The sequence below is a fragment of the Diabrotica undecimpunctata genome, chromosome 2 (genome assembly GCF_040954645.1).
Source record: "Diabrotica undecimpunctata isolate CICGRU chromosome 2, icDiaUnde3, whole genome shotgun sequence".
In the NCBI taxonomy this organism is placed as follows: domain Eukaryota; kingdom Metazoa; phylum Arthropoda; class Insecta; order Coleoptera; family Chrysomelidae; genus Diabrotica; species Diabrotica undecimpunctata.
The window spans coordinates 149,776,779-150,065,136 of record NC_092804.1 but is presented as its reverse complement, the minus strand read 5'-3'; the positions used below and the strand labels follow the sequence as shown (position 1 = coordinate 150,065,136).

The 288,358-nt window shown below is 32.5% G+C and overlaps 8 protein-coding genes and 1 long non-coding RNA gene across 13 annotated transcripts; 4 read left to right on the top strand and 5 right to left on the bottom strand.

The window, feature by feature from the left end:
* The first annotated feature begins 7,254 nt into the window (after window positions 1–7,254).
* Window positions 7,255–11,144, top strand: LOC140433503 (uncharacterized). The gene is made up of 3 exons (XR_011949992.1): window positions 7,255–7,334; window positions 7,394–7,578; window positions 10,969–11,144. It is a non-coding gene; the product is annotated as an uncharacterized lncRNA (long non-coding RNA).
* A 65,051-nt stretch (window positions 11,145–76,195) lies between these two features.
* LOC140433502 (angiotensin-converting enzyme-like) lies at window positions 76,196–131,072 on the top strand. Its single transcript, XM_072521491.1, has 9 exons — window positions 76,196–76,517; window positions 86,495–86,791; window positions 101,472–101,727; window positions 103,939–104,245; window positions 113,049–113,201; window positions 115,259–115,383; window positions 115,782–115,957; window positions 123,180–123,463; window positions 130,570–131,072. Exons 1-9 carry the CDS (start codon window positions 76,434–76,436, stop codon window positions 130,862–130,864), a joined length of 1,977 nt encoding a protein of 658 aa, XP_072377592.1. The 5' UTR covers window positions 76,196–76,433; the 3' UTR covers window positions 130,865–131,072.
* An 8,772-nt stretch (window positions 131,073–139,844) lies between these two features.
* LOC140433500 (transcription initiation factor TFIID subunit 8-like) lies at window positions 139,845–163,209 on the bottom strand. 3 transcript variants are annotated; one of them, XM_072521488.1, is made up of 5 exons: window positions 162,910–163,209; window positions 161,723–161,812; window positions 160,037–160,224; window positions 156,416–156,566; window positions 139,845–140,217 (listed from the first exon to the last, which is right to left on the bottom strand). In XM_072521488.1, the coding sequence occupies exons 1-5, from the start codon at window positions 163,076–163,078 to the stop codon at window positions 139,925–139,927; spliced, it is 891 nt and encodes a 296-aa protein (XP_072377589.1). In that variant the 5' UTR covers window positions 163,079–163,209; the 3' UTR covers window positions 139,845–139,924. The 3 variants fall into 3 exon arrangements, with proteins under 3 accessions (XP_072377589.1, XP_072377590.1, XP_072377591.1); XM_072521489.1 differs by having other exon boundaries at window positions 161,723–161,821; window positions 162,952–163,209; XM_072521490.1 differs by having other exon boundaries at window positions 162,952–163,090.
* Window positions 163,210–164,593: 1,384 nt separating this feature from the next.
* Window positions 164,594–195,881, top strand: Smox (Smad on X protein). Of its 3 annotated transcripts, none has more exons than XR_011950105.1 (11): window positions 164,594–164,920; window positions 166,226–166,428; window positions 170,479–170,614; window positions 170,761–170,921; window positions 171,033–171,210; window positions 172,406–172,500; window positions 174,065–174,175; window positions 178,924–179,068; window positions 180,402–180,562; window positions 184,547–184,593; window positions 191,027–195,881. XR_011950105.1 is itself a non-coding variant. In XM_072523734.1 (10 exons), the coding sequence occupies exons 1-9, from the start codon at window positions 164,718–164,720 to the stop codon at window positions 180,523–180,525; spliced, it is 1,356 nt and encodes a 451-aa protein (XP_072379835.1). In that variant the 5' UTR covers window positions 164,594–164,717; the 3' UTR covers window positions 180,526–180,562; window positions 184,547–188,582. The 3 variants fall into 3 exon arrangements, 1 of the variants encoding a protein (XP_072379835.1); XR_011950104.1 differs by lacking the exon at window positions 191,027–195,881 and adding an exon at window positions 188,498–188,582 and having other exon boundaries at window positions 184,547–188,455; XM_072523734.1 differs by lacking the exon at window positions 191,027–195,881 and having other exon boundaries at window positions 184,547–188,582.
* A 2,198-nt stretch (window positions 195,882–198,079) lies between these two features.
* Window positions 198,080–199,519, bottom strand: HINT1 (histidine triad nucleotide binding protein 1). Its single transcript, XM_072523732.1, has 2 exons — window positions 199,360–199,519; window positions 198,080–198,408 (listed from the first exon to the last, which is right to left on the bottom strand). The coding sequence occupies exons 1-2, from the start codon at window positions 199,468–199,470 to the stop codon at window positions 198,139–198,141; spliced, it is 381 nt and encodes a 126-aa protein (XP_072379833.1). The 5' UTR covers window positions 199,471–199,519; the 3' UTR covers window positions 198,080–198,138.
* Window positions 199,520–203,490: 3,971 nt separating this feature from the next.
* Window positions 203,491–207,597, top strand: dUTPase (Deoxyuridine triphosphatase). Its single transcript, XM_072523733.1, has 4 exons — window positions 203,491–203,674; window positions 203,964–204,200; window positions 206,349–206,494; window positions 207,379–207,597. Exons 1-4 carry the CDS (start codon window positions 203,608–203,610, stop codon window positions 207,433–207,435), a joined length of 507 nt encoding a protein of 168 aa, XP_072379834.1. The 5' UTR covers window positions 203,491–203,607; the 3' UTR covers window positions 207,436–207,597.
* Window positions 207,598–218,918: 11,321 nt separating this feature from the next.
* On the bottom strand, window positions 218,919–231,984 carry LOC140433499 (uncharacterized). The gene is made up of 4 exons (XM_072521487.1): window positions 231,943–231,984; window positions 221,102–221,347; window positions 219,464–219,596; window positions 218,919–219,278 (listed from the first exon to the last, which is right to left on the bottom strand). Exons 1-4 carry the CDS (start codon window positions 231,955–231,957, stop codon window positions 219,100–219,102), a joined length of 573 nt encoding a protein of 190 aa, XP_072377588.1. The 5' UTR covers window positions 231,958–231,984; the 3' UTR covers window positions 218,919–219,099.
* A 9,775-nt stretch (window positions 231,985–241,759) lies between these two features.
* LOC140433498 (uncharacterized) lies at window positions 241,760–261,504 on the bottom strand. Its single transcript, XM_072521486.1, has 4 exons — window positions 261,409–261,504; window positions 246,274–246,534; window positions 245,343–245,475; window positions 241,760–242,416 (listed from the first exon to the last, which is right to left on the bottom strand). Exons 1-4 carry the CDS (start codon window positions 261,421–261,423, stop codon window positions 242,253–242,255), a joined length of 573 nt encoding a protein of 190 aa, XP_072377587.1. The 5' UTR covers window positions 261,424–261,504; the 3' UTR covers window positions 241,760–242,252.
* Window positions 261,505–278,574: 17,070 nt separating this feature from the next.
* Window positions 278,575–288,101, bottom strand: LOC140433497 (uncharacterized). The gene is made up of 3 exons (XM_072521485.1): window positions 288,005–288,101; window positions 286,001–286,460; window positions 278,575–278,907 (listed from the first exon to the last, which is right to left on the bottom strand). Exons 1-3 carry the CDS (start codon window positions 288,017–288,019, stop codon window positions 278,741–278,743), a joined length of 642 nt encoding a protein of 213 aa, XP_072377586.1. The 5' UTR covers window positions 288,020–288,101; the 3' UTR covers window positions 278,575–278,740.
* Between the last annotated feature and the right edge of the window lie 257 nt (window positions 288,102–288,358).

Here is a 288,358-nt window from a genome sequence, read left to right as displayed (position 1 = left end):
ACGTCTGGGATAGCGTTCATAACAATGGCTTGAGTTCTACTGGGACATGCTGTTGCTGTTATAGATTTTTTCTGAGGGATTTTGGTTACTGCAGCGAAGCTAGATTGAGCTGTTTGTGATGATGATGCCATAATTTAATTTTAAAATTTTGGATGTCAAAATATTAAGTATGGCCAGAAACGACTGGCCCAATTTTATTTGTCGAAAGTATTTAAGTAATATCGACTTACCAATATTTACTTGATAAACAATCACATTAAACTAACAAGTTTTTATTAAAAATACTATTAGTAGAAGCCTGATGTTCACTCGTTGGCTTTTGAAATAGGAATGATTTTCTTTTAAAAGGTCTTTTTAAAGGTATTATTATACAGGGTGAGTCATAACTATTGGGACATAGACTAAGGACAGGTTATTTGGACCAAAATATGGCTATTGGGCCAAATATGCCTTAATAAAATGTTGCTGAGAAAAAAGATACAGGGCGTTAAAGTTAATTTTTGTTTTTCGTTTTTTGCTAATAGTTTCCCTGTATATTTATAAATTGCTATCAAAATTGGCACAGAGGCATAATCTTAGACAAGAAATGGTATTTTATTTACAATTTTACGTTTTGTCATAGAGAAACATCATTTTTACGTAAAATTGGTACTCTTGTCTAAAGATGATAATTTCAACCGTTTTCGATAAAACGCAGTCAAACTGCTTAGAGTCTTTAAAAAGGATTTAAAAAGTAATGATTACCCTTTTAAACCTTTTAAAAGGGTGTAAGTCGTATCAATTATACTGTCCTCCAAGTTTTATATATGACAACTTCATTGCAGAAAATTTGCAGTTTTTTCATGCTTTTTCAGGATGAGACACAATATTTGTACCTTACAAAATCAGCAAACGTAAATTCATTAAAAGTTAATTATGTATAGATGTGAAACCTTAATTCCATAGGGACGACTACATTTAGAAGACTTACTACTTTTAGAAGATTACACTTAACCTCCAGAAGAGACAGTGTATAAATATAATTGCCATAAAAAAATATTGTTTTACATTTCTATTAATATTGTACAGCTTTGGCAAGATTTGTTTTTTTGTGGTTTCCTTATATTTAATAAATATGATTACAAGTAGTTAATATAATCTTTTATTTGTCCCTGTTAAATTTATCATCGTATAGTTTTTCAAGATAAGACCTACCTATACCTGACACAGAGCTAGTCGAAGCCGCAACAATAAAACTGGCATCTTTAGTATCGTTTTATAGTTACACGATTAAGATGTCATTTTATTGTTGAACAATGAACACCCAACGATCCATAGTAACTCCACTGTTACACTTTGGCGACCAACGTGGAACATGAAGGTGTACACGAAAACGGTTGAAAAAATATTAAAATGAGATTATAAAAAATTATCAACTACGAAACTACGAAAAGAACCAAAAATATTAATAAGTGCTCACCCCAGAATAAGTTTCAACAAATAAAATGGGTTTATTATTATTATTTAAAATTCCCACTTTAAATACATGAAAGGGATAAGTACAGAAAAACTTTCCTATTCTATTATTTTGAACCCATAATTGACAGACGGAATTCGATTTATTTAGAAGTCTAAAAGTGACTTTTATTGTGGTAATTTATAAATGCAAACAATTAGCATTTTAATTTGCTCTATAAAAATTACTATTTGTACTATTATATTACTACTTTGTAACCATCAGATTTATCGTTTCTGATAGCGTTGTATCCTGTTAAAACTGGATTTTTATTTTAAGGAAGCCATATTTCATTCAACAAAATAACATTAAAAATATTATTCATAAGTAAATTAAGTAAACTGGATTTATGTTTATTTATAGATTGGGAGTTCCACCGAAGTATATTAAATGTACTGTTATTCCTCATCTCTGTCAATATCTGTTAGGTTTAATAGCAGTTTTTTTCAATTCCTTCCTTTTTATTTTTCTCTAAGTTAGGCAAAAGTATTTCAGGGTTAATTCTCTTGATATTACTTTCTACCAAGGCTGGAATGTCATTAATTTATATCACAATCTACTTTTTCTTTGTAATCCATAAATTTGTCTGGGTAGGGAATATAGGTTGGGATGAGATATTTTTAACATTTTGAAGTCTTGCAAAAGTGGCACATTGCCACCCTTTGATTGACCCGTAATAAGTAAATAATTAGATTCTACCTTTCTGTTGACAGGTTTGTTTCTTTAGTACTTCACTTTTTCATTATCAGCTTTCTACTGTCGAGGTTCAGACACTAGTTATACTTCAGTCAATCTGTGAAAAAATCATCGATTTCTCGTAAACATCTTATATACGAGTACATACATAGCCTTTTGAAAATTTGGAAAAGTATACGATGAATAGCTGATGACAAATATTTAAAAAATCGTTTTGCTTGTTTTTTTTTTAAAAATTATAAAAGTGAAAAAATCGCTTTTTGTCTATAAAACATCTTATACATTTTAGAGAAAAATGGTTTAAATAAAAGTTACATGTATTAAAAAGTTCTTTAATTTGTTAGTTTTAAAATTAAAATGCTTAAAAAAATGACGTAACTGCAGAAACCCCTTATTTTTGCAGTAATTTATAAATTTTAATAACTTTGTGTTTTGAATATTGAGATGTAATATATAACTATTTAAAATTATGGCAATAAATGGTTTACATAATCTCTAGATCTACCAAATAGTTTGTAAATTATTCGATGTTTATCCCGGATAGCCGATTATTTAAACAACTTTACTTGCCCAAACAGTGACTCTAGAGGTATTTGGCAGGCCGCAATCGATTTTTTGAGGCTTCAAGTAACTACTATTTTATTGTAAATACGCTACAATTGAAGTTTAAAATAAGTTTATTGACGTTTCAATTTTCACTTCGGAAATCGTTCTCAAAATACAAACATTTTTGTATTTTGTTACTTCTTCTAATAATTTAATTTTATCTGACTCATTTATATTGACAATTCAGGCATATATTATACATTTTAAAGTAGATGACTTCAAAATTATATTGCCAGTATTGCTGAGTTGCGTTCCTGGGGCGACTTTATTGTAAGATAGTTCATTCGATCACATGCAATCAATTTTAACTTGAGAGTATCCGTCAATAAAAATCATAGCATGTGAATAGTCTTTAAAAATACAACCACATGTCGCGATGACAGTAAAATTCTCCTGTTAGTGATTCCATGCTAAGTTATGAGAAAAAAACCAGGAAAAAATTATTATTTGAATTTAATTCAATATTCGATAAATTAGACAATTTATTTAAAAAATGTTGTCATTGCATGTGTATATATTTAATAAAAATTTTGACAGTTCGCCGAAAGAAGAAGTTATGTACTGCAAATAGGTCTGCAAAGTGGTATATTCGTTTTATGAACTTTGCGGTACTCCATAAAAATGGGGGGTCTTACTATAATGAGGTTTAACTAATCTTGTTTGATAAGGCTTTTTTGGATCCTTTGTTAATATTGTATAAGGTCTGTTTGTTGATTGAATTTGATATTGATTCTATATTGAATTTTATCCATTATGACAGTTGCTCCCCTTGTCTGCTGGAGGAAAACTATGGAGTCGTCATTTTTTAGAGTTCTTATAGCCTTCAGTTCCTCTTTGCTTATGTTTTGTTTAATTTTAATAGACTTTTCCAGTTCAAGTTTGCATAATAGTCTATTCTTCTTTTTCGTGGGTTGGTAAATATTGACATATTTCCTCCACTGCGATATTTATGTCCAATTTTGAAATAAATGGATGAGTACAGGCAAAGTTTAGACCCTTTGAGGATATTAAACTCTCCGTTGCATTTAAATGTCTATTTGATAGATTGATAACTGTCGCTAATATGTCATCTTATATACTAAAACGCTAAGCCCTTTTCTTGTCCACCACTTTACTCAAAAACCATATTAGATAATTAAAATATTTTTTCGGAATATTATTAGTATTACGTATGAGATTGTCAAGATATACTTTTGGTACAAAAATTCACTTCCGGTTTTGAGATGACCGGAAGTTAAAATTTACTTTAAGTTTTAGACCCCACAATGTATATATGGATCGTAAGGTCTTGTCGAGACGAATCTAAATATGTACTTCCTTTTGCGATCCGACACCGGAAGTGACCCGAAACGCGCATAAAACGTCAAGATAGAACAAATCTGACACCGGATTCGTGATCAGCATGCAAAATTAACTGCTAAATCATATCCATGTCGACATTTGATGAACTAAAAATTGCATTCCGGTTTTGAGGTCGACTTCCATAATCACTTTTTTTTTACTTGCATTATTATTGATGAATGTTATGTATATTCTTGCTTATATTGTTTGTATTGCTCTCTTAATTTTTCTCGCAAAATAAAAATTTCATTTAAAAAACTCGATGTCGAGTTGGTCCGCTAGTTATTTCTATTAAGGTTATCTAAAGTATGTATATTGTTTTTTTCTAAAAGAATATTAAATTTATTTAAATGTATATTTTTTGTGTCTCATTTAAATTGTCATATACTATATGTCTACTAAAAATAATTCGATCAAAATCAGAATTTGATATCACATTGAAAAACAAATCTTCATCTTGTTCAATAGCTTCAGAACAACTTCGAGGCTTCAATATTAAGATACCTATATAAGTTTATCAAAATTGTAATTAAAAACGGTTTAAAAGAAAGTTGATTTTTTAGCTTATAAACATTTATAATAACCTTGATATGGTTTATGTAATGGGCTTGTAAATAGATAGAGATAAAGATAGTGACAAAGATAGTGAAAAAATACAGTGTTTACAAAAGAAAACCTATGACCAATAGGAAGCAAGATAGCATTTTTTTATTATAATCATATTTCTATTGTTTATTAACTAAAAATTAATTTAACAGATTATAAATGAAGACTTTGATGGCATGATCTATAGATGGCATATGCAGAGAAGGTGTAAAAAGTTGTAACCCGTTAAAGTGATCGCACTTTTAAAATACCTCCACGTCACGTAAAATAAGCAGTTGGATAAAACCAACGCATTAAAAGTTTCAATGTTTTTGCAGGGAAGTTTAGCAAAATTTTTCTTTCTTTAGCTGTTCCCAACAAACAATTTTTGCTATTTCTTTTAGACGCTGCAACTTATATGGTTAAAGTAGAAAACAATTTAAAACATGTTTATCCACTTTTAGTACATTCATGCAACTTTCTTAGCACATGCTTTAAATAAGGTCGCCAGTAATACTGGAATTAGCTGACAGATTACACGTCCCAAAAAATTGTTTAAAAATCAAGTTTATTTTTAATTGAAGCAGTTAAACTAATAAAACAATTTGAACTATCTTGCAAATTTGTTAATGGTCAAATTGGCGAAGACTTTTTAAATAAATTTAATTCAGTCTTTGATAAAAACACTGGTTTCATATTTCTATCTAAGGTTGCAAATATTTTAAGTGGAATGTATATTATGAAAGTTTTAATGATGAAAGATTAAATTAAATGTAGGGGCTGAAGTTTTAAATAATTTTCAACACGATCCGATTAATTGTACGGTGGATGTAGAACGAATCTTTTCTATAATATAAACATAATATGTAAACAGATAGGCGACAACTTTTTATAAAAACATTTATTTATAAAAACATATGGCATTATTCGAATATTGCAAAAATGGAAAGTAGCTTTGTTAATAAAAAATAGTTATAACAGAATCATGTTTTTTATTTGTTAATACCTAATATTCCTTATCGGGTCCTTATAACATCTTGCATACCTCTTGGCACTGTTGTAATTACATTTTGAACATGAAGTTGGTCCAATTCGTCCCATATTGTCTGAAGCAAGTTGTTTGGGCGGGGTAGCCGAACTTAAATTCATCTTCCCAGTGTGTCCCAGAGATGTTCGATTGGATTGAGGTCGGGGATATAAGCTGGCCAATTCACACAGACAATCACGACGTATTCTAAGTATTAACTGACGATTACAAAACGGTGGGGACATGTGTTATCGTCTATAAAAATAAAATAACTTCCTATGAATGGCGCAAAGGTACTACATGCTCATATAAAATGGCTGATATATACCTTGCTCCTGTAATAGAACCTACATCCACAAAAACTTTCAGTACGGGCATCGGAACTTATACGAGCCCAAACCAACATTGAGCTTCCTCGCTAGGTTATTCTGTCTATATGTTCTATATTTTCTATGTCTCCCTCAATATGATGCATGTCCATATGCTCTTCATTTTCTTGTATCCCTAGGAGAGTTTGGAAATAGGTTTCCAGACTGATTTAATAAAATGTCAGTAGTAATAATGAAAATAATGAGATATAAGTTAACTAACTGTTCCAGACCGATGAATCAGCTGGGTCATGTATTTCTGATACACTGACAACTGATGATTTCAGAGCCTAGATCATCAAGCTGATATGTGGAAGTATATGTTTCTGAATTGTCTCCAAAGTAGTTGTCCTTAGTTTCTCAATAAATCTTGTGAAAATTTGGAACAGAAAAGAGTAGTGTTGAGAGTATCGTTTTTATGTTAACTAGACCATATTACGTAATATATAAATAAAATCATTTTAGAATGAAGACAAAGCAGTAACATCAGATGAGTCTAATGATGAAACGGAAACCAAAACAGCCCAATATCATCCTGCCAGAACTAGTGATAATGCCACTTCAGGAATAAAAGACACTCCCACCGGAAGAACATCTGGCAATTCCACTGCCCCGCTCACTGTTAACTGTGATATGAATAGTAGGATGAAAGCAGACATGTCTGGTCATTTACAGTAAGTATTTAATGAATATAATTTATGTAAAATTTCTTTATCTTCTAAACACGATTCATGAAAAAATTTCGCCTAATTTGTTGTGATTTCTTGACGCAATTATTTTCAAAGATTTCCTTTGTATGCAATGCAATATCTTTCCTGTTCTTAATTCACTTATATATCTAAATTATTGTATTCGCACGACTCAATCACATTTAAGATATATATTTGTAAATGTTTTGAATGTCCGTACTGAACTCAATTAAAACTTGGTTTTTATGATTGCTGTTAAATGTGGATTTAATTTTATTACGTAGATTCCAAGTCACAAATTATATTAGCAACGTATCCACTTTATACTGTATTTCTTGTATCGTAGTTTCTTAATTTAAACTAGTTTCCCAGTCTATTTTACCAAAGTAGGTGTAATTGCAACAAATTTTATTTTGATATGTATTTGCAGATCCCCAAAAAGAAGACGAGTGATATCTGAAGCCCTTCCGAACTATTAGACAACCCATTAGATTTTGATGATGTCGATGAAGCATTGAATGAATCAGGTAAATGATTTTTGTTTAATAGTATAGAAAAAAATGCTTAGCTATGATTTAATTTGTAGTAGGTGGCAGTACATCTAATAGCAAATCGATAGAAATTTCCCATTCGGAATTAGAAAAAACTTTAGAGATGGCAGTGAAAATAACGGAAGGCTTATCGTTAATTTCTCTTCTGGATCTTTACAATCAACTGAGCAGGGTAGTAAAAAAGTTTTCGAGGACGCCCATAAGGACCACGTTACCAAAGGTGAGTAGTAACAGATTATTTGCTGTGATAATGTATACAACACAGAGAGAATATTGCGTGACTTATTTAGATCAGAAACGAAATAGACATTAGATTTCGTAGTCGAAAATAGAGAATTTTTATTAGGTTGTTTAGGTATTTTAAAGAAAGTATTGAGGCAAAATAAATTTCCATTGTTTAAATAGTTGTACAACGTCTCATTCCTTTCGTTCCTGTTGTCCAGCTCAAAGCGACCCATATATTATAAGTTTCTCTCTTCTTTTGTTCGGATTTTTGCATTAAAATGTCCTGTGACTATGACGAAGTGTGCTTTCTCTTATTTTCTTGCTGTTGTTAGATCTTTGAAAATGATTCAGCTTCCTCGTCGGGCTAATTTTCCGTCGGTGCAGATCCGTGTATTTTCTGTAAGCTATTTTTTAAATGTATTTATCGTATGGCACTTGACACATTTACATTTAAATTTACATATATTTTGTATAAAACATAATACATATGTTTACAAACGAACATCTAACTTATTTATATAGTCTATTGACTCTGGAGTCGCCTTTAGAAAATCGTCTGGCCTGCCATGATAGGATCTTGTGGGACACTGTTCTGTGATGTGAGAGATGGGTTGTGGTTGTCCGCAGCCACAGAGTGGGGATGGTCGTTTACCCCATTTGTGCATCAGGTAACAGCATCTGCCGTGTTGGGTTCTGATTCGGTTCAGCATAGTCCATTTGTTCCCTGGTAAGTAAAAACCTGGTGGTTTTTGTGTGATGCAGGGTAAGCTGCTATTTTGTTGTTCCATCTATTCTCGAGTCCAAGTGGTCCTTACGTTAACCTCATTTTCCACAGCAGCTGTTTTTATTGGCGGTCGTCTGAAGCGTAGACGGTTACCGTTGGCAGAATCTATATCTTGATGAATTGGCAGGATCTCGTTTTTCTGTACTCACTAGTGAGGGAGTGTATGCGCCATAGTTTGGGTGGTATAATGTGGTTCACTACTGGGAGCCATTGCGTAGGGGTGGATTTGATAACGCCAGCAATCATTCTCATTATATTGTTCAATTGGGCATCTACTTTGTGTATAAGTGGGCTGTTAAGCCAGGCTAAAAAGCAGTATTCCGCGGTTGAAAAGTCAAGGCAGCTGATCGCAAGGTGGAAGCCGATGCTCCCCATGTTTTGCCGCACAGCTTCTGGATGATGTTGTTTCTGGATTTAAGTTTTCCGCTGTTTTTGACAGATGTTCCTTGAAAAATAGGGTTCTGTCAAGACTCACCCCAAGGTACTTTGGTGTTTTATTGTAGGCGGGTGTGGTGTTTTCGAATTGGATGTCGATGTTCTTCCGGCAAGCTTGTTATTTAGGTGGAAACTGGAAACCTCTATTTTGGCAGCGTTTGGTTGGAGCCTCCATTTACGGAAATACTTTCCCACTCTGTGTCCGCCGTGAGGATTTCTTCTGTTTCTTCAAATGACTTACACCTTATTGCAAGGACCCAGTCATCGACGTAATCAAACTTCCTTGATCTTGTTTCTGGAATATCAGCGTTGTACAGGATAAAGAGGAGAGGAGCTAGGACAGATCCCTGAGTCAGTCCATTCTTCAGTTTTCTTGGAGTGCTGATGTCGGTTCTCATGACTACTTGAATCGTTCGGTCGGCTAGTATGCTGTTGATTATTCGAGCAGTGGATTTACAGGAGATTGTACGGATGAGCTTGTATATCATGCCTTCTCTCCAGACTAGAACTCTGTCTCAATAAATGTGGTAAATGAGGACCTGATCTGCGCAGCTTCTTTTTGGTCGGAAACCTTCCTGATCAACCGTTATTGATTTAAGTATCTTTTGACTAATTCTGTTGTAGATAAGTCGTTCTAGGAGCTTGAACGTCGCCGATGGCAAAACTATTGGTCTCTAGTACTTAGGGCTGTTATCATTTTGTTTCCCTGGTTTTAATATGGCAATGACCTTCGAGCGTTTGAGTTCCTGTGGTATGGTACCGATCTTCATATCTGTGAAAAAGTGGGCCATCCATTCTCTCGCATATTTGCCGCTGTTAATTAACAATTCGAGATGAATATTGTCAAAACCTGAGGCTTTTCCTGGCTTTACATCCTTGAGAGCTATAGTGACTTCTTCGCAAGTGAAAGGGCGGGAGTATTCGGTTTCTGTAGATTGGAATTTTTTTTTAAGCTCTCATTTTACGTTGATTGTGTGTGGCTTGTCTTTTGGGGCCCTAGACGTCGATAACAGATGTGAGGCAATAGAGTTTGGGTTAATTGTTGTTTTGTTCCTTGTTATAGGAGTTCCGCTTCCCAATTTTCTTAGTAGCGTCCATGCTTGCCTACTTGATGTTTGAAAATTAAGACTTTCTACAGTTTCCCTCCATTTTTGTTGTCTTGCTGCATTTAGGCTATGGAGCAGTTCATCGGCTAATTCTTGGATCGCCTATATCGCCAAAACTGGAACATTAGAAATAGGCCAAATGTGCTATTTTCAGTCGAATCTAGGATTTGTGAAAAATCAGATGATCGACGAATGCGTGTACTTAGAGAGCGAAGTAGACAAGCAAAAACGAAAATTACCAGATCTGTTGACAGACATAAAGGAGAAAGTGTCATATTCTGAGGAGTCATTATCATTAGTAAAAAAACTTCTTTACTTTTCATCCAACCAACTTTGACGGCTCGTAGGTATTTTGATTTGGTTCTAGAAACTGTAGTTAGGGTCTGGAGAGGTGAAATGGAAAAAATTTAAGTTTCATGCATGATAATGCGCCTGCAAATACCAGCAGAGTGTTTTATAGACTTCCTTGAATCTGCTTGCTCACCCGACCTTAACCCTATAGAGCAATTGTGGGATACGCTTAAAAGAATAATTAGAGCTCACCGGGCGAATCCACCAAACACTGCACTGCTAGTACAAACTGCTCTTGAAGAATGGAACAACCTGCCACGACAAAATATTGACAATTTGTTTAGTAGCATGCCCACGCAAATTGAAGCTTGCATAAGGGTTAGGGGTGGTTACATGACTACTAAAAAAACACAAATAAATAAAAACAATTTAAACATTAGTCCTTTCACATTGAAAGTTTGTATGTTATTAACCTGAAAACAAGTGGTTTTAGTTTATTATTTCAAGAGTTTACCATTTTCTTTAATTATTATGTATTAGTGATTAAATTGCTTTAAAATAAATATTGTTTCACTTCGTATGTTGGTTTTTTAAAATTCGCTTGAAATAATAAGAAATACCAGATGATTTCATATAATTTTGGTTGTGTGTATATTTTTCATTTAAAAATAGTGTCTATTGCCAAGGAAGAATTACTTTTGACACTTTATATTTATTAGCAATGATTTTATTCATATCTCTTCACTGATATATACATTTTTTTTTGTAGGAGCTTCTAAGAGAACTTGCTAGGTTCAAAAAGGAGGGACTTACAGAATAATTTCTTTTACTAATGAGTACAATTTATTTATGTTTCAGTATTGTAGTTGATTTTAAAATAATTGCTTTTAGTTTTTAAGTTCATTCCTAAGAATTATTACACCACCAAAGATATTCAACATGTTGGGTTCTAATTTTAAACACGCTCCGATTAATTGTACGGTGGATGTAGAACGAATCTTTTCTATAATATTAACATAATATGTAAACAGATAGGCGACAACTTTTTGTTAGATAATTTTAAAAAACATACCATCACATATTTTTGTCAGCTTTTTGTTTTCTTTACTGGCCTATTATTTTTCATTCATAGTATTACTGGAGCAATGACATCTACGAAGATAAAAATTATATATTCTTTAGATGTTACTTAAAGTATTTAAACGTAAATTTTACTAGTAATAGCAAAATGACTAAGAAAATGTGTTAGTAGTTCTCTAGCGACAGTTTTTTGTTAAAAATTAAACGCAAAGGAGTCCGTAAGAAAAATAGTAACTTTCGGTATTTGAGAATTTTTCTCTATTTAAGAAAGTTTTTAGTAACCTTTCCTCGTAGATATTAATACAGAAGACGAGAAAAAGAAACCATCATGTTCGATCATCTTCCGATGTTTCCCAATTTATTTGAAAAGCTTCCAGAAATTGTTTTCCATTAAGGATATCAACTAATGAAGTCGAATGGCAATTATTCTGCACTCGTCTAACCATTTAGCTGGGGACGACACTAAATGAATTTAGATGAAAATAGAAAAAGGAACATTTTACCCAAAGAACAAAAACCAATAATGACACAAGTCGTAAATATTGTTTGGAGCTCGGAATCATCAGTGGAGTGCCCCGAGGTCTAATCTCATCAGTTTTTTTTAGCGCGGAAGCCATCGGAAAACACTTAGATAAGACGAATGAGCCGGGCAAGTGTCGACTTTAAAAAGTTTCTTTTTTCGCTGTGACTTGTAAGAATGATATCGGATGGATCGTTCCGAAAAAATAGTTAACTTGAAAAGTTTGGGGCTTTCGATTAGACATATTTTTTGTAAGGAAGCTATCCTTTGTTGAGTTATTTATAGTATTGCGTTGTTTTTTTACAATATACCTAGTTAGATAAGAAAATAAAATATAATTTTTAAATAAAATTAGTTGTAGTGTTAGCACAAGAATTCTATTACATATTATTTGCAAAATTATTGAACATAATATTTGTTCGAAAGCTCTCTTTTGTAGAATCTTAGTTTTTTTTAACATTTTTAAAAAACGTGTCACAAAGAGTCTTTATTATTTGCGTTTCGACTTATCAATTAAAACTTTATAATAACAATCTATCAATATTGCTAATGTCTTTCCAGGAAACAAAAATATTATTGAGAAAGAATGTATCAAACGATTTAGGTGGCATTTAAATTTATTTTCTGATTAATAACAATAGTACTAATACAATACCAAACTGGTAAGTAAATTACTTAACTATTCCAAAAGCCCTTTTCCCTTTTAACCTTTTTGTTCACACTCCATCGGCCATCAAAAATACGAAATAAATGTTTTTTACCGTATTTTAATAAGGATGTCTATTTAAGAAACTATTATTTTCTTCTTCTTAAAGTTCCATCTCCTATCGGAGGTTGAATATCATAACGGCTATGGTCACTTTGTTGGCTGCTGCTCTGAAAAGTTGTAGTGAACTACAGTTAAACCATTCTCTAAGGTTCCTTAGCCAGGAGATGCGTCTTCTTCCTATGCTTCTTCTTCCTTGGATCCTTCCTTGCATAATAATTCTCAGCAGCTCATATTTTTATTATTTTGTAATCATACTATTATTTTGGAAAGTATATTTGTAAATAATCAATGTATATTTCAAAAAACGTCAAAATTCTCATACGTAACGTCATATATCTGGAACTAAGTATTAAAAGGGCCAAACTCTATTATCGTTGTTTTGAGTAACAAGCAATTTAAGTTTCAGGAAAAGTAAAATGTCAATTTTAAATTTAGGTAAAACAGATTTTTGATTACTAATAACAAAATTTCAAGTAAAAGTAGTGTTTTTTATTACTAAGTATTGTGTTGTCAAATGATTAGTAAGTTTAAATTTTGAAGGAGTTTGGCCCTTTAAAAATTAAGAAATAGTAATTTTTCTTGGAGATTGGCCCTGAAATAAAATATTTATTTTGCAAAATTCATGCAAGTATTTAAAAAATAACATAGTTTCCTCAAAACACAAAATATTTGTAGTTTTACTCTATTTCTTCCTCTAAATCAGGATAGTTATCGGCATCTAATGTTAAGGAACGTTTTAACTGTTTAAAATACGTTTTATTATGATCACTAATTTAAGGACTATCTACAGAACACTGATTAGACCCGTAGTAATCTATGGATGTGAAACTTGGGTAATGACGAAAAAAGATGAAGCCCAACTCAGGACATTCGAGAGAAAAATACTGAGGAAAGTATATGGCCCGGTACAAGAGGAAGATGGCACATGGAGAATCAGGAGAAACCACGAGGTTAATGAGATAAATGAAGGTTATGACATTGTAAGATTTGTGAAAAGTCAAAGACTGTCATGGCTGGGACATGTGCCGAGACAAAACGATGCAAAAACAACAAAGAAAATGTTACAATGGAAGCCCATAGGAAGGCGAAAAAAAGGAAGGCCGCCCAGAACGAGATGGTTGGATGACGTGGAAGACGATCTGAAAACAATGAACATAAGACAATGGAGAAGAAGGGCACAAGGGAGATCTGAATGGAAGGACATAGCCAGACAGGCAAAGACCCATCCAGGGTTATGATGCCAAAAGAAGAAGAATTTACGGCAACAACTGCACCAAATCATCATATTTTTGGTTGGCTATTGGTAGTTGTTCAAGGTTTAAAGGTTTTACCTGCTCAGAAAATGTAAGACTATCTCGATTTCGCATGGATCCTCTTCTGAGATCCACTTTTTTAAAATCACCCTTAACAAGTCCGTTTTATACAAAAACTGATATGGAAGATTTTTTAAAACTTTGTTTGATTTGCATCCACGGTACCAAATCCCTTTCTTCATTTTTTTTTGTACACTAAATCTTTTTTTAGGGCATCGCCATAATTTAAAAATTGTTCTTGGCCAACCTCAATTACGTTAAGTTTGTTTTTTTCTGTAAACTGTTTTAATAAAATTTGTCCAGTCATGTGGCACCTCGATTTCCATAGCAATTTTTTTAGCTTTTTGAAATTTTTTGAAAATTCAGAACATGAATCACTGTAGAAATTAAGAGTTTTAATGTCTTTCTAGTTCAAGTTCCATAAAAAACAAATCTCTTCATTGCCAATATGATCTGTTTTATAATGAGTTAGATTGTAGACCCACAGTTATCTTTTGTAAAACCATACACCATTTCTCATGAAGGGGGTCGGCAAACATTTTTCCAAATCAAATATCTTGGATCAGTCACATAACTTGGATCTAATTTACTTCTTTCTTTATCTTTCTCTTTATTTTCATAGTAGCGTTGAGACATTTCCAAATAGGTATTTAAATCTTGTTCTATTGTAATCTTTTCGTGCACCTCATTTTCTGTAAAGTTTGTTTTATTACAATATGACTTAACGCAAAGATTTAATCGATCATACTTCGCACATGCAATATTTGCAGGATGATGAAAAGTAAGATTAAATTTCTCATTAAATATTTTTCTGTACTGAAATTCTTTAATCGAAGCAACTTACATTTCTTTGCAGTTTTCAGCATAAAGTCTACACATACTCGGAATATTCAAATCGAGGCTAAGATAATGCCTAGAAGATTTTTAACGGGAATAGTGGCTGGTATATACTGAAAAACTGCTTATGTGATCGTGAACAATATCTTTTAACTGTTCAGCAATTTTGGGTTGGTTTTTATGCATTCCTCTTCCATCTGGTGGACATACTAATAATTATTATTATACTAAATTAATATTAATAATTATACTAAATAATTGGTTAAACAATAGTTTTGGGAGCAAAAAATATTAATGTTGATGAAATGACTTTCCGGTTTTAACAGTAGTTACCGGATGATCTGCTGTTTATATTAAATCAATCGACAGTATTGCTAATGAAGAAAAACTCGTAAATTATTCAACAAAATTTTTTAATATTCTGGATATCCCATATACCAGGGATACCACCACATAATATTCAGTTCAAAATTAGTTCACCGATTATTTTGCTACGCAATTTAACACACGTTTCGTCATTAGAAACAAGATGCAAAGATTTTACTCGCCTGGGGCTGCAGCAACAATGTAGAATACTTATCGCATCGTCCTTTTTCATATAATGGAATATGGATTTAAGTACCCTAGTCACCTGGTCATTTTGATTTATTTCATATAGCGGTATAGATAGAGTGGTAGATGAGTATTCCTTCGTTAACTAGCGATTTCAACATTTCTCCTTCTGTAGCATCAATACTACTAATCTATATTGAAGATTTTAAGAAGTTAACTTCATATTTTTATAAAGGTAAAAATAATGAAAACTTTACCACTTTACACCACAATATTAGAAGCCTTAATACAAATCTAGATCAGTTACGATTAAATATACAGCAGATGACACTTGATTTTGACTTTAAATGTTTAACGGAAACTTGGATTATTCCTGATATATCTTTATTTTCTTTTATTCCTGATAATCTTCTGTTATTATAATTTAAACAAGATTTCTGTTATATGACCGTCATGGCTGGCTCTGACGTAGTCTAATCTGAAGGTTCAATTTTCGATTACTGTTTCCAATATTTGTCGATGTATATTAGGAATATCCCGGCGAATTCACAGTCCAAAACGTGAAACTATGCGGTTACCAAACGTTTTCTTCAATAAATCAATTGTGACACGAGCTATATGACATGTTGCGTCATCTTATTGAAATGCCATCTCCTGCACATCATGGTTGTTCAGTTGAGGAATGAAGAAGGCAGAAATCATGGCTCTATAGCGGTCACCATTGACTGTAACGTTCTGGCCAGGATCGTTTTTAAAAAAGTATGGTCCAATGATTCCACCAAGCCATAAAGCACACCAAACATTCAATTTTTCTGAATGTGATAATTTTTCAATTTACATTTGAGGATTATCTTAACTTTAAATAGGGCAGTTTTGTTTTTTGACGTAGCCATTCAACCAAAAGTAAGCTTCATCGTTAAAAAATTTCGCTTATGAAAATCGGAATCTACGACCATCTCGTTTTGCATCCACTCACCGAATATACGAATCTACGCCTTGCTAGGTGTATCTTCAATTCTTGCATGAGTTGGATTTTGTAAGCAAGCAAGGCAAGATCTTTCCGCAAAATCTTCCATAAAGTCGATGGACACGTATCCAACCGTTGTGCACGATAGCAGATAGACTGATTCGGGTCTTCCTGTATGCTACGCTCTACAGCAGCAACAACTTCTTTACGCACTGTATGACGTGTCTGTGGATGCATATTATCAATTAGAGTAAATATGATGCAAACATATTCCATAGTTAATCGAATTACTAGCTCGGATAGATATTGACCATAAAATGGACCTAGTGTGCGATACGTATTTCGAACAGAACCACAATTTTCAAACTAGATTTGTACAATATAGAAGCGCTGTTCAGGCGTTATGCCAAACCAAACTTAACATAATTCACTGGAAAGCTGTCAAAATGGCCAATAGTTACAAAAGTGTTACCAACTTACATTTCTATACCTCTAAAAAACACCCTTTATAGATCAAAATAATGGTGTTGTTGTATACATAAAAAAGAATTTAAGATTTACGTGGAAGATTGTAAACATTAGTGTATTTAAGGTATTAGAGATAACTATATTAGGTAAATATAATCAAAATACAATATTAACATTAATTTACAGACCACCATCGACAGATGAAGAGCATTTTTGTATTGGTCTAGATAAATATTTAGAGATCACTAAAAATTCTGTTCGTAAATATCATATTTTATTGGGTGATATTAATATTAATATCAAAAATATGGCACCGGAGTCTTTTGAGTATTTAAGTATATTGAGTGAACATAATTTTTTATCAATAATAAATAAAAATATTTGTTCTTTTTTCTCGGGCTCTTCTCGAGACTAGAATTGCTATGTATGATATGTAAATAGTTAATATTCATGTTTTATTACTTACTTCGTTAGGAGTACCAGAAACTAAATTCACTACAAATTTTGACCAGGATGAACGGCATGTGGAATGTAATTTTAGATTCCCTTGCCGAGTAATTTATCCAGCTGTTTGTTTCGCAAATTTTTAGGAAACACAGTGGTAAAAATTTGAATTCGGTTTCGCTAGGTAGAAATCATTTGATTTCTCTTTTTGTTTTTAGATGACGTAGTTACGTTCGTATATAGTTATTTTGATAACTATTTTCTAGGACGGGAGAGATTTTTGTTTTGGTTCAGAGCATGGCTATACCGTTCTGACGAGACCTAAAGAGGTCGAAATACGTATAAGCGGTTGTTGCTGCCCTGTATCAAAACAAAAATCTAATACCGTCATTATGTTTTATTACTTACTTCGTTTTGAGTACCAGAAACTGAATTCACTACGAATTTTGACCAGGATGAACGGCATGTGGAATGCAATTTTAGATTCCCTTGCCGAGTAATTTATCCAGCTGTTTGGTTCGCAAATTTTTAGGAAACACAGTGGTAAAAATTTGAATTCGGTTTCGCTAGGTAGAAATCATTTGATTTCTCCTTTTTTTTTTTTTCTTTAGTTAATATTCAATGTGTATCGTACTTATATATTTGAATTTGAATTAATTAATAAAAGATTACAGCATTTATAAAAAGAACATGTAAGCTTACCTTCAGCAATATATCCGAAATTCTATTGGGCAAACAATCTCCTTCATACCAACCAATGATTTGTTCATATTTAATATCCATCCGTTTCCGAAGCTGTTAAAGAATTGGGGAATCGCAGATATGCGTTTCATGTGACGAATCAAAATTTTAATGAACGGAATGTGTACCATGTAACAGGCACAATTCACATTACCGGAACGAAGTAAATCAAAATTTAACAAGAGTATGTAGTTTTCCAGAGCGATGGGAGTTAATATCATTTATGATGGTAACTTAAACTATTAGAAATTCCGATTAAATAGTTTTATTTTTTAGTTTATTTTGTATTTTTTTATAACTATGGGTAAAAGATATCTCAATATTTTAAAATAATTAAAAGCCAATTATTTAGATCGCTTGTCAGTGCAAAGGTTTAGAAAAATAATTTTTCTTCACGATAGAGCTCCTCCTCATTTTATAAATGGTAAACCAATATTCCAGAATAGTAAATCAATTTTTAGATGAGACATTTGAAGATTGGTGTATAGCCAACAAGGGCCTTTTTCGGTAGCCCCCTCGACCACTAGACATAACACCTCTAATTTTTTTTATATGGGGCTAAATAAAAAATGAAGTATATTCCCACTCCCTTACAAGAAAGGCAGATTGTAAATTTAAGAGTTCGCAATGCAGTTAATTCTCCCCTGTAGCAATGATTGTGGGTACAACAAACGAAGGCGTGATAAAAAGGTTTTATAAATTCTTGGAAGTTCAAGTACAAAATTTTGAACAGTTGTTTTATATTGTTATAATTTATGGATGTGGAATTAAACCAAAAAATGTGTGCTTTACTTTTTTAACTTCTTGTTTAAAATAAAGTATATATTCTAGTATATGAAAAGTAAATTTACGTAATCTTCATTGTTTATTCCTAAACGATCCATTTCTGTGACTTTGTAAAAGTGCCAGTAAATAAATACATTGTTAAAACAGCCAGACTCTATACATAACACAGTACCTGTAGAAAGTTTATATTGTGAAAGTGGGAACTTTTATTATATCATCGCCGAATTTCCTTTACATTATCACATAGGTACAACTTCAATAGCTTCAAATTTAAACAAACATGGATTTAACACGTTTACTAATAAATATATAAATATCTTTACCAATAGTACCAAAAACAAACCTTACTCTGAACGAGTAAGGTGTTGCCTAAGATGTCTCAACATCGAATTCCTAAATATTTTTCCAATCAATATTACAAGCCCCTTAACTTGGATAATTAATACTCCAAATATAAATACTGGCCTAACCCAATTTGACAAAAATATTAATAGCCACGCAGAGATCAAGCATAATTTAGATTTAATTTTCTGTCAGCATTACGAGCATTGTTATAAAATTTCTACAGATGTATTTAAGTTTGATAAAGGAGTAGGCGCTGCGTTCGTTACCCCAAGCGATACATATCTATTTCGTCTCCCAACCTACTTTACGATTTTTCCTACTGAGCTCTATGTAGTGCTTAGAGCTATCATGCATATAAATTCTAATGACATCGCTAACTCAGTTATCTTAAATTACTCACTAAGCTCCCTTCAAACCCTTAAACAGATCTATCCCAAAGATCCAATTGAGAAACTGATAAAACTAAAACTCATGCGGGATTAAGAAAATTATAGAAGTATCAGATTTATATGGATTCCATCCCACATTAGTATCGAAATTCCGCGAGTGATACGCAGAATTTTATTAAGAATAAATTTTGTGCAAGTAAAAAAAACGAATGGAAATCTTCTCAAACATCACTTAAACAACTTAAAAATGATATTATAGCTTGGGAAGCCTCAACTGGGAACAGAAGAGAACAATTGGTGATAACGAGATTACGAATTGGATGCTCATTCGAGATTACTCATTCATATTTATCGTCTAAAAGTGATCCTCCTACATGTGAAATAGGGATGGCGGTATATATAAATCTCTTTGATTTACTGTCAAGCTTTCGAATTTATTTTAATTCTTTTTTAAGACATCTGTTAACAAATAAATATAAAAATTATTTAGTATAATTATGAATTTTCTTACTTACTAGTCGTAAAATTACAGAATAGTTTCACTTTACAAACACCATTACACATATATGAAAAATTTTCAATTATATAAATAATATTTATTTTTATAAAGACAATATAGTTATTTTAAGAAAACATTTTTTTAAAATTTTTATATATAATCTCACTACTAGTAAGTAAAAAATTAATAATTATAATTAAATAATTTTTATATTTATTTATTAACAGATGTCTTGAAAAAGAATTAAAATAAATTCGTAAGATTGACAGTAAGTCAAAGAGTTTTCTTTGTCTTGTAGGCCAAATAGACTGCATCTTGAATCACCACTTGATATATATATATATATATATATATATATATATATATATATATATATATATATATATATATATACATACATATATATATAAACAAAGTTTAAATAAATTATTTTAATAATTATATTTATTTATTATTAAATATAACATGGCGTAATATAATATTGATTAAATAAAATAATTAAAAGTAAGTAATAATTTAAGTAAAAAAAGTAAATAAAATAGGTTACGAATAGGTTACATTATATAAAATAGATTTAGCATTATGTTTGCCAGTATTTTCATATAATATATGTTGGTCGTTCGTAAGTGCCTTCTCTCATCCGACACAATATCGTTTAACGATAACACCAATCTCTCTAATGCCACCGAACTTCCGACCATCGGCATGTGTTTTTTGGCTATAAAAGCCAAATCTAGCGTACAGGTTCCGCTCTGCAGGTAAAGAGTGAGTGAGTTCATTTGGAAAAGAACTTTGAATATGTGTTTCCAGGGAACCTGAACTGGAATCACTGTTCACCAACTATAGGTCGTGTGAAGATCAAAGGGGATTTGAATTTATTTTTAACCCACTTTACCCTCTTCACTCTGGAAAGAGCATAAAGCAAGGTACATCTAGAAAGTCGGTAAGGTACTTCTTGACTTCTGAGCCTAAATTGGATGTGGCTTTGCCCGCTATCAAAGTATTCATATATTTTTGAACCTTGTGTCCATAACTGTAGCATGGCACAGCAGAGGGTTTTGTAAAAGCTTGGTATCTCTCTCTTGAAGGCTAGTTACCAGTTTGTGGCATAGCCTTTGGGCTGAACTATATTTTGTGGAGAGGTTTTTTAAAGACTTTCCAAGATAGAGATCGATGATGGATGCAAGGGGAATTACAAGGCTAGCAGTAATGTATTGGGAACAAAAAAACTTCGTTGAAGAGAACGAGGTAATAAAATGATTACAATTTCATTGATCAATTCTATGTCTGCACCAGAAATCATTATCGGTGCTTTTTAGTTGAGGGATCTACCAATATTGCAGCCATGTAAGGGTACATTAGCGCAAACCTTTGAAGGGAACCATGTATGTGGGGGAGAAAAATTTCCCCATTTTTTCTCTGAATTGATTATTGTTTCCAGAAATAAATTATTCAGTTTTTTAATTTTTAAATTTACTTTAAAAAGAAAAAACGAGTTATAACAGAGACAAAAAACAACCGGAAAAACCGGATATTTGCGGAGTAAAAAACCGGTTTTACCGGTTACCGTTAACCCTGTTTTAATTGTATGCTTTTATTTTGCCAAATATTGTGTTGTATTTAACATATCTAACAGTATAACTAATTTATTGGGCACTTATTTTTTAGTGATTTCAGTGAGATGTGTCTTTAAGAAAGCTAATTAAGTTTTTGGTAGTTAAATGTTCACCTAACACTATTTTTTAATCACTGGAAATATTGTTATTCTGTCTGTTTACTGTATATTTTCCACATTTAGTTAGGAGGTGTTTAACAGTAATGTTAACTTGACAATATTCACACACTGGAATGTCTTTCATAGTCATTAAATACTTATGAGTAATATTGGTATGACCTAATCGAAGTCGAGAAATTTTAACTTGGTGAGCTCTTTTTATGTCTACTGGTGCCATATTTTCACTGTCGATTTAATTACTTTTGATTTAGATACCGATAAATCCAACTTATTTTGCCACGCACGGATCACTTTTTCTTTGAAGAACTGTTTTATGTCACTGGAGATAGTCTTTGACACTATTATAGCATGGTCGTTATTGGTAGCTTCTCTTGCTTGAAGATCTGCTTTTTCATTATCTTGTATTCCAATGTGAGATGGAACCCACATATATTTAACTCCGGAACCAGATTCTATCAAGGCAGCAAGTTCTTTCTTGGCAAGTATGGCAATAGGGTTCTTGGTGTATAGTTGACCAATTGCCCCATAATCTATTTTTAATCTAACGAGTAACTTATAAATATTTAATAATGTAGTTTCTTTAATTCCCCATTTTTTTAGTGATTAATATTCTACATTTTTTAAAATCTTTAGGAATATTTTGTACATTTTAATTTTGTAATTCTGTAGCCGCTGCTAATAACCGTTATGGTGAATGCTGATGTATTTTCTAAAAAAAAAAAAATAAATATCTCACCTTTACATTAAATCACAATTATCTCCCAAAGTAATAATTTTAGATATCGGGAACCCTAATACTATTTGAAAGATGATTGACTTGTTTTTTTACTAGAATTATAAAATACAATATGTTTTATTTAAAATTATTGACTTTGCGCGTTTTAAATTTTAAAGAAATTGCGTATCATTTGTAAACAACCTGTATTTAGAAATCTGATTTCGATGTAAATTCCCAAAATAAATAAAAAAATAAAAATAAAAACATTTATTGCCATTATAATATAACATTGTAACTTAAGATATTTCAACTTAAAAATTTGATCTTCATTCTACTGATGTCTTCGTCATTCTTCGGGTATTTGGTTGTTCCTGTCGCTGACTCCTTGACATCTTCTTCTGTAGGTATCTGTAGGGTTCTGTAGATTATTTTGGTACCGTACCTACTTTCCTGTTTGGTCGACGTTGCAACCACCTGACTACTTGCTAATCGGATAATTGATCAGCCTATGTTTCGTCCTGTACATACATCCTCTGTATACGGTTTCTGTCTCTTGTTTTTAGGGGTCTTCTTGTGGCTTGGTAAAAGAAATATATTGTCCTGTTCTCAGGCACCTCCCTCAGTGGTGTGTACTGGGGCCTTTCCTGTATGGTTGCATTTGAAACTTTATCTTCTCGTGTCGCCCCGATGTCGATTAGTCGATAGCATGACGTCTCTGATCTCTCCAGCTTCCCCCAGTTGGTTTCTGCGGTAAAACTCCATACTGGAACTGCATACAACATCACCGACCTAACGCAGGCATGGTATAATTGGATCTTCTTGGCCTTCGTTAGGGATCTGTCCTGAAAATATAAGACAGTATTAGCTTTTTAGCTATAGTTGCCTTTACCTTGGTTTCTTGAACGTGCTTCGTGAAGTTTAGTCTTCTGTTAGTTCCGAGTGGATGACGTATTCTCTCATCGTAAGGTCGAGTTCTGGTGTGCTGGTCTGCTGTGTAAAGTTAGATCATGAATTTTATCTCCTTTAGCATTTATCTTGATTTTCCATTTCGTCGGTATACTGCGAAAACCAGGTAAATGTCGGAATACCGAAATCGAGAAAAAACGTTTTTAAAGTTTAGTTTTATATTGTGAATTAAGCAGTCAGCTTGTTTTTGATATTAGGTATTCTAGTGAAAGATGCATATATCTGAAATGATATTCTATCATTAGTTTGAAAAAGTTGAGACACCTATCTGACTAATCCTAAATTTAAGTTGGAAATGCTATCACTTACCTGGTTTTACCTGTAAATCTAAATAAATCAATTACTGTTCAAATAACATATTTAACACAAGTATAATAAACCAAGTATAATATTGTCCAGTTTTGTGATCGAGATATGAGGCTTTTACTAGGTAATAGCAATGTTTTAAGGTATTAGTCGATATTTAGGACATTTAACTGGTTTTCCCTGAAAATTTTATTAACAGCTGTGTGTAGTTATAGTTATTATTTATATGAATGACAGGCAGTTTTATAGAAAAAATCAAATTTATTTCAAATATAATAATAACAATATTATTATTATGAGGCTTCCTCGTCCGATTCGTCACTGAAAGCAGGCTCTGGCAAGATGTCTGTTACATCATTTCCCGTTTTCAAATTACGATACCACCCGTGATATTCCTCCGGTATCACTCCCTTATCACATAGCTGTACCAAATCTCTCTTTTTTGCTATGCTAATTGGCAAATGTGCATCATAAAGTCGCTTAAGTTCTTCAAGATTGCTTGAATTAGTTGATAACTTGGCGTGCTTTTTTCTTGTTGACTGCCGTGCAGTATTAGTAAGGAAATAATTGAAGCTTGTTGATATGTCATAATTAAAATAGATCCTGTTTGTCTCTTCTTTCACCAATCTCATTCTTTTTATCTTCAACCACATTATTTTTTCGCCGTTTTGGTCTTTTGTCCGGTTTTTAATTAAAGTATGTGATAAGTTTTTTAAATTATAAAAGTCGTAGTATTTAAATTCTTTACATTTGTATGGTTCTATACATACTTTTTTATCATCAACCTTGATATTTTTATTTCCTCGCATTTTGAAAAACAGACAAGTAATCTGGCGTCCCATAGATAGATCTGTGTTTTTTAGCGGTTTCGTTACTACTCTGCATAGAGTCAACTTCCATGTAGGAATGTCCAGACTCTAAAAATTTGCGTTTAATAATATTTAAACGGATTCTGTCCTCTGCAGGTATCAGAAAATAAACTTATTTTACTTACATATTCTGGAACACATTTTGATAAGTAGTGGAGTATAATGCTTTCTATTTCAGAACTTCCTTGTCTACCGTTAATTTCTGACCAGTCAAAACAGTAAGCTGCATTTGGTAATGCGGCTTCATATACACACAAATTGTAGACACATAATTTTCGAGAATAATATAGTTTTCCAGTCAATCCACTTGGAATTTGTAGTACAGCCTGTAGATCGAAAGTAACTGAAACAAAATCCCGTTGTTCATTAGATATTTTCTTATTATTTTGTTTTTTAAGATTACATATTTCTTTTCTTTTCTGATGTTCTCTGTAACTGTCTTCTAAATCCGATTTGTCAGTTGGATTAGCCCTATCATATTTATTACAAACTAAACATTAATTTTTTTAGCAACAAAAAAGCTTAAATTATAGTCGTTAGAAAATATTCTTCGATATGTAATTTCGCTAACACCTTCCAGTTTCTTCTGCTCATAGTCATTTATAAAAAGTTGGTACATTTTTCTTATAGTTAAATATTTGTCCAAATATCTACGCTTTGAACTTTGGCGAATATAATGTGGGCCCATGGTTGGAAAAGATTCAATATGAGCCTTCACGATTTTTCGGGTTTTACTGCTTGTTTTATTTGGCGGTGTATGCTTGCCTCTTTTATCAGTATATCTGCATAACAGCCTTGAATATCAGTTTTTCTTACAACATCTTGTATTAACGACGCTGATATACAAAGTGTGTTACAAAGAAATTTCTCACATACCTGTATGTCTTGACCATTCAAAGAAAAGTAACACTTTTTGGAAAATGCACGTGATTTTTTAAAACTCAAACAAACTGCAACGACTCTCTTTGGTGGCTCCGTTTTAATACGTGCAATAAGAAAATGTTTCTGGCCTATATATTCTAACTTTCAATAATCACGACATAGTCTTTGTCTGTAATCTTCGCTGAAATAACTGGCACATTTGTAAAAGCACTCTGAACAATTAACTGGTTTTGGCATTGCTGGTCTATGGTCTTTTTTTTTCTTATAAGGCAAACCCTCAGCACGCCTCCTTTTTGCGACATTTATTACCCAATCTTTAGGGTTAGCTTTTCTCCAACTTTTTAGTGGACGTACGTCTTTCCATACTTTGTCAAGAAGTAGATTTAATATCCAACTAGCTATTTCAGTACCTTTTTTCTCATCATTTAGGCTATCAAAGTGTGTAAATCATATAGACTTCCTAGAGAGAGCGATCCCTCTTCACTTGGCTGATATGTGGGGTCTACATCTGAAAAGTCACTATCAAAAATGGATTCTATCATTGAGACTATATTGTTCTCAGAATCATCAAGAATTGAACTGCTGTCTTCAGTTATTCTATCTGTGTATGTGTTATAAAGATCATTTATGAGTTTAGCTTAGTAACCATTTCTAAATTTTAACTCAACCCGTTTTCAGGTAGAATGAAGTAAGTGTACTTAAAGGTTTTTACTAGTCGATATGAAAGAGAAATTTTAATAAATCATACACGTAAAATCTATCACCTTTTTACTGAATATGGTATGCAGTAGTACAAATATATTGTTGTCCGGCATAATAATATATGTGGGCTTACTTTGTTTTACATGCAACAGAACTTTAATTTTATGGAAGTAAGTAGCGATATATTGTTTTATTTGAAAATGAAAAGTTGATTAGGTGTAACTTATTTGTTTATTACACAAATTATCTGCTGTATGGTAAGTCGTATCATTTATTGGGTTTTACCTGTATGTAGAGCGGAAAAAGCTGAGAATTTTGGTATACTTAACTCAATATTTTAAAATTTGTCATTTACCTGGTTTTCGTAGTATACCGACGATTTATCCGTGAATTCTGAGATCCTCTCCAAGTGGTTTTCTAACGTCTGGACGATTCTTCTATCCTCTTTTCTGTTGGTAAGTCTTAAACAAAAATATTGTATAAAATGGAGGATAGGATACTACGCTGAGGTATTCCTTCTTGAACATCTTGCATCCTAGATGTCTTTTGGTCTGCTGAAACTTGAAAAGTTCTATTAGTTAATTCCCAAAAGAACGTTACCTACTCTTTATATGCAAGTTTACAAGACATTATGTTTGTAAAATGATGAGCTAATAACTTAAAAAGTTAATATCTATGTGTTAATAATTTTGAAAATAAAAATGAATAACTCAAAAAATTATGTTTTTACTGATGGTACCTTATACTAATTAAATAATCTTTATGTATATATAATGTATATGAATACATATATAATATTATTTTACAGATAAAAAAATTGTATTAACCTGTGTGTATGATTTCCTTAGTTAACAGCGTATTTTTACAAACTTACATAAAGCTGTTCGTGGTATAATTTCCCGAATGCTAAAGTCTGACAATTATTTTAATGCCATTGCTATTATCGCAGCATTAATTCCAAAAACCTTTTAAAGTCCTAAAACAATTGTAGAGATGTTTTCTATCATTTTAACTAATTCCAACGTGTTGTAACTTTCAGAAAACATTAGAACAATTAAATCGGACTATCCGTGTATGAAATACGGCTTAAAACAAAGGAAAATCAGAGTTGCACTAGCATCAGCTCCGAAATGTTTATAATGGCTAAAAGACCTAAGGGAAAACAAGCATATACACATAGGACGGCACTTAGCGAGATGACTTTGACGTCTTTTAACAACAGTAACTGACACGAAACACTTTGTTTCTATTGCTTGTTTTTTCTCGCTTTCATTTGTCTGCCGTATCCTGTTTACAAAGCCCTTGATATTTCCTCTTACAGATCTTACAAATATTGCAAATATGGCCTTACTGCTTGCTACCTATTCTATTTTAATTCGAGAAAACAGAGAGAACAGTTTAAGTATTACTTTAAATATTTATGGTACAAAGTCTGCGTTTAGATCTAGTTATCCGGTAATTTGTAGATATGTAAGTTCAGAAAACGGGAAATGAAATTAAATTGAAGGGATGAATAAAGCTAAAATAAAACTAAATTGTTATGGAAGAAAAATATACCTTGTGAAAATCTTGTTTTTGTATTGTTTTTATTTCTTTTATTTTTATCTAGTTTTGAACGTAGTGGATAATAAAAAAATATATAAAATGATTTGCTATACAGGGTGAGGCGCGGCAAGTTTTGATTAAAAGTAATGGCGGATACAGTTATGTTAAATCTAAAATTCCGAAGCTGACGTTTTGGATGAGATATAACGCTTTCCTGAATGTTACGCTCCCGGTTATACCGGAAGTAGACATCAACTTTGTTTTAAATTGAATATTTTTATTTTAAAGCACCACAGATTTCTTTGACAAAACCAAAATTAAGATTTTTGTTTTAATGTGTGCCTTCTATAAATTGCAAGGCAAAAAACACGATGATGAAGGTTTAAAAGAGGTATGGGGTATCTAAAAGTTGCATTTCACAACCTATCATCTCATCTAAGCAACAATCTTTGGCGAATTGGTTTCTTGTACTCACAAAGAGTAAACCGAAATAAAAAAAAAGTTAAGATTCGATTTCATATAAAGTGCCTCTTTATATTCGCTTATACGTATTTCATCCTACCAGGAATCATCAGAGCGACTGGTACAGAAGCTCTAAAAGTAAAATCAAATATTTTCAGTCAAAAGAAGCAACAATAAAATGGCTTCATTATGAACGCTATAGCGACATCTGAGAATAAATCACCAAAGTTTTAACGAAATATTTTGCCTACCACATGGGGTATTACTATGGGGAGTTGAAAATTGGAGACAGAAGTTACTGGGGGTGGAGATAGGGCAAGCAAAATAAACGAAACTTATGCGAACAGCTCTCAGCCTTGGAGTAGCTGGGTCGTGGATAAGTGAATGGCAAGGGGGTTGGATTGGGGCAACTACAAAAATGAGACAAAGAGGTACTTACATGAATCTCCTGGAACAAATGGACAAACAAAACAACAAGAACAAGATGGCATACAAGATTGAAGACAGCTCTCGCATTTCTATACGACATCTTATTTTCTGTGAGTGGTCCCATTCCTTATTTAGGCTGCATCCAAGGTATGTAATTTTGTCGATTATTTTCAAGAGTTCATTATTAGCTGTGAATTGGTGCTGTATTACGTCGTTTTTATTTACTTCAAGAATTTTGGTCTTCTTACAGTTTAATTTCATGCCGTATCTGTCACAGGCTTCCACTACACGGTCTATTAATGTTTGCAGATCCTCCGCATTATCAGCAATCAAAACCGTATCGTCCGCATATTTTAAATTGTTTTAATGTTGTTTTAATTGTTGATTTTTATACCTTCTCTTAAACAATCAATAGCATCCCTGAACAGCATTTTCAAGTAAGTATTGAACCACGTCGGTGATAAAATGCAGCCCTGACGTACTCCTCGTTTTATCGTGAATTCTTGTAAGGTTTTGTTGTCTACTCGTACAGTTGCCCTTTGCTGTAAGTATAAATTTTTAATTAAGCGTAAATCTTTGTCATCACTACTAGATTCTTTCAGTATCTGAAATAATTTTTTATGTTGCACCTTGTCAAATGCTTTTTCAAAGTCTATAAAGCGCATGCGTAGACTTCGCAATTTACGTCTCAAGCTCTTTGTATCAATACTTGTATGGAAAATAGGGCCTCTCGCGTTCCCAGTCCGCTTCTAAACCCAAACTGAACACTGCTAATGTTGTTTTGAAGTTTTCTATATATGCGAGAGTGAATAACAGAAAGAAGGATTTTGAGTGCATGGCTCATTAAGCTTATAATTCTGTAATCAGAGCATCTGGTGGCATTTGCCTTTTTGGGAAGAGGGATTAAGGTGGAAACTAGCCAATCTGTAGGAAATTCTGCAGTTTCATAGATTTTGTTCAGTAGGCTCGTTATGTTAGAGTTGGTTGTTTTCAAATAGTTTCAATAATTCAGCTTATATGTTATAAGGTCCAGGTGTTTTGTTGCTTTTTAGTGTTTTTATTGTATATGTTACTTCACTGAGCGTTATTTCTGGTCCCGAACATCCAAAAACACTGACTTCTGTCTCTTGCTCTTCCTTGAATAATTCTTCCATGTATTCCCTCCATCTCTCAAGTATTCTCTCATTTTCGTACAGCAGATTGTTGTGCTCATCTAGTATTAGGTTATGACGTCGTGAGTCGTTTCTTCCCGTTAAGTTTTTCTTAATTCTATTTCTATGCATTGATCTTATAGACATGATTCTTTTGCTTCTTTAATCTTTTTCTTAATGATTTTGTTTATTTCTTTGTACCTTTCCTCATTCTTATTTCTGTGTTTTCTTTGTTCTTCCATTAGCTGTAATATTTCTTGTCTCATCCATGGCTGTTTCTTTATATTGTTTTCTGGTTTAAGTTTATTATCTACCACTGAATTACAGATATTTTTGATTTTATTCCACATATCATCCACACTTATATTTTCTTGATTAATATCTGAGATTAAAATGCTGTTTATTTTGTTGTTGATCTTCTCTTTGACTTCTTGTCTTGTGGTTTTATCTTTCAACTTCTGGATGTCCGGACGTTTTCGTGCTTTTCTTTTATGGACTTTTTTCATGTGTGTGGAGTTTGAAACGTCCTAGTAAACATTATGGTCTGATGGAACATCTGCTCCCAGATATATTTTTGCGGATTTTACGGAATTCTGAAATCGTTTGTTGATGATGATTTAGTCAATCTGGTTTCTAATCATTTTTTTTGGACAGGTAGCTGGAGATTTCCAGGTGTAGAGTCTTCGGGGTGGTAATTGGAAAAAGGTGTTCATTATTGCACTATCCCTTTCCTGGCAGAACTGAACAAGGCGGTCTCCTCTATCATTTCGCGTTCCTAGCCCAAAGTGTCCCACAGTATTGCCAACCCCTCCTTAGCCTACTTTGGCGTTAAAATCTCCTAGCAGGAGATTCACTTCTTGTTTTTTGGTATGTTTTAGGGATTCTTTTAATTGTTCATAGAATATTTCTATTTCCTGCTCTGAGCTCTCCGAAGTTGGAGCATATGCTTGAATAATGTTCACGTTAACTGGTTTAGCATTGATTTTGAGCACTGCAACTCTATCTGATATTCCTATAAAACTAAGTACAAATTTGTTAACTTCTTTATTTACTATTATAGCCACTCCGTTTTTGTTTCTTGTTGTAGTATCTCCACAGTAGTATATTGTGTGGTTTTCTATTTCGCACTGGCCTAAATTGGGCCATCTAACTTCACTGCATCCAAAGAATACTCTACAAAGCATCAAAGAAACAAGGCACAACTACTAATATTTTGAAGTAAATTGAAGTATTTATTTACGCCTTTTTGTTTTGCAAAAGTTAAAAACTGTAATAAATATGGACATCTTAGTTTTTTAAATGAAACTATATTATGTCCTTACTATAGAAATGATATTAACCTAATATACAGAAAAATGGACAACCGCCCTTTTTATTCCAAGCCACAATGTATTGTTTTGATAGTTTTCTTTACCAGTGTGTATTTGATAGTAAATAATGCCAAGTATAGAATTTACTAATGATGATTTTTTAAATCTTATTATTATTTTTATGGCGAATGTAACAGAATTGTTGAACGGACTTTACCTCAGGGAAATAAGATTTTTTTCGTGACACTCGTCCGGTTAGGCAAATGACAGTTGTTTTGAATAGTATGGACCTCTATAACAAGAACCTATATGTTTCCTGAAATCAAATTTTTCACTTAATTAGTTATTATTAACAAATTTAAGTTAAAAAATGGTAAGTTTGTGGTTTTTTTCGTCTATCAGAAAAAAATGAAGCATTTGAAACACATTTGAGAGTAGGAGAGAAAAACCTTCAAATTGACCTTTGTTTTTAATGTTTCTATCCTTATTTGTTGCTAAGAAAGTTCCAAAATAAGTCAAAAGTTTCGGTTTTTTATTAATGTTAATAGTTTTTTTTAAATAAACATATAACCTTTATTTTACATATAATTTTGGGTCTTGCGGTGCTGTATGATCAAAATTTCAAATCGGTCGGTTAAATAGTTTAGATATAATTTTTTTATCCCAAATTTAATTCCTTTGCAACAATATAAGTCAGAAAATTATGTAGTTATAGTAATCGTACGGGTAGCTGCTGAATGAAAAAGATTCATTCTATTAATATTATTTAAAAAAAATTATTTTAAATATGGCAAAATAACTTTGAAAATGTAGATTTTTGGCTTATAAACAATAAAAATAACTTTTTAACTATTGCCTGCAAAAAAATTCCTTTTTCATATTTAGAAAGCCTGCATTTTTTTACAGAGGTTAAAGAAAAAAAAATGACCTAGAACAATTTGGGACCAAGTTAGTCCCTTTTTTTGATAGCAGCTTTGTTTATAACACCTAAGAGATCTTATTAGGGTCGTACGAAAGAATATGCCTTATAGTGTTAATATGCAAAACTTAAAAAAAATTACATGTTAATGGAATCGTTCACAAAGCTTCAAATATGGAGTCCTCAAAATCGAAGGAGCTATTAACTGTATCTCTGGTTCTTGTTTATTGATTTCGACGTTTTTTTTAATTTGTATGTACTTTTTGCGTGAAAAAATGTTTAAACAAATTATATGGTTTATTTAACAATTCAAAATATTTAAATAATATATATTCGTAATTTACGCAAAAAGTACCTACAGATTAAAAAAGAAACGTCGAAATCCATTAATAAGAACCAAAGATTCAGTTAACAGGTCCTTCCCCCTCCACTGCTCAAAGCTGTCCTATTTTGATGACCACATTTTTGAAGCTTTGTAGACGATTTCATTAAAATCCTTTCTTTTTAATTTAGCACATTAAAACTTTAGGGCATGTTCTTCTGGATAACCCTAATAAGATCTCTTAGTTGTTATAAACAAAGCTGCTATCAATTAAAAAAAAGGGAACTAACTTCGTCCGAAAATGTTTTTGTCAACTTTTTTCTTTTATATTTGTAAAAAATGCAGGTTTTCAAATATATAAAAAAAAATAATTTTTGAAGTTACTTCTATACGCACGGTCGGCGTTGGAAATTTGCATGAGAGTGAATCTGTGAAACCATTACATATGCAAGATAATGAGTAAGAGAGAGACAGAAGATATATTTTCTCTCTCTTCCTCTCTCGAGAATAAAAATGTTCCTTTTGTATTTAATATTATATATATATATATATATATATATATATATATATATATATCGAGAAAAGGAGTACGACCGTCAATCCAATATAAACTAAGGTACACTCGAAGAGTGGTGGGTTTTTCGGTCAAAGTGGAGAAATAAAAGACAAAGACGATGGCTACTTCATCTATTTATTGAAGACGTTTCGCTTTCTGCTCAGAAAGCATCATCAGTTCATCTAAAAAGAACAATATGAAACCAAACATCCATAGAGAAGTTATAACCAAAGTGTGTTACCTTACAAAGACATGTAGCAGTCAGTGATGTAAAAAATATGAAAAAGCTTACAAAGCTGGACATTCAGAGTTAACGTTGTATATAACAATTAATTGAAACTAGGTAAAGTTTGCAATTTGACAAAATTAGCACAGCAAAAGAACATGTGATAAAAATAGCACAGCAAAAGAACATGTGATATTTTTATCACATGTTCTTTTGCTGTGCTAATTTTGTCAAATTGCAAACTTTACCTAGTTTCAATTAATTGTTATATACAACGTTAACTCTGAATGTCCAGCTTTGTAAGCTTTTTCATATTTTTTACATCACTGACTGCTACATGTCTTTGTAAGGTAACACACTTTGGTTATAACTTCTCTATGGATGTTTGGTTTCATATTGTTCTTTTTAGATGAACTGATGATGCTTTCTGAGCAGAAAGCGAAACGTCTTCAATAAATAGATGAAGTAGCCATCGTCTTTGTCTTTTATTTCTCCACTTTGACCGAAAAACCCACCACTCTTCGAGTGTACCTTAGTTTATATATATATATATATATATATATATATATATATATATATATATATATATATATATATATATATATATATATATATATATATATATATATATATATATATATATATATATATGTATATATATATATATATATATATATATATATTATTATATATAATATAATATGTATTAATATTATTATTTATGTGATATGTTTTGTATTATTTAAAATTAAACGTTTATAATTATTTTAGGCTTTGGTATTTCAAAATAATCACTGTTTTACCGAGGACTGTCAATTTTGAAATCCGTTAGTGTCATGTCTAATTGGCAAATCCTTTACGTGTTTGATTCATACGCTGGTGGTTGTGAGTTCGAATCCCAATTATGAATTTCCTTTTTTATTTTTGAAATATTTAAAAACCTCACGTTAATCTTATTAAATATATGTAATATACGCAAAAAACATAAATTTTAAAATAAAATGAAAATTTACAACATAATCCGAGTTGTTGGTTTTTTTATTTTTATCTTCGTAAAGTAAGTTATGTATATTGGCAGTTTTAACTACTTATGAATATTACATTTTAATTTATATTGTATTATTATATTGAATTATGTTGCAGTCTATTTATTTTATTGTAATTTTTATATTAATAACAAAATTAACAATGAATTTTACTGCAGAGTATGTGTAAATTTTTTTTTGCATTCAACTCCTTTTATACATATATAAAAATTAAAATATATATTTTCATTAAAATATTGATACAATCCTTCATTTACTATACTCCTATTACAGGTCAAATATTTATATATAGCAAACGATGTACCATATACCTATATAACTAATTCTTTTTCTCTTTCTGCTCTCTCTTACCTATAGTATTACATATGTAATGATTGTGCAGATTGACTCCTATATAAATTTTTAACAGCGAACGCGTGTATAGAAGTATAACTTCTACCGGCAGTCCCACTGGACTGCCACACCTGTTTTTTTTTTGCATGCTCTGCTTATAGGGGTAAACCGCTAACCTAATAGCATCGATAATACATCACTTACTTACAATTTGTTTTATTTAAATTTAAAAACAGAAACCGCTTAATAAAAGATTTCATTCAAGAACTTGGTCGGATATATCATGATTGGAACTTTGTATGGCCATCGGTTTAGAGGATTTAGTCTGTCAAAGCTGTTTTAAATGGCTTACACACGTCCCGACAAGACCAATCAACTGTCGTGACCGACAACGTTAAACCCAACGGTTGGTGTGTGCGTAGGCTTGTTGACCTACAAAAATAATTGTACTTGACTGTCGGACCGACCGATTTGGTTGTACAACAGCGACATGACAACTATTTTTGTCTGCCAACACACCGACTATCGGGCCCAATGTTGTTGACAGTTGGGTGGTCTTTTTGGGACGTATACAGGGTGGTCCTTAAGTAATTGTACAAACGAAAACCGTAAATTCTACACTTTAAAATATTATGATTTAAGACAACTTGCTTTAATAAAATATTGATATTAAGAAAGATACAGGGTGTTAAAGTGGAAATTTAAAATTCTATTTTTCGCTATAACTTTTACGTTTGTAAATATTTTTGGGCAAAAATTTAAAATTGGATGCTTTAAGGCAGGATAAATTATAATTTTATACAAACTTTAATGTAACTGATAGAGGGCGCCACATGTGTGGCATAGATTTGCGCTTCACTTTTTTGCTCTTTAAGTTAGCTCTATTTGTGTTAAAAAATATTAAAGATACATTATTTTTACAAGGAAAATGTATACTTGTTAGTAACCTCAAAATTTAAACGTTTTCGAGATATTCGCATTTTATAAGTCAGCTGCATAATAGTTATAATATTTGTGTGGTAAAGCACTGAATACCTGTAGATAAGCATAATTCACAGTTTATTCTTATTACAACAACTCAAAGATGATAATGTAACATTACAAAATTTTTGTTATGGCTGCTAAATGTCTTATTGAAGAAAATATTCTTCATCTTCTTCTTTAGATGCCGTGTCCGTATTCAGACGTTGGCCGTCATCATGATTACAAGTTCCGTTTTTCTATCGCTTCTTAAATTTCTATACCTACTGGCGTTGTATTACTTTTTCCCTATTGTAAAATGCTGAAAACCCAAAATATGTGGTTTATGCAAGATGGTACACCACCACATTCTAAAGAGAAGGCAGTAATAACATACTTAAATATAACTGTTCTGAACGTTGGATTGATCGTGGCAGTCATATTTCTTGGCAATGTGGTGAGATATTGATATAATTATTTAATTTATAAAAAATCCCAAAAGAGTACTTATTGTTCACTACGTAAATTGTTTACCCATTTTTATTAGGACAATTAAAAACTAAAGCTCAGGTATTGAATAATACGTATATGTCTTGTTTCATAATACTTTTGCTACCAATCTAACCTTAAAGACTCAGCATTTTTACAAAAACATCATCGTTGGCCTAATAACCGATATTGTTATAAATATAGTAAACACACAGGTAATTTATTCAGCATAATATTAGTTCGTTAGTTAATCATAATAGACCATTTGTTCTAGATGTAATTATAGTTACTCGTAAGCTGTAACGTAATCATATAAATAAGTAATGTCATCGATAGGTCATTCCGTGTTTATATAAGTAACCAATGAATCAAATACACCATAATTTAATACATTATTTAACCTCTGCGACAAATAAGATATAGTTCCATAATATACCATAAGGTTTGTATATGTATCCAAAAGAGTATATTCATCCATTATACAATATAGCCACCACGTAGCCCAGAATTTAATCCGCTTGATTTTGGTGTATGGGGCGTATTAAAACAACGTGTCTATAAGAATCCCATAAACATTTGCCACCAACTATGAGAAGAAATAAATACTGCAGCAGTTTCTTTAGAAACAATGATGCTATTTAATATGAGACGATCTTTTATTTAATATATTGACAAATGAATTAAAGAAAATGGTGGACATATCGAACACTTACTTTGACAAAAAGTTATGTTATTTAGTTTAACTATTTCCTAATTTGCTTTCTAAACAAAATGTTTTGATTATAACTTTAATTTAACATAAAACGTAAAATGTTTGATGTACAATCCTATTATTCTATTTTTGTCAAATCCTATTATTAATTATCCTGCTGATCTATTTATTTTATTTAATATTTCGTTAACTATTAACTTTAGTTAAACGTATTTTATACCAAAATTTAGATTTATTAATGTTTTTGTCTATTTTTCCTTCGTTGCCTGGAGTAATTGCCTTAAACCAGAATTATGGAGCTGATTTGTAAAATGCGATTATCATGAAAACTGTTAGGTTTTGAAGTTATTAACAAGTATACCTTTTTTTTGTTAAAATAATGTATCTTTAATATTTTTTGTCACAAATACAGGTAACTTAAAGAGCAAAAAAGTTAAGTGCAAATGTATGCCACACATGTGGCATATGTGGCGCGCTCTATCAGCTACATCAAAGTGTGCATCAAATTATAATTTCTCATATTTAAAAGTACCCAGTTGTAAATTTTTATGCATAAATCTTTACAAACATGAAAGTTATAGCGAAAAATAGAATTTTAAATTTGCTCTTTAACACCCAGTATCTCTCTTAATATCAACATTTGATTAAAGCAATTTGGCTTAAATCGTAATATTTTAAAGTGTAGAATTTACAGTTTTCGTTTGTACAATTACTTAAGGACCACCTCATAGGCCGTTTTAGTATAACTAAGGAGACTGATGTATTTAAAATATTTGTTTGCATTTTCATTCCTGCCATTTTATATAAAAACAATACAATATTTGTTTTAGAATAATTGTCTAAAAGAATCATAGCACAAAAAATTTAATATTTAATTTAAATTTCAGTGCTCGTTTACCTTTTTGTACCTGCTTTTTGCTTTTGATTTTTTCGTACACAAATTGATAAAGCGTCGTCGGGAAGCATTTTCACATATCAAATTTAGTTGACCGATTTTAATTAATCATTAAAAGTTGAATAGAACTCGAATGAGAGTTTTTCATAGTTGAACGAAATTTCCAGTTTTAAAATTGCGCTACCATCAGTTGTGCGTAAAGCTGTGCACGCGATGTTAACAAAATAGTTGAAAACAATTTCGGTAAATATGTAAATTGACATAAACAGGATTTTTGTGAGAGATAATAGTTTTAAAAAACGATTAATTGATTCGGTTACCTAATTAATGTGACAACAATGTAAGTGGCAAGTTATTAAAGTCCATTAACTAAATTTCAGATTATTAAAAGTATTTTGCTTTGTTTTTAATTTTTTTTACAGTTTAGGATCTTTAATAAAAATGCTTATTTTACAAATGTTTTGTTTATCTTAATTATTTTAGTAAACTAAACACATCATAGACGTCTAAGAAACACAAAGTTTTTTTCTCATATACAAGGTGTTTTAAAAAGGTATGTTATAAATTAAATCACGCATCCCGGGGACAAAGATAAATTGATTGAATCCAACTAACCTTAGTACAAAAGTGTACAAAAAAAAAGTTACAGCCCTTTGAAGTTACAAAATAAAAATTGTTTTTTTGCATTATCTCCTAAACTACTTGACATTTTGTAATAAAAATGGACACGGTACTTTCTTGTTCTGAAAGAATTTTTCATAAAAAAGAAACAACAAAATCTAAGCGCACAGAAAAATTTTAAAGGGGGTGTGCAGCCCTAAATCCCCTCAAACTCTTGAGTACGTTTAAATCAAATGAACTTTGTGGCATCATTAGTTTAACACATTATTTTTAAAAATTTTTTGCCACCTATCACTTTTTTCAAAAAACAGTTTTTATTGAGTTACGGACCTTTTCATTAACCTTTAAAAAATTACGTGCAACTAAATAAATGGCTTAAATGAATTAACAAATACAAAAAATGTCTATAACCTTTATAAATATGATATTACAATAAATGTTCAAAATGACCCCCATTTTCTTCAATACACATTCGGTATCGTTTTAATAAGGAAAACCGAATGAGCTGAAAAATCATATTTTTCTGACGAAATTGATTTGAAGCTTTAATTATTCTAACCCTCAATTGTTGTTCGTCCTCTATTGTTATAGAATACACTTTCTCTTTCATAAACCCCTAAAAGCAAAAGTCCAAACTAGTGCCCAAACATTAACTTTGAAAGTCCTTTGTTGATGAGTCGTTTTTTTGGCGTGAGGATTTTTGTCGGCCCAAATGTGCTCGTTATAATGGTTTGTTATTCCATTTCTACTGATGGTAGCCTCGTGGGTAAACAAAATATTTCTAATAAAATTAACATTTCGAGTGTTTTCCATTAACAACCAATCGCAAAATCCAATCCTTTTAGGATAATCTTCAACCAATAACTCTTGAACCGTTGATAAGTGATAGCAGCTGATCCTTCAAACGTCTCCAAACCCTTACGTGAGGAACATTTAGTTGAGCAGCTATTACCCTTGTACTTGTTCCAGGGACTTCTTCAATGATTTCTAAAATGTCTTCATCAGTTGAATCATTATTGGACGACCACTATTGCCAGCAACTTGCAGTTGGAATGTACCCGTTTCCCGTAAATGACAATCAATGGTCAGAAATAATCGTCTATCGGATGTATTTCGATTGGGGTATTTTACTGCATAACGCCTTGCGGCTGCTGCACTATTTCCTTGACATTCACCTACGATATTCCCGATAGTTTATTGAAATCATAAATTAATCTGATCCAACTTAACCAAAGTTAAATGCATATCTGCCATTTCTTGAAATGTGTAGGCCATTGTAATATCAAAATTTTTAATATTAATCTTATTCACACAATAAATGATAGCTTCAAATTATTGACTATTATTGATGGAACTGTTTGTAATTATTGTATCCGTAGAAAGTAATTGATTTTATGGCCACCTAGGAAAAAACTAGGTTTTCGAAAAAGTGATAAGAGGCAAAAAAGTTTTAAAAATAATGTGTTAAACTAATGATGCCACAAAATACATAGGGGATCAAAAAGTTTGGGGGGATTTAGGGCTGCACACCCCCTTAAAATTTTTCTGTGCGCTTAGATTTGTTGTTTCTTTTGTATGAAAAATGCTTTCAGCACAAGAAAGTAACGTGTCTATTTTTATTACAAAATGTCAAGTAGTTTAGGAGATAATGCAAAAAACAATTTTTATTTTGTAACTTCAAAGGGCTGTAACTTTTTATGTACACTTTTGTACTAAGGTAAGTTGGATTCAATCAATTTATTTTTGTCCTCGGAATGCGTGATTTAATTTATGACATGCCTTTTTGAAACACCCTGTACAGATCAATTTTGACTGGATTTTAAAAAGGAATATACCTTTATAATACCTGATTGGTCAGCAATAAATTCATCTTAATTGCGGTGCAATATAATTTCTCCATGTTGAAATAATCAAACAAAAGTTAAGAAGTGAACTTATTTAATGGAAATTGTTAACGTAAAAGTCTATAAAAGTATCTTTTTATATAAAAATCTCATGTCACGATGTTTGTCCAAGCTAATGTTTAAAAACCACTAAACCAAATTTCTGGGGTTAGAACTGGAATTACTAAAATTTCGGGGGTAGAACTGGAGTTAAACTCTCTGCCACACGAACAAAAGGACTGCTTCTATGGTCTGGAACGACAACCAGGGATAATTAAAACGAGGATGGAAACAACGATTATTCTAAACCTCACTTAAAACTTTAAACTGTAACTATTAACTTCACACTGCTACACATTTCCCCATGAAAAAAGGACGAACAACGAAGATATTACAAATTTGAAGAAAAATTTGGACTAAACGCTGGAAGCAGTTGTCTCTGACAACGCCTCAGCGAGAGTGAGTAAATTGTTAAAAATCGATCGCTTAACTTGGTATAAACAAAACACTAAACGGGAATATTTATTTAAAACGCAGTATCGAGGGGCTTAACGATCAAAGGATACCGAGGAAATAACCATCTGTGTAATAATAACAAACTCTAAAATGGTTTATTTTAACTCGGCTACGCTGAGAGGAATTGAAATACTTTGGTGTTTTAATACATATACGACGGGATTTCAATATATATCAAGGAATTTACAAATGCTACACATTTAGATTAGGAGAAAAATACATAAGGATAAAAACAATAATATAACTCCGTAAAATATAATGAATGATGGATAGAGATATGCGAAAACCATCGCCATTGAAATGCAACTAAAGCTCTAAAACTCATACAAACAAGCTGAATTTTGCTGAGCGTCTTAATTTTGGGACCCCAAAAAATACGCAAAAAGTTTACCACTTTTCCCCCTGGGCTGTTCCCTAAAACCCCCCTCGCAGGGGGTAAAAACGCAAAAAAATCGATTTACCAAGAATCTGCACACTGTAGAAAAAAATATTTCAAATGAAAAAATATAGCTGAGATAATTTTAAACAAAAATGTTTATAAGCATTTTCTTTTGTAGAATGAATCGTTCTCTTAGAAAAAACGCTTGAAGCGACCGTCGATCTTACATGTCAGTTACGCGCGCGATATCAATGTTTATTAAAATTTATATCAGCTCGACGGTAAAAATTCGATATTTTTGAATCAAGTGACTTATCGACAAAAATCAAAAGAGGTTATCTTTCGTATGCACTTTTTTGTGTTTTGCGCAAATGAACTCAGATTTTATACAGGTGTTAAATAAAAAACGTAGCGCGATTTTTGCCATTTTTTATGATTCTCACAAAATCAATACAATATATCCCTTTTATTAACTAGCCACTATAAAGTTTTGATTACTAGAGCCTAACCTTAAAAACCTGTGGTATGAAATTTTAGTTTTAACTTTTAGCAACAAATGTGAGGCATTTGAAATATGCTTAAAAAACGCTGAATTTAAACTTGCACACAACACACGATCTAAAACATTTAATTTTTTTTATTTTTAATTACACTAGTAGCGAGTAACTGACATGGAAAATCGACGGTTGCTTCAAGTGTTGTTTCTAAGAGAACGGTTTACTCTACATAAAAAATGCTTATAAATATTTTTGTCTGAAATTATCTCAGCTACATTTGGGGTGTAGAGCTAGTTTGCGTCCGTAGTAGAATACTACACGTGCACCTTGGGTAACGCTAAATGAACTAGCACATACTAGCAGTCAGACAATCCTTAGGATCTCCTGACCAAACAACACTACCAACGAAAGATGATAAACAAAATAAACGGCCCTTGTGAGGACCGCACAACCAGACTAATCAGTTTTTATCAGAACTGTTAAAAGATGACAACATTGACTTAGTTGCTATACAGAAAACCCACTGCGAAACAGAGAAGCAACTACAAAAAAGGAGCAAAATACCGGGCTATAAACTATTAGGCGCAACTAACCACCGAACATACGGCACAGCCACATATGTCAAAGAAGATATTGCTTTAATAAAATGGGCAGAAGATAAACGCCTGTACCTTTTGTTTGATGCCAAAGATCGACCAACCTTCAGATCCGCGGCATGGAGGCGGGAATACAACGCCGACCTATGCTTCGTCTCGACCGACAACAAAGACTTACCTCTAGGGGCTTTACGAAGAGTTCTAACTAAGTTCCAACATAGCCAACATCGACCAGTAATAATAGAAGTAGGGACGCAAATCCCTTTAATTAGTTCTATTCCACGTCCAAGATAGGATTTTAAAAAGGCCAACTGGATTGACTTCTCTGCGGATCTGGATAAATGCATAGAGTGGATTACATCTAATATCAAAAACTATCACAGATTTGTTGGTGCCGTGCTAAGTGTAACCAAAAAACACATACCAAGAGGCTATTGCAAAGAATATATCCCTGGCTGGTGGGAAAATAGCGAGGAATTATATGAAAGCTTTCTTGCAACTGGCGACCAAGAAATAGAGGATGAACTACTGTACAGCCTAGATGCCGCTAGAAGTCAAAAGTGGACCGAAACAGTAGCAAGTCTAAACTTCCAGAAATCAAGCCGACAGGCATGGTTATTACTAAGAAAATTAGGGAGTGGTGTCCGTACGAAACGCCGAGAGGTAGCCGTAAAGCCAGATGCCGTAGCATCACATGTAGTAAAAACATCCAGGGCACCAAAGGATAAAGCACATACCATCTACGAAAAGAGAGAACTTAAAACTTTAAAACATGTAGCCACAGAAACAGAGCATTCCCTCCCCTTTACCAGCGAAGACATATCAGAGGCTCTTAAAGACGTTAAGCTAGCAAAAGAACCAGGATTTGATAATATTCACCCTGAATTCCTAATAAATTGTGGCAATTATACAAAAGTTTGGATGGTTCGATTTTTCACAGATATCATGGTAACTGGAAATATTCCACAAGAACTAAAGCGCTCTAAGATAATAGCCATACTAAAGCCAGCAAACCCGCCGACAACCTAAAAAAATACAGACCAATTGCACTTGTCTCTGCCATCTACAAACTATTGGAGAGGCTTATATATAATAGAATCAGTACAGAACTGTTCCAGGTGATCCCAGTCGAACAAGCGGGTTTTCGACCAGAACGAAGCTACGCGGAGCAGGTAATGTGACTCACCACCTACATCGAAGCGGGTTTCCAAAGAAGACTTAAAACTTCAGCGGCATTTATTGATCTCTCGGCAGCTTATGATATAGTATGGAGAGAGGGCCTTATATACAAAATGCTCCGTGCAATCCCCTGTAAACCAATAGCACGCCTAATAGATAGCATGCTCAACGACCGAATGTTTCAAGTAGTGATGAGCAGAGATATCAGCCCACCAAAGAAACTTAAGAATGGCCTACCACAGGGGTCAGTGCTCTCTCCACTACTATTTAGCTTATACCTAGCAGATATGCCGGAAACACAATCAAGAAAGTTCGGATACGCCGATGACTGGGCCCTCACTACACGATGCAGAACACTAGAAACGTCTGAAGAAGTTCTGACGGCAGTCTTATATATATTGGGCAAATATTTTCGCAAGTGGCGACTCCAATCAAATGCATCCAGAAGTTTCACTTCTGCTTTCACCTGAACAATAAACTTGCTGGAAAGGAACTCAACATACAGTTTGAAAATATCACACTTACCCACAATAAAACACCGAAGTACCTGGGCGTAACACTAGAAGGAACGCTATCATTTAAAGAGCATTTAACAAAAACTGCTCAAAAGTTGAGTACAAGAAATAACATTATACAGAAGCTCTGCGGTACCACCTGGGGAGCATCGGCTTCCACTCTCCGCTCTACTGCCCTAGCCCTTGTTTTCTCGACCGCTGAATATTGTGCTCCAGTTTGGCTTCACAGTCCATGTCTACACAAACCTGCCGATCCACCAAGATACCGAAGATGCACGAAATACCCGTCTCCGTTCTAGAAAACCACCAATTAAAACGGCAAGAATGATACATGAAGAGTTCAACATCACGAATTCATAGTCCCAAGAATAGAACGCATGGCAAAATAACATGCTCTGCATTACCCACAAGCCATCAGGTTTTGATCTTCCACGCAAAACATGATCCACTCTAAATAGGATCCGAACCAGACATGGCAGATGTGCATACATGCTACATAAATGGGGAAAGAACCGGTGTCCTCAATGTGACTGTGGGGAGAACTAAAGCATCGACCACATTATTGAAGAGTGTCCCTCAAGATCCTACAATGGTAGCCCTGAAGACTTTCTGTTTGCAACTTTAGAGTCAATTGATTATATTAATACACTTGATGTTTGTTTATAACTATTTAAAGTTTGTCATATACGAGTACCTATATTAATAGTGTTTGTAATTTTGTAATGTTGTAATTGCCATACGATAAATAAATCAGTTCCATTTTTTATTTGAAACATTTTTTTCTACTGTGTACAGATTCTTGGTAAATCGATTATTTTACGTTTTTACCCCCCTACGAGAGGGGTTTTAGGGGGAAGCCCGGGGGTAAAAGTGGTAAACTTTTTTGTTTTTTTTTTTGAGGTCCCAAAATTAATATTCTCAGCAAAATTCAGCTTGTTCGTATGATTTTTGGGAGTCAACTCTCTGACGACTGGATTATAAGGGAAAGTAGCTGAGAGGGCAGAATATAGTAACATTATAAGAAAACCCTACAAATAGTTGTAGCGCTAAGAGGGGAACAAATAAGAAAACAGAGTACTCTACATATATAGCTCTAAACTTGATATTTCACTTAAAACATAACAATAATTTTATCTTTAGATAAGAATGGATAAACTAACAGTTTATCCATTCTACACCTACTAAACTTTAGTTAGCCTCCTGTGAGATACAACTTTTGATTACCGTAAAAAAGGCCGTCTCTGAGGACGTGTCGCATAATATTTGCCACTTGATAGCGGCGCGGCTTTTCTAGGAAACCCTTTCTTAACCCCTTGTTGTTGGCATATATACCAAAGGGATTTCTGCATTCAGTATTTTAAAAGCCTTTTTTATTTTTATTTCGTGCGCTCTTAGTGCTACGGAGAAAGCCTGCGGTGCCATTACCTCAAAACGTATTTATTTATTGATCAGCAAATTTTGAAGCACCGCTAATTATTATTTCCGCCTTGAAAACTGCTTGCCAATTATCTTAGCCAGAGGGTTTTTGACGATAACTGCTGTGTCAGAGAGCATTTAATTACGTGGAAAACATAATGTTCTATATAAAAAGAAATGGTAAAGCATATTGATTTAACCAAAAATGTAGTGGTTACAATTGTATTGTTTTCTTTTGTTGAAATGAGCGTTTCAATATTTTTTAACTGTTAAAAGAAATTTATCAAGGAAGACACTATATATAAACAACCGGAAGACCAAAAAAGGTTTTGAACAGGGTTTTGTAATATTTTTAAGAGATTTTTAAATCTCTGACAATCATTGCATCTTCTACATCTTCTCTCTATGACCGTCTTGGCCTACCTCGTTTTCTTCTAGTGGGCGGATTCCTTTTTTCTATCTTTTTTGGCCATCTATTGTCAGGCATTATCTGCAGGTGTCTATGCCAGTTTAGTCTTTTGTATCCTATCAAGTCTAGTAAGCTGGTAACATCGTCTCTAATAGTTCATTTCCATGGCCTTAAGTTTTGATTTGTTTCTTTGATTGATTTCCCAAAGTTCGGCGCCGTACCCAATACTTTCTATTATTGTTTTATAAATTTTTCTTTTATTTTATTTTGTTATTTTAATATTCCTCAATATTCCGTGTAGCTGTCTAGTGACTGATATTGTTTGACCAATTCTAGAATATGTTTTTTCTTTACTCCTTGCTTTTAATGTTATTTGGACTCCCAAGTATTTAAAGGTTTTAGTTAATTTTATAGTTCCCATTTCAATTTGTAGGCTGTCTGGTTTTTCTCCTGCCCCTAAGGAGGTACTCGGTTTTTGTATATAAATTGTAAGGCCCTACTTTGTGTACCCTTTTCTAGTTTTCTAAGCATATAGGCTATATTACTCTCGTCTTCAGCTGGAATGGCTTGGTCGTTAGCGAAGTGTATCGTGTACAATCTCTCGTCTTCGATTGGGATACCTATACTGCATCATGTAGGTGCTATACAGCAGCCTTGGTTGAGACAGTTTTTTGGTTTTTGGTTTAGGTCGGTGCTGTTGTTTAGTACTTTTTGAAATTCATCCTAGTTGGTGTACTTAGTGCATAACTTGGGCAAAGTTTTCTTTAAGGTAGAGCTATAACATGATATAATATAATGTAATACAATATAATGGTGCTGTGTTCTGACAACAAATCGATATTTCATTCTATTTTACATTAGATCTAGGATATTCCCCTAGTAACGGCGACGTTTAACAAATCAGGTATTTAGTTTGGTCTGTTGGTCAGTAAGTCAGTTCACCTATTAAACGATAGGTTATATTATCTATCTATCTATACAGCTCTTGCTGTCCAATTTTGGACATAGACCTTAACTTCCTTCTTCCACGTCTCTCTATTATAGGCAGTTTGTATCCACTTCGGGCCTGCTTGTTTCTTCAAGTTATCTGACCATCTCATTTGTGGCCTTCCTCTTTTTCGTTTGTAACTATATGGTCTCCAGTGTATAACCATCTTATTCCATCTGTCGTCTTTCTGTCTTATGGTATGTCCAGCAAACTTCCACTTAAGTTTTGCTATCTGCGTTAATACATCGGTCACTTTTGTTTTGTTGCGGATCCAAGTATTTCTTTTCTTGTCTGATAGCCTGATGTTCAGCATTTGCCTTTCCATGGCTCTTTGGGTCTTTGAACAGAAAGAACAGGAAGTATACATTGGTTGAAGACTCTTGTTTTTAAATATTGGGGTTATTTTCTATTTTTTAGTATATAGAAAAGTTTTTCGAAGGATACCCAAGCCAACCGTATTCTTCTCTTTATTTCTCCGTTTATATTTTTTTTTTTTTAATTTAACTAGTTGTCCAAAACATACATATTCTTTTACTTGTTCTATAGTTGTTTGTGCAATTGTAATTATTAGTTCTTCTGGTTGGTTGGTCATAATTTTCGTTTTATTATAATTCATTTGTAGACCTATTTTTGTTGATTTCTGATTGAGGTTATATTATACTGTTGTTTAATCCTAAGAAGATTGCGTCCTTTAGAAGTGGTAAGTCTTTAACCCCAAGCTATGTATTTAAAACTTTATTCCCCTACTACTATAAATTGAAACCGCCAGCGAAAGAAGATATTCGTCATACTTTTTAAATTAAATGGTATGCCCTGATGAAGAGTGGATCGTCACTACTGTTACTGATCATTGGTTTAGTTTTAGACTTACAGTAGTACTATGTATTTTCTCTGTAGCATAAAGTTCAACTGCAAAGTGTTCAATAGGTTGCCCAGCGTGACCATATTGTTTTGGGTGGTTTGTGTAGTATAAATTGTGTATTGCGGGATTTTTACAAATATTCTACTAGTACTATGATTTTCTAAAATGAGTAAAATATTTGATTTTTTTTTGTTGCCAAAGACAACTTTATTTCTTGGACGTAGTTAGTAGGCCTGTTTTTAGGGATTTACCTATAGTTTGTGGTTTATTGTGTCTTCTTCTTGTGTCCTGCTCAATTGTCATGCGTTTCGCTATCAAATTGGCTATACTAATTTTGTTAGCAACAGCTCGGAAAAGGGATGCGGAGGATGTGTTAAACCATTATTTTAAGTTTTTAAGCCATGACGTTCGTCTTCGACCTGGCTCTCTTCTTCTATCTACCTCGCCTTTTACTATTAAATAAATTATATTATGTCTTTCTGAGTGACGTATAAGATGGTCAAAATATTCCAATTTGCGATTTTTGACTGTTTTGAGCACTTCCGTCAATTTTCCCATCCGCTGCAAAACAACCTTTTTACGAACTTTATCAACCCGACTTATTCGCAGAATTCTCCAATATACCCAGATTTTAAAGACTTTAAGTTTTCTTAGAAGTGTAATCGTTAAAGTCCAATCTTCGACACCATATAAAAAATAGATAATTTTAATTCCTTTGCTTATATCCCACTTCTTATTTAGATTACAACCAAGATAAGTGGTACTGTTGATTCTCTCCAGTGGCTCTTCATAAGCTATTACCACTTCGGGTTGTATTGACAATTTATTGACAACCATTTCCTTTCTCTTTGTGGTGTTTAGCTTCAGCCGATATTCATCACACGTTGTGGTAATCCTATAAATAGATGTTCTTTGTAACTATTTAAAATTAACACCTTATCATCCGCGTACCTCAAATTATTGATATTGATGCCAATAATTTTGATACTACATATAAACTGGATGGCTGACATATCTGCATCTCTGTACCATAACCTGAATACTTATAGTGCTTCTCTGGTTCCAAGGTTATTGCAGAACCCACAGTGCGTGTGACTAAGTTGTTCTATTTTTTGGTACATCCTTGAGTGGAAAATTCGAAGAAATATTTTTAAAACATGGCTCATCAACCTGCGGGTTCGGTAGTTACTACATCTTTTTACATTGGCTTTTTTAAGTATCGTCACAAAAGTCCACAGTATCCAATCCGTTGGTATATAGCCAGCTTTATATATTTTAATAAAAAAACGAAGGAGAGATCTTCTACCTGAACTTTTAAAGACCTTTATTATTTCATTCGGTATTTCATCCCGCCCCGTCACTGTTCTGGTCTCTTCTAATCTTATTGCTCGTTCAATTTCGTCCATAGTTAAGTCAGGTCCTGTCACTACTTCTTTAATTTTAAGATAGGGTCTTTCATCATTAAACAGTCCTTAAATATATTCTTTCCATCTGTCTATTTTATCCAAATCAGTTATAATCAGTTTGCCGTCTATATCAACGAAATTATCGTGCTTTCCCTGTAACTCTGTAATTTCCAAGCATTTATTTTCGAAATATGTTTCTTTTGCAGCTCGTATTTTAGTCCGTATCTTCTTATTAATTCGTTTATATATTTCGACGATTTTATTTTAAAATTAGAGTCTTTTGTCCAGTAGTTTCAAAATCTTATCGTTGATCTACTGTTGCTTTTTTCAATTGTTATCTTTTGAAGTTGAGCTGTTTTGTTGATAATCATTTTGATTTTGCTATCTAAATTGTTTGCATTCACCTGACTGTTGTTTCTAATAAAATCCATATCCAGTTTGTTAAAAGTTCGCTGTTATTTTATCAGCTTGGGATTTAATTTTAATTCTGCCAACAACAGACTGTAGTCAAATGGAACATCGGCACCAGGAAAAGTTTTTTAGTTTGAAAAATTTATTAATTATGCATAAATTATTCAATTCTTTGCAAGAATCTGCGAAATAGTCTCCCCTTTCATCGCTCAGTCCATCCATTAATGATACTTTGTCTAATCCTACCATTAAGGTCACCCATCAGAATGGTGAGTTCTCTAGTCGGTAACAGTTTTTACATTTACATAGAACTTTTCAAGTTCTTGTAGTTTACTTTCCGCTGTCGGTACATACACTTGTATTAAATTTATGTTTCTGAGTTTCACGTTCAACTGTATCAGTAACACTCGTTCAGATACTTGGCATACAGCGCTTACATATTTGCTAACCCTCCTTCTTCTTAAGATGCCTTCTCCATTACTGAAGGTTGGCTATAACTACAGCAAATTGCTCTCTATCTTGAGCTGTTCTTAGTATCGAATGTGTGTCCATGCCTGTCCAGTCTCTTACATTCTTCAACCAGGAGCATTTTCTTCTTCCTGGACCTCTTCTTCCCTCCACTTTCCCTTCCATTATAAGTCGTAGGAAGTTGTATTTTTCTCCTCTGTAAATATGTCCTAGATAACTCGTTTTTCTGTTTTTTACAATATTTAGGAGTTCTCTCTCAGTACCCATTCTTCTTAGCACCTCGTTGTTGGTCACGTGCTCTGTCCAAGAGATCTTCAGCATCCTTCGAAAAACCCACATCTCAAAGGCTTCTATACGCCTCATACTTGTAATACCGAGAGTCCATGTTTCCACTCCGTATAGCAATATGGAATAAATAAACGGTTTTACAAATTGGTATCGAATATCCAACGATAACGTAGAGTTTATTAGGACTTTTTTCATTCGTTGAAATGCGGACCTAGCATATTCTATACGAGCACGTATTTCGACCTCGTGGTCAAGATCGTTTGTTATCCAGCAACCAAGATACTGGAATCTTTGTACTGGTTCCATATGTTTGTTATAGATACAAATATTAATGTCGACATTTGGTTCACGTGTAACAGCCATTACTTTTGTTTTATTTGTGTTTATATTTAGTCCCAAGCTATCTCCCTCTCTGGTTATGACATTCAAAAGTCGTTGTAAACCCTCAGCACTGTCCGCAATAATGACCCTCCTAGAGACTATGAATTCTACACCATTACGATGATAATTGCTGTCTTCTCCTAAATAATATACTTTATGATTATCCACATTGCATTGGACAGATCCGTGTCACATCATTTCACTAATACCCCAAACCGATATATACAGTCTTCTCATCTTATTTATTACAATATGTATCTTTCCTGGTTCATATAAACTCGAGGCGCTCGTACTCGAGGTCCTCATCTAGGTTCTCAGCCATAATGATATTGGGAAAAATAGTGTAGTAGTTATTCCCTTGGGTTCCTACACCAATCTGCAGACGCTGTTTAGGTACTGTTATACAGTGTGGAAACCACTTATGGAATAAAATTGTTTGTGTCCTTATTATAGAAAATAATAAAAAACTCTGGGACACGTTAACTTTTAAATTTAAATGTGCGCTTTTTAAACATAAATTTAAATGTACAGGGTGATCCACGCAAGTCTGGCATAGTGAAAAATTCTTATTTTTAATGAAACACCCTGTATATTTTTATGTTTTTTAAAAGATTCTTAACAACCTGATTTCAACGAATTATATCATGTAGGGTGTATAATAAATAATACAAGGTGAAATTTTGAAATTAATAATTTATCACGTGTTATGGTATTATTTTAAATTAGCTAAATACAGACAATAGACTTCTACTCTAAGTGTCAGTATATTGGGGAAAATTTCTGTTTAGCAACCGTGTTAACCATTTTTGTCATGAATAGGTAAAAACTGTCTAGACTCTAGATAGTCTGCTAATTAAACTAAATCGGTAAATAATGCGGATTGTTATTAATCAGTTGTTGGTGTGTTGACGTTTTACATTAAAATAATAAATTTTTAATTAGGTATAAGCTAATTTCTTGCAGAAATAAAAATGAAATATTTAACTGAGACCCACTGAATTGAGATTTTAATGATGATCGGTTACGGGGAGAATTGTAGAAGTCAAGTTGAAGTAGCAATCTTATTTAATCAGAGGTATCCTGAGTTGCCTAATATTGCACAAGGTACTGTGTCTAAAATTTATGCACAATTCAGAGAACTTGGACATGTCAAAATATTAAAAAGAAAACCGAACTTCATTGAAGATAGGGTGAAAGTGAATATTTTGTTAAGTGCCGCAGAGAATCCAACGTGAAGTTCACGTCAAATTGCACGTCAAAATAATGTGAATCACACAACTGTCCTAAGGTGTCTCCATAAAGAAAAACTTCATCCATATAAATTGACTTTTGTGCAGGAGCTAACAGAAGACGATCCAGATCGTAGAATGGATTTCTGCGAAAGAATGATGAATAAAATTAACACAAATGAAATAACTCTTGACACAATTCTTTTTTCTGATGAATCAACATTTACATTAAACGGAAAGCTAAACCGACAAAACTGTAGATATTGGTCAGCGGAGAATCCTCATTGGATGCGCGAGACACACACTCAGTATCCTCAAAAGTTGAATGTTTGGGCAGGTATTATAGGAGATCATATTATTGGTCCTATATTTGTAGATGGTAATTTGATAGCGAAAAAATATTTAATCATGCTAAGAGACGATGTTCTTCCTCAGTTGACTCACTTATATCCCAATCCAATAGATCCGACCCTACCGCATGAAACTGTCTGGTTCCAGCAGAACGGTGCAACACCCCATTATGCTTTAATGGTGAGAAATTACTTGAATGAAATCTTCTTCAATAAATGAATTGGACGAAGGGGTACTATTGAGTGGCCAGCTAGGTCGCCAGATCTTACGCCTTTGGATTTTTTTCTGTGGGGTTATCTCAAGCATATGCAACACAACCAACTAGCATTGAAGACCTCAAAGAAAGGATAACTACAGAAATAGGGAATATTTCGCCGCAAACTTTAAACAAAGTTCGGGACGAGTTTTATAGGAGACTGTGTTATTGCCAACAACAAGGTGGAGAACGTTTTGAGTATTTTTAATGTAATCCTATCAATTACCTCGGGTGTTCTATGAATTAATTGTCTTGAAGAAAATTATACTTAATTACAAATTTTACCTTGTATTATTCATAATAGACCCTACATGATATAGTTCGTTGAAATCAGGTTGTTAAGAATCTTTTAAAAACATAAAAATATACAGGGTGTTTCATTAAAATACAGATTATGGACTATGCCAGACTTGCGTGGATCACTCTGTACATTCAAATGTATGTTTAAAAAGCGGACATTTAAATTTAAATGTTAAGGTATCTCATCGTTTTTTATTATTTTCTAAAATAAGGACACAAACAATTGTATTCCATATGTGGTTTCCACACTGTATATTGTTCGTTATGGTTTACGTGACTTTCTCTCAATACAAATACTGCAAAAGCAGCTGCCAATTTCCAGGTTTCATTTTATACAAAGCCCTAATACCAGAGGGCTGCTACTTCCCCTCTCCAAACCGTTGTGAAGACTTTCTTCTCAGCCAAGGATGCCATTGTAGACTTCATCTGTGATCCTGGATAATTAACCTTTTGCAGGTACTAAATTTCCTGGTCAACAAACATCTGGAATCAGTGGACGGCAGGGATTGATTTATTTCCCCTGTTAGGACTATCCAGAAAAATTTCCTACCTCTACCCCTGTAGTATACTAATAAAAGACCACCCTGTACATATATTTTAAACAACTTTGGCAAAGTAAAGTCTATCGAACCCACTCTATTGACAGTACTAAACCACATATATCTCTTTCTCAAAAATCTTTATAGACCCTTTCCCACTCCCATAAATCCACCCTCGGTATTTTCTCAAACAATCGAGCTACAAATTATAATGAAGTATTTGCATAAAGAAACCAATTGTTCATTAATTACACAGGCATCATATAATTGACATAAATAAATTTTCCCTCCATTTCTACGATGTCTACCAAAATTTTAGTAGAAAATTTCCACTCTGAATCAGCATCATTGGCGTACACAAATATATTTTAAAAAATATATATTGAAATAAGGTAAAGATGAAAACTTATCAACAAGTAACTAGTTACGTTGTATGGCAAATTATTCTTTTGCATACTTTGCTCTGAATTTTAAGATATTTGTATATTTATACTCATAGAATTCTGAAAGAGTCCGTCCACTTCTGAGATCAGTAAATATTTGTCTTATGTACAAATTGGTGTATTTATCTTTGTCTGCAATTTTCTTTCCTTTTTTGAAATGATTTATAGGCATTATAATTTTAACTTAACACTTCAACACAATTCTTAGAGTTCTTACACGGTCGTGCTAATTTTTGTGATACATTAGGATCAAAAAATAATGGTTCAATTAATAAAATAGATTCTAGGAGCAATTATACTCACAATAAACAAAGGTTGCCATACAATACGGGTAGGTCCTTAGTTGCTTCTAGTTTTAACACTAACCAACTATGCAGTTATTCCAAGAAGGATCACACAATTTATACATGTCCTGATTTTTTACATTTGAGTTTAGTGCACAAAAGGGACTTTGTAAGAAAATCAAATCTATGTTACAATTGTTTAAGATCTGGGCATTTCACAAGAAAATGTAGGCTAGGGCCATGCAAAGAATCCAAAAAATAGCACAATACAATTTTGCATGATAAAAACGACACAGCTAACTCTAGCTCTGAAAATGCAGATTCTATAACATCAAAAACGGAAAGTGTTTCTTTAAATAGTGATACGGTGAACTCAGTAGCTAATCAAATAATTTTATTTACAGCCTATGTATTAGGAGCTGATAAATTAAACAAGCTTCATAAAGTTAGGGCACTCTTGGACTGTGGTTCTCAGACATCCTTTATACCATCTAGTTTACAAGAGAGGTTAGGTATTAACACTCAGAAAACAGACTTATCTATTTTTGGCATATCAAACAATACTTTAAAGGTCAATAAAAAATGTAAAATATCAATAAGATCAAGGCATAGCAACTTTAAAACTGATTTAGATTGTTATGTTTTTAATCAAATTACTAGAACACTACCAGGATACCAAATAAATGTACAAGCAAAATGTTCAATTCCAAGTGATATTATTTTGGCAGATCCTTGCTTCAATACACCGGCCCCAATCGATATACTAATTTAAGTTGATCAATCTTGAGAACAAAAGATAATTCACTTGGAAAAAATAAGCCGCTATTAGTTGAAACGTCGTTGGGATGGATAGTTTCCTTTGGTGTTAATGAATCTATAAAAAACAAATCCTGCAATTTAAGCATAAATCAGGAACTATTGGATTAACTAGCTAAATTCTGAGAAGCAGAGGAACTTTCAAGCTTCAGACTATTGTCCGAAACTGAACAATTTTGTGAAAGCCTTTTCAAGAATAGTACTCTCAGAGATTCTTCAGGTCGATTGATAGTAAGCATGCCATTAATGCAAAACCCGTCAGTTTTAGGAAATTCTAAACTTCAAGCAGAAAATCTTTTCTATACTCTAGAGCACAAATTCAAACGAGATCCTATACTACACAAACGACACAAGGAATTCATTTTCTTCTTTTTATGGTGCCCTATCCAATTAGTGGATGCTGGCGACAATTCTGGCATGCTCCTCTCGGTCTTGTGTGGCTCTAAAGAGTGCATGGGCATCGAGGTTTGTCCAATCCCTTATGTTTTTAAGCCATGAGTATTTCTTTCTTCCGATGCCTCGTTTTTCTTCTATCTCCTCTTCCATAATAAGCTTTAAGAACTGGTACTTAGAATTTCGAAATACATGACCCAGATAATCAGTTTTTTTTCTTTTTATTATTGGCAGCAATTCTCGTTCTCTGCCCATTCGATTTAATACTTCGACATAGTTAAGGCTGTTGTTGATTAGCAAGGTTCTCATATTAGTAAATGCTGTTCTGGATTGCTCAATCCTGCTACGTATCTCTATGTCTGGATCTAGATCTTCAGTTATCCAACTACCGAGATATCTGAACTTGGGGACCTTTTGGATGTCCTTATTGTTTACTCTTATATTTAATTGCATATTTCATGTTCTGCTAACCACCATTACCTCTTGTCTTTATTAATCTTCAAGCCCAGTCGTTCTTCTTCAGTGTTTATTCTATATATTAGTCGTTGTAGCGCTTCTTGGCTATCAGCTATAATGACTATATCATCAGCATAGCGAAGATTACTAATAATCTGTCCGTTGATTTTAATTCCATCTTCAGTGTCACTTAAGGCTCTATCGAAAATCATTTGAGAGTAAAGATTAAAATGGAGGGGTGACAGAACACAACCCTTTTTTCCTTTCTTACACGTACACCTTTTTTGATTGAGAAATATGATGTAGATCCCAGTCCTACTCTCACAGATTCTGACACACTTGATTCATATAAAGGTTCTTTATGATTTTAAGGTCATTCTCATCTATCGAACGTTCCTGGAGCAATCTTACTAATTCTGAATGATTAACACAATCGAATGCTTTCTGGTAATCTACAAAGCATAGAAAGACATCTTTTTGCTGATCTTTGCATTTCTGAAGTAGGACAGTTAAGCTGTAAAGTGCCTTTCTTGTGCCAAATCCTTGTCTGAACCCGAACTGTGTGGGGTTAACGTCTCTTTCACATCTGTTGTATATTTTTGTGTGAATTATCTTTAAGAAGAGTTTTAGTACCTGACTCAATAAGCTAATCATTCGGAATTAGTCGCAACTATTAGCGTTTGGCTTTTTTGGGATTGGTATAAAGGTTGATTGAAGCCAATCCTGTGGTATTTGACCGGACCCATAAATGTCATTAAAAAGATCTACCAAGGCGTCTATATTATCTTCACACCACATTGTTAGAGCCTCTATGTATATGTCATCTGGGCATGGTGCTTTTCCCTATTTGCTCTGTTTGATTACTTTTACAATTCAGAGTTTCTTCTAGTGTTGTCTAAGTATAGTTGCTGTGTGTAGATCAGGTTAGAGTACATATATTTCTATCATTTAACAATTACTGAAGAAGTGAAAGGCCATAATTTCGAATATTTTCCCCCTCATCACGGTGTTACAAGGGAATCTAGTATAACCACAAAATTAAAAGTAGTTTTTGATGCTTCAGCATCCACAACAAGAGGTCTTTCAATAAATAATTTACAAGCTCTTGGAAATGTTTTACAAGATTATTTGTTATCAATAACACTGAAATTTCGGAAATACAATTACGTCATATCTTCGAATATAGCAAAAATGTATAGACAGGTACTAATTATTCCAGAGCAAAGGCAATTGCAAAAGGTACTTTGGCGCGAAAATCCCAATAACAATTTGACAACATATACACTAAAAACTGTTACTTATTGGCAATCTGCAGCAAGCTATCTTACCATTCGTTGTTTATTCAGTCCTGCAGAGGAAATTTAAGACAAGAAGCCAGAAATTGCAGATATCATTAAATGTGACTTCTGTGTGGACGATCGTTTGACTAGAGCTTCTAGCTGAATAGATACACAAGCACGATACATTTGTCAATCAATATCTGAAACTTTGGAATCAGGTGGATTCTCACTTAAAAAATGGTGCTCAAATAATCCCGAATATTTATCCAACATAGCGTCCTAGGAATCCAAACACGAAATATTTACCTTTTCTGAAGACAATACAATTAATACTTTAGGTTTAAATTGGTCTTGCCGAGACGATCTACTTTTATACTGCATCAATGCTAATCCAATGCTTTGAGTAAGCGTTCTATTTTATCTGTAATATCCAAAATTTTCGAGCCTCTTGATCTCATTAGTCCTTGTATAATATAGGTTAAAATACTTATTCAAAGGCTTTGAGCAGACAGAATGTCATAGCCGGTCTTCACAAGCCTTTATTCAAACTCTGCATTGTTTCGTCTCCAGGCGAGGGAGACCTTCAAAAAGATTTTCAAACGACGGGTCAAATTTTATAGGCGCGCAACGCGAATTGAAACAATTCTTTAATCAGAATAGAGAGACAATTGTAAATGAGACTTATTCACAATATATAGATTAGAGTTTTATACCTCCCTATTTACCGCATTCTGGGAGGCAGGGGAAAAGAGCGCAAAGCATCACTTAAAACGAGTTTTAACAAACGTTAATTCACTTTTCGAGGAATTCACTACTATTCTCTCGCAGATAGAGGCAATTTTAAATTCTCGTCCCCTCTGTCCTTTAAGTGTCGATCCTAATGACCTTACTCCAATAACTTTAGCTCACTTTATTATTGAAAGACCTATAGTCGCTGTCCCAATCAAGATGTGACTGATATTAATCTGAATAGACTACTGAATAGATACCAGCTTCTACAAAAAGTCACCCAACACTTTTGGAACCGCTGGAAGATGAACTATATCACCCAGTTACAACGTCGCACCAAGTGAAGAGCCAACAAGGAAGAACTTTTGGAAAATTCGCTAGTATTAATCAAAGACGAGTGTACTTCGCCGACACGATGGCCATTAGGTAGAATTCTGAAACTGCACATGGGTACAGATGGAATATCCAGAGTGGCAACTATCAAAACTGCCACGGCAATTATTAAGAGGAGTTTCCAGAGCATTTGTTCTCTTCCTTCCAGTGTTTAAAAGTGACTAGTTGTAATGGGGGAAGAATGTTTACGCCACAACTTAACGTAATACGCGTATGCTGTTTATATATTGCATATTTGCAGAGCTGACAGAGCCACTGGGACGAGTACCACAGAGTGACATTTTCCGGTTCCGGCTAGTGCGCAACCACAGACATTTTAACTAAGAATTGAAAGATGCATAAAAGCGTGGACACATAATATACAATTTGTAAGGTTATTTTCACTTTTTATAATTAAATGCTATACAGTTTGAGTTCATAAGTTAGTTTACCATCCAGCTATAACACGAATTTCTTTACTGACAGATACTAAATAGTTTATGCTTTTTCGCTTATATATGTTAAATAAGTAAATCAAATAAACGATAAATTAACAAATTACGCGATGCAATTATACAAAGTGTTCTATTGGAATCTCACAACATATCTTACTTATTTTAAATTAACTTAATATTTTCGTTTTGTGAAGGACTTTATCTATCGCTGCACTTTATAGATTAGTATATTTTATACAAAAAGTATTTAACACTCTTAAACTTTATCTTAATAATATATATGCAGTAAACTTAAATGGAAACATAATCTGGTAAATTAGAAATGTCAAAGTTACGCTCCTGCTTTATACCTACCTACGTCTCGGAGCCGTAATTACCCAGTTTTAATTGCCCGCTCAGCAAGTTTGGAGCTCCTGAACACAAAAGCCAACAAAAAACATATCATAAAACACTGGAAAAGGATTTCAGTTTCGCAAATAACTCACTATGTAGGTTCTGCCGGCATAGTTTGCGTTTCGCCGACTTTGTAATGTTCCTCTTACCTTTCTGCAATGCCAGCACAAATCTTTTTGTTATATGTATTAGGTAAACATGTTTCCGGATTAAAATGCCACAGACGGCTTCAATAAATCACAAAAATGTAAAAGGTGAATGTTCCTCACTTGAAAATTTTTCACCCATTTTCCGCTAAGTAAATGATTACACTTCTAGTTTTTTATGCAAGACCTACCTCAGCACTCTTTGAAAGTTCACGAGAGATTTATTGCTCAAGAAAAAGTTTACTTTTTATTACTACTATATATTACTACTTTGTATTATAAATGAAATATTAAATAAAAGAGAAATTAGGAATCATAATTTTCAAACAATAAACTTTTTCGAATTTTTACCAATGTCCTATCTTAACAAATTCATGAAATGAAATATCATAAATAATACAAATTATTATGTATAATATTTCTTTATGAATTATATTCCTCTTTTTAAAGTGCAGTAAAGTAAAGTAAAGTTCGTGTAACCTTCTGGCCAAGGTCTAGTGTTAGGGTTTTCAGGTCGCGCAAGCGCCCCTAACATGACTTAACGACTACGGCGGCTTAACGTGCCCTCCGAAGCACGGTGGCAGCTCAGATAAATTAGATATTTGAAAATTTTGTCGGTGCCGGTATTTGAACCCGGGCCGTCTAGCTTGTTAAGCCAGTAACATAGCCGCTGAGCTACGGCTGCCACTAAAGTGCAGTAATTGCCCGTTGTTGCGCTGTTAATATTAGGGTTCAAACGCGGTGAAAGCAGATTTCGCACAGTGAAAGCACCGAAATGTAGACATAGCAGTAAATAACTTGCAAACCGCGTTGGAAGAAATCGAGAAGTAGAGTATTAGATGGAAAACTCCGATAAAACGCAACCGGTACTATTCAAAACGAATTAGCAACCAGAGGAACAACGTACTGTACAGAACAATCCCATCGAGTGAAAAAGCAAGGCCAAATAATTGGGAGTCATCATGGATAAAGGACTTACATTTAAAAAGCACGTAGACGCCACAGTGCAAAAAGTCAACATGGCCAAAGCATCCGTAAGAGGACTCACATGCAGAAAAAGAAAATTAAGGATAACAACCAAAATGAAATTAATAATCAGTATCATTCTTCCGACACTTACATACGCATCTGTCGCATAGGCACACGCCTGTAATACTACAAAGAAGAGGATTTAAGCAGTTCACAACAGCTGCTTAAGGGAAGCTGTCAACATTCCCATATATGTAGCAGAACTGTATTGTTAATTTAACTAACGCGTTACTTTATGAACACACACAAAACTATTGTATTTTTGTCCACCCTGTACCAATTTGAATCAACATGTGATACATTTTTGGAATCAGCTTAGCTAGAGTAATCCGAAAATTGAGACAAATGGAGGTGTTCCATTAAAAAAAAATGACGGTGACGTCATTACTCGAAAGTAATTCACCCTGTATATTAGAATATTATTTTAAAATACGGTAAATTAAAATCAAAAATCAACGGGTTTAAGGATTATTTCTTAAAATGCTCTGTTTAGCTAAAAAAGAATTTGTTCCATACTTTACGGACACAGTGTATAGTTATTAATTTATAACTGCTGATAGCAAATATTATGATTAATAGAAACAAATTGATCGAGAATAGTGAATTGATGTTAATACCCGCTATTTCATGGCGGTACTCGTGACGACTGCATTTTGTAGTGCTAATTTCGTGACGCTTGTCTCAGCATTTCAGTATAGAGAAAAAATAAAATACAACAACGCCAGTAGAATGTTAAACCAAGATAAGTTAATGTGAGATTCGACAGTCATTTGAAATGAACAGACCATATTAAAAAATTAGCCTTATCCTGTCATCCAAAAATAAACCTCCTTAAAATACTTTCTAACAGAAATTGGGGTGCTGATACAACTACTCTGCTATATTTATATAAATCACTCATCCGTAGTAAATTAGATTACGGTGCAATGTGCTATTCTACTGCTAGTAAAAAGATTCTTAAAGTCTTAGACGTTATCCAAAGTGCATCTTTGAGACTTGTGCTGGGTGCCTTCCGTACTAGTCCGGTGGCAAGTCTTCAAGCTGCACTAAATGAAACCACAATGTTTATAAGAAGACAATATACCACACTAAGATATGCTGCTAAACTATATAGTAATATTAACAACCCTAACTACCTACTCCTACATACAAATAACACCACTCACAAAAGTAACAGACAATCAAGATATTTAACCTTTAAAGAACTTGTAATGAATTGTGGATATAATACCAATTTGTTGACATACTCGCTATCTACATACCCAACTGAACCCCCCTGGACAATTAATACTCCTACTATTAATACATCTCTAGTAGCTTACCCAAAGAATATCACAAATCTTACCCTCGTTCGTACATTATATAAAGAAATTCTATCAAAATATGACAATTATGTTAAGATTTTCACCGACGCATCAAAAACCAAAAATGGCTGTGCCGCAGCCTTTTTAACAGATGATATCGAATATGCTATACGAATACCTACTTTTTGCAGAGTATTTACTGGTGAAGCTATTGCAATTTTAAAAGCACTTGAATTTTGTCAAAAATATACAGATACTAATCTTCTGTTTATCTCAGATTCATTATCTGTACTCCAAAGCATCAAACAAGTCTATCCAACACTCATCCAAAACATAAAATCTATGCTTCATTACTTACAAAACAAAAATGTAAACTGAAATGAAAAAGACAGCAAAGATTTGATTTCACGTTCAAAGCGTCTATGTATCTATTGATACGTATTTCGACTTAATAGGTCTCATTAGAATAGTTATTCATAGCCGTTCTTAACGTGAAAAATAATCTTCTTTGTATTATTAGAAGCAACAATAACATGGCTTCGTTATGGACGCAATAGCGACATCTGATAGAAAAATCGGTAAGATAGTTTCGAAACAAATTCAGATTTCTGCTTTAATCTGGAGCCTTCTAAAAATTGCAAGGCATGACCAGACGATGATAAAGGTGTTAAAAGAGACATGGGGAATCTAAAATTTGCATTCCACGACATGTCTATTCATCTATTCATTTGTTTCGAAACTATCTTACCGATTTTTCTATCAGATGCCGCTAATAACCTTTTACGGTTGATGCGGCTTTTTGAAAATAAAAAAAAAAAGTTAATGGAAAAATGTATCTTATATAATTCAATAGTGTTTATTTATTTGTTATCGTTTTTACTTTATATACTATAATCACACAGATATTTATTTTCTAAAATGTGATTTAAACTCAATAAACATCAGTACATTTTATTTAACCTGGGGCGATTTGCGTTTTTATTTGTGGCGCACATTTCTGTGTCAAAACACACTCTACGTCATTGATAAAATTGCCAACTTTTTACTGCACATCAAAGAGCCATATTTTAACGAGAACCGACGTACTCCAAATGCTTTGTTTGTTGACGATACTTTTATTTTTTATAGGTGAATTGGTTGTGAAAAAATTTTTATACAGAAATGTTAGCGCAGAATAAATCAAACCCATCGGTTTAGAAATCAGTTTTATAACTGCAACCCTTAAAGCTTGCCATTTAATTCGGTTAAATGTGGTATCGTTTTGACATGAAAACAGCGAACGAAATGAAATAAAGATACTACATAAATGGATTCAGAGCAGGAAATCAACACCACAAAATAAAATCATAATTGTAGAGATTATTTTGGCGTATTACGTGCCGAATTGGACATTTTATTGGTTTTTGTGTGTGGTTGAGGAGAAAATTGCTACAAAACAAGTCCTTCAGCACCAGACTTTTCTTTTATCGTAATTTTCTAATTAAACACTATATTTTTTGATTATATTTTTGTCTTTGTTTATTACAAACCTTCCATCAATAAGTTAAACATTTTCATTTGAATGTAAGCTTAGTAGATATTAAATACTTATTGGAAAATACACATATTATGTCCGTTAAGGTACAATTTAAGTGGTCTTTAGTCAATTAATATTGCAATCACCGAAAATATGGTTTAGTCTTATAGAAACATTGTCGCAAGAGCATACTGGAGAAGTCAGTATTCCTAATTTGTGTATATGTGCTGAGTATTTTCCGCATTTCCTTTTTAGTCTAATTAGCCCAGTCTGGTTATGCAAAAATCATCGATTTCACTGCAAAATTTTTCGCAGATATCTGAAGCTTTTAAGACATAGGTTACTATAGTGTATTTTTATGTATGAGAGAGTAATAAAACAATAAATTATGTATGCAAATCCCTAAACTGTTGATACGGGTGACTCAATGAAAAACAGATATTTGTCAACAAGTTTACAGAAGTATATAGGAAAACAATTTTAAATTGAGTATGACCACCAGGTATAAAGGTTGGAGCAGAATAGAATACAATAGTTGTGAGGGTTACTAATCCCTAAATAAGGTTGCCAGTGTCGGAGTGATGGATGTTAACAGGTACTAATGAATTTGCAAGAAATGTAAGATGTTTATTTTATTGGTTATATATAACCAATAAAAGTTTAATAAGTACCTACCTATTTGCAAAATAAAGTTTAATTCTTTAGATAAAATAAAACGTTTTATTTTATCTGAAATGAGTGCATTCCACGAAGTAAGGGTTTCAACAATCAAACATTTAATTCTTTAATTCCAGGAATCTACGACAGTAATTGACTAGATAATTACCTTCTAAACTTATTCCACAGAAAATGTGATAGTGGGTTTTTCCATTTTGTAGGAAGGTCCAAGTGGCGTATTCAAAATTCTTAACAGTTCACTAAAAGTAGGTACTTCAGTTGCAAGGTGCATTTTATTGTGTATACTAGTGTTATGGAAAATTTGGAAGTGCCGTGTAAACGCCGAAAAATTGGTCCTCTAACAGTTAATGAAAAAACATTAATATTTAATTGTTTTAAATCATTTACAGACAAACGTTTATGTGAAAGTGTTGATGAGACCGTTGAGTTAGTTAGCAGTACACTTGGTGTTGGGAAATCTACGATTTACAGAGTTATTAAAGAAGAGAAATGTGGTAGTTTTAAAATGCCACGTAATGCTCCAGGGAAACCAAAATTTCAAATAGAATATCATTTTAAAGAAGGACTTCGACGGAAAGTGCATGAATTCTTCTTTAGACAAGAATTTCCAACATTGGATAAAGTTCTTGTCTCAGTTCGAGATAATAAGGATTACCCAGAAATGAGTCGAAGTACGTTATGGAAACTTTTAAAAGAAATAGGCTTCCGCTGGAAAAAGAATCCCAGAAAGTCTATTTTATTAGAAAGAAGCGATATTGTCATATGGAGAAGACATTTTCTAAGAACCATAAAGGAAATGAGAAACCAAAAAAGAAAAATATTTTATCTTGATGAAACATGGATCAACGAGGGTCATACACCAAATAAATTTTGGCAGGATGAAACTGTTACAAGTCAAAGGCACGCTTTTGTAAATAACTTATCTACTGGTTTAAACCCTCCATCAGGAAAGGGACGCAGGCTGATAATAGTACACATTGGCAGTTCAGACGGTTTTGTTGAAGGTGGTTTATTAACTTTTGAATCAACTCGTACCGGTGACTACCATGAAGACATGAACGCTGATGTCTTTCAAGAATGGTTCGAACAAATGATAGATCTTCTTCCTAAGAACTGTGTAATAGTAATGGATAATGCAAGTTATCACTCCAGACTTATAGAAGGACTGCCCACAACCAAGTGGTTAAAAAAAGACTTGCAGAATTGGCTGAGTTCAAAAAATATTACGTACCATCCCGGATCTATAAGAAAGGAACTTTATTTGTTGTGTGCCCTTCATAAAGAAAAATTTAAAAAATACGAAATTGCTGAAATTGCCAAAAATCGTGGAATGACAGTACTTAGATCCCCACCATATCATTGTGAATTAAACCCGATTGAACTGGTATGGGCACAGATAAAGAGTGAAGTTTCAAGAAAAAATACCACTTTTAAAATTCATGATGTTAAACAGTTGTTTTTGGAGGCCGTAAATAATGTAAAACCTGAAAACTGGGAAAAGGCAGTAAATCACACTATTAAAGAAGAGGAAAAAATGTGGAAGCTGGACAATATTACTGATAAAATGATCGAGCCAGTTATTATAAATCTTGGTTCTGAAAGTTCATCTTCTGAATCTGATTTGGATTTGTAACAAGTAGCTGTAAGTTTTATATTAATATTTTTATTCATCTATTTAACATACCTTAGACGGTTTTAAAAACTCTTTTTCTCTTTTGTAATTTTTAAAAATTAAAAAAAATGTGAATTTTTTAAAACCCTTTTTAATGTAGGCCAGTCAGTTCTAATATAGTGTGTGATAAAAGAGGTCACTTTTGTTTACATACACATAACACTTTATAACACTGAAATAATTAATTTATTTTTTACAATTATTCAAAGTAATTTTTCAATTAATCTTGAGCACGCCCATGGAGTGGTCGGAGCTACCAGTTAAAATTATGCTAATTACTCTCTCGTTCATAAAAATAAACTATAGATGACGAATAGATGTAAAAACTTGCGTTTTTTTAAACAATAAATTATGGTCACAATTTGATTTTATGTCTATAAGTTTTTTACCTTATATTTTACATAAACAATATTTATATCAAGAATATCTTTATTTTCCCGTTTTTTTTTAATTTAAATTTGCGATATTTGCAAAAAAGCAGTTTGTGTGCACTAATTTATAAATTTTATTAATTTTTTATTAACAAAATAAAATGTTATGAATACATTTGAACATCGAGGAATTACCGTCTTTTAAATTTGTGCGAAATTTCCCCCCGATCGGTCAAATAGTTTAAAAGTTATTTAATTTGTTAATCTCTGAGGCTAAATATTTTAATTATTTAACTTGCTCTATTAATGATGCTAGACACATTTAGCAAATTGCGTTTTCTTCGAAATTATTTACAAAATAAACGTTTGAAAAAGAGGTATGTTTTTTACTTATAACCAATTGTAATAACTTCTATATTTTTCAACCTACAGACATGTACGTACAACCTTTGGATAGCTGGTAAAAAACTCACATTAAAAAAAAAACCTTATATGACCAATAGGAACGAAGTTAGGGACTATTTTTTAAAAACTCATATCTGCTATGTCAACTATGTGTCTTCTGAGCTGTCGCTGTCAAGGTCAACACCAAATTCAAGTTTTGTGTTTTGTGATGTTGGAAGTGCTATGTTGGAAGGACTTTTAGAACTCGGCTCCACGATTAGACAGATACTTTATTCCACAATCGATTCATCAACAATGTTGACCTTAAATGAAATTGATGAGTTAAAAGATATAAACAAAAGTTTTATATTCACTCGAAGAAATTATGAAACAGTCTAACGGATCTCATTATGTCACATACGTCCACTGACAGTTTTTTTATACCAGTAGTGTCAAGAAGATCAAAACTTGCACAAAAGTTGAACAAAATAAAAAGAAATTGAAGAAAATTGAAAAAATTTGGGACGGTTGAACAATCCATCATTCCAGCAATTGGAAAAATACTGAATGCAAGGTTTGAAACCATACACTTTCAGGATTTGGTAGCGCTTGCAAATGTAATGCGCTCCTCTAGGAGTTTCATTATATTAAACTTGTAGACGAATCAACATCTTGACGAAGGCATCAACTGAAGGTCAAAAATCCGGTGAAGAGCAAGAAGGTGTAGATATGTGGACCTATCATAAAAAATAGCTCACTTAACGTCAAACGAATAGCTTTCAGAATCAAGCGATGTGCTAACTCAATATCTGGATCTTCTCGTTAGGAATCTAAAAAGCTTTCCATTCGATTTATGGGAATAAATGACGAGATTATTCCACAAATTATATAAGGTAGCACAAAAATAGCCATTGTGTTGTAGCCACTAACATTCCTAGTGAATTCTAAAAGGAGCCGGAGCAATTGCCACCAAAACAAGGAATCGTTTAAAAGGCAAACGATTATCCAAAGTAATATCTTTAAATTTCACAAGAATTGAATATATAATATATATATATATATATATATATATATATTGTTATGGATCAGTTTATCGATCAGAAATAGAATAAAGAGTTTTTTTATTATTTTAATATACCGCGGGCATATAAGTTAAAATACAACCCTGTACTTATTTGTAATAGTTAGAATAAGAGAAAACATTGTTCTGTGACGGGACCCTGACGAGTTTTTCCGTGAAAGACTGAGTGAATAGTGAAAGGACAATGGAACCCGTATAATTATAGATTTAAGAATAAACTTGTAATTGTATTTTGCGGTGGGCATTTTTCGAAAGTAAATAAGAATTAGATTTAGATATGAGATAACAAGAATTTGGAAACTTATTTCTGTTGAAAAAGGCAAAATTGTTAATGGTTTCTGAAAAGTAATTTGAGTGAAAGTAGTTTATTTGTTTTAAATATCATGTTGGAAATTTTCTAAATCGAAAATAAGTGGGAAAGATGAATGCTTACGATTGGTTAAAAAGGAATGGTGGGAATGAGAGAGTTGAGAAGGTTGTCTGGGAGAGATTGAAAAAATGATTATGTTACCGGCAGACCAGAAGAGAAGTCGTGTTTTCGTGTAGTCAATCTGAGTACCAGTGTTTTCGTTTGTTAGTGAAAAAGGTGGAAGCTGAGAGCAGATCAAAATCGAGAAGGTTAATACCTCTTTTGAGTCTGCATAGTCCACGAGATATAATTGAGAAAGAAAGGAGAATTTGTGAATAAAGAGTACCGGTCAAAAGAGGTTTGGGCTTGTGTTTTCGGAGGAGTAGTTTGCTGGTATGCGGTTTGGATCGATGCTGAGAACGGGAAAGATTTGATGGTAGCCGGACATAATCAATCAAGGAAGGAACTGTGGTTTTGATCGAGAGGAGACATCATTGGTGTAAAAAATAAAGGTCAGTCAAATAATTTGAATGAAAGAAAACTTTAAGATATTCTAAACATAAAATCAAATATAAGCATACGAACTAAGTTTCAAAGAGTTATTTTTTTGTGAATAAATTATATTTTTATATGGTCATTTTTTTAGTAGATATTATTATAAAACAGATCAATAGATAGTTTGTAATTAAAATTAAATTTAGTGTATAGGAGTTTGTTGGGAAAGATAATTGCCCACAAAAGTTATTTATTAATATTGCTTATTAAAAATAAATAATAATTTGTGTGCATATTTATGTTGTTTTAATGTTAGTTCCGTTTCCTGTTCTATCCCGATTATGAGCAACTAGGAGATACTGAACCCACTAGAAGAGATATATAAAGTAAACTGATTAAAGTAAAATTAAGAAGGCACCCTGAGAATTTTTAATAGTAATTGATTTGTATGACTCTGCATAAATTAGTGAATTAATTAATTAAATAATTGGATTAATTAAATTAGTGTTAATTAATAATAAAACATCATAAAGCAGATCACAACAATATATATATATATATATATATATATATATATATATATATATATATATATATATATATATATATATATATATATATATATACAATATGTACATAATATTGTACATCGATATCTTCATTCGATGTATCGCATGATACGATATATCGATGTATAATTTTTTTTTGCCATCCCTATTCCCAATATGTTTGTCTCTGTAACTGTAACAATTTTACCACATTCCGGAGAAGCGCAGCAACACAAAATTGTTTCGACTAGTAAAATAAATGGAGATTCATTAATAAATCCCTTTTTACCTCTCGATTCTTTGTGAACTATTGATGAAGTTTTTCACTGTACTCAGTATTCATTATTCTGCTTGTTTCTATGCTAAATAATTTATTCTACAATTTACCAGTCCATAACTCACATAAATAAATGTTTTCCAATCACACCGAAATGTATAAATGCAACAATTTGTTCTTTTACGTCGATTGTTAGGTTTTTCTTTTAAATAAATTTTCCAATATTCATTCAATTCAGTAAAATAAATGTTTCTTAATAAAGACATGTCAAGAATATACCCCAAACGTAATAAGAAAACGATTTTATATAATTTTATTGATAAGCAAGCAGGATAAAATATGCATATTATCGGTACGAGAAGTATTTTAAAATATCCACAAGGTCTAACTAGGAAAAAAGTATTTGCGACAACGAAAGTTATTTTGCAATTTTGTTTCTTGCCCGATTTGCATGCTTATTTCGATATTACAAGTTAGTAGCTCATTTATTGTAGGTCTAATGTGGCCTAAATAGTTATTTACAGCAGCTATTTAATTCACATTACATTCAGTAAATAGTTATTTACAGCAGCTATTACCTCGGACTTGGAAAGAGATGATAATCACTAAAAGTCAAATCTTGGTAAGAAAAAGTCAATAATTCTAAATACTCCAGTCGTCAGAGACAAAAATACCACTGAACCTTTAAAAATTATACGAACAAGCTGAATTTTGCGAAAATGTCAAGGACGCTAAAAAAGATGCATAAAAGTTTACCACTTTTAGCCCCGAGCTTTCCTCTAAAACTCCCCACGTAGAGGGAAGAAAACGGAAAAAAATCGATTTACCAATAATCTTTACGCCAAAGAAAAAAATGTTACATGTTATATTTAATAAAAAATGTAGCTAAGATAATTTGGATATTGACAAAAATATTTAATAGCATTTTTTGTGTAGAATGAACCGTTCCCTCAGAAAGAACGATTGAAGCGATTGGCGAATGATCAATAAAATTGGTATCAGCTCGACGGTAAAAATTAAATATCTTTTGATCCGAATATCCTATTGACAAAAATCAAGATTTAAAGGTAAAAAGAGCAGCTATCGTATGCAATTTTTGTGTTTTGTCGCAAATGATTTCAGTTTTTATAAAGGTGTTAAATAAATAAACGTGGCGCGATTTTTGCTATTTTATATGATTCTTATAAGATCAATACAGTATATCCCTTTTATTGATCGGCCACAATGGAGTTGTGGAATTAGAAACACTTCATTCCGTGGGAAAGGTCACAGCTTTCATTCGGGTACCATCGCACACTGGAATCTGAGGAAATGAAAAAGCAGATCAACTAGCAACTACAAGCCGTATCAACTTAGAAGATACTACAAAAATTACAAAATATCCTTATAGCGACATGAAATATCTGATTAAAGTTCATTGCAATAACATTTCGCAAAATTACTGGGAAAATTTAGCAACCAAATTAAACCCAATATGCCCAAAGGTGAACAGCTCTAATAACTCCAAAAGTAGACGAAATCAAGTAATTATAAACCGTTGAAGAATTGGTCATACTGCTGTCACACACAAATGTTTAATTAGAAAAGATCCACCACCAATTTGCAATAACTGTTCCACTTCATTGACAGTGACACACTTCCTGCTTGACTGCCCATGTTTCCAAAATCAAAGAAGAATGCATGGAATTTCAGACAACCTCAAATCCATTCTGATAGATATAAATTTAAACACATTAAATTATTTAAGAGATATAAAATTGTATTATACTATTTAATGTACATAATTATATTAAAACTATTGTGTTTGTGTGATGTATTGGCAACCATGCAGTGCGGTTACGTCACAATCAGCTGGGGAAAAACTCAGGAAGACAGACGCGACGAGGGTTTAATTAATGTATATTGTTATTTTGCATTACGTTTTGGAGTGGTAGTTAAAGTCGGTAGTATTTCCTATACTGTTGTTATTATTTACAACCCGGTCCGATACATATTATTTGGCGACGAGGATGGGATTCGAACCCACGCGGGCAAAGCGTGTGAGTGGGCCAGAGCTCCATGGACAAGAATACACCTCGATTTTGCCGGTCCATTTAAGGGCAAAATGTTTCTGATTATCATAGACTCGTACTCGAAGTGGTTGGAGGTTAAAATCGTTCCAAATACCTCTAGTGTTGTGACTATAGATGATGTATTACGTGGTTTATTTGCCACTTATGGCATCCCAGATGTCGTAGTATCAGATAACGAAACTTGTTTTACGTCAGCTGAGTTCCAAGATTTTTTAAAGAAAAACCTTATTAGACAAGCATTGGTTGCACCGTACCATCCAAGTAGTAACGGGCAAGCGGAACGCATGGTACAAAATGTAAAAAATACACAAAAAAAATGACAGATAGCAATGAAGAAACTAAAATACAGTTAACATTGCACAGATATCTCCTTACTAAGCACATTACCCACCATTGTACAACAGGGAGATGCCCATCATAAATATTAATGGGGCGAAAATTGGGCTCATTATTTGATCGGTTTACAGCCCGACTTTGGAAAAGAGATGTTATCTAAGCAAGAGATGAAAGATTCTTACAAAACAGTACCCAGATGTTTTCAAGAAAACGAAACTGTATTTGGAAGGCCATTTGCTCCAGGTGGTCAAAAGTGGCTTCCTTCCAAAATAATTGAAACCACTGGACCGTTAAGCTACAAAGTTCAAACCCCTGATGAACCCCAAAGTTCAAATTTTACGTCGTCATTCTGACCAAATCAGAACCCGTGTGTGTGATCAAGAAACAACAGACGAAGTTACACCATCAACCTCGACGGAAACAAAATTCCAAGGTATTTCTAGGACTATGATAAGTAGATTTATCCAGGAGGGAGGAGTGTGATGTATTGGCAACCATGCAGTGCGGTTATGTCACAATCAGCTTCGGAGAAACTCAGGAAGATAGACGCGTTGAGGGTTTAATTAATGTATATTGTTATTTTGCATTACGTTTTGGAGTGGTAATTAAAGTTGGTAGTATTTTCTATACTGTTGTTATTATTTACAACCCGGTCCGATACATATTAGTTTATAATCCCACTAATAACCCTGCGTGGTTGATGTGGTATAAGTGTTTTAAATCAAAAAAAAATGTTTGCAATATTATATAAATTTTAGTCAGTGTAAATATATAACATAAATAAATGCTTTGATTGTTAAATCGGTAAGATAGTTTTGAAACAAATTCAGATTTCTGCTTTAATCTGAACCTTCTAAAATTGCAAGGTATAACAGACGCTGATAAAGATGTTAATAGAGACATGGGGAATCTAAAATTTGCATTCCACGACATGTCTATCAACTAAGCAGAAATCCTTAACGAATTTGTTTCTTGTACTCATACAGAGTAGATCCGAATAAAATGAAAAAGACAGCAAAGATTTGATTTCACGCACAAAGCGTCTATGTATCTGTTGATACGTATTTCGACTTAATAAGTCTTATCAAATACGTATCAACAGATACATAGACGCTTTGTGCGTGAAATCAAATCTTTGCTGTCTTTTTCATTTTATTCGGATCTACTCTGTATGAGTACAAGAAACAAATTCGTTAAGGATTTCTGCTTAGTTGATAGACATGTCGTGGAATGCAAATTTTAGATTCCCCATGTCTCTATTAACATCTTTATCAGCGTCTGTTATACTTTGCAATTTTAGAAGGTTCAGATTAAAGCAGAAATCTGAATTTGTTTCGAAACTATCTTACCGATTTTTCTATCAGATGTCGCTATTGCGTCCATAACGAAGCCATTTTATTGTTGCTTCTAATAAGACAGAAAAGATTTATTTTTCACGTTGAGAACGGCTATGAATTACTGTTCTGATGAGACTTATTAAGTCGAAATACGTATCAACAGATACATAGACGCTTTGTGCGTGAAATCAAATCTTTACTATATTTTTCATTTGCTTTGATTGTTATTTACTTGTATAAAAATATCGATCTGTTTAACGTATTCGGAACTTTATAAACCCACCTCGTGTATTCAAATGAAGCGAAAAATTCAGAACAAAAGAAGACGCAAAAAAGTAAAAAATCTAATTGTTTCTTTGACATACACGTGAATATTCGAATACTCTCGTTCTGGAAAAGGTGGAAATGAAAATTGACGGAGAAGAAATAATGAGACAGCATCGTCAGCGAAAGTCACCATATAAGGGATCCATTACAAAGATGTTTGTGACTGATACATCACGTTTCACAGACCTATACGAGGGACGTTATCGTTATATCCAACTCATACTTTGAAATATTAACAACTCAAGTAACATCCGAATGACTTTCAGACTTCTTCAAGTGATTGAAAGTTCGAAATGGGGTTGACAATAATAGGCAAGATTTCGATGGGTTGAAGACTTCCCTTGGATATTTTACTTATGCATGCGTTTTGTTAGATAGACAATTTATATACTTCTATTAAATTGTATTTATAAAAAGTAAAAAGAAAAGTAGTATAAAAAGAAAAAACATATAAATACAAAATTGTTTAAAGACTATATTTTGCGTGGTAGGGAAACAATTCTAGTTTGTTTCGTTTCAAATCTCCGATTAAAATGTATTATTAAAATACAGTTCTCAAAATAAAATATCTAACTATTTGTACTGTTTTGATATGTTAAATATAATCCAACTAAAACTAAAATTAACGGGGGATGTAATATGCCAACAAACGTTTGTTCTTCTGGTTTACCTTCACGCCATCTGTGATTCCCTGCTATTTCCTTTAATATTTTATAACATATTAATATGTGGAATAGCCAAACATATAATACGATGTTATACTTATAATAATTAATCTCGGAGTTTTAGGGTTTATTTTATAATGAAACTCAGATTTTACTCAGATGGTACTAGATGATGTATTCTCAATATGGCGTTATGGATCAGAGTTGTTGGACACATTCTTGAATGATATAAACGATAAAGAAGAGACAATAACATTTACCATGGAAAAGGAATATAATAATACAATACTTTTCCTGAATGTTTTAATATTTAAGAACGATACTGGATATGAGACTCAGGTGTATAGAAAACCAACACACACCAACAGATATTTAAATTTCAAATCAAATCACAATATTAATATTAAACAGGGAATCATTAAATCCTTATATGATAGAGCCAAAATTGCTTGTTCTAACGAAAATTCGTTCTTGGAGGAAAAACATTTGTTTTATTAAAAAATGATTATCCTTTATCGTTTATAAATAAGGAATTTTCAAAAATCGACCGAATAGAACAGAACAACTTAGAACGAGATCCTACAGCATACACAAGGAATAATACGAGGAAGATAACAATACCATACATAAAGGCATTAAAAGAAAAACTTAAAAGGGTAGGAAATAAATTCAACATTTCAACAACATTCAAAACAACAAACACATTGAGATCTATTTTGTCTAAAACCAAACCTAGCAATAAACAAGAAAGGACAAAGAATTGTATTTATAAAATACCTTGTGAATGCGATCAGTTTTATGTAGGTGAAACATCAGGGCCATTAAATGTTAGAATAAGTGAACATCAATCTTATATTAAAAATAGAGAATTTGATAGATCTCAAATATGTAAACACGCATGGGATAATGAACATAGGGTTCAATGGAATGATTCAAGTATAGTCCTAAAAGAAACGGATGGTAAAAAGAGAAAAATCAAAGAAGCGGCTCTAATTATGATAAATGAGACCAATTGTGTCGCAAATTCCTCGGCAAAATGTAGTAGGATCTGGTTATCCATATTAAAAGAGGAAGTTATTAAAAGGAAAATACCAGTATTCGTAAGTCAGTTACATATTGAGGATACATCATTTATGTTTTTTAAATAACAAACATATAAAATCAGAATTTGGTGTTTATTGAAGGTAAACTAAATGTACGACCAAATACTTACCATGTCGGGATAGTATTATGAGGTTTTTTTTCCCGGTTTTTCCCTCATAATTTACTATGGAGATACTAACAGGAGAATTTTACTGTCATTATGGCATGTGGTTTTGTTTAAAGACGAATTACATGCTATCATTTTTTTCTGACGGATATTCTCAAGTTAAAGTTGATTTCATGTAATCGAATGAACTATTTTACAAGTAAAGTCGTCCCAGGAGCGCAACTCAACAATATTGGCAATATTATTTTAAAATCGTCTACTTTAAAATGTATAATGTATGTCTAAATTATTAATATAAATGTATCAGATAAAATTAAATTATTAAAAGAATTTTTCAAAAAAGTAACAAAAAAACAAAATTAATAATAAACTTACTCAATAAACTTACTTTATGCTTTAATTGCAACTTATTCCCATTTAAATAGTATTTACCACAACTGTATATATATATATATATATATATATATATATATATATATATATATATATATATATATATATATATATATATATATATATAAATTTACCGCTGCTGTAGGAAAAATGTTTCTGAGTTTCTGATTCGGTTTCTTTGCGGATTCTTGTTCAACAATGTCCCCTTTAAATAAATCTAAAGGATTCCATTCTAAATTCCTAGGCAGAAATTGTTTAAACAGTTTTTTTAAACAAAATTCCAAAAATCATCTTTTTTGGCTTCGGAAAATATTTTTTTAGATTTCTTGCGTCATTCTAAACAGAGTAGGTCTATTTTCATCTTTCTCTAAAGTTGACAGAGTTTTGCAAAAATGCGAAAATACGCATTTTCAAGGCTTAAAAACTTGTATGTAAATTATTATTTTTGAGATTGCCAAGTGCCTAAATTGAAGTTTAAACATTCAGTTTCAAGATTTTGAAGAGTAATCTGAGCTTATTTTAAATACGCTTTGTCTTGTTTTAAAATCGAAAACGTTGTTTTTCTATTGTTACTTATGGACGTCCACCCGATTTTTAAGCAGACGCGCCTCACTATATGGCGCGTCTCTGTCGCACGAATACAATGTTTAAACAATTTCTGTCCAAAAATTTCCGTTGGCACCCTTCAGATTTATTTAAACGAGACATTTTTGAAGAAGAAACATTTTTTTTAGCCGGGCGGTCTCACAACATGGACTAAAAGCTGATTTTTATTTACTGAAAAGTAAAAAAACCAAAACAAAAGAATAGCATGTAAAAAGCATTGGTTATGAATTATTAGTCAGGGTCGTATCCTCTAATATTAAATCAAAATATTTTTAAAACAAAATTACGTGTGTCTGGTGCTCCTATCATATGCGTTTATAACAGTTCCATAAATATTTCTTTTTTCTTGATGATCGCCTTACAAGTTACTGGTATCTAAAATATCACCTCAAAATATCTGGGTATATCATCCATTCCTTACAGAGATAGATGTAAATATTCTAAATATTACCATTATGAATATTTTTCTAGATCTAAAAATGAATGTATTCAATTCTTTGGTGGATACGATATACATGTCATAATTATACGATTTCACTTTTGACTTCATCGAACTAAAAAACAATTTTTAATTAATTTCTCTTTCATTAATAAATTCTGCATTCATCTAATATGTAATTTACATTCCGTTCAAGTACAGAGTTTAATAATATGACCTTAATTACAAATTAATCATACATATTCTCGGATTTACCCTCCAAATCATTGTTAGCAATTTGCATAACCGCTTAGTTTCATTGTTCGTCTTCACATTTACTCTCTTAAACAAAACAAATCAGTATTTATAGGTCATTTGGTGAAATTATTCTAGTAGAGAGTGGGCACGTGCGTAACAATCCTGGTGGAAAGAATTCTCGACATTAACGTGTATGGATAAGTGTATATTCTTAACGACACCGCGTTACGCTCCGTGGGGTATACCTGAAGAGTCATTTGTCACGCTACTTCCTCAAAGTCAAGACAATTTAGTTGTGTCTTATTTTTGCTAGGCCGTAATTTTGCTGGCATCGCTATGTGATCATAATAATACATTTTAATAACGACAGTATTTGTTGTATGTTGTGTTAGATATGAGGCTTCAACAATGAATGGTGCATTTAAGGTGGCAATTTTAGTGGTCGGTTACGGGATATTTTATAGTTACAGTGAAGATGTGCCCTTTCTTTTGGTAAGATATCTTTATTGAAATTCGATAGTATTATTCCACACTCCAATTATTTTCCATTTTTGTTTTTTGTTCGGTAATAACAGTTTTATAAAAGCGCTAAATTTTAACATAGTTAGGAAGATAAAGTTATATGTAAACATGGCTGTCTGTTTTTGAATATGCCTTTAGTGTTTTTATTACTCTATTTATTGTCATTCGGCTTATATGATCCTTTCATTTTACTTTTTTCTTATTTTTTTAGTCCTTGATTTTATCCATTTTGCAGCTCCATCTTGTATTTGGACTTCTAGCTCTGGCTCACACTGTCTTACTCTCAATTTTTCTAAGGGATTTTATCTCCACTGTGTCTTTCCGCATGTATATCATTGTTAGTCTGTTTGGGAAATTCTTTTTTTTATTATTTTTTTTAATTTTCAAAGTAAAGATTTGCAATCTGTCCTCTTTGGACAATAATCAAATTTGATAATTCAAACACAAAAATTAATATCAGCAAAGAATACCTTCCTTATTAAATTTAACTAAAATTATTTTAAAAAAAAAAATTTATATTCTAAACAATTTACTTATGAAAATCTATCTGGTAAGTCCAAGGGTTTGTGTCAATGTTAAGTTTTCTCACTTCTCTGCTGTTATCCAGTAGGTTTATGGCACTAGAATTTGTGTGCATTTCTAACGGCTTTAAATGCCTATATGCCATATCTTGATTGTTTAGTTGTACAGATGGACATGTCAGCTGTTTAGTTGTAAAAGTAACATGGTTTGATTTACTTTCTTTAACCTTAATTCGCCATTTTCTTAACCACATCTGAATGGTGTTTAAGTGGACTTGTAACCTTCTAGATGCTTCGATTGAATTTGTTTGAGACGAGAGGATGACGGTGTCATCAGCAAATATTTTTAAGAAACACTGATCAGATTTGAGTAGATCAGCCATGTATAATAGATATAAGAGTGAACCAAGCACACTACCTTGTGGTACGACAGAATTTATAGATCTCAATGCTGTTACTGTTGAACCGTATTTTATCTGGAAATATCTGTGTGTTATGTAGGATTTGAATATCCTATAGTATTCAGATGATAGTTGTTGTTTAATTTTATACAGCAAGCCCGTATGCCACACTTTATCAAAAGCTTGGATACCAAATTGGTAGTCAGGAACTAATTAGTTTTCTTCAAGGAAAAAACTCAATTTCTTTATTGTTAGTTTCTTAACAATTTTAGCAAGAATTGGTAATAAACTAATGGGTCCATATGAAGTTACGGATTCTAAAGGTTTACCTATTTTATAGATTAAAATAACTTAAGTGTTAATTAGAGGATCGCATTTTGTGGTAATTGACATAAGACGAATCCAGTAATCAGTTTATAACCAGGAGCTTTCTTTTTATTAGTATTAAGATTTGTGTCAATAATTTTAATTTTTCGAAAAGGTTTAATAGGCAGAGACATCTGGTATGGGCAGTCCAAATATCTATTAATATTTTTCTCTTCCTCTGGTTGTACCTTACAGGGATTTGGAGTAAAGATAGTTTCCAAGTGTTCGAAAAATATATTTGCCTTTTCGTCATCAGTGCGTGCCCAATGTCCGTTACTCGTTTTGATAGTGTGGTATATGTTGTTGTGGTCGTAACAATTTTCTGGTAGCTTTCCAAAGGGTGGGTGTAATCTGTGGCTTCTAATGGCGATAAACCTGTAATATATTTTGCAGTTAATGTATTTTTTAGATCACTTAGCATTTTTTAGGTCTTTTGCTGCTTTGTTAAAGGCAGCTTTATTGGTCGGTGTTCGATTGTTTTGCCATGTCTTTCTAAGTTTTCTCTTTTCTCCAATTTTTTGTGTAATGGTTTGATAAATTCTGACTTTCATTTCTTTCCCTATATTTTCGTTTGTCCATATTGTTTCATTCAGGCAACCTGCGGCTTTGTTTGCTCTATTTACTTGATCTTCCTCTTCAGTTTCGAGCTTTCCGTAGCTAGATAATGTGATGCCTAGATATTTATCTCCATCACTTTTTCTGCTATTTGACCTTCCTGCTAGAACTTACATCTTACTAGATTTGCTGTTATAATAATAGTAATGTTGATTGCCTTGACTTTACAAAAAATAATTATAATTAGTACCATTTTTATAAAGTTACATAATAATTTTACACTTTTTCACTGAGAAACCAAAAAAACATTGATTCATTACCCGTTAAAACCTATTGGTCGAACACGGGAATAGTGTGTGACGATATTTAAATATATAATAGTGAATAATAATCTACAAATCAGTGTATTATAACCATGCATTTTGTCCTTTGGGAACATGGTCATGTGAAATTTTCTGTCGGTTATATTAAATTGGTGCAGCATGAAAATAATCTTCACTTTAAGCGATTTGCATTGTGTCGTTTGCATAGCAGATTATCTTAAGCTATTTTTCTCTCATGTAGTATCCTTACTTGTTTTATTATTTCATCCATAATCAAGTAGAACAATAGACGACTCAGGGAATCCCCTTATCTTATCTTATACCCAGCTTTAATTGTGTTAGTGAGTTCTTCTGGTAGATATTTTTGATCGTTTTGATTATTTCTAGAAGTATCTCTCTTGCGTACAATAAGTGGATAAGGTTTGATAATTTGACTTTGTTAATTGCCTTTACTTTTGTACAAACTTACACTTACAAAATAGACAGTTACCAACTGATTGAACAGGCTGGCTTTCGCGAAGAATATAGTACATCAGACCATCTGCTGGCAATGATAATACTGATAGAGAAGGCAAATGAGTACCAACTACCCGTATTTCTTGCCTTCGCAGACTATGAAAAGGCATTTGATCGTATCAAGATGTGGGCTATAGAACAAGCTACAAATAATTGTAGAATGGATTCGAGATATAGGCAACTAATACATAGTATATGTGAAAATGCAACTACTATATTACAACAAGACGAAAATACAAATTCCGTCGCCAAAAGAGTTATAAAAGGCGACGTAATATTTCCAAAAATTGTTAATCTATTCCTAGAACACGTCTTCAAAAATACAAATTGGTTAACATATGGCATCAACGTTAATGGCAATAAGTTAAACCACCTCAAATTCGCTGACGATACCGTGACTATAGCGAGCACATTCGAGGAATTACAAATTATGATGAAGGAACTCGCAGACAGCTCCCGATAAGTAGGCCTTAAAATATATATGGCAAAAACAACAACAATGACAAACACAGACGACTCCAGACGTATAAATGGTAGTGAGATAGAACAACTCCAGAAATATGTCTACCTAGGCCAAATTCTGACACTTGACAAAGAGAACCAAAGTGCAGAAATCACTAGAAGACTAAGACTTGCATGGGCAAGATTTAGAAAACTCATTTTGATACTTAAAAACCGCAAAATACCTCAATACTTGAGGAGCAAAGTGTTCAACTAGTGCAATCTTCCTATCATGACATATGGATATCAAACCTGGACCCTAACCAATGCAAATATGAATTAACTAGCCCCAACACAAAGGGAGATGGAAAAAGCAATGTTAGGTATACGACTGTCAGATAAAAAGAGGAACGACTGAGTAAGATCAAAAGCAAAAGTTAAGGATATCACAACAAAAATTGCCAAACTCAAATGGGGCTTCGCAGGTCCTACTTCTAGACAAAAAGACCAACGTTCGAACGCCACAATGCAACATTGTAGTCCTTGGGGAAGACCACGGACGAAATGAGTAGACGACATAAAAGGAATAGCCGGAACAAATTAAAAGTAAGTTGCTCAGGATAGAGATCGATGAAAAGAGTTGGTAGAGGCATATGTCTAAAATTGGACGATAGAAGGCTAATAACATAAGAAGGAATGCCTTCACTTCATTTGTTTGTATTCTGTGTGATCAATCATTGTATTTTCAATGCTCGTAGATCTGTTGATATCCTCATTGGTAACTCTTTCTCTTCGTGATCTTCTACCTGACATCCAGAAATCAATTTTCGAGGCCAGAAAATGTTTTTCTGTTTTGATTTTTAGTGACCAAACTAATATGTGACAAAACTTGGTATATTTGCTTGATATATCGTTTTATTGTTTTCTTTGAAAATATTTTTGCCCCACAGAACCCATTTTTGTGGCTTTTCTTTGTTGCGTATTTCTGTATTATTGTTTTATCTAGGATCCCATCATCTATCAGCGTCATGCCCAAATATTTTTACGTTTGGTTATATTGTATGTTCTCCATCATTACGTATCAGATCTTCTGTTCTTCCTCCTAAACATGTATATATGTATATAAGCGAAAGGTATGGTTTGCTGCAATTAATTCTTCAAGGAAAAGTAGAAGGAAAACGAGGAACAGGAAGGCGAAGGATTTCCTGGCTAAAAAATCTACGTACGTGGTTCAGCACAACAACCACAAGTTTTTTCAGAGCAGCAGTTTGCAAAATACAAATTATCATGATGATAGCTAACGTCCAAAACGGATAGGCACTACAAGAAGAAGACACTTATATATCCAGTTTTATTTATATTTACTTTCAGGTCCTCTCTTTGTATTCTTTAAATAGTTTACGGTGATATATTCTAAGTTCTCATATTCTTGTGTTAATACCACTTGATCAACTGCAATACTGCAAAACATAATGTATATACAGTAGAACGTCGATTATTCGAACTGTTGAACCGTATTGATATAGCCATACATTTTTAGCCACAAGTAAATGGAATCCATATTTACATCTTTAATAACAAATAGGAATTAAACAAAAAAGTCCCGAATTAAACAGAAAAGTGTCAACAAAACTTTATTTTTCGACAGATACTTGATAATAGTCGCTCACAGCTTGTGTTTCAAACCAACGCAGGGCAGTATCTAAGCAAGTAAACACTCCTGAAGCTCCCACTATGTTTTTATCTTCATTATCTGAACTTTCAGATATGAAGTGCTATCGATGATGTTAATTTTATTAGCCAACTAAAATTTCGATGTCTTGCATAATTTGATAGCCGGCATAATCATCGTTGAAATCCATAAATTGTTGAACTTCTTCAGCACATTCGACACAATTTAGTTTTGTTAATATATTTATCATTTCAGACATATCTTCCTGTTTTTCATTTAACTGTTTACTTTCAGGATTTTCTACTAAACGCAAAACTTTCACGCTTTTTTCAAGTTCTGCTCTTTTACATTGTTCCACGCTGCTCCGATCATAGAGAAAGCGTCTTTCGAATCAATCTTTTTATGATTTCTTCTATTAAGTTTTCTTCGTATCCATCTTTTTTACAAAATAACGTAGGTACGTGACAATTATTTTCTATCATGCCGTTTAAAATTCTCAATAATGCCTCGATTCATGGGCTGTCACAATGAAATCACGTTAGGTGAAAGAAACATGGCATTTATAAAATCATCTTTTCATTTAAGATGTCACAGGATGGATGAGTTGGGGTGTTATAAAGAAGCAATATTGTTTTCTCTACTTAACTACTTTTTATCTGATGGGCGTTAACAAAGAGTACATAAATTTCAATAAACTATTCCATGAAAATTGTACTATCTATCTAAACACACTTTTGCATAGTGTAAACGATAGGCATCACATCGTTTCTTGCTTTTACCAATGACAAACATGGGCAATCTACAACTGTCAGTAGCATTAATAAAAACTAAGACAATGATAATATTATCCTTGCTTATTTTAGATCTAGGTGCTGCTAATTCACGACGGAATGCAGTTTTTCGTAGCAAAGCTTTCCAATTGAGCCCAGTTTCGTCTGCATCGTAAACGTTCTCGAGGGCGTAATTTTCTTCATTCAGATACTACCCTAGTTTGATTTTAAACGAAGCAGACAGATTTTGTTTTTGTATTTAGACATACGAATGCCATGTCTCGGCTTAAATCGTTTTAACCAGCTTGTGCTTGCTTGAAAATTTGACACTCCTACAAGTTTTTAGTTAAATTGAACTGCTTTTTAACATAGAATCAGATGTTGAGTAAACAACTTATATACAACTTCATCTAAACCATTGTTATATCATTTTGCGACTTGTGGATCCATAAGAAGAATCAAAGGGAGATTAAGTTACTTATACTTGTCTTTTTTTATATCCCTAATGGTAGACTTACGAACTTAGTATTTATTGGATAACTTGGTTGCAGATTCACCTTCCTCTAACCGTTTATTAATTTTGTACTATCGTTCATAGAGAGGAGAAGACGCTTACATTTAGGCAGTTTTAATCGAGTGTTTACGCGACAAGTCGTAAGTTCGGATAAGCGGTTGTTAGGTTGATCGACGTTCGGATAATCGATACTTTACTGCGTTTTTTCTGTTGAAATGAAATTTCCATATTTTACTTTCTCAAATTATATCAGTATGCATTTTGAATTAGACAAGTGCCGTGTTCTAAATATAGTCAGAAGGTTTAGCCCGGAGGTTCCGATATGCAAGATGCCTCGATGTTTTGGCAATGGGTGAAAATGATATGTAGAAGTATCTCAGAGTAAAGCATCTGCGAAAAATTGACCATAAACAAATGAAAACCTAACTAACTTCAAGTTCGTACGAACAATAAGCAACTAAGTTCGTGTAATCTTCTAGCTAATGTCCAGTCTTGGGGATTCCATGTCGCGCAAGCGCCCCTAACATGACTTAACGACTACTTTTATAGCCAAGACCGACGACTTTACGTGCCCTCCGAAGCACGGTGGCAGCTCAGTCAAATTAGAAATAGAAAAATTTGTCGGTGATAGGATTCGAACCCGGGCTTTTCAGCTTGTTAAACCAGTGACATAGCCATTTAGCTACGGTTGCCACAGTACGAAGAGGAAGGGAATACTAAATCAGTCATATCTTAATGGTAAAAAAACAGCATTAAATACGTACGCCTGTTCCGCGCTTAGCTACTCATTTGTTATTATAGAAACGTTTTTATATTAGTATACTATTTATAAAGGAATTTTTTTAAATAAAATTTTTTTGTGATTCGTGATATACAGCCAACTACAGGAATTCAGTTTCCTTTTGGAGATAAACATTACGTAAAATTTTCCTGCCATCACTTCACATAAAGTTGGCGCTCATGAAAAATTTCGTAAAAGTTATGAACAAAAATGGTAAAGGCGTTCAGTATCTTAAAACTAAATTTCCCCGAATCAGTGACGCGAATCATTCAAGAACTTCTTTTTGCTTACGAATCTTAGGATGCAATATTTTACACAAATTTCAGTTTTTATATTAGCACTTAGATTCACCAGGATATATTGTACATTGAAAGACGGTTCAATAGGAAATGGTCAGCATCACTGCTTGTCAGTTTTTGTTGGTCGATTTCTTCAATTGAAGCGATGAAAGAAAATTACAAAATAACTTGGATTTTATCATTACAACTTTCTTGACCTGTGTCTGAAAAAATAGTATTTTTTACTGTAAAACTTAAACTGTAAAACGTTTTTTATAGTTGTTGTTACTTAAATAATATTGTTTTTTTATTAAATAAACATTATATAAAAAATGTATGTGCTGTATTTACTTCCATGGTAAATTCTGCGTTTCAAGCACCAAACATAACGTTATCCTGCATGAAAACAATAAGAACATTTTATTTTGCAGACCACCGTAATTTAAAGTTAATTATATTGCATTCAATATAATATTTAAATAAACACCTCATTAAAAAATTTACTCTATTAAAATTACGCCATATTCGCAATAATTCCATATAGGTACTGATTTATTTGGATTTATTACCATTTGCTTGTTCTAAGTGACATGCCTAAAAAAGTTTTCACTGATGACTCTTCCTCCATTTCGATACGATTCACCGATTATGGGTCAAATTGTCCCTCATTGTTTATACCTAAATACCGTAAAAGCGAAACTGCACCTTTAACTGTATATTCTAAGATGTTAGGTGCTTAATTTTTGACATTGTAAAAGCAAATTAATTTGTAAAGGACAAAATGATTTCGTGATGAGTTCACGTTGTGGCATTTAACATTAATTGATGAAAACAATTTAAGTGTATTTTATTTAACGCGAGTTTAAGGAACGTGATGGCATTGAAGACGCTACCAACTTATTGCAAACAAACAAAATTTTAGTTTACTATTTTTCTTAGAAATAAGCCACAATTTCATAAGTTTAATTTTGATGTTTCGATTACCATTTCGGAAATCGACCTCACAATATAAAAATAATCGTCGTCTTAGGTTTCCCTGGTTTACGCTCCTTTTTATGGGTGGGTACCAAGTAAATGGGAGGTTTCTTTTTTATTGAGGTAGGTTAACGAATTTTCGGATTAAGTTACATGGTATTTACCTCTTGTTCGATGGTTGAGAGTATTTCTATGCATATATTGAGTTTATGTAGGTTGTGTGTAAAGGAAGATAGTATGACTTTTGTGGGTGACATAATAAATGGCAGAATAATGATTTATTGGTGGACTTTTGAAGCTGCTATATTGTGCCTATCTGTATACTCTGCACTAGCCAGGCGTTCATATTCCATCTACATTGTTTACGGAAATTGGTGACATCTTCTACATTTATCGTCTAGTGTGTAATTTTTAGTATAAGAATCAGTCTATTATGTGCTACTGTTTGGTCTGTGACCACAGTGCGGTCCCAGTACAGCTTGTAGTTGTCATCTTCAAGCATTATGTCAGAGATATATTGATAATAAGGGATATGGTCAGTTTGAAGAAGTTCCAGTTTTCTAACTAGTTCTTGTACTGAATAATCTTTCCTACTAAGTCATAGCGTTTTTTTTTTATCAGTTCCGACAAAACAAACGCTTGTCAGACCCCGGTAAGATGTTGGATGAATTCTTGGGATTGAAATAAATGTCGGTACTTATCGTTTTTAATCTAAGGGTCTTTAACAATATATTTCAGGTAATGTTTAGTTCCCCAGTCCCCATTAGTAACCAAATCCTGACTGAATGGAAAATGAGGAACCCTCTGTCTTGGGAAGCATTCTTCTCGGTGCCAACCATTAGTTCGACGCTGTTTTGTCGACATATTCTTGACTCATCTTATTAAGATGCCTCCCATGCAGAGGTTTACTCGTTCAAGTGAGCATTTTTTCTTGCTTAGACAGGTGGTTTATGCGCATTTCTTGTTCCTTCAGTTTAAGCGGCTCTGTGACATCTACTGCTCAAATTGCGCGATGTAAAGTAGATGCCTCAACCTGCGTCTGCAAATAGATTTTTAAATTAGCAACTTGTTTATTTAGTTGATCATCTATGTCAATAAGTTCTCTTCTCCCTTGATACTGCTGTAATATTGTTCTCTCTACTGCAATGTTTTGTGCCTTTACATGATGGATGATGTTTTTGTGCCTTTGTAAGGAGTGTTCTTAGTTTCTGTTAAATATATTCATAACCGAAAAGACATAATCATACAATTGAGTAATATTTTTAAACTTTTTTTATTTAAATACAAAACCACATCAACCGCGCATGGTTAATAGTGGATATAAAAAACACAAGAAATATTTCATTAAATAGAATTATATAACTTCATGTCTTTTAAATAGGTTAACACTGTTGAGATTTTTTTGGTGAGAACTGTGAGATCATCATCTGTGATTTCGTGAGATCTTCTTTCTTTCAGGATTGCGGACAATCAAGCAAGATATGTTTAACGGTCAGTAGATCAGAGCAGCTGGAGCAAGTTGGTAGTAGTTTTTTTGTTGTTAAGTATTTGTGTATTAAGACAGTATGGCCAATCTTAGACAGCATTAATTTTTGGGCAGACTGCTCTGATTTTTTCATGTATTAGTACAATAAATTTTATCCAAGTTCTTTAGATCGGTGCAAGAGCTTGCTTTCCTAATGATCGGAATGTTTCTAGTTCGTTTTTTATAGTCTGTAACATAGGGTTGTTGGTATGTATTTGTTTCAACCCCAGTAAGGCATTAAAGTCTGTTTTGATAATGCACTTCAATTTTTAAAATTTGTCAATTATATCTACATCATTTTATTTTCAGGGAAAAAATACCAACGTTCCAGAAGCAACGGATTTTTTAAAAGACTACGATATCGAAGGATCAGAAGTATGTTTTCGTGTCAACTTGGCCCAGTGGCACTATGCTACAAATATGACGGATCTACAAAAAAGAAAAATGATTGAAGAACAAACGCTCAAAGCTAAATTCGATAAACTGGTATGGAAAAGAGCAGCTGTTTTCGATTGGACCCAAATAAATGATCCTGATATCAGAAGACAATTAAAGATGTTAACTACAAATACAAGAGCAAGTTTACCCGATGACAAATATAACGAGGTTAGGTTGGCATTGTTTCTATAATTTATTTATTACATTACAATTAACTGGAATACGCTCTCATTACCGGTTGGAACTTATTTCTGTTTTTGAGTAATATGTATTTTAAAAAAAATTGTATGTAAATGTCTGGTTACTATTTAAGAATAATTAAATATTTTTGCAAACTACAGCTTATTATATTCGAAGTACTGCGGAGCCTCGGGCAAGTAGCAATCCTAAATTTTTGGTTGAAGATTAACGCTCAAAACATTCTGCTACCACGGCTGTCCATAACTCAAACACAAAATGTAAAATTATATATTTAATTTAAACTTAAATGCAAATTGTTGAAGAATCAATCGTCTATATTCATGTATTTTTAGACTAGACAATGCTGTATTTAATTAACTAAGCTATTGTTATAAAAAAGGGCATATTTCTATTTCCAAGGTGCCAAGTGTTAGAAAAATATTGGTCATAAATTACACCACGATTTTTAGGATTTTTAGGGATAAAAATAATACGATTTGGCCTAACATACCCATATACAAAAGTGCACCTAGATAGTTATGTGGTATTAAAGTTACAAAAATAAATCCGAATTTTTTAATATTGCTCCAAAACGGTATACAATTTTTTTCTGAAATTGTTCTGAAGTTATTTTCTTGTGTCATTTTAAAGTTATTACTATTTTAATGGGAATAAGCCACAATTGAAGGTTAAAATAAGTTTACTGACGTTTTAATTTCCACTTCGAAAATCGTTCTCAAAATACAAACATTAGTAAATTAAACAAATTTTGTTTTTTGTTACTTGGTGAAAAATTCTTCTCATAATTTAATTTTATCTGACTAATTTATAATGACAATTCAGACATATATTATACATTTTAAAGTAGACGACTTTAAAATATTGCCAATATTGCTAAGTTGCGTTCCTGGGACAACTTTATTGTAAGATAGTTCATTAAATTTCATGAAATCAACTTTAACTTTAGAATATCTGTCAAAAAAAATCATAGCATGTGGATTCGTCGTTAAAAAGACAACCACTTGCCATGATGACAGTAAAATTCTCCTATTCGTGATTCCATAGTAAATCATGAGGAAAAAACCAGGAAAAAACCTCATAATACTATCTCGACATGGTAAGTATTTGGTCTTACATTTAGTTTACTCTCAATAAACACCAAATTCTGATTTTATGTGTATGTTATTTAAAAAATATAAATGATGTATCCTCGATATATTACTGTCTTACTAATTGCGGTGTTTTTCTTTTATTAACGTCCTCTTTTAATATGAGTAACCTGATCCTACTGCATTTTGCTGAGGAATTTACGACACAATTGGTCTCATTTAGCATAATTAGAGCCGCTTCTTATTTTTTTTTCTTTTTAATATCTGTTTTTTTTTAGGACTATACTTCCGTTGAACCCTATGTTTATCTTCCCATATGTGTTTACATATTTGAGATCTATTAAATTCTCTATTTTTAATATAAGATTGATGTTCACTTATTCTAATATTTAATGGCTTTGATGTTTCACCTAAATAAAACTGATCGCATTCACAAGGTAAATACAATTCTTTGTTCTTTGGCAGTAGAGAAACAAGCATGAAGGTGATAGCTGCTGAATTAGGGGTATGTCGAATAAAAGTATGGAGAACTGTTATTATACCTCTTCCATGTAACAGCAGTTCAAAAATAACTTCCATAAGACCATCCCAAACCTATAAAATTTTGTCCTTGGCCTTTAGAAGAAAATACTCAAAACGCTCAATAACAAAAAATACAAAATTTGTCTCTAAACGAATAGAACATTTCAATGGCGCGATTTGGACAAACCCTTAGCCCCCGGGAGGTACGCTATGGCTACATAAACCGCAGATACTCGGAGAAGATCATCAACATCATGGCAACAATACGAGACCATGTCTAAGTCCGCTCTCTCTCATAGTGTCTGTCAAAATTGCCAACTAAAGGTCTTCTTCTTATTTTGCCGCCTTCTAACGAAGGTTTGCGATCACTTCTATAAACGCTTTCCCATCTTTTGCAACGTGAAATATACTAAGGTTAGGAACTCGGAACTCGGAACTTAGTTAGAAGTTAGGAACTTGGAATAAACTCAAATGAAGCTTCGCAGGTCACATTGCTAGACAAAAAGACTAACGTTGGAACGCCACAATACGACATTGGACACTTTACAACGGTAGATGACGAAGAAGAAGACCACAGATAAGATGGGTGGACGACATCCAAAGAATAGCCGGAACAAATTTTGAAGTATGTTGCTCAGGATAGATATCGATGGAAGGAGTTGGAGGAGACCTATGTCCAAAACTGACCGAGAGAAGGCTAAGAAGGTTAGTCCAATCTCTGATATTCCTCTGCCAAGATTTCTTCTTTCTTCCCAAACCATTTCTTCCCTCCACTCTTCCCTGCATAACGACATGTAGAAGAGAGTATTTATTATTTAGTAATGATAGGATAAACTAAAGATCAGAAACAGACAATTCCTGAAGACAGTTTTGTAAACTCCGATAACAATGTCCATTTACAAAATACTGATTGTGAAAGCCCACACTCCTTGTCAAATAAAGTTATATATATAATTGGTTTTTTTCCTTGCCTTCCTCTAATTTTGTTCATCAGTGTAATAATTCTTAGAAATTGATGTTAATAATATTATATAATTGCTATTTAACGAACTAATAGGAGATATGATTCATCTCCTACCCGTTTTTAATATTCGTATGATTCATAAATATTATTGTGGGCATGTTATCATTATATATAATAACAACTACTTTTATAATACTGTCGTGTTATAATAATTATATTTGCTATTTATTAAGTCATCATGTGCTATTAAAAAAAAGTACAGCTTACAAAAGCAGAATTATAGTTAATAAAACACTCGCCGACTTCCGAGCAGCCGTTTTTAGAGACGGCTGCACTGAAAAGGTCAATTGATGTACATACGTATCATTCCCTCAGGCTGTCCAGCCATGATATTTTTTGACTACCTAATCTTCTTCTTTCTTTAACCTTTGCTTGCATAATTAGTTGAAGCAAGTTATATCTCTCTCCACGAGTAAAATGTCCGAGATATTCTAATTTTATTGTTTTGACTGTTTTTAAGATTTCCATTTCTTTATTCATCCGTCTCAGAAGCTCTTTATGCGACGTGTTCTGTCCACGATATTTTCAACATTCTTCTGTACTCCCACAACTCGAATGAGTCCAATTTTTTCATTAATGTCGCATTCAAGATCCATGCCTTAAAAAAAAGTCGAGAAACCGTAGCACCTCGCCAACCTAAATCTTAGCTCTAACTTTAAATTGTTCTTGTGCAGAGCACTGTTATAATTTTGTTAAAATTTCCTTTAGCCTTTTCTATTCTGATTTTGATATCCTGGAAATTATCATTTGTGGAATTTATCATTGTTCCAAGATATACATATGTGTCCATTAGTTCGACATTGGTTCTGTTTTTTTTTTGGGTTTTCGGTATTCTCATAAATTTTATCTTCTTTACGTTTACTGTTAAACCGTATTCTCTCTCATCATACTCCGCTTATCTGGTCACCAGTCTCTGATCTTCAATTTAGCCGAAATATCCGCATATCTAAGTTTGTTAATGGAAACTCCATTTACTTTTATTTCAACTGTTTCACCCTCAACTGCTTTTTTTGGATCTCTTTCGAGTAGCATTAAAGCATTAAGAATTGGCGACAATACACATCTCTGTCTCACATTTTGCTCGCTGCTTATAGTAGCGATATAATCCTGAGGTTACTGCAGTATATCTTCTTTTATTTCAAGACATTCATTATAATTGTATATATCATACTTTATCGAATGCTTTAATATAGTCAATAAAACAAGCATATATATATATATATATATATATATATATATATATATCTGGATTGACGTCTAGGCATCTTTGTATAAGTATATTAAGTGAAAAAAGAGCTTCATGTCTCTTAATCATTTATTCAAGCTTGGTGCGAACCTGGTGATGGTATGAAGTTAGGGTTTTCATCGCTCGAATTTGCGAATGGGTCAACATCAACCGAGAAATCAGAGGCACACTCATGATGTTGAAATTTGCTGGACGATGGTCCTCCTACATCAGCATTGTATGTGTTGACATGTTGTTTTAATGTAGAGGGTTTAATACATTCTAAAAAAAATGAAGCTTTATGGTAAAAAGTCGTAACTCCAACAGCACACGTTTTCAACAACGTTAAATAATAAGCAACTATAAAAATAATACATAAAATAAAATAAATATTTTTGAACATTTTTAACTATTTTAAAAATATTACATATGAAAATAAACGTTCCAGTTAGAATTATGGATTAAGAAAAAGGTGTGTGACAACCCCAACCAAACTTTGGTTTTATCACAATAATGCTAGATTTTAAGTTATCAGTAAAAGGCATACACTTACCATAAACATTTAAGTTTTTGCTATGCAATTTGTACCAATTATTTTTCTCTTGAGCCCATTTTTTTAAACGTCAACAAAACAATCATGTTGGAAGTGCGACTATTTGCCACTGACTTAATATTGTGGTATCAAGCACGCGCCAAACAATATTTCTGTGGAAATATTACGTTTTACTACCCAATACTAAAAACTACCTAATAAAAAATACTACCTTAGTCTGACGTCACAATGAGCGGGGATTTTAAAAACCTTTCCAAACATTTCTAATTTGTGTGTATTTCTCCCATAAGAAGTTGGAAATATTGGTTTTTTTAATTGTTTGAAGAATAAATAGGACTTTTGGTTATGAACGTTCATTCTGTCCAATTGATATTATTTGTTGTTCGTGAATTTGTGAGGTAAGAATATCAAAATATTAAGATATTTACTATGAATGTTCATATTTTAAGGTTATGTTATTGTTTGATTAAAACTTTAATTATTTTTTTAATGTATTTCAAGATATTTTGTTCTTGTTTGTATCAGGGTTATTTAAAAATAAATCAATAAATCATTGAATTTGTTTACGAAGAAAAATATTTAAATTAATGTTTTATTCTTTTTTTGTAATCGTTTTTAAGTTGTTTTTTTAGATCTGGGCATATCTTTTTCTTCTTCTTTAAGTGCCATCTCCGCGGCGGAGGTCGGCAATCATCATAGCTATTCGGACTTTTGAGACGGCAGCTCTGAAAAGTTCATTTGATGTACATCCGTACCACTCTCTCAGGTTGCGCAGCCATGACATTCTACGCCTTCCTATGCTTCTCGTTCCTTGGATCTTTCCCTGCATAATCAGTTGGAGCAAGGTGTATTTCTCTCTATGTGTAATATGACCGAGATATTCCAATTTTTTTGTATTTAAAATTTCTCATTCTTTATTCATCCTTCTCAGAACCTATTTGTTTGTGACGTGTTCTGTCCACGATATTTTCAAAATTCTTCTATACACCCACAGCTCGAATGATTCCAGTTTTTTAATTGATGTCGCTCAATGGCGATGGAACTCTTAGTTCCAATTTTAAATCCCTTGTACATAGCACTCTTCTCATTTTGTTGAAATTTGCTCTAGCCTTTTCTATTCTGATTTTTATCTCCTAAATGTAATCATTTGTGGAGTTAATCATTGTTCCCAGGTATGCATATTTGTCCACTTGTTCGACGTTGGTTTCGTTTATTAGAAGATTCTCGTTATTTCTTTCTCGTTATTCTCGATTTCTCGAGTTTTCGATATGCCCATAAATTTCGTCTTCTTGACGTTCATTGTTAGACCGTACTCTTTGACATACTCCGCTATTCAGGTCACCAGTCTCTGAAGATCTTCAATATTTTCGGCTAAGAGTAGGGTAGACTGGGGCTAGTTGTGCCACTTTGGACAAAATAATTTTTAACATTTTTTTCGTAATTTTTAGGGCTGTTAGATTACTTTAATGAGGTACTATTTTTAATTGGGAATCATTATTTGGGAACATCAGCAATTTTTAAGCAATACCTTACAGTATGTAAATAGTTTTACAAAATGCACATATTGTCACAATTTGCCCCAATTTGGGGTAAGTTGTGACGAACTTGGGGCAGGTTGTGACAGTAAATATTTTTAAATATAATAAACTTTAGTTGGAGAATAATAACAAAGTTTCCATAATAAATTTATTTTATAGTTAAGTATAGATACATAAATGTTTGATAAATGTTTATGTAAGAAACAAATGTGTAGAAAAACATCTAGTGAATTTAAAGTAAAATAAAAAACTTAATCGCTATCGTCAATTTGTGCTGATTCTACTTGTAGTTCTGAAGAGTGGCAGTTTATACAAACATAATAAAGATCATCTTTTGTGCACTTTACATGAGCCCACCTCTTGCATTCCATACATTGCACCCAGTCTTCTCCTAACCTAGACTTTTTATATGGTCCCATACAAACTAAGCAAAAGTAATCTTCTTCCTCTTCTTCTGAGCTGTCTTCTCTTTTTCTTGTTGCGGTCTCTTTCTTTGGCGCTGCTTTTTTCTTAGGCAACAGTTGTTTTGAGTCAAATAATTTTTTCTTTATTTTATCCTCTTTGCACTTTATTGTTTCCTTCCTCTTTAACTCTTCACTGCGAATTGTCTCCTTGACAGGTGTGCTAGTCAAAATTGCAGATGTTAAGCTCTTGCGTTTTTTATTTTTTCGAGGACCAGCTTTTGGCAGAGGTCTTATATCCATAGGGCTGACAGGCAGAACTTCGGCATGGAATGATCCTGGTAGGTTGGCCTGCGATGATCCTTGTTGATATGGTCCTGGTTGATAGGTATGGGAGGGTCCTGGCTGGTTAGCATAATATGACGACGGTTCAGGTTCATCGAGATGCTGAAACTCTTTAAGCTGCCCAGCACTGGCTTCCTCATTACCATCTACGATGTCAATAGGCCTATTCAAAGGTCGGTCGGTCACCGAAGAACACAGAAAGTCTTCTTCATTAAAAATGTTTCTATTGAATTCCCATATTCCTGTAGAACGAAATCCTGCCTGAACATTTGTTGGTGTTACAGCTTTAGGTAATGCTGTTTTCACTATACTTGGGATGTCATAAATTGAGACTGTGTTTCCAGGATGAGATTTCATCCATCCACACATGGCGTCGTTTAAAAACTTCTTAAATGGACCAAAAACGGAAACATCCAGTGGTTGAAGTCTATTTGTTGTATGGGGAGGGAACGATAAGAGAGTAATACCGTGCTCTGTACAATAGTCAAGGACTTCGATATATAGGTGAGCACTGTGGTTGTCTAACAGAACTAAAACCGGTGATTTCTTTGAGCACCTTACTTTTTTTACAAAATGCTTCATAAAAAACAAAAAGTCCGGGCCTGTTATCCAGCCACTTGGGTTAGCAGTACCACAACAACCTACTGGCCCATCACGTACAAAATGCTCCTTGTAAAACTTACGTGGAAAAACGAACATAGGAGGAACTGAGTTACCCTCTGCGTTAATAGCAAGAACCATAGTAACATTGGTCCCCCTCTCAGCTGAAGTGACACCACCAACTCTTTTCTCGCCTTTCTTCGCTATGATTTTTACCGGTTTTTGGACAGTCCCAGTCCCTGTCTCGTCTATATTCCAAATATCATTAGCTGTAAAATGGTTTTGACTTAATACTAATTCGAGGTTATCAAAAAAGAGTCCGACATTGTGCTTGTTGAAACTTGTACTCCGACTTAAGCTGGTAGCCTCAGGAACACGAATAGACACATTATTGTTACGTTGCATGAACTTTGTAAACCAATCATTACTGGCGTGTTTTGTTGCTACCCAATTCTCAGGCACAAGAACTTTGTTCGCTATAGCAAATTCAAAAGCTAAACTTTTCATTTCTTTTAGGCTAATACCATAAAATATTTTCGCTGCCTGAACAGCATATTCACAGAGCTCTTCTTCTTGTTGTTGTGAAAATATCATTCGAGGTCTTTTGTAACCCATTTCTACCACTCCATCTGGATTGGTTTGTTGTTTTTTTATATATCTAAGTAAGGACATCCGGTTAACGCCATATTTTTCAGCTGCTTGCCTTAAACTACACGATCCAGACTTAACATCTAACGAAGCCGACTCGTAACTGTTTATATTACTCCGACCACGTTCCGTTTTCCTTTTATAATTTCTCACCATTATCTGTAACAAACCCATAAACATGCATTAAAATTAGTAGGGGCATGTTGTGACACTGTCACAATCTGCCCCAAGCCTTTCGTCACAACTAGCCCCACCGTACGCCATTTTACATAAAGCCACTTGCACAGACCTTGACACGTCGTATAGAAACCAAACTGTGTCTTACTAGAGAGAAATAAACAAACTATCTACTACAACTAGAATAAGTTTCTTACCTTGTGGTTTGAAAGTGAAATAACAATTCAAAGACAACAGCAAAATTTTACTTCGTTACAACGAAATGACATATAATTTTATAAAGCGGCAGAAACGCATAGCATCACAACCAAACTACACAAACAGACTGAGGACATGCGGACGTGGAATTCTGGGTAACCGGGCGACGCTGCTACCTATGGTTAGTCTATAAAACTATTTATCACAACATGCCCCTGTCACAACTAGCCCCGATCTACCCTACAGTTTCGTAAATTAATCATTCACAAACAAATTAATCAAATATAAATTTGATATGATCCTGAGGTCGTTGTAGTCAATCTTCTTTGATTTCAGAACATTCATTAATTGTTTATATCGCACTTTATCGAATGCTTTATTATAGTCAATAAAACATGCGTGTATATCTTGATTGATGTCCAGGCATCTTTGTATCAGTATATTAAGTGAATAAAGAGCTTAACGCGTTCCTAGGCCTTTGCGAAAACCAAATTGTATCATTAACGTCTATGTCCAGTTTGTGATATATCTGGACATATAATGGCTAGCAAACATGTGTTAAAGATATCCAGTATTACTGAATTTTTCAGTAATGACAACAAAACTATTATTAACTATTACTACGAGAAAACAAATATATTTAGTCTTATAGAGCATAAAATCACTAGCAGTTTAACAAGATTACATTAAACATAATTTAAATATTTTTTACCTTCGTAAATAAATTCAATGATTTATTGGTTAATTTTGAAATAACCCCGATAAAAACAACAACAAAATACCTTGAAATAATCTTTTGATATTCTTACCTCAAAAATTCACGAACAACAAATAATACCAATCGCACATAATCATAACCAAAAGTCCTTATTTATTCTTCAAACAAATAAAAAACCAATATTTCCAACTTCTTATATGACAAATACAGAAATTCGAAATGTTTGGAAAGGTTTTTAAAACCCTCACCCATTGTGACGCTTAGATAGTCCATACATAGGAGGAAGACTTATTTTAAATGACATAACTAAGCAACCATTCACGCAACAATTACCATCTTTTGACACAACATAGAATATATAATGGACGAGGAAAATTATATTAACTCATTTTATCAAAAAAGTGAAAACAATGTCATTTACCTCTAGCATATAGAAATAATAATTCCAAATTTTTATATATTACACATCGAGTTAGAATCTAACTCGATGATATTGCATCATCTGTACCTCAAATGCAATTAAGTAACAAGTTTCTTTCATTATATTTCGCTTAGTAATTTATTATCACAGAGTATCAGAAATTATTTGATTTTCTGTATTTTTTTATTTTTATTTTTTTTTTTTTTTTTTTTTTAGATCCGACACCCTCATAGGGTAAAAGGAAGGGGAGAAAGAAAGAAAGAAGTATTTTTTTATTTTTACCTTAGAATGACTGTAAAACATAAAAACATCTTAAAATAATAAAACCTAATTCGCTCCCCTTAAAATTCAGTTATTTAGGCGGTACTATAAATTAATTTATTTGATACACCCACTGTACTGTACTAATGTTTTAATTGGATACCCGCAGAGAAGGTGGTTTTCGTTAACTCATATCTACTCTAGCACTGCCCATTATAAGTTTTCTGATTTGTTGCTGTTATCAAATCCAACAAAAATGTATGATTCAGTACCAATATCCATGATAGAAGTAATTAACAGGTTTGTTAGAACATTAAGTAGCCAGTTTTTCTGTACTACACCCATAAAATGAGAATGTTGACGTGTTTTTGTGAAATTTAGGAAATAAAGAATAAAATTTCATTTTAAAATTACATATTTGTATTAAATACAACACAGAAGGCTTGCAAGTACATATATTACGGAAGATAGAAATAGATAATTAGGATGTAAGAATCATTACAAATTTATACGGATATCAGAAAGCCATAATACGAGTACGCCAACATAAATTTAAAGAGATACCTATGGATGTATACTCTCTCCTCTAGTGCTCAGGAGAGATGTTCAAAGACGCACTCGAAGACATCAATCAAGGCATAAGGCATATCAATTAATGGAACACTAGTGAATAATTAATAATAATAAATATGAATGTGAATAATTAATAAAATGATTATATTGGAGACAGAACAAAAACTACGACGATGGAAAGAGTACATCGAGGAATTATTTCATGACCAGAGAGAAGCTAGTACATCTGTAGATAGCCAAACGGGAGATGTAGGCCCAGATATAACCAAATCAGAGGTTAGTCAGGCATTAAACTCAATGAAAACCAATAAATCTGCTGGTCCAGATGAATTACCAAGCGAGCTATCAAAGTTGGTGAATGAGAAAAACCTAGACATAATAGTAGAACTGTGCAACGCTATCTATACTACGGGAATCATCCCTAGAGAAATGTTGACATCAGCATTTGTGTGTTTGCCAAAGAAAGTGAATGCCAAATAGTGCAGTGACTATCGAACCATAAGCTTAATGTCACATACCTTGAAAATTCTGTTGAAAATTATCCACGCCAGAATTCACACTAAACTGGAGCTGGATATTAGTGACACACAATATGGGTTCCGCAATGGTATGGGTACCAGAGAGGCACTATTCTCCTTCAACGTGCTGACGCAGAGATGTTTGGATGTTTACGTCCTCTTTACGTCTGTTTTATAGACTACAATAAAGCGTTTGATAAAGTAAGACATGACCGGCTCATGGAAATTCTAAAAAATAAAAACCTAGATGAAAGAGATTTAAGGCTAATAACAAACCTTTATTACAATCAGCGAGCAATAGTACGAATTGAAAAAGAGACATCTGAAGAAATGGAAATAAAGAGAGGAGTCAGGCAAGGCTGCATACTATCGTCGTTGATGAAACAGTCGGCATAACAGTAAATGGAGTCTTAGTTAACAACATCAGATATGCAGATGATACAGTAATAATAGCCGATAGTTTACAAGACCTGGAAAGACTCATAAGTAAAATAGTAATGTGTAGTAGAGAGTACGGACTCTCGCTCATTATCAAAAAGACGAAGTTTATGAAAATTTGTAAAAACAACCATAATACTAACGAAATCTTGACAGTAGAAGGCCAGCAGATCGAAAGGGTAAAAAAGTACACTTACCTAGAAACACTTATAACAGAAAATAATGACTACACTGCAGAAATCAAAGTCAGAATCGAAAAAGCACGTTCTAATTTTATAAAAATGAAAAAGGTCCTATGTGGCAAATATTTAACATTAGCTCTTAAAGTACGCCTAACGAAATGTTACGTATACAGTGTACTATACTATGGAGTGAAATCATGGACGTTAAATCTAGACACAATGAGACGACTTAACGCCTTTAAAATGTGGATCTATAGAAACAATGAAGTATTGAGAAGAATAGGTAAAGAGAGGGAAGTTGAACTTACAATTAAAGAAAGAAAGCTACAGTATCTCGGACATGTGATGCGGGCGAGAAGTATGGCATCCTGCGACTCATAATGCAACGAAAGATAGATGGCAGAAGAAGCATCGGAAGAAGACGAATTTCATGACTCAAAAACCTGAGAGAATGGTTTGGATGTAGCTCAAAACAACTTTTTAGAGCTACTGCCTCAAAAATTAAAATAGCTATGATGATTGCCAACCTCCGTAGCGGAGATGGTAGCTGAAGAAGAAGAAGTGAATAATCTTAAAATGCAGACGATATAATACTCCACAGAGAAGAGCTGCAAAATTTTGGCTAATTACTGCGACAGGTATGGAATGGCGTTGAACACAAAAAAAAACAAAAATCATAAAAAAATTTATTTAAAAATCCTTTATAAAAGGTATCCACATAACACTCAATCGGGCTACATCACAAAACGTTTTCGGAATCTATATCCATCATCAGTGTGTCTAAGTGTACATGTTTTGAGCCAATAAATATTTGGGTAAAATATTTACATTACGTTAAATGTTTTTAATTTGAATTTAAGTTACATTATTGGATCGTATATGCTATGATGGTTAAGTTACAATTGGAATTGATAACATGGCAACGTAATACTCCACTGGAGGTTGCTAGTTCTGAGACAAAGTGTCTACGAGGACTTGTTGAAAAATCATGATTGTCACTAAGAACAAGATTGAAGGCGAAACAATCTACGTTAAAGAAAAAGCTTTAGAGAAAGTACCCAGATACAATTACTTGGGATATGAGTTAAATGAACAATGGGGCCGTAACCTTGAAGTAACACGACACATTGTGGTAGCCAGAAGCGCATTCAACAAAATGAAAGCAATATTATTTAATGGGAAATTGGTAATAAAAAGTCGAACTAGAGTATTCAGATGCTACGTATTATCTGCCCTTTTATATGGAGTTGAAGCCTGGACAATTACGGACGCAACTGAAAAAAGAATTGTCAGCTTTGAGATTTAGTGTTGTTGAAGAATGTAAAGAATATCATGGATACCACACGTAACAAACACGGAAAAATTAGTTAAAGTGCGAGTAAATAGTAAAACTGAGGTAAAAAGTATTGGCATATCTCGCAAAACGGGAAAAAACAATATACCGTAAAAAAGGCAAACGTAAATAGGTATTTCTGACTATTTGGTCGTCATTAGTATGGTGCAGTCAAGATAGAATGGGAGAAAATTAACTTTGGAAAGGATCCTAACAGCTGCAATAAAAGCAGTTTGTGGCAATAATGTTAAAAGACCCTGAGTTGTTAGAGCAATAACTAACACATCCACGGAAAAAGCTACAGCTACCAAAGAGGAGTCAGACACTGATGTGTGCTGTCGCCATAATTATTTAATGTGTACTTTCAGCTATTATTTCAGGAGGCACTATAAGAAAGATCTGAAGGTGTAAGGATTTGAGGCAGCATCATTAATAACATAAGATTTGCAGACGATACCGCAATCAAGGCAGAAAAGATAGACGATTTACAAATTCTTATAGAAATCATTAAAATAGAAAGCAAAAAGATGGGACTAACAATTAATATAGATAAAACCAAATACATGGTGATCTTAAAAACCCCTGTTGGCAATATACATCTGACATTGAAGGGTAAACCATAAGAGAGTGTCTACAAGCATAAATACCTCTGAGCAATTATAAACTCACAGTTAGATCAAGATTTGTAAAGTCAATATTATCAAATAAGTTGAATTGATTGATATTCGTCGAATGTTATGTATGGTCGCAACTGCTATATGGGGTAGAAGCTGAAAGCCCAATCCGTAAGAAACTTTGGGGCATTCGAAATGTGGCTATACAAACGTATTAAAATTCCTTGGAGTGAAAAAGTCTCAAACGAAGAAGTGTTGAGATGAATTGGACATGGCAGAAAGCTTATGAACACAATTCAAATAAGAAAAACATCGTATATGGGCCACATAATTCGAAACGATAAATACTCTCTTCTACGCGTCATCATGCCAGGAAGAGTAAAAGAAAGAAAAAGCTTGGGAATAAAGAAGAAATCTTGGCTGAGGAATATCAGAGATTGGACTAACCTCAGTGTTGAACAGATATTTCACATAGCAAAAGATAGGGAAGCGTTTAAAAAAGATATCGCCAAAATTCGAACGAAGACGGCGCAATAAGAAGAAGAATACGCAAATTTTTAAAACGGTTAATATAAAAAGAAAAGGTTAATGCGAGTAAATCGTAAAACTAAGGTAAAAAGTATTGGCATATCTCGCAACAAGGAAAAAAAAACAAAATGAGTAAACAAGATGGAAGGCAACTGTAAATACGTATTTCTGACTATTCGGTCGTGATCAGTACGGTACAGACAAGTTAGAATAGGAGAACAGTAACTTGGGAAAGGACTGAAGGGAGAGTAGGGGCAGAAGGTGAACATTATATATATATATATATATATATATATATATATATATATATATATATATATATATATATATGTATATATATATATATATATATATATATATATATATATATATATATATATATTAATCTCGTATGTAATAATACGTTCATTAATAACGAGGCTGTGATGTTTTGTATGCCTGATTGACTACAAGAAGGCTTTCGATATAGTCAGGCATAAAAAAAATGATGGAAGTGCTGAAGAGGACAGGGATTGATGGAAGAGACCTAAAAATAATAGCTAACCTGTATTGGAATCAATCAGCAGTGCTCTGAATAGATGGAGTTTTTTTCGTCATTGTACTAGTTATTCTCTGCTGCTTTCAACAAGACCTCATACGTCACGATTCGTCGGGGCGTTTTCGAGCTGTGTGAGTTTGCGGCCAATGAACCGCGGAGATAACTATGATACTATATTCGTTATTAATTATAATTTTTTTTTAGATATATCATCTAATATCTGAAATGAAAGATATTTACGCTACAACAAGAATATGTCCCTACAGGGCAGATTTTTTTGCCAACGAAATAAGTTACTGTGATTTGGATCTTGACGACGTCCATACAATAATGGCTAGATCGAGAAATCCCATAGAGTTGGCACACATATGGAGAGAAGTACATAACAAAATGGGACCACCTATGAAAAATAAGTTTATGCGATATTTGGAGTTGGCAAACCAAGCTTCTAGATTGAATGGTATATTTTTTAAAGTAAATATATAGAATAGTGTTATATAATATGTAATATTATCGTATATAATATCATAAGAGAGAAAATTTTGCCGGCAATATTTTTGACTAATATGAAAGTTTGCTGCCTGGCAATTTTCGCGAATTAAATTTTGACAGTTAAATCACGAGACATCAGTCGAACTGTTTTTTTTTTGTATTATTTTATATATTTTGAAGTCTATAAAACAAAGAAAATCACTAGAAATATAGTTTTTGATCAAATACACAAAATAAATTAAATTGGACTTACAACCATTGCCAAAAAAAGTTATAAGCTCTTATGAATTTCTCTAAAAAAATGCATTTTTTTAGAGACACTCAACCTACGTGTCTATAAAAATAGACAATTTTTGACAAAACCTATACTAGGCGTGTGAATTTTTTGAAATGTTTAAATTGATTAATTTAACATAAAAAGTAAAAATATGAGAAAATTGATTTGGGTTGTGTCGATGTCAGAAAATATGTTTAACCTCGCCAAAACCCTTAAGAGCCGTGAAAAACTATGTGTTTTGGGTGGTTTAAAGATGTTTCGCCCAATGTTTGAATATCATAAAGATCTCATTAATTTAGATAATATAGAACCTATAAAAAAACCTTGATTCGATCTATTTTGAAGTCTATAAAAATTGAAAAAATCTCCCAAAAAACCTTCAAAGTATCAGTTTTTTGGATTTTTGAAGATGGCGCGCTATGCAAAAAAAATCTGAAAAAATCAGAGATATAGGTTTTGACTAAACAGATAAAATAAAAAACATTGGATCTGTAGCAACCATAAAACAAACGGTTTTCTTAACCGTTTGTTAACCGTTTGTTTGATTTTTAGGTTACCTACAGGGTGGATGGATAATCGCAAAATTTTTAAAAAATTGACAAAATGACTTGGAATATCCACCAACAATTACCTTTGTGAAGGTTATAAAAAAGTATTATTATGACTTTTGAATAAAATTACATCCTCTCTCCTCTAGAGGTTTTTGAAAAACGAAAAAAAAAAGTTGTCATTATTTACAGAAACCCGGTCCTGGCGGTCCTAGTTTGTTTAGTCTAATCTCATCTGCGGAGCTGCTGCGACTTTCAGTAATGTTTGTAAGTATTTCAAAAGTATTTCAAACTTCCTACCTTGGCCAAAGTCTGTGGCCGCTATGGACTATCGGACAGATCGGCTGCAGCTGTGGCTAACACGAAAAACGTAATAGACAGCAATAAACTGAGAAGAGCAAGATAGCAATCAAGAAAAGGTTTTATGCAAAACTTTCCCGAAAGTTTGAAGGTCATGTATTTTGACGGAAGGGAAGATAAAACCTTCGTTGTCGAAAATACTGAAGGCAAGCCCCACAGAAAAACCGCACTCGAAGAGCATGTTTTATTAGTTTAAGAGCCAGGCTCTTTATTTTTAGGTTACACAGTACTCATTTCTAATTCGGCTTCAAGCGGTAAGGCAAAAATTGAAACGCGCAAAGATATGCCAAAATTTGAGTAAAAAAAAAAGACTACAAACAATAAATAATCAAAATTAAGGGAGGGTAGGGATTGAGCGGGGGAATAAAAAGGACATATTTCAAAGATATTTTAATTGGATATCCTTTTTATAATAATAACATGTACTTAGTACTTAACTTTTCAATTAAAATCATAAGTTCGTATTTTTTATTTATTTTAACCCTCGGTAGGGGGCAGAAGATAAACATTTTTATAAAAATCACAAATAAAGATTAGGTTTGTAATAGCAATGGGCAACTTTTGCGTACTATTTCAAACAGTTTTCGAAACTTCGATTTTTCGATCCACCCCACAGCAAGTCAACCTATGGGTCTATAAAAATAGATTAGATTTTTGAAAAAAGGTATGAATTTTTTGAAATTTTTCTATCATATAGAAGGCTAAGCCTTATTTTTTCATCATATAGAACGTAAAAAATGAAAAAAAAATATCAATTCTGGCAGTGAGTGCATTTTGCCTATCTTAACGGGGTACTCTAGGAAAAATTATATACTTGCGATTTTTTATAAACTGCTCTACGATTTATGATTATAAATATAATAATGAAGAATATTTTCTGTCAACTGGATCGAGGTGTTTCGTATTGTTTTAGTATTTTAAGCAATACTATTTCAAGCTTTAAATAGCTTCGTTGAATATAAAATAAGTATAATATTTTTAAAACTAATTTTAGGATTTAGTGATTACGGAGAGGAGATGAGATACATGTATGAAGATATAAACTTAGAAGATGACTTAACAGAATCCTTGCATAAACTTCTACCACTTTACAAAGAACTGCTAACGTTCGTACGTAAACGACTTCTACAAAGATATGGAGATCAAATAATAAGACCAGATGGTCCCTTGCCGGCCCATATCCTGGGAAATTTATGGGGTCAAGATTGGACTAATATTGCTGACATCGTTCTACCGTATCGTGATTATTCTGATTTGGATGTTACCGATGAAATTTTAAGACAAGGCTTTACACCACTCAGGTATGACTTTTAAAGTTTATTTAATTAATACTAAAACAAAAACTACCATTTAAAGCCGATAATATTGTGTTAAATGCTATTAATGTATTAATGTGATAAATTTAATTAATTTTAGTGAAAAATAATAATTTTTATACAATAAAGTTCTTCATTTCTACAATGTCTTCCAGAAACCTGACTGTCACAGCCATAAAACTTGAATAAATTAGTTTCTGGGTAACTGAAATAAGGCACTTTTTCATATGTTGCATAAATTCGAATATAAATGCGGCTCAAAGGACCAATGTATAAATTCGAATGTAAAGGTGGGTACACATATGCGAGCCGAACGGTATACGTACAGTACGCGTACAGATCCTTGAAAAATATTCTACATCGTACTAATCGCATACTTATCTCGATTCATGGAAAGCGACAAACCAACAACGAACACACATGTGCGAAATGATTCATTTTATTTATAATTTGGGTACTGATTTATGTTCCTGTTTTTGCTTGTTTAACAAAAATAAAATTATGTACAGTAATCATCGACGTATAAATAAAGATTTTATCTTTATTTATACGTCCATGACAATAATCAGTTTACTGTTTTCTCACGTCTCTCTAGGAAGGAACACGTCATTCACACAATGTCGATTTGATGACACAATAAAAATGTTCGCTGCGTCTAGTAAGCGCCGTCCAAACTGAAAGCCGAGCTTCCTTTGAAGTCGTGAAATAAACCGCAACAATTTGGTTCGCGACGAGTCACGATGAAACAGTACGCAAGCGGTTTTTTCTGCCGTACACATTAACGAATATAGCGTTCACAAACGGTTCGCGAACAGTTCTGCTCGCAAATGTGTACCCGCCTTAATATAAATTCGAATATAAATTCACATGTCCTTATGTCCAACTTCTCGATCGACGATGTGAAAAAATTCAAAGTCGTGGAATAAAAGTTTATTGATAGTTAATAAATATTACTCGATGTAACTTCAAACAATGACTTACGTATTACTTTAATTAGACTACGTGCTCAAAAGCGTTCAACTCCACTTTATAATCTTAAAAATAAAACATATGTCAGAAAGAATAATAACAGCAAAGATAAGAGTGGGGAAGGAAGACCTGAACATCATCGGAGTATACGGTCCAGAAAATAACAAGCCTCAAACAACAAGGGAAGTGTTTTATGACCAATTACAACAAGTAGTAGATCAAGTCAGAAGGAAGATGATAATATTAGGGGATTTTAACACTCGAATAGGCAATCAAGTAATATAACAAACTAAGAATAAATAACACATTTTTTGACCACAAAGACCAACACAAATATACATTTACTAACACCCGTGGACAAAGATCTATGATAGATTATGTTATAACCAACAGAGATACACATCCATCGAAAATAATCGACGTAAGATGCCTAAACTCAGCAGTTGTAGGTAGCGACCATAGCCTAGTATTTGTCAAATAAGAATCATCCTGAAATACTTCCCACCCATCCTGCAATACTTATACAGAAAAAGAATATCAAAGAAGATCGCTGGGAATGAAATATTAGAAAACGATAACATCGATGAAAGCTGTGAAAAACTCAAAAATAACATTAATAACGCAGCAACAGAATTACTTAGAATGAGAAAAGTAACGAACACTAACATATCAAAAAATAAAACACCATGGTTTAGAGGGGAAGTGAAGACAAAATGTGAAGAAAAGAAGAAAGCCTTTTTACAATACAGAACACTGTAGCAAAAAACTGGGGTGTGTAGGAGGAGAGATGTATAAGAAGAGTGGTCTAAATATATGGGATAAAATTGATAGAAGTAAAATAGATAACAATTAAGTAAAGAAGTATGAAAAAAATATTGAACGGAATGTGGCTAGGCTAGCAATGTAGGCAAGAGAATGACCACTAGAAACTCAAGGATGGATACGGCCAATTTGCATGCCTTTTAAAGACAGTAAATCAGGAAAATATGTATGATGGATAGAAAAGAAGATGTGAAAAATGAATAGATATAATGAAAATTAACAAAGAAAACAAATTGAGGGCGCCAGAAGAGGGATACTACTCTAAAAAGAGTAACGGTCACTCTTCCAGGTATCGTATACTGCTAATATTAATTAAAGTTGATGTAATAAACAAAAATGCTGTAAATGTAAAAAGGTAAGGAAATATTAATAAAAAATTATATGCAAAACAAATTCAAGTTTATTAAATATAACTTCTTAGATTTTGACAATCCCTAAGTTACCAAAAAGTATATGAAAATTTCACAATATAATATTTTAACAGAAATGTTGAAAACAACTATAACAAAAAGTTGAAAACTACACAGAATAACTCTGATATAGAGTGTACAACCTACATCTAGGTTAAAAAACAACCCTAAACAAAATAATGCTAACGTTGGAAGAACGTATAACCAAGTAAATATATTATACTAACCTACAATATGACCAACAATATTGTTAAACACCTCTAAATTCAAATATAAACAAAGTAATATATAAATGGGAACAAGCCAAGTTAAACAATTGAAACGATCTATTATCCTGAAGGGATAATAACCAGAGTTAATAACGCAAGATGAAATATAAAAAAAATTAGTTAAGTAAACAAATAATGAAATAATTAAAGTTAATAATGAAATAAATGGTTAATACAAAAAAACAATGGAAGATAATCTCTGGGTAGAATTTGAGCTCAAACTTACCGATACTTTACACCAAGGAGAGTTATATTAATTAATATATATATATATATATATATATATATATACATATATATGTTATAAAAAAAACCTATAACTGGTGAACCAAGATATATATATATAGTTCTGAAGCAAAAACCAACTGTCCTCCTAGGTGAAACAGTTGTCTGGAAGGATACTCCCGAATGGCTTCGGTGTCCCAGCGAAGTCCTCCTTGAGGTTCGAAATTAGCACCGAGCTGGTGCTAATTGGCTCAGTTCCGATGGTTACTGTCCTGCCCTAACTCTAGGTGCAGGCTGGAGAAAAAATGAGGGTGGAGTAGACAATACTTGTCCTTGGTTGTCCCAATGACCCTGATTCTTATAGAGTTGAAGTGGTACTCTCCCTCGGATGTTCTGAGGGAAGTTTATAATTCCATGGGAGGTGGCTGAAAACAATTCCCCGTTACTTCTAGTCTCAACATTAATAAAAAGAAATCAAAGAAGTGAGGAAAGTTTCTTTCAGCATAAGAAACCGGAGCAAAAAGATAATTATAGTAGATGAAAAAAAAAATACATCCAATCGGATGTAGCGTGACCTTGCTTCACATAGAGTAAAAATATAATGGCCTTGAACAAAATACTATATTAAAATATGAAATAATGAATCTGAATAATAGGATATGGATAAAATACTCTAATGTTCATTAAAATATCTGTGGAAATTGTAATAGATGTTAGAGATTTACGGAAAATTCAGAATTTTAATCAGATTTATGCCAGAATGATTGTAAGCGGCCATACTATGCTTGAATTCGTGACCCAAGGTCATTCTGAATACCTTAAGGATGTGGGAACAAAAAGTTAGTTTTTATAATATAAAAAAAAATAGTTACCAGATAGCTACTCAATTCCGTGCTAGAAATTTCACTTCAGCCTCCCCAGTTTCCGAGAACACCGTCAATTAAATGGTTACGGTTATACTTAAAACATTTAACTTCTTGAAGTGAAGGAAATTCTATGCATTAATTGGATTTTCTTTCGCTAACTACCACCTTTGTACCACTTCAAACTCTCGATCCAGAGTGAATTTTAATTCACAGTTTGTTAACCAAGAGCCAGTTTCCACTCCCCCCTAATCTCCTGTCATCTCTCTGGTTTGCAATGGTACCAAATTTAGATCAGAGTGACAACTTAAATTATTAAAAATACACACTTAATGAGCAAATGAACACTTAAAGTTATGCAACCCATACTACATCTCTGAAATGGCTTTAATATAAATAGTAGTAAAAGTAACGACTGTTACAACACAACAAACACAATAGGCATACAATCACTATAAACTAACCAGAAATGAAACGAATACCTTAGACAAATAAAGAGGGAACACTGACAGGGCTTCTTAAAACAGATGGAACACGACTTTTACGGAACATGAAAAGAAATATTATAAATAGGACAAAGAAAAGAGATAAACGAACTAATAAAAACGAAACACATTTAAAAGTAAACATGGGTAGACTACTTTCGATCCCTATTTGCTAAAGGTGACGATAATGAAACACCAACGCCAGACAAACGAAGAAATAAATATTGAGAAGGAAGAGGTAAAAAAAGCATTGAGGAAAAGAAAAAATAGAAAATCACCAGGAGAGGACAGAATGCCGAACGAACTCCTAAAGTAGGGAAGACCAGATCTGATCAAACAACTATTAAAACTAATCCAAAAAATAATAGAACAAAACAGAATTCCTCAAGAATGGAGATCAAGCATCTTAATACCTCTCTTCAAAAAGGTTGCCAAATCGGATCTGAAAAATTACAGAGAAATTAATTTATTAAACACAACACTAAAATTAACAACCAAAGTGATAACAAATAAATTGAATGAAATTATAACACTAGCAGAAGAACAACAAGGTTTTAGGTCGGGAAGATCATGCACCTCCATTTCGTGGACCTTAAGAAGGGTCAAATTAAAAGACCTTATCCACTTACTATACGCAAGAGAGATACCTCTAGGAGTAATCAAAACGATCCAAAATATCTACCAAAACAACACAGTAAAAGTAAAAGTAGAAAAAGAACTAACCGACCCTATTGAAGCTGGCAATGGGAAAAAACATAGAGATTCCCTGAGTCCTCTATTGTTCAACCTGATTATGGATGAAATAATAAAAAAAGTAAAAACTAAAAAAGGATATCAAATAGGAGAAAAACAACTTAAAATAATCTGCTATGTAGACGACGCAATATTAATCTCTCAAAGTAAAGATGATTTACAACGTTTGCTGCACCCCGCATGGTGCAGCATACGTTGTAAATCATCTTTACTTGAATAAATTGAATAAATGCATGGTTACAACAGCAAATGTCTTCTTCTTTAGGTACCGTCTCCTCTAAGAAGGTTGGTAATCATCACAGCTATTTTTACTTTTGAGATTGCAGCTCTGAACAAGTCGACGGAACTGCAATTATACCACTTTCTCAGATTGTTGAGCCAGAAGCTGCGTCTTCTTCCAATACTTGGTTTTCCCTGTATTTTTCCCTGCATTATGGTTTGTAGCAACACATATTTATCCAAGTAGCAAATAGGGATCGAAGTTTGTAGCAAATTTACTAAGATGTAAATTGGAGCTGGAAGGCCAGATAATAGAACAAGTGATGGAGTTTAAATATCTAGGCATCACATTATCTAGCTACGGAAAGCTCGAAACTAAAGTGGAAGATCAAGTGAATAGAGGAAACACAGTCGCAGACTGCCTGGATGAAACAATATGGAGAAATAAAAATGTCGGGAAAGAAACGAAAGGCAGAATTTACAAAACAGTCATCAGACCAATAATGACGCGCCAGAAACAAGACCTGACATAGAGAAGACAAAAAGGGTTTAATTTGTGATTGAAAATATGTTTTAATATTGCTGTTTTTTTGGTTTGTTTTTCATATCCATCTTCTTTCTGTTTATATTTCGTTCTAAATGTATTTTAGCACTCCTGGCTTCCCTTTCTATTAAATTATTCTGTTAAAGGCACTTTAAATGTGTAAAATCTACCGCCTGCACTACTAAGACAAATTAAAGAATGTGAAATTATGTAATAAACAGCATAAGCAACTTCACCTAAAGTGTTTCTCGGTTACTTGTAAAGCAGCAGGATCTATACGGCGGTTCAACTATTAAATTTTAATTCATTTAGAACTTCTACGTTTCACAACACTTAACTTGTTACAGGCCAGAATTAAATTATAATTTTCCATATTAACAAAGCGCTCTTTGAGTTATAACTTTGGATATTTGAAGTATCCAAAGTGCACGGATTGTTTAGCAGACATATTTTGGTTCAGAAATCGGTAACTTTATCATAGTGCAATTGTCAGAGTTTGATGATCAATCCTTGACTTTACTGTATTAAGAATTTTAAATTGCTGATCTCTCTTTTTTTGTCTTGAACCCTCATGGTTTGCCGAAAGTTATTCTGGTATTTAATGTATTTATATAAATATAAATATATATATATATATATATATATATATATATATATATATATATTAAATACAGTCCTCTCTCTCTCTATAACGATATGCAAAGGACCAGGAATTTTCATCGTTATAAGGAGAGATCGTTATACAGAGAGAGAGAGACAAAAATCGTTACTGTAATAATAATACTGTACTAACTGACCTATTGTAATTTAAAAAATTGATTAAAACAATTATTAATGAATTAATACTATATGTACTCTACACAACATAGATTTATTAAAGAATCATATAGCAATACAGTATAAAAAATGGCTGTACAATTAAAAAATGTATACTGTACAGTAACAAAATAATATGGTACTGTACAGTATTTTCATCAAGGTATGAAAAAAGATTACATTCTATATTTAGCCTAAAATAACGGAACAGTCTGTCACCTTGGTCTGTTTCCTTTTCTTTTTCCACAGAACTTATCAGACCTTGTCCTGAAGAGGCATAGAATCTTCACATCACTCATATCGTCTTCCTGGTGGATGAAAAACCGATTAATTACTTTTGCCGCATCCAAGGTCTGCTGAGGGGTCGTAACTAGTTATGTCTCTGATTTCACTTTCATGTCACTGTTTTCTTCTTCTTCTTCTACACGAACTGCTTGTAGGATGTCCTCATCAGAAAGTCCAAATGCCATTTTCATCAACGTCTTCGAAATATGTTATCTCTTCCGGTCTGTAGTTGAGAGGAATTTCAAACTGTTTGGCCCAAATAGCTAACGGCAGGTCATCTTCATCCACAGTCAATCCTTGATCTTCCAGCCATCCTGCGTGTTTAAAAAAATGTTTTATCGTAGTTCTCGTCACCTTGTCCCAGAATTTACTAATTATTAGGATGGCGTCAAGAAAGTTTAGTTTGAGATCTACATTGTTCTCAACCAATTTCATTACGAGTTTTCTCCTATAATGGCTTTTCAAACTCTTAATAACATTTTGGTCCATGGGCTGAAGGACACTCGTTGTGTTTGCTGGCAGGAAACAAAGTTCAATGTTTTGAAGATCGCACAGTAGAATTTGTCCCTTTACGCTCGACATCTCATTTTCTTGTCGTTTCTTCAAAAATTTCTAAAGTAATCCGCGCACTCTTGTCTGCTTTGTAGGCCGCGGGTAGATTTTTGATGTTTTTAAAGCAATTTGGGTTTTTCGAGTTACCTATCACTAACAATTTTCTCTTCACTGGACCTGTCATGTTAATGCGTCATTACTAAAATCGTAATGCATTCCTTAGAGAGCTTTCCACCACCGTACTTTTCCGATTTGAATTTTAAAGTTCTATTTGGTGTCATTTTAAAAAACAATCCTGTCTCATCAGCATTAAAAATGTCGTCTGACGCATATCGTGCCTTCAGTCCAGGCGACACGTTTTCTAGCCAATCATCCGTTACGTTTCTGTTAACATCGCGAGCCTCTCCGCTAATATGCCTGTAATTGATCTTGTGCCGCAACTTCCACTTGTTCAGCCAATACTCAGATGGCTTGAAATTCTCAATTACAAGCTCAATTGCAAAACTCAGCTTTTGACCACAAGCCCAGAAATTGGAATATGGTTTATACGCTGCTGCCGGAACCACTGAAACATAGCGGGATCTAAATCTTCGTGCTGAGTTTTTCGCAACTTCTTAGTTCTACTGTCCCACATTTCCGCTTCAATCCACTTATTTCTGTCCTTCTATACCGTTCCCACAGTTGACTCAGACAGCCCCGTACGGCGAACGACATCCGATTTCTTTTCACCTTTTTCTATTGTCTGAGTATCGATAACTTTTCTTCCACCGAGAGCACTTTACGCTTTTTCGAAAACATGTTGACTGTTCACACACTGAGACACAACTACAACTGAGAGTGAGAAGTCGTCATCACGAGTGTATTCTGATATTCGTTCTTGATATAGGTTGTTAATCTTTATGGGATTTGTGATACTCTTTGAATAGGTCTTGAGGGATATCAGTAGTGGAAGTATTAGTAGTCCAGAGAGGTGTAGCTCGTTGTGTATAATAAGAATGTGTCACCTGCTCCAGGTCAAAACCATATCTCGTTAAACGTTCTTTAAGGGGTGGATATTTTAATTTTTATGACAATGAATAGGTTAATATGTTTTGTAAAGAAGTGCGTAGTTTATGTTATTAGGGTTGGAAGAAAATTTGGCAGCATAATTTAAAGAAATGTGTTGTCTTTATATTGATAAGGAGGGTGCTCAGCAAAATGTTTAATTAAATAGCTGTAAAATATAATCTATAGAGAGTAACATAGGAATACCATACGTGTATTCTGATATTTGTAATTTTGAATGTGTTTATTTTTTTCTTTTGTGCTTTTGTTTACCCTTTTAGCAAATTGTAATCGTTGCTTTATATTGGTATTTCCCTTGTCATTTTTAATTTTCTTCTGATTATATTTGTTTATAATATCTGCAATGAAATTAAACCATACCCCTGTGATGCATAAAGAAAGATGTTGAAATTAAAAATTGAACTGAAAGACATGAAACTCTAAGCATAAAAACTAAAAGATATAACGCTGAATATATCATTTGATAAATTGATTAATCTGTTGTATTTAATTTTACTTTTTTGTTTTATAGAATGTTCCAAATGGCTGAAGAGTTCTTTACATCCATGGGATTGAAGCCTATGCCTCCTGAATTTTGGAGATATTCTTTAATTGAAAGACCAAATGGGCGAAAAGTTCAATGTACAGCAAGCGCATGGGATTTTTGTAATAACATAGATTATAGGTAAAAGTTTTTTAATGGAAATACAATACAAACGAGATAATATAATACGACCAAATTTTAACATTGATACAGCGGATTTTGTTTAAACATTATCATTTTATTAGTAACCAATTTTAAAATATGCTAGGACTGTGTCAACGTCGAATTTTTCGATTATTCGGTGTTTTTCGATTCACTGTTTAGGATATGATTAGGCGTTTTTTGAGAACTGTTTCAACGTCAATAAGGATGTATAAGGATACATAAGCAACGGGAAACCGCTGTATTAAAGATTCCCTGGATTTTCTAAAATAACCAGAGAGTACCACATGATAACTTAACTAACCATGGAACACGAAAATTAATATTTGGCAGCGAATTATACACCACGGGGCCTTCCACGTTGTCGATATGCAAAATCCTCGTGAAAAACAATATCCTTTTACCAAAAGCTAAAGATTAGTACATGGAGTGTAAGAGCAACTCTATACCAAGCAGGAAATATTGATAAATTTAAAAAGAAATATGACCAAGCTCGATATTGACATACTAGTGTGTGTTCAGAAAGAGGGAATGGCATTAAGTAACCATTTTGGTTACTGGTAAGTCTGATTTTGGACACCTTTAAATGGAAACCTCCAAGGTATTTTACTTTTAAACTAACAACAAACTACATGAGCATAGAGTTGATATAACGATCAATCAAAAAATTACTAAATATATGTACCTAATAATGAACCAAAGTGCGGAAATTACTAGAAGGGCAAGACTAGCATGGGCAGGATTTGGAAAACTCAGTTGGATACTTAAAAACCGCAAAATACCCCAATACTTGAGGAGCAAAGTGTTCAACCAATGCATCCTTCCTATATTGACATATGGGTGTCAAACCTGGACCCTAACCAAGGCAAACATGAATAAACTAGCCACAACAGAAAGAACAATGGAAAGAGCAATGTAAGGTATACGACTGTCAGATAAAAAGAGGAACGACTGGGTAAGATCCAAAACAAAAGTCGAGGACATAGCAATAAAAATTGCCAAACTTAAATGGAGCTTCGCGGGCCACACTGCTAGACAAAAAGACCAACGTTGGAATACTACAATACAACATTGGAGACCTTACGAAAGTAAACGACCAAGAGGAAGACCACAGATGAGATGGGTTGATGATATTAAAAGAATAGCCGGAACAAATTGGAAATATGTTGCTCAGGATAGAGACCGATGGAAGGAGTTGGGAGAGGCCTATGTCCAAACATGGACGATAGAAGGCTAAGAAGAAGAATAATGTTTGTTTCATCAGTAAGAAAAGTTTAATTAGTTTAAAAGAAATAACATTTGAAGCTTTTAACTAATATTAAAATGGCTTCTCTTACCATAGTAATAAACATTAATAATGACAAGACTCACTTTCACTGTCAAGAGTTAAATAAGACTTTAAGTGTTTTTATCATTTTTTAACTTTATTACCTTAGTATTTGGTCTGAAGTAGAAGATTTATTGGTTTTTATCGATCTTATTGCATGAATAACCTCTGCAGTAATCTTTGGTCCTACGTCTCAGCTCTGACTGCCATTGTGTCTAGTCTTGAAATAATTCTTGTATGTGTTCCTTTCATCGGTGTAATACTTTTTATTTTTCCGTAATAGTTACCTCTCTATACAGCACTATCTTTGAGTTATTTTTATTTCTTACTCCAGCTAGTTCTGTATTTTTTTATGCAAATTAAGGTAATCATATATTTATTTTGCAAGTCCTCTATTTTGTTGTATTTTTCTGAATGCGCTTCTTTTACATCTTAATAAACTTATAAAATATATTATAAGATATTGTTTTCTGTCATTCGCACTAGCCGTAATTATGCGCAAAATAAACCTTTCATAAAACGTTTCTACAACTTAAAGTTATATGAAACAGTCTTTGCCTCGGAAACACATTGTTGTGTATTAAACAAATTTCGAATGCAGAATCTTGCAAACCATTATATTATGCCTTCGAGTTAAATAGACTTTCTGAAATTAAAACAATTATACTGAAAATAATTTGACTAAAACTTTGTCTCATTTTACTTACAGGATTAAACAGTGTACAGAAGTTGATATGAAAAATTTAGTTACAATTCATCATGAGATGGCCCACGTAGAATATTATCTATACTATGCTGACCAACCCTACTTATACAGAGAAGGAGCCAATCCAGGTAGATAATATTTTGTTTTATAGGTATGTCATACGACTATACTATAACAATTTTCAATTGAAGGTGACTCATTTACAAATTGAAGTAAATGCTAACGGCAACAATGTTAAATGTCAGAAGTAAATTCTTACCGACACTTACCGGGGTCATTTTTATTGTGTATGCTTCGCCAAAGTGGATAAGTGAAAATTCAGATGGTTCCATAAAATTTGTTGCCGGAACAATATTCATTCTGCGTACCAGTGCGATTCACGAGCGAATAGTTGAACAAGTTCGTTGAATACTTTGTATTCCGTATAGACCATTTGCTGCATCGTTCGCATTTGTTATATTTTCATGGCTGTGTATTTTATATATATTTAAAAATGTGTACTTAAATGTATTTGTTTTATTTTTAGGTTTTCACGAGGGCCTTGCCAATGCTATAGTTTTATCAGTTTTTAATCCAAAGCATTTATGGAGAGTCGGACTGTTTAATAACAGCACCGACACTATTGAAACAAACATCAACTTCCTAATGTTAATGGCATTGAAAAAAGTTGCGTATGCTCCCTTTGCTTTCTTAATAGATCAGGTTTGTATTTAAGAATTTAAAATATTAAATGTCAACGTACCAGTTGATTTTTAGTTTATTTAATCATAAGTGTATGAGTGGGCGTCGCTATTTGGAGAATATAAAAATAAGCAAAACAAAAATGCTAATTAGTAGGCAAGACAATTAAGCAGTAAAAAACTCAAAATCTACCAAATTATTGCAGTAAGATGGATCTCGATAAAATTTTATGGATTCACAAGGAAAATGCATTTTCCAAAGTGCATTTCGAAGTGATGAAAAATGATAAATTTGTAATTCGGAAATAATTGACGGAAATGAGTTCATTATCACTACTCTGAGATTTTTGGGGTTACTGAACACGAATATCATGACGGCGTTAATCTACGAGGTACCTGGTACACCTGGACCTCGTCTTCTAGAAATTTGTGGAAATTTGATACAAAATCAGTGCAAATCAGTGCAAACTCGTTACTTGGAGATTTTTGGGGTCTTAGAACACTAAAAATATGTCGGCAATGGTCTTTGAGGCACCTAGTGGCAACGACGTATCTCTTCTTTAGTTTTTTGGAAATTCGATACAATATCAGTGCACATTCGTTATTCGGGGGGTTTTTGGGGTCGCTGATCATAAATGTCATGTCGGTGATAATGTGCGAGGCACCTGGTGCCAGGAAGGGCGTCGTTTTCTAGAGTTACGTGATAATTCGATACAAAATCAGTGCAAACTTGTTACTCGGGTGATTTTGGGATCGATAATCACGAATATTATAACGGTAATGGTCTCCGATGCACAAATTCCAAGAGACAGCCGAGGCTGTCCTGGGCACTAGGTACCTTGCACATCGTCGTCGACGTGATACTAGTATTCAGCGATCCAAAAACCGCTGAGTAACATAATTTGCACTATTTTTATATCGACAAAACTCTACAAAACTCCAGGAGGCGAGGCCCGTCCTGGTCATCGGGCTCCTCTTACACAATCGCCGATATGATATTAGTGTTCAGCGATCCCAAAAATCCCTGAGTAATGAGTGTTGCACTGATTTTGTATCGAATTTCCAGAAAATTCAAGAGATGAGACCCAGGTGTCTCGGAGAAAATCGCCGTTATGACATTCATCTTCAGTGACCCCAAAAACCCCAGAGTAGTGATAATGAACTCATTTCCGTCAATTATTTCCGAATTACAAATTTATCATTTTTCATCACTTCGAACTGCACTTTGTAAGCTGTATTTTCCTTGTTCAATAATGCAATTTTCATTTCCATATCTTCATTTTTATTCACAAAATTTCCTGATACTCATACGAATTAAATGCAAAAAGTTTTATTGAGATCCATCCTACTGCAAAAATTTTTTATGGTTATTGCTTCATTGCTTCGCCCATAGTGAAGCATTTCCATAAGTTTGGAGATGGACAACGTTAAATCTCATATAAAATAAGCCTATTGCCTGCAGTATGATGAATGTTTAATAGACTGCCTCCAGAAAGAAAGAAAAATGTCGCGTCTTATCATAAATTTTGACATTTTGTTGACATACGGGCTCAAAAGCATTTGCCATATCAGTCGCCTAGATTCAAAACCCGACAAGTCCAGGTAAATGAGATTTGAGATAATGAAGAAAAACTTGTAAAATCTATATCCTATTAAATTAAGCAGCGACTTTTTGAGAAAATTGAGGTTTTTGATAATAATACATAAAAAAACACTTTGAAAAAATCTAGGGGCCCCCAGAAACAGGTAATTGTATGATATATTTTGGACATGTCGGGGTTTGCAGATGAATTAAATATTTTAAAAGAAAACAAAATCGAAATCTATTAGAAAAATAAGTTTAATTACTCAACAACGCAAGATAACATTTATCCACTATTTTATATTGCAAAGCTAACTGTTTCTGCTTCGCAATTATCTTCCTCTTCGTTTGCCTCACTGCCTTGTCCCTCCTCTATAGCTTCGTGGAATACTTCTTTGAAAAAGACCAGTTCATCTCTATCTTGCCATCCCTTTCCGTAGTGTTTCTCCAATAGCTTAGTAATACTTTTTTTCTTATCTTCTTTAATCGCTATCCCAGCCTTCAGTGTTCTTGGACTAATTTGAGACTTTTTTCCCTCTTTTGCATAAGCTTTTGGGTGCGCCTAAGTCAGTTTTGTAACATGCCTCACCCCTTATAAGTGGTACTGTTTGTCCTCTTGTAATGATTACTGTCTTTGACGGTTGGAACTTAAAATACCAATAGCCTGGTTGTTTTATTACTTTTTGAGTTTCAGCCTTCCAGTCCTTAATTGCCACACCAGTTCCAGCTCTGTAAACAGTGGCAAACTTTTTGATTAACTTTACATATTCATCAGGATGAACAATTACCGTGTGTTTTTTATAAATTTTTTCAATTTGTCCAAACACACGATCAGGGGGAATATAAGAATGCCCCACAACGGGAAACACTATCTCTATTTCCTTTATTTGTCTTGGAGCTTCAAACTGAAGCCAAGAGCTCAGCATGGTGATGACCGTGGAATTTTTATTCTGTGCTCCACACCCATCGCAAATAAGCCGAAGAACACGTACATTATCCACAAAATTAAAATTTTAAAGGAAGTGGTGCAAGAACGACGATATTTCGTTTGAACTTCTGTGATGGTCCAACTCCGTCCAAACATATTATGACGTAACATTTACTGGAGTTAATTTACTTTTTGAAGATCCACAAACTACAGTTAGGTGATAAAAATTAAGTTGCATACTGAAATAAGCCGACTGATCCGGAAGTTTTGGTAGCGCCAAATTCTTCTGACAATCAAATGAAAATGTGACCATGTCGTCTCTTTCTTCTTAAAGAAGTCTATAGAAACTCTCACATCTTACTTTGTGGAGACGTTGTTGTGCTTCCAGACTAGTTTTTTTTTGCTTCGTCAGTCTCGCTTTTTATGCTGGATTTGTACTGTAAACAAGTTGAACACAAATCTGTCTTCGGAGTTCCAAAGCCAACGTTAAAATTTTTGTTAAAATAATCTCTAAAGAAACATTCTTTGACTTTAAAGTCTTCGTTTTGGGCCATTTTGTCGTTGTATATTCTCCATAATTTTGAGATACTTAATTCGGCAGGCAAATAAATTCTGTTGAATGTTTTTGAACGGCAATAATGAGATTCCGCACATTTTAGGGACTCGATGAATTTTTTTATAGATCGTTTTTTACCTTTACGTTTTTTTTTGTCCAATTCGATCTCCGCCCCTTCTTTCGGTAGGAATAAGCGAATGCTTCTTGCAGTTTTTCATAATGTTTAAAATTCTATCTTTTTTAATTCCCAGAATACCTTGGAAAGCTGTTCGACATACAGGAACAATTAGGCTGTCACTTCTCTTCAATTTGTAGGATAAACTACAAAATTTTGGTTTATTTTTGTTGGCTGTTCGTTTCCTTTGTCTTACCGGGATATGTGAGTCAATGTGGCGTAAAATGAACATGTCTTGTCCCCTTTTATCCTTATTTTGATAAAACGCTGAATGAAAGTCTCTTACATCGTTCATGAACAGATGAGATGTACATTGAAATGGTTGATATGGCTTTCCCTTATGGCCGCAAGTGGGGTATACAGGTAATGTTTTGGCAGCATACCTAAAAATAATTATTTCATCACAAATAATGTACTAATTTATTGTAATATTATAGGTTATATCTTGCACGCTTTGCCTTTTCTCTTCTTGTTTCGACCTTCGCTCTTTTTCGAGCCTTTGTCACATCACACTGTTTTACATTAATAAACTGTCCAACAGTATTTAAAGTTGCCAATGAATCCATTATTTTAGCAATTTATTACACACACTGCAAACAACTTACTTAAAAGCATAAACTAAACTGATCTGCTTGGCTAACACGTTGTCAACCGAAATCAGGTGGCGAATAAAATACTAAGCGTCTAATGACGGATTGGAAGTGTCGGCTTTTGCATTTAAAACGAGAATGGACCTGTCGGTATTTGCATCTAAGCGTATCCAAGGTACATTTTTGGGAGCCTATAATTATCAGATATGTCGGGATTTGCTTGATAAATGTATTATGGACTTGTAGGTTTATGTATTTCAAATTCTTATATCTAATAAAAAAGGTTTTGAAAAAATTGTGACTTGTCGGGTTTTGAATCTAGGCGACTGATATATCTAATAGCCATTTTCTTTGTTAAATGATATATTTTACGCAATGATATATGTTCATATGTTATATGCCAATACATTTTAACTCTTTCAAACAGTAACTAAGTCATAAAGGTTTTGTCTGGCTGATAAAATACTGCTCTTATCAACTTGACTCAATTTTCCGGCATAAGAAACTAAATATCTTACTTTTATACTTCACTTCTTCTTCATTTACCATGTCCTTTAAGAACGTTGGTTACCATCATAGTTATCTTAATTTTATTCACTGATGTTATGAAATATCTCGCGAATAAATCGAAATTTGTTAAATAAAGGACCCCGGCACTTTTCTTATGTAAAAGTGGTATCAGTTAAATTGGCTGAAACTCAGCAATCAATTGTTTCTAAGTGACAGAGGTTCAAAGTGTCGATTTTTAGTCCTTTTGAATAATACATACATATTTGTAAAATTTACAGAGTTTTAGTAAATACGTGACCTTAACTTCAGAGGGTAATTCTGCATGAAAAATTATGACAGTTTAATATATAAACGTATGACACCAAATGTTTTCTTTTTCGAGATACGGGGTGTTGAAAATTTTCTTAGAAACTACCGATTTATTTTTTGCACTGAAACTGGTTGAGATATGCAAATGAAATTTGGTGGGTTTTAAGAGTTGGTTAGTTGACATACAATTAGGAATTTTATATTTACAGTTGGCACAAATACGGATAATGTTTTCAATTTGATGAAGAAAATAATACGCCAGTGAGATTTTGAAAAATAAAAATCATTGTTGAAATTTTCATTTAATTGTTGTCAAAAAGTCTTTCTTCTCTTTTCGTATAGGTAAGGTGCCGTTTTAATGCAAAAAAGTGGAACACGTACTTTTCATTCCTTTAATACATTCTCAAGAATTATTTAATACAATAACATTAACAGAACAATAGTAGAAAGTATCACTGGTATAATTTTAAATAGACTCACAACTACAAAAAATGTTCAAAATTACCTCCCTGATACGAGACACAAGTTACAACTATTAGCCTTATTGGTTGCCGTATTCGTACAAATATTCCTGGCGTTTTCCTATTTACTTATTTTAAAGTTGTTTCAGTTAAATTGGCTGAAACTTTGCAAAGACGTAGTTTTGGTCATGCTGATCAAAAGCTTTTTCGCTCCAAGACTCAGAAATCAATTGTTTTTGAGTAACAAAGCTTTAAAATTTCGGTTTTTAGTCCATAGTTGTATATTTTACAGATATGTATTATTTAAAAGGACGAAAAACCGACACTTTAAAACTCTGTAGCTCAGAAACAATTAATTTATGTATCTTTGCGCAATGATAATTTTACCGCTTTGCAAAGTTGCAGCCAATTTAACTGAAACCACTTTTACATAAGAAAAGAACCGCGGTCCTTTGCTTCTACTAATTATGCCACAGTAATATCCTTGTTAGAATTTTATCCTTGAAAGAGTCGAGCAATATACATATCTAGGCACCAATTTAAATAGCCAATGGGACCACTCAACAGAAATTAAACAGCGAATAATAAAAGCGAAAGCAGCATTCGTTAGAAGTCCAGAAGAAAGAAAGAAGCATTTTCAATAGTCGAGACATATCATTAAAAACAAAATGCCGTCTATTGAACTGCTACATATTCACAGTTCTGCTCTACGGAATGAAAGCATGGATACTGACTGTTGCATCTATGAATCGGCTCGAAGCTTTCGAAATGTGGTGTTATAGGCGCATCTTACGTATATCCTGGGTTGACAGAGTTACTAATGTGGAGGTACTGCGTAGAATGGGGAAAGAATATGAAATTATCATGACCGTCAAAACTAAAAAGTTGGAATATCTAGGACATGTAATGAGAAACCAAGAACGTTACGACCTTCTCCAGCTGATTCTCCAAGGGAAAGTAAATGGTAAGAGAGGACCGGGAAGAAGACGCATTTCCTGGCTTCAAAATTTACGAAAGTGGTATAACACGACCACCACTGAACTGTTCCGCACTGGAATAAACAAAGTAAAGATAGCCGTGATGATCGCCAACATTCGGAACGGATAGGCACTTTAAGAAGAAGAATATCCTTGTATTGCAGCGAATTGAACAACAAATTTTAATAGAATATATAATAAAAACTTGAATATATTCCCTGTGTGAGTGAAGACTTGCTCACAATCAATTTATTCTACCACCAACGACCGGTTTCGCATACCATAATTTGCTATGCATCTTCAGGTCAACGGTTCGTGGTAAACTAAATGCCGAAAATATAATAACCCGTATTTGGGGTGCTGTCTGGTACAAAATATATAGCAAATATGCCAATATTATAATTTATTTTTGAAATTTTTTGACATCACAATAATTTCTTTCTGTCCAAATACAGTCCAACATTGGATCTTCATTAACTTGATAATTACAATTTATAGTAATTGCACACACAAACTTACATCAAAAATAGAACATCTATCTTATTCTATCTTGTCACAGTGCTGTCTGCTCTAGATAAATAATTTCAATAAATAACACATGATTCAAAATATACCTCTTTAATAAATATAAATAACTTTTAAATAATATAACATCACATTTAATTTTCAACAAACAATTTACATAATACCTATATTCCTAGCCTAGTTGCTAATATCTATTCCCATCAAGAACTATCCCTTTACTCGTTAAATAGTTGCAGTAAAGCCGATGATCACCTGTCACCAGCTTACCATAACGGATTTTTAAATTATGTTTTCTCAAACATTTAATAATAATCCTTGTATAGGCATTTAAGTAATATTTATTTAATTTTATTTTACTAAATCATTTTTCACTTAATTTTTTAGTTAATTCATTTAAATTCACATTTAATAAATAACACTAGCATATTTGCTATATATTCTGTACCGGACAGCACTCTAATAGGGGTTATTATAGTTTCAGCATTTAGTTTACCATGTACCGTTGACCTGAAGATGCATAGCAAATTATAATATGCGAAATCGGTCGTTGATGGTAGAATAAATAGATTACGAGTAAGTCTTATTCTTATTTCTTTTCACCTATTTGAACATATAATAATTTTTGTTTTAGTGGCGCTACCAGATTGCAGAACTGGGTGTAAATCGAATGAATGCAGATTGGTGGGATCTGAGATTAAGGTATCAAGGAATTATACCCCCAGTACCAAGATCGGAGGCCCATTTCGATGCAGGAACCAAACGACACGTCCCAGCAGATTTACCTTATATGAAATATTTCGTGGCTTTGTTATTAGAATTTCAAATATATGAAGCTATGTGTAGAGCGGGTAGGCATGTAGGACCGTTACATACATGTGATGTTTACAGATCTAGAGAAGCTGGAAGGGTTTTAATGTGAGTTTTGTAAATTTTGTCATGTACTGATGGCCAAAAAAATGCAACACCTAGAAAGAAAACATTATTTTTATTATTTATTTAAAGAATTATACTTTATAATATTTTTATTATTTCATAACATTATAAACAAATTTGTAACGTTATTTTCGTCAAAAAATTAATAATGAGTGGCTCCTCTTTGATTTTCTATAGACTCAGTTACTCTATGGGGCATTGATTGAATTAAGTGATCTATATCATATTGCGAAATACTCATCCAGATTCTTCTTATGGCTTGCTACAGGTGTTCTAAGTTTGCTGAAGGACGGCAATCGATTTAGGTTTCGACCTACCATATCCCACACATGTTCGATGAGTGACAAATCAGCTGATCTTGATGGCCACTCCAAAGTCATTATACCAGGTCCTTGTATGAACTCCATGATTTCATGGGCAGTATAAGGTATTGCGTTATCCTGTTGAAAGATCGCATTTGGAATGGTTTGTAGGTAGGGATGTAAAATACGTTGCAGTACTTCATCAATATGTCGTAGGGCTGTCAGAGTACTGTTAATAACAACAAAAGATGATCTGCTTCCCAAACTTATAGCACCCCATACCGTAATGCTTAGTTATCTTGCTGTATGAGCTTCAGCAGCCAAGTCTATATTTCGTCTCTCACCTCGAGAACGTCTTGCCCTTATGCGTCTATCATAGCCACCCTAACAAAACCTAAATTCATCACTGAAGCAGACAAAATTCCATTGGCCATTCCAGTTATGCCGAGCTCTGCACCATTCTAAGCGTTGAGCCTTATACTGTGGTGTCAAAGGTAACACCAAAAGCGGATGGTAAGCTCTCAGTCAAATTCCAGATAATCTTTGATTAACTGTTATTCTTCAGACTACCCTTCCTGTAGTACTAACTAAATCATCGCTTACTTGATGTACACTGTTCCATCTATTTTTGAGAGCAAGGAGTCTACGATGACGCAAATCAAGGCCTTGCAATATTCTAGGACGTCCAGACTCTCTACGACGCCGATAAGTCTCATCATTGGATCACCTCCTCCAAACATAACACAGTTGATGGATTAACTTTAACTCTTCGTGAAATTTTCCGTAAACTGAAACCGACCTATTTCATGTCTTTAATGCGTCCTTTTTCGAAATCGCTTTGACGAAATTGCTGACGACCGCAAACTCTTAGCATTTTAAATTTTTTGGTTAAAGCAAAAACAATCCAAAGTATTTAAAAATTACAAATAAATTAAACAGAAATAAACTTTCTTTCTTGAATGAATCTTTTTTGTTTTTTGCGAAAATAAAAGAAAAAACTTCAGTTAAAGAAAACAGCAAGGTACAAAATTTATCACATAATTATATATTTTTAGACAGGACTTACAAAGAAATACTTGAATGAAATTATCCAAATGAATAACCGTATACGAAGTGTAGCAATTTTTTTGGCCATCAGTATGTTTTACCTATTTATGAGTGTATACCTATAATTCACTTTGTTTAATGTGAGATCACTTACAAGTGGTGGAGGGAATCATTATGTTATATCGTGAGGTAAACGCGACTGAGGTGAAGTTATGGAAGGCTCATATTTTTGCTTTAGTTTTATTTAACTTGGCAGACCCCCGGCACGCAGGTCTGCCGGAGATAACGATCACTTTCTTATCGTACTCAATATATAAGATATCTTTCCCTTTCGATAGACGAAGTCTACAGTCCTAATATTTGGCCCAGAGGAGTTGCCGTTAGGAGACTTAACTTTAAAAGAAATTTTCAGCACTTCAAATTTTTAAAGACGGAGGAAGAAACCTAGAAACTTCTACAAACTTTTATCAAAATAAACTAATTCGACAAGGTACGGTAAGCATGTTTCATGTTAATTTGCAGTGTATATCAAATAAAGTCGATATGATCAATGCTTTTCTTGCGGATCAAAATTTATATGACGTCATATGTTTTTCGGAGCTCTAAGAAGTGAAGAAAATTTAAAATTTATTAGCATCTCCGGCTTTTTATTAGCTTATTTCTTTTGTAGGGTAAAAAAGAAACAAGGCGGATTTGCAATTTACGTAAAAGCAAATCTTATGTATTCTTCTCTTAATCTAAATGAATATAATGTAGCGCAAAGTTCTGAGTTTTGTGCAATTTATGTACCTTCAATAAAAACCAATATTTTAACTGTATACAGATCGGATAAGGGTGACTTTTACTTGTTTTTGGTGAATTTTGAGAATGTCATAAGGTCCTTGATTAGTAAAGCAGCCAAACTGATCATACTTGGATCAACTAATATAAATTTTAAAATTGAATCTGACCCTTTTTTGATATTCAAAATCTATTAATATCTTTTGGTCTAGAAGTTACCATAAACGATTATACTAGAATCACATCTCAGTCCAGTAGTTGCATCGACAACATTATGACAAATTTTTCAGAAAATATCTACAGAGTGTGAGCGTATTTGGATCTTGTTTTTCTGACCATCGATCTCAATTTTTATTTATTAACTCTGAGCATATAGTTGTCGACACTAATCAAACATTTCAACGGTTTATTAGTTCTTCTGGTTTACAGAAGCTTAAATGTGCGCTAGCTAGTACAAATATGGACTTTTTCTATGATATTAATAATGATCCTGATTTTTTAACAGTCTTTCTTACCGAAACTTATAACAATTTAATATTAAAGAATTTTCCACTAAAAAAATTACGACAAACTGCTAAAAAACACCTGTGCAATGGTTTAATAATGAATTAAGGTCTTACAGATCTAATCTTTCTCTTATTAAACACATTGCAGATGCTACTAAGGATCCCGATTTGTTTAAAGTACATAAACAACACAAATTTCAATATAATCGGCAATTATAAATTGCTACAAAGTCTTCTTCTTCACGTGCCATCTCCGCGACGGAGGTTGGCAATCATCATGGCTATTCTGATCTTAGATGCTGCTGCTCTGAATAGTTCAATTGATGTGCGTCCGTACCATTCCCTCAAGTTACGCAACCATGAGATTCTTCTTCTTCCTACACTTCTCTTGCCCTGGATTTTCCCTTGTATAATCAATTGAAGTAGGTTGTATCTCTCATTACGCATGATATGCCCAAGGTATTGCAGCTTTCGTGTCTTGATGGTTTCCAATACTTCCATTCTTTTGTTGATTCTTCTCATGACTTCGTTGTTTGTTACATGCTCGGTCCATGATATCTTCAGGATTCTTCTATACACCCACATTTCAAATGCTTCCAACTTTTTACCAGTCGACGCGTTAAGTGTCCGTGCTTCTATCCCATAAAGCAGAGTCGAGAAAATATAACACCTTGCCAGCCTAACTCTCAAGTCCAATTTTAATTCTCTTGCACAAAGTACCTTTCTCATTTTATTGAAGTTTGTACGTGCTTTCTCTATTCGAATTTTGATTTCTTTGAAGTAATCATTTGTGTGATTAATTATTGTGCCAAGATAGTGGTAGTTTTCAACTTGTTCTAAAGTACAACCGTTAATTGTCAGGCTTTCACCATTATTTTGGGTTTTTGATATTCTCATAAATTTGGTTTTCTTGGTGTTTATTGATAATCCATATTCTTCTCCATACTCAACTATCTTGTTCATTAGCTTTTGGAGGTCTTGGAGGTTGTCTGTTATTATGATAGTATCGTCCGCATATCTAATGTTGTTAATTGGTGTTCCATTGACCTTGATTCCTGCTGTTTCTCCCTCAAGAGCTCTTTTCATAATTTCTTCAGAGTATGCATTGAATAGTAGTGGTGACAATACATACCCCTGTCGCACTCCTCTTTTAACTTCGAACTCTTCTGATGTGTGTTCATTAATGCGTACGTGTGCCTGCTGTTTATAATATAGATTTGTTATAATTCGAAGGTCATTGTGTTGTAGTTGTTTTGCTTTGAGGATGTCCATTAGCTCTTTGTGGTGGACTTTGTCGAAAGCTTTGTTGTAGTCTATGAAACAGACGTACATATCTTGGTTCCCATCCAAGCATCTCTGGATTAGTACGTTGAATGCAAATAGAGCTTCACGGGTACCTACGCCATTACGGAATCCAAATTGAGTTTCTTCAATATCCATATCAAATGTTTTGTAAATGCGTTTATGAATGATCTTTAAAAACAATTTAAGTGTGTGAGACATCAGGCTTATGGTACGGTGGTCGGTGCATTCTCTAGCATTTTTCTTTTTTGGGAGATAAATGAATGTTGAGGTCAACCATTCGTTGGGTATGTCACCCGATTGATAAATTTTATTAAAAAGCTTTAAGAGGACATCAATGTACTCATTTTCTATTATTTTAAGGATATCAATAGGCAGTTGATCTGGCTCCGGGCTTTTTCCGTTTCTGGTGTTCTTTAGTGCATACAGTATTTCTTCCTTAGTAATTTCTACACTTGTTTCTCTGTCCTCAAAAGACAAGTCTTGTGGGTTTCCTCTTTCGTCGTCGAAGAGATCTTCCATATACTCTTTCCATCGTTTTAGTTTTTCGTCAGTCGTTATCATAGTGTTTCGCATTTTATCAAAATTTTGCATTTTATCAGACTTTTTGCATTTGAAGCAAACCATAAGCTAGATTTAGTAGCTACAAAGTCAGCCTACTGTAATTTTATTACTAATTCCAATAATAAACCTAGATACTGCTGAAAAATAGTAAATTTCATAAGAAACAGCACAAGATCTAGTTCTTTACAACCTGATCTACCTCCAGACGAAATAAATCAATGTTTTACTACAATTACAGAGAATGTTATTACATCTCTTCCCACTATTAATGTCGATGTCCTCTTCAATTATAGAAATTATCCTTCTCCGAACAAGTCCTTTTTTCGTCCCATTGTAGAAGAAAAGGTCTCTCAAATAATAAAGTATATTACTAATTCTAATTGTAGGGACGTTCACGAAATTAATAGCAAAATTTTAAAAGAAACTTACTAAATAGTTTTAACATCTTTCACTCATCTTATTAATTTAATTCTATCAACTGAAGTATTTCCAGAAGTACTAAAATACTCAAAAGTACTGCCAATCTACAAAAAAGGTGATTCCTCAAAAACTAACAATTACAGACCCATAAGCATTGTTTCTACTTTTGGTAAAGTGATTGAAAAGGTTATTAAAAAACAATTTTATTTATATTTTGAGTCAAATAATTACTTTTGCAACTCACAATATGGATTCGGAAGTGCTCGTTCTACTACGAATGCGGTATTTAATGTTATAAGTGCGGTGATTGAGGGGCTTGAACGCGGCAATCGCATAGAAATTTCTCTTTGCGACTTGTCGAAGGCTTTTGATTGCGTTTCACTCGATATTTTGCTCCACAAATTAAATTACTATGGAATCAGAGGTATCCTTCTTAAGCTTATAACTTCTTATCTATATGGCAGACACCAGGCGGTAGTGTCTAAAGGTCATCTCTCCGATTTTCTATCCGTAAAACATCCCACAAAGTTAGGTCTTAGGACCTCTTTTGTTTATTATTTATGTCAATGATTTACTTAAATTTATATCTCCGTACAAAACCATACAATTCGCAGATGATACGACATACGTTATATCAGGAAAAAATAATGATTTGAAAATGTTTCATGAGGAAGTTTCTACTAAATCTAGCTCATGGTTTGATTCAAACGCAATAAGTCTGATAAAATGCAAAATTTGGTTATATCTGCAAGTAAATTACACAATGATCCAAATAACAAAGAGACTGTTAAACTATTGGGAATAACCATAGATAATCAACTCAACTGGTTGGCTCATATCTAACAAATTAAGAAAAAGCTATAAGTTCAGTATTTGATATTCGAGAACTAGCAAGGATTGTCAACTTTGAAACATTAGTAATGACTTATTTTTCTTTATTCCACTCTCACCTAAACTATGGTGTAATCATATGGGGCAATTCAACACATGCACTTCAAATTTTTAGAATGCAAAAGAAAACTGTTAGGATTTTAGCAGGGGTTAGTTATCTAGAACACTGTCGACCTTTCTTTATCAAATTCAAAATTATGCCGCTACCTACTCTGTTGATATTTCAAATTTTAACTGAAATTCACAGAAAACGTGTCCATTTAATAAAACAGTCTGATGTCCATACGCGAAACTGTCACATCTACGAACAAATCGCTGTAGATTAAGTCTTTCAGAAAAAAAATTGTCTTAATTATAAATATTACAATATTTTACCAAAAAGTATTAAACAGCTAAGCTGTAATAGTTTCGATAAAGTTATAAAAAAATATCTTCTAAAACATTGTTTTTACTGCTCAGAAGAATATATGACTCATTGAAGAACATCCACTGGACTGCTTACCGTAACTTTGCCATAGATCTTTTTCTGTTTAATATAAATTCTTTTTGTATATATTTAAGTTACGTTTTATATTTCTTTTATTATATACTATGTATTTTTTTTTACTTACTGCAAACAATATTTGTATCTGTTATGTAGTTAAAAAATACTCTACTCTACTCTACTATCGTATCAGTCTCAGTCATCAGCAAACCATGAAACTGGTTCTGGTGGATGAAGAGACACTACTGAAACTGGTTCTGGTGGATGAAGAGTCACTACTGAAAAGTAATCAGCAAAATCACAATAAAACTTCATAAGGACTGAAAAAGTTCGAGAGAGCGATTATGATATGCGCAGTAAGAAAAAAGTTTGAAGTACCTGTTGTTGCAAGACCTTCACAAAAAAAACACTGAACAGCAGGCGGTAAAGCCTAGCAAAAAGCCACAAACATAGATATAAGTGTAGACAAAAGATCTTTCAGGTTATACTATTATATTTCCCAGAATTTTTAAATTATTAAAGTTATCATAACCTATCAACAACTCGTTGTTATACCATTATATTTCCAAGAATTTTTAAAAACAGTCTCTTTTGAAAACGATTTCCAGAGTGGAAATCAAAACGTCAAACTTTAGTTACCTACCTAGTTAAAAATGTAATTTTAATTACCATCAATTGTGGCTTAATCCCATATAAATATAAATTTTAAATACACTGAAAGTAACTTTAACTAACATACAACATAAATTTCTACCCTTCTGTAATATTTAACATATTATATAATTGTTGCAGGGAAGTGATGAGAGTTGGCAGATCTAAACATTGGAGAGAAGTCATGAAAATCCTGACACGAGGGGAAACGGACAAAATAACTGCAGATGCAATGCTAAATTATTTCCAACCTCTTATACTCTGGCTCAGGGAACAGAATCGCGATGAAAGAGTCGTTGGTTGGACGACATACAAGGAAGACAAAGCTTTATTCCAGCCGCTGGTTTTATATGGAGCGTCATCAGTCGTTCGAGGAAGAATGTTTGTGTTAATAACTGCATTAATATTTACAAAATTTAATTTCGTACCAGCATAAAGACGGATTTCTCTTAACTAAGGAAATCCTAATATATTGTGACGTGAAAACATTCGTGTCGTAATAAAGTCAAAATAGCTTTTTCCTCGAAAATGAAATTTAATAGTGATCATATTTATAGTTTGTTAACTATTTAATAAATTATGTTTGCATATTTTTGAGTTCTGTAAATTTATTTAAATATTAAATATATTATTTGTAACTCTTTACTTACTGAATATAACGCATACCGTTTTTTCCAGCAGATGTGGATCATTATTATGACAATGTTAACATACATAACTCATTTTTAACCAAATACTGACTTGTATTCCTCTTTTTCCTAAGCAGCCTAGAATATTTTTATACCATTACATTACATTACTTGTAGCAATATCTACTTAAATGTCATAAACTTCTTATGTCTTTAGTGTGCTAAAAACGTATTCTGATTCTCATTACTGCATAGGAAATAACAACTAATTATATTACCATTTGCCATTATTATTTAAATTATTTATGGCTATTTTCTAATTTTCCACATCCGCAAATTATTTTCGCTGCTCCAAACCCATAATATCATAATGGGATCTTAAAATAAAACTTAATTTTATAATTAAAAATACAGTTAAAGTTTTTACAAGCTACGATAAAGTTAGAAGTTGTAAAGTAAATCAATAAAATTTTATTATTCACGTTAGTATGGTGCAACACAAATACACTTTCGAAAACTTCATAACTTAGATTACTTCAGCTCCTGGCTTCAAGGAAATTAATATTAATATAAGCTGTTCGAAGAATAAGGAATTATTATATATAAAATGTATGTAGGTTGCCAAGAAACGTGAAAATCATTTGATAACGTCAGATGGCACCAAGTTAAACTTCACACATAGAAGATATGAATATTTAATATATATACTAGATATATTATATATATATATATATATATATATATATATATATATATATATATATTTATATATATATATATATATATATATATATATATATATATATATATATATATATATATATATATATATAGTTCTAAAGAACCGAGACTATACAAATTGTTACCTGACGAGAATCGAGAATGTAATATAACAAACAATACATTTTAATTATCTAGGGATAAAGATACCCAACTTAAGCAACAAGGAAAATGAAGCAAGATGCCAAGCTACAAAATCTATAAAATAGACTATCCTAAACGACTTAATATTGAGAAATAAACATCTTAATATATACATGAAAACTAAAATGTATAAGATAATCACAATACGACCCATTATGACGTACACTGCAAAACAAGCCCTGACACGAATCATCATCATCAATCAGCCAATCCCGTCCACTGCTGGACATAGGCCTCCCTCAGTTCTTTCCAGTGTTCTCTACACTGGGCCGCTTGTAGCCAGTTTCCCGCTACTCTTTTTATGTCGTCGGTCCATCTAGTCGGTGGTCGTCCTCGGCTTCTTTTATAATTTCTGGGCCTCCATTCCATAATTCGTCTTGTCCATCGTCCATCTTGTGTTCTGGCTAAGTGTCCTGCCCAGTTCCACTTAAGTCTCGTGGTTCTTTCGATGACGTCTTGAACTCCTGATCTTTGCCTGATTTGTCGGTTTGTTATGTGGTCTCGGAGGCTCACATTCAGCATTGCACGTTCCATGGCTCGTTGTGTAACTCTTAGTTTATTCGCAGATTTCTGCGTGAGTGTTAAAGTCTCTGCTCCATAAGTTTGTACAGGCAAAACACATTGGTTATAAACTTTTCGCTTGAGACACATGGGAATTGAACTTTTTAGAATATGGCTTAGTTTGCCAAATGCTGCCCATGTCAGGCCTATTCGCCTCTGTATTTCATTTGTTTGATTGTCTCTGTTTATTTTGATCTCGTGTCCCAGATATTTGTAAGTGTCTGTTTGTTGTATGGTATTATTGTCAATAGTTATATTTCCACTCATTACGAGATTTGTCATAAGTTTAGTTTTCTCAAAGTTTATCTTTAATCCTGCTCTTTCAGACAGACTTTTAAGCGAATGTAGCATATAAACTGTATCCTGTAAGTTATCTGCGATTAATACGACATCATCTGCAAACCTCAGATGATTTAATCTTTCTCCATCTATATTGATGCCCATATCTTGCCATTGGGTGTTCTTAAATATTGACTCTAGAGCTGCCGTGAACAATTTTGGTGAAATATTGTCTCCTTGTCTTACTCCTCGACCTAAGCTGAATTTTTCTGTGTCTTCGTGTAGTCGTATACTTGATGTAGCGTTCTCGTAGATGTTTTTGATTAGTGACGTGTACCTGTAATCTATTCGGCTTTGATTTAGGGCTTCCAGTACGGTATCAAACTCTACAGTATCAAAAGCCTTCTCGTAATCGACAAATGCAAGAACCAGTGGTATGTTGTACTCGATGCATTTTTCAATTAAGATCTTTATGGTGTGCAAATGGTCATTTGTGCCATATCCTCTCCTAAAGCCTGCCTGTTCTTTGGGCTGATAGAAATCAAGTTTAGGTGTTAGTCTCTTTGTTAAGATTTTCATAAAGAGTTTGTACATATGTGTCAAGAGGCTGATGGGTCTATAATTTTCTAATTTAGTAATATCACCTTTTTTGTGTAACAAGACTATCACTGCATTGTTCCAGTCTTTAGGAATCGTACCCGCATGTAAGCATTTATTAAACAGTTCGCTTACTGATTTTAATAGAATTTCTCCTCCTGCTTTTATTGCCTCAATAACGAGTCCATCGTCACCAGGCGATCGATGGTTCTTCATTTCCTTTAAAGCTGATCTTACTTCTGACACAGTAATGGGTAAAAGTATTTCCGATCCCTGATTTATGAGAGTCTTTACTCGTGTCGGTAAATTTTCTTGTGATCTTTGGCTGGTATAGAGGTCTTTATAAAACTCTCTAGTTATTTTCAGAATGTTTTGTTTATCTGTTGTTGCCTTTCCGTCTTTATCTTCCAGCTTGTATATTTCTTTTTTACTTTGTGTGAGTTCTCTTTTCATTATCTTTAAACCTTTGTTCTTTTCTACTGTTTGAGTAATTACATTAGTATTATATCTTCTTATATCTTTTCTAATATCCGCTGAAATTCTTTTCAGCCTGACACGAATAGGAGTACCTAAAACAAAACAAATAATGGAATTTTTTTTTCTTCTCTGGAAGCCTTTTATTATATTATAGTGATCACATTGTAGTCAATTGGTTTATTGTAAGTCTTACAATTAAATATTATACAAGTCAACGGGACTTCGAGGCTACCAAGGCAACATTGACCATTCTCATATCTATCGTGAGTTCTGAGGAACCTGCCTTACTGTGCTAAAGGATTCGCCTGTAGGACCCTTATTAAGGTGATTGATGTAAGCGAGAGCGCCCACCAAACTGGCGTGACATGTAACATGGCAGTGACAGCATGGGAATGGCACTGGCGTGGCCGGTAACGCACACTAAAGTGGCATGACATTAAAAAGGCTACTTTTTTCAAAATTCATAATTTCGTCCTCTGAGGATGAAGTTATGCTACCGCTTTTAAACGTAAACAATAGAACAAAACTTGTCCGCAACATCAGTTTTGGGTACACTCTTATTGGAAAGAGATTAAAGGGCATAATGTATTTATTGTATTTAAAGAATTAAATATATATCCGGCGAAATTTGGACAATACTACAGACTAAATAAACGACCAAACGATCAAGGGAATTATGGCTTAAAACAGCGAGTAGATACTGGGAACTTTGGAATTTGCTTAATTGCTGTGGCTTTATTGATGGAACGCATATCAGGATTAAAGCCCCCGAAATCTGGGTCAGCATACTTTAAGTACAAGGAATATTTTTTTATTGTATTGTTAGCTGTGGCTGACGCAGAAGGGATATTGTTGTCGGTTGATATTGGGGAATATGGATGAAATAGTGATGGCAGAGCATTCAAAGAAAGTGCATTTGGAAAAGCAGTAGTTAGCGACAAACTTGATCTTCCCGAACCTAAACCGTGGCCAGGAGAAAATGATAATGCAAGTCCTTACTATTTTATAGCAGACAAAGCTTTTCCCCTTCCAGATCGTGTCATGAAACGATATCCCAGAAGACAATTAACAAATGACAAACGAATATTTAATTACAGACTTTCTAGAGGGCAAAGATCTATTGAGTATGCATTTGGTTTTCTAACTTCAATGTTCAGAGTATTGGAGACGCCAATATTTTGCAATATTCACAAAATTGATAGCATCATTTAAGCTATTTGTGTGTTACACATTTTGATACGTGTTCATAATGGAGTTTTTATTAACGTCATATTTCAACTGAAAGAACAAATTATAGCCAATAAATATTCAACACCACCAAGGAGGTGTCGCAAGCCAACAAACGGTACATTAGAAATAAGAAATAGACCATGTAATTTTTTTAATCAGCCTTGGCAGAATGACCACTGTGTTTTACAGCTTTGTGCATACATATGTCTAAATAGGTAAATAAAAATAAGGTAGTCTAGTAAAAAAGTATAGTGTTTTTAGGTCTCATCTTTTGCCTTATTCGTTTTTTTTTTTTCTAATAAACATCGTAACAAATAGTTTTATTATTGTAAACGTTATGGTTGTACAATACAAGCTAACAACATTTTTTTTAGAACGAAAGCTTTTTATGAAGCTTCTTTTTTATTACGAAAATGTCAGATAGATGAGCTATTAAAAAATATATTGGCTCAATTTTATAAACGGATTAGTTTTACACCGGCTTGTGAGGTATGACTCTGGTCTAAATAAAACTCTAAGAGTCTGGCCATTTTTAAAATATCTAGATAAAAATTGAACTTGAAAATAAAAACATGTCATGTTTTTAGCCATTGAAGAAATAAACAGATCGGCTAATCAAAACAGTTATTGATGAATATCTTTGAATGGCTGACTTATGCTGTCCTAGATACCTGGAATTTCTCGATCAATGAGACAAAACAAATATTAATTTCTGGACTGTCTTCCATATTTACATTATTCAACAAACAAACATACAAAATGCATGTAGCACGTGGCAAAAAGTAGAACAAGCTTTATTTTTAACGACGTGGCGTAGCAAGTTGCATGACGCCACTGTCACTGTCAGTTTGGTGTGCGCTGAATAATTTGTTTGCATTGGTTACATTTTAAGTAACATGCTAGACGCGTGCTACTTGCTACTTGCCACTTGCCATGCCAGTTTGGTGGGCGCTTTCCACCACGTAGCTAAGGGAGAATAAAGATACATCTTTACTAAGCGGCGTCTCAGTTTATTCTAATTCTCTAATTCAATGTAGAATTGTATTCTTGTAGTCACAAATGAGTTGCTAGCTCAGCACCTCGTGCCTCAAGAATTAGGACACTTCACGTTTCAAGTTTACGTTTAATAAAAATATTTATACAATACTTGATATTTGTATTATAACATCCACACTCTTGGCCCAGTTAAATAAATAATATTTGATATATATTGAATAAAATCAAGAATAAGTGTAATAAGAAGTAAAAATGAACTGAGTAAAACCCACCTGTTTTTTATTTTATTCTAATATTTTCTAGAATTTTATGACAAAAACGGAACCTTAAAATTACGACTGAAAATAAACTGAAGTAACAGTGTAAATAATACACAAAACTTAATTTAAATCTGCGTTAAAGTGCCTGTAAATTAACAATTATTCACTACTAACACATGCAAAATAAAACGGCGTGAAACAATAAATCAAAGGTTTTTTGTTTATATTTTTGAAATTGTATAATCATCTATAGATTTGTATTTACAAATAGAAAGATTACTATTAACAAAATAGCTTTTGGACCATCACCATTTGTTTGGTGTATAGTAAAGAAATTAATAAAGAAAATAAAACTTTAAAACTAATTACCGCAAATCAAAATTTATTTATTTACACAATAGTAAAATCAAAAAACAGTGTTGCTTCATTTTCAATAAACACCTAACATTCTTTCTCCTATTGCCGACCAGAATGTAGCTTCGACTTTTTTTTTTAAATAATTTTAAACTGCTTGTCCTTGTTTAGTGTAGTGTTATGTTTAACTTTATGTTTATGACATTCTGCGATTGTTGGATAGCCCAAAATTGACGAAATGCCTCTGAAGATGCTCTAGTGAGCGAAAGTACTTGGGCAAGATTTAGATAATTAAACTGTGCTCGATATCTATCTTTATTTTATCAAAGTTTAAAAAAAAATTGTTTAAGACTACCCAACTGTGTATCGGTAACTGCTTACTCTTATACATATATGCATTTTGTAATTTTAAAGCGTTTATTAAGAAAACAAATATATTTACAGCTCAGTTTTTTTTAAAGCAATCACTATTTCATATAAATGCAGTCTAAAATTATTTTATACAAAACTGATGGTTTGCTTACCTCTCAATTGACTAAATTGTGAACACACAAAATATAAATCTGAACGGTAACTATTTGCAGCGACCATATTGACAAAACTAGGACGATAATGCAGATTTCTGTTTATGACCGTGCAGTAGGAATATATTTAGAATGCCTTCAAGTAAAAATTACTTTAATAGATGGCAATATATAGGTATATTAAAAATATAGGTGCGTACTCTTATACACATGCGTGCTCTTATACACACTTACCCTAGCAGTGTGTATTATCACTACGAAACACATGATCCAGATATGACGTTTTCTTGCTTTTAACAGTTATTAACAATTCCATCTCTTTACACCCATTCATCTTAATACCTCTATATTGGTCATAATGTCTGTTCAAGGTATGCTCAGTATGAATCAAAGCCCTTAATTTTTGTATAGTTGCTACTTTTAACGTCCATCGCTCTACTACGTAAGTAGCGTAGAGAGTACGTAACATTTGTTGGCGCGCCATCGGATGCTAACGCTTGCAATCTTGCAATTTCAATTCGGATTAATCTCTACATCAGGGTCCCACTTAACATTTACTATATATCCCAGATATTTGAATCGGTGTACTCTTTCAATACGTTCGGTTTCAATATGCAGATCGATATTTTAGATGTTCTTCTTACTAATCATCATAAATTTGGTTTTCTTTCTGTTGATCTTAAGTCCAAATTGATTGCCTGTATTTGTCTATTGAGCATCATCTGTAAATCTTTGATGCTATCGACCAGTATAACAGTATCATCTGCATATCGATGATTACTTATTGATACGCCATTCGTCTTGATTCCTTCATTGTACTCTTCCAGAGCCTGTACAAATATTTTTTCCATGTATAGGTTGAATAGTAGGGACGAAAGAATACAACCCTGTCTAACCCCCTTAGAAATGGTTATGTTTTTACCCACCACATATCCATACTTATGTGGTCTGTTTGATTCCAATACAGATTTTTAATAATCTGGATGTCCTTTGTCAAATCCTGAAAAATGTAATAGTTCTATAAGTTTGTCATGTTTCATGGTGTCGAACGCTTTCTCATAGTCGATAAAGCTGGCGTAAATATTATTTTGTTGATCCAGGCATTTTTGAACCAAAACTTGAATTACAAAAGGGGTTCTCGCATGCTAAAAGCGCGTCTAAATTTGGACTGTGTTATACCTTTACCTTTTTATAATTTTGTTCGTATTCTGGAATGGATAATACGCAAGAACACTTTAAGGGTGTGGCTTATTAAACTTAGGCGATATTCACTGCACGTATTAGAACTTTTCTTGATTTCTTGGGAAGTGTCACAAATGTAGATTTCAACTACTCCGATAGAATTTGACCGGTATCGTTATCTTATTGATTAGTTTTAACATTACATTCAGGTTTGTCTCGTTGAAAACTTTCAAGAATGCAACTGGTATTTCATCGCATTCTGTTGCTTTCCCATCTTTCGTTTGATCTTTTTCATCACCTCACTTTTCAATATCTTTGGTCTATTCAGTTCAAAAGTGCTCGTTGCATGTATGACGATAAACCATTAACAAATTTTCCTGTACACTTTTTTAACTAAATTAAGGTTTTCTATTTTTTCAACAATATTTTTTAAACCAATACTTATTATTTTATTAAAACAAAAAAAAAATATTTAAAAAATATTCTATGCATTTTTTGTAGCAAGCTATTTCTAATTCGGGATTATAGGCACAATCTTTCAAGAACTTTACCGGCATTGCAAGCTATAAGATCTGTTGTACCACTATCAAACTAATTACTGTTATTCAATTAAGATCAGCAAAAACAAAAATTGTAAAATTTCATCTACAAACAAAAAGAATTGTTTCAAAACTTGCTTTCTCCAAACGAATTTATATCAAAACTTGCTTTCTCCATGTCAATATTCTATGTCAATTTCCCATATATGTAACTGTTCTTCTTTGTCTATAAGTTTATTGTTCTCTATAAACCTTTCAAGCTGTTTTTTTTTTGTAAATATAAGTACTCTTTGCTGCCTATTTCAAAATACACCAATTAAGTCTTGTGTGATACATTGAGAGCTAGTCAAATATTTTTCAAATGTTCCTGACACTAATGTGGATTTGGTAACATGGCGACGTATGACTCCACGTGAAGTTGCTGGTCCTGAGACGATGTGTCTACGAGGACTTGAGGTTGCTTTCATCAAGTCCTCGTAGATACATCGTCTCAGGACCAGCAACTTCACGTGGAGTCATACGTCGCCATGTTACCAAATCCACTGGTAACTTTAACATCATCATACTATTTACCACCATATAATGTAAGCTAAATTAAAAAAAAAACAATTTTTAACGGGTTTTTACCCACATATTTAGTGGCTCAATACATGTATATCTACCTAGTGCACTGATAATGGAATATGGATTTCGAAAACGTTTTGTGATATAGCCCGATTGGGTATTTAAATGATATACCTTTTATAAAGGATTTTTAATCAAAATTTTTGAGTTAAGGCCTTGTTCGATGGGGGATGTCGATATTATGTAATTAAACTATATTGAAAATTGTTCGTTTTCGAAATATGAATTTAGAATAAAAAGTCAAATTAAATATAAATATATTCCACAACTATACAAACTTAAAAACCACTTTTCCGCTTAATTAAAAAATCAATTTTATCTCATATTATCTCCATATTGTGTCCTCCCGGTAGTTTAGTTGCAGCCAGGTATGGATTATCTATATAATTCGAACTGTTTGCATTGTCCTCACTTGTTCTAGATTCATTTAAATTATCTGGTTCCTCGTCATCTTTCTTTTCTTGTTTCACATTATTTTTCGCTTTATCGTGATTCTTCTGCTGTTGTAGAATTTGACTCTTAGGGTCAATATCCAAATCTTCTGCGTCGAAAATTTGATCTTGTGGAAGAAGAGCACTGAGATATGGTGGATATACAGGAACACAAGCAATCACTAAAAATAAAGATATTTTAGAAATATGGAATAAGTAGGTACTTGTAACGTCCCAACACGTTTATACATTAATAAAACGTTGTTGCAATAGGAATCCCCAATAAAAAAGCGTACTCAATTTTTTTAATTACTAAAAGATAGGCAATTTATATTACCGAACGTAAATGAAAATTCTTAAATTGGTCGTTCTGTCAAGATTGGCTTGCGTCGAAGTTGCTTTGGGTTGAGAGCACGGTTCGTAGACTTATAGGTAATGGATTTTGGCAAGAGCTATGACCTTGTAAAGAACAGGTAAACTTGTGTACTGCATCGGCATGACTCATAGCTCTTGTTAAAATACATTACCTCTACTACGGTTCCAACTCCGACTTGGGTGTGGAGAGTTATATGCTTGACTTAAGTCACCAGAGTACACACGAATATAAACCCATTTATTATCACAGTTTGTTCGTGGTAATTATCTTTAAGTTTATTATTGTCTTTATTATTTATGGTTTCTTAAATATCTTAGTTTACTTCATATTTTTGTATTTAAAATTTTGGGGTTGTTTCCTGTAAAAACTTATTTTGAATTAACGAAGAAAAGTTATTTATTCTAGTTGTACATCGTGCCTCTTGTAGAGTACCTTACATGAGAATATCTTTTTGATGAAATTTTAGAATGCCAGGCACAGGTTGTAGTGTGGCCACTTGTAAAAATAATTTTTATAAAAACAAGAAGTACTGATTCTGATCAACAAATAGCATTTTCCACGTTTCCCAAAAATACAAAATTAAAATAAATATAAAAACTGCTAGAGTATGTATAATCATTTCAAGAAGGATGATTTTGTGGATGAATTGTATGCTCGTAATTGTTGTTGACTTAATGAAATTCTGTTTATTATTATCACTATTTTGTAGCAATTCAAAGTAAAAACTTAAAATCTCAAGATGTTTCAAAAACAAACAGAATGTGAACCTAGACCAAGAAGAGATAAAAGAATAGCAATGAAAACACAAACAGCTATCATTGAAGACTTATTAGAGGTGAATTCACATAAAAGGGAAAAAACTAATCTTGTAACCATTGATTTGTCGTATGTATCCGGTACAAGTAAAGAATCGGAGGTAGATATTTCGAAACGAAAATACGAGGACTTACTTAAAGAAAACAAAAAACTAAAAGAGAAATTAGAAGAAAATGAACAAGATTTGTGTACTACCAGAACGAAGATTGTAGAATTAAATAAAATAATTAAAGAAAAAGACATTGAAAGTGAGTAAACGATTTTGAAACGCTTTGGTCATGTTTAGTAAAAACGAAATTGAAATTATTGTGAAAAAAAGAGCATGTTGGATGACAGAAGAAATTTCAAAAGCTTTCACAATAAGATATTTTAGTAAAAGATGTTACCTATATCTAAAAAATACCCTTAAATACCCATTACCTGGAATATCAACTTTACAAAAATGGGCTGCACACATTAATCTTAGATTTCGTCTCCTACAAGATGTACTTCAGGTGATGTATATTGCTGGAAAATCAAAAACAAGTAGTCATAAATGGAAGCAAACAGTCTACATTGGTTTTGATACAAGTATGACTGACAATATTTTGTCTACCATAATTACTGAGTTGCACAATGTAGAATATAATGTAGTTGCATGCGTGTCTGATTGCGAGGGAGGCAATCGGGGACTTTAAAAAAATTAAATATTTCAGTTGACATCACACATTTTACACATCCAGTCACAAAAGCAAATATCTACATGTTTGCTGATGCTCCCCATCTCCTAAAATTACCAAGAAACTGGTTAATCGACACAGGATTTGAACTTGAAGATGGAAGTGTATTGAAAAAAGATTTGTTAAAAGAACTAATTGAAGCTGCAACAACAGAAATAAGTTTCATATATAAGTTGACTTCAGAACATTGTAGCGTTATAACTGCTACATTGCCTGCTTTCTTTCTTATGTTAATATATTTCGTTAATTCTATTCTCCAATTTCCATATCTTCTGTCATAATTCATATTCTTCTATATCCTCCATTGTATCTCTTATTTTTCTATATATTTTCTCAGATATAGATTGTATCAGAATTATGTTGTTACTTAATTGATTCATTATTCTCTTTTCATTTTTACTGGTATTTGGTATAAATACCAGTTGGCGTCCAAATCTATCTTCTTTATATATATGTATGTATGTATATATATATATATATATATATATATATGTATATATGTATATATATATATATATTTCAGTATCTACCTTTCCTATTTTCTTAATAATCATCATTTTTATCTTTTACTCAAGTTTCTAAAGAATGAATTTTATTTTCATCTCTATTTCTGTTACTTTGGAACGAGAGGTGCCATCTTTATTCTCTGTTTAGTTTAATGCTAGTGACAAAGACTCCTTTTTGTTGACATTTCCCCCTTCCCGTTCGATACAAAAGTCGATATAATGGCTTTTATTTCTAAAAATGTCGATTTTCTTCATAACTTTTGTAAAAGTATAATAACCAATTGTTGTGTCGTCTCCTGAATTAGGAGGTAAGAGTTTAATATATTTTATCGGTTTCCTGATTCTACCTGTTATATAAAAATCTTTTTATAATTTTAACTTTGAAAAGTCTAATCTCATTATTTATGATTATCATATGTAAGTAGGTACATATTTTTGTGAATATTTCTTGTGTTTTTTTTTATTTCTTATAATAAAAAATTAGCGATAAGAAATATATAGTTTCTTTAATATACATAGTATGTAAAAGTTTTACGAATATTTTTACAGTTTTAAATATTAAATTTAAATCCTTAATAATATCTTTTGATTTTAATAATAATTAACTTTTGACAAACTACCATTTCTATATAGAAATGTTTCTAAATTCTAAATTATCTAACTTTTCAATAAATATATCTTGTCATTTTTACCGAATCCGCTTTGTAATTAATATTAGAATATTTCAGTAGTAAAAAGTAATTACCATTTGCTTAAAAAGATTATATATCCTTACTTTTACTTATTTGCTACATAAATAAAAATTGTTTCTCGACTTGCTTGGGTGAATAATGATAAAATTTTGTTAAATTTGATTGGTCACCTATTCATCCCCCAAGCAAGGTCTCTCATTTTGGTTTCACCATTTTCTGAAGCAAGGTGTGTTTTTCTTCATTTTAGTCAACCTCCGGGATACATTTCTCAGGTGCGGGTCAATTTATATTAACATTCAGAAGACCAACCGGCCTGAGAATGGCACTATCATTCCAATAGGAGAGTTGACTCCAGGGCAAGAAAATCCACAACTAACAACATGGCTTGCTAACAACCATAGCAGAAAAGACCAGGATAAAACCTAGGATTGGGTGACAAGCATTTTTCCTTACTATAATGTAACACCGTAGCAAGAAGTCGAATAATTTTTATTTAAATTCAATATACCTAATATTTAAACATGTATTTTTCTCCCTTTTTTTTTTAATATTTTAATAAACATGTGTTAATTTAACTGTGTATTGTTTCTTCTTTTTACTTGTTTGCGTGTGTTGCTCCAGAGTAGGCCATATTCACGTCCTGAGTGAGCTAGCCAGGGAGTGTTTCGTATAACGTCTAATGTAGCAATTTTGCAATTGATACATTAGGGGTTATGACGTTAAAAATTGGTCCCAACGGGAAACGATTTGTCACTCCAACGTTGTTAGTGATGTTAGTCGGATTGTAGCAGCAAACTAAGGTTTGCGGTTACAAGTTGACAACAGCAGCTCAACGTTGGGATGTTACAAATTGAGCCTCGAAGGATTATAAATTGGCACCCAATGAATGTTCGTTGGAACGTTACAAATTGGTGCCTAACGTTACAAATTGGCGCACCAACGTAATATACTCTGAGTAATGCATACATTCTTGTATTTAGTTGAAACAATACTTTTATATTTTCTTGCTATTATTATCTTTAACATTTCTCTTCCTATTTTGAGTAGTAAATTTATTAAATTTCAGTAAAAATATCTATTTTCTATCTTACTTACTTTTTTATACTTATTTTTTTTATCTAATTTTTACTGATAGTTTTTTTTTGATCACCAACCTTTTTTGTCTGCTGGTTATCATTAACCTTGACAAGTTCATGTGTTGTTGGGTAGTGTTAAAACTTAATTAAATATAAAATAGTAGTTTTATATTATTTTCGTAAATTTAATTATCTTTATTTTTAAAGTTGATTTGGTTACTTGTTGGTTTACATAAATTATTGTTTTTTAAATAATCTTACAAAATGGCTACCATCAACCCTAAGCATTTGAAAACTGATGAGTTAACCTATGAGTTAATTATTAGAGATCTTGAGGTTCCTTCTACTGTCGATGAGAAAAGAAGAGTCCTTAGTGGAATTTTGTCTCAGGAAGCATCAGACAGAAGCTTCTCTGAAACAGTTGTCCCTCTTGAATTTGAGCAAGACCATAATCAGGCCTTGGCTACTCTTGCTGATTTATCTAGTATCATCGATGAATTTTCAGGTAGTAAGTCTGATTATAGGTACAAATGTATTTGTTCTCGTTTAACTCATTTGTCTGGCCGTGTATCTCGTCTGAAGACCACTTCTTCAACGCAGGAAACAGTTAAAAGACAGTTACGGAGTAAATTATTGTCAATTGAGGGTGTGCTTGTGGAAAAACTTAATCTTCCTTCAGAATCTACTCCAGTTAGGGTAGAATCACATACTGCATCTTCAGTAGTGAAGTCTGTGCCCATTTATAAATGGGGAATTCAAAAGTTTTCCGGCAAACAGCCTTTGATTCCTTTTCTTGAACAAATTGAGACGCTTAAAATCTCCAGGAATTGTTCTAATGATGACCTGTTTCTTTCTGCAGGAGATCTGTTTGATGGCAATGCTTTCACTTGGTGGCATAATCATCTTCTTAAAAAGACATTTCAGTCATGGTCTGACTTAGTTGCCGCTTTAAAGGAAACTTATCTTCCGGCAGATTATGAGAGGAATTTGTGGGAACAAATTCGTTCTACAAGGCAATCTTTTCGAGAACCTGTATCTACATTTATCTCTAATTTTGAAGCTCTTTTCTTCCGTTTACCTTCTGCCGTTTCAGAGAAAGATAAAGTATCTGAAATTAGACGTGGTCTTTTGCCAGACTACATCAAAGCTTTGGCTTTGCACGATATAGACACTGTATCTGATCTTACCTCTTACTGTAAAAGAATTGAGTCTGCGTTATCTATACCCCACTTTAATAATAATAAGAAATTTTCATATGAAACAAATTCACTTGATGAAATTTGTTGGAATTGCAACAAACGAGGTCATGTGTATCCTCAGTGCAGGTACCAGAAAAATAAATTTTGTTATGGTTGCGGTTTTAAGAACGTTATTAAGGCACATTGCCCCAAATGTTCAAAAAACGAAGCGCGAGGTTGTTCGATAGCGGACAGGAATCAACCTCATTGCAGTCAAATGTCTGCATCAAACCTAAAAGGGAAGAACATACCAGGAAAAAATTTGAAGAAAACTTCAAACAAAGGACAAGCAGAGTAACATTTCAACTACCACCTATTATTAAAACGCGAGCTAAAACTTCTGATTCTAATTGTGATTTTAATCCTTTACCTATAGACAAAACTCCCATAGATACAACGCACAATGTTTCTTTAAATCCTGCGAATATTTCTTTTCCGTTGATTTCAACGTCTGATACTTTATGTAGAACTAATCCTTTTCTCGATATTCGTACACAGGATAATCGACCATATATTTCAATAAATATTGGCAGTGAAACAATATCTGCACTTGTAGACTCTGGTAGTAATGTCTCTATTATTGGCTCTCCAGCCTTATTTCTTCTTAAGAAGCTGAATTTGCATCTTCACTATGATGTTTCAGTACAGCTAACTACTGCTGATGGTAATGTCCAAAGTAGCTTAGGTTATGTGTTTTTACCTGTTACCTTATCTGGTAGCACACAAAAGTTAAAAGTTTTAGTGGTTCCTTCGATCTCACATAAAATGATTTTAGGTATGGATTTTATGAAATTGTTTAGAATTTCTTTGGATTTCACAAATTTTTCGTATAGTACAGCTAAACTGTCAACTTGTGTTGTTAATACTATAGTAAGTTCAGAGAATTTATCCACCCATCAGCTTTCACAACTACATTCGGTAGTCAAACTGTTTAAGGAAATAGGCCCAACAGATTCTATTGGTAGAACCCACTTGTATACTCACCATATAGACACTGGTGATGCGAAACCAATTAGGCAAAGACAATATCCTCTTTCGCCTGCTATGCAGAAAATTCTCAACGAAGGAGTTGATGAGATGCTTAAGTTGAAAGTCATCGAACCATTAACAACCAGTACACCTTGGTTGTCTCCTTTGTGGTTGGTTCCGAAGAAAGATAGTTCCTATAGAGTTTGTTTTGATGGTCGAAAACTTAATTCGATAACAGTTCCTGATAGTTACCCCATGCCTTTAATAGATTCAATCATATCTAAAGTAAGAGATGCTAAATTTATTTCGTCAATCGATTTAAAACAAGCTTTTTATCAGATACCTTTGGATGATCAATCCAAATTAAAGACTGCATTTACAGTTCAAAATAGAGGTTTGTTCTGTTTTAATGTATTACCTTTTGGCTTAAATAATAGTGCACAAGCTATGTGCAGAGTTATGGATTCAGTTATAGGTCCTTTACTGGAGCCTTATGTTTTCTATTATCTTGATGATATTATTGTTGTTACTCCTGACTTTGATTGTCATATCAAAATTCTTAAAATGTTGTTTAAGAGACTTAAATATGCAAATCTTACAGTCAATTTTGAAAAGTGTCAGTTTTGTAGACCTTCTCTTAAATTTCTTGGTTTTGTTGTAGATCAACAAGGGTTAAGAACTGACCCAGCTAAAGTAGAAGCTATTTTGGAATATCCAGTTCCAAAAACTACTACTCAAATTCGTAGACTTATCGGATTGATAGGTTATTACCGTCGATTTTTGAATAATTTTGCATCCATTTGTACTCCCATTTCTGATTTACTCAAGGGTAAAAAGAAAGGACAGTCTATTGTTTGGACTCCAGAAGCTAACTTAGCTTTCAGTCAGATTAAACAGGCACTAACATCTGCTCCTGTTCTTGCTAGTCCAGACTTTGACAAGCATTTTTACCTTGCTTGTGATGCAAGTGACACTGGTGTTGGGGGTGTATTATTTCAAAAAGAAGATGGTTTAGAGCATCCTATAGCTTTCTTTAGTAAAACTCTCTCTAAAGCTCAACGTAAGTACACTACTACTGAGAAAGAACTGCTGGCTATTTTATTATCTATTGAAAAATTTAGGTATTATATTGAAGGAAGTGAAAACTTCACTGTGATTACTGATCACTCATCCTTACAGTGGTTATATTCCATGAAAAACCCTTCTCCTAGAATTGCCAGATGGATAATGAAACTATCCTGTCACAAGTTCACTGTCATTCACCGTAGTGGTTCTTTAAATGTTGTGGCTGATTCCCTTTCTAGAATACCTGAACAAAATCCTGAAATTTCTCTTTTAGATTTATCTAATCTTAAAACAGATACTTGGTATGATAATATGGTACAAAAAGTACAAAATAATCCAGATCAATTTCCTGCTTTTAAAGTTCATGGTAATGTTCTTTACAAGCATATCTTTTCAAGGAATAAGTTTTCAGATCCTTCCCCAGAATGGAAAATTTTCGTTCCGTCTCCTCACAGAAAAGATATTTTGAAACTCTTTCATGATGATCCTACAGCTGCTCACCTAGGAGTATATAAAACGCTCTCTAGAATCACGGAATTGTATTACTGGCCTAGAATGAGACTTTATGTCGCAAACTATATCAGTAAGTGCAAAATCTGTGCTGCTAGTAAACCAGGAAATGTACCTCCTGCTGGTTTAATGGGAAAGTACAGAGATATTAATTTTCCATTTCAGTTTTTATCTGCTGACTTATTAGGCCCTTATCCTAGATCTAAAAATGGAAATCGTTTTCTTTTAGTTGTTGTCGACTGGTTCACGAAATTTATTTTTGTCCATCCAATGGCAAATGCTACCTCTACAGCTATTGTTAAATTTATTGAAAATCAAGTTTTTCTTATCTTTGGGGTACCACAAATTTTCGCAGTTGATAATGGGAAACAGTTCGTTTCCAATGATTTCAAAAATTTAATGAATAAATATAAAGTACAAAAAATTTGGTATAATGCGAGATATTTTCCTCAAATAAATCCTACTGAGAGAGTTAACAAAACTATCGTAACAGCTATTCGTTCTTTTATACATGATAATCATAAAGATTGGGACAAAGAAATCTTTAAGATTGCCCAGGCTATTCGCCTAGCCAAACACGAAGTTACACAATTTAGTCCTTCGTTTCTAACTTTTGCCAGAAATATCCCTTTGGACGGTTCCTTCTTTGGTGCAATAGAAGACAAAGCAAGCAATGTCATTAATATTAATAACAAGCTATTCGACCCAAGACCACTAGAAAATATGTCTTCTATTTTCAAAGAAGTGCAAAAGAGAATACGTCACTCTTATGCGACGAATTCTAGCAGGTATAACCTTCGTAGACGTGATGTCAAATATCACGTTGGTGATAAAGTCTGGAAGAAAAATTTTGTCCTATCAAAAGCTGTCGATGATTTCTCTGCAAAACTAGCGCCAAAATTTGTCCCCTGTATTGTCAATAAAGTTTTGTCTAAATTAGTCTACAATTTAAAGGATCTAGATGGAAATGATCTTGGAAATTTTCATGTCAGGGATATCAAATTAGATGTCACTGATTCTAGTGACGATGAAAATCAGTAATGCATATTAAAAATATATCTTTTGAGTAAAACTTGCAGTTATACTATTATATCTTACCTTTAAGTGTAATTTAAACTTACATATATCTTGTATTGCATATATTTTAAATTATCTTCTTATCTCTTTTGTTAAGCTTATACATATTTTTATTACCTGCGTTAACAAATATCTTCGTTATTTATGGACTTTTCAATAAAATATTTAGTTATGAGAACCTTTGCTAGAAAATTTATCTACTGCCTTTCACAAGTTTGATTGTTATTTACTTATCTTTATCTTCGTTTAATAACACATTATCTCTTACCTTTGCAAGTTAGCTACTTGTATTACCTTTATGGTGTTATTAAAACTATTGCGGTAATAACTTATGTCTAATTTTCATACCTAGTGCAAGTGTCTTGTTTTTCCGTTGAGTGGGTTCAAATATGAGATTTGTTCGGACAAGCACATAAAAATTGCCTAGGATGATTTATCTTCGCGGGACTTGAGGTCACTGCAGGAAAACTATTAACAAGGGCGTTAATATTTTCCATTTACCCATTAGGGGTGTTGCGTTAGGCATAATTCTTTATCTTTTGGAGTGAAAGTAATCTTATGCATATATCTTCTTTTATAGAAACCTCTGGTGTAAGATTATGAAGCTTTGAAGTTTTTGATTGCATTTGAATTGTCTTTAACATTTTAAATACATACGTCTATATTTATGCAGTTCTAGTTCTATTTCTTTTGTGTAGATCCCTGGATAGTGTTTAGTGTTATAGCAATTTTATATGATATTACCACAACTTATCTTATCTTTGCTTTGTATTTTCCTTTATCATAAGTAAGCCAAATTTTATGCAGTATCTTTAATGTCTTTTGTGTAGAACTTTGACTTACTAGGTATTGTGAAGAATATACTTATCTTTATCTGACAATCAAAATTACTTGTGTTACTTAATTATCTTGATATTTACCTACCTTTAATTTTTGATACTATTTGGTACAAAAATTACTTTATCTTATACTAGCTTAATGTCAATTTGCTGTTTTATTGACTTGCCTTAGTCCATAAATATGCATATGCAATATGCCGAACATTCATTCTCATTATCTTCTTATCTTTAATAAACAATGTAATTGTTTCCAGACCATACTGTCTATTGAAGTTTAGTCATAATAAGTTTCTCTGATTTAGTTCACAATGATTGCCCTCATCAATGCATAACTACAATGAATTTTCTTTTTCCTGAGTGTTATATTTTAATGAAATTTTTTTATTGCATTTACAAGGTAGATTTAACCTTATGCATACTACTATTTAGAAATCTGGTGTAGGGTTGTGTCTCTTTGAAATGACAATGGAAAGGTTTTGTTTTTTATACCCTCTTGTATAACTTTGCTCTGTACAATTTTTCTGTATAGATTACTTTATTATTCTAACAGGTGCATAACGTTTGGATTTAAATCAAAGTATATTTATGACTAATTTTTCTTCTTCAGTTCAACTGAGTATAATTTTGTGCAGTTTTCTTTTCATCTTGTGTAAATTTTATACTTAATAGATGTCTAGATTTGTCTTACTAAATTTTTACTTATTTCTTTTATATTTTGATGTTTACCTTATCTTTCTTAACTGCTTATAATGTTCTACTCATACTATCTCATGCAATATATGCAACTAAAATCTAGATTAGGATTATGATAACTAATATTTGGATTTATATACCTACTGCATTACTGATGATTATGATATCTTATCTTTTATAACTTAATGATTATATGCATATCTAGTGATATTGCTAATATCATAATTACCTTGGTTTAAAATCAACTTCCCTTAAGAACTAACATTCTTGAAAGAATGTCTTTCTAACGATGTTTATCTCCATGAGTGATAGATACATCGTCCCCATATTAGTTGTTTTTGTATGATATTTATGTAATTACATATATATGGGACCGAACTGTGGTGGAGATGTACATTTATACCACTGGATCTTCCTTTAATGGTAAGGTTGTCTTTAGGGTATGGCGTCGGGGGGGTTCATAGTACACAGGACTGTCGTCTCTGAGGAGCGCTTTCGAGGTTTAACCATGGATTATGAGCTACTGCGTTCATACCAACATGATTTCAATCGGCCCAGTGTATAATCGATGTACAGTACCAAAGATTGCGGATAACCCTTAACGTAGCTTTTCTCCCTCTTGGTCTACGACCAATTTTAGTGTGACGAATACTATAATTCGTTGGGATAAAATATTTCCCTGAGTATTAACTCTAAAGCCCTGTTACATGCTGCTACAATGTATAGCACATAAATATTTGCCTCATAATTTTAGTGTGACGAATACTATAATTCGTTGGGATAAAATATTATCCTGAGTATTAACTCTAAAGCCTTGTAAGGAATTGCTATAAGGTATAGCATAGGATTATTTACCTTACAATTTTAGTGTGACGAATACTATAATTCGTTGGGGATGAAATAATACCCAGAGTGCTCACTCTAAAGTCATTTAGTGTATATAGTATTACAATACTGTAATACATAGTTTATAATTATGTAGTTAAAATTTTAGTTTAACGGATACTATAATTCGTTGGGTGATAGTCATTTATTTTTTTTGACTTAGGTTAATATAAGTATATTAATTTTTATATCTTATCACAAGTTAACCATTTTCACTTTATTTTGTTTAAATAATAGTACCTAAACTTACAAGTTACTATACCTATATCTAGGTATCTAGATAACTTTATTATTTGGTAAAGATTACCTTTATTATTATTTTGATGATCATAACATATAATGAGTTTAGTGATGAGAAAAATTTCTCAAGGTACTTTCGAAATTTTTCTACTGGGTGGTGGAAGTGTGTAGCGTTATAACTGCTACATTGCCTGCTTTCTTTCTTATGTTAATATATTTCGTTAATTCTATTCTCCAATTTCCATATCTTCTGTCATAATTCATATTCTTCTATATCCTCCATTGTATCTCTTATTTTTCTATATATTTTCTCAGATATAGATTGTATCAGAATTATGTTGTTACTTAATTGATTCATTATTCTCTTTTCATTTTTACTGGTATTTGGTATAAAAACCAGTTGGCGTCCAAATCTATCTTCTTTATATATATGTATGTATGTATATATATATATATATATATATATATATATATATATATATATATATGTATATATGTATATATATATATATATATTTCAGTATCTACCTTTCCTATTTTCTTAATAATCATCATTTTTATCTTTTACTCAAGTTTCTAAAGAATGAATTTTATTTTCATCTCTATTTCTGTTACTTTGGAACGAGAGGTGCCATCTTTATTCTCTGTTTAGTTTAATGCTAGTGACAAAGACTCCTTTTTGTTGACATTTCCCCCTTCCCGTTCGATACAAAAGTCGATATAATGGCTTTTATTTCTAAAAATGTCGATTTTCTTCATAACTTTTGTAAAAGTATAATAACCAATTGTTGTGTCGTCTCCTGAATTAGGAGGTAAGAGTTTAATATATTTTATCGGTTTCCTGATTCTACCTGTTATATAAAAATCTTTTTATAATTTTAACTTTGAAAAGTCTAATCTCATTATTTATGATTATCATATGTAAGTAGGTACATATTTTTGTGAATATTTCTTGTGTTTTTTTTTATTTCTTATAATAAAAAATTAGCGATAAGAAATATATAGTTTCTTTAATATACATAGTATGTAAAAGTTTTACGAATATTTTTACAGTTTTAAATATTAAATTTAAATCCTTAATAATATCTTTTGATTTTAATAATAATTAACTTTTGACAAACTACCATTTCTATATAGAAATGTTTCTAAATTCTAAATTATCTAACTTTTCAATAAATATATCTTGTCATTTTTACCGAATCCGCTTTGTAATTAATATTAGAATATTTCAGTAGTAAAAAGTAATTACCATTTGCTTAAAAAGATTATATATCCTTACTTTTACTTATTTGCTACATAAATAAGAATTGTTTCTCGACTTGCTTGGGTGAATAATGATAAAATTTTGTTAAATTTGATTGGTCACCTATTCATCCCCCAAGCAAGGTCTCTCATTTTGGTTTCACCATTTTCTGAAGCAAGGTGTGTTTTTCTTCATTTTAGTCAACCTCCGGGATACATTTCTCAGGTGCGGGTCAATTTATATTAACATTCAGAAGACCAACCGGCCTGAGAATGGCACTATCATTCCAATAGGAGAGTTGACTCCAGGGCAAGAAAATCCACAACTAACAACATGGCTTGCTAACAACCATAGCAGAAAAGACCAGGATAAAACCTAGGATTGGGTGACAAGCATTTTTCCTTACTATAATGTAACACCGTAGCAAGAAGTCGAATAATTTTTATTTAAATTCAATATACCTAATATTTAAACATGTATTTTTCTCCCTTTTTTTTTAATATTTTAATAAACATGTGTTAATTTAACTGTGTATTGTTTCTTCTTTTTACTTGTTTGCGTGTGTTGCTCCAGAGTAGGCCATATTCACGTCCTGAGTGAGCTAGCCAGGGAGTGTTTCGTATAACGTCTAATGTAGCAATTTTGCAATTGATACATTAGGGGTTATGACGTTAAAAATTGGTCCCAACGGGAAACGATTTGTCACTCCAACGTTGTTAGTGATGTTAGTCGGATTGTAGCAGCAAACTAAGGTTTGCGGTTACAAGTTGACAACAGCAGCTCAACGTTGGGATGTTACAAATTGAGCCTCGAAGGATTATAAATTGGCACCCAATGAATGTTCGTTGGAACGTTACAAATTGGTGCCTAACGTTACAACATTTAGAGGTAAAAAACAAATGCGGAGACAAAACGTTGCACTTGCTGCAGAATTACTATCTCACACAACTGCAACAGTCTTATTGTTACAGTTGTGTGTGTTTTGCTTAAATAAACATTATTTTCAAGATGCAGTCAGAGATAAAAAAAATCGCAGCACAAAAACTTAAGGAGTTTATAGAGCTTATTAATAGCTGGTTTGATTTAATGAATTCCTTTACATCTGCTACAACTACATTTAAACGACCTTATGGAATTAACATTTTGGAAGAACAAAATAGCTTATTGGCTCTAGTAATTGATACTGTCACTAAAATGGTGTGCAAAAGTAGCAGTAGTTCAGACATGTCACAAATAGCTAATATAACAAAAGAAGCCGAAACAAATGGGTTGATATATATCGCTGGTTTCATAGCATTTAAATATAAAATCAATTCACAAATTTAGGAAGACATACCGATGAGGAACAAAATAGAAATGTTCACAATTATTCTGTACCATCCTGGGTACAACATTTATCATTTGGTGGACTCATAAATGCATCATAGGAATGGGTAGACCAAGTAATGACGATGGAAAAATATTTCCAAAATTTTCATGTTGAAAACCTAAATCGGGGTAAGAAAATTATACATCGAACTGCAGAGTATGTTTCCAGTCAAGGTTCAAATACACCCCTTTGTCTCGTAAAAACATACTGCAGACAAAGGATATTCTTGCGGATCAAGTATTTTAAAAAATGCTTCAATAGCCAGGTTACCAGTGCCAAAAGAAAATAAGATGAAGACTTAAATGATCAATCAAGAAGAAATATTTAAAAAAAAATAATTATGTAGTGTATATTTATATCTACTGGAAATGCGATAAACTAGTTACGTTTTTTACCAATTAAAATTTATTACCTATTATTTAAATTCTTACATTAAATTATACAAGTTATTCTAACTCGGAGAATCCTAGCTAGCTGACCTCTAAGGACCGGTAATTTATTCAATAGTTAATCCAGTATTGATGGATGGAATGAAATTTTCAGTGTAAAATGGAGATTGAAGTCCTAGATTTACGTAAATCTAGGACTTTATTCTGATTAATTTTAAGTACCAAACTACCTACATATCAACAGTTTTCCAATTATAATCCACTAAACATCGTTATTTCATAACTATCTTTAATATTTTCCATACATCAAAGACAGAAAATTATTACCAATGCCGATTACCAATGTTATGATTCAAATTACTGTACTCTCGTGACGTAATTTCGGGCTTAATGTTCATTGGTTAGTCGGAGTAGGCAACCGTAGTACAGTCTGTCCCAAACCCTTCTTTCAGTGCGTCACTAATTTTGACATAATATAGGATTTTAAGAATGTCGAGAATTTTTGCATGTCATTTTAGTTAAATTTGACAGTTGCAGGATCGTAATCCCTCTTTATCTAATTGAAAATAATTTAATAATTTTAATATTAGTCTTTGTTCTTTCTCGATATATCTCGGCATATTTAAAATATTTTAATGACAATAAATACAAAATTAAATTTTCACTGTAAAATTTCTGATAATACTAACCTGGAATGACAATTATTTTATCAGTTAACGTTGTGAAAGTACTGTCAAGATCGAGACCTTCTGCGTCAAATTATATTTATGCGCATCATTGATTGGATATCTATTTAGCGTATTCTAAACTCCAACCAATTATACATCCGTAACTAGAATTAGCTTTACGATAAATAATTTTCCAAGTTCTATGTATAATAATCACAGACTCACGTTTTTTTCTGTCACTTATAGCTTAATGTATTAGAGAGAATTCGATCAACTATGACGCACTAAAAGAAGGGTTTGGGACGAACTATAAGTCTAGGAACCATGGGTTGAGAGCATGAGAGCGTTACTGCTGCATATCGACCTGAGAAGTTGGCGGTAGCAATTTATGATGGTGGTATAGTTTTTTTAAGAATATGTTTTAAGTTTAAGAAACATTGTTTAAATTGGAGGAGAAAGTTATGTTGTTTATTTAAAAGGGGAAGTAATTATTATTTTGGTTGTTTTGTTGGTGTTTGATCCATAATTGCTCGCTAAGTCAAAATTTCCTATTGTAGGCTTCTTATTGTTACCGCCTTTGTTTTGAATTTGACGCTCTGTCAAGGTGTAATGACCACTGATAGAGCATAGACAGATAGACACGAAGTAGGAATAAAGTTATGTGAATAACAGTGTCTATTATTTTTTATTTTTGAGACATCCTTCTACAGAATCAGGTGTGGGGTTATACTTATGTTCCCCTGTATTATTAGGAAAGAAGGAAATTATTGTTTTTGTGTTTCGTTATAGATAACCTCGAAAATAACGTGCCGGGTACATCGCCAACTGTTCTTTCACCCCAAAGGAATTGCAAGAATGTGAATGTGAATCCGAATGATGATAATATGGTAAACGTTGTTAATTCATTACTTCAAGAGTTCTGGATACGCTACAAGACCGCAATCAGGAGTGACACAACAATATTATGACGCTCATCTTATATTAGTATAATTTGTTATGATGATACTTACATGGAAAAATATTAGCCTCATCTGTGTCAAACAAATTATGTGTAGTATTAGTTTTGGCAAGGAACTTTGTTAAGGCCTTCTCAATATCTCTTTTTTGAATGGCTGCTTTTTCTCTTACAGATTCATAATCAATAATTGGTTGTTTATGTGTCTGAAATGTAAATCAAAATTAGTTTTGATTTGATTAATTATATCGTTAACATTTTATTTAAACAATAGGAACTTATTTCTTTTCACTAATTTAATTCAGCTTTCTACTTAATTCTTTTTTCTTATTTAATAAAAAATATAAGTAAAATGTGTTAAACTAAATGAAGTAAATCTGTTTAAAACTAACATAATTTAAATTTATCAACAAATATGTATTAATTAACTAAGTTAACATCATTTAAAGGGTTTTTATCCACATATTTAGTGGCTTCACTCATTTATGCCTGGTAACTGCACTGATGATGGACTTAATAGTCCGAAAACGTTATATGATGTAACCCGAAAGGGCATTTTTAGAATATATATATAACTTTTATAAATTATCTTTTAAGTAAAAGTTTTTTTAATTAAAGAAGTATTTAGAAAAAACAATGAGAAATTTGAAGAGTTTTTTAAACATTCTATAAGCTACAGAAAAATGTAGACGACGTAGAAAAAAATCAAACAATTAAAGGGCATGAACCAATTTATAATAAAAATATACGAGTATATCAATAAGGAAAAAATTAGTATTAAAAGACCTTTTAATTTATCAGATTTAATAAAAACCAATAACTTGCATATATATGAAATAATCTTTCGCCACATACGTGAAATGAAATTGAATTTCTAAATGTATTATGGTAACAGTGTATATATTTCAAACATAAAAAGTTAGTTATATAAGTCCTTTGTTTTAACCCAGTTGTTAACCTCTCTATCCGTGGTCTAATTTTGTGTTGTGCAAATCGCCTTGATAGACCCCTAGGCGTATGTAATAAATCAGCAAAACCATATATTTTCCTTTTCCTTCCAGTAAAAAAAAAATTAAGAAAAAAAATAATAAAAAAAAAATAAAAAATAAAAAAAAAAAATTAAAAAAAAAATAAAAAAAAAATAAATAAAAAAAATATAATAATAAAAAAAAAATTAACGTAGGTACGTACTTATATTTAAGTCAATAGAAGATAAGATTTTATTGTTGTTACGGGTTCTCTCTATAACATTGTTAAAAAAAAAATTAATTAATAACTCAAAACATGATAGGCTAATAGATTATGTCTCTAGTCATAAAATGAAACTACACACACACAAAGGGCATGATAACCAATACGAAAGTGCTACCACCAATTAATGCAGTAGTTTTAGATTCTGTAGTCAAAGAAGAATCACCGAGAGACGAAACGACACAGCATACGAGATTCAAATTGCCACCATTTGATAGGAAGTCTTCTTGGTCCATATACCTTAGACAATTTGAAGATATTGCGACAGCCAATCATTGGACCGAACAAGAAAAGGCTGTTTCCTTGACTGCTGCTTTACGAAGTGATGCTGCGGATATCCTAAGATCGATTCCTAAGAGAAAAATGTTACCAGACCTTGTTCGCTAGACTAGAAAAACGCTATGGAGATGGCCATCTATGTACAACAAGTCTACAAAGCATATATGAGAAGTAGAATTCAACGAGCAAGTGAGAATTTGCAAGTATTTGAAGCAGATGTTGACCAGACATTTTAGAAATAATTGCTGTAAATACCTTCATCAATCGGTTTAGAGACAGTGAACTAGAGAAAGTTTTACGACTAGCAAGACCGAAAGTTTTAGATGAAGCGCTCGCCATTGCCTTGGAACACAAAACAGTTAGTCGAACTTCACGGAACTATCCAAAACGGACATTGAGAGAGAGTGAACTAGAGAGCTAGAGGAGTTTTAGATGTAGCGCTCGCTATTGCCTTGGAACACAAAACAGTTAGTCAAACTTCACATATCTATCCAAAACTGACCATTAAAGAAGGCGACAGATAAAACAATAAACGTCTGGAGGAAATCGTATGGAAAGTAGTTCGTAACACGATGCCGAAGAGACGCGAGCCTAGGTATCGCCATAGAAAAAAATTTAATGGAGTTAAGTCAGGAGATCTTGATTGCCACTGTATATGTCCCCATCGTACATATGATGTACTTTTCCCTTTAAAAAAATCAAAGTTATGACTGTCACCTGATGAGTAATCGCGTAAAATTCGAAAAATTGATGCTATAATATCCATCCATTCCATTTTGCCGGAAAAACATTATCTAGATAACTTCGCACCCTAACGGCATAGTGGGGCGTAGCTCCGTCTTGCTGAAATATGACGTTTCGAAGGAACTCTTGCGGATGATTTGTAATTATATAATTGAGTGCCAGCGTTATCTCGGTCTCCAATATATTTAGGTAAATATGTTGGAGACCGAGACCTGAACATTTAAACTACCGTTAATAAACATTGGGCCTACAATACAGTTACCTAATATCAGGCATATTAGGTAAATGTATTGTAGCCTAATATGCCTGCTAGAACATTTAGCTTTTGTGGAAATTGCGTGTGACCTTCTCGAACTTCTCGAAATAATCTGGGATTTTCATGGGACCAGCCTCTAACATTTTGACGACGAACGTGACCTTTAAAAAAAATGTAGCTTCGTCACTAAAACGAATGTGTTGAAGATAATTAGGATTCTGTACAATATTATTTATCATGGTTTCGCAATATTCCATCCTTCTATCTGTGTCATCCTCTGTTAATTCTTGAACCATTTTTATTTTGTAAGGATGAAATTTATTTCTCTTCAGAATCTTTAAAATTGTTTTCTGATCTACTTCACAAAAGTGAGCAACAGTTTTAGTAGAAGTATACGGATTAACGACAAACTCATTTAACACGGAAACCTGTTTATCTTCAGTCAGACGTTTTCTTCCTGTCCCTTTCTTATTTTGAACACTACCAGTCTCAAATAATTTGCTTACAACTGACTTAAAATAGTGCCTGTCTAGTGGACGGTCAGGATAGCGTTCATTAAAAATACTTACCGACTCGCGGTAATTTCGGCGAGCTTCACCATAAATTGTGACCATTTCACATTTTTCTTTTAAATTACGAGGTTGTACAATTTTTTAAAACTCACAATAAACAAATTTCTTTTAAAATAGCAACAAAACTGAAGTTATTAATACTATGTATTTATGATAGCTGTCAAAAAATAATTTAGTTGCTATGCAACGAAAAAAGATTATAAGGTAAGTTTTTTGACCAGATCTAGAGATATGTAGGTACATTGAAACTCTTTCTCCCATAATTTAAATTTTGTAAATATTCGAACCAAAGTATTACACATTTTTGAAATCAGTATTTCAAAAGCTGTTAAATGAGGTGCCACATGATGTACTTTCCCATTTAAAAAAAAACCAAAGTTATGACTGTCACCTGAATAGTGATCACGTAAATTTTGAAACATTGATGCTATAGTATACTATGATTATTTTAAAAATCGACCTGTACAATACTTTGATCATTTGTTCATATTTTCCACTGTTGTGGATTATTGCGTGAGTTTTAATACCTGTTTTTATAATATTAGATATTTTTATGAGCAAAATGTATACTTACAGGAGTTCTAACATAAGCATGTGGATCTGGAAACGGTGGAAAATGTTGGGGAATATGAGACGGTAATGGTTGTTTGCTACCAGCTGCTAACATATTCAACTGTTTTTGAGGTTGTTGTTGTTGAAGTGATGGCAAAATACTATGATTGGAACCTTTAACGTAACTTTCCAATGTGTTAAAATTAAAACCTTAAAAAGAAATTGAATTTTAAAATCATTGAGCTTTATTTCCAACATATAAAATATAGAGATAATACAAGTTGGTGGTATTCTATGATACATAAAATGCTTCCTGATATGTAGATTATATTATACACAGTGTTTCACTTAGATCTTTCAAGATTATTGTTATCATTCAATGTTATATAAACATTTATAACCTGTTTATCTTGCCAAACTTTTCTTACAAAATGTCATTCATTAATCCATGTTTATTAAATATAGAGATTATACAAGTTGGTGGTATCCTATGATACATAAAATGCTTCCTGATATGTAGATTATATTATACACAGTGTTTCACTTAGATCTTTCAAGATTATTGTTATCATTCAATGTTATATAAACATTTATAACCTGTTTATATTGCCAAACTTTTCTTACAAAATGTCATTCATTAATCCATGTTTAGTCCAGATAAAAAAATATTAGTACCTTCCCTTCTCAGTATTCGAATTTCTCTTAATTATCGCCTCCTCTAACAAACTATTTCTTCTTTTCCTATAAGCACATTTTTTATGGTGCTTCTTCCAAAAAAAGTCTGATTCGTACAAAACTTTCCATGTAACTTTATCTCTTGTTATGTTTGACAAAGTTTTGTCGCTATTAATGTCTGCTAAGACTTTGTCCGAGTAGGTATCTTGTAGCATTTTTATAGTCTCGTTCTGTATAAGGTTTTAATTCAAAAAAGACCCTTTCGGGCTACATCACAGAACGTTTTTGGACTAATAAGTCCATCATCAGTGCAGTTGCCATGTATACATGAGTGAAGCCACTAAATATGTGGGTAAAAATCCAGTAAATGATATTAAATGTGTTAATTATTACATATTTGTTAATAAACTCAAATGATAATAAAGTTTTAAACAGATTCACTGCATAGTAACGCAGGATTCCCGATAATTGCTGACCCTGAGACAAGGTCTCTCTATGGGTCCTAGGTAGCAACTGAAACAACAGAGTTGGACTTATTGGTCCGAAAACATTCTGTGGTGTAGCCTGAAAGGGTCTATTTAGAATATACATACCTTTTATACACATATTTCAAATTCCATCCTGTATAAAGTTTTAATTTGCCGTCTTACATTTATATATTCGAACAAAAAAGTTTTTATATAGGTATACTTGCAAACATCTCAGAATCTTCAAGAAAGAAACACTGAATTGCAAACAAAAAGACATACTATGAGTGTTTGTTTATACAGTCTTAATTGTAATTAATAAATCGTTTTCCCTTTAAATCCTATAACTTCCTATAAGCACTTATAGTTGTTTTTGAATTATGTGTTCAAAACGTCAATTGGAATATACAAAATCAAATCATTTGTTTGCATTGGAATCTGTCGCTAAGAGAATTAAAAGTGCTTGTAGGCATTTGACAGATTCTTCTAAGTGTGACCAAGTGCTTACTAGATAGGAGTCATTGTCATGAGTATTAAAATTTGATATGAATATTTTCTAAACTTACCCATTTCTACAAATCCTAAAACTATATCACCTAGGACTGGATCTACACGTCCTGAGAGTTCACAGTAATTTCTAGACATTGAAGCAAGCTCTGTAATAACTAAAAAACATTTTAGTAAAACTGTACATGTTTGATCTCAAGTAGGGAATTATTGTAAATTGTGCAACATATTACTTACAGGACAATTTTGCATGTAATACCTAATACAGTAAAAAAAAGGTGAAAATAAATGGTTTATTAACATTTCAGATTGAACATTTGATTATGATGAATGTATTATGGACTTTAATGATCCCATAGAATAAAAAAATATAATGTTATTTTGGGCTCTAGTATAGTCACAGAACTATGGAACTACATATAAGAAACCTAAGGCGTTACATATTCTCTAATTCATTGGAAGGTATGGTAACCTGGGAACTAAAAATATAACATATAAAGAATTTGGAAATATTTTAAATGTGGTGCTACAGATGGATAATTTAACAAGTTAAAAATGCTGAAGTGCTGAGATCAGTTTAAAAGGATTAAGAAGTCGTATGAACCATTAAATTGAAAAAAGTAGAATATTTAGGCTTTATAACCTGGTGATAAGTATGAAATACTAAACTTATCATGCAAGGAAAGATTAAAGGTAAAAGGAGCATAGGCTACAGAAGAATTTTCTAGCGAAAGAAACTTCTAGAGTGGTATAATTGCAGCTCAGTAGAACTTTTCAGAATGACTGCCAAGAAAATATCAATTCCTGTAATGATAACCAACCTCTGATAGGGGAATGAATTACAAGAAGAAGAATTTCACATAGGATACAATAGACCAATAAATTGGTAAAAAAAAAGTAAGAGATGATCACACACTACAAGTGGATTGTGGTACAGGATGTAGCTAATATGGTGCTTTCATAAAATGCCTTCGGAAATGCCAAGACCAAATAAATCATTTATTAAATACAAAAAAGTTATTGGGAAAGTTTCAACCAAGCTAATGAGACACAAACTGGTATATTATGTAGTATAGACTAATAGTACAATTGCTGATATCTTACCAGACTTACTAATACCACTGACTTGCAAATATACCTCTTATGAGGGTAAATAACTCAGTACTAATGGTTAATCTGAAATGTATAACTATTCACATAAATTAATTGAAGTTATATTTGAATCATGAATTATGACTAGTATTACCAAGTAGAACAAAACATGATGATTCCAAAATTACAAACTTACAAGCTTGCATCATTTCAGTAAGAGTTCCTAAACATTCTTTATCCACAGTATCAACACCATATTCTAATAAAATACTGGAAACCGCTGCTGCTAGCATCTTTCTATAAATATTTGGTTGATGTTCCATCTTTAATTAATTACCTATTTAATTCTTTTGTTTTATGGTAGTGATTATATTCTCTATTTTAATTTTATCATGTGTTAGTTTGTTATTATTTAGTTTGAAAACAAACCTAATGTCAAACTTGACATGATAGTTTAACCTATTCATATTTTCTTCTTCTATTACTTTTGGTTTATCAGTTAGATACGGAAAATTGTCTGTATCACCTAGCAGTATCATCAGTAAATTATTTCATAAATTTTAAGAGGTATAAAAAATTATGAGGCCTAATAGATTCTTTTATACATTAAAGAAAAATTACCTTTAAAATAAATTAAAATTGGAAGAAATTAAATAAGATCTAATTTTTAATTATCAAAAATGATACTCTTGTGGTAAAATATTTATAGTTCCTTGAAAATTTAACAAAACTGCTTTTTTAACTAAAGAAAATTTACAGTAAATTCTTTCCAAGGAATATCTAATGTAAAAAATCATATTTTGCTGAATATATTAACATGTCAGAATACATAAAACAAGCCTGTGTGTGATTCTGGATGTTTGTCGAAATAGGGTTAGTAGTTAGTAAAAGACAGAAGATGCCAAATTCTTGCCAAAAATAAAAGATAGTGTTTTTTCAGATGTCGCAGTTTGCATCAGAAAGTTACAGTATTGCCGCTGTCACCAAATTTTCAGAAGACTGTAAGACCTTTCGTTTTTTGTAAACCAAGTATTTAAATTTTTAATATTTGTTCTCTCATATCCTTTTCAACTCTATTTAGTGAACATGATATTTAATTTAACAATACACAGAAAATTATGTCATAGAATGCGCCATAGTTAGGTAAAAAATATTGGGATGAATAAATTTCATTTATTGCATTATTAATTATATCAGTTGCTATAAATATTTATATTTGTAACTATTTATTATAATTTTCTTTTATTAGATATTTGTCAAATAATCTGTTTTTAAAATAAATTTCTATCAATATATTTTATTCGTTAATATTGAAATTTTTCTATTATGATAAAAAGCAACATTTTTATTAAATATTATTTAATATGATTTATAATAATTCTCATAACAATTGATTGTTATGAGAATTAATTTTACATTTGTTTTGACGTTTCCATTTCCAATCCTCAAATAGTTTTTAAAAATTCTAAAATGAAATTATGAATGATGTTAATCTGTAAATGTTTAGGCGGTGGGTGGTGTGGTAATACCAATTTGATCTAAAACTTGTCACAAGAAAACAGTTTCAGATCCTTTTCCTTTTCAACATTTTTATATTCTTTTATAATAGATATTGGCCCAGTTCCACTGTAAACAATTGTTTTTTGTAACTAATAAAATTGGTTTTATTATATTGAGATTAGGTAATATACTGTTAATATCATCAATATTTGCATTTAAGTAAATTCAAGCAAGTTTTATTTTTTGAATGTAAATGAAAATCATTCTTTGTTTGGATGGACTGTTCATATTTTTAGCATTTAAACGTGGCAGCATTGAACGATGCCCAAATTACCGACGTTCATCTGTCAAAAAACAATATGGCAATCGCTCATTGATGAGCAATAGAATTTTATAAATATTTTTGAATTATTAAAAGATTTTTTGTGTATTAATCAAGTTCAGTTTTAATGAAGTTTTGTGATGAACGGAATGTTACCTTCTTTTACACCACCGGTGGTTAAACGACTGTTAGGCTGGAAAAAAGGCACAGACGCCGATGACAAATGGTGTGAGAAAGCAGTAAAAAGTTTGGTGAAAAAATTAAAAAAATCAGGTGCATTGGAAGAGTTAGAACGCGCTATTTCGTCTCAAAATCCCAATACTAAGTGTGTAACTATACCCAGGTGAGCCTACTTCAAATGTTTTTCTTTTAGTTGCTAAATAAAGTTTAAGGTCATATTATTTAGTAATAGAAACCATCGAATAGATACTATCGAATATTTCGATAAAAACTATCGAATAATTTGACATTTACTAACTGTTCCAATAATTTATACTTATTTAAACTTTTAAATTATTTTAAAATTGAAAGCAAACAATAATTTTCACTATAGCGATAAATGAAATTGAGAACAATCTATTCTTGTTTATTGGCTGCTGCGAGTTATGACGGTGCATTAGGCATGCCGATTGAAAAATAATCAATTCGAACGTCTGGTTTATTCCAGTTCACTTTGAAAATGTTATTTTTTCATATGAAAAACATTCCAAAACAAATCATCGATCATTGCTGTAGTTCACTGAACGGACATTCGATAGCGGAAATCATTCGATTGTTCTCATCATTACATATTATGGATTTGCTTCCCCCTCACCTCACTATGTCTGGCTTGTGACCTACCCTAAATGTCTGCCAAATGTCCTGGACCTTGATCTAAACTTGCACCACTTCCTTGAAATTGAAATGGTTTTTGTTGTTTTGCTAATGCGAATTAATTAATAATTAGTCTCTGTTTTATTAATTTCATTTGAGATTAATAATAGTTCTATATAATAATTTAAAATATTGTTTTAGACATAATATATACAAAATTAAATATTTATGACTCTATTAGCCTTGGAAACAATTAAGGACAAATAAAATTTAATTTTAGGCAAATTACTTATATTATTTAAAGTGATTGGGAAAAATATGTAGCTGTCAAGTGTTTTTATTGTTAATAGGATATTCCCTGCTATGATATGGAATTTTAGCTCCCTTTCAAGTTTCCCCATATTATGTTCCCCAATTGAATTTTCATATTTTTAGATTCATTATCACTTCACTAGATTTTTATATTACTGTAAATCCACTTTTCCATAATATTTTTTTTATGTTTGTAGTTTATTTAACTGTTGTTCAATAGTCTTCAATATAATCAGTAGGTATCAGTTACTCCAGCATTGTGTAATACATTATCTTCTTCTCCTATTGCTTATGAAATTATTTTTGATACTTATATGATATTTAGCACTGATCAAATGTCAAAAATAATTAAAAATCAGTTGAAATACCAAAACTTGAAACAAAATATTTGCCAATATATTATCTATCATTTTATCTACCTTGAGAGCTGGATATAGTGTATATCTAATTATTGTGAGTTCAAATCTTTTGAAACAGAAACATAGTATTTTATAGTATAATTTATTGGTTATTCATTTTTTAGGGTCCGTCCCAATGCAGAGATAGGGAACCTGCAGCAACAGCGTAAGGGATTACCTCATGTTATTTATTGTCGTTTATGGAGGTGGCCTGAACTTCAGTCACACCATGAGCTAAGGTCTTTAGATCATTGTGAATATGGGTATGCTTTAAAAAAGGAGGAGGTTTGTGTTAATCCATACCATTACACAAGAATTGAGACACCGGGTAAGACTTATTTGGATTTGCTTATACATGATTTGTTACCTTTATATACTTAGCGGGCTTTGTAGATTTTTAAAAAGAACAATTTATATACCAACTACACTAAATTCTTATAATATTTCTTCTCCTGTTGTCCTTGTCACTAGCTGTATCATTATTTGTTTAAATGAATAAGGGTCGCTAAAAATGTGAATTTTTTGGACTTAGTCAGAAAAATGAACAAAATGCAAAATTTGACTGTTTTTTATTACAAAAACATACGAAAGTGTACAAATGTTAAAAAAATAAAAAAAAAATTTATAAAAAGTAGGAAATTGAAAATTAGGAAGAGAATAATGTTATCAAAATACGAAATAGCCTTAGTTATATAAAATGTATAAACCAATTGTAGATACCAATTGTTTTTCCCTGGTCAATTATACAAAAATATACAATATTGTAAAATGGCCTGAATTCTTTCATTTGAAAAAAAATCCAGCAGGTTTGTGAATAATATAAAATATTCCACATAGGTTTAATGTTGCCCCATATACATTTGTTTTTTTTGCAGAGTAAATATATTGAATTTAAATTTTAATAAGAGTATACTACATATGAGTTGCTATTGATTTTTGTGGGGTAAATATATTGAATTTTAATTTTTTAATATCAAAATAAAACCTAACCTAACTTAATCAAATTACATCTAAAAATTTAGATTATAAAAGAAGTTAATAATAACCAATGTTATTTCATATTAAATTAACCAAATTTATATTTTCAGTCCCTGGCTAAATTATTAGACACACTGCAAGATTTCATGTAAAATTAACCTAGTGATATTGTACCGTTTTATTATTTTAAATTGATTTTTCTTATTTTTATATTATACAACCAATTACCTATTTATTTGACAGAAATAAAACAACATTCATTTAGAAAAGCAGAAGTTTAAGTTTTACAGAATAGTGAAATTAATGTTAGTAATAGTCAGTATTTAGTTGACCCACCTTTAGCCGCTATCAAAGCTTTAATTCTGCAAGGCATGCTATTAATGCAAGACTGGACTGTCTCCTGCATTTGAGGATGATGATTCCACACATAAATAATCGTTTCTAGGAGTTGGGTGTTATTGGTAAAACATTGTGAAATATGATAAAATCTTCAAATTTTACAGTATGGACAAATAACTGTGTATAACAGTAAACTGACGAAGAATATCTATTTTTTTTTATTTTATTAAGCAACTTTTCACAACTTTTCCATGCGATTTGAGCTAAACATTACTGATGTTTAGATCACATAAAATATTTAAGGTAATTGGAGCCGGCAGCAAGTCTCAACTTGTTTACAGTATTTTATTCTTTGAGTATAACTGTTTCACGTTGTGCATTGAACTGTTTTTAAAATGAGTGGAATTATCCCTTTTTAAGTTTAAATGCAATTAATGTTTATTGGAGTGTAAATTAAAGTTAATTTTGCAATACAGTTCTATTATTAAAAAGAATAGTCTAGTTGATAAATTAATGATAAGATAAATCTTCCACAAGTGCAATGACCTCATGTGATCAATTAAATTATCGTGTAAAATTATTAAATTTTATTACACTGATACATATGAGTTGTGTATTTGGTTTGTGTAATTTTGATGGTATAGAAGATAGATGGTATTGCAAACAAGATTCAAATAGATAATATGTAAGGTATGTATGGTTGCCTATTTAAGCGAATTGTAAATGAGTGCAGGGAGGGTGTAATAGTGTTAATGTACATCTCTATGTGAAATACAAGTACATCTGTATCATCAACATATGAAGGTTCAGATAGAAAAAAAGGGGTGTCTGGATGGTATGGTAAAAGTATAGTCTGAAAATAAAATTCTAAGATAGACTAGTATTAATAATTGTAACCAGTATGTGTGTATGGAAAAAATTGTGGCAGTGTATATGTGGACTGGATTTGAAAAAAAAAGGGAAGAGGTTATTGTGTATGGATTGAGATGGTGTTAGCACACATCTGTAAATGTAAATATCACAGAGGAATGTATTAAATACATATGGAACAAACGCACCAGTGCTAGAGGTGTTGATTCAATAGTATAGGCAATTTAAAAAATTAGGTACCAGTAAGCTGAAAATGTGTAAAAATATTAAAGTTATGTTTTGAACATAAAATGATAATAAATGATTTAAAATTTAAGTACATGTACACATAATATCTTTTCTTTTTATTTCTTGACTCTATAACTCTCTCCACCTTCACCAATCTTCCATTGTTGTATCCCCATATAGTAGTACCCCAAGTACACATATATGAGCAAAACAAAGAGGTCAACATAGGCAAGTGGGTGTGTATGTTTTGGGAAAAGTGCAGTACCATATAAGTTAACAAAATTTAAAAATAAAGTAGAAATTAAACTTGTAAAAGTTGTGACTGATACACATATATTATACGAGCCCCTTCCCATATAAGTTGGCCCAACTTTATATTGGTAAAGAAAATTCAATTTTAAAGAACAACAACAAAAGTCCAGTATAAACTTTAAGTTTTAATGGATAATGCATTTTAATTAAACAGCATAAAGACAAATTCAAAAAAAAACCGCATAGAATATTTAATATTAACAAAAAAAATGTGAAAGTTTACCAGTGAGTGACATATCCTTTATTTTTAATTATATCTTTTTATTTTTAATTGAAAAAGCCAGATTTGCATGTGTGCATAAAAATGCTAACTTTTCAAGTATGAAAAATGATTTTTTTCTTGGCAATATCAAAAAAGTTATTATAAATGTTTGTAAGTAGTTGACTCGTAATTGTTATCAATTAAGAACCATCACCTAATTCAATAAAGGAAATGTGTAGTTCTTTGTCATAGAAACCGTACTACTTAAAGAACTTTTAAATACCTGACTGGATCAAAGTTCTGGGAAAATTCTTATGTAGTTGTACCTATCGTTATATTCTTCTCCATTATCTTTGTTTTACGTTTTTAATAAATTACTTTCAATCAAATGGCAAATTGAACTCATATGTATCTACTAGTCAGGAATATCTACATTATACAGTACTTTATAGGTAATCCTCTTAAGGGTAACTTTTAATAATGGTTTTTGCACAATGTTCATTTAGTTCTGTTAAGATGCTGTAGCATCTGATAATTTGTGTAGTTTGTGCTTCTAGATGTGCTTAGTTGTGACAAGTAGAGGTGTGCTTATTAGTTCTTTTAGACGAACTAGTTCAAGAGAACTATTTCACAAAAATGAACTAGTTCAGTGAACTAGTTCGCGAAAGAACTATTTGTAGGACCGAAATTTAAGATTTGTTTTTTATTACCCGTTTTAAATATAAATATGGTTCACATATGATTTATTTTTATATTTACGTATATTTAAACTCATAGGTATCTATAATTAGGTTATTTCTAAAAGAACCTTTACAAAAAAAAATCAGTGAATTTTCTAGGAACATTAAATAACACATTTTCATTTTCACTTTTACATAAAATTATATTTTATGTAAATGCATCAATCATTTTAACCACAACTAAAAATTTTTATTTCAAAATTACAATACGAGAAACAACACAGCATGGCAACATCCAAGCCAATGCATGGGCATAAGATCCGAACCATTATGACATTAAGATAAGACTGTTTATGTTATTCTCACATTCATAAGAAATATTATCTGTTATCTGGGGCTAATCGGCATTTCTTTTTTTAAACTAGTCAGTCCATCCCATTCACAAAATAATAAATATATGATCTCATTCATTCATTATTTTCTTCTTTAGAAGTTGAGACACAATTTATAATGCAAATCGTTCGCATTGAACTAGTTCCATGAAAATTAATGAACTAGTTTAATTAGTTCAGTTAAAAGAATCGTTCATTTGAACTATTTCGATGGTGAACTACACATCTCTAGTGACAAGATAACATTCACCTTTGCATATTTTATGGAAAAGAGAATCATAAACATTACATTAACTTCAAGTCTAGTCTCTATTGTATTTCAATTTTAAAATCATCTCTTTTCTCTTATTTTTATGACTAATAGTATTTATTTTCAGCATTACCTGCAATTTTAGTACCTCGTCATACATTAGGTGATGAAAATAATTTATTTCCCCATTCTCTTGAGGATCTGAGCACTTCGGTTCCAGAGAATACTTCTTTTCCTCACCACAATACTAATACGTTAGTAGGGTAAGTAATATTAAATATTTATTTATTGTTATATTTTCACCAAACAGTTAATGTTTGTGGTTAGTTACTTTAGAGGTAGCTGTTGTTCGCCTATATTTATTATCTAATAATTAAAGGAAGAATCTAACTCTTGATTTATTTGTTAGATTGCACCTGCAGCACCCCACCACTTACATGGATACTGTAGGCATATGTCCTACTCCAACAAATATGGAATCACCTCACAGTGTAGTTCCTCCGACAGAAACACCCCCTCCTGGATATATGTCAGAAGACGGAGATCCTATTGATCCAAATGACAACATGAGTAAGTATAATTTATTTATTTCATACATAATAAAAATGCTAATTTAAAAGTCTTAATTCAACAACTCATGTAGTTAACGTAAATATCCTAAACAATAGATATTTGTTTCAGGTATGTCAAGAATCACCCCTAGTCCTCCAGTTGATGCTCAACCAGTGCTTTACTGTGAACCAGCTTTCTGGTGCAGTATCAGTTACTACGAACTGAATACAAGGGTAGGAGAGACCTTTCATGCAAGTCAACCTTCAATAACTGTAGATGGTTTCACAGATCCCAGCAATTCTGAAAGGTATTTTTTTTATTTATTCAATAATCCAAGTACTGGGCAACAAAATCAGAAAATGAAATGTCATAACCTTTTTATTGCGTCATTTTCGTTCGAAAGCTGGTTCGCTATAGTTATACATACATGAAATAGCAGCTCTTATAATTTGGGATGAAATTTTACTGGCCATCGGCAGGAAGAACTTTTTCTTCACAATGAAATGTCTTTATGTGATCCAAATATTCCAATTTTCTATGTAAATTATTTCTCTTTCTTTAATAAGTTTTTGTAATACTTCTATGTTTGCTATTTTGTCCATGCATGAAATTTTAAGAATTCTTATATAAGTTCACATCTCAAATGTTTCCAGCCTCTTTATTATTCTGTCAGTCAAGGTCCAAGACTGTACTCCATATAACAATTTGGAGAATATGTAGCATCATAGCATTCTGAGTTTCAATTTCAAATTTAAAAATGTATTTTAAATAATTGGACATTTGGACGAAAAAGCGACTCTGACTGTTTAAATTCTTAATTTTAATTCCTGGGAATGTTCCCACTGTTCATTTAATACTCTAATCCTAATCCAAATTAGTGTATATTGATACTTGTTTTACTATTTTCTCATTGATGGTAAATTGTACTTCTCGAATTCTTACTAGCTAATTATAATGACTTCTGTTTTTTTTTATGTCAACTTCTAGGTCATACTTCTTACTAATTTCGGCTACTTTGTTCATTAAAAGCTGTAATCCTTGTCTTCGACATATCTGATATTGTTTACTCATTCGCCATTTCATAGTACTCCTGCTTCCGTGTATTCTAGGGATTCTTAGAAAATTGCCTCTGAGTACATGTTATATAACATGTATATGTAAGAAGTGACAATATACATCCTTCTAGAACACCTCACAGTGTGTAACTCACAGGCGTCGATAAGCACACTTATTTTGACAACGGATTCGTGATCAGTGTGCAAAATTTCTTCTAAAAACATGTCTTGGTTCACTTTCGTCATAAACATTTTTCACTTCCGGTGAAAATTTTTGTTGACTTCCGATTTATTTTTGATATTTTTAGATGCATATTTAGTTGTGGAACAAACTATCGATTCGATTTCAATCCATAACTTTGCGTGCAAAATAAAAATCGCATAGAAAAATAATTTGCGCACCGATAAAAATTTTCTCCCCTTTCATATAATAACTTTTATTTGCAGATTTTGTTTGGGCTTGCTGTCAAACGTAAATCGTAATACAGTAGTAGAACAAACTAGACGGCATATAGGAAAGGGAGTAAGACTGTATTATATAGGTAAGTGATTTTATTTGCAATATCTGTTTATTATTTATAGGATAGTGGTATGACAATAGTTATAATCATAATAACCTCGCTTTACTCAGAATTGGCACATACTTGTTTCATATTGTTAACGGTTTTATCTTACCAAAAAAAATTCAACTTTTACTAACTATACAAAAGTGTGATGTTTCTGTTTTTATTGTTTCTCATCTTAATTTTTATAACAAACTTTTTACATTCTATTTGATATTTTCGCCCAAACAATACTATTTTTGGTAATATTGATATTACTTTATGCAATAAGAATTAAAATTTTTAAGAACCACTAGCACCAATTTTTGTTTTATAGCTTAATTTTTAAGGAAATTCGATCGATTGGTTGAGAATTGTTTTTCACTGTCTCGGTGCGATGCATCGCTCTGGTATAGCTTGTATAGCATCCAGGATAGCAATAGATGTGAGCTGCGCGCAAACCAGAGGAGGGATGTAGAATTCGTATGTAGCTGAAATTAGAGAGTTGCATTGACTGATTTCTTTTTGTATGTGCGGAAATGTTGTTTACATGAATTATTGTTTTGCAAAATAATGACTGTATAACGAGTTGCATTTAAATATTTAAAATTTGTAAATTTCGAATAATTATTTAACAATGTTATTTAATGATAAAATAAATGTATTGTGATGATTTGAAACTAATTACATTTGCCTGAGAACTGTAATTCCCTTCGTCTGCCGTACACAATAATATAGATTATAAAAAGGTCTGACTTATAATAAAAAATAGAATTTGGAATTAAATCAAATCCTCAGCGTTGTCATCAGTGCCTTTGCCGGAGAATATATCTTCTCTCATCGCTATCAGAATCTTGACCTGAATTAATAACTCATGATTTTGTGCAGCATCAAGTAATGGTTCGTTTGTAATGAAATCATCCTCAATAATTTTCACTTTGTCTACAATTTTTTCCACTCTTCTACGGAAAATATGTCAAAGAACTCATCCGACAATTTTTGAATAGAATTAAAAGTGAAATAGATGTTTCTTGTTAAGACATAATTGTTTAGTGTTGCCCAACAAGTTTTATCGGATTTAAATCTGGCTGATATGGTGGGAGTATTAATACGGCATGTCCGTTATTTCTAAGAATCAATAGTAAATTTTACATATTTCTTTATATAATGTTATAATGGCATGCAGGTCTGGTCTATAAGGCATACAAAATTCAAGATCACTATTAATAAAAATTGAGTTGTTACACAAAACTTGTCATTGTCGAGAATCGCTTCTGCAATGAAACTATTCGAATAAACAGTTCAGCGGTTCTCAATCAACTGAGCGGTCTGTGTCGTAATTTGAAATCTGCTAGTGCCTACAGTATTTCCATCTCTATTCATATTGTTTCTATTATAATAAGATTTAAGGTTTTACCTAGTAATATCCACATGTATTTCAATAGATCAAGATATAATTTAGTAACATATTTTTTGCATATAAGAAACAATGAAAGTAAATAAAATTAATAAAATTAAAATGAGTTAAATTTATTGTGTTACATAATTATAAATATTTTTATAGGTGGAGAAGTGTTTGCTGAATGTTTGAGTGATTCCAGTATTTTTGTACAATCTCCAAATTGTAATCAAAGATATGGTTGGCATCCTGCTACAGTTTGTAAAATACCACCAGGTAATATATTTACATTTTTTAAACGACTATGTTGAGTATCAATTATGTACATAAGATTTAATTTAATTTTCTTACTAATTGTAATTAAATGAGGGACTCTACTATGAGCCGGGCAGCGCATGTCTGCTAGTTAAGCTATGGTCTAAACATGTATTTTAGTCAGTAAGGGTGTTGATATGACAGAGTGAAGAACAATTCAAATAAAGCATCACATAGTTCAGTGAATTTTGGTTGTGTCTACACAGTGAATTTGCAGTCGGTTACAATTCAAGCCAGAAACAGCAGATTATTGTATAAACAGCGAAAACTAGCTTAATACAGTCCATTAAATTCAAAGAACAAAGTCATCTATTTAATCATCAACAGAGTGTAACACTAACACTGGTATTCATAGTGCGTCGCCAGGAAGAGTCGCCGGCGGTTCTTCAGTTAGCGAACACTCCATCGAGATTTCATCCCCTGTTTCATAGTCAATCTTCGGAGAACCGCTAGTGGGCGATCGGTTACTTACTACTCGATATGAAAACATAGACGTATTTGATGACAAGGATCTACAGCAATCGTACTTGTGAACTAGTCGACTGGAGTTACAATTTGCCAAATTTAAATGTAATCGTTTCTACTCATTCATATTAATATTACAATGTATAATATATTAAAGTTTTTAATATGGGTAATAGTATTAAAGCTTTTAATATTGTTTTTTAATATTAATAATAATATTAAGTAATTAAATATTGCGCCTTGCATAAAAAAGTACGAGATAAATAACTTTTTTATATGAAAGTGCAATTTTCTTGCAAATGCTTGGTTTTTTTTACAAGATAATACAAATTGTATGAAGAGTAGCTAAGCGTTGAGTAGTCAGTGGCGAATCTACGAGGAGGGAAAAAGGATCTTCTGAATTTGCCAATACTTTGACTGAACACACAACCAAGAGAGGATGGAATGTTGTCAGACCATTATCAATATTGAAATATAACCAGTACGTGACAAAAAACGATGTAGAATATGTTGCATGGATAAAATTTGAAAAAACACAATTTACGAGTGTGCTGATTGTGACAAAAAAAAACCTGGACTATGCATAGGATATTGTTTTCGCAAATACCATTCAACCAACAGATAGATTGCATTCAGTATATTAGTTTAAATAAAAATTTTATTTTCTAAAGACCTTTTAATTGTTAGCTGATGTCCCACTAACAATTTCTAATTTGATTTTCTATTTTATACACATTGATATGTTATAATTACTCGTACATACATTTGTTTTTCTTGATTTGTTTTTTATTTATTGATATTATAATGGAAAAAGTGATAGGTTTGTATGGAATTTTAAGTAGTATTGAGCAGGAAAATTTGGAATTTTAGAAAGGGAGAATTGTATTTATTTATTAATTACTTCAACACAGCTAAGTGAAAGAGCGCCAAACGGTGTAATATAAAATTGAAATCAATTAAAATGTTGTTCAATAAGTCTTCTTCGTACAATCTGTCCAATATTTTGAGCTTGATTCGGTATGTGAGGTTCATTATCATCTAGTTCTTCTTCCACATTATCTTGTTCATCATTTACATCATTCACTTTGATCCGAATATTGTGAAGAACTGCACATGCCACAATTATTTCTGGAACTCTTTCCAATTTATTATTTAAACCCCGACTCAAACAACAAAATCTTTTTTTCCACAATCCAAACAATCTCTCAACGGTATTTCTCGTTCTAATATGAGATCTGTAATACCTTACTTCTTGTTCAATTCCAGGATTTAAAAGAGGCGTCATTAAATACGGTAAACATGCATAGCCACTATCTCCAAGAAGAAATCCTGTTAAACTGCCATTCTCGAAACGGTGTTTCACTGAACTATTATTGAAGATCATCGAATCATGTTCTCTTCCAGGCCAACGAGCTACAACATCGAAAATTTCTAAATTGGGTCCACCCACTACTTGGACGTTTATTGAAAAATATTTTTTCCTGTTTCTATATACCTCGGCCATATTCCCTCCAGGACTTTTTATTGGTATGTGGGTACACTCTATACACCCTGTTACTTTGGGAAAATTGGCAATATCGTAAAACAGCCTTTGGTTCTTTCTCTGGTTTTCGAGACCTTCAGGAAATTTTATATATGTAGGTAATAGCTGAGCAAGTAGGCGGGAAATTTTAAAAATGCATCTCGAAACCTTGGGTTGTGAAAATCCTCTAAGATCTCCAGTTACAATCTAAAAATTAAGTTAAAATTAACTATACTACGATCTACCATTATATATATATATATATATATATATATATATATATATATATATATATACATATATCATGTTCTGAAAATATATTCTTTAATTTATCCTACCTGAAAATTTCCAGTAGCATAAAATCTCAAGGCAACTAAAAGACATAAAATGGGTGGAAACGGTAATCCACGTCGATTAATTTTCATCATTTCATCATTTATTACTGGCAACATTATTTCAATAACTGTTTGTTTTCGAAATCTATACCTTTTTCGAAATTCATTATCATTATAAAAGTGTAATGGATTTTGCATGTCCCTTATATATCTTCTGGGTACTTGTAATATATCGTTTTGTTCATTTATTTCTCGGTTAACTACATATTGATGTAAATCGTCCATCGCAAACGTATTTAAAATTGACGGGCGAATCGCCAGAGCATGCATATACCTTCTCTGGCGAACCTTCGAAAATCTCTAAACAGGGCATGCGTCATTCGAGTGTGAGATGACTGTGAAAGCGACTGGCGCGTACCCAACGACATGCCAGCGACTGTTCGGAGAGAGATGCTTTACGCTTGCGTCAACCAGGCTGTAGGTCGACTATGAAACATAGATATGGTGGTGAACAGCCAGCGACGCGCTGGAGTCGGACTATGAATACGAACGTAAGTATAGGAGAAAGCTAACACTATCAATGTTAATTTCTCATATATGTAAAGTACAGTTGAGTTTACATTGCTATATCAGGTAAACTGCATCATACATTCAAAGAAGTATATATGAGCTCAAGCATTGCTATTCAGAAAAAATCCGCCACTTATATTTTTTGACATATATACTTCAAGCGAATTATTTATTGTTTTTAATTTATAAAAATTTATGTATTGTTATTTATTTTGGTACAAATTAAATGTTATTTTCAAGATTACAAAGCATAGAGGACTGTCATGGTTCACTGACAGTTTCTGCAATATATAGCCCACCAAAGCACTCGATAACTAGCGAAAAATATGAGCAACTGTTTACTACACTTGGCAACATCTTTATGGCGTCTCATAATTATAATTCCAATTCCTTTGTAAATATCGCCCAAGTTTAGACAAAGTTTGGCACGATGGACAATTATACAAAATCTGAAAAAACTTACCAAACAATATTTTCTTTATTCTCAAATCCTGTCTTCAAAATAGACACTTTTAAGTAAGGTCTCAAGACACAACCACAACTTTACACCTAATAAAGTCTGTCGTGTCTCAGAGGAGTGTAATTGGTTCGATCCTTTATATCATTTACACAGCTTATCTTCCGCAAAAATATAAACATATGCAGATGATACCGCAATTATAGCATCTCAAAAAGATCCTGTCATTGCTTCTCAAATCTTCGACTCACTTGGATTTTATTTCCTCTTGGCTAAAAACCTGGAGAATTAAAGCAAATGAAATTAAATGTATCCATGTCACCTATACCCGAAGAGGTGCCTGTCCAACTGTGGCATTAAATGGTCAGTTCTTGCAACAAAAAGAAGATGCAAAATATCTGGGAATCCGTCTGGACCGACGATTAACTTGAAAGGATACATATATTTGCCAAGAGAAACCAACTGGGCTTAAAACGTAGCAAATTGTACTGGATATTAGGTAATAAATAGTTATAAATTGCTAATATACAAAGTCGTCCTAAATCCGATATGGAACTACGGAATTCAATTATGGGGGACAGCATCCCACTCAAATATCGAAATATTACAAAGCTTCCAGTTCCAAGTACTTGGGATTATCGTAAACGGTCCATGGTACGTAACTAACGGTGTTATTGCTCGTGATCTTAAATTGAAATATGTCAAAGAAAAAATATCCTACTTCTTCCAGAAGTATGATGAATGCATAGAAAATCACCCCAACGCATTGGCTGATGAGACGTCCTGCCCAGCGAAAGTTAAGAAGGCATCTTCCATGTGATGTGTCTGTCAGTTTTTGAAGCCTTAGTACTCTTCCATAGTCTTCCATAGTGTAGATTAGTTTGTGTAGTAGTTAACTTTCCCAAACCCAACCTTAGATAAGCAAAAGGAAACTGTCACTGGAGAGTTTTCCTAAATGTTTTGTTACTGTCATTAACATTTGCCTATTGTAAAATTTACAGATTGCAAATTAAATGGGATGTTTATTAAAAAAAATTAAATGTTTACCATTATATGGGTAAATATTGTATATATGGGATTTAACCACAATTTATTATAATGAAAATTACATTTTAGGTTTGTTTTTGACGTTTCGATTTCCACTCCGGAAATCGTTTTCAAAATAATTATTTTGACATAAGGAGTTGTTATAACCTGTTGTTGTTTATTAATTGAACAATTAAACGAAACGTCAAAAACAAATGTAAAATGCAATTTTAATTACAATCAATTTGTGGTTTAATCCCAAATAAATACAGTATTTCATTTGAACATGTCACAAGAAAACAATTTAAGTACTATTGTATGGTTTTATTTTTAGGATGCAATTTAAAAATTTTCAATAATCAGGAATTTGCGGCGTTGTTATCACAATCAGTTAGTCAGGGATTTGAGGCAGTTTATCAGTTAACAAGAATGTGTACGATAAGAATGTCATTTGTCAAAGGATGGGGAGCAGAATATAGGTAAGATTCATTTAGTAAATATTGATCCGAAAAAAATTAAATAGATTGCTTTGGGAATTTTTTCTATTTGGGTTTAATGTGTCTTGACACTATGGTCATTAACACAGTTACAATATAAAGTTACAGTGTACAAAGAACAAAAAGATTATAAGCAATCACAAAAGGGTTATTATAACGTACATAATGGAATATTTTAGATTTACATTAAAATATTTCTATTTTATAATCTACTTATAGTGTCATAAAAAATGAATAATATTTTGAAAATTGTAAAGCGAACTTTTCTGTAAGTTTTCTTTCAGACTGTTTCGCTTCCATTTGTCAGAAAAGGATGGGTATTATGTAAATATGTGTTGAATGCACTATAAAGAGATACAATTAAAAGACATTGGTGGGTTTTCATACACAGTGAAATTTTAAAGCTTTTAGAAGAAGACAACTTACATGTCCTTGCAAAAATCTTCACTAATATATACAAAATTTTCAAAATTCCCCAAGATTTGCTAACATCTATATTTCTACCCCTCCCTAAATCCAACACCGCCAAAAATGTATCAACTTTCGACTGATATGTCTTATATCCATATATACAATGTTAAAGTTATGTCTGAACATAATTTACAACAGAAGTTACAAAAAGTTCTATAAATTAAGGTACTTCTGAGAATCACCTTCCCCCTTAAGGAATACATTCACTGGTACTTCTGACTTTCAAGATAATCTTCCATTCAAACTGCATATCAAGATGTTATTATTATTTTTTATTTTTTTATACTGTATATTTTGTCTTCAGCTGTTGTGTCAAGATGTATAAATTAATATAATTAAATAAAAATTTTTTGGACGGCATAAAGATTAATGTTTGTGCCGGCCAATCAAGTTTTCCAAGTAGGATCTTTGAAAATGAAAGTCTCTTAATCGTATTGTAATAACATTACAATTATCTATTGTTCGTTAAATATTAGATTTTAATCAAATAATTATTTTTGTTTTCCTTCTATGCTGAGCTTTTTATCAAGAATAGTTTTTTTTTTGTAAAATGCAAGATAAACTTTTTCTTCATTTGAATAAAAATTTTTGGGACACTATATCATACCTCACCAAAAATCATTCCCTTATCCTTTCCGTCATCTAATTGTTGTGTCAATTATTTTCTGATTTTTTAGATATCATACTAAAAATACCCAATAGTACTGTGATCATCCACATATTGACAACATTGTAAAATGAATGAATTTGTGTAACTATTCTTTTTTTTTTTATTTAAACAAATATACCCGCATCAACCACTAAGGAACTATTCTTTTTATTCAACTTTTTTTGTATATTTTAGGAGACAAACCGTAACGTCAACACCTTGTTGGATAGAGCTACACTTGAACGGACCTTTACAGTGGTTAGATCGAGTACTGACTCAAATGGGATCACCCAGGTTACCATGTAGTTCGATGTCGTAATTGTTTAAGTTTTGCTCTGTCGGTTGTTTGACAGAAAGTACGTATTTATTTTTATTAATATATTATTTGACATTATCAAGCAATATAAACGTTATGTACTTTTATAGATTTCAACATGGATTTAAGAATATATACAAAAGATTTTTGTCCAATTTATTAATTAAATAATAGAAAACTATATGTTGTGAAATATCACAACGAAAAAATTATAAGATAACGTTGTTCGGCATTATAATAAAATAAATAGTTATTCATCATAAAATTCATCTGGATGCATAACTGAAATACATCGTCTCCTGGCGCTGTTACATATGAGCCCAGTCTGGTTATGCAAAAATCATAGATTTCACGGCAAAATTTTTCGCAGATATGTGAAGCTTTTAAGATATAGGTGAGGGTTACTAGATGACGAATAGATGAAAAGGTATTCGTATTTTTACCTTGCGTTTTTTTTTAAACAATAATTTATGGTCTCAATTTGATTTTTTGTCTATAAATTTTTTCCCTTATATTTTAAATAACCAATATTTATATCATTTTTTTTTATCAATAATATCTTTATTTTCCCGTTTTTTTCAATTAAAATTGATAAATAATTTACGGAGATTTTTGCAAAAAAGCAGTTTTTTTTGCACTAATTTATAGATTTTATTAATTTTTTATTAACAAAATAAAATGTTATTAATACATTTGAACATCGAGGAATTACCGTCTTTTAACTTTGTGCGAAATTTCCCCCCGATCGGTCAAATAGTTTAAAGGTTACTTAATTTATTTATCCCTGAGGCTAATTATTTAAACTATTGAACTTGCCCTATGAATGATGCTAGAGACACATTTAGCAAATTTTACAGGATTCTTTAAGCCTTAAACTATCTTAAAGAAGTTAAATGTATATTGCGTTTTCATCGAAATTATTTACAAAATAAACGTTTGAAAAAGAGGTATGTTTTTTACTTATAAACAATTGTAATAACTTCTATATTTTTCAAGCTACAGACTTGTACGTACAACCATTGGATAGCTGGTAAAAAAACACATTAAAAAAAAAAAAGAAAAAACCTTCTATGACCAATAGGAACGAAGTTAGCGACTATTTTTAAAAAAATCATGTCTCCATTGTTAATAAACATTAAGAAGTAAAATTTGCACAAATTTTGAATGAAAATCTAAACTTTATATTGAAACTTATATCTATAAAATTCATCCAATTTTTCGAAACTTACAGCCTTTCGAAACAAAGGTACTTTCGAAAGATCGAATTTCGTCAATGTCAGTGTAGTGGCTTTAGAAAGCAATATACTTATACTTCTTTGATTAACATATTTTGTGTATTCTGAACAAAAAAGTTTTAACTAAACGTATTTAATTATTTTTTGATTGAAAATTGTAAGTAATATTTAAAACTATTGAATGAATAAATTAATTATAACAAATAATTATAAAAAAACACAACGATACACTTTCTTTAAATGATTTAAGATACTTACAATTCAGCAGAAATATCGGTAAATATCTTTTAAACTAGAAACTCTGCCACGAACTGAAGGTGCAGCCAAACAACATGATCTTCGGGTTTACCATCAATTACAAATAAGTTTTAAGATAAGGTTAGGTAATAAGTTAGATGCTTGTGCCTATGGTTGGAGACAAAGTGCCACTGGTTTTGAACCAATTTATACTCTAGATAATTTAATTTCCGAAGAGACATTAAAGCACATTACATGCCAATGTACAGGTTGCAAAACTACTAGATGTGGCTGCAGAAAACTTGGTTTGAATTGTACGAACAACCATAAGTTGTACTGAGGAAGAAGTAGAGGAGAAAAAGGTTCAGAGCTGACAGTGAAGTAGAATGTATTAACCAAATTTTAACTTTTTAATTAGATTAATATTGTATATCATATTTGTACGAAAAATAGAATAAAAATCAGTATTGTTAATTACAAAAAAATACAAACAATTATAATAAATATAAGGAATATAATGTGTAAAAAATTACCCGAAATTGAATTTAAATATATAAGTATTATAAATCTCGGGGGGGGGGGGGTGAAAATTATGTCATCATTATTATTATTACGTAGTTTTTACGTTGAATTTCATACTCAATTTTTTTTTTCGGCCAGTGAAAACTATGCAGTTATTCATATTTTGACGAGCTATCCCAGAATAAAAAAAGAGGCTTTCAGTTGCAACGGAAGCCGAGCGAGATAATGTAAAATTTTCCTACGTGTTTCAATTTGAAGTTCCGATGTCGAAAAAAAACGGAGCTGAAACAGTTTTCATCTCCACTTTCCTATGTCGATCTTTCGAAAGTACCTTCGATTCGAAGGGCTGTAAGTTTCGAAAAATTAAATGAATTTTGTAGCTATAAGTTTCTATATAAAGTTTAGATTTTTATTCAAAATTTGTGCAAATTTTACTTCTTAATGTTTATAAACAATGGAGATACGATTTTTTTTTTAAAATAGTCGCTAACTTCGTTCCTCTTGGTCATAGAAGTTTTTTTTTAATGTGAGTTTTTTACCAGCTATCCAATGGTTGTACGTACAGTTCTGTAGCTTGAAAAATATAGAAGTTATTACAATTGTTTATAAGTAAAAAACATACCTCTTTTTCAAACGTTTATTTTGTAAATAATTTCGATGAAACGCACTATGCATTTAATTTCGGAGATAGTTTAAGTCTTAAAGAATCCTATGAAATTTGCTAAATGTGTCTAGCATCATGCATAGGGCAAGTTCAATAGTTTAAATAATTAGCCTCAGGGATAAATAAATTAAATAACTTTTAAACTATTTGACGGATCGGGGGAAATTTCGCATAAATTTAAAAGACGGTAATTCCTCGACGATTAAATGTATTAATAACATTTTATTTTGTTAAGAAAAAAATTAATAAAATGTATAAATTAGTGCAAAAAAACTGCTTTTTTGCAAATATCTCCGTAAATTATTTATCAATTTTAATTGAAAAACCGGGAAAATAAAGGTATTCTTTATATAAAAAAAATGATTTAAATATTGTTTACTTAAAATATAAGGCAAAAAATTTATAGACAAAAAATCAAATTGTGACCATAAATTATTGTTTAAAAAAAAAACGCATGGTAAAAATACGAGTACCTTTTCATATATTCGTCATCGAGTAACCCCACCTATGTCTTAAAAGTTTCAGATATCTGCGAAACATTTTTCGACCTTTTTTTTAACCAGACTGGGCTATATGGAAGTACATCTTAACTTGGGAGAGGTTGATTAATATATTAAACTGTGATGTAAAATATTTATTCTCTATTTACAGCGGGATAACTACTAGATGACATTACTTATTGTATGATGTATTAATTACGTCTCACAACTTGAATACAATTACCGACTTACTAGCTTGACTTTAAGTTAACAACTCTCCAAATTTCATTATTTACTCTTTTAATAATCATCCTTGTCTATGCCGATATTAGTCAGTTTTGTTGTGGATATGTAAGCAAGGCCACGCTTGGAGTATTTGCAATTATGCAATATCAGGTATTTATACCTGATAAAATAATTAAAATAAAAAATGGAGTAAGACAAGGAGATGCGCTCTCAACGGTACTACCTACGTATGACTCCACATGAAGTTGCTAGTCCTGAGACCTCCCTCGTCTCAGGACCAGCAACTTCATGTGGAGTCATACGTCGCCATGTTACCATATCCACTGGTAACTCTAACATCTTAAAATATAATACCAAATAATGTAAACCAAATTGTAACAGATAAATTTTAACGGGTTTTTACCCTGATATTTAGTGGCTCAAAACATGTACACCTAGACATTGATGATGAATCATGGTTTCCGAAAACGTTTTGTCTTCATGACATAGCCCGTTTGGGTTTTTAATTTATATACCTTTTATAAAGAATTTTTACTTAAATTTTTTGAAAAATAAAGTACAATTTCTATTATATTGCTGTATAATGTCAATTCAAAATGTTACCGATTACTTTTTTATTTCCTTTTTTCTTTTTGTTTTAGCTGTGAATCGATTTTAAAGTTGTGAGAGTTGAGTGTTTTTTCCTATTGTAAGTAATAATATTAAGAGCTACTGTTTTAAAAATAGAAGACTATCTCTGTGTTTTGGTAGTTTTAAATTATTGCCATTGTATTATTTGTGTTTCGATATCTTTGATAAAAGTGTCATTGGCATATGTTAAATAATTTGATTATTTATCGCCATAACAAAGGTACATTTACAATATGGAAAAAATGTTTTATTATATTTTTATTGATAAAATTGCAATAATTTTCATAACTAATACAAATAAGATTATAATAAAGATTTGTTACGTTTATCAAATAACACACACTGCCAGTTGATCATTGTGAATCAGTTAATCTTTTCACTGTGGAAAGACGCAAAGAGGTTTTATATAAATGTGGAAAAAGTATATCTCTTGATATCCAAAATGCTATCCATCAAGTATAAGAATTTTAAAATATTGGTTAGAATATATGGAACATAAAACTATTGATTTTTAGAGAACAATAATATGTTTAGTTACGACATGAAACATTGGCGGGTGCTAGTCTGTCTGAATATCTAATAACAGTATCCACAACCTTGCAGATTCGCCAGCTAACGAATGCCGTTGATACAGTACGTTAAGTTTTGGATTAGATATTACAAACTACATAAAGCGCTAAAATCGGCAACATTGCCTCGTACGAGGTAAATTCTCCGATCACCTCCAACTCCTAGACAGAAAACGAGAAAACCACAACGCATGGGATATGCATCTCCGTCCGTCGATTTTTGTTTTCCTTAAGGTCGGTACACATATACGAGCCAAACGGTATACATACGGTATGCGAACGCTATATTCGGTAATGTGTACGGCAGAAAAAAAAGCTTGCGTGCTGTTTCATCGTGACTCGTCGCGAACCAAATTGTTGCGGTTTATTTCACGACTTCAAAGGAAGCTCGTCTTTCAGTTTGGACGGCGCTTACTAGACGCAGCGAACATTTTTATTGTGTCATCAAATCGACATTGTGTGAATGACGTGTTCCTTCCTAGAGAGACGTGAGAAAACAGTAAACTGATTATTGTACATATTTTTATTAAACAAGCAAAAACAGGAACATAAATCAGTACCCAAATTATAAATAAAATGAATCATTTCGCACATGTGTGTTCGTTGTTGGTTTGTCCCTTTTCAATGGATCGAGATAAGTATGCGATCAGTACGATGTAGAATATTTTTCAAGGATCTGTACGCGTACGGTACGTATACCGTTCGGCTCGCATATGTGTACCCACCTTTACGTATACGCCGTTCATTTCTTAAGGTGGGTACACATATGCGAGCCGAACTGTTTGCGAACTGCTCGTGAGCTGTTCGCGAAGAGTTCGTTGAAAATATGTTTATGTTCAGACTATCCAATACCCTAAGTATCAAATAACAAACCGAGAATTAATTTACTTCGTTATTCTAAACATTTCGGTATTTTGTTTACATTATCTGTTACTAATTTCTCTCGTTACTTTTGAATAAGCCGCGCTCGTTCAGCCATTTTGTTTAACCGAATGATCTCATCGCACACTTAGCAGAAACAATGTATAGTCTCGAACACCGTCCAAATTTAACTGCGAACATTCTTTGTGTTCGTCCCAAAAACCGACAGTGCGCGGTTCCTACAAATTAACGAATATAGCGTTCACAAACGGTTCGCGAACAGTTCTGCTCGCATATGTGTACCCGCCTTTATAACATAAACTCGATAAAAATACACTGACCTTTATAAGGCGTTGCATTTGTATCCATTTTTAAAAATGTGAATAATTTTTTGTGGTTGAATTAAAAATAAAAGCGCATTTCTTTAAAAAGATAAAACAAAAAATATACTCTCATTGAACATAAAAAATAATTCCTAATAAAATAAGAAATAATTATTTATACCCTACAGAGATTATTCAAATATTTGACCTACGGCTGAACACAGTGTCCCAATCTGTCATAAAAACTTCTGCGGACAGATGAAAGAGTTTCTGCTGTATCAGAATTGGAGACTTCTCTTATTTGGTTTTTAAATTCATCCAAATTTTAGGCTATAGCCTCAAGATGATCGTAGATGATGCTTTTTAAATGTCCCCAAAGAAAGAAGTCCATGGGTGTAAGATCTGGAGATCGCGCAGGCCACTTAATACCGCCTGTTCCACTGATAACTCGATTCGGGAAAGCATTGTTTAAGTACTACCTAATTATTCGAGCGTTGTGAACTGAACAGCTGTCTTGATGGAACCAAACATTCTCCAGATTTACATCAGGAAGATTGAGAATAGCGGGAAGAACATGATTCTGTAACAAATCGAGGTATACTCTACTATTCAAGTTGCCCTCAGGCCTCTACATTTTCTGCAATTTTTGAGGAAATAACAACTTTCAAAATTTTTAACAATATTATGAACTGTCTGTACGCAAGGAATTGGTCTCCCTTCAAAAAACACAGAAAATAAATGTACACACTGTTGTCCAGAATTACCACCATAAAACCATTTTATTATTTGAACCTTTTCTGCGATCGTATAAACAGACATTTTGGTTACAAAAATAAATTAAAAATCTACGCTGTTATTGCTTTAAACAACCACTGTATAATGACAAATTATTGGCGACGAGGCAACGGAGGTTCGTGGAAAGTCGACAGCACGCAGTGTTGCCATTTATAGGGTGTACATATAATTTAAAACTTAACGTACTGTATGATTGATTCCAATCGTATCATGAGCGATATCGTATCACGTACCTCAAAATAAAAACGTTTGCTCTCTGTTCCTTCTTCCTCTGCAGCTATTTTCAAGCATCATAATTTCTGTTGAAATCTGTTGTACTGAGTGTTCCATTTGTTTTGATTGTGAGTTTCTCTCATAAGTTTTTGTATCTCTGGTTGGCGATCTTCCACGACTTTTCCCGTAGTCCATGTCCCCCACTGTAAGTATTTCAAAACCATTTTTTCTAATAACGTGGACGAAGAACTTGGTAATATTTTCAGCTACTATGGTATGTAGTCTCTTTATTTGGATCTGTTATAGGATTGCGACATTGGTTTTCTCAATCCAAAACACTCTTGTCATTCAACGCCGGCAATACATCTCAAAGGCATCAATTTTTTTGTCTGTTTGTTTTAATGTCCAACTTTCAGATACGTATAGGAATATAGGGAATGCCATGCTTTTAACTATCCGTACTTTGGTATTAGCATTATACAATGACTTTTTCCAGATGTTTGTTAGGTTTTGTCATGGCTTTCTTGGCCAGTACAATTCTTATTCTTGTTTCTTTACTGTGTCTCCCTTGGTTTGTTATTAAGAAACGGACTAAGTGAAAGTCTTAACCGTTTCGATGTTATAGATTTTCTTAATATTTAAATTATTTGAATCTTGTAGAGGATGTTATCATCAGTGAACTAAAGGTTACTAATTTTGCTACCATTGATGTTAATCAATATATGTTGAAGAGCATGGGGCTCAGTACGCATCTCTGTTGCATCCTCTTGTTTTCTTCTTGATTTCTTCGAGGATACTCCATAGTTGCTGCCATCACACACAGTCGAACGTTTTCATGTAAAAAATGTAGCATAAATCGGTTGGTTTGTTGAATTCCCTGGCGTTTTCTACGTTTTTCTTACGCATACTATACAATTACTGATAAGCTTATTGAAATATTTGACAATTTTCTTACAGATTGTTCGCGAATTTGAAAGTATTCATAATTTTCTTGTTTAGAATAATAATTTGAACGAGTACTTTGCATTCCATTTCAATTTGGACATATTTTATTCTTCACTCGAAATAAATATTTTTATTTCTGTATATTTCAACCAATGGTTTAAATTTTTGATACTCGATTATGGATTGTCAAATGCGGTAGTGAGATTTCAGTGAGGCACACTATACTTACTGAGTCATCGAGGAAAATCGTAATTAGAGTAGGCTATGGAATTTACATGAATTGGTAATGCAACCATTTTATAAGCAAATATTTTCTTTTAATCTTAGGTTTTGTTGATAAATTATTATATTTACAAATTATAGTATTAAAAATTAAATTGTTATATTTTTCCATACAGAGTACAGTATATATTTCATTGACTATTAAATTATTTAGCATATGTACCATAAACGGAGGATTATTTAATACACAACTTATTTACATAGTTGTAGGGTTGTTGGTATGATTTAAATGAGTAATTCTATAAGAGTTTTCGGAAGCACAAGAAATCTTTACAGTTTTGAATATTATGATTTTAGATTTTTTTACTCTCTAACTACCAGAGGTATCAGCATAAATATCGGCATTAAAATATCGCGAATTATTATATTTCTAAACAAATGTGTGGTAGTCACATATATCATTGGGAAGATTTGTATGCCAATGGAATTATATACACTTCTCCAAGAAATTAACGCACCACTTTGAAATATTAAAATATTTTATTAGCGTTAATAAAAATTTCCATTGTAATGTTATATTTTGCAAACCCCTTGTGTATGCTATTCGTACACTCTATATTTATTGACTGTTTTTTTATCGCTATAGTTTTTTTTTTGGAACAAAACAAAAAGAAGCAAAAAATGTACTAATTCTATAAATATCCTAATTTCCAAGTGTTCACGAATTTATTACTTGTTACCGAAGAATTGGTCGTCGTTTTAATCTGTCACACACATCCGTCTCACGGGTGTTAGAAAGATTCCTCGAAACAAGCGATCATATTCGCAGACCAGGGCAAGGACGAAACCGGGTAACTACCCCAATTCAATATCGATTTTTAAGAATTTCTGCTCTTCGACAACGTTTTGTAACACATCGAAGCCTACAAATTCAGCTTCGAGACGCGCATGCTATACAAATTAGTACTGAAACTGTTCGTCACTGACTTAGGGAATACAACTTAACACTACAAAGGGGGAGACTACATTTTGCCAGAGAACACGTTAATTGGTTAAAGGCTGACTGGGAACGAGTTCTATTTACTGATGAATCCCGATTTTGTTCGTACAATAACGACAGACGTGTTCGTGTGTTGCGACGACCCAACGAACGATATGCTCAGTGTAACTTCTCACACACCACATTTTTTGGTGGAGGATCCCTTATGGTGTGGGGTGGTATTTCTTTGACAGCACGTACGGACCTAGTAAGTGGTCATACAAAATGGAACTGTTACAGCTGAAAGGTACATATTAGAGATCCTGGAGCAACATGTAGTACCATTCGCTCCTCATATCGGTGAAAATTTCTTACTAATGCAAGTTAATGCCACACCTCACTCTGCACAGATCGTCAGAAATTATCTAGAGGAGGTAGAAATTAACACTATGGAATGCCCAGCACATAGTCCGGATTTAAATCCGATGGAAAATCTCTGGGATATCCTTGGTAGGCGGTTAAGAGCCACACCGAACCAACCAAACAACTTACAGGAAGTGGGAGAGAGACTGATCCAGATTTGGAGAGAACTAGACCAAAATGAAATACGACAATTAATGTTAAGTATGGGCCAACGATGAGAGGCTGTTATACGTAGTAGAGGTGGAAACACTCGTTATTAAGACTTTTTTCATATTTTAGTTTACTTTTGTTATCATTATTTTTTTAGAATTTTCCGTTTTATTTTTTTTTTCTCCTGTACTTCAACATTTTCTGATGGTTAGACAAATTGTTATAATTAATAATAAAATGTAGAATAAATCTGGTGAAGTTTTATTTTTTATTTTTTGCCTGTTTACAAATAAAATTGATTTATTGAAGTGGTGCGTTAATTTCTTGGAGAAGTGTATCATAAAAATAATGAATTTGACGCCTAAATCACCAAAATGGGAGTAACACTAGCGCAAGTTTATACATTTCAACGACGGTATGCAAAACTATCATATTAATTTTGATGTCGACTACTATTTGGATTATGTGATATTTTATTCTAATCTCATTTTTTTATTTCTACTCATTTATTTTTAATTGAAGATGATTCTAAAGATTTCTGGTACACACTTTGTAAAAAATATCAATTCTTCTGAGAAAGTACTATTTTTAAGCCTTCAAATACAACAATCTTACAAAAGAACTATTTTTTTCTATGGAAATGAAATATTTTTGTGGGTTATGTGGATCAATATAAATATAATACTGGCCTAGCCAACTTAGCCGTTGTATGAAACATTGTAAATAGACATTATGTCTACGATAATTTTGTAATTTTTTTGTTATCTTATTTAAAATTGATATTTTATTTGTTAAGTTATTAGTATTGTCATTGACAATATTCTGGACGTTGCAAAATAATATTTATATAGAATATACAAGCTGGTTCATTAGTATGTTTAGTAGTAAGTAAATTTTTTATGTGCCTTTTAGTGTCTCTTGATGAAATCAAGATTTTAAGTAAAACTAAAATATATTTACTATTATTAATATTTTAATGTTGATATTTTTCATTAAATTTCTTGGTTGTAGATCCAGATGTTTATTATAAAGCAATCATTTCAGTTCTTGGGACACTTGGTTTGGAAAATAGATTTTCGATTGTGAGAGGCTTTATTGTAATGAGAAAATAAATCGGAATGGTGATACGACATCAGCGAATAGTGTTACTTTGTAACAAAATGACGTATGGGATTTTCAACTAATTCCTTCGTATGGGATCTACGTTCTTTTCTGTAGGGTTTTATCAATTGAATTTTATATTTACTTGTAATATGTCTGTGAATGTTAATTACATGTTTGTGAATGTCTTATGTATGCCAGTTTGTGATGATAGATATTCTATCAATTTATATTTTAATCATTCACATGCAGCACACTTATCGATTAGTAATCGTTTTGTATTTGTTGAGTTATATAATAAAATGTATGTAATTGTAATGTAATTTATGTATAGTACAATATTTATACATAGAAAACATGACATTTATATATGAAAACATGATATTTATATATGAAAACATTTATATATGGCAACGTCGTGTTCTTAGGACCAGTAGAAAGGAATCAACGAGGGGCTCAAGGAGAGCCAGTTGATGATGTCACCTTTTCGCCGGATAGTTGTTGATGTTGGCTTCAACCGTCGACTATGGTATGACGCATTGTCCAGAATTTGCTTCAAGGTTTGGTAGAATCTTTGAAAGCCAACCTTCGAATCTTTGAGCTTCTATTTCCTCATAATAATCATTGTTTTTCTTGGATTCGAATAATAACATGCCGTCGTCCAAAAAATCCGAATTGATGCCTATATGGGCCTCTGTCCTTTACCCACTGGTGTTTTTAAACCTGTTGAAAGCCCTTCGATGAAGGCTTGTCGACGACTTTTAATTTTATAATCTTGCCACACCTTTGAGACATTATGAACTTGATTCAGCCAGGGTTCATCTAAATTGTATACTTTTCCGCAATAAAACATGTCGTGATATTTTGGGTATTAAATCATCGGAATTTATTTCGACTTTCTTTAAGATTGGTATTTCGTTCCGAAAAAAGAAAGCATGGATTTTTCTCCGAATAGCATATTTGGTGTCATCTTCAAGCTGGATGCGTTTTCTTCCTCTGGTTTCAATGTTTTCAAGAGGTACATTATCCGATTTGCCTTCACTTTGTTAAAAATTTTTTAGAATTCTGTATACAGTTCTCGTCGACACTTCAGTCAAATCACTAGACAGAGTTACTACATCGTTGACCTACATACTTTTATTCCTTTGACGAAGTCCACAATACACGTTATATATATAATAACTTTTTCTACCGTCGAAAAATTTGGGCATCGTTTACTTTGACTGCTATCGCTTTCAATATTGCTCACAACACTAATATACATGTTCACTGCTTCGATAATTTAAAGAAATAGTTTGACCAATAAATGAAATAATGACCAATTTCAGAATTTTTTCTCACAACGAAAGATGTAATAAAATTTTACAACTTCCCGTCTTCGCTGTCGAAAAAAATTACTGTATAAAAAATAGAAAATATTTACAATGTCTTTATGTGAGTCATGTCATATTTACTTCGATAACTAAACAACTGAATCTCTTAGCTACCTGCTTTCATCGACGATCGCGGTTTTAGGGAGGTTTAACTATTACCTAACCTAAAATTATATGTTGTAATTAACCCAAATGTCAATAATAATCATATTCCTACATTAACGTGATACATATTATAAATAGGTATTTCTTCAATACAAGTATGTAGCTTTGTCGTAACTTCTTATGAAATTTTTCGTACGCCATTGGAAAACCTACAATAGCTGTACGTTGGAACGTACTAACGTAAGCTGGAACGTGACAATTACTTTTAAAAATTTACTGCCCACAATTTTGATTCTCGATTATAGGCACTTATTTGGTGTGAACGTTAGTAAAAGCGGGATAAGAAGGCGGATTCTCAGGCGAATATATCTGGCGAAACATCACTCCATAAAGAGTCATACCTGTGGTCGATCGGACAACAGTTCATCGGAGGACGATGCTCAACCGATCGCAAGTACAGGCACGGATCGATGACAGGGGTTTAGTTATTACGTAATGAACGTAGCCCCCTACCAAGCATGGTCAGCCTGCATAGTGAAAGAGGTGTGGCTCCATCTGATATCTCATTGTGCAATGGGATTAGAAAATCACAAAAACTGATCCTCTGTTTAACAGTGTTTTTAAGTCTATTGGTGTGTTCATTTTTCCTGAATCTAGAGTACATGATGATTCTTTTGTGTTTGGAACCAAAACAGTAACCATTGAAAATTTGCTTCCTTTTCTCATCAACCAGATTCGCCGAAAAAATATGGAGGATACGCACAAAGTTCATATTAAAATATTTCTTCAAGTCTCTCATCACACCGTAGTATGCGCACCATCCGATTTAAGAGAGTGTTTGGGTTTACATATACCGTGGTGGTGTTAATTTTCATCGACCTGGTTATAGATGCTAGGGACTTAACAGCTAACTTTCTTTTGAAATGTATCTCATTGAATGTTTTGTTTTCAATGTCTTTCAAAGCCAGGATTCCGACTTCAAACACTTTATTACAGTTTACGTTTTCATGTTCTATAACTAAGTAAGAGAGTTCAGGTGTTTTAATGTTTTAATCATCATCATCATCTTTGGCTCGACAATCCTCTGTGGATCCCGAGAGTTTGATTTAGTTTAAGAAATATTGACGAAAAACGTAAAAAACTTCTGATTTACCGACTTCTCTTCCCCCTTCCCCACAAACCCGACGCTCAAAGTTGTATATCTTTTTATAGAACAATTTGGTGTTGGAGGAAAACTTTACTTTCGATGTCGGGGTTAGGCCTTTTTTTGGACCAAGTGTACCATACTAATTGCGTTTTCCTTGTTGAACCGCTGTGAAAACCTACTTTTAATCGATAAACAAATCGGTGAACAAAGCCTCACCTGTACCCATTCCACTTTTGAAATCAAACTGTATTGTCCATGTCCTCTACGCACTTTCTGTAAATACGGGTATGAACGATTTTCAAAAATATTTTTGACTCATAAGACTGATTGTGCTGTTCGTTACAAAATTTCGCATTTACTTGTTAGGTTGTATCACAAAGGTAGACTGATCATTCTTTCGAAATTTTGACCTTCGGTAGATTAGTCATCTATATCCACATTGTCACTACAACATTGAGTGTCTGTCCTTCTAGAAGTAGTTTTAACATTTCGGAATATATTTCATCTGTTTCTTTTGTATCAAGGTTAACTTTCCCTGATTGATCTGTCAATAATCCAGTAAACTTTACTTTTATATAACCCGGTAGCTTCTTTAACATCTTTATACATGTTGAACAAATCGGTTTGGTTTCTAGATTTTCGATTTCACTATCTTAATTGAATTTTTAAAATAACCACAGCCCGGTAATGGCATAAAGATGAATATGTACATTTTATCATGTTCTGGGCCACAAATAGTTTTAAGAGTATACTCCTGTTCAGAAAAAAAAAATTCTCACATGACTAATTGGAATGTTTGAAATTCGAAAGATTTATGGGAGGACGTCGTAACGTTTTTGTTTACAGATTGTTTTTAACCTATTAATCTTTGTCCTTATGTGAGACTGAGTAAATATCAGAAGACTCTCAATCAGTATCAGTGGGTATAGACAAGTTTTTGACGCCTCTAGAAGTGTTGTTCTCTTCGGAAATTGATACTATTTTGGAGTTACGGGACAGTTACGCCATTTTACTGAAGTGTGACCTAGAATATTCTGCAGAGGTCGATATCTATTTATAGAATTACAGTTTTGTAGAGTATCTAGGAGTCTTAATGCAATAATAATATTAAAAATCAAAGGACTTCTAATCAGTTTAATAATTTTTCTACCATTTAAAGCTTATGGTACCTAAACCAGGATTTTATTTATGACACATTACATAGAGGAAGGAACTGTAGTACATGAAAATAAAGAGCTAGATCTAACAATAAAAGACTGAACCGAAGGACTAAAGAGTAAGATTGTGTATTGGATAATTGGAAATAATTCTTTATGCCCTACAGAAATGATTCAAATATTTGACCTACGGCTGAGCGGTATCCAAATCTGCCATGAAAACTTCTGCGGGCAGATGAAAGAGTTCCTGCTGCAACAGAATTGGAGACTTCCCTTATTCGAATTTTTAATTCATCCAAATTTTGGGCTCTAGCCTCAGGATGATCGTAGATGATGCTTTTTAAATGTTCCCAAAAACATAGTCAACGAAGTAAGTTCGTAGAAAGTCGACGGCGCGTCAAGGCCTGTCTTAAACCTAGTACAGACAGCCCAATTTCAGTTCAGCCGTAAAATGCACAAATCAAGAAGAGAAAGCATAGCAAGAAAGACCAGAGTCTGGTCGATGAAAAATCACTGCGCATCAAGGTCAGAGACAAAGTGGATTTGGGCAGCCTGTATACTAATGTGTGTTTCCAAAACTTTGATTGACTTTTTTTTAATTTGGTAATTTACTTTAGTGATAAACGGTTATACTAAAGACATACAGCATTTTTTTGTTTTAAAATAAATTTTATCCAAATTTCGAATTTTATATGATGAACCAACCTGTATTATATATTGCCTAATATTTTGTTCAGTTTTGGATGTTAACCTGTGTGATATGATGTTGCACTTTTTTGTAAATGTTTTGCAGTTTTCTTTTCTAAATAAGTGCATTTTTTTGTATTGTAAGCTTATGAGTTTATTAATCAGTTCCATGTTGAGCTCTTCTTTGTACTATATTAAAATTAGTTTTAATTATTATTATTATTGTATAGATATAGTTTTTATTGAGGCAACTACCAAATTGAATGTATTTCACTTTCCAAAAATATATAGCCGTTAATTTATTTGATGTTTATTTTTACCAACATTTTTATTGAAATCCATACTTATTAAATAATATACCGGAGCTTACGAGATTTGCAAGTATCTTAAAAACTTAAAAACACTGTGGAATTCTTTTATGCTACATTTACAACAGTTGTTAAGGATATTTGGATAGGAGGGTAGCTGATGAATGACCAAGAGAAAGAGGTATGCAATATTTACAACAAAAAACGTCTTCTTTAGGCACTATTTAGAGACTGGCTATCTTAGATGGAAACAGAGTTATTTGGATGTTAACCAAAATTTAAATTCATGACCATATATATATATATATATATATATATATATATATATATATATATATATATATATATATATATATATATATATATATATATATATATATATATATATATATATTATATATATATATAAATTATTTGAAATTCCAACAAATAAATTTAGTTTTTTCAGGTTCGTGTTTAGTCCATAGTAATAACTAGCTCAATTTGTTCTTTCTTTCTTTAGATTAAATATCTAATATAACAAATAATTTATATGTTTGCGATAATGACTGTCAAAATGTTCCCAAGCTTAATGAATAAAAATAAAACACATTTATAGCAAAATTCCTTGTAATAGAAAACACATTTAATATTATTTAACAAATAATTTTAGTGTTTCAAAGGAACCCCATTTTAGGGTTAGGGTTTCGTAGGATACAAATTAATAATTTATCACAAAAATGTAAGTATTATAAAAATTATATTAAGAAAAAAATTAGCTTTAATGTAGTATAAAAAAACAAAAATACGTCATGAGCAGCGTATTTTATTTAAAAATAAATGAACAAAATAAAATTTTTGTCAAAAATTATAATCCTGCCACCCATTTTGATGTAGGATGATGTCAACGGCTGTCATACCGACATCCGCCATTATCATTGTATCTTCAGCAATCAACCTGCTTTCTGTATTTTTAATATTTAAAATTAAATAAAATAATTTTATTTTTTTTATATTTCAAACAAATTCAATACATGATTGTTTCCTCCTAACGCCACCTGTTACCTATTAACAAAGCATATGTTATGTTGTTCAGTTATGACAAAACTCAAATTCAGACCATTTATTAATAGTAAAATATAAATAAATATCATTTGATATTAAATTTAATTACTGTATAAACTAAATAATATGTTTAAAAATAATAGTTGTATTTATATGAAATTATTTAAAACGAGAGTTAATCAGATGACATTTATGACTTCTATTAAATTTTGATCATTGTTACGAAACAAATCTTTTAGTGAGATATTCTTTTAATATTTTACTTCTCATTTAATGTCTATATTTTGTTAGTTGTACTGTCTATATATTGTGTTGTTTAGTTTTGTTAATACAATGCCACCATAGAACCTTTGCTTCAATGAACGAAATAAAATTTTTAAATTATTGAATTAACTGGCCACTGGAATTAATTTATGGCCACTTTTTGACTAGCATGCTATTATTAAAGTATTCTCCTAATTTTAGATGTATGTAAAAACGTGAGTGATTAACTATCTTATGAAAGTAGTGATCCTGCAGTGGTATCTTAGACTATAAGTATATATGTATGTATATTACTGTATACTACAGTTACTAAGGTCCATTTGCTCAGCTCGGGCATATTTAGACAGATTCATAGCTGGAAACCTACAACACAAAAGTTCCTAGCTCACAGTACTAACAGCTTAAATAAACTTTTATTACAGACTTCTTTCATTGAAAAAAGAATTATTATAAATACTAGAAGTGTATATTAAACCCATAAAATTTTGGGTAGTGTATATTTAAAAAATATATTTCTGTTGTTATAATTTAACGTAAGTATTTATTATATGGTGCAAATAAATAAATATTGATTGTTGGTAATTCGTAAAGCTCTATTTTATTTACTATTTGATTTGTTTACTTTTAATATTGTCTATGAGTATGTGTGCTTGTTTGTATAGAAATTTCCAGCCACTTCTAGTCTGTCAAAAAGTAACTAACTTGGCAAAAAAATAATTACTAAATTCACTACAGTTCAGACTGGGAATCGCGAACTGACTATACATGCGTCTCGATATTTTGTGTCATACTGAATATTATTTCAGGCCTGTGCAAAAACATCATAGCGAGCGATAAGAAGTATTTACTTCAAAATGTTTTTAAAAAATTAAAAAAGCTTTGCTGGTTTAAAGTTTATTTCCACTAATTAACCACCAATTTATACAAAACAGAAAAATTAGCCTGGTGGCCATTGCATTTGTCTTCCAGACAAAACATGTATATGAAGATGGTAAACTGATTGGGCACCTATAGGACCATCATTGATTACAATTCTAAAACCATTTTTTAAATTCCTTTTCTGTGCAATTTTCCTTGCAACTACTAAAAGATGACCCAATAAAGCTTCATCACTGTCTTCAGCTTTTGATAACTGTGGAATAGATTTCCTGGGAATTACAAGAAAGTGAACTGGCGCTTGTGGGTTAACATCATCAAAAGCAACACACTAAAAATAGAAAATTATTGTTTATTGTACTTCAATTCATGAAGTTAGTTACTATGGAAAAAAACTATTTTAAACTGGGTAACATACAAATAAGTTTATAATTCAGAACTAATTTCATTAGAGTTGCTTTCTAAAGGTATATTTTTTTTGTTATATTTAAAACAACAACAAAAATCTAGTTATGGGGGAAATTGTTAATCATAATAATAGATAAGGTTATTTTGTAGTAGTTCAAATATACCTTCTCTAGACTGTTCAATATAGTAATAGGAATAAAATACCCTTTTCTAAAAGAGGAAGTAGACTAAATACCACAGTGAATTGTGAAAGCATTAATATTTTTTTTACTAACTAAAAAAGATAGGTCCCATATAATGTTAGATTTACGGGCTGTTTTAGGTGTAATCCCATGGAAATAAATGAGCGATTATCGTGCAATATAACTGTGGCATTGCCCACAATGAATAAACATAGTTCTTGTTTTTCAATTTCCATCCAGTTTGCTAATTTGACCTTGTAAAGTTTTACCGAGTTTTAGTTTTACTTTGTTTTAACAAGAATGGATAGGAGAAGTAATGACCAAATAAAGCAAAGAACATCAATAGAAACAGACATACTAACATATATAGAACAAAAAAGACTAAAGTGGTATGGACATGTAAGAAGAACTAGCGACAACAGATGGATAAAGAGAATAACCGAATGGAGCCCCATAGGAAGGAGGAAAAGAGGACGACCCCGAAAATCCTGGAGGAACGAAGTAGACGACGCCATGAGTAAGAGAGGACTAAACGATGGAGAATGGAACAACAGAGAGAGATGGAAACGGTTGAGCGAGGGAAGGCAGTGAATACTGTAGAATCCCTAAATATATAAGTTTTACCGGTTACACAGCGCAGGTACAAAAATATTGGGTAAAGTAGTTACAAGAAGGTGAATATAAATTATTACCAAATTATCCTCATAAATGAAGTTACATGGAATTTCTTTCCTTAATATTTTGCCAAAAATTGTATCTCCACCGGCTTCGGCATCTTGTGCAAGTTGTACTTCGTCGGCCATGTTTAATTTGACAGTTTTGACACCTTGACTGACACTGACGTGACACAAACGATCAAAACGAAACAAGACCACAGCGTAGATGCTGTGACAAGACAGAGTTACTATTCTGTGAGACAGATTAGTAAACTTGTCTTTACTATGGGCGCGTTCAGCAGACGGAGCAGCTACCGCTCCGCTACTTCCGAATCCATCGGTTAGCGCTGGACCAAATGTCATAAGTCAAAACCTGCTGGATTCCGCTACCGCTACCTTATCTGTCAATGTCAAATAATTTGTCATTTTAAAAATTAAATATTTTTGTTCTTTGTTTACGTTTGTCAGTAGATTACCAATTTAGCTTGACTTTTAAATATTTAACTTTACGTCACATTCATATAATAGGAATATAGAAAGGAATGACATAATTAGAGTATTAGTGGAAGAACTTGCGGACGAGGAAAATAATATCCAGCTAATTGGAAATGTTGTGGATCAGTTGACACAAAATGAAGAATTAGAGCTAAATAATGTTGAGAGAGCTCAAGTGCCTCCTAATCAAAATTTTTATGAGGAAACCATTCACCAATAATATATGGGAGATCTTTTTGTAAAGCATTTTCGCATAAGTAGGGAATGTGATGAAGTAGGTTTTCGTAAAGATTATTAGTTCTTTGAAAACTACATATAAATATTTTAGGTAATTACTCAGCAACTAGGAAATTTAGGAGTTATACCCATTTCAATTCAATACCCTACAATTCCTTTAGATAAAAAGTGGAACATCTATTAATGTGGCGAAAAGGCAAATAGAATGATGATACTTGTATATATTTTGGTTCATTAATATTTATGTTATATTTACAAACTTTTCTTATTTGGCTTATAAACACACTTTCCTCTGTAAAATAATTAATTTTAATAAAACAAAAGCTACTAAAAATATATCATTATATTTACAACATTTTACAAGTTTTATTTACAGTGCTATAAATGTAGTTAATACAATAAACTGATTTGGAAGAAGAATATATGAATAGTATGATTACAAAAAAAAATAACATATACAGTCACAAAATAAGATAACAAATCAATTCAGAAAAAGTCACAAGGTATAATGGTATTAAGTTATCTAATGCATGCAGATAATGTAACACTAAACACAATACAAAAGCTGAAGTCGAAAGTATTACAAAGTTGGATCAGAATTATCACTTTTGAAGGGGAAAACTGATAGATTAAAAATTTGGAGCTTCTTTGAAGAGTTAGCTAATAGAAGAGTTCTGGGAGTAAAGCTGTTATAAGAGTAATTGAATCTATGAAAAGAATATAAAAAGTCTGCACATACCTAGTTGCAATATTGGAGAATAATAAACAAATATTTTGGAGAGAAGTTTGAAGCAGGTGCACAGGCTGTTGATAATTTTAAATAGAACTATTAAGTCTCTTTGATTTCTATATACCTCAAGGGAAGTTCAGTATACATTCTAATGCAACATATTCACAGTATACATGCATCCATACAATGGCATGACAGAAAATTGGACAGTCTTAAGTTTCAGTTTAGATGCAATGTAATAGGGGGACAAAACTGTAGACCAGTAAATGAAAAGGGATCTAACCATGGAGAAGGAGATCAAATAGCAGAGATGTAAGAAAAATCTTTGATGGTTCTCTTCACAAATCCAAGTAGCTTCATAGATTTCTGTATTGTTGTGGAAATGTGTGATTTATAGTTAGAGTCAAGGTTCACACCTAGATCCTTGGTTTCAAAAGTAGAATATATGGTTAAATTGTGTTTACTATATTCGAATATTATTGGGGGATGAGGAAGGTGCAAATGAAAACTATGACATTTTGACGCATCCAAATACCATTTTGTGTGCTCCACTTAGAGGCGATCAATATCCTTTTGCAGACTTCGGCCTGGCATTTGTTTATTTTAAAGCATTTTAAATCGTCAGTAAATATATAGTAAATTTTCACTTACTTGGAAACAACATATTAGATAGTTGACAATTAGATTAAACATTACACACAATTATCATCTAAATAAGGAAAGCTATATAGTGCCTGAAAGAAAGACTTTGATATGTAAGTAATAAAACCATCAACGAATTGAAACAATAATTACATCTATAGGCATGATAACAACAGAACTAAAAAACCAGAAACAGAGAGGAATAACACCAGCTTTCAGAACAAACAATTACTTAAGCAAATATAATAAGCACCAGAGCCAACATAAAAAACATTTATACAGTGGGGTATAACAAACTTAATCAAAAACCCAACATACAATATTACATCTGTTAAACTGGTAGAACCTTAAACAAATGTATACCAGAACACAAAAGAGCTTTCAACAACAAAAAACAGAGTCTACATGCACACTTCACCTTTTATATCATAATAATTCATTTAGTGAACAATTTCAAATCCTTATATTAAGAAATTTATGAACCCTCACACTGCACCATAGTGAAAAAAAAGGACCCTTCTGGCTGTATATCTTTTTAACTCTATATACACACAAAATTAAAATCTAAGTATATATCTACACATTTCTTTAAAAAAAAAACCTTAATTTGTGTTAGTTAGAGGTGAGAATCACTATATGATTCACGCAGCCTTGTTGACTGATATCGTATATTACAGCAGTGTACATCAAATGCCGATTCACACAAAAACAAGTCCATATGATTCATGCGACCGTGTTTATCAATGTAATATCGTTTATTACAATTATATGTCCATTTCCACAATATAGGCCATTTTACAGAAAAATACAATTTTGCTCTAAATGAATATTATTTATTTCCAACTGTTAGCCCGTAGGTGTTTGTTGATTTCACTGTGTACTCTGTGCAATTCTTTATACTGTGAAAATGAGTTAAAAAAAAACAAGAGAAACTAAATAGTGTAATGAAAACAATATTTTTTTAATATATAAAGTTTTTGTTAATTTCTTATTAAAATAACAATGTATTTAAATAATAGTTTTCGTTAAAAAATAAATATATAATAGTTGACTTAAGTAGTTTTTATCAGTAACCCACTTTTCAGGCTGTGAGAATCAAACATTGGTTCACATATTTCAGAGGCCAAATATAGTTTCTGTTGCTTACAGCCGTCTACGTTTAAACTGCATTAATGATACTTTGATATGAGAGACCACAATTGCTTCTCAGAGCTTTCATAATTTGTGATGTGTGAGCATTACAAATGCGTGTGTATTCGATATTTGATTCTCGCGGCTGTAAAATCGTATTACCCGTGTATCACATTATGCTTCTCATGGCAGTGAGATGTATTAAAATATACAGATATAATTCTGAATGACCAATTTGAGACATACAGCTTTCCCCTCCTTTATTTGTTCAGAGACTATAAAGTGTAAAACAGACATTTGTTTGTCAATTGAGAAAGACAAAATGCTGAAATAGCTGTAGTGGGAAGAAATTATAATAAAAGTTATAGAGATGTAGAAAACAAAAGTTTTCAGAGTTTTCTTTTTAGATAACATTAACTATAAGTAATGATCAATTTCGACGTAAACATTTTTAATAGCTAATATATGAAGTGAAAAGAAAGTATGAACAAAACATGAAGGAATGGAACCAAACAGTCATTAAATTGTAAAGATAAATAATGGATCACCTTTTTGTTATTAGGAAACAGCTGGAAAGGAATTAGAAATCCAATCAAGAAATACCTCTAAACAAGTTAAATAAATTCAATGGATATGTCCATATAATAACGTAATATATGGCTGGAAGTAAAAACGTAAAAGAAAAAACAAACAAACACCTAACCCTCAATTTTAGTACAGAAATGTCATGAATGACATTTCTCTCAACATGTTGGATGGAGGTAGCGATACATTTTTACGCTACCAAATTTGACAGGCCGCTCCGGAAGTAGCGGAGCGGTAGCGGTTTCATTTTGCAGACATTTACTCAACAGTTGTGGAGCAGCTCCGCCTGCTGAACGCGCCCTATTATTAGATAACAACCAAACGTCAAAAACTTATAACCTACTTTTTAAAAAATACTTTAAAAATAAAAATGTTTTAAAGTGAATAACGAATCTATGATTAAAATGATTATCATAGTTATGGTTCCATATCACCCATATGTCTACTAATGTAAATAATACTCAATGCAGTCTCAAGAAACTAAAATTAATAAAGAAAATATGAAACGCGTATGTTCGATCTGTGGTTTTGGTATGTTAATTGATTTAGTAATTAATTTTTGCTAAATTAAAATTTATTTACAATAAGGACTTTTCTGTTCAGTTTTGATTGTTGTAGTTCAGATGATGTTTAAATATTTTCAAATTTCCGCGCTGTAACGGAAAGAATGTCCGGTCCGTCAAAAAAAAAAAAAATACCGCCAAAATTTTGGCGGTCTTATATATATCAACCCGGCAAATTCGTTACTTCTTCATTTGTTAGCGTCTTTTGTCCGGGAGCTTTTGGTTATTATCGAATAACATTACAATTATGCCTTCAGCAAATGGAGCCAATATTTTACTTAAATACACTAAAGTATTGGAAGAAGCGTATCCTCCAACCAAGGGTTCTGTAAAAGCTGCTGGTTATGACTTAAAAAGTGCACATGATGTTGTGGTACCGGCTAGAGGCAAAGCCCTAGTTGATACAGGCCTGAAAATTGAACTACCAGAAGGTTGCTATGGAAGAATTGCTCCAAGATCTGGTTTAGCTGTAAAGAACTTCATTGATGTTGGAGGTAAGAAAATTAAACTTTATATATAGGTACTATTCTGTTTTTATTAAGATCTTTTTGATTTTCTATTAATAACGAAACTCTGCACTAATAACGTTTTATGGTTTATTTCCGAGATATTTGTAAAATTATCATTGTATGGTATTACTTAGACTGTAGGTACATACACCAATATCAAAAACCTCATTTGAACATAGGGATGATAAAGTTCCTGTAATATTAAACATAAGATTTGTAACATTACCTCCAGTATTATATTTGTAGATTATTATCCCCTTTGCCTTTCATACATGGGGCCCACGTCCCTAATTACAATACATTTCTCCATACTTTCTCTCTTGGATTGTACTAACATCTCTCTCCTTTACCAACAGGTCCCGCCTAAGCGTTTCACTGAAGGTTTTCTTTGGTCTTCCTCTGCTACTCCTTCCAGAAACCAGCAAATCAGTATTTCTTTGTAGTGGGTGTTTAGCATCTCAGCATTGTTGTTCCTCTTTCTTTTTAGCTGCCCAACATTCAGTTCTGTACATCGTAGCTGATCTTATGGCAGTTTTATAGAGTTTTCTATTTCATTGGAATCTTCCACTATTGGAAGCACTGCATCATCTTACATTAAGCACCAGGGAATGTTAACCCTGTAGTTTCCGTATTATCTATTCCAAAAGTAAGGACTAAGCACTGAGTCCTGATACAATCCTAGTTTCACATGAAATTTATCAGTCTCTCCCACACCTGTTCTAACATTAGTTGTTATTCTCTCATACATGAATCTACAGTATTCTATTTTTAGATACTCTATTAAAATTCCTTTTGTAAAAAAACATAATTTGTCATACATACAGGTATTTCGACACTTTCTTTTTATTTAAATTTACATGTCTTGACAACTAATTGTCATTGACATGGGAAATAACAACAATATTAGTTAAAATTTTACAAGTTTAGGTACTGTTGCATATACTGTATGTATACAAAATTTTTAAATATCTTATATCAAATTATATAAGTTGTGGTCTCTGAAAAAACTAATTAAAGAGTTCATTAAACCAGGTGAATTACATATATCACTAAGGGTACTACTAATATTATGCTGACATCAGATGGAAGTGAAAGTATTGCATTCAAGTAATGCAATACTGGATGGAAAGGCATGTGTTGTCACAATGTTCTCAAACTGGTGGATTTCCAGAACTCATGAGGTAACTAGGAATGAGTCGAATGTGACCCATTCTTTTTTTTTTCTGATTATTGCTTTGTCTCCTCTTTTTTGTATAGGGTAATTTGGGTGTGCTTTTATACCATTGATCTTGCGAATTTTCCAATACCGATTGCTTAAAGAGATATTTTAGGTCTTGATGTATTCTGTCGAGTGGAAAATTGAGAGTTAGCTTTTTTCGCTGATTGGACAGCTTTTTCATTACCAGTGACATCTACAGATGAAAGGACCCAAATTATGGAGACTGAAGTGCCTGAAGTTAATAGCTGATGACAGTGATTGCGTACCTCGTTGACTATTGGATGTTGTGAGCTTGAGGTTCTCAGTGAGTAAATGCATGACAGTGAGTCGGTGCATATGGCTATGTGTTTGATGCTTTTTGGTGTGAGTTCAAGAGCTTTCTGTATTCTATATAATCCCGCTGTATGTATGCTATAGATTGTATAGGAAGATGAAATGACACTGTCATTTGGTCTGTTGTAGTAACTGCCCAGCTATATTTTCAAACTGGTGGTTGTTATAATTATAAAATTGTAAAAAAGCTGAATTTGAAAATCTTTTAGTCGATTTAGAATTTTTTCCTTTTGCAGTTATTTACCATATTTTCTACATAAATTTTCAGAGTATTTTTCTCTGCTCCCAATCACGTTTTACTTTTATTTCCTTCTAACATAATGGTTTTATTAAATCTGTTATTTGTGTTTTTTATGTAAACATGTGCCTTCTATTTTTTACTTATTTTTATCGATCTGGTTTTTTATTTTGCATTAACTTATTAATTTTATATCTTTGGGTAAGTTTTTTTTACATCTTAGTGGGAGCACCTTATACATTTTTTGTTTAGTCATACTCCACATTTATCACCATAAAAAGCTTTGACGTGGTTTTAACAAGAAGTCATTAACAATTTATTTATTAACTTTTCTCTTCAACAGCTGGAGTAGTTGATGAAGATTACCGTGGTCTACTGAAGGTTGTTCTCTTCAACCATTCTGATAATGATTTTGAAGTAAAGAGTGGAGATAGAATTGCTCAGCTGATCTGTGAAAGAATATTTTATCCTGAACTTGAAGAAGTAAAGGTATGATTTTTAATTCAATATTTAATGTCATTTACCTAATTGTATAAACATGGTGCCTGCGGTTTTGTTATTGAATTTTATTCATTTAATCAGCACATGTTAACATAAGTACACCCATATTCTGAGTGGTAAATTCTAAATTAAAAATAACATTTGAAACTACAAAAATTTCAATTATAAATAATACTTGATGAGTGTAGAATCAGATCTGATCTGTTTTACTATAAATAAAAATGATACAGTTTAAATCAGGTATATTAACTAGTCCTAAGAAGCATGCTATTAACTTTTAAGGCACTATTAGATTACATACTTATACAGTTGTTATGTAATTACAATTATATTATTTCTAATAAGTCTTACAATTGACAAGCTTTCACTTTAGGCTACTGTAAGGCATATATAAGATAATTATTATTTAATTTAATAACATACAACAATCCTATTTTAACACAATTTGAGAAAACACATCGGATTTAATTTTACAGTCAACAGTATCAAACAGTAATTAGTTTCCCGTGGAGGTTGCCATTTTAATTAATGTTTTGTGTAATAGGTGTTACTACTAAGGCAACAGTAAAAAAGTATTTCTGAAGATCAGTTTGATATTTTATTAGACAAGCTTTGTAGATGAAAAAGAATATTAAATAGTAATTTACTGCAATATTTTTCCTAAATTTATTTTCTTTTGCAAAAAAATTATTTTGAGATATTAAAATATTTGTCATGTATCATTTACCTATTATATGAACTGGTCATAATTATTAACACATTTTTCTTAAACTTTTCAAGTATTATACATATAATTACTAACATTTTATTTTTTCTTGAAAGTGCTTAGAGCACTTCAAAGATAGTGATAGTGATTATTATTTAATTTTTAGGAGTTGACTGATACTGCCCGTGGTGAAGGAGGTTTTGGATCCACAGGAACCCAGTAGAAATGTGTTATTTTAGTTACCATGTTCTGAGTATTTTTAAGATTTAATGTTTTTGTTTCCTATGTAGTATTTAATATTCGTTTGTAAATGTTTGATCATCAGTTCTTTGTAGATTTATGTTAAATTTATTTGGAAATGTATGATTAAAGTTCCTATATTTTATGTTGAGTTTTATTCAAATGTGTACTTTCTGTTCTACACCCTTGTACTGCATTACTTGTGTTACAGGTGATAATTAACCAACGTCGAATTGTAAATCAATTGCATGTTCAGATGCATATGTACATGCAAGTAAAATATAGATTTATTAAATTGTCAGAAGTAAAGTAAGTAAATATAATTTGATTTTTCAATATAAATAAACTGAACAAGGGAACAGTTGGATGAAATTACTAAAGTCGACTTTACACTATATGATTGTCATGTCGACATGTGATTTGCCATATGATTTGGTCATGAAGTCAAATTTCCATGTTAACACTGCGTGATTTGTCATATGATTTTGTCATAAGCACTGTCATGCTGCTCGTCATAGCTTGTCACAGGTGAATAGGACGGTATCTATTCCGCATGATAAAATCATATGATTTTCAGTGATAATACTGATAACACCAACATATTCAAATATCGCGCCTTATTCTTAAGTCAGTTCAGTGACATTTCCTTACTGAGAAACAACATCCTTTATTTATTTATTTTTTGTTTGTTCCATTGATATTGAGCCTATTGTCTAGTCTGTGCTATTGTGTCATATTCTTCTTTTATTATTTATTTAGTTTTGTTTTATTCTTAGTTTAGTGTTTTATAATCATCTTAGTCATAATTTTAGTTTAGCTTCTTTATTAATTATTTTTAATTTGGTATAATATCACCATTAAATTTGATATACCCCATCCACTATTTCTTCGTGTGAGCCTTCTTTCCTGTAAGCCCAAAGGCATCTGATCTTTTCTTCTTACTATTAGTTGTACGCAGTTGTTGCCGGCGTATTATTATTAAGAGTGTTTTATGTTGAATGAATTACAAAAACATGACTTAGTTGGACTGCCAATAGTAAAATTGGAAGTGGAATATACAATCTCAAGATCTCAGTAAAGAATAATCAAACTCTGACTGGATAACAAATGTGGAAACAAAAGTATTCTGATATTAAATACATAATATGCAAACTGTTAAGCAACATACTCTATCTATCTACTACTATCAGGTTGGTTGAAGTCAACCTTTGTTGCAGTTCCAAAGATGCAAAATATTAGTCAATGTGAAGATCACTACCAAATTATTTTAACGATATTACATACTGAAGGTATTTTGAAACACTGATTCACAAACAGATTTGTAATAAATGTGAAGAGGATGGAAAACACAGTAACTTTAACAATGCTATGACATTAACGATTATTACAGATATTGAAGATTGGTTTTGATAATAAATAAATGGGGATTATTCTTAAAAAATTTGGAATGTGGGAGGGCATCAGACAGGGCTTCATCCTCTTCTCGCAACATGTAGAAAAAGATTTTCAACATATACATCGGAATGAATAATGTAACAAAATAAATGGATCCTCTATAAATTAATATCCTCTACACTATGGTGACGATGTAATAGCAGACAACATGGAGGAGCTACAAGAAATATTGAATAATAATAGTGGGGGAGGAGTAGGTTGTTAATATTAACAAAGCAAGACTGAAGTTGATAATTAGTACAGTCCCATATGCCAGCCCAGTTCATAATAAGCAACCAACTATAAGACGAGAGTTGAGAAATTTGAATATTTTGAGAATACCTTAAACAGTAAATAGAACTACAATGAAGAGTAACGATACAAGTGGTAATGGCTAAGATATACTGTTATTAAATTTAATATTACATTCTGTGTCACGAACTCCTTAGTTCTGGTAAGAAACTTTAAATCTCTGGCACCTAGTCATAGAAATTGTACTAAGCCCTGTTTTTTTTTTTTCATTACACTCCAATAAATTCTGTGGCTCCAATAAAGGCCAACAGTTTTCTCATTGGAATGTTAAGGATCTCTTCTGGTTGAAGCCTCAGTGAATTTCTGCATCATACTACCCAGCAGATTATAATTGCATAGGATTTGTATGGCAGCCTCTTATCCCATTTCTTATTTTTTGCAACATGTTTCATTCACCTAACCTATTTTCTATAGGTGTTTTCTTAAACCATAATGTCCAGTCACCATTTCAGTGACTGTTTTAATCTCTTGTTTATCGAGGTTCATAAAAAATAAAACCGAGAGTTTTTTGTCTATGTTATTGATTATTTTCTTAGTCTGGATTTGCCCTCGAGTGGCTCTCCATTTCTTTTGATGATTCCTGAGCAGCCACTTCTGAATTTCGTTTCTTGCAAGATCTTTTTCAAAATTAAATGTTGCTCCAGAAGGAAGTCTAGGAAAGAGCATGCTCTAATGACAACCCCATTTTAATTATTTGTGACAATCACGAATCACATATTATTTATTGCTTTTTATTGCATAAAATATGCCAATAAATTTTTTAGTATCAATCTGCCCCACCTTTTCATCCTCACCTTTTTCCTGCACCATCATTATCTGGGCATTATTAGATTGTAATATGTACAGCGTGTTTTATTAACAATTGGAAATATTTTAACTTTAGATTCATGGGCTTAAAATATTACGATTGAACCCAAATCACTTAAATAAAAGGTGGCTGGCTCCTTACTGAGTTACAGGGTGTTTTATTTAAAAATTTAAAAATTATTTGTACCCAGTACTTTAAAACTGTTTAACATATCTTTGTCATACTTGGCAGAAAGTGTATGTACTGTACACCCTACGAAATTATGTTAAATAAACGTTTCTGACTACTACCAGAGGCGTACGACAGGGGAAAATGCATAGTTGACCCTTCTCAAATTCTACGCCATTGGCGGAATTGCTATTTTAGGGCAATTTTTTGATTTTCCAATACTTTTCACGCAAATATACCTACTCTTCATTCGTAACGATAAGTCATTATTTTTTGAGATATTTAAAGTTAAAAATGAAGTGGTACAATATTTTGATTAATATATTAATTTTTTGGTGTTTTTGGGTCATAGGATTGCATTTATTATCTCTCTCCAATGGCACTTTAATTTTGACGGTCCCGTGCCGATCTTCTCCAGGTTCTCACGTCATTTCATCCACCCGCCGTGGCCTTCCTTTTGGTTTTGCGCCCTGCATTTTACTATCTAGTGCTCTTTTTGGTAATCTTTCGGTCTCCCATTCTTACTACAAGATCAGCCCATCGAAGTCTTTGAAGTTTAACGATTTGTGAGAACCATCGGAGAACGGTGCTTTTTTGAACAGTTGGCAGAGTTCATGGTTGTAACTACGAGGCATGTTTTTTAAGTAAGTACCGTTTTGCGATTCCGCCGCCGCAGCGCTACGGTCGGCGTTCCGCGCATGAGCGCTGGTTACCTACATCTCTTGTCTACGCACTGACGCCATTACAGTCTGATTCTTCATTGTATACTTGTTTACTCCAGTGTTTAAGATGCCTCCAACAATCGTGAGTCACGCTAATTGTGAAGTACGGGCTGTTATACGATTTCTTAGTGCTAAAGGCGTAAAATCGATCGATATTCATCGTGAGATCGTTGAAGTTTACGGACAAAACATTATGAGTAATGGAATGGTAACAATTGGGGGAGAGAGCATTTAAAGATGGCCTCACAAATGTGCATGATGAAGAACGGAGTGGGCGTCCTTCGGTCGTTAATGAAAATTTGGTGCAGAAAGTGGACGAAAAGGTAAGAGAAAACAGACGCTTTACAATTTCATCATTGTCCGACTGCTTTCCTCAGTATTCTCGTAGTGTTTTGTATCGCATTGTTACCGAGAACTTGAATTACCGGAAATTGTGTTCACGTTGATTTCCAAAAATGTTGACGGATTTGCACAAAACCCAACGTTTAGGCAGTGCATTGACTTTCCTTGAGCGGTACCACAGTGAAGGTGAAGATTTTTTAGACCAAATTGTTACTGGTGACGAAACGTGGGTGGCATACGTCACACCAGAATCGAAACAACAATCCATGGAATGGCGACATTCATCATCACCCAAAAGAGTGAAGTTTAAGCAAACAATTTCTGCCCGGAAAATCATGTGCACAGTTTTTTGGGACAGAAAATGATTAGAAATTATACAACATTAGCATGTGAGAATGAAAAAAAAAGCTTTCTTTCAACACAAACTTTATGTGGGTGGGATAAAAAATACTTGGAAAAATTTACAACTCATTAATATTGGTAAGACAGAACACACAATTCCAGAAACATTAAAAGAACCCTATGAGATTAATCAGTACTACACATCATGCATCCCACATCTAACAATCAATCAAAATACAATTGACAATTATTTAAATACTGTACCTAATCGCGAACAATTTACCTTTACTCCAGTATCTTGTGATCTAGTGCAAAAATTGTTATATACTATTAAATTTAATGCTCTAGGTTCAGACGGTTTAAACTTAAAAATGTTGCTTCAATGTTGCCCATTAATCATTCCTTATATAACGCATATAATGAATTGTTGCCTCTCGAGTAACTATTTTCCAGATGAATGGAAAAAAGCATTAATTAGACCCATACCTAAATGTAACAATCCAACCGAATATAAGGATCTTAGACCTATTAGTATTCTGCCTACTTTATCAAAAGTGTTAGAACGCATTATGCAAATGCAGCTTGGTGATTATATTTCTAACAATAATATCTTAACTGATTTTCAGTCCGGGTTTAGGCCATTTCACAACTGTGAAACAGCACTCCTTAAAATAACTGATGACATTTTGAGAGAAAGAGATGTGGGTAAGGTTACCATTTTAGTTTTGATCGATTTCTCTAAGGCATTCGACACTCTCAATCATTCACTACTCTGTGCAATTTTGAAGTCAATCGGCTTTTCCATAGATGCATTGAATATGGTTAAGTCATACTTGCATCACAGGAAACAGAGCGTCAAAGTAGACAAAAGAAGCTCTGATTTTCTAAACATTTTGTCAGGTGTACCTCAGGGCTCAATCTTAGGCCCAATCTTATTTACTTTATACACCACCAATATTGGTACCTCCTTGAATACCTGTAAATTTCATCTCTATGCAGATGATACACAAATTTACCACTCATTTTACCCGGTTGACAGAGCAAGTGCTATTGAGATTGTTAATCAAGATATTAAATCATTGATTGCTTGGGCAAGAAATCATGCATTAAATATAAACTCTAAAAAAACTAATCTGGTGGTTTTTGGTCCAAACAGGGTGTGTTTGGAAATGAGTAACATCATTGAAATAGTTGTTAATAATGAAATCATTAAACCTGTAACTAGTGCAAAAAATCTAGGTTTAACTTTAGATAATCACCTCAAATTTACAAAACATATTAACACCTGTGTGAGTAAAGCATTTCTCAGTTTAAGAACAATTTACCATAATCGCCGCTATCTGTCATACAAAGTAAAAAGAATATTGTGCGAAAATCTGGTACTATCAAAATTTAACTATGGAGATGTTGTGTATGGGCCTTGTATTAGTTCAGATGATAGGAGAAGAATTCAGGTGGTTCAAAATTCGTGTCTTCGTCTGATCTGTGGTGTAAGAAGACACCAGCCTATTTCTCACAAATTAAAACATGTAAAATGGTTTTAAATGTAAAATGGAACAGAGAAGATTTCTACATGCTGCTTGTTTTTTCCACAAAATTATCAAAAACTCTCTACCAGCATATCTTTTTAAAAAAATTATATACAGAACTGACATACATAATGTTAATACAAGATATAAAAATACAATTACAGCTCCGCCACATCGTACAGAACAATTCAAAAATTCATTTACATATCAAATATCAAAAGTATATAATGGATTAGCTAAAGAATTAAAATTAAAATCGATTATATCTTTTAAGAAATCTCTTAAATCTAAATTGCTAAGTGAGTAACACATGTGCAACTATTTGATGACCTGTTATGAAGTATGTATAAACTGTGCCATAGTTTTTGGACAATATTTAAATGTTAAATGTTTTTATTGGTTATGGTTTTTAATTGATTGTTACATAACATGCAAAAAAAATATATTATATATATTTTTTTCTCTCTTGCTTAAGATGAAAAGCAGAGGTACTGATTTCTTGAAATCAGCACCAACTGATCTTCGGCATTTTTTCTTTCTTATTGTATTTTATGCATATATAAATTATATATTTTGTGTATTGTATGAATTTGAAGGAAAAATAAAGACCTTTATTATTATTATTATTATTATTATTAAAAGGAGTATTGCTAGTGGAGTTTCTGCCTCGTAATGAGACAATCAATGCAGCGTCTTATTGTGAGACATTGAAAAATCTGCGTCGTGCAATCCAGAACAAAAGACGTGGCAAGTTGAGTAAGGGTATCGTTTTGCTGCATGACAATGCCCGTCCACATGTGGCTAATCAGACCAAAGATCTCATCAAATCATTTAAATGGGAAACTCTAGATCATCCCCCATACAGCCCTGATCTGGCGCCCAGCGACTACCATTTGTTCCAGCACTTGAAGAAACACCTGGGCGGTCAGCGTCTTCAAGACGATAACGAAGTCAAAACATTTGTGATGCAGTGGTTAACAAGTCAGGCGGCAGAATTTTATCAGGAGGGTATTCAAAAACTGGTGCCACGTTATGACAAGTGCCTCAATATTCACGGAAATTATGTAGAAAAGTAGATTAAGGTACAGGCTTTCATGTAAAAATAAAATTATTGCCATATCTTTGCACGTCTTTTTTTTAATTCCAAAACGGTACTTACTTAAAAAACACGCCTCGTACTTCTCCATACTCCGGTTTCTTAAATAGGTATCAATATCATTGAATTTATTACGCATATGAAATTTTGAAAACATAATGTTATTTATTGAAATTTCAATATCACGAATAGATGCAGTCAACATTTAAAAACAAATTGTGGTTCTAAAAAGAACCGTTTTGTTATAATCTTAATAAATGAACAATTTTGATAACACGAAAATATCAAAAAACACAGTTTAACTAAACCTTTTATAACAAATGTTTAATATGATGCCCATTTACATCAATAAGCTTATCAATTCTTTCGTTAAATGATCTAAGTTTAAAAAATATGTGTGGCTGATTGGCAATAAAATTAGCGGCATTTACTATTTGCTGCCATAGTGCTGGACGATTATTTAATTATTGTGAGTAGGTATACCGATGATTTCATATGCCCCCAAAAATAAAAATCTAAGGGGTTACATTCGGCTGTTCTAGGCGACCACGGAACTGGTTTTTTAATTTATCATCAACTAAGCCAAATTCCATCGTAAATGATCATCTCTAGGTATTATTTTGTATGGTTGTAAAGTGGTAAGGTCGTAGATTTTCTTTTTTCAGTACTCGAAAAACAAACTGAACAGTGGCTGACTTCATTCATTGCTGATAAACGTCGAGTGCTTAGTTCAGGATTATTACCAACTCTCATCTCTCTTCTCTTCATTTTTAACTTCAAATATCTCGAAAACTAATGACTTTATCGTTATGAATAAAAAGTATATTATTTGCGTAGAAAGTTTTTTAGAGAATTGAAAAATGGTGCTAAAATAACAATTCCGCCAGTGGTGTAGAATTTAGAAAGAGTCAACCATTGACTTTTCTCTGTCTTACGCCTCTGATAGTAGCCAGAAACGTTTATTTAACATAATTTGGTAGGTCAGCCCATTATATCGTCGAAATAGTATTAGTGGAACTAAGAAAAGAGGAGAAGTTCAATGTTGCCAAACTTATTGGTTTTATTTGACCTGTTGTCTTTTTAGCATTTTAACAACGTTCTAAGATAATCAAATTTGGGCGAATTCATTTAAATGGCAGCTTACTGTTTTTTATTTTAAATTTGCTACAATTTTTCTTTACAATAAGTTTAATTTAACATTTTGATTTCCACTTCGGAAATCGTTTTATGTAAATAAAATTTATTAATGTTTCGTATTTTAAGTACGATTTCCGAATTAAAAATCTAAACATCAAAATAAGCTTATTTTAAAGTCACATTGTGCCCTATTTCGAATGAAAATAATAAAATGCATATAACTCCACAATAAATAAACTTTCATACGAAATTATTTGGCAACGTCTCATGTCACATAGTCAAAGCACCGAATCAAAGTACGAACACAGGTAACGAACGAGTAGAGGTGGGCATTCTTGTTTTTTCGAATCTGGAGAAAACTAATAAATATTTTTGAAAAATTTAAACGCAGAATGAAAGAATACATTATTACCGAGGGCCGAAAGTCTCTAAAAACTTCTATAATGTTTATTTTAATAAGTTACAGGGGCGAAAAAAGAGAAAATTTAGTGTGATTTTGAATTTTAAGTATCTCATTCAAAAAAAAATTTTGTTTATTTCGGCCCTCGGCAATAATGTCACCTTTCATTCTGCGTTTAAATTTTTTAAAAATATTTGTTAGTTTTCTCAGGATTCGTAAAAAATTAATACATTTAAAAAGCATTGGCCTGAAATTTTGCGCCTACGCTCTTAACGCAACTTAACCGATTTTTGTAAACAATAACTATGATTGTTTGACAGTAGTTTCAAGTAAGAGAGTACCTACATAAACAAACATAATGGATATTATCGTTTATGTGTATATTTATTGAAGTGAAAGAAACTAATGAAGAATATATTTATTTTAACTTGAAAAATAAACTAAACAATACAACCCGATATTAGTAATTGTACTACGTCGGATACTATGGATGTAAGGTTACCGTTTGCTAAAATTTTATTGCAAGATTCTTGAAGGCAGCGTACCATAACAATCACTGAACTACCCTTCAAGTATTTTTGGCCACTCATTGTACTTGTTATTTCTTTAAAAGGCCGTAAAATTTGGGAAAATTGAGAACAAATAATCCAGTCTTCATTATTTAGATTTGGTCCAAGTCTAAGTCTGTATTAACTAATACAAAAGTGGAACGGATTGCCTCTTCTAACTCGGTCATTCTTTTTAACATGTAATAGGTGAAGTTCTACCTAGTTTCCACGTCTTGGATTGGCCGTTTGGGAACTTTGTTATGTTGTAATTGATACTTTAAAAGCCTTTCTAAAGATAAGGTACTTTTTTTGAAATGTGTTTTTTTAGAAACTGAAATTTGAAATTAGTGAAATAATTTCACTAATTTCAAAAGCGATCTTTTCTGAATTATGGTTTCCAGAAAAATGGCAGCAGCCTAATAAAATCGTTTTAAATTCTAAATTTTCGGTTAAATATTGTCCTGTTAATGCGATGTAACTCTCAGTTACTCCATATGTCCAAAGGTCAGTAGTAATACAGATATTTTCTACTTCTTTAACAACTTGTTATCTAATAATTTGCTTAGTTTTGGTATAACATTCCTGAAGTAATGAGCCTGACGTAATGAACAAGTTTTTCTTGTTGGTGGTTTATATCCAGGAATCCACCCTGCAAACTTTTTAAAAGCTCGTTCTTCAACTATGGAAAACGGATGAAACGAGTCTTTGCATAGGTTTATTAAATCCATATCTATTTGTTTCTTTTGTTCTAAACTAATATTTTTATTAATGGAAGTATCCATCACCTTTTGACGCTTGGGTGGCGGTGGCAGTATGTCAGTACTTGTAGTAGAAGTAGTCGAAACGGACAGAAATGCGTCAGGAGAAGTTTCAATCATTGCAATATTTAGAAAGTGGACCATAAAAGCTGCATCTTCTACAAATGCGCATTTTTTGAAAATAAAATTATTATTCTTATACTATGTCAATCATTTTGACTAAGAAAAATAATTCATAATTGAATATTTACAATAAATAAATCCTTTGACGAACTATCAATAAAGATTTGAAATCGAAAATGCAGATCAATCGTAAATCGAAACTCATTCATTAATCAGAATACCTAGTTATAAAAAACAAAAGAAAGTTAAGAAGCTGGTTACTTCTATAAAAAAAGAAAAAGAAGATTGTACTAGTGAAAATCAACCAGTACAAGAAAAAGAAACTGATAAAGATGACTTAAGTCCATGGTGTATTTTTGATGAATTTATTAGACATGACTCATCTAAACATACACCTGTATCTAGAGATATAAAAGAAGTCGACATGTATTTGTCTGATGATATTTCTCACAAACAATTTCGAACGGTGATTGGAACTGTCCATTACAGTGGTGGAAAAACCATCGCCATGTATATCCTAACTTAACCACTATATTCATAAAATATTGTAGTAGTGTAACAAAATCTCTTCATTGTGAACACATGTTCAAAATCTGGTTTAATTTTAAACAAAAGAAGAAACAACAAGAAAAGTGGAAAAACATATGTTTTTAAATGTCAATTTAGACGATTCGCGATTTAATAATGTGTCATGTAAATGTAAGTACTATTTGTATTGTTTAATAATAAATATATCCTTCGTTAGCTTCTTTCAATATAATAGTCAATATGTTTTTTGTGTACTCGCTTATTTGAAACTACTGATAAACAATCAACTAGTTACAGTTTACGAAAAACGGTTCCGATAAAAATGTCAACGACCCACCTCTAGTTTCTTAGGATAGGAACCAGATCGGAACTAATCGGAACTAATCGAAACTAATCGGAACTAATCGTCTTACTACTGGGCAAATGATTGGCAATACGAAATATGGAGGGGAGACCAAGGGGAAATATGATTGTTATCTTTGTCTGTTCGCTGAAAATATGATTTTATATCTGCGTTAGATATCCTGTTAAATTTTACCATACCGACCATAAACTTTTACCTACACTGTATATTAACATACACAGACCGAGCATACCGACCGCGCGTACTGGCGACAAGATGTCTTGAGGTTGTTAGATCTCTCTCTAACGCATTGCAACTCTTTAATCTCTCTCCCTCACCAAAAGAGACGTTGCTATACTTACAAGATGGTGTCGTCACTTAGCTCTACAGACTGCTCAGTCTATGTTAATATATACGTCTATGGTGTATAGTACCTACTCTACCAAATATGATAAGGATATGTCAAATAGTTTTAAAGTACTGGGTACAATAATAGTTTCTAAATTTTTAAATAAAACATCCTGTAACTTAGCAAGAAGCCACATTTTACTCAAATAATTTGGGTTAAACCTCAATATTTTGATCCCAGGAATCTACAGTTATGCAGTTACTGTGTTGTGCGATTGTATATTATTAGCATTATTATAACTTATTTCCGGTTTTTCTTCTGATTGTTGTATTCTAATATATCTCCTTGATAGCTTTAATTAATCGATTGCTTATATTATACGTCTTCTTCATTGATTCCCATAGTTTGATTATTTGTCTAGTTTCTTCATTATATAAAATTATGTAGGATTATGTAAAATAAACCATCACGCATTGATAAATAATTGGGTGTTTTGAAGTAAGATTTTAACAATTAATTTTTTAATTAAGTCTTTTTTATTAATAATTACAAATTTTAACAGAGTAACTTTTGATTATAATTACAAAATAGGTAATTTGCATTTGATGGTAAATACCTAGTCGTAATATTTTCTAATTTTTACAACGAGATGTACAATTAAACTATTCAAATATAGGCAACATGTTGTCAGCCTGGTTATCTAGCTTGTTAAGAACAGAAAGGATAGTTGGGGCAGGCGTGAGCATCTACTCCAGCTGGAATTTGACCTACACCATGTGCTTGGTGGGCATTTTGTGGAATACCTCCGTTGTTCCATTGGTTGGGGGCTCCTTGGTTGGGGGCTCCTTGGTTGGGGTTGTCCCATTGGGCAATCAAGTTTTGGTTTTCTGAAAACAGAAAACAACAAATATAGTATAGAATAAACTCGCGAAATGAAAAGCTTTTTCAAAATGGATCATTTTAATATTTACTTTACCTTCCTAATGGATGTTAGAAAGTTTTGTATGCTACATTGTTAATTAATAATTATAATAGTTAATATATTAAAATTTTTTATGCTAGTTGTACTAACCATAACCTGGAGCACGAGCTTCAACAAGCCCTTCGCCGTGATAATCTCCATCACCAATATAGTCTCCTTTGTTGAGTCTAGATTGAGCATCATTTCCCCACTGTTGTGGAACTGGAGCTGGGTTGTATTGGCCCTGAAACAAATGAAAACTTGTTACAATACAATTAAATAACTTGTAGTATAGTCATTGATTTCCAAATCTTTACATTAATAGATACCTAATAATATCTAACCAAAATGTCTGTATAAATCGAAAAAAAATATTTAGGTGACAGTATGGTGTGGCCGTTAAGTATCCAAAATGTCAAAACTGACCATAATTTGTTATTTTGATTTTTGAAATGTTTCATAGTTCTAACACGGTAATATAGAAAACTACGGAGTTTATATGAAGGGTAAAACACTTCATTCACACCTTAACAGTAAAAATTTGTTTAAACCTGCAAACACCTGCGCATGCTTCGCATTTAGCTATTCATTTGGTATTGTTAAGTGGCTTAAAACAGATACCTCTAGAAAATCTTTAGCGAAAAATACGAACACACTTCACATAGGCACAAAAACACCATCTTCCTAGTGCAGTAGAATAAACAATATTAGCGCTAATTTAAGAACTTATTTTCGGAAGCAGGCTGAGACATCTATTTTATATCCCAAGACATCCCAATGAAGTCAGTCAGGATTATGTCGACAATACAGCGTAGAACTATTGGTTAACATTAGGAAAGATGTTCACTGAAACAGAAGGGACATCTGTATATAATCTACATCTGCGTGTAAAATATAATGAAAAGATCGCCAAGTACAGAAATCGGAAATTCAAACACAAAGAGAATGGAGAATAGAACGTAGTTAGACAATACCTATTATTCTGTCTACTGCTGGAGCCATTTCAAAGAACCTCCTAGAAAACATAAAAAGTTGGGTCTGAAAGAACATCTCTATAAGACGATCGCCCCATCGCCTCTCCTTGTATCCGCCGCTGATGCTTCGGATGTCGTGGACAGAAGTGTAGAAAGCCAGTGGCAAGACATTCCCTGAATCCATGAGAACAGCCAAGGATAGAAGCTGATGGAAAAGATAGTTGCTCGAATGGTAGAAAATCACGACACTCAGTAATGAGGAAACAATGAGAGAGAGAGAGAGAAAAGAGAGAAAGAAAGAGAGAGATAGAGAGTAACAAGCTAAGTTGATATCAAAACTATATTGCTATATTGATATCAAAAAGTTGGTGGCAAAATCGTATTCTTCTGTTTTTTTCTAGTTAGTTTTCATGTCTAAAGCTTATTTTGAAAGCTGTAAAAACCACAGAAAACTTAATAATGCCAATAGAAACATCGTCGTAATGGATGGAAGTCTTATAAGGTTTGCTTACTAAAATTTATGAGAATAGTTAAGCAGAAATTTAAAACTATGCTTTGAAATCAATAGTCAAAAGAAAAAAATGCAAGTTCAGAAACAAAAACCAACTACAGGTACAAAAAAAATAAGTTTTGGATTATTTCAGAAGATAAAACAATCTAGAGTTAAGTAAACAATGGTGTGAGCCAGACACTAAAAGACCATGAAAAAATATATCGCCTATAATATAGCAATTTTTCGCTTGACTATTAATCTAATAATATTAATGTTTCTTACTTGATTCCATTGATTGTTGTTGTTCCATTGTTGTTGAGGTTGGGCATTCCATTGTGGTTGAGGAGCTCCCCATTGTTGAGCAGCTGGAGCTTGTGGATTAGCAGCTACTGAGGGATTAGCACAGTTAGGGAAATTTGGACAGGCTTGTGGACTAACTCCTGCGGGGAATTGATGTGCTGGCTGGCCACCGGCTAAGGGACCATTCCAGGTAGCTTTGGCTACTACCAAAGAGCAAGCTAATACGACCTAATGAAAAATCAAGCTTTTTAATAGAAGTCTAATGTAAAACTACCGTAATTGTGACAGAAAAATATGTTGACATTTCACAGTAAAAAGATAAACAAGAAAAGAAAAATAATACCAATTATCTAGTTGGTATTGAATCCAACAAAATTTTATTAAAACAGTCTTATTGTTAGTATCTAACAAAATAATTTATCATATATATATATATATATATATATATATATATAAATAAATAAATAATATAAATTAAAAATTTAAGGCTTGTCATGTGATATTAATTGCCAGTCGCCATTAAAGCCAACGGACAGGCTGTAATTGGTGTAATTGTCAGAGAACAACGACGCAGTAAAGGAAACTAACAAACTCAACAAGTGGGGAGAGATGATATATGCCGCAAAAATTTAAACTTGGTAGTGTATACAATCCCAACAGTCACTGTATAAGAATATAATTCCCAGTATATGGGAAATGAGTCAAGTCTCACAATTTTAAGTAGTTTTTATTATTTAATGATAGTAAATTTTGGGTTACTGGATTCAAGGGTTACAATATTTGCCTCATTATCAGGCCCCAGTTCGTTAGTCTTATTTATATTAAAAACTACAAAATATCAGATATCAGAAAGCTCTTTAAATTTAAGTACTCCTGAAAATCACTTTCCCCCTCAAGGAATCCATTCACTCCAACTCCGGAATGTATAACTTTTTTATGATGTGTATATTAATGTAGCGAGATATTTTTCTTTCATATGTTTCTTAATTCGTATAGCTGTTATGTCAGAATATAAACAAGGATATAAATTTTTGTCATTTGAAGAATATAATTATTTTTTTATTTAATTTATTTAAGTATCTTTAAAATAACTATTATTATTAATTTGAATTTGCGTTGGTTCTTCTTTTTTGTCTCTGGGTTGGTGTTCATTCGAAGTTGAAAGTTTCCCCCACGTTGGAAGTCCCCCCCCCCCCCAAGTTGGAAGTCTCTCCCCAAGGCAAATGTCTAGATCGGCCACTGTCAGCAGAAAGGTACAAGAAATAGAAAAAAAAAATAAAAACGAACCAAGTAAATTTTATCATGAAGCAAAAAAACGGAACATGAAGTCTCGAAAATATAAAGGTACTTAATTATCTAATACTATTGTTATGTGACTGTAATTACGTCCTGTAATATCTCGAAAATAGTACCTGGCGTTCTATCAATGATTTATTCGTGATATTTTCCTGGAATTTCATGTTGAAAGCGATGACTCGACGTTCATGACTTCGCTGGCGATATCTAGAACATCTGTTCGTGTATAAAAACAGCTGCGGCGCCATTTTAATTAGTTTAATTACCTATACTTTACTTAATCTTTGAACCCATAGAAAAACGTAACACTATTACCGCATACTAACTGACAAAACACAAGTTTGTAGGACTAAACAACAACTTATAGGTATGCACTATTGAGAAAGACAACAAAATCGTCAAATTCTCACAAAAGAATATAAAAGTTACTAAATAACCTCAATAATAACAAGAAAATTATCGAAAATGACATATATGCTGTATTGATATCAAAATGAAGACGTTGGACGACAACAATGTATTTCTGCTATCCTGTAATGTGTTTGTGCCCATTTCTTTTTTATCTTACACACAGTAATCTATGTTTGCTATCCACTCCTATATGTCTGTGATTTCACTGTTCCTTGCTTTGTGCATCAATGTTTTTTCTGTTATTCTCCTTACGATTATTTCATTTGTTTTGCAAAATCCTCAAAATCGAGCTATAAAAGTAATTCAAACATGAACAAGACGTGGGTATTTTAAAAGATAGATGGATGTTAGGGGAGGAACTTAAAACTATGAACATAAGACAGTCTAGAAGGAAAGTATCCGATAGGGTAGAATGGAAGAACATAGTTAAGCAAGCTAAAACTCACAAATGGTTTCAGTTCCAGAGGAAAAAGATCACGTTTATGGTCTCCGATCATATTCATCTGGTTTACAGTATATTATTTATTTTATCTGATATATTTGTATGCTTACAAATTAGCCCAGTCTGGTTAAAAAAAAGGTCGAAACATTTTTCGCAGACATCTGAAGCTTTTAAGACATAGGTGGGAGACGAATAATTGAAAAAGTACTCGTATTTTTAAATTGCGTTTTTTTTAAACAATAATTTATGGTCACAATCTGAGTTTTTTCCCTTATATTTTACATAAACCATATTTATATCATTTTTTATATCAAGAATATCTTTATTTTCCCGTTTTTTAAATTAAAATTGATAAATAATTTACGGAGATATTTGCAAAAAAGCAGTTTTTTTGCACTAATTTATAAATTTTTTTATTAACAAAATAAAATGTTATTAATATCTTTTGAAAATCGAGGAATTACCGTCTTTTAAATTTGTGCGAAATTTCCCCCCGAATAGTTTAAAAGTTATTTAATTTATTTATCCCTGAGGCTAAATATTTAAACTATTGAACTTGCTCTATTAATGATGCTAGACATAGTTAGCAAATTTTATAGGATCCGTTAAGACTTAAACTATTTCAGAAGTTAAATGCATATTGCGTTTTCATCGAAATTATTTACAAAATAAACGTTTGAAAAAGGGGTATGTTTTTTTACTTTTAAACAATTGTAATAACTTCTATATTTTTCAAGCTACAGACTTGTATGTACAACCATTGGACAGCTGGTAGAAAAACTCACATTAAAAGAAAACCTTCTATGACCAATAGGAACGAAGTTAGGGACTATTTTTAAAAAAATCCAATCTCCATTGTTTATAAACATTAAGAAGTAAAATTTGCACAAATTTTGAATGAAAATCTAAACTTTATATTGAAACTTACAGCTATAAAATTCATCAGGCAATTTCGAAATATTGACATAGGAAATTGGAGAAGATAACTGTTTCAGCTCCGTTTTTTTTCGAGATCGGAACTTTAAATTTTTAGCACGTAGGAAAAATTTACATTATCTCGGCTACCATTGCAGCTAGAAGCCTCTTTTTTTTAATCTGTCGTAGCTCGTCGAAATATGAATAACTACATAGTTTTTCACTGGCCGGGAAATATGGGAAACCTCGGAAAAATTGAGTCCATTTGAAATTCACCGCAAAAACTTACTTTTTTTTTTTTAATTTGGCTGGAATAGTCTGTTGCAGTATTAATAATGATGACATAATTTTCACCAGCCCCCCTCCCCGGAAATCTCGGAAAATTCCCTTGTAATTTAATTATCTGAAAACTTAAAATTATCTTAAATTTAATTAATATTATAATTAATATAAAATAAATAAAATGTCATCATTATTAATACTGCGACAGACTATTTCAGCCAAATTAAAAAAAAATAAGTTTTTACGGTGAATTTCAAATTCACTCAATTTTTCCGAGGGTTCCCATATTTCCCGGCCAGTGAAAACTATGTAATTCATATATCGATGAGCTACCCCAGAGTAAAAAAAGAGGCTTCTAGCTGCAATGGAAGCCGAGATAATGTAAATTTTTCCTACACGTGTTTCAATTTGAAGTTCCGATCTCGAAAAAAAATGGAGCTGACACAGTTATCCCTTCCACTTTCCTATGTCGATCTTTCGAAAGTACCTTCGTTTCAAAGGGCTGTAAGTTTCGAAAAATTGGATGAATTTTATAGCTGTAAGTTTCAATATAAAGTTTTGATTTTCATTCCAAATTTATGCAAATTTAACTTCTTAATGTTTATAAACAATGGAGATATGATTTTTTTAAAAATAGTCTCTAACTTCGTTCCTATTGGTCATAGAAAGCTTTTTTTTTTTAAATTCGAGTTTTTTTACCAGCTATTCGATGGTTGTACTACAAGTCTGTAGCCTGAAAAATATAGAAGTTATTACAATTGTTTATGAGTAAAAAACATACCCCTTTTTCAAACGTTTATTTTGTAAATAATTTCGATTAAAACGCAATATGCATTTAACTTCTGAGATAGTTTAAGTCTTAAAAATAATCCTATGAAACTTGCTAAATGTGTCTAGCATCATTAATAGAGCAAGTTCAATAGTTTAAATATTTAGCCTCAGGGATAAATAAATTAAATAACTTTTAAACTATTTGACCGTCGGGGGGAAATTTCGCACAAATTTAAAAGACGGTAATTCCTCGATGTTCAAATGTATTAATAACATTTTATTTTGTTAATAAAAAATTAATAAAATTTATAAATTAGTGCAAAAAAACTGCTTTTTTGGAAATATCTCCGTAAATTATTTATCAATTTTATTTTAAAAAACGGGAAAATAAAGATATTCTTGATATAAAAAAGATATAAATATTGTTTATGTAAAATATAAGGAAAAAAAAATTGTGCCCATAAATTATTGTTTACAAAAACGCAAGGTAAAAATACTAGTACTTTTTCATCTATTCGTCATCTAGTAATCCCCACCTATGTCTTAAAAGCTTCAGATATCTGCGAAAATTTTTGCCGTGAAATCGATGATTTTTGCTTAACCAGACGGCTAAATAATGAAATCTTTAATTTCTATTCGTAAAAAAAATTAAATAAATTTTTTCAAAAGCAAAGAAAAAACCAATTCTAAAATTCATGAGCCAATCTAAAATACAGGCATATTATATCTCTTAGTATAAATTGGGTCAAATACGCATATAATTAAAGATTCAATTTGTCATGTAAAATGTTAAAACACTTTTAGTTTTATAAAAAGACAATAAAAACTGGTGTTATACAACTTTATTAATATATTAGAAAAAACTGAGTCGCACAAAAGTATTAAAAAAAGCACCGTAATAATTTACGTTCAATTAATATTTGATTTCCGCATTTTACTCTTATTAATTCTAAGGAAAACGACATGTCACGATTAATCCAGTTATTCGTCGCATAATTTGCTTGCAATTACTTTATGACTGTATTAGTATCTTGAATATTTAAGAAACATTCATATTTAAATTTACATATTGCTGTAGAAAAAAAAATTCTTCATGTTTCGAGATTGGTTTTGAGAATAATTAGTTGCCTTAGTACAAGTCGTTGGTTATTGAACGTATACACTTGACCTATAGATTTTTATAAAGATATAATTAATACAATTTTGAGTGCAGGGTTATCTGAATCTGCGATCATGTGAGAGGTTTAAATAGCAGTTTAATTTATATAGGTATAGGGTACCTACATATTAAATTGTTAAATTAATTTATCTTTAAAAATATTCTTAGTACATTTTTACTTTAACATAACATGCTACCCAATTATCCTTGGTCAATATATTTGAATCGTATGGTTTTACAATGCACGTTAATTCTCCTACAAGAATTAATAAAACAACATCTACCATAATTGATAACATTGTCTCAGGTTTTTCAGCCCTTGATGTACGCTCTAGAATTATTAATGGAGGCCTATCTGATCATGAAGCAGTATATACCAAGTTTAATACTCTTAACAAACCATCCTCGAAAACTCAACGTTTAGGTAGAATTTTTTCCGCTAAGAACTTTCGTAAATTCCAAAATTTGTGCTTGTCCCTCTGTGGACGTGAACTAATATTTTAGTAATTTTTTAGATAGGCTTGCCTGTATTTTCAATAAAGCATTTCCTTTAATTATAATTAAGTCAAAACATCACAAACCCTGGACTACCAAAGGGTTATCAGCCAAGAATAACCTATCTAAAACTTATCAAAACAGCTAAAAAAAATGTACTATCAAAATCGTCTGGGGAGCTCTAAAAATGTTGCAAAAGAAACTTGGTCTATAATAAACGATCTTCGAAATAAAACTAACACAGCTCAAACATGTGCTCTTCCAATCCCTGAAAATCTAAATGAAGACTTTGTTAATGTGAGTAAAAATATAACATCAACTATTTTGTCACAACAAGATCCTTTTTCCTATATCCCCAATTCAAAAAAGGTTTTCAATTCATTCTTTATAAGACCAGTTGATAAATCTGAACTGATCCAAACAATCAATAGTATCAAAAGCAAATCTTCATGTGGTCTGGTCTGGTTTAGATGGACTATACATAAACATTTTCTTAAATCTCCTAAAAAATGTGTTGAAAGTACTGGTCTTACTAATAACTGATACCTTTGAAAAACGTATATTTCCAGAGTGCATAAAAAAAGCTATTATTATTCCTCTTCATAAGGGTGATAAAAAATCTAATGTCTGCAGCTATAGACCTATTACCTTACTACCGGTCCTATCCAAAATTATTGAGAGACTTATAAAACCCAGATTTATCTCACTTCTCGTCGAAAAAAAAAATTTGATTACAAAGTCAGTTCGGCTTTTTATCTAATAAATGTACCAGTGATGCTATGTTTTCTGTACTACATGGGGTCTATCAAGCACTAAATAATAATTTTTACACTGACACTGTTTTCTGTGAATATACCAAAGTTTTTGGTTGTGTAAATTACTACATTTTGATAAAAAACTAAATTTCTACGGAATTCGAGGTATTTTTTTTTTGAATTGGTTCCAATCTTACTTGGGGAATAGGAAACAACTAGTTAGAGCAAATGATACTGACTCTAGTCACAAAAGCATTGTATGTGTAGTACCACAAGGTTCAGTATTGGGTCTTCTACTTTTTCTTATCTTTATAAATGACATCACTAACTTAAAAATCGATGAAAAATTTTTTCTTTTTGCTGATTATACCAGTATTACCTGGAGGAACTTTAATATTGCAACTCTTTATGCAACTATAACTTCTGATCTATTAAAAATAAAAATCTGCTTCGACTCTAATTTACTCTCTTTTAACGTGGATAAGACAGTAGCATTATCCTATAAAGGAGCTCTTCAACACTTGCTCTTCTTAATAGCACATCAGTATCGGTAATTCTGTAAAATTTCTTGGTATTTTTATAGACAGCAACTTTATTATTCCTCTTCATAAGGGTGATAAAAAATCTAATGTCTGCAGCTATAGACCTATGACCTTACTACCGATCCTATCCAAAATTATTGAGAGACTTATAAAACCCAGATTTATCTCACTTCTCGTCGAAAAAAAAAAAAAAAAATTGATTACAAAGTCAGTTTGGCTTTTTATCTAATAAATGTACCAGTGATTCTATGTTTTCTATACTACATGGGGTCTATCAAGCACTAAATAATAATTTTTACACTGCCACTATTTTCTGTGACTATACCAAAGTTTTTGATTGTGCAAATCACTACATTTTGATAAAAACACTAAATTTCTTCGGAATTCGAGGTATTTTTTTGAATTGGTTCCAATCTTACTTGGGGAATAGGAAACAACTAGTTAGAGCAAATGATACTGACTCTAGTCACAAAAGCATTGTATGTGTAGTACCACAAGGTTCAGTATTGAGTGCTCTACTTTTTCTTATCTTTATAAATGACATCACTAACTTAAAAATCGATGAAAAATTTTTTCTTTTTGCTGATAATACCAGTATTACTTGGAGGAACTCTAATATTGCACCTCTTCATGCAACTATAACTTCCGGTCTACTAAAAATAAAAACCTGGTCCGACTCTAATTTACTCTCTTTTAACGTGGATAAGACAGTAGCATTATCCTATAAAGGAGCTCTTCAACCCTTGCTTCTTAATAGCAGATCAGTATCGGTAATTCTGTAAAATTTCTTGGTATTTTTATAGACAGCAACCTTAAATGGTCCCTTCATATCGATTTGTTAAGTAAGAAACTACCCTCAGCCTGCTATGCAATAAGATCTGTTTCGAAGAAAATCAATTTAGCATCTTCCCAAATGACATGTTTTCTTTGTTCAAGTCTCATCTTCGATATGGTCATTCTTCTAGTACAGCTGCCCAGTCTGCTGTTCTTTTTAAATTATAAAAAAGAGCAATACGGTATCTTTTTGGCCTCAGTAGAATAACACATTGCAGAAGCTACTTCAAAAATCACGGGATTTTAACTCTTCCCTCTGTATACAGGGCGTCCAGAAACTCTCCTGACAAACGAAGACCGGAAATTCCTCAAATAATTTTGAGACAATTTAATCCAATTCACCTAGTCCGACAATGCTTCCTAAGGGAGCTAGAGCTCTTTGAAGATGGCGTCTTGTAATTAGTTTTTTTTTAATACCTCCAGAAAACTTCTAGTTAGAAAAACAAAAACTGGTACGATTATTTATCATCCAGAGTTGAATCGATTCGATTAATTGCGAATTACTGAAACCGGTCATAGGCGTTCGTTTTGGGTAGGTCAACTGTTATTTTAATGCATATTTTTTTGTCTTTCAGTGATTGTCATTTATAAAGATGAGGAAAAGTAGAGCACCCAATACTGAACCTTACGGTACTCTACATACAAAACTTTGTGACTAAAGTCAGTATCATTTGCTCTAACTAATTGTTTACTATTCCTCAAGTAAGGTTGGAACCGATTCAAAGAAATATCTCGAATTCCGTAGAAATTTAGTTTTTTTATAAAAATGTGATTTACATAATCAAAAGCTTTGGCATAGTCACAAAAAACAGTAGCAGTGCAAAGATTATTGTTTAGTGCTTGATAGACCTCATGTAGTATAGAAAACATAGCATTACTGGTAAATTTATTAGATAAAAAGCCGAATTGACTTTGTGATACAACGTTGTTTTCAACGAGAAATGGCTTTTGTAAGTTTCTTAATAATTTTAGACAGGACCTATAGTAGAGCAATAGGTCTATAGTTGCAGACATTCGATTTTTCACCACCCTTATAAAGAGGAATAATTCTGGCTTTGTATTATTTATTATGTAAATTTAATAGTTTTATTTCGAAGATTCGAAGAGCTTCCCAGACGATTTTGATAGTACATTTTTTAGCTGTTTTGATAAGTTTTAGATAGGTTCCTCTGTACTTGGAGATATATTGAGTGACAAAGACGTTGGTAGTAAATTTCTTGATGTACAGTAGTGGACGCATATTCTTGGCTGATATGCAGATACCTTTGGTAGTCCAGGGTTTGTGATGTTTTAACTTAATGGTAATTAAAGGAAATGCCTTATTGAAAACACACACAAGCCTATCTAAAAAATCACTGAAATTATAGTCCACGTCTACAGAAGTCAAGCACAAATTTTGGAATTTACGAAAGTTCTGAGCGGAAAAAATCCTACCTAAAGGTTGGGTTTTTGAGGATGGTTTGTTGAGAGTGTTAAACTTGGTATATACTGCTTCATGATCACATAGTCCTGCATTAATAATTGTAGAGCATACATCAAAAGTGAGAAATCTCAGACAATGTAATCAATTATGGTAGATGTTGTTTTAGCAATTCTTGTAGGAGAATTGACGTGCATTGTGAAACCATACGGTTTGAACATATTGACCAAGGATAATTGGGTAGCGCAAGCAACAGCCAAATTAATATTCAAGTCACCGCATAGAATTCTTCTGCTTTTATTGGGCAGGCGATCTAGCAAATTTAGAGAATACAAATTCTATACAAGGAATGTATAGATTGAGATTCTTGTTATAAACCAATGAAAACTTCATTCAAAAGGCTTCATTCAACATAAAATCATATTTTGTTATAGGACAGAAATCATTATTTGGAGAAAGAATTAGGGTGCCACCATGTGCTGAACGAATAAAAAGATGGAAGGCATAATTTGAAGAAATATATGCCAAACGTAAAATAACAGAATTGATAAAATAAGAAATTGAACTACACCAAATTAAATGATTATTAAAATGCTACAAGAAAATAACTTTAGAACAGAATTAAATAAATACAAAGCACACGATTCTGCTTGATAGATGTACAAAGGTTGGAAATAAAAATTTTCGATATTTATATTATATAAAAATTATTCTCAAAACGTGCAAAGAATAAAAAATACAAAAGTAAAAAAGTGAAAAAAAGTAATCCGGTATCCTGATAGACCATTCGGTATAGTGCATCGTATAAAATCTCGTACATTCGTATACCATATTGTCGTGATATAAATGTAAATTTAAAATATATTAATTGATAATTATTCTGAATGGTTAAGAAAAGTTATGGTAGGTCAGTCAAGAAAGGCAGTTTTCGGGTGTTTATATAACACATATATTTATATTAAGTATATATACCTACGGTTAAGAATACTTTTTAAGCTACCAACATTATTTATAGAGATAAAGCAAGCACAAAACAAGGTGTACTTATATAATGTAAGTTGCTTCCCACTTTATGTCTATCAATCTAGACACTAATATTTCAAATATGGAATTCCGACAATAACCCATTAGATAGCGATTTTGGAGTATCGGAACAAACCTTAATAATAATTTTATAAACAATTAAGTTGCAATAGATCGAAATGAAAACCACGTAGTACATTTAGAGTAAGAAAAAGATATGGTAAAGATGATACGAAGAATATTAATAATCACAGGTAACTGCGATGAAGATTTTAATGAGTTTGGAGATTATTTGTAACAAATTAATTAACTGAATTTAATTTTTTTACTTATTTGCATCACCAGAATGATAATTGTCCAACCCAAAATCACCCTTAGTCCTCTTAGTATTTGCACTTAATCCAATATTGGCACTCACTAGGTTATCACGAAAATCACTTATCACAAAGTTGTTCATTAATATAAAAGCGCAACTTACCAGTTTTACGAACATGTTGCCAACTAAATAAAAATAGTGTGTTCGAAAGACACAAATGTGGTGTATATATACAGACACCACACCCTTCTCTATATATGTGATAGTGAAAAAATGTTATTACCTATCCCACAAATGACAATGAATATAGATTTCTTATAGTATGTAAAGGCTAATTGCTTAAATACTTTAAGAAAGTATAAATTTTTTTTATCTTAATTGACACTCAGTATGGTCCACATACATACTATTTTTGTCTGATGCTTTATTAAAATATTCAATAATTTTGCTACTATAAGCAAGGATTGTTTTTTAAAAACTCACTCTAAGAAAATTTTTTGATTAAATTTTTCTCGTTATATCAATGAGTATTTTTGTTTCGACTTTTCTTGTTGGCAAGCGTCTAAAAGCTGATAAGAAGACGTGGAGTTGAGATGAGCTGCTGTGGCTCTGATCGTATATCGTATCAAAACTCTTAGAATTTTTCAGCAGTTTTCAATGAGTGAGTTGGGGTTCTACCATTATCACTCCTAGTCTCAAGCCCAGAGTGTCGTCTAATCACTGAATACATGGCGTATATACAATGAGTTCGTATTTTTTTTTTGATGTCTAAAAACTGGAACATATCGGTTAGGGGAATATGGAATATAACGGAAATTCGAAACAAACAAAAATTTATAGAATTTTTTTTTATTTAGCTTTACGTGTCTCGGCAGTGTAGGTCACTGACACGGGTACAATTTTATTACATTACATTACAAGAAAATACAGCAACATTACAATCGATAAAGAAGTATATTAAATATTGGTCTTCTTCTTCCAACTTTATAAATAGGCTTAATGTCTGTTTTACTTCGGTTTTTAGCCTCAATTGACGTTGTCTGACCATCTTTTCCTCGGTGGTCCCAATGATCTTCTTCCATTTGGCGATTTGTCTCTTGCTATTCGTACTATTCTATTTTCTGTCATTCTTTCGATGTGTTGATTCCATTCCACTTTTCTTCTTTTGGTCCACGCGTTTATTTCCTCTATACCACACCTCGCTCGTATTTCCTCACTTCTTACTCTGTCTCTTAGAGTTTGGTTTGTTATTTTTCGTAAGACTTTAATTTCTGTTGTTTCCAGTAGTCACTAGTTCTATTATTTTGTTATTTACAACTAGTTTACATCGTCTGGGTTCCGCTGATATCACTATCGTTTTAGTTTTCTCTGTTGAGATCTCAATGTTGTATATGAGTGCCGTATATTCGAATTCTTTAATTAATCTTTGTAGGTCATCTTCATTTTCGGCTGTTATTATGGCGTCGGTGGCATAGCATATTATCCTTATTTCCTATTCTAACATTCTATATCCTCTTTTTTTTTTAACTTTATTTATGATTTCATCCATTATCAGATTAAATATTAATGGGCTCTGCGAATCTCCTTGTCTAATGCCAGTTTCATATTTGATAGGTTGCAATAGTTTTCCTTTACATCTTACCATAGCTATTAAAAGAATTAATTAATTCTAAAATTAGAACGTGCTTTTTCGATTCTGACTTTGCAAAAATCAAAGTCAGAATCGAAAAAGCGCGTTCTAATTTTATGAAAATGAAAAAGGTCCTATGCGGCAAAGATTTTAACATTAGCTCTTAAAGTACGCCTAACCAAATGTTATGTATACAGTGTACTATACTATGGAGTGGAATCATGGACGTTAAATCTAGACACAATGAGACGACTTAACGCCTTTGCAATGTGGACCTATAGAAGAATTATGAGGGTTTCCTGGATAGATAGAGTTACGAACAATGAAGTACTGAGAAGAATAGGTAAAGAGAAGGAAGTTGAACTAACAATTAAAGAAAGAAAGCTCCAGTATCTCGGACATGTGATGCGGAGCGAGAAGTATGGCATCCTGCGACTCATAATGCAAGGAAAGATAGATGGCAGAAGAAGCATCGGAAGAAGACGAATTTCATGGCTCAAGAACCTGAGAGAATGGTTTGGATGCAGCTCAAAACAACTTTTTAGAGCTACTGCCTCAAAAATTAAAATAGCTATAATGATTGCCAACCTCCGTAGCTGAGATGGTACCTAAAGAAGAAGATAGTTTTCCTTTACATCTCACCATAGCTATGTTATCTTTATACATATTCTCAATGGTTTTTACTAAATCCAGTGATATTTCCTTTTCATATAATAAATATATCGCGTCCCAAATTCTCACTATATCAGTGACTTTTCTTTTATTTGTCTTATTACAAAAACTGCATCCGTGCATGATCTTCCTGTCCGAAATCCTTGCTGTTCCTCTTGCAGAGGAACATCACCATGATCGCTCCCCTCCATTCCTCTGGTATTCTGTTCGTGGTGATTATTTTATTAATAAGAAGTTGCAGTTGTTGTACAAGGTGATCACCTCCATATTTTAAGAGCTCATTTGATATTTGATCTTCTCCTGGTGACTTTCTGTTTTTTAATTTATTTATTCCTTCTTTCACATCGTTTTGGGAGATTTTGGTCTTTTCCTCAGTTACTGTATTTGGTGTTTCTGGTAAAAGTTCTTCGTTTTGTTTTTTAAGCGTTTCTGTCAGAAAGGCCACCCATGTATCCTCTTGTATATGTTCTATTTCAACTAGTTCTTTCATTTCGCTTCTTTGTTGTCTTATGAAGCGCCATACTTGTTTCTGTACATATTCTTCAGTTTCTGTAAATATTGGTACAATTATTAATTATTAAATTCTAAACTACGTTTCTACTGGTAAAGCCTGGTTTTATAGAGGAAATTAATAAGGTTTTGGAATTGATCTGGTGAGCTGAGAATATTTTGGTTTCGACTCAAAAGATTCTTTTTTCTGTTGTTTTTGAAATAGGGACAGTCTAAGAGAATATGTTTAATACATAGAATCTTACCACAGTGTGTACGTGTAGGTTCATCTTGGCAAGTCATTAAATGTTTATGAGTTAGTCTTGTATGGTCGATTCCAAGTTGACGAATTAGGGTTTTTGTTTTTTCGTGTCATGGAAGGAAACTCAAGCTTTTTAACGGTTCGATGAATATCACGAAGCTTGGAAGGAATTTTATTTCAGTGATCTTGCCAAGATATTTGGATGTTATTTTTAAAATACGACTGTAAATCTGTATGTAGTTGTATGTTTTCAGTCTCTATATTAGAAGACACGGCTTGTTTTGCAAAAATGTCGGATAGTTCGTTAGCAGAGATCCCTACATGAGACAGAATCCAGATTATGGTTATGGATACTTCCAGTGAGATTAAACTATCGAAAGAGTTTTGAATAGCTTGACCCAAAGGATGTCATCATCATCATCATTGGCTTTTACAACTCTTCGTGAGTTTTTGCCGCGTTTACTATTGCCTTCCATTGATTCCGATCCTGTGCTATTATTTCTCATGGCCTTACTTCCATCTTCTCCAGGTCTTCCCTGACTGCGTCTTTCCACCTTTTTCTAGGCCTTCCTGTCGATCTTCTACCATCTGGTCTTTCCCAAAACACATTGCTAGTCAGTCTGTCGTCATCACTCCGTACCACGTGGCCTGCCCATCTTAATCTATTGGCTTTTATCTATCTTACGATGTTTCCTTTCCCGAAGAGAGTCTCTATTTCATTGTTGTATCTGCTCCTCCATTCATTTGTCACGCTGTCACTGCAAGGACCATATATAATTCGCAGGATTTACTACTGTACACCCAAAGGATGTACCGTGAGAGAATAGGTAGATGCTAAAGAGTCTGTACATATTGCTACTTTTTTATATTCTGGGGATAGTAAGTTTATAGCTTGGAGAATAGAGAATGATTCAGCGATATTAATGCAGCAGAAGAGCGGGAGATTACAATATATAATTAAATCTGTGTTTAAAGTTACAGAACATCCAACGGCTATAGGATTCTTTAAAGCATGTGTGTGTACAATTTGGTCTAATCTGTTGTTAGCAATAAATTCTTTAAAGGTTTGCCTTAGAAATTGTGGATTTGTCTGATGCTTATCATAATTGGTTAACGAGAGATTAAAATCTGCTATCAATTTATTCCAGGGAGGTTTAGGTGATATTAGTATTGGAGTTGTGGCTGAAAGATCGATATTATTCAGATGTGGTGAGATATACTGTGGCATAGATTAAAGTTTAATAGGAGAAGGAAAGTTTAAAAGGTCATTACTTAGTAATTTATAGGCTGGATTTTCGGTTTTAGCTGAGATTCAAGACGAAATTTTAAAAGGAGTTGCAGGCCACGTAGCCAGAGGGAAAGTTCATTAGCTTCTCTGTATAAACTCTCTGCGGGGTTTGACCTGAAGGCTCCAAGGCAGATTCGAAGTGTAGTGTTGTATACAGAATTAAGAAGTTTTAAATCTTATGGGCTAGCTGACATATAAATGAAACTGCAGTAATCTATTTTAGAACGAATAAGACATCTATAAATCTCAATCAAGGAGTCTTCGTCTGCACCCCAATGATAATTGGACAGAGTTTTTAATATATTAAGATTTTTCATGCACTTAGTTTTGAGATCTTTTAAATGGCATTTCCAAGTAAGTTAACTGTCGAATATGATTCCTAAAAGCCGTATACTCTTTAACTGCAGGTAAACAAGTACCATTTATGGTAAATTTAGGAATTATAGTACTGGCTGTTCTGCGAGAAAACTTAATGATTTTTGTCTTTCCAACAGAAAAGTTAAATCCACTTATTGAAGTCCATTCAAGCAATTGGTCAGTAGCATTCTGAAGCAGTTTGCAAGTGGTAACAGTGTCTTTGCCTCGGCAGAAAATTATTAAATCATCTGCGTAGCGTGCAAACTTAACTGGAAGCTCAATTTTTTTACATATATCGTTTAAAACAAGTATAAAGAGTGTCTGACTCAATACCGACCCTTGGGGAACGCCATTAGTTTGTTTGAAAATCCTAGAGATTTTGCCATTTTTTCTCAAGTTAAAGGTTCTATTTGTTAGAAATTAATTATTAAATGAGGATATATTTCCAGATATACTATACTCCTTGAGTTTAGATATAATAAGAGCCCTATACAATCTAAAACCTGATTGTGCCAAATTTATTATTTTATATTTTTCTAGGTACCACAGAGTCTTTTATTGATCATTTTCTCCATAAGTTTGCACATTGTACATGTAACAGAAATTGGTCTGTAGGAATTTGGATCAGTTGAAGGTTTGCCTTGTTTTTTAACAAGTATAATTATGGATTTTTGCCACAAAGTTGGAAATTATGTTTTGGTCCATATTAACTTGTAAATTTCAAGCAGTTTAGCTAGACTAGGCCTAGAAAGATTTTTAATAAAGATAAAGGGAATATTATCTGGGCAGCTGAATTTTTACAACAGTACAATGTTTTTCATAATTCTTGTTTTGATAATTTTCTGCTATCAGATAAACTGGAGTTTAGATTAGTAGACATGAAAAGCTGCCTATTTAAAGTAAGTCTATTTGTTGCTTTCTTATGAAAATTTTCAACTATGGTGTTAACAATTTGTTGACTACAAGTGACTGTGCTGTTTTGAGTAAGTATGGCAGACATTTTTGAATAAGATTTCTTTCCTGTCATGTGTTTAATTTTTTTCCAAATTTTATTAGAAAGAGTGTCAGTACCTTTTTATGGATGAGACATGTTTTTCCCAAAAGTCTTTTTTTGCTTTGTTTAATTACATACTTAGATTTGACTCTCAGTTTGATTAGATTTGCTTTACTACTGTCTCTGCTGTATTTGTTTAATGCTGCCTTACTTTGTTGTATAGCCAGAGAATATCTTTCATTCCTCTAAGGTGTTACTTTACGAGACGACGAAATTGGTATTTGTCCAATATATTTGCTTTAGCACCGGAGATTATACAGTTATTGAAAGCGGCAATATTTTCATCTACCTCTTCCAATAACTGAAGCTGATTTAGTTTGCTTTCAGTATATAATTGAAAGCCATCCTAGTTGGTATTAGAAATGTTCCATTTTATAAAATATTGTTAGTCAGATATTAAAATAGAAAAATGGTTACTGTCATAACGATAGTTCATAGAGATAGAGATCTTAAAGATAGAAAGTTCTTATTTAATTTGTGTCTATGTATCTATTAGATAGAATAACGACGTTTCTAAATGATTTAGAAACTTATCAGGTTGCTACATGATTATAAGTGCGCACGGCACAGATAGGGACTTCAGAAGATCTAAATGAAGTGAGCATGGCCCCTATCGTGGCCGAAAACACATTGCAGTGTAAGAGTCAGTACTGTTTGAGCACTTCTCTGCGATAAACGTATTTATGTGAGCTTGTAGTGGAAGTAATAAAAAGAGTTTGTCGTTTTGTTTTTGTATTTCTCACTTTTTGCGATGTCGGAGAATGTTTTGGATTCCTTAAGGTTAATAAAACGTAAGCATAATTACGTGAATCCTCAGAAACTCCTTCTCCCCTCTATCCTTTATCCTTCGTAAGGATGTGGTAACGTTATGGTATTTGACGAATGGTTGCTATCGATTCTTCTTTCTCCTGGGCGCGATGTGCTGCCCCAGACAGAGAGTAACCCCTAGTGCACTTTATTTGATCTGACCATCGGAGTGGCGACCTTCCTCGAGTTCTTTTACCATCTACCTTGCTTTAACCACCAACCTCTCCATGTCTTCCATTCGTCTGGTAATGTGTCCAAAGTACCTCAATATATTTTGGTTGATGATTGTGGTAAACCTAGTATTGATGTCGAGTTCTGTCAATATTAAGACATTTGTGAGAAATGCTGTCCAGGGTATGCGCATCATTCTACGATATACCCACATTTCAAAGGCCATTATACGTCGTGAGTCGGACTTTCTAATGGTCCAAGTTTCTGACGCATAGGTAGCGATAGGAATGATAAGCGCCCGTACTAGGCGCAGTTTCGTGTTCCTGGTTATGTCCGTATCTGTCCAGATTTTAGTAAGTTTGACCGTTACTGATCTGGCCATTGTAAGGCGTCGACGTATCATTTCTTTGCATCTACCATTGTTTGTAATAACAGAACCTAAGTAATTTGAACGGCTTACCACTTCAAACCCCGCTACGTTTCGTATTTTCGGCTGGTTATTTCGAATTCGATCGATTATCGTTACCTTGGTCTTCTGTACATTAATTTTAAGTCCATATTCACGACTAATAGTATCTAGTCTGTTCATGATGTATTCAAGGCCATTTGTTGATCATGCTAGTACTAAAGTGTCGTTAGCATTGCTTTTGCATTAGCAAACGAAGATTGCTGATTTTTCGGTCTCCGACTGATATTCCTCCTTGCCATCCGTCGAATACAATGCACATGATATGCTCGCTATATATATTGAATAACGCGGGAGAGGTAATACATCTTTTGATGTATTATCTCTCCCACGTTGACGAACACCGGCTTTTAGTTTAAAATTATCAGAGTATATGGTGTTGACTCTTACGTTTGCTGTGTTCTTGATATACAGTTTTTTCAGTAGGTATATTAGATGTTCGGGGGTACCCATTTCTCTCAGTATTCCAAACATTTTATGCCACTTTACATTATCGAATGCTTTCGAGTAGTCTACGAAGCACAAATATGTTTCTAGATTAAATTGTCTAGATTTTTCTATAATTTGTCTGAGATTGAGAATTTGTTCTCCTTGAGATTTTCCAGTTTTTATTTTTTTCTTGCGATTTCTATTTCCGATTTTAAAATATGTGGTTCCTTTTCGTCATTTATTTCTTCTGGATTCACGTCTTCATGATCACTATGAAACAACATTTCACAATATTGTTTCCATGTCGCTGCTATGCTCTCTGGATTGGTGATGATCATTCCCAGAAACTAACTGAGAAAAATTTTTAGCAGCTCTTATGGACTCTAATGATGAAGACCAGAATATTTTGGAAGTGGCCAGAGGAATGTCTTTCTTGAACAAGATGTATCTGACAGGATAGAAGATATTAGCGACTACGAAGATTGAGGTAAAAAATAGGATTTATGAGTATTTGTAATTCTTAGAAAAATATTTGTTTAGGTTTTGATGAACTACCACCATCACGCAATGCTACTCGCCTTAGTCAGGACCAAGATGGTAGGTAGATATACACATAATCGTGTTACGTCTTATATAACGTAACAGCTTCTTTATTTTACATATAGTTCTGAAACTATTTTCTTGTGGCATTTTAAAGTAATTACTATTTTAATTAGAATAAGCCACAATTGAAGGTTAAAATAAGTTTATTGACGTTTCAATCTCCACTTCGGAAATAGTTCTCAAAATACAAACATTAATGTCCATTTTAAAATACACATTAGTTCTGTATTAGTTTTTCTGCGATTACAGCGCCATCTATTACGAATCGGAAATTTTTTTAAATAAAACTGGTTTACTTTTTTATGTACAATCCGAATCTGTAAAAAAATGGAGTTTCCTATTTAAGATTTAAAGTTGCCCCCATTTGGTGGTCGTATTTGATGTCAATCAATAGATTTTTGAAAAATAATTAACATATATTTTTTGGTATTGTGTTTGGAAGTGTATTTATTGAGATATTAGACCATTTTCATAATTTTCTAGGGTATCACTATAAATCGTTTTTTTTTATCGATTATAGTACCTATCAACAATTCGAAAAAATGTCTTAAATAAATGTTACTTATTTTTTCACAAGGAATCCAGATCTGCAATAAAAAAGGGGGTTCCCATTTAAGAATTCAATATTGTTCCCCGCCCCACACCTAGGTAATTTAGGATGGTGTATGAATAAATTCAATATTAAAAAAATCTTGAACATGTGTTTCTCAGTTTTTTGATCCGATGTGAATTTCGCGATATATTCGACCGTCCCGCTTCTTTTAACACACCCTAAAGTCTTAACATACCACCAATAATCTCTCATTATTTTGTTACAATTACTAATTTTGGATATATCTCAACTAAATAAAATGAGTTTGTTGTCTCGTTCGTTTTCCGTTAAAGACAGGTTGTTTCTTTTGGTATCCAAACACACTTTGATATTATTTTACCGCCAATTCTCCTCCTCTCATTATATGTATTCACAAAATTATTATTTTTATGACCACAACTGGTCATGAATGTTTTTTGCCCGAAGTTTTTTGTCTACCTAGAACTGGGTCACTAATATTTATTCGTTCTCGGAACTGGTAAAGGGGCAATAAATCTTTTAGTTTTATTGTTTTTATCATTATGCAGTTTCTTCGTAAATGTATAAAAAAAAGTGGCTTTTTAGAACTTACCATTTGGGACATTAAAAGTTCGTTAAACCCGTTATAAAATTGGCGGTTGTGTTTCCCTATAAAAGGTTGAATCAAAGCAGCATTAAGAGACTTCACCACTGGTCCTCGGGCCGAATAGTTCACATTCAGACATTACCGGACAGTAATTACTTGAAGACTCCTCTCTCAGACTTCACCACCGGTCCTCGTGCCATACAGTTTACACTCAAGACTTCGTCTTCAAGCCTCAAGTAGTATAGTTCTCACTCGCACCAACTTCGTTCTCTCCAGAATTGTGCAAAAATACATGTGCTCTAAGTAAACCTTCGTACACAGCAGAAAAAAAAATAGTTTAGTGTTAGTTAAATACTTTTGTAAAAAACAATCTTTTGTAACTGAAGTGTAACATGAAATAAAGTGCCTTAAATTCAACAAGCATTATTATACCAGTTCGACTTCGACTAGAAATTGTTTCCACGAAGAATTATTTAATCCAAGTCTACATACTTAGCCAGTTCCAACATCTGGCCCGCTACTTGTGTTGTAAAAAGGAGACAATTCGCAATACACCCTATATAAGAGAGAGAAAAGGGATTAATACAAAATGAATCTTTTGGGGAATAAATTTTATTAAAAATTTATACCTTTAAATATTTTTGACAGTTATCAAAAGTATTATATTTTCTGAAGAGGTACAAAATTATTGTGGTATCTCTACGTTTAATGAGAATATTCAACGCAGTAAATTATAAAGATAACTTATTTTTAACCAATTTACATTAAAAACGACAACATTTCTGGACGACGAATCCATAACTATGCAACTCATTAGAAACTAATAGTAAAATTAACGATTCTTGTGCAAATGTATCTGATTTATTGATTATTGGCAAATATTACCATTTTACTTATATTTACAACTATGCTATATATTTTACATTACACATCTACTCAGTTGCAACATTATGACCAGAAAAATATGTTTTTCGAACTATCACTTATAAACACAGCAAATATCGGCACAGCTATTTTTTAAGTCGAGATACAAAATTAAACTATATAAATATTGGCAACATGTTGTCAGCCTGATTGTCTAGCTCGCTTAAGAACAGAATGGGTAGTTGGGGCAGGAGTGAGCGTCAACTCCAGCTGGGATTTGACCTACACCATGAGCTTGTTGAGCGTTTTGTGGAATACCGCCGTTGTTCCATTGGTTGGGGGCTCCTTGGTTGGGGTTGTCCCATTGAGCAATCAAGTTTTGGTTTTCTAAAAACGATAAACGATAGGTGTTGAAACATAAACGATTTATCTAAAAGGTAATTTGTTTTGATGCAGGTTAATGCTTAACAACTAATTAATTTTTAGAATTACATATCATAATTTAATAATCAGTACACAAAAATTTCTCCATGATACCGCCTAGTTAGTTACCATGGTAAGAGAACCAATGTTTTCTGTTTAAATTTGTCATTTTGTCATTCACATTTGGAAGGAAAGTACTTGGAAACTTTGATCAATGAAACCAATGATCATACTGCAGAACAGGCGAATAGAGATGGTCTGATCAGCATTTATACGAATGAAGCCACTCCTAACGTGCAGAAATCTTAATTTGAAAATTAGACTAAGTACCATTCGATGGAGCTGAGACTTCAAAATAAAAAAATGCAATTTAAGAAGAATCGAGGTTTTCGAACTCTGGTCATACCACAGAGTATTAATCATATCATGGACTGATAGAATTACAAATAAAAAAGTACTGGAGAGGGTTGGTAAAGAAACAGCACTAATCAGTACTATACAAACAAAAAAACTGGAATACCTAGGCCACGTGATGAGAGGACCAAAATATGAAATTTTGAAACTCATACTACAGGGAAAAAATCAAGGAAGAAGATCGGGAGAATAAGGGAGAAAATCCCCACAGAAAACATGAGAAATGCAATGGGAAACCACCTTATTATTTTTTTCCAATAAAGTTATGGTGGTAAATGGAACAAAACAAATGGTCCCCAGTCCCCGACAGAATTTAAATGTTCAGGGGGTGCTAAGAATCGTCGGAAGGAACATAAAACAAAATTAGAGTAAACAATGATGTCAAGATAGCGACTTAGAACATTAAAAGCCTGTATGACACTGAAAAGCTAGCAAATGTGTGCTAAGAAATGAACACACAAAATATAGATATTCTGAGTTTAAGTAAAATACGATGGCCTAACTAATAAACAAAAAAATTTTGAACAAAACATTTAACTAGTCGGGAAATAATGATCCCAACCATTTTAATGGAGTCAGAGTAATAATAAACGATGAATTGAGTTACGTAGTTTCACAGATACCACTCTCTGACAGAGTAATGCTGTTGCAAATAAGGAGTTCTTCATTAAATGTTATTATTATTCAGGTTCATGCACCAACTGCAGATAAACTAGATGACATACTTTAGTAATGGTATGAAGATCTACAAAAACTCGTAAAATTAACAAAGAAGACTTCAATACCAAAATAGGAAGAGACAAGTTCCAAAATATTGTAGGGAATGCAGCCTGGGAGAATATAATGGAAGAGGAGAAAATCTGCTAGAGTTTTGCCAACAATATAATATGATGGCAACAAATACTTCCTCAAAACAGAGAAATGTTTGCCACAAAAAAAAAAACAGGAAAGGAGAATTGTGAAGGGCCCTTGATGATGTCGTGTTGGTAGAGGAGAGTAAAGAAATGTTAAAGAAGAAGTTGGTGTATTGGAGAACGGCCATTGAAGATAAGAGGACTTAACGTTAGCAGGTTAAAAACGGAGTATATGTGGTTGGGAGGTAGAAGAATGGTAGTATAATAGAAGAATGAAGCTCCTAGATAACGGAAAATGGAACACTAGGTCGAGAAATTTCCCTCAGGATACAGGCTGAATGTTTTAACAGGAAGCGAATGATCGGGCTAATTTGTTATCGAAAAATCAGGGAACGGCTAAAAGGAAAGATATACGAGAGTGTGATGAGACCTGCGTTGTTGTACGGCGATGAAGTGTGGCCTATAAAGAAGATTTAGAAAAAGAAGATGGAGGCAGCTGGAATGAAAATATTACGGTGGATGTTGGGTAGGACTAGAAGAGACAGGATCAGAAACGACTTGATTAGGAAAAGAGCCGGAGTGAGTACAGTCTCAAAAAATATTTAAAAACAAAGACTGTAATGATTTGATCATGTCAGACGTAGAGGTGTAAACTATGTAAGATGAAAGATAGAATTGTTAGAAGTTGGCGGAAGGAGTGGTAGAGGAAAACTGAGGAGAAGATGGAAGGACTATCCAAGTGGCGACGAAAAGTAAGAAACAGCGACCTCTGAAAAGGGAAAAGCTGAGGAAAAAGAAGGATGAGCGATTTGCTCTTCTTTGCTCTACAAATATTTTCGCACCGCTTAAAGGGATACAACAAACAGCTAAGATAACCGGAGTTTTACATTTGATTTCAGAATTTAAAGTCTTGTTTTTATTAAGCTATTATATAGTAAATTTCCAATAGATGGGAAGATATTAGTTCAGATTTTAGAGAATTATTCTTGGAAATAAACTACTATTTATAAAACAAACTTTTTATTTTTATGTTTATACTTTCCTATAGGAAGTTATTTGAAAATATATTTTTTTAAATAAAGCGACTTTGTTGTTTAATTTTTTATAACAAAAATAGTATCCCTTAAAATCAATAGAGCAGCATACGAGTAAAGCAGGATAATCTGCCATTTCTTAGGCGTACAATGAACAACGAAGAAAACAGAGCCAGTGCTATCTTTCACCTGCCTGTTAGGATCACTGGTTTACCCAGTTTATCGTTTTAGTCATTATGAGTCAACCTGAAGCCTTTAGATATTAAAAAAATATCTCGATATGCTCGTCGGTGCCACTTATCAAACCTGGTCCTTCCGAGCGGTAGTCGAACACTCTACTATTTGAGTTATCCGACCGTAAATTTAATAGTTTCTATTAAAAGTCAAAGAAACTAATACTTTGAATAATAAATTCAGAAGTTAAAACGTCAATTAAATAGTGTTTATTTTATAATTCGTGGTTTAATTCCAAAAAGATATTGAGAACAGTTTATGTGTCAGGTAATTCAGACGAAGCTAAAATATAAATATCTCTTAGTAGAAAATAAACATGCATTATTCCTTTAAATATTAGACCTCAATACTAACCATAACCTGGAGCACGAGCTTCAACAAGACCTTCACCGTGGTAATCTCCATCACCAATGTATTCTCCTTTGTTAAGTCTAGATGTAGCATCGTTTCCCCATTGTTGTGGAACTGGAGCTGGGTTGTATTGTCCCTGAAACGTCAATTTAAATTGGTATATCAAATTAAATCCAAAGCCTAAATCTTTAAAAAGAAATCTATAAACTAAGATAATATAATATAAGTCAAGTACACAATTGAAACATACAAAATAATCGAAGAAAGTATTAAGACTTCTACTGGAATCTGAATGTTTGAAAAGTAAATTACTGTCAATTTAAAATGAAGTCCTAGAGGCACTAATTAGTAATATATGACAAAAAATATTCCATAATAGTTAAAATAGTGAGTATACTAGTTAGGACGAACCAATACCGCCTGCCTTTAGTATTTTTGAATGTAGGTAAAAAGCTGGTTGATGGCTGATACTCATAACAGGGTATCATGTCGTGATCGATTTCTATTGCTTTCAAGATGACGAGTACTTATCAGACTGTGAAATACACCTTCATATATCACAATATTTTAGTAATTAAAACTAAAAGTACATAACGTAGTACGACTATGTAGAAATGATGGAATTACCTTAAGAAGGTAAAAAACATGATTATAGGAGAATGTAGCAGTAGAAGTTAAAAGAAGACTTTGAATAAAAGTGACCAAGTAAGATTAAATAAGAGGCTTAGGTGATATAAAGAGATAAAAATTCATTAGGTATAGTCCAAATTTGTATCTAAAAAAAATTGATATTGTCAGTAAAACCATAATTGAATTTATAACATTTAGATGTTTTCGAGAATATACTATTTTGCTAATAAAGGAATTCAAAATTGAAATTATGGAATTCTATAGAACTATAAAATAATTTAGAAGATATTGAAAAATAACTCACTTGGTTCCATTGGTTGTTATTGTTGTTGTTCCATTGGTTCCACTGTGGTTGAGGTTGGGCATTCCATTGTTGTTGTGGAGCTCCCCATTGTTGAGCAGTTGGGGCTTGTGGGTTGGCAGCTACGGCGGGATTAGCGCAGTTGGGGAAATTTGGGCACGCTTGTGGGCTGACTCCTGCGGGGTAGAGATGTGCTGGCTGGCCACCGGCTAAGGGACCATTCCAGACAGCTGTGGCTACTGCCAAAGAGCAAGCTAATACGGCCTGAAAAAGTAAACCAATTAAAAATAAATAAAAAATATATTTTGTGTTTCTATTCATTATTATCATTTATAAACATATATTTGGTGGTAAAGACGTAGTATCCTTTATAAAAATAGGAAGACTAAGATGGGCAGGACATCTGGCAAGATCACAGCAGAACAATCCTCCTAGAAGAATCCTTATGTCACAACCTGTGGGAAGTAGAAAAAGGGGTAGACCAAAACTCAGATGGAGGGATGGTGTAGATGAGGATGGTAGACAAATAGGCGCAGCAAACTGGCAACAGTTGGCAATGGATAGAACTGACTGGCGTAATAGACTTGGGAAGGTCGTGGCTCTTTTTTAGGGCTGTAGCACCAATGATGATGATGATTCATTATTATCATTAATTGTGCTACAACCCTATAATAGAGCTTCGACCTTCCCAAGTATATATACGTTTAAGTCTATTAATTGCTAGAGCCACTTAGCATGTTCGTTTTACACCATACTTCCATTTATTTAAGATTTGGTCTACCTCTCCGTCTACTTTCCCTAGATTTTGATATAACAATTCGTCCACTCAAGGAGAGTTGTTTTGCTGTGATCTTCCTTGTTGCAAATCTTGCAAATACCGTTTTCACAGATGCCACAGAATATTTCTCTAAGGATTCTTCTTTTCTTTTTTCACCTGCCTTGGAGCTCTATGTTTTTGATCGGTCGTTTTTGTTATCTTTCTTAAGTTTTTACTTTTATTTGTAAATTCAGTTCAAAAATAGCACTTGTTTGTTAAAATTATTTTTCGTTTCATTTCTTCCGTAATTAATTTCTCATTGGTTATCATATAGTCTAAGTATGTGAATTTGTCCACTCATTATCTGCGTGGTTCCTAGCCTCCTCAAGAATTTCTCTCTTTCTTTGCCCTTTTCGCCAAACTCGTATTCCCATATTTCTCATGTCTTCATCGATGTTATCAAGGAACCTTGTTCTGGATCTTCCTCTTCTTCTCTGACCAATGGGCCTCTCAAGTATCGTTTTTCTATTTGATTCATTTTGTTCCATCCGCATTACATGCCCTATTCTTCTCAGACGTCCTATCTTAATATGTTTTGCGATATCAGGTTCCTGGTATATTCTAAAAAGTTCGAAGTTCTATCTTCTTCTCTACACTCTAGTGTACTTTTCTTTCGAAACATTCTAACATGTTTTCATTATTTTTTGTTAGAGTCCAGGTCTCTGAACCATATGTTGGGACTGGGCGTATTATTGTTTTGTAGAGTTTTATTTTTGTATTTCTCGATCTGATTGTGAATTTAACAAGGAGATTGAGTCCAAAATAGCATCTGTTGGCCGTGCAAATTCTGCGGTTTATCTCTTCGGTAGTATAATTTTCAGTGGAGCACTTCCAGGTATATCCAGTGTAATTTGTCCACTTCATTAGTTAAAATTATAACCGCTGAATTAATGACTGATGTTTTTGGCTCCGTTGTTGGGTGTTGACTCATTGTTGTTGTGTTTATCATTTTGACTTTTTTCATAAATTCATAATTTGTGATGATTTATTTAAGATATTACACAGACCAATATGTGTATTAAACACCTGTGTTGGTTCACTTTGTAATTCTACATTGCAAATAACTTCACGCACTTTAGCCCTTACCAGTCTTTATAGTTTATCGGGAATGTAAAATTCTTCCATGGTTTTATACAATTTGCTATGTAGCACTCATGTTTCTATTATTTATTCTTTCATTAACGTTTCTATTTAGTTACTTCTTCTTCTTCTTCCTACTTTATAAATAGGCTTAATGCCTGTTTTACTTCGGTTTTTATCTTTTCCTCGGTCGTCCCAATGATCTTCTTCCATTTGGCGATTTGTCTCTTGCTATTCGTACTATTCTATTTTCTGTCATTCTTTCGATGTGTTGATTCCATTCCACTTTTCTTCTTTTGGTCCACGCGTTTATTTCCTCTATACCACTATTTAGTTACGTACATTATAAATTGATGTCACAATTGTTGTATATTTAAGAATTAAGTTTTATGTTTAGAGTAGAATCTAAGTTGTATTTTAGACATTACTGTTTGTGTTAGTCTGTATGCAGCTTAAGATCATGAACTTTAGTGTGTAGACAGCTTAAGCTGACAGCTGACAGAGAACAATGATGGCCGCTAGTTAGAGCCCGTAATGTAACTTTATTTTCTTTTTTTTTAAAGCATATAAACTTACATTACGGGCTCTAACTAGCGGCCATCATTGTTCTCTGTCAGCTGTCAGCTTAAGCTGTCTACACACTAAAGTTCATGATCTTAAGCTGCATACAGACTAACACAAACAGTAATGTCTAAAATACAACTTAGATTCTACTCTAAACATAAAACTTAATTCTTAAATATACAACAACGATTATATATATTTTTGTATTATTATATATCTATATCGAGAGTGGGCCAAAAGTCTGGAAATTTGATGCTTGCAATGTTGCCATATTTACCATTTTTCTGATATTATTAGTCACTATGGTTTGTTAATTACAGCACTCTGTATATTTTATTATTATTTGAATCCTCACTTCCATACGAGTTTAACTGTATATAATGCAAGTGTATGTGTCTAGTCACGAAGGTCTCAAATACATAAAACTTCTCGGTGCAAAATAGTTTTAAAGTAGGTTATACAGTAAATATAGAGTGGTGTAATTTTTACATTAATTCATAAAGCTAGTAACGGCTTTACGTTTATTGAAAAGTTTTTTAAAATACATTGTACTAACTGGCAGTTGTTTTATGTGTTTTCAAAAGCTCTACAATAAAGATGGTTTTTAATGAAAAAGAGCGAACTACTGTTTTAATGATGAGGGCTACGGCGATAGAAATGATCTTATAGTGAAGTAGCCAACCTGTTCAACGATCAAAAACCATTCTCCTATTCATAAGGCGACGGTACAAAAATTTTAAAGCGCTTTGAGAAAACTAGACGAGTAAAAGATGGCATTCAAACAGTTAGACCAAAAGCTTTAGAAAACTTCAGATTCAATGCATAGTTTAGTTCAAGATCCACATACATCCTCACGTAGAGCTGTACACATAATTGATATATGTTATTCTTAAATGTTATGTGTATTACATAAGCATTCATTTAAATCCTACAAAATCCAGATGTTGCAAAAAATAAATGAAGAAATGATGTTTAAAAATATAAAGTTTAAAAAATCCATAAACAAATTGAGATATCGTTGGGATTCGGAATATAATAAATAGACTTGAACGTCTGAACTGTAACGTTCCAAACACATTGATTATTTTTTACCCACAAGTTGAGTCTTTCTTTAATCAAAAGAATATAATGTTTCAATTTAACAATAAAAAAATTACACAAAATTTACCACGGGAACCTGCTTATTTATAACAATTTTTCAACAAATAAAAATTTTTTTTTATTGAAACCAATTTATTCTTTCGTTTATAATAAGCAGGTTCCCGTGGTAAACTTTAGGTAAACTTTTTACTGTAATATTGTAGCATCATATTCTTTCGTTTAAAACTAGTTTCACGATATATCAATTTGTTTATGGATATTTTAAACTTTTGACACATAAAATCAAAATGGAATTGAAAAATGGCCCCGAAAAACGGCAAAATTGTTTTTTTTTTCGGCATTCTTAATTCATTATTCGCATTTTGCGTTTAAAGTAAGCATTTTACAAATAAATCATTATAATAACTTTCGTCTTAAAATAACGCAAATTATTAATAAAAGTGCTCTTATAGCGTAAAAAGTAATTTTTTATAATTTGTTTAAACATTGTTAGAAATAAATAGGTTCAAATTAAAATTTAGATTAAAATAAATTTCAGCTTGTGGGTATGAAATCGACCTTTTTCGACAAAAGGCACTCGCCTACAAGGTAGAATTTGAATGAAGCTGTCATTCATCATTTTTTGCAAGGCAGATCTGGCATTTAGTAGTATATGGTAATATCTAATATACCTTATGAAAAAACACTATCTAAACAAAATCAAAAAACTAGAATTCACAAAAATACAATAAAGAAATAACAATTAACGCATTAACAAAAAAATAACTGCGAATATTTCTAAATGTAGTGAAGACATTATATAATATAACTCCTACTAAAAGTATACAAAAGACACTGAAACATGAAGAAACTAGGAAACATAGATAAAATGTAAGGATAATGTAGTTAGGCATTAAAAATGAAACCTTAGACGAAGGAAATGAAATATAGAAGTAAAACAAATTAACAACAGTCAACTAGAGATTTAATTTTTAGGTTTTAACCCTTAACTTGGCAACTTTTGTTATAATATACATAAAATTTTAAATTTTTTATTTGACAATCAATAGTATTTGAAACCCAGTCTTGCCACTGTATAGTTAAGTATACACTACCGTATGTAGCCTTAGACAAGGAAAGAGAATCTCTCTTTCCTTGTCAAAATATGTAGCCGACCGGAAATTGGCCCGAAAGTTCTTAATTTCGCGCATTTAGTTCTGACGGTATGGATTAGATACAGTCTCGACAAAATGGCTGAGCAAGCGTGTTGTTCCAACCAACAAGTGGTAAGTTTTTACATCAGTTTATTGTTTTTTATTATACAGTGCTCATTTTTTGGCAACTTATTTTTGAGGCATTATACTGTTTATGTATAAACTAGTAGCGCACCTAGAATTTGCCTCTGGGGGGGTTTTGGTTGGACACCAAATTTTTTTTTATGATGTTACCTCCATTTTGAGTCCTTAAAATGTGTAAGTAACTTCTTCTTCTTTCAGTGCCTATTCGTTCCGAATATTGGCAATCATTCTGGCTATAATTATTTTATTGACTGATGCTTTAAATAGATTCGTTGTTGTTGTGGAGAACCATTTCCTCAGGTTCTTCAACCATGATATTCTCCTTCTCCCAATTCCTCGCTTTCCGAATACTTTACCCTGTAGGATTACCTTCAGTAATCTGTATTTAGTGCTGTTTCTCATTATATGTCCGAGATATTCCAACTTTCTCCTTTTAATGGTATACATCACCTCTCTTTCTTTGCCCACTCTTCGTAATACGGTCTCATTGGTTATCTTGTCTGTCCATGATATCCTTAGAATTCGCCTGTATAGCCACATCTCGAAGGCTTCAAGTTTTTTCTCCATTGCTTCAGTTAGTGTCCAGGATTCAACTCCGTAATACAATATTGAGAAGATATAACATCGTAGGAGCCTTACTTTTATCTCCAGATTAAGATTGTGGCTTTTAAAGAGTTTGGCCATGTTATTGAATGCACTCCTAGCCTTCTCTATTCTACATTTTATTTCCTGTGAGTGATCCCATTGTTCATTTACTGTTGTTCCAAGATAGTTATACTGTTTTACTCGGTCCACTGGTGTATTATTGATAAGTAGTTGAGCGTGTAAGTAACAGTGTCGGAATAGGTGCGAATAGGTTTTCCCCCCCTAGGTGCGCCACTGGTATAAACAAATTTTTGGTGTACTGTTAATATTTTTTCATCAAATCGAATCAAAACTTTTTGTATTGTATAGTATACACCGCCCGATATAGCTTATTTGACATTCATTTTTTTAAAGTCTAAAAAAAAGACAATGGATAAAATAATGGCTCTTTTGCCTCCAGTTGGTGCTGAAAGCCACCCAGACAGTAGTAGTGATGACGAACAAGAGGTATTATCTCGTAATTTTTTGAAAGAATTCACAGAAGAAACAAATGATGTTGAAGAAAATATAACTACTGAAGAAGATGTAGAAGAAGCTGTAGAAATATTACCTGTTTCAGTCAGTAAACGAAGACTAGCAGCAGCTACTCCCTCAGTTGTGCCACAATTTTCTCCGGTAGTCCAAAAACTAACAATTTCTTCAATAAAACGGAAGGGGAAAAAGATTCAATTGGACGACTGATAATTTTGAATATGAGGTAACCACAGAACAAAGTAATGATTTTACAAAACCCCAAAATATAAAAACACCTTTGCAAGCAAAACACCTTTAAAACCTTTTTTAGTCCAGACATTGCTGAATTAATTGTAGAACAAACTAACCTGTATTTGACACAAACATTTCACAAATGTGTAAACACAAGTATAGATGAGATGCACGATTTCTTACTAATCAAAATTTTAATGGGGATTGTTGACATGCCGACGTACACGGACTATTGGTCTCAAGAGACGCGATATGAACTTATTGCAAAATGTAATGTCACTAAATAGGTATCAAGCAATACTACGCAGCCTACATTTTGTCAACAATGAGGAGTTGAATACTGACAGATATTTCAAATAAGGCCTATTTTAGACCGTGTACGAAGAAACTGTTTTTCAATTGAATCATAGTCTAGATATTCAGTGGATGAAATTATGGTCCCATACAAGGGGAAAAAGGCAGGCTCGGGAAGACAATATGTGAAGAACACACCAAAAAAATAGGGTTTCAAAATGTTTGGGATTTAGGGCAAAATGTGTTTTAGCACTATGTTCAACAATCCAAAACAAACCTTTATCGACGGTTTATTTCGGTAATTATTTTACAAGTTTAGAACTTATTATACATCTTCAAAGTGAATTTGGAATACTTGCTTTGGGAACTGTTACGAAAGACAGACTACGGGGTTGACCACTTAAATCTGGTAAGAAAATGAAAAAAGATGGAAGACGTTCTTTTGACCAAAGAGTATAGAATAATAGTAGCATTGTCGTTGTAAAGTGGTAAGATAACAAATACGTAACCTTATGTAGTTCTTATGTAGCCTGCATTCCAATAGCAACCATACAAAGATTCTCCAAAATGAAAACAGGAAAATCCATATTCCATGCCCATAGTTACTAAAACACTATAACGGTTATATGGGTTGTATGGATTTTGTAGACATATTGATTGCTCTATATAGAATACGCTTCAAAACACAGATGGTATATGAGATTTTTCTCAAATTATAGATATATCTATTAATAATGCTTGGCTACTATATAAACGTGTTGCAAGTATTCTACAAGAAGATAAAAAACAGTCATTTCTTTGAAACAATTTAGAATTAAACTTGGCAAAAGTCTACTGCAGGCTGACAAAATAAAAAGAGGGCGTCCCAGCAATGAGCAGCTACCACTACCTTCCAAAAAATTAAAAACCCGGTAAAGCCTAGACCCCAAGATGATATCAGATTAGATCATCTGGATCATTTTCTAGTATACGGTGCAATGGGCAGGTGCAGAAATGGCGAGAAGGGACAAACTGCCTTATTTTGTAACAAGTGTAATATTGGACTATGTTTAGTGCATAACAGGAATTGTTTTATGGTTGTTCACATGAACAAATAGTTTTGATTAAATTTTGATAGTTCTTATCCATATTACTTGTCTTTCATAATTTGGCAATGTATGATATGCTATACAAACCTTTTTTTCGGTCTATTTGGCGATGTGTACTCTGGTATACAATCCAAATTTTTGACATATAGATGTCATATTTTTTTTTGTTGTTATAGAATATTTGTATGATGGCCAAACAGCAAACATACCAATTTTCAGATTTTTAGATTCAAATTTAACCTTTTACCAAGTTAAGGGTTAAGTTAGTTGTGTCGTTGAAACATAACATTAAATGATTGATATAATTATTATTCATTATGCGTGTCTCTTTACACAGCCGTTTAATTGCAGCAATTTATTAAACATATATGCAGCAGTTATGTTTTAATTTATGGTTTGTGTTGGTAAGTCGACTTTCTTTCTGTTTGATATTGACGTCAGTCAATTACACTACTTTAAAACAGAATTAATTAAAAGCTTTACTCTTGAACGTGTACTTGACCCAAACAACTGGGCAATGAAGAATATGTTTTAGAGCAGGGTTATTTTAAATTTTCAGCACTGATGCGGTAAGTGTATTAAACGGTTATAAATGTCGAAAAATGGTACACTTATGACACTGATGTAATTTTTTAACATCTTCGAAGATAATTAACAAAATTATTTACTAACAGTATGTTGAATAAATGAAAGCTATCTCAGAAATGATTTTCTGAAATTGAAAAAACCTTTGAACCTTTTTCAATTTAGATTGAAAATTTTCAATCTAAATTGAAAAAGGTTCAAATATTATCAGATAAAATCTAGGGGAGATCTACTGATTAAAAATTAAAAATGTTTTAATGTAAAAAAATGTAAAATTAGATGAATGTCGCGAAGAATTGAAAATACCTCAAAATTTAAAGAAAGCAATTATATTTTACGAGGAAACAGACAATATCTTCAAAATTATAGAGCAATTAGTCTAATAGGTTAATACAATTATTATTACAAACAGACTAATCAACAAGTGTGAGCTATATCAAGTTTCAGAGAAAGAAGATTTTTTCAAAAGCAACTCAGTACAATAGGTCACAAAGCCATTGCGAAATATTATGGAGCAAACGGAAGAAAACAACTGTGATGTAAGCCTGGCATTTGTAGAGTATGATAAAGTATTCGATTTCTTGGAAATGTGAACAAGAATTAAACTCTGGAAAACTGTAAGATAAATTCAAAATATACGAATTTCTTGAAAAATATTTACAGAGAAGTTGTAACTACCATTAAACTACACATCACCATCAACATCATCATCTGGCCTTCATTTATCACGTCCACTGCTGGGCATAGGCCTTCCTTAAACTCCTCCATTCTTTACAATTTTGTGTTCTTTGTTGTCAATTTTTGGTGATACGCCTGATGACGTTAGTCCAACGTGTAGTGGTCTCCCTCTACTACGTTTGTCTGCTCTCGGCCTCCAATTTGTAATTTTGCTCGTCCATCGTAAGTCGTGCATTCTCGCTACATGGCATGCCCAGTTCCATTTCAGTTCAGCTATGCATTCCACAACATCAGTAATACTCGTCGTTTTTCGCAGATTTTCGTTCCTTATTCGGCCCCGCAACGTCACTCCCAGCATAGACCGTTACATTCGTCTCTGTGCTACTTTCAATTTCAAAGCTGTAGTCTTGATTAGAGTCATAGTTTCCGCCCCATAGGTCATGACCAGTAATACGCACTGGCCAAATACTTTTCTTTTGAGGCTAATTGGTATGTTGGCCCTAAGTGTGTCTTGCAGTTTTCCAAAGGCTGCCCAGGCTAAAATAAGTCGTCTTTGGATTTCGCATGTTTGGTTATCCTTGCTGATTCTTATTTCATGGTCCAAATACGTATGTTTCTTTACCAATTCATATGCCAATTTGTCTTGAATAGTTAAATGGTTATTGGGGACCATATTTGTCATAAACTTGGTTTTGGTCAAGTTCATTCTGGGGCCCACCTTCGAACATGCAACGTTCAATTAATTTAAAATCTGTGGCTTCTAATAAACTATCTGTGATAAGGATAATGTCATCTGCGAAACGTAGATGATTAAGCTTTTCGCCGTCTAGTGTTACTTCTCTGTGGTCCCAATTGATCATCTTAAATACATACTCTAATGCCTTTATGAATAATTTCAGTGACAATGTATCTCCTTGCCTTATCCCCCGTTTTAGTTTTATTGGTCGGGTTTTATTGTGTATCTTAACAGTCATAGTGGTATTTTTGTAGATATTGTAAATAAGTTCACTATACCTATGGTCAATTCTGCTGTCATTTATGCTTCTATAAGGCTGTCTACTTTGATCGTGTCAAACGCTTTATGAAAATCTATGAAAGTGAGGACAAGAGGTTTTTTGTATTCTGTAGACTTTTTATAGATTATACTACACACAAACTTAAAATCCATAAAAATAAACAGTGGGTTATAGTAAAGATATGCTATATCTCCCATATTATTTAAATTATTCTTGGAAAATAGGTTTAAGCAATTAGAAACCGGACATCCTTTGGTGATTGTATGGTGTTTTCCGAAAACTAGCTGGTTCCAACTGCTATTGATTTTATCGAGTGGAGAATACCTTATATATACCTTGGTTTCTATTTGCATGTATATTGGAATAGTATTCAAGGCATATAAAAAATTAAGCAGGCGAGACAGGTTTTTTATAAATTAAAGAAACTATTAACAACACAAGACATAATATGAACATTTCACGTTGGATGTTTATTCCTATATTATATCTTTACTATTCTTGTATACGATATTACGGCATGGACTATAGATAGATACATTCAATAAGGTGGATTTTGGACCGAACCTTCCATGTTGTTCTTTGCCGATGGGATTTCTTCACCTAATGTAAAAAACCTGGAATTTGTTAGACTGTCGCACTGACACAAAATGTGCTCTGCTGTTTCTTTCTCTGAGTGACAGAATCTGCATATACCATCATCTGCTAATCCCATCAGCTGCACTGCCTATTCAGTTTACAGTCCCCTATCAGCATACTATGGCTTTGACTTTTTTCCTGTCTTTCCTTATTAGGTTTGCTATAAATTTTGGTGAATGTTCTATAATGAACTGTTTCGCCTGTCTTTTTACTGATCAGTTCCTCCACCATTCCAGAGATTTGTGATCTTCCCACTTTCTTATAGCCGTTCTTTTTACTGCCTTTGCGACGCCGCAGAAGGATTCCGGTTCAATGAATGACATTAATGAGCCTTGTCTGGCCATTTCATCTGCTTTTTCATTGCCCTTATAACGCTCGTGCCCTAGTATCCAGGATACCGTAACCTTACTATAGTCTCCTAATTTATTTAGGTCATCTAGGACAATTCCGTACTAGCTTAGAATTAACCGCTACAGAAATGATTGCCTTATGAGCTGGCTGGCTATCTGTGAAGATGGCAATTGAACGGTGTGTCTTTTTCTGCCTTTTTACTTCTTCCACGCAGTGATGGATTACCGTTATTTCCACGTGGAAAGTTGTGACATCCTTAGGTAGACTTACCGGGAAAGTATCACTTGCTTTATCCCTACTACACCGGCGTCTACAACCTCCGATGTTTTTTTAGCCATCAGTGTACCAAGTAGTTTCCGCTTGTATATACCTTCCTTTTAGTCTTCCTGAATGGTATATTAATTTTGAATTATTGTCAAAGCTTATTCTCATTAGTTTTCTATTGATAACACTCTACGCTTGGGTTATATGTCGCTGACTATGTATTAATCTGTGCATCACAGATCTGATTTCACTCTATATAAAGATATGAAGTGGTAAAAGACTCAGCAGGAAGGCATGGACTATAACTGATGACATGTGCAAGAGATTTAAACACCAATGTAGACCTATACAGAAATGCTTGTCAAACACGATATTGAAGATGAAAATAGAACATTTCGGCCTGTTACCCAAAATGAAAGATACTAATTATTTCAAGTAATAATCAAATTAATAACGTCGCTAACTATAGTATGTAGATGGTGAAATTATTTTTGATGTTATATAAGGACATGGCATTTAAAGAAGAACAATGTAGAAGACAAAAGATGAAGTAATAAAAATATCTATGAGAATACTTAGGGATACTATTAGTACCTATAGCTCGGAAACTATTTTCTTGTGGCATGTTTTTCACTGAATGTTTTATCACCATCATCAACAGCGTTCGCGGGTTAGGACCTGTGGCCTGTTCCGTTCCAACTCTTCTTAGATCTTCCCATCTTGGAACATTCTTTCGATTTGTAGTTTTAAGATGGTTTTGGACGTCTTTCATTCTGTCTAGATGGTATGTCCAGTTGTTTTGCAAATTCTGAAATTTGCAAACACTTCTCATAAATCTCATCTTGGCAGCCTGGATTTTACTTTCATTTTTTTGTTAGGATCTAGGAGATGCCTCAGAGAGCTGATGACTCTGTAGCCTTGGCACGGTACGAGTCATTGATATATCTAAAAGCATTTTGTCCCAACTTGGGGGGATAAAATAGATCCGGGACAAAAGGAAAGAGAAATGACCCCGAAAATAATTTATATATGAGCTACAAATGTGTAAGGGAAACAAGTAGAGAGGTGACTTCGGTTGCAGGGTTTGTATCTACGCCACATAACTCTCAATAACCTTAATCAGAATCTTACAGGTAAAACTTCAGTAGAGAAAGGCAGCTGTAGCAGAACCTACTCTTAATATCGAAATTTTTGTTTTCTTCGTGATACAAGAGATCTGGATATACTGGAGATAAATAAAAGATTTCTCTGGTGTTTATAGAGTTTCTCGAAAAAACCACGCAGTTTACTGTTAGAAACAGTCTTTTATATTAGTAATTAAGAGATATAAAATAAGCAAATTGGCTGCAGTAGAATTGGTGTAAAACACAACGCTTCCCGAAAACGAAAAAACCAGCGAAAACTATATTATGGGTAACAGGGCAAAACAGAAATACTGGTAACGAGATTCCTAATAGTCTTGCTAAAGAAGCAGCTGGTACTCTTTTTGTGGGATCAGAACTTACAACTCACAGCTCAACCGGCTGTGAAAACACGCAAAATACAATACCTACGCAATTTTGCAGAATATGTCTATTTTAAAATGATAATATTTGAGTCAGCAGTGTTCAGTGAGAAAATCTAAGATTACTTTGAGTTGAAAACTGAACTTGGAGTAATCTTAGATGTTCTCACTAAACACTGACGTTGACGATATCTTAGAAATGAAAGAAGATTTGGTACAGTACTGTTTGGAAATGGACAGAAGATATTATGATCTAGTAGTTGCAGATATTCAGAAATTAGCATACCACCTTGCTATCAGAAACAACTTTTTCCATCCCTTTTCGGAAAGAGATAGTAATGCCGGTAAAAAGTGGCTTACAAATTTCCTCAGACGGCATCCCAATTAATTTGTAAAAAAAGTGTAAGGTTTTAGCCCAGAAAATAATAACCGTTTTTTTGATATCCTAGAACCAGCTATGGAGCAGATAAATTTCGACCCTCTAAAGATTGTATAATGTTGACGAAACAGGTATCATCACCGTCCAATCCAAGATTGCTAGGATCATCACCCTGAAAAAAAAGAAGTAGGAGCCGTAACTACTGCACAAAGAGGGGCACTAGTAACTGTAGTTACATGCATGAATGCTGCAGGAGGATTCCTTCATCCGACCTATTAGCTCGAGCTCCAGCTGAGTCAATTACTGATTGTCACCCACCAGGATGGATACAGAGGCACATCTTTACTCGATGGATAAAACATTTTATCAATCATGTAAAACCATCAGAAGAAGATCCCGTTTTGATCATTCTTGACGGTCATTATAGCCATACACGTAATCTGGACGTTATAGACTTAGCTAGAAAAAATTATATTTCTATTGTATGCATCCCTCCACATACATCACATAAAATCCAACCGTTAGTTTTGTATTTTATGTCCCCATTAACGACATACCATTCAAGAGAAATCCAAAATTGGTTAAAGACTAATCCTTGTTGCAATGTAGGACGCTATAAAATATGCTCGTAATTCTGCCCTGCTTATCAGAACTCCGCCTCGACATCAAACTTCTGATAAGACTTTGCCATTCGCATACCATTAGCTCAATTCAACTGTCTATTGAAACAAACCTTTCGAAACATCAAATGGGTAGCAGTGTGAAAATTAATCACTTACAAACATTGTAAAAGTTCAAGACTTTTCACCTTAACCATCCTCCAGTTAGTTAACCTACTTCAATCAGAAGACGTAAAACCAGTTCTGCAAAAAAGCTAGCATTAAAGAAAAAAAAAAAGAAGAGAATCACTTAAAAATAAAGAATAGTTGCCAAAATTAAAAGTTTTAAGGAAAACTAAAAAGAAGACGATGGTCAAAAATAAAAGATACCGATCAAGAAAGTGAGGCAGAGTGTATTTTCTGCACTGAACATTATTTAAAGGGCCAACATGGAGAAAAGTGGGTAGTGTTAAAGTTGCTTCAGATGATCACATGAACAGTGAGCTGGTAGTAATAAAAAGAACACTTACGTGTGTGATGTTTGTGTTGAGAAATGGGTTCCTAATTTTGGATAGGGTATCTAATTTTAGGAACGTTTTTTTAATTTAAAAAAATGTCATTTTTTACTTTTGCCTAATACTTACATTGTTTAATGATGAAATAAATATTTTAGTATGGATAAGTTGTTTTTAATGAGGTTACAGCACATTTTAAGTAAAAAAAATTAATTCAAAATGTTTTTTTGACCAAAAAAAAAAAACGAATTAAAAAAGAGTACTTAACATTAGGCGACTTTCCTCTAAATAATTAACAAAAAATACTAAAGATGTATTAGAAAATTGTTAGATGCCATATATCAACGAAGTATACTATAAAATAAAAAAGTTTATGATATATTATTGTTAGACGAAACATGCTATTAAAGAGTGCAAATTAATTTGAAATTATTATGTTCATATAATAAATAAATGAATAATAGTCCAGTGGTAATGACCGATTGTCTTATACAAAACAAAAACCTACTTAGCTACTACAGTTAACCAAGTTTTTAATGCATTCTACATTATACCCATTGATTTTAGTTATATTAATCTAGTGTTTAAGATATTAATCGATCGTGCAAATAACTTAAACACTGAATGAAATTACACTTCATATACTTCTATTTTGTCAATTGCAAATCGTTTACTTTTTAGTCTAAATTTGGTTAAGGTTTGTTTTAATTTTGTTTACTATGTTAAAAATCAGATACCGTTACAACAGTTATTATATGTGCAAATTGTTGAAGCTATTTTCATTTGCCTTGACCGATTTACTAATTGTTAGTCAGAATTTCCTTAACCTCTTGTGTAAATTTTGTGAAAAACTACGATATTAGATTAAAAACGTTATGAAAATCAATTCACTCGGATCCACAACCAATATCATCGTCAAACCCAAAACCACCCCTAGTCCTTTTTAGTAATAGCACTTATATCCAGTGTTGGCACTCACTAAATAATCACGAAAATCACTTATCACATAACTGTCCTTTTGTGTTAAAAACACTACTTACCAGTTTTACGAACATGTTGCTGATTATTTCAAAAATAGTGTGAAGGAAAGAGACAATTATCGGTTATATATACAACCACACCACACCCTCCTCTAGATATGTAACAGTAACAATATTTTTAATACCGATCCCACACATGGTAGAAGTGAATATAGATTAGTGTATAGAGGGTGATATTATCAATTAGTATAGATTTGATAAAACGTAAATTGCAATACGTATGCCTGTCTCTTCTATCTACTATGCAACAATATCATAGCCTTTAATCAACGTTGATTCGCTATATTTCGCACGCCAGTTCCTTTTATTGTGATACACATTCTTCTATTTCAGTGTATCTCTTAAATTTCCTTTTATTTACCTATTAAATGTTATTCAAGGATTATTTTCCATTTTCCACTCTTTTTTATTTTTCATCTGTAGATAATTTCAACATTTATTTTGTCCATTGTGATGTAGGATGATGCGGTTTGAGCAGTTTGAGACAGGTTGTTACCAGGGGATCAAGAGATCAGTAACACGCAAGGTAAAGGCGTATTGTACTGTTCTCAAATCATCACGGTAATAACGAGTTTACCAATCACTGCCTACTGCTAAGTCTACTGCAGTGGTCAACCAAGACACCAGACCGCACCCTTTTTACTAGAATGGATCAAATTAACAAAAATTTAAAAGGGGAACTCCAAGCAGTATCCAAAAACCTAGCCAATGCTTTTAAAAGTAATATTAAGAAGAATAAAGAAGAGAAAGTAAAAAAATCTCAGAAACATGGGAATAGTCTTTTACCAGAGTTCTCCCAAACACAAAATAAGAAATAAGAGCAAAGCTGCAACTTCCTTCTCAAAAATTTGTCGTGACGAAATACAAAATTGCTACAGCAGTACAGCAGTCATACAAAAAATTTCTTGATCGAATGGTATTCGAGAATGACATACGTCCCATAAAATATGCACTGATAAAACTGATCGACGGGTACTTTGAGTTTATATGAAAGAGTATTTGACATCACAAAGGATTTAAAAAAAATGGAGTGGATAGTTGTTTACCTTGAGGAACTCCCTAAATCTAAAATTTTTGTGTTGCTAACTTTAAGAAACTACTGTTTGCAATCTAAAGGTCATTACTCCGTATTAAGAAACAGAATAACCTACTCAGAGTGGAGCGAGGTACAATTAGGGACTCCAAACCGGACGCCGATAGAGGACTACATGTAAACAAGAAGACAAGAAGTCCGCCGTAGAATTAAAAAGTATTATATTGGAATCGCTACCAGAAGTACATCGTCCTAGGTTTATGTACGGCATAAAAAATCTACTCATACTAGAGAAAGTAAAGAACAACAGCCTGCACAATCATTTCCACGTAGAATATCGAAGGAGAATCCATGCAGATTCTATAGAGGGATGAGAGAATACCAGATACTGAAATTGGTATCTACATATTTTTTAGAACTGACCTGTGTAGTCAGGTGAAATTGTTATCCGTACTATAAGAAAGCTTTCTTTTATTTAGAGCACAGGAGACTTGATAATCACTTGCTTCCCATATTTTTTACTAAGGATGAAAATGAGACTATTTTCTAATATCCGAAATGTTTGACTGAGAGATATTCAAAGTTCATATAAAATTTCTGAAATTTGACTTATCTTTTCACACCTGTCAGTCCCTGTTAATGCTTGCATTATTCATAATAGCTTAATTTTCAAAAAAGACTTTTTTCTAATTAGGAAATTTAGGGAGTAAAATTTTTATTAGGCGGAGAATGTAATGATTAAAATATCATATGTATTCAAGACTAACCACAGACAAAGACGGGAGATTAACTAGATAAATCACAAAAACAATAGATAGCTAAAAAGAGAAAATTGTGACAAAAATGGTACTTAACATGATGACAAGGATAAACTAAATAGAGTCACACAAAAACTAAGAAGGGGAAATTGAATCACATAAATAAGAATCAATTAATAAATACCTAGTAAAATTAACAAATGGAAAAGAAAGTAATTTACTATGAAAAGCGACCAGACAGTTAAAAAAACTATGCGTTCATTGTATACCTGTTAGAACAACTTAGAACAACAGAAAATAGGTGGTAAAGAGATAAGCAAGAGAAAGCTGGTATTTTTTGCCACGTATCTATAGAAGATCTTCCAATTTGACTAAAATCAGCAAAGTAATGAAGATAAACATCAGGTTAGTAATCCCTAATGAAGAAGCTAAAGAAATTCCAGACAAACATTAACCCAAAAAAGCGACAGGGCATGATCTCGCAGAAGGAGAAATTGAAAAAAAATTGCCAACAAAAAAAGCAACAGTTAAAATAACAAACTTACTTAATCTATTATGTTGTCTTAAGTTTTTACCAAATTGTAAACAGTGGCTGCAGTTATAATAATTCAAAAGATAGGAAAGACACTAAATAAAGTCCCCTCTTACATAACGGTATCACTATTATCAATTATATAAAAACTGTTTGAGAACCAATTGTTAAAAAGACCTGTGAATCCTGTTATTGAAAGAAAAAATTTAATTTCACCACATTACTTGGGTTTCAAAAACAATAGTTCCACGATTGTCAGCCATTTTCATAGACATTTCACAACCATTGGACAAAGTCTGACATACTGATTTATTATAAAAAATGCTAAAATATTACCAAAACCATTTGTTGATAATATATCTAACTGACAATCACCGTCAAATACGACGGAGCATTCTTAGAAATGAAGAAGAATAATGCAGGCGTACCACATGCCAGCATACCTTAATTTCTCGATAAGCAGGTGACCACTTTCGCTGGTGACAAAACGATTGTAAAAGTTGATCGGATTATCAGAGAAACTTTACCAAAACCTAAAAAAGCTTGAAAAAAAATAAACTGGTGACAGATAACAGTAAACGGATGGGTGAAAGATAAAATTAAATGAACATAAATCTCATATAAATACTTGCATCATTACTTGATTAGACACGACAACATATCTGGATATGACCTTAGACACTCAACTTAAATGTATAACACACAAAATTTTCCATTAAATTTATAAAAACGTATTGGTTGCTTGGAAGGAAATTCAAGTTGCTCATCATCATTCTGGCTGTACAACCCTGTACTTTGCTAGCTTTGCTTTGAGGCCTATAAATATGTAATGATTATCAATGCCATATTCCAGTGTTTTTTCTAAAATATGTTTCACTGTTGTAATCTGATGAATTGTCGATTTACCACCTCTGAAACTAGCCTGGTATTTTTCTGCTATCCGTTCTGCATATGGTGCCATACGGTGATATAGTACTGTGGAAAATATTTTATACGCTGCATTTAGCAGTGTAATTCCTCTCTGGTTAGAGCATTCAAAGATATCTCCTTTTTTGTGTATGGTGCAAAGTATTCCAATATGCCAATCGGACCAATGTGATTCGTTATTCTTCCATCCAGGAGAGGTCCAGGTTACCATGTGTATGTTGTTGTGTTGAAAATAGGTGCTGGCGACTGTCATATTTAGTGCTGCTGCTAATTTTATCAGTCGTAATCCATTATCGTTTTTTGATTTTTTTTGATTTTCCAACACAGACCCATGATTTTCCCAGTCTGACCACTTAACCGGCCATTTGCAAATAGGGTACAATATCCTGTAAACAGAAATAATAACATAATGTCGGATTTTTTATCTACAAAGTTATAGGTACAAACAATATATATATATATATATATATATATATATATATATATATATATATATATATATATATATATATATAATACAAACAATTCTTCTTTTTCTTCGTGTGCCTCATCCGTTAATGATATTGGAGATCATCACGGCCCATTTTATTCTGTCTGCAGCAGTTCTGAAGAGTTCTATTGTTGATTTTCCACTCTACTGCTTTGTATTTTTGAACGAGGATGTGGTTCACCTTCCATTTTCCCTTGTAACCAATCGCATCAACTCATATTTTTCATTTCTTAGTATATGATCAAAGTAGCTTTTTCTCTCCTTTATAGTGTTGAGTATTTCTTTTTCTTTTTTTATCTTTCTTAATACTTCCGTATTTGTTGCACGGAAAATATCATTGTATCCATGATATTTTCCACATTCTTCAATAACGCCACATCTTAAAGCTGGCACGTCTTTTTTCAGTTGCGTCCAGGCTTCAACTCCATATAAAAGGGTAGAGAATACGTAGCATCTCAAGATTCTAGTTCTAATTTCTATTTCCAGTTTTCCATTCAATAATTGCTAAATGCTTTCATCTTATTGAAAGCGCCTCTGGCTAACTCAGTTCGTTGTTTTATTTTAATGCTACGGTACCATTGTTCGTTTAGCTCACACCCCAAGTAGGGTACTTTCTCTAAAGCTGTTTCTTTAACGTAGATTGTTTCGTCTTCAATCTTGTTTTTATTGACAATTATGATTTTAGTTTTTTTTTGTGTTTAGTGCCATTCCATACCTCTCACAATACTGCGTAGTGCTATCATCCGAAATTTGCAGCCCTCCTCGGATGTCCGTAAGCAGTATTGTATCTTCTGCATATCTGAGATTATTCACTAGTGTTCCGTTAATTGATATGACTTTATTAATGTCTTCTAGTGCCTCTTTACAAACAATATGAGCTTATACTATTCGGCTTTTTAATTGGAATTTTTTACATAATTGTTCTAAGTAAGTTTATTGTATTATATAACACGAACATTAGGGGGTTACGAGAGGATTGATAATATTTTATTACTATATTTTATACAAAAAAATATTTAAAAATTTAAACTTCCTTATTCGCCATCTTATTTTTTGAGTAACTACAAATTTTCTTTAATTCCATCAAACGATAAAGTATAGTTTCATATTTACAACGAGTATCTCACTGTAAAAAGGGGTAAAAACCTGCGTTTAAATGGGTGGGACAGAAATATTTTCCGAGTAATTAGTTTACTGTCACAGTGCTTCCAAGGTTTTGTACTTCATTGCCATGGCAAGCATTCAGCCATTGAAAAAAAGTGTCTTATATCTGATAAAAAAACTGAAATACCTGCTGTAGGTGAGGCTTTCCTTATTCTAACATATTATGAGACTGTGACCTTATCTTAGATTGGTATTTTTCTGTTATATTCATTGTTTGAATTACTTTGCTGTATAAGTCGAACGGTAATAGTTATTGAAATAATTACTAGCGAAATAAAAAGTAATTAAAACTAAGTGTTTTAGAACAATGTATCGATTAATAATAAAAAGTAATAAAAGAGTATATATGACCTAGAGTTTTCCTTTAAAATTAAGACATTGAGAACTTATATATATATATATATATATATATATATATATATATATATATATATATATATATATATATATATATATATATATATAGATAAACATTTAAAAATAAAACAAATGACAATTGAGTGCTAGTAGCAGTCTAGCTAGTAGAACAATTAGATCGATTAGATTATAATAATCAGAGAAGAATCATACATATCTTCTTCTTCTTCTTCATCTTCTCCTTTCTGCTTTATTGATGAGCTCATTTTGTGTTGTACTTCGGTTTTTCTATCTCTTTCTACTTTTACTGTTCTGTTGTTTGTCAATATTTATATATGTTGATTCCATTCTATTTTTCTTCTTTTTATCAATAGGTTTATTTCTTATATTACACATCTCATTGACTGTTATTTTTAGCCTTATTGTTTATTTGTATACCATAGTTTTCGTTTCCATTGTGACGAATTTGTTCCACCAGATTGTGTTGTTTAGATATTCTGCTGCTCTGTTCGCCTTATTCACTTCTTTTTGTACTTCTTCTTTCACTTTCCCGTAGCTCGACAATTTGATTCCCAAGTTCCACTTCCATCACTTGTTCTATTATTTTGTTATTTATAACCAGTTTACATCTTCTTGGTGTTCATCACTATCGACTTATAGACCAGAGATGTTAGCAAATAAAAAGCCTTTTTCGTGACACTCTTTGATACAGGTATCGAATAACTACTTTTGATAAATTTGGTGATAATAATATGTAATAAACAAAACATGCAGTAGATTAAACATCATTTTTTACTTATAAACAATATATAAACAATGTAAGATTGCTACTTGATTTTAAGTAATAAAATTCTTTATAATGAAAGTTTATAAAGTTATGTTTGTTCAATTGTTGCTTTTTTGAAAATTATTATTAAACCTTTCTAAAAATGCACAAAAAATTTAATTTCTCGTGGCAGTAGGGACAATATTACATGTATTCAGCTATAAAATTTTCAAGAAGTTTTACTGAACATGCACAAGGAAACTAAATTCCTGTAGTTAGCTGTATACCATGTGTCACAAAAATTAAAAAAAAATTCCTTTATAATAGGCATATTAATATTAAAATCCTCTCGGGCTACATATTAGAACGTTTTTGGAATAAGTATTCCATCATCAGTGCTATCTGGATTTAGATGTTTAAAGCCATTAAATATGTGGATAAAACCCTTTAAATGTAGTTAGATTTACTTTGAATTAAATATCAAAGATGTAGTTCAAAGTTTTTCTAAATGCCTTTTAGTAAAATTGTGTCGATTTTCTCGGTGAAAATCACTATATACAATAAGTATAATGAGCATTGTATCTTCGAACTGTTTAATTAATTTCTGTAGGTTATCTTTTTTCTCCTAGCAAATAAATAAATTAATACAGATTGCCGCATATGCCGATGACATTAGCATCATTTGGACCTATTAAGAAAACGGAGTATGGAGATCAGGTATCACCATGAACTTTACCAACGGTTCAAAGAGGCACCGATCTCAGAATTCGTTAAACTTCATAGACTTCGATGGGCTGGTCATTTAGTGAGAATGGAGACTGTAAGATTGTTAAAAAGAGCCCTAGATAGTAAAATGCAGGGCGCTAGACCAAAAAGAAGGCCACGGAAAAGGTGGGAGGTTGAAGATGCAGCGGAAGCGCAAAATTTGCTAGACGTGAGAACCTGGAGAAGATCGGCACGTGACCGGCAAGGTTTGAGGCATAGTTTGGAGAAGGCCAACACTAGATTTGGGCTGTAGCGTCATTGAAGAGAGAGAGGTTATCTTTATTCGCCGCTTTTGTTATGGCGTTGTCGGCCCAACGTATTATCTGTATATTCTTTCCTTTCATTGTATATCCTTTTCTTTTTTGACTTTCTTTATGATTTTGTCGATTATCGTTTTAAATATTTAAGGGCTTAGCGAATCTCCTTATCTAATGCCTGTTTTATACTTAATAAGTTACCATGGTTTTCTTTCGGACCTTACCATCGCTATGTTGTCTTTATATCTTAATCGCTTTTACGAACTCTAGAGGTGTTCCCCTATTACATATAATAAATGTATTACGTCTTTAGTTCTTAATCTATCTAAAGCCTTCATAAAATTTATCCAGCGAATATGTTGGTTTCTTGTATTATCGCTTCTATCTGCCTTATTATGAAAACTGCATCCCTGCACGATCTTCCAGCCCCAAACCCTTGCTGTCTCGGAGAGATATTATTTACTTTATTTTTGTTGCTATTATTATTGTTGTTCATTTGGGTATTGTATTTAAAATATTTATTGCTAGTTAATTATTAAGGCCTTTCTTGTCTCCTCTTCTTAAGAACATCAGCATGATCGCTCTCTTCCATTCATCTGAAATTCTGTTAGTGGTTCTTATTTCTTGTATTAGTCGTTGCAGTTGTTGTACAAGGTAATAACCTCCATACTTTAAGAGCTTATTTCTTATTTGTCTTCTCCTGGTGCTTGCCGATTTTTTTAACTTATTGATTCCTTGTTTTACGCCTGTTCTGTTTTGTCCTGTTGTGAATCTTTCACAGTATTGGCCAATAAAATTAGTTTTTTACTCGACACAATTTTAGAGATGGATTTGACAGTTAAAATCTGTTTTCCCTGTTTTTCATCTTCTATTCTGGCATTGAAATTCTCCAATAATATGAGTAGTTCATTTTTTTACGCACGCTGACAGCACGCTCCCCGCAGTATTACCATATATACAAGATTAGGGAATCGTTGATTGGAATGGCAGAACATAAAGTATTACACTGGTATGAGTTGGAGGTCATCAGCGAATATATTGCAAAAAGAGCTGATGCATTTACCAGAAGAACATCAGCTAGTAAATATATCCGGTCAAACACATGACACATGGCGAGATGTATATTGAACGGATATGTGCTAATAAAGCTGAAGTACTGCGGAAAACAAGCAGGAATCAGCTCAGAGGCATAACAGGCTTTTTTACTGGATGTGCGCAAGTTAAGGGCCACCTGCATACATTGGGGCTATTTCATGGACTTGGGCTACAGAGACTGTAGCAAAGAATCTGCAACAGTCAACACTTTTTGGAGACAAGAAAGTGACTTCAAATATATATATATATATATATATATATATATATATATATATATATATATATATATATATATATATATATATAGTAAACTCTTAAATATTGGGGAAATCTGCAAGAAATACTCTAATGTGTATCAATTGTTTCGCCGAACGTTTTCGCCAAAGAGAATTAATTTGGCTTCTTCAGGGCTGAAAGAGAATAAATTATAATTAGCTACCATATATTATCTATTAAAACATTATTGATCTTACCGTAACTTAGAATTGTAGAGTTAGAATATTAAAAAACTTTGCTAGTAACATAGTGGTGTTTTTTGTTACTATGTGCAAAAAAAGTTTTTTATAAGGATTGAAATGTATGGTAGCTTCGAACTTGACACGTAAAGGCTTACCCAAGGTTAATCGAAAAACCCAATGCAACTACATTTAAAAGGAGGTAATTCTTTGAAAGAATTTTCAAAAGAGTTTCACTCGTATTGAAACATTACCAATTACCACTACTTAGAATTAAGATACCTTTTATAAACTATCTTTCTATTAAGCTTGAAAATATAAAATCCATTATTTAATTTGTATCTCAAAAGAAAACACAAAAATACAGTCCTTGATGACTTTGCACTCGACAAACTGTAACGTTAATTTATAATTCACAGATCATGGCGAAACTATAAATCGAACATAATAGTTTTACTGCTGATGAGATAAAGAAATACTTAGACTACACCTTAAAATATTTCAAGATCCATTACAATTTATTTACTTGTGAATAAACAACTATGCGGAAATACGTTTCTCGCACCTCCTCCTTTATAAGTGTACATATAGTTTCCTGCTTCCTCATAAAATGTGTAAGGTGTTAAAAAAATATAGTATTTAATTTACCTAGTAATCACTTTACATAATAAATATATCTGAATCAAAGTAATGCAAGGTTTGAGAATTAATATCTCAGATATCAACTCTCATTAAGAAATATTAGTTGTTTTGTTTTCATAAAGATCTTATAACAGTTTAGTGCTTTAAATGGTTTAATCATTTATTCTCTTATTCTCTCTTTCTCAATTTCCAATATGATAATATTTTGTGATGACAAAATTGTGATTACTATATTATTCTAATACTAATTTAAAAATACTAATCCACAAAAAGAATGACAAAAATAGAAGGAAGAGCACTTTGACAGTTTATTAATTGAACAATTTAACAGACAACCAGTTGAGTCATTGAAAGCAGTAACAGCAACCGTCACCAAAATAACAAATGAGGAAGTGGTTCAAGCACTTCGAAAAATAAAGAAAGGAAAAGTAGTTGGACCAGATGATATTCCTGGTAAAGTGTGGATAAAACTACATACTTAGTTACACCATAAAAATATGAGAAAATATGGGAGAGTAATTGATAGACGGATGCGTTAAAAAACTAAAGTATCCGATAATTAGTATGACTTTATGCAAGGCAGATAACAAACAGATGCAATTTTCATTATAAAGCAGTTGGTGGAAAAATACAGGAATAATGAAACAAACGCTCATTATTCTTTGATCTTGAGAAAGCATATGATAGAGTTTCTCGAGAAATTCTGTGGTGAGCACTAAGATTGTGAGAGATATGTATTAGGGAGTAACAACTGGTGTTAGGACAAGTGTGAAAGAGACTGATAAATTCCATGTGAAAGTAGGATTGCACCAAGGCTCGGTACTACCTTTCGAAGTCCTTATTTATTTTCATTAGTTTTGGATGAGATAACAGCAAAACTACAGAGTAAGATTCCCTGGTGCTTAATGTATGTTGACGATGTAGTTTTAGTAGAAAATAGAAAAAGCGATTTAGAAAAAATACTGGAACAGTGGCGACAAGTTCGAAAAAAGATTTAAAACTTAGTAGAACAAAAACAGAGTATTTGGAATGTCGATTTAAAGATGGCATTACTAAAAATAAAATAATATCTTTAGATGATGAAATGATTGCGAAAAATAATAATTTTAAGTACTTAGGGTCGGTATTACAGAGTAATGAGGAAATAGAAGAGATGCATGCAGTAGAATTATTGTTGGCTAGATAAAATTTTGTATATTTTACAGATCGAAAAAGAATAGAATGCATTAGACAGTAAACCAAGGTTACTGATGTCATTCATAGAATTAAATCCTTAAAATGGCAGTGAGCGGGACATTTAGCGAGAAGAACTGACAATAGGTGGTCCACTAGAATTACATTGTGGTATCCAAGACGCGTCAAGAGACCAAGAAGACGTCCACATTTAAGATGGGACTATGACATAAGGAAACAAGTGGTACAACATGGCACAGAAAAGCGAATTTTAGGCAATCGTGGGCAGATATGAAGAATGAATATGTAAGGAAGGCTACACCATAAGTGGTAGAATATGCTGAAAATGATGATGATGATATTTTACAGAGTATTGATGAAATGAAAAAAATGCATGCAGTATAATTAATGTTGGCTAGATACAATTTTATTAGTATTTCATTGTTTTTTTTTCCTTGTTACAAGCTATGCCAATATATTTTTTACCTTTTTTACTATTCACTCGCATATTAACCTCATTCAATACTAGTTTTAAATGGCTTATACGTTTGGCATTCCTTTCCTTAGGTAGCTGTGGCTTTTTTCGTGGTTATTGTTAGTTGTTGCCCTAGAAACCATCAAGATCTTTGTTATGATTGACAACAGAGAGGTGACAGGGGACAAGATCATTATTGTAATGGGGATTATAAGGCAAATAAATGTTCACTAACAAAATGTTTTATTTGCGTCCATTAAGTTTAAAACAACAACTTTACATGGCGCTGCGGATATACAGAACTTTGGGTGACAATATTTTGGAAGAAAAGAAAAAAAGTGGCCAGCAATCTGAAACTTCCAGAAGCTTTAAGCTTAGATGATGACCGGAGAGAAAATTTTATTAGATGGAAACAACAGTTTAATATATGTATGCTAGCTTTAAGTATAAAAGAAAATGATAAAATGTCAGCCGAAAGTAAGGTTGCAATATTGTTACATACAATAGGGCCGGATGCTTTGGAGATTTACAATACCTTAGAAGTAGTTGATACAATAAATAGTGATTATACTAAATTGCTTGATATATTGGAACAGTATTGTATACCCCAGTCAAATGAGATTGTCATGAGACACATATTTAACTGCAGAGTTCAAGAATAGATTTAAAAAAGCTTGCCAAATATTGCAATTTTAGTAATTTAAAAGATAGTCTTATTAGAGACAGTACTGTCTGTGGAGTGCAAGACTCGAATATCGGATAATCGGATACTAAGATAACGTAAGCTGACGCTAAATAGTTGTCAAGAAATATGTCAGGCTATCATAAGATGTGAATTTTTAATGGTTGATCAATTCTTTGTAACACTGGTAGCTTTAACTACCATCGATATTGTATTACATTGATAAACATCGAACGGACAGAAATAGAACACGTAGATAAATATACATATCTGGGTCAAAATGTTAAATGTAAAAATAAAAATATACCTCAAAGACTGCGAACCAAAGTATTTAATTCCTGTATCCTACCTGTACTTACATATGGAGCTCAAATCTGGACATTCACTAAAATAAACATGAAGAAGATCAGAAAAACTCAGAGAGCTATGGAACGACAGATGCTGGGTATCTCACTCATAGACCATAAAACCAATGAAAATATTCGTAATAGAACAAAAGTAAAAGATGCTGTCGAATTGGCAGCTAAACTGAAATGGAAATGGGCTGGACATAACGAACGTCTTACGGATGGCCGATGGAATAAAGAAATCGGGAATTGGCAGCCATATGAAGCCAAAAGACCACGAGGAAGACCGCAGATAGGGTCAATGTGGAAACGTATTACAAACAACAGAGATGAATGGCGAGATGATTTCAAAATAGGAATCATACGATTCAACGACGATTGAACGACGAGCAAGGCTAACTTACACCGTTCCATTCTCTTCCTCTTCGTCTTAGCAACTTTGCTATTTCTGAGAAGCTAACTTCACTAAAAAAATAAAATTTTTGAAGATGAGGAAATTTCTGAATAACTAAAGATTCACTCCGCAAATCCGATATTGGAGGGTAAAATGTTATATCCAGTGTATTATTCTTTATGACGTCGAAATTTGTACTGTTAATGTTGACTTAATGAGACAGCTGGAAGCTGGAAGAAATATGGCGTTTTAGGAGACTTTTAAAAATACAATGTACATATCATATTACGAACGACATGTTGTTGCACAGAATGGGAAGAGACAGAGAATTTTTGATCAACATGAAATGAAATAGACAGCATATTTGGGATACATATTTAGAAATGATACTTACAGATTGTTGCAGCTGATTATGAAAGGTAAAATCGAAGGAAAACGGGTCCTGGTTGACGGAAAATAAATATCCTGACTTCCTGGCTATGTGACTGGACTGGGTTAAACGGATAGACACATTTAAGAACAGCGAAATATAGAGTGGATTTACAATGGTTGCACTAGAAGAAGAAGTAGTAGTCTGTACTAGAAATAAGTGAAGTTTTTTTTTATTTTTTATTTTTGTTGTGTATGTTTTAAATACCCACTTATTTTTTGATAAATTTTGCAATAAAACTTCAATTCTCAAAATTTTTTACATGTTTTATCTAATTAATATATTTTAAATAATATACGTATCTCTAAATACTTATGGACGAATTTGGTTATGCTTGTATATTATACAATTATGGAGTAAAAACTAGTATTAGGATAAGTATGGAAAACGGATAAATTTCACCAGAGAGTAGAACTGTATAGGAATGCTATTGAGTGCAGTTTTTATTTTAATGTCATTCAGATAACAGAAACACTTGATTGTTTGGTGTCTAATGTATACTGATGATGTGGTTTTAGTTGGAAATACTGAAATATAATTAGATTAAATACTGAAAAAGTGCAGATAAGCGCTTAGAGAGAAAGCCTAGTAGAACAAAAAGACAGGATATAAAATATTCATTTAAATTTTCAGTTACTTCTTTCAGTTAATCTTATATAGAATGTTTACTTTGACCAAAATTTATGGTCTCTCAACATTGCTTGTTTACAATATGCTGATGATATTGTCATCTATTCACAGAAGAAAACATGCATCGAATGTATTTCTGAACTAAAACATATAATGTACAACTTTGATAGCTGGACTTTATTAAATGACCTCACTATTTCGTACCAAAAGTGAGCCGTAGTATTTTTTTCTAGATAACAACCTATTAAAGATTATGCTGTATCCTTACAGAGCAACGCCATACCAATAATAATATTAATAATAATTTATTCATCCTTAAAGATCATTTACATGGTATAGGACAAGTCGAGTAAAAAATATATATATAGAATAGAAAAGATTTTAATTTGCCTCGAACTTTATTTAAATTTGTTTCAGATTTAATACTGTTGGGAAGATGTTTGAAAAGTCTTATATCCATATAATACTGGGATTTTTCAAACCGTGCTGTATTATGTTTTGGTACAGTATATTGACTTTTACATGTACCTAGTATAGATTTAAAAATATATATAAAAGGTACTGTTAAAATGTATTTGTTCAAATATTGTCGACATGAATGCCTGTATGACAAATTAAAAATTAACCGAATTATCCTTTTCTAAGAGACAAACATTCTTGCAGCATTCACAGCACGATCCCAAAGATTTATATTGAAGGCCAAGTGTGAATAAACAATTGCATAATAAACATTTAATAACTGTTCCATTTTAAGAAAACTTTTTATTTGCAATATTCCTTAATAACTACTATTTATTCTTTTGCAAACATGATTAATTTGAAATTCTCATTTTACCCAGCTCATTTTACTATCAAGATACAAACCTAAAAGTTTAGTGGAAGTTGTAAAATGAACCATGCTATCGTTTACTTTTATAAAAAAACTGGTAACTTGATTTTGATCTATAGTAGAATTGCATGCTTGTGGTTTTTTTAGCATTAACAATTAAAGCATTTTTTACACCACTGTAAAATCTTCTGATATAACTTCGGTTGAACAGTTAATTCCTCTTTAAACAGATGTAGCAATATTGTATCATCTGCATACATAAATATGTTATAAAATCATAGGAATATTGATGGCCCCAATATTAAACCCTGAGGAAACCCAATATCAATATCACCATAATCTGATCGTGAGTTACTAAGTTTAAAGAGGATTTTCCTAGAATGTAAATAATATGACAGCCATAATGAAAGGAGACCCCTCAAAAGATTATTTATCTTGTCTACAGCAACTTTTACGTTTGTGGTTTAAAATGATTTGAGAGGTCAAAGAAATTGATCAAATGTTTTGGAATTCAAATACCTTGGTGTAATAATTGACAGACAACTGCTTTGGACTCAACATATTAACTACATAATTAATCGCTGCGAAAAAGGAATTCATTTACTTCAAATACTTTGTAAGAGATCGTGGGGTGCAGATCAAAATATTGCATTGAATTTTTATTGAGCCCATATAAGATCTATTATAGATTACGGCTGTTTAGTATATGGTGCAGCTAGCGTAATAATATACGTTAACTTGATATAATTCAATTTAAAGCTTTGAAAATTCTGTTAGGGTTGATAAAACGCATTCCAAATGAAGCAAAACTGGTTCTAGCCTCTGAAAACCCACTCTTATTAGGCAGAGAATATATGGAAAGCAAATACTTCCTATATAACTATATGGAAAGCAAATAATTAATCAATTAAATACAGCTGATTTCACAACTACATTCTTCTTAAAAAAAATTTTCCCACCACTTGCAAAAGCATTTGTAAATTGTAATTAACTTAAGTTAATAAATGACACTGACACCTGACATGAAAAGTTTTCTATCTACAAACATTTATATATGTATAGATATTTATATATGTATATCTATATATATATATAGATCTTATTTGACTATTCAGATTACATTGCAATCTATACAGATGAGTCAAAATTACTAACATATACATATACAACCAGTGCTTATTTTGTACCAAAAATAAAGATTAATAAAGTATTTACTCTAAATAATCAATCCAGCACCTTTAACGCTGAAGCATGCTATATATAAAGCGCTTGAATGGTGTTGTGAAAACCAGTGGAACAAAATTGCCGTGTGCACTGATTCATTATCAGTATTAAATGCATTACAAAACTTTAAAATCACAATTAACAGCAATATATTCCTATTAAAAATTTGTCAACAGTTACTACAATTATCAGCCTCATCATATGATGTTAAATTCGTATGAGTTGAGGAACATTCAGATATATTGGATAATAGTATTGCGGATTCAATAGCAAAAAATTCACTAAAGCACTCACATGTATTGATTGAAGAATTTAACATATGTGATCCCATTGCGTATGTGAAACTGCAAGTGAACTCCTAGTGAAATAGGAAGAGAGTAAAAGCTGACGTCGTATGAAAAGAGGAGGTTCCAAAGCTTCAACGCACATGCTTTCGGCGGGGCTAGATCGAAATGCACCTAGACATATACGTAAGGAGGTCGTTTGTATTGAGTTTAGGGATTTAAGATAAGTATTACAGGCGGTCATGTAGAGCATGCATCCATAATCTAATCTAGAGCGAATAAGAGTTGTATAGATTCTCAATAACATATTTTCTTCAGCTCCCCATTGATGATGTGCAAGTTAATATATTTAGTTTACCAGCACAGTTGTCCTTTAGTTTTTTTAAGTGTATTTTCCAGTTTAACTTCTGATCGAATATTAGGCCCAAGATTTTATGATTATTTACTGTAGGTAAAGGAACATCGTTTAGATATATTTCCGGGTTTTGAACGCTTTGCTTTTTGGTAAATCTTAGTATCCTAGATTTTGAGCTGGAAAGTTTGATGCCGTGTTGTGTGGACCAAGAATATACGTTGTTTACAGCATTTTGAATAAGATTTGATGTACTGGATATGCTTGCTCCACTACAGTAAATAAGTAGATCATCAGCGTACAGCAGAGCTTTTACCGGTTGGCGAACTTCTTTTGAGATATCATTAATTGCTAAGTTAAACAGAATTGGACTTAAAACAGAGCCTTGAGGTACACCATTGAGCTGTTCAAAAACATTTGACTCATTACCGTTTATTGCAACTTTAAATTTACGGTGATTTAAGAAGTTCTTTATGAACGTGTAAATATTGCCTGTAATATTATTATCGATAAGTTTCTGTAATATTACATTCTTTGGAATAAGATCGAAGGCGTTTTCAATATCGATGGCCGCCTCAACTGTATCATGTTGCTTATTGAAATTCTCGGTTATATGGTTTTGTAGCAATACTAAATTGTCCATAGCGCTTCGATATGGTCTGAATCCTGATTGAACGGAGCTAATTATATTGTGCTAAAAGCAGGTTTAAAGACGCCATTAAACTTAAATGTACTACGTGAAGATAATAAAAAAATTTTTTAATTGATTATGGTATTTCTGTAAAAATTAAATTAAAGGTATGAATGAAAAATTGATTATTTGAATGGACATTTCCTTTGTAAGTGCATTTATTTGTTGCCCACCTATCTAACCGTGGTTTATGTATTGTATGTTATAATAAAGTCGCTTTGATGAACCCCTGAGCGTAAAAAGTGTCTTCCCTATACAATCCTGAATGAATGAGTATTAATATTTGTATTTAATTACGTGGCTAAAGGTTCTAAACCAAGGCTAAAACACAAAAGAAACTTAAGTACATTCGCCTGATTCTTCGTTTTTTAAAAGGTTTGAGCAGTTTTTTGGTACAAAATATATATCATAATGTTTGTTATTATATATTTTATTAAAATTGTATAAAATAATTTACACAAGAGATTATCTACAAGGAGGAAACATATACCTTACAACTAAAAGTATATCCAACAACATGTTGTCAGCTGGCAGTCGTACTTGGTAGTGGGAAAATAAAATACAAAACTTTATACAGCTACTAATGACAGAAAGGATAGTTAGGGCAGGATCTGGCATCTACTCCAGCTGGAATTTGAGCAGGTTGAGCATGTGCTCCAGCTTGGTTGTATTGAGCTGGGTTGTAAGCTGCTTGAGCATATTGGGAAGCTACTGGAGCTGGGTTGTAAGCAGCTGGTTGTGGAGCACCTAAAACATAAACAGTTTATCATATAATATGTACAGTGAAAATAATTTTTACATATTTTTTGTTAAAAATATAAGAACTCGATTATATAATGCAATGATAGACTTTGGGATCCCACCTAAGTTGGTTAAGTGGACCCAACTAATAATGCAAAACGTAAGCTCATGCGTTAGAATTGAAGAAGAAAACTCTACGTTCTTTGACATTAATAATGGTCAAAGACAGGGGGATGCGCTGGCGTGTCTCCTCTTTAATATTACCTTGGAAAATGCAATCAGACAATTAAATATTAGAATGAATGGAACTATTTTTAATAGATCGGCGCAAATGCCCGCATTCGCTGACGATATAGTTATAGTCGGCTGACGTATAAGAGACATGGTGCAGTGTTTTACAAGGCTTGCGGACGCGGCAAGTGAATTAGGACTTGTGGTAAACGAGGAAAAAACCAAATATATGTTGGTTTCTAAAAATCCCCGAAATATCCAACAGAGAATTCAAATTAACAACCATATCTTTGAGCAAGTCAAAGAATTCACATATCTTGGATCGCTAGTAAACTCAACAAACACGACAAGCAACGAAATAAAAAGACCCATAGCAATAGCAGGCAGAACTGTTCACGGTCTCCAGAAACATTTAAAAAATAAAAATATAAAACATGCAGTAAAGTTCAATATATACAAGACCTTAACAAGACCGGTTTTGATATATGGGGCTGAAACGTGGTATCTCAAAATGATAAAAGACTTTGTGGTATTTTTGAGAGAAAAATTCTTAGAAAGATTTTTGGGACCGTAAATGAAAATGGGCTATGACGTCGAAGATACAACTTTGAACTATATCACTTATACACCGATCCAGATATTGTGAAATTCGTTAAAGTGCAGAGACTTAGATGGGCTGGATACATTGCTAGGATGTCAGATCACGAATACGAAGAGATTGACATTTTCAAAACCAGAGGACACAAGAAGCAGAGGACGACCTCAAAGGAGATGTATTGACAGGAGTGGTGACTCTTTTGTGAGCAGGCCAAGATCTACAACGGATTGTCGAGCTACTTATGATGATGATCATGACATAAGTCATTGATATTTGGAAGGTGTAAATAGCTTTCATATAAAATATAAACTACAGAAATCGATACATCCATATTTCCAAAAGAAACCAGTAGAAAATGGCAATGGATATTATAACGACAGAAGATGAGAACAAGAGTGCAAAAGGGCTTTCAAGTGAAAATAAATTATTAACTATGTCATTATACTGAAAATTTAAAAAATATATAAAAGTTAATTTTGAATTTTTATTCAACTCATAAAAAGGTAAAAGGAGATGAAAAGCAGTATTCCAGAAACTAAGTTTAACAATGAGGAGATATGGTGTTCAAACGAAGTGCAAGAAAAAATGAAAGGGAAGTGAAAACTGTGTAAAGAGTGATGAGTGACTTTATAAAGTCTTCAAAAAAAAAAGCGAAAATAGCTTCAAAAATACAGCAGGTGCTTTTAAAAAACTGTACAATGAATTTATTAGCAAAGGGGATGAAAGAAAAATATATAAAACAGCCAGACATAGAGCAAAGAAACCGAAAGATTTTAATCAAATTCGATATAACGAAGATAAAGAGAATAAAATACTTACGCACAAAAAGGATGTCAAAAAGCGATGAAAAAATACATTATTAAATAAAAAAGTTGACAAAAAATCAGTTGTACTAATGAATACATTAGCAGTAATCGCCACCAATAAAAAACAAAGCAGGACATTTCTCAAGAACTACAAAAAGTATACCACCACAAAGAGGATCAAAGGATCTGGCAGAATGTAAAAAATTTGAATGTATTTATGTCATAAATGAACCGCATACCAATTCAAAAATGCTATCCGGAGTTATTTGTAACTTTGGTAGTCTTTGATTCATTGACCTTGAATTCAATAGGGGGTTCCTCATTGGACCAAAAAGAACCTATTTAGCAAGTTACCAAGACAGACAGTCAGGCAGACAGGTAGACACACATATAGACAACAATACGATTTCACAATTTTAAGAAGGACATCTTCTTCTTATTGCGCCGTCTCCTTCCGAAGGTTGGGGATTCAAATGGCAATTTAGCTTTGGAAACTGCTGCACGAAAGATTTCTGTGGATGAGTGGTCAAACCATCTCCTCAGTACAGTATTGTAACATATGGTCCAAGTATTGTAAGGATATATCAGGTCCTAAATAACGAAAGCTAAAACAGTTAGGTAGAATATACCCCTGAAGAAGTATTGTCGGTAAAAAAAGACAAGAACAAATTGGCTAACAAATTAATTGTATTTTTTGGTTTACATTCATCACTAACTCGAACTCTATAATAATTCTTGACCTATGAATATAACTTTAGTCTGAAAATTAATTTGAATGTATGCAATGCATATGAACAACAGATGCAATTTTCAATATAAGGCCGGTGATGAAAAATGTGGAAATAAAGAAAAATATGGAATTCATTGATTTGAGAAAGCATATGACAAGGTCCCTCGAGAGGCTTATGGTAGTTAATATGGTATGGTATTAAATATAATACCATACTATATGGTATGGTATTAAATATTCAGTAAGACAGAAGGTTAGGTAAAAAAAAGGCAAAAGTAAAATATGCTATCGAAGAGGCAGCTAAACTAAAATAGAAATAGGCTGGACATAACGAACGTCCTAAGGATGGCCGATGGAATAAAGAAATCGGGAATTGGCGGCCATATAAAGCCAAAAGACCACGAGGAAGACCGCAAATGAGCTGGAGCGACGATATTAAAAGAACTGCAGGGCCAATGTGGAAACGTATTACAAAGAGTAAGTAAGTGAAGATTGTGAGAAATATATATGATGGAGTAACAACCACGTGCTGTAGAGACCGATATATTCATGTAAAGGTAGGATTGCATCATACTAATTTATTCTCATTAGTGTTAGATCAGTTAACAGGTAAATGTCAGGTAATAGCAAGTGACATTCCTTGGTATTTAATCCATACTGATGACGTATTATTGATACGAAAATATTGAAATACAATTAGTGCAAAAACTAAAACAACAGACACAAGCGTTTCAAGAAAAGGTTTAAAAGTTAATAGGACAAAAACAGAGAATCTGCAATGTTTATTTAAATGTGTAGTTACTGCTACAAATAAGATGATAACATTGGATAGTAAAATTATTGTGAAAAGTAATAGTATAAGTATCTACGGTCAGTATTAGGAAATAATGAGGAAGTATATGTGTATCTACTTGCAGAGAAGCTAAAGAAAACTGGGTGTCAATCAAATGCCTAGAAATTGAACAACTTCAGGAAAGTTACAACACCTTTAATGTCTATAAAAAAGTGAAAGAAATGACAGGTAGACACAGAAAGGGAAAAGAAACAATATTAGGAAATAACAATAACGAGATAATTATAGGTACAGATGACAAATTGGAGAGATGGAAAGAATACATTCAGACACTTTTTGACGATGATAGACCTTGTTCTCCACCATCCACGGATGATCGAATAAATGAAAAAGGCTAAAATTTAACAAAAGAAGAAAATAGTTATGCAGAAAAAGCTCAGAACAACGGAAAAATATTTAAAAAATTTAAAAAAGGTTAAACAAATTAAAAAAGTTGAGAAATATAAATATCTGGGTACAGTAATTAACGAAAATAATGAGTACACAGAAGAGATTAAGGAAAGAATACGAGAGATAAGATAAGATTTCTGAGATGCTACGTGTTCTCGGTATTATTTTATGGGTTGGAGGCTTGGACTTTAAAGAAAGATGTTTCGGACAGATTGGAAGCCTTCGAGTTATGAGCCTACAGAAGGATATTAAGAATAAGTTGGGTGGATAGAGTCACGAATGTCGAGGTGTTGAGAAGAATGGGAAAAGATAAAGAAGTTTTAGATACAATTAAAGTCAGAAAACTGCAATATCTGGGACATGTCATAAGGGGCGAGCGTTATAACTTGTTGCAATTAATAATGCAAGGAAGAATACAGGGTAGAAGGAGTCGCGGAAGAAGACGCTGGTTGACTCTTGGTTGAATAATTTGAGAGCTTGGTTTAACTGCACTTCCGCTGACCTCTTTAGAGTAGCGGTGTCGAAAGTGCGGATTGCCATGATGGTTGCCAACCTTCTTAGAGGAGATGATGAGGAGAGACCAAAAAAAAAGAAATCCTATCAAGAATCGAACAAGCGAGGAAAACACTCATCAACATGAAACCATTTTTTACAAGATCAGACCTTAGGCTAGAGCTCAGAATTCGAATGATCAGATGTTGGCTGAGATGATGGCTGTGAAAGTTGGACAATGGACTCTGAAACAGAAAAAGGAATAGATGCCTTTAAAACGTATATATATATATATAGACAGATGCTGAGAATTCCATATATACAAAAAGAAGATGTGTATACATTCAGGAGAGAGCGTTGTGGATAAAATGGAAGCAAACGAGTAGTATATTGTATGAGAGTGTGATTCCAATGAAACTGAAAGGCAACTTCTATAAAACCATCATAAGGTCACCTATCATGTAAGGCGCTCAATATTAACAGTTTAAAAACGATGAATACCGATGATGTGCCGAAAATGCTTAGATGAGTTAGAGGTGTCGATGATGTGCCGAAAATGCTTAGATGAGTTAGAGGTGTGACAAAAAAAAGATAAAATAAGGTAGAAAAGTGAGAAAACATATAATAATATGGTTAGGGTCTGTTCAGTTGCTGAGTTTCGAGGTACTGAATGGAGTAGAATTTGTTGTATAGGAGGAGTCCGAAGTAAACATGCTGGGAGATGATTAGATTATTTATATGTGCAAAGAGGATTAATATTAGTATGAATCGAGACAGAAAATTGTAGGAAAATACAATTAAGCAAGCCGACCGAGCATAGGGATGAAGGTACAAGAAGAGAGAATAATCATCAGATGAAACGAAGTACGGATATGTCGTAGATTTTTTTTTTCATACAAGAAAAGCAAAATTTTCTTTTGTTTTGAAATATCTAAAGAACATAAAAATGTTAATGGTGATTGCCGAAGATTACGACTACTAACTAGATTTGTAGATTACAATTATTAGTATTAGACTGTAAAACGTATTTTTTTACATGTGTTTCTCTTTTGTAAAAAAATTCAATGTTTTAACATTGTAAGTACTGAAATATTTTACTTTTGAAAATTGTTTTAAAAATAATAAAACAGCTACACCTACTTTTGTATAACCATGAATTTGTTGTGAAAATTATATATAAACTAGGTGTTGGCAAAACGTGGGCCTGGCTCGCCCTGAATGCCATTGCTAAATAGAAATCAATCTAGAACTAAATATTAAATTGAAATATAAGTAACCATTGCCTTTTTACTTTTCTTTTAAATATATCAGGAACAAAGAGCTTTACGATCAATTTCATTAATATTTTATTGGATATATACCTATTAGAATAGTATACTGTCATAAATTATACAAATATACACTTTGCCTTTTATATTTCTTGAAATAAGAATATATAAAAAATCTAACGAAGAACTCTCAAACGGGTTTCTCAATGATTAAACTATTATGGTATACGAGAAAAAATAACAAAAATGTGTTCACTGGTGATAAAATGATGAGGCAGTTGCTGATGTGAGCCTTTCTCTACTGTCCCTAAGCAGTATTGTATCCTTTGCATATTTGAGATATTCATTATTGTTCCATTAATTGATATGCCTTAGAATAGTACACATCTTTATCTTACTTCTCTTCTTATAGGTATCTCTTTAGATTTTTGTTGATCTACTCGTTTTAAGGCTTTATGATATCGTCATAAATTTGTAATGATTCTCACATCCTGATCATATATTTCTGTATTCCGTAATATGTTGGCAAGCCTTTGTCACAGTTGACATCTCGATACCATTCTGTGATTGGTTGTATAGTAAATAATGCATCTCTAGTTCCGAAACCTTTTCTAAATCCCAGTTGGTTTTTAAAACCTGGTTCTTTAAGCTGATTGTTCTATATTCTTCATATTTCATTTTGTTGGGTTTTTTTGGGTATTGGGATTGAGTATTAGACTTTTTTCGGAATTCTCCGATATAGTAAATTTCGTTAAACAATTCTACTGGTATATCAATGTATTTCTAGTAGTCTTAGGATTTCTGTAGTTATTTCATCCGGTCCCATGGCTTCATAATTTATTTTATAAGTTTTAGTACTTTTTAAAATCTCCCTTTGGTAATAGTAGGTCCATTTCTACCTCTTGGTTCTATTGTCTCCATTCTTTCGTCATCTTCAAGTAGCTCTTTTATATATAAAAGAGTGTTAGACAGTGATATATGGAACAGAGACTGGTTTGTACAAGGTAATACCTAACAATGACAACCGTAGAAGGAAAAATATACGAGCAAATGTGTTTTCCAATTACCTATTATAATTTACCAAGTTTCCATGTGATTAGAATAATTAACTAACTGATCGACTACATAAAACAGATAAACATTATTATTTAAATGAAACAGTTATATACGTAACAAATTTGATAGATCACTAGAGAATAACAAATAAAAATCTAAAGGCTAAAGTACCTGCTTTCAAGCTATCTTCTCTCTCTCTCTCTATCTCTCTCTCTTTCTCTCTTACCACACACACACACACACATAAATATACAAAGTTAAGGAGGTAGAAAGATTTTAAAACCCATGAGCTCCATTTACCAGGAGATCTGATATGCGAGAAGAATCCAAAAGAGAATTATGACTGGCAATCGTTGCGTCTTTGCTTTGAACAAACTACTAAGTACAAATGTAGACAATGAATAAATTAAAATAAATCATTGTTAAAGACTGGGAAGAACTTCCTAGCATCCTTAGGAAAATATTTGGGAAAAAAATATGGAATGGAGTAGGTATGGATTAAAAGAAAAAATACAAAGTTTCAAAAGGAAATATATGTAGATTGGGATGGTTGGGTAATAATTGTATCTAACGAAAAATCAAAAACTAGGAAGGTAAATAAATCAAAGGGCAAATAATAAAAAATGACATTTGTTAGTAACTACTACTTATACAACAAGCTTTAACATAACCTACCAGCATATCCAGGAGCTAGAGATTCAGCAAGGCCTTCACCGTGATAATCTCCATCACCGATATATTCACCACGGTCTAAAGCGTTTTGTACATCAGGAGCATATTGTTGTTGCTGTTGAGCTTGAGCGTATTGTTGAGGTACAACGGGATTGTATTGTTGTGGGGCGAATTGAGCTTGAGGTTGGTATTGGGATTGGTATTGTTGAGGTTGGGGTTGGTATTGTGGTTGGTATTGAGGTTGGTATTGTGGTTGGTATTGAGGTTGAGCTTGGTATTGAGAATATTGTGGCACGACTTGTTCGGGTACTTGATTGACAGCTACAGCTGGATTTGAACAGTCAGGGAAATTGGGACAAGCTTTAGGGTCCACTCCCGCGGGGTAGAGAGCTGCAGGTTGGCCTCCTGCCAAGGGACCATTGTAGGCCGCTGATGCTACGGCCAAAGAGCAAGCGAGTACAGCCTAAAAAAGAAACATATTGGTATACATAAATATTTAAATCAAAATTTAAATTGTTTTAATCTGTAAATTGTGTTTGAATACTAGAACGAATAATAAATATCCCACAAATAATGGAATTATATTTTAATACTTATAATGGGGTTAATATAAATACGAAATAATTCAAATTTAGAAATAAAAATTTTAAGGAATATTAAATCACGTCAGAGATATTATCGATGCAATTTTAACAACTTTGTCATACGAAAGCGTTCTTTATATAATCCGAGAAGAGGCGGATGTTTCCAATAAATAAAATCATGCAAATTTCTCTTAAAAAAAACATAAAGAACACTGATTGACTTAATTTTTAATAAGCAGATAGATTGATAGAAAAGGTTAGAGATTTTGAATGTTTGTCCAATATATTGTACACTGTTTAGACATGAACTGAGCAAATAGGAACATGTTATATTTTAGTAGCATTAAAACTTACCAAGGTGTAAATTTTGTGTGTGCAATAATAGATAATATTACATATGTATCTATTTTAAAATTTTCTAAACAACTACTTAACAAGTAAATTACAGCGTAGCGCCTAACGACGAGGAAAACAAGGAAAACAACCACCATGGATTATTGTGATTTACTGGATTGAAAATAATTACTAGGTATATTACACTGAAAATAAGCCGATAAAATAATAGTCAAAGAGAAAAATAACTAAAAGTTGGAAATGTTTTTTTTTTTCATGAGGTTTTGTTTATCAATGCCAACAGCAGTTTCTCGTTTATTGGAAAATGTGCAATCATCTGTCCTATCTTTACCAATAGAATATTAGTTTCGAAGTTCTTCAGTCTTTTATACGTATAAGAGACCAAGGAAAGCAATTCTTCTACTTTTATTAGTTTTACTGTATTAAAAATATAATATTTTTCATATTTTATGTTTAAAGATACTTATTTTATGTATTAGGGTGTAAGTCTTATATTATTAAGGACTTAGTCAATAATTTTATATAAAATGATTTAAAAATTTAAAATAATTTTATATAGAATTTAAAAACTGAAAATTAATTGGATCAAAACAAGGACAAAGATAGTTTTCAAATAGAGAGACAATGAATATACAAAAATTAAACTAGGATATAAAAAACAGAAATTTAAAACGTATTTAAAACTTTTTAAAAAACATATAATAGGAATATAGACAAAAATAATTTGTGAAAATTGCATGAATTAAATATAAGTAATTTTTTGAAAGAAATAGCTATTTTGACAACAAAAAAGTATCTCTTGAACTTTCTATGTAAAGATGGAATTAATACAAAATCATAAAATGCCAAATTAGTTTTGAAGAAAACCAATGCCCTGAAATGAAAAATGTATTCTCAAAAAAGTTCCATTGTAGCTCAGCAAGTATTTAGATCACAAAAATTCCAAATCGGTATCGCACTGCACTAATAACCACATACACTATTAAGTAACCGTCTTAAGTAAGCCGTGAAACACTTTTTTCTCAAAACAATCGTCAAGCTTCACTAAACAGTTGAAATGAGGACTTACCAGTTTTACGAACATGTTGTTTTTGTGGTGTTCAAGTTCACTGTGACCACCGGCCAAAATTATATCGAATTTATATCATCACCACACCCTATGTAACCATGAACTTACAAAATATAATACTCTTATTTCCACGGTGGAATCACCAGAGCCGTACATAGTGTGGGATTATTTATTCATTGGTTCATTTTAATTATTTTTTATTACATGTGATGTAGAAATAGAGATTGGCAAAAAATACCGAACATCAAACAAACTCTTATAGCTGAATTGCCTAGTAAGTGAATAGCCGCTAAAGGACATATTGAACATCTATTGAAACATAAATAAGTAAGAAGTCAGGTAAAATGTAAATAT

Bases quoted from the DNA above. Each gene is read 5' to 3' on its own strand.
- LOC140433502 (XM_072521491.1), top strand. From the start codon at position 76,434: ATGAATGGTGCATTTAAGGTGGCAATTTTAGTGGTCGGTTACGGGATA. The intron at 101,728-103,938 runs GTATATTTTTTA...AACTAATTTTAG, and splicing joins CCAAGCTTCTAGATTGAATG to GATTTAGTGATTACGGAGAG. The intron at 104,246-113,048 runs GTATGACTTTTA...TTTGTTTTATAG, and splicing joins CAAGGCTTTACACCACTCAG to AATGTTCCAAATGGCTGAAG.
- LOC140433500 (XM_072521488.1), bottom strand. From the start codon at position 163,078: ATGGAACATCAACCAAATATTTATAGAAAGATGCTAGCAGCAGCGGTT. The intron at 156,567-160,036 runs GTAAGTATACAT...TTTACATTTCAG, and splicing joins ATGCTTATGTTAGAACTCCT to ACACATAAACAACCAATTAT. The intron at 140,218-156,415 runs GTAAGTATCATC...CTTTATTTTTAG, and splicing joins TGAGGCTAATATTTTTCCAT to TGATTGCTTGTGTTCCTGTA.
- Smox (XM_072523734.1), top strand. From the start codon at position 164,718: ATGAACGGAATGTTACCTTCTTTTACACCACCGGTGGTTAAACGACTG. The intron at 166,429-170,478 runs GTAAGACTTATT...ATTTATTTTCAG, and splicing joins CACAAGAATTGAGACACCGG to CATTACCTGCAATTTTAGTA. The intron at 172,501-174,064 runs GTAAGTGATTTT...ATATTTTTATAG, and splicing joins AGTAAGACTGTATTATATAG to GTGGAGAAGTGTTTGCTGAA.
- HINT1 (XM_072523732.1), bottom strand. From the start codon at position 199,470: ATGGCCGACGAAGTACAACTTGCACAAGATGCCGAAGCCGGTGGAGAT. The intron at 198,409-199,359 runs GTAATAATTTAT...TTCTATTTTTAG, and splicing joins TCATTTATGAGGATAATTTG to TGTGTTGCTTTTGATGATGT.
- dUTPase (XM_072523733.1), top strand. From the start codon at position 203,608: ATGCAGTCTCAAGAAACTAAAATTAATAAAGAAAATATGAAACGCGTA. The intron at 204,201-206,348 runs GTAAGAAAATTA...TCTCTTCAACAG, and splicing joins GAACTTCATTGATGTTGGAG to CTGGAGTAGTTGATGAAGAT. The intron at 206,495-207,378 runs GTATGATTTTTA...TTTAATTTTTAG, and splicing joins CTGAACTTGAAGAAGTAAAG to GAGTTGACTGATACTGCCCG.
- LOC140433499 (XM_072521487.1), bottom strand. The intron at 219,597-221,101 runs GTAAGAAACATT...CATTTGTTTCAG, and splicing joins ACAACAATCAATGGAATCAA to GGCCAATACAACCCAGCTCC. The intron at 219,279-219,463 runs GTTAGTACAACT...TTCTGTTTTCAG, and splicing joins AGCTCGTGCTCCAGGTTATG to AAAACCAAAACTTGATTGCC.
- LOC140433498 (XM_072521486.1), bottom strand. The intron at 245,476-246,273 runs GTGAGTTATTTT...TTGACGTTTCAG, and splicing joins ATAACAACCAATGGAACCAA to GGACAATACAACCCAGCTCC. The intron at 242,417-245,342 runs GTTAGTATTGAG...TATCGTTTTTAG, and splicing joins AGCTCGTGCTCCAGGTTATG to AAAACCAAAACTTGATTGCT.
- LOC140433497 (XM_072521485.1), bottom strand. The intron at 278,908-286,000 runs GTAGGTTATGTT...TTTATGTTTTAG, and splicing joins TCTAGCTCCTGGATATGCTG to GTGCTCCACAACCAGCTGCT.